Below are 288358 nucleotides of genomic sequence, written 5' to 3'. Positions count from 1 at the left end.
GGCTGTACAGCCTTGGAAATGTACTAAAGGCCCCCCGAAGGGTATGCTTGAAACTGGTTAATTTTATGCTATGTGAATTTCACCTCAATTAACCAACAATATTCCAGCCTCTTCTTGCGCCTTTCCTGCTCAGCCCTGGGAACAGTCATTTCTCCGAGAAATGACTTTGAGTCAAAAAACCGCACAAGAAAGTGAAGAGCAAAGTGTGAGGCGTGCTCATTGCTTCTGGTGTAGCTCTGTTTCAAGGGACGGAAGCAGGATGTATTTCCCTACACATATCCCATCAATACACACATAAACGTGCATCCCCATATATCTCAGAAATCAGGAGCCTCCCTCTATAGCTCCAGTCACAGAGCTTCCCTCCTGCGTCTGTCTTCGCCCTTGCTGTGTTTACAACTCTTCTCCCACAGTGAGAACCCCGGCTCCCAACACTGACGCACGCAGTTGCTCGGTGCTATAAAACATCTAAAATAATTTCGGCCTGACTTTGCCCGTTGCATTACAAGAAAAACATAGTAAAAACAGTTAGGCATTTTACTGCTCTCCCTAACCCTCATTCTACTAAAGTTGGACAGAGGGTGGTGTAATGGCTTTTCATAAATGACTTGGATTAGTTTTGTTTTGTTTTCTTTTCAGTGTCACTATTTGCTTAATCTACAGTTTGATTTAATTTTTTTTTTTTAGCTTACTTTGAATTTTACTATTTTTCTCCCTTCCCAAACTTGTTGGTTTAATTTCACTTTTTTAAAATATAGTACATTAATACACTGCCAGAAATCAAAATCCTGCAACAAAGGATGCATACCTCTCATACTTCCTACAACTTGTTCCTCACCTACCCCCTGCCGGTGACTCCTTTGTTCCTACTTCTTCATTTTCTGAATTTTTTATTCTTCCTTTATATCTTTTGAAGATACGCAGTATATATTATTTTCTCATTTTTTCCCTTCTCCACAAAAGCTAACACACTCCGTGCTTATATATGTACCTATTTGCGCTTCACTTGCTTGACTCAATATATTTTGGGAAACACTGTCATTTCATTTAGATCTGCTTTGTCCTCCCCCCCCCCCCTTACAGCTACATACTAGTCCATTTCGTGTGTCTACCACAGTTAATACAAGCAATCTCTTCTGTTGGGACATTAAGGTAGTTTCCAGTAGTTTGCAATTACAGTAAGGCTTCAGTGAGTAGACTTGTGCTTATTAATGTTGGAATTTACAGAGAGCCGAAGCTTTTACAGAGAAAGCTTTATCCAAGTTATCAAACAAGGTCTGCGGGCCAGCTGGAGATACGTACACAGGGGTGCTGTGTATAAATGGGCAGAAGCCTCTTGAGGTAGCCAGTGATGGGCACTCCCCACAGGGCTTCTGATGGGGCCTCCCCTCAGGACGGGGATGCCTTGGCATGTTGGGATCTCCCAGCTGTCCAGAGTGTAGTGCTGTCAAGAAGGACCCATTTCCTTGAGTGTGGGAGACTTTGCAGGCTTTTATGTAGCATCTCACATTCGTTCAGCAAGCATTTGTGTCTTTTCCCAGAGAGCCCACGCCGACCCCTGAGTCCTGTGTCTACAGAGAGCTCGGCTCACAGTGTAGACCCTTCTCAGGGATGCTCTACCCCCAGCCGAAGGGCAAGGCCTACAGGTTCTTAGCGTCACCTTTTTTCCTGAATCTGCATGGTATGAGCATGTAGACCCTTGTCCCCCAAGGCCTTGATGACTTTTGTAGGCCCTTACCTGTGCCCAGTACAGACAAGTTGTCTAACTTCCCTGTCGCCTGGTTCTGCCCTCTGGGACAAAAATCAATCCTCCAGGAACAAAGCTTCCTCCTCAATGTGTCACTAAGTATGTCTCCGCTCCTTCCCCTCCCTCCTCTGGTCCCTCAGGACACCTCAACTCCACCCCCCAGCCCCCCTCACTTTCTCTGAAAGGCTGGAATCATTCCCTGACAGTGGAGGCTCCCCAGGAAAGGAAAAAAGATTTTTTTTAAATGGAGTCATTCCGAAGCTCTCCTGCTCAGTTGCTTGCTGGGTAACTGTGTGCATTAAACCTCCACACACCGTTCTAGGAGGGGGTGGGGCGTGTGGCTCTGAAGCCCTTTCCTCTCCAGCGTCTGCCAGCACGCAGCCCAGCAGCTGGGGGTCAGGTCTACCAAGCACAGGTTCCAGGAGACTGGACGCCAGGACTGCAAGGTGGTGGGGTGCGCGGGACTCTGGAGGCAGTGGGATGTGACCAGCTTTGCCTTAGCAGCGCTCCCCAGGCCTCAAAGCGCCGATGACATCCAACATCTAGGCCTGTCCATTGGCGTCGGTCCTGCAGCACAGCTACCTCCAGGACCGGGGAGGGGCGCATGGTGGCCCCAAGAAGTCAGGCAGCGACAGGAAGGCAGGATGTGGAGCTCCTCATAGGGTTAACACAGCCGGGCGCACACAAAGGATGGATGCGATGGAGGCGAACCCAGAAAAGGGGTGCAAGCGTGGGGGAGGGGAAGGAACCACCTTCCACCCTTTCTTTTGGCGTCAGGGGGCACATTACATTTCTGAGTAAACCGAGCTGCAAATGAGGGTAGCTGGGTAGTCCCTCCTTAGGCAGCTGATGAAAGACCCTCCCAACGCCTTTGATGCGGGGTGCGCTTTCGAGCCCATTTTTAAACGTGCATCTGTTAGGAGTTCTGCGCGGGAACCCCAGCCGAGCCCCCCCACCCGCCCCAGCTGCGGCGGGGCGAGAGGGAAAAACGTGCCTGGAGCTCGCCGGGCCTGGAACGGAGCTGCACCAAGCAAAACCCGGAGTGGATCTCGGGAAGCGAAGCGGCAATGCTTGGGCGGGCTGCGCCCTGTCCCTTTACCCAGACTCCCGGCCCGGCCCGGCAGGCGCTCCGAGCGCACCACCCCGGGGGGCTTGCCAGTGGTGGGAACCTAGGAGGGGCCGAACACGCTGTTCGGAATAATTCAGGAGGGGGAATATTCTTCCTGCTTGGTGGTGTGAAATCACTTATTTATGGCTTCCTTTTCAGGCCCGGGTTTGCAGATAATCCCCCTTTCTAAGCAGCCGAACTCATGAATGTTGATCTTGCAAATCAAGCTGACACTAGCAGCTTTTGTCCACCGGGGCATACATCAAGGCCTGCCTTCTCCCCAGCACGTTTCCCCTCTCGTCGGAATGCGTGTCCCAGCCTCCGTGGTTCCTGAAAGGCGCGCTCCGCCCCACAGCGACCTGGGGGCTCCAGTGACAATTGAGGGGCTTGTCTGCCAAGTGCCTGCTAAGCGCACTCGGGGGCCCAACTTGGAACGTCCTGTTCAGGGACCCAAGAGACGTCCTCAAGAAAAATGGCCCCGGCAGGAGGAGGTCAAGGGATGATGGGCTCCCGGGAGCTTTCGACCCTGGGCTGGAGCTGGGGGGTGGGGTGCGGGGGTGCGTCTAGATATTTGTCCTTAAACACAAGCCAGCCTAGCCAGGACAAGCCACCCCCGCCCTCTCCCATAAAGGAAGCAATGAAACAATCACATTTATGGGACAAGAGGACTGAGGAGGCAAAGCCAGCCAGGATATACGGATCTGAAATAATGAGATCAGATGGGGGGGGGGGTGCAGATGTCAGCTACATCCACAGAAGCCATCAATAAAGGAGGCTTTGCTCAAAGCAAGGCAGATCTCCGGGCTTTAGAGTAGGAACTGCGGCGACTGTGGGACATGGTGCGACAGAATGCTCTTTTATTAATGCTAATGAACCCGCCTCTTATAAAGTACTTGAGGCTCCAGGGAGATAGGTGCTAACCGCAGACCAAATATGTATTGGAGTGTTTGATGATCGATGTGGCTGCTGAATGAACCAAGAATATAGGCACCCACACCACACCCATTCCTAAGACTGAATCCAGTCCTCATGGCTCATGAATAAAGATATTCGTGCTTAATTTAAACGTTATTATGATGCAGTTTCTAAACTGGTCTCTACAGCTGAGGCAACTCAGTCTGCTTCATAAATGCCTGGTTTCCCCGCGTTATTTCTCACCGTTGGGTGAAGAGCTTTTCAGAGTTTGGGCAGGGCTGCAGGAAGGGGGTGTTGATGGGTATGGTTTTGGGGGTTGGGTTTTTTTTCTTTTTAAATGATGTTGATTGGTTGATAGGGAATGTATAACAGAGGGGGTCTGGATTCCTGCTCGCATGGTAGTATTCCCTGCCTCCCTCCCCACCCCAGTTCCCGGAATTTGTAAATCTCCCCCCCTCAGTGAAATGAAGGCCCCATGTAGCAGTTGGGGACCTGGAGAAAAGCCCTCTGCCTTGAGGTACCAGCAAACAGGAACACTGCGTTTCTTAACCAACTTTGACCACTTTTCTGTTACTTGGACTGTCATAGAGTGTACAAGAGAGGAAACCGTCAAGGATGGTTGAAGTTGGGTTTGGTATAGAGGGAGAGGGGTGCTCACAGTGACCGTTTCTTAGAATGAGTTGGGCACTGTCAGTGGGAAGGGTCTTTCGTCTAGGCACCGTTTAGGATTTTCACATCACTTCCGCTCTCCAGTCCTTGTGTCCAGCGATTGACAGAACAAAGCAAATAAACCATTTTCCTTTTGTGGGAAGAATTCCAGGAACAATTCCGTGATCATCCAAGAAATGAATCAGTCTTGTATTTGCTTGGGGTTCTTTGCTGCGTGCTTTCTTGGATATTGGTGATGTCCAGTTCTTGGCCTTAACGGTGTCCAGCTCGTGGCGGGCATCGCTGGTTTCTGTCTGCCCTCTCTCCCTGACTCCATGTGGTTCAGGTGGAGCGGGTCACATGATCATTTGAGCCCATGGCCTGACGCGTTCTATCCTGTCTTTGGAGGACTGGGATCTCCAAGCGGAGACCCAGAGCAGAGGAAATGGAGCATGGTGTCTGATGTGTGTGCGCAATGGAAAGGGTCCCTGAGGTCCTGATCGCTGGAGCTTTTCCATGGCTGGTACCTTCCAAAGTCTATCATGGAGCCCTTCTCCATTCTGGGATTGTTCCACCTGTCCTGCAATAGAAATATATCGATATGTAAGTCATAAGGAAAACAGCGAGTTTAGAAATCAATTACTTTTTCATGAAATACACATCCAGAAAGGCACCTAAAAATGTATTAAAAAGAATTATAAAGTAAGCACCCTGTATGTGATTGCCGCCAAGGCCAAGCCACAGAATATTACTTGTATGCTTGAATTCTCACCCCTCCCACTGCCTGCCCCTCCTTATTGATGAGAACCACCCTTGCTCGTCCCTAACCACTATGCTGCCAGTCCTGATAATCATTTGTTGGTTGCATTTTATTAGTTTATTGCCTGTACGTGCACTCCTATGCATTATCGCTTAATTTGGTGTTTTTGAAATTTATGTGAAAGGAGTCATTTTTGTCTTTGCTTATCATTAGGTTGGCGAGAGTGCCCCATGTTATTATGCAGAGAAATAGTCTATCAGTTTCATTACCATTTGGTAGTACATTTGTGAACATGCCACAATTACTTATCCATTCTCTCCCTAATGAATATTTGCATTCTTTCCATGGGGGCAATTACAGACAGTGCTGCTCTGAGCATCATTGTGTCTTCCAACAACACGTGAACATACTTCTCAGGAGGAAATTTCTGGGAGTGGGATTGCTGGGTCATAGGCCGTGTGTATCTTCATCTTTACTAGGTAATGCTGTCTTGAACATAGTCACTGAACCTAGTTTTGCGTTCCCACTCTAATTAGATGAGAGACCCCATCATCCTGCATCTCTCCCAAACTTGGTATTTTCAGGTTTTTAAACGTTGTGCATCTAGTGTGGCTGTATTCTTCTTATAATTCCCTCACGGCTGATGAGGTAGGCCTCTTTTCCAATCTTCACTGGCCACTTCATTTCCAAAAGCTAATTACTATTTTACATACACATGCGGGTACACACACATATGCCATAAATGTGTATGTGAATGGTTGACATTCCTGTAAGTGATCAAAATAGTATCAAGTTTTAGGTTTCTATTCAACCATCAAATTCAAGGCAAACTGTCATTTTTCTGGCATCCAACTTTTCTTACAGAATGCATTTGTTTCTCTTTACCTCAAGAGACCTCATTTTTTTTTTTTTTTAATTGGAGGAGCTAGTCAGAAAGTCTTACTCTTAAAATTATTCCCTTCGAATTTTCATTTGAAGATCTCCCTTTACTAAAACCTGGTACTAATCCCTGCTCTTGGTAATGACTAGTAACTTGATGTCTACTAAGTGGTACCCATATTAACCACAGATGCTCGCATAAAACTGAACCACTGTAGTGTTAGCCCTTGACCTGGTGGATTTGTCCATTCACATCCAAAGGAGGCAGGTTGCCTCTGTTATTTTATAACAAAAATGGAGTATCCCTCAGCCCTTCCCAGATACAACCAAAGATACCTTCACGCAACTCTATGTAGTTGTTCCGCAGTCTGGCTTCTTTCTCTTCACCGCCACCGGTTTTGTTCTCTGCTCTCCTTCTCCTTGATGGATAAAAGTGAAAGGAGGGAATGTAGACCAAGGGGTAATAAGAACCTTCTAGGTGCTGAATTATTGGGCTGTGGTTTAGGATTCTGTCCTAGCCCCAAGGAGCCCCTAGAACAGGGATAGCAAATCGGTTCCAAGGACTCCACTAGAGGATGGAAGAAAGTCCAAGTCACACCTGGGCATGCTCTGTGGGGAAGAATGACACGAGAGTTGAGCCATCTCTGCTATAGTTTGAGGTGGAAAGAGGCAAGACTTACATCCCCCGGAGTACAGAGCAGTGGTCTCCAACCTTGGCTGCCTTTTAGACTCATTTGGGGGGCGGGGTTTACATGAACCAGCCTGGATCCCATCCAAGATCAATTACATCAGGAACTCTGAGAGTGGCCCAGGCACCGGTATCTTTAAACTCCCAGGAAGATTCCAGTGTGCAGCCAAGTTTGAGAACAGTGGATCTCAGCAGTCTATTTAACCTCTTTTTTTTTTTTTTTCCAGTCATCACCCCCAACAGAAGGTGGTGATTTCTTTTTAAGATGATTTTTTTTTTCCTAATTGCCTTCCTTCCCAGAGAACCTTCATTAGAGTGATATATGTGTTTTTGTCCTGGATGTATATCTGTGCTTTATACATAAAAAGGGTAAGATTTTGTCACCCAAGAACTGATTTTTGCCCACTTGACAGCAACTTTGGCTCTGTCGAAGACGCATGATTTTGAGAATCAGAATTTGCTTTTTGAGAATTCTTTGTAATGACCAAAACATGACTTGGTACCATTTGAGATTCGGGCATGTTCCTTTACTCTGTACCCGCAAAAATGCCCCTGGAAGCAAAGCAGCAAAGGTGCGAAATCATACATGGAGGTCACCGATCCACTTGGTTATGCCGTTAATAGTTTTCAGAAATAATTAAGCGATAATGTTAATTGAGCAGGGTGTTATCAGACGTGATGATCTCCTGCTGCTAGGTACGTACTGAGAAGTGAGAATGTTTGCTTCTCTAGCAGGAGAAACAGCTTCTAGAGTAAATAAATCCCAACAACACAGTGATCATTTCCATTTTCCATTATTACCGAAACTGATACTTCGGTTAGAGTCTTGTGCCTTCTAGAGCTGTTTGACGACTTTACTATTATTCACCCGCTTAATAAAAGTCTTAGCATAAGTTTTAACCCAGGGGTATTTATTCGTCTGTAACCTACGTTGGTCTTTATCCTTAGAGATTTGCACCTTTACAACGGAAAAAACATGTTTCTAAACACAAATTGAAAGACCCATAAGTAAGCTAAGGGAGGGCCACCTTACTCTCTTCCGTTTCCTTAAGTGCCCTCTCCCCTCCCCCACGGGGGCAGCAGACCCTGAGTCAGCTCTGGCACTGGGCCACCTCATTTAATCCCTCTGTGCCTTGGTGTCATCTCTAAAGAATTGAAAACACACACACACACACACACACACACACACACACGCTTCTGTGTGTAATGCTGCTTCATGAATCTGACCGGGGCTACCCTGCTGCAGGGAAAACATCCTCCCGTGCTCTCAGCAAATATTTCTTCGTCACCTACAGTCCCGTCCCTAACCCTAACCTCTGAGCCTGAAGTTGAGTGACACAGTGACTCCGCCTTAGCCAGCGCACACGGACAGATTTCTTGCCTTCCTGTTTTCCGGGCAGGTGGATTCTTGTTCCCCAAAAAGGGCAGGTAGGCCAGCCATCCGATGGGACGCCATCTGATGGGAAACCAGCTGACCATTCCAGCGTGCTGGGTATTGTAAGGAACAGAGATCTTTGGGGCTGGGGGAGAACTGCCCTTAGGGTTTCTGACTCACTCGCCTGCTCTCAGGGCTGCAGGCTGTGCGCAGCCTTGAGTCTTCTCATCACGGCTCAGTTGGGTCCCAGTGGGATGCACCATGTTGACCAGAGCTGGTCCCTTAAGGACAGGTGCCTGGGGGCTCCTTAGGGGTCCCCGAGTCCCTAGGTCGCTGCTCCCAGCTACCTGCTGCCATTGGAGAGAAATGCTGTGTGATGGGTATTGGACAGAGAGATGGTGAGCAGGGAGATCATCTTACCACCTTACTGCCGGTGGCATTCTTTAACAGCTGTATCGTCTTAAACCCTTGTCGAAATGACCTGTCCTCAGCGCTCCCGTGGTCTGTCTCTAGTCCATCTGGCCACAGTCCAGAAGAGCAGGGCTGGCACTTCCCTTCCTAACATCCCCGGTGTTTCTTGCTTCTCCTGCTCTCACCACTTCCTCCTTCTCTCAGAAGCCACATGCCACAGTGGCCTTGAAGACTCTGGTGTAGGGACAACTAGAGAGTAAATGTCAGGACATTAAGGCGAACATACGTCAGAACACCCCCGGGCCCGAGAGCTGCTGATGTCCCAGCTGCTGGGACAGTTACCGGCCCCTGCTGCGGAGGGGAGAGAGCCCCTCAGTCCCAGCCGGGGCTCCGCGCAGGCATCTGGGAGCCTGGGGACAGAAAGCCAGATTCAGGAAAAGGGGGGCAGCTGAGACAGTGGCTTGATAAGGAGCCACTTACATCACTGAGCCCCAGAGTAAGTGGAGTTTGCTTCTGAGGCTCCGGGGCAGGGACTTCTATGAGGCCCGCCGGCTGCCTTAAAGATGCCCTCCTTGTAATTAACAAGTGACATCCCCGTGCGGCCTGCGCCGGATGGAAGCCCCGCGTTTCCGGACGTGTCGGTGGCAGGTCTCCCCGTCCCGGGTCCATCCGTGGGAGCTCTTCAAGCCCCGTCCTCGTGCAGAGATGACATAGGCCAGCTGGCTAGAGGTGGAGCCTAGAGTCCCGGGGAGCCAGAGCCTTGCTGCTAGCAGGAAGACCAGGAAATTTAGATTTTTTTTTTTTTTTTTAAACTCCAGGCTTCAGCCCCAGCAGCCTGTTTCCTGCTCTCAAGGTCTCTTTGTAGCTCAGCTTGTCTTAACTGGGCAAGAGCGCCAATTCCTTGTGCCTTGGGACAAGAAGCTTGTGGCACGCTTGTCACGGTTGTTTCAATTTAACTTATTTTATGTTCTTGAGGGTGTTGAGCAAACCACACACGGTCCCCTGGAAAGGATGCTGACGTGGCCGCTTCAAGGGAGCTGGGAGAGTCTTCGGATGAGAGTAGCCCACGTGTCCTCTGCAAGGTTCGATTTTCAGAGCTCCCTGTGCATTAGGTCCAAGGTCTGGAAAGGGCAGTGGATTCCTTTCCTGATTTAATCATCAGTACCACATTTTTATAACTTAGATAAATCTGGCACAATCTTTACTGCACTTAATGTTGGCTATTGACCTAAACACGCTCATAAATTTTTTTAGGCAATGAAAACCTCCTGGCGATGTCACGAGTGCCTCCTAGAAATCAGGAATACAGGAGAGCTGCTGTCCCCGCCCCCACCCCTTCAGTGCATTCCCCCTTCCCCCACTTGGGACACTGCCACCCCAGTTCAGCTCTTTTGCATAATGCTCTGGCTCCCCGCTAGCCTTCCTCCAAGTCCTCAGGACTGGTCTTCTGCCTTCTCCTCCTGCTGGGGACAGGGACAGTCATACCACTTCCCCAACCCCTACCCCTTGTCTCAAAAAAAAAAAAAAAGAGGCTGTAATTTGAGCATCTGGGTTTTGAAATGTTTACATCCTGTGGTTGAAAATGATTTGCTAAGTGCTTGCCAAAAACGTGACGTCACTGCGTGCTTCTGAACGTGCTGGAATTTACGGACACTGCCCGTAGAAGGGCAGAAGACGCAGGTCTTCTCCTGACATTCCCAACGGTGGCCTGCAGTTACTGTGAGAGGAGACCTCTCTGAACATGGCTGGGGGCCAGAGCATGGAGCCTTTGGATGGAGACTTTGGCTCCAGAACGGTTTCCACCCTGCGTTTTTCCATCGGTCGGAATGTTTTAACAAATGTTAATAGGAGTTTCTCGAAACAAAGTATTCTATGATCCGATCAGTCTGGAAGCCACCAATACCAAACACCCTTCTTGGAGGTTTCTTTCCATGTCAATCATCACCGCGAAGTAAAACATCCCTTACCTAGAGTTTTTCCAAACACATTTGATCCCAGGGCGCTTTTTTTTTTTTTTTTTTAAGATTTTATTTATTTATTTGAGAGAGAGAGACAGTGAGAGAGAGCATGAGCGAGGAGAAGGTCAGAGGGAGAAGCAGACTCCCCATGGAGCTGGGAGCCCGATGTGGGACTCGATCCTGGGACTCCGGTATCACCACCTGAGCCGAAGGCAGTCGTCCAACCAACTGAGCCACCCAGGCGTCCCCCCAGGGCGCTTTTTACCTTAAGCAAGCAGCACTGCAGGGGTGGGAGGTTAGGACACTCAGACGAGGAAGATGTTAATAACTGGGGAGGAAGGGAAGTAAACCCTGTTAACTGGAGCTCCGCTCTAGAGTGGCCCAGAGTGGCCCGGACCTGCCCCTGAAGGGTGAGCGTTCGCTGGCTCGGCGGCGGGCACTGGATGAACTCCTTTCCCTGAGCAGGGGCCCGTTCATGGTCATCCTGACAACCACCACACAGGTAGGACCCGCCCACGCCCACATTTGACTAAGGAACAGAGGGATTAAGTAATCGTCTCAAGGTCACACAGCGTTTAATGAGGAGAGGAACAGATCCGCTCCTGGAGCCCAGGTCTGTCTGTCACCAAGATCTGTGTCCTTCACTTGAAAGCTCGACTCCTTCCCGGTGGCAGTTTCATGTCCTTGGACTGCCCTCAGCAGAGATTAGACTAAGGACTAGCGTGGGTCAGGAAAATAGAGCTGGTCCCCAGGATGCTTGGGATTGACTGTCTGCTGATGTGACAGATTGGACTCAGCCAGTATCTCCAAGGATGGGGGCCAGGCTGGGATTCAGGCCTGTCACCCCTGCGTTTCCATCTCAAATCGTTGCTGCTCGTCTTGCGGGTGGGGCAGAAGCAGCTTTCCCAGCTGTGAGCCTCAGAAGGAAGACTTGTGTTCCTTCGAGGTACTGTGGGCCAAGACCTGAGCTGGCCTCACAGCTCCCTGGTCCTCGTAGGTGCGGTCCCATGGTCGGCAGCCCCGGTACTTGAAAGAAAGCCAGACTCTTGGACCCTACCTCAGACGTCACCAGTCCGAACCTCTGAAGTTGTGGCCCAAGAAACTGTTTTAACAAGTCCTGCAGAGGATTCTGAAACATACACGAGTCCAAAACCCTCATCTTAGAGATGACAAAACCATGTCCTAGGGCAGAGTGTTGAAGTGCTTTACTAAGTTCCGACAAGTATTAGTCAAGTCAGTGGAGTAGATGCCCTGGTTTTACCAGCCTAACTTCCATAGTCTCTTCTTTTGCTAACAACCCCTAGATTTTCCTTGGGATGTCCTGCCTCATCCTCTTCTTATACATGTGCTTTGGATGGAGCAGACTTTATGCTCCTTGAAGCCAAGGTGAGTGCCAGACCCAATCTGGGCAGTGGTGCACATCAGCCTGGCCACTGATGCTTGCTTGGAGACGGGCATATCACTCATGCCAAGCCAATGAGACTGGCTTATGGGAATTTGATTTGGGAATCTTAGGAAAGGGAAACTTTCTTTCCACTGAGATTGCTGGTGACAAGGATGAGGTTTTCATGACCTGGGTACCAGGAAGGCCGCCCAAGTAGAAGTTTCATCAGGAAGGTGCCCTCTGGCCTCATTTGCCCTATTCTGGTCTCTGAAACCTCTATCTGGACTGTCAGCTGGATTCTAGTTAGTCCAGGCACTTGCTTACACATCTCTGAAGGCGGATCGTTCTGGAATATTTTGTGATGCCAGCCTTGCTCATAATGTGACCCCTCACCCGGCTTGAGAATTACCTGGAGTTTACTAAATGCGGCCGTCGTCACTGAGCACTAAACACCAACACGCACACTCTGATGGGAACCTTTTAATCCTTCTTCGCAAGGGAGTAGTCCTCATTCTTAACCACCGTGGCCAAAGTGACAAGTTCTGATCTGGACTCCACCCCCACCCCCCACTAAGTGGAAGTGATAGATACTGCTGTGGCATTCCCTTAAACGATCCTAGAGAAGAAGCAATAGTTCAAGGCTTTTCTGTTAATCATTCTATATTCAGTATTGTGAGAATCACAAAAGGACATCTGAATGTTAACATAGCCTCCCTTGGAAATGAGAAGCTTCTATACTATTTCATCCCCAGTGAGGACATGGTCTAGACACAAGAGATGTTCTCTCTGCCATGCTATAAAACTGTAAGAGTAACATTTATAGAGTGTGATATGCTAGGTCCTGTTGCTCAAATGTTGTTAATTATCATTTCATGAGCCTACAAGGATCTCCAGGAGATACTAGCTATGGGAGCCAGCATCTCGTGAGCACCTGCTCTGTGTCAGACACTGCTTTGTGTGGTAGACATGCCTTAGCTCTCTCCATCCTCACAGCTTCAAACCCTGACACTCTGACACAGAGAGCGATCACTACCTACGAGGTGAGGCTGTGAGACGAACGATCAACCTCCTTTTGGTTTCCCTCTCCGGGCTAGTGAACCAGGCTAGCGGTAAAATGGGGGCTAAAATCCATCATCTGCAGAGTTTCTTTTGGCTCTATGGTCAATAGATAGAATATGATTTTTTTAATGTGCTTTCTTTACTGCCTCCAAAGCAGTGGGACCCCTGGGGTTCCTCTGTAAGAGGGTTTTAAGAAGTGGCAACCTGGTTGGAAGATGAATTTGGGAAACTTGAAAGTCCAATTACATGGCTGGCAGGCTATGTTTATTTGGATCATATGCTCATTTAATGTTGATTTTAGAGGCTAGAGGTTAACAGAAATCATTTTAATGTCGTCTCCCTAAAGCTACCCCTGGGTGTCTCCAGACATGGCTGTGAGAACACCCATTGTTTTGTTCTGAGGGTGGGGGAAGGGAAGACCTTCTGCTCTTGGAAAACCTTCTTTGGATTTGGTCTGATACTGAGCGATTTTGCTCTCCTTAAATTTCGGAGGCCATCTCATTCTCCAAATAAGCCCCAAAAGATCATGCCAGCAAGTCTATCCATAACAGAGGAAGTACCTTGCTTCAGCTCTGGATCAAAATCATTTAGCTAAAGGTATTTTCTATCTGTAATAAGATTTCAGACTTTATTTTAATCAGCAGGTTTTTCCTTCAAGGGTGATCTCAGATCTTTCTCTTAAGAAGGTTGTATTGCATTTCCCCTACCAGATCTTGGGAGAGAAAATAGAATTCTCTGGGAAACACGGTCACTTTCGATAATAGTCGGTTGAGGGATGCCTGGGTGATGCAGTCAGTCAAGCTTCCCACTCTTGGTTTTAGCTCAAGTCGTAATTTCAGGGTGGAGAGGATCGAGCCCCGTGTCAGGGTCTGTGCTCAGCGCGGAGCCTACTTAAGACTTTCTCTTCCTCTCCCCCTCCCCCCATGAGCATGTGCTCGCGCTCTCTCTCTCTCTCTTTCAAATAAATACATCTTCTAAAGAAAAAGATAGCAATTAATTAACTATTGCTCCGGATTTGGTTCACTAGGCTGAGCACCTTCTATGTGAACTGTCCAGAATGGGAGGTTGTAAACCACGTGTGGTTTTTCAAATTTGGTGGTCAAAGCAAGGTAGAAGTGGTCACTATATTTTGGCCAAGTTATTTCAATACCTGCAGATACCACCATCTTCCTTATTCTCTAGTGGCTCAAAATAGCCTTCTGGTTGCAGCGTCCGTCCCTAGCAGACCTTCTGGTTCTTACTGCCACCATTTCCCCAATACCTGTGGTATTAGGGTTCTTTGGACTCATCTCTGAAACCACGTGCATTCCCGGATAAATGACAGAGAAGGGAAGAACTGGGAAGAAGAATGGCAAATATCATTGATGTCAGTAAAGTTTGGAGTTCAGTGAAGAGGACATTATTATTATTATATATTATTTTATTATTATTATATATTATTATTTATTATTATTATTATCATCACGGTGTCTTTTGCATGTAGGTAAGTCAAGTGTGTGTTTCTATAAAATCAGGGAAATCTGACCTGCCCTGCATCCTGAGGAGAGATGTTCGAATCACAGCATTTTGAGTATTCTGGGATATTGATTTTTCTTTTGGAGGCCAACAGAAAGACTAAACCTTCATCTACTTCTGTATAAGCCACTTCCTTGGGTTTGGTTTGTGGGCTCGCAAGTCACAGAGGCTCCCCAGAAGGTTCTAGTTGAAAAGGTTTTCCTATGAAAGGATTGTCCCAAAGGGGATTCGAATTTCCTTGGTAACTCATAAGAGAGACTTTTCCCATGGCCGAGTCGCCTAAAGTCATGGCCGGTGACAATCCATTCTAGATCCAAGTCTGCCAGCATGAGGGTCTCAGTGGCTGAGGGGCTTATGCACAGATCTTCACACAGTCATTCTTACATGAAGGAAACTCAGTATTGTGTCATTTTCTGCTTCCCTTACCGTGACTTCTCCATTCTTTTCCTGCTTCCATTACACTTCATCTGTCCCTGCCAGAGCTTCCACTTATTAATGGTTCTCAAAACTTCAGCTTCTTCATGATGCCCTCTCTCCCTAGTGACATTTCAGCTTCTGCTTCTGCTCTCATTGTGTTTTTTTCCATATTTTTCAATTCAAATTTGTGAATGAAAGAAAATTTATTTGGGCCATATAGTTCCTTGATGGGTAGAATTTTTTAGTCCTAGGTCATTGTCTACCTTGCATGTATCTTGATCTGGGATCAGATGCCAACTCCAACTTCAACCATGTTCATTCAGGTGGGAACGTGGGACAGGGAGAGGGCTGGCTTCATATGGAACAGAGTATGCTTTCTGGGTCTACCCTGTACCCCGGGCTTTAACCTGGCCTGACCTGGGCAATCAGAGGCATCAGGACCGAGCAGACTGCAAAGGAGGGGGCGGAGGCACCCATTTAGAGAATGTAGAAACTCTGCTCAAAGCAGGGACCCTCCATGTTGTGAAATATGTGCCAGGTGCTGGGAATAAAAGAATAAGATTTGGTCCTGCTCTAACAACATGAGTCATCCTTCCTGAGGTTCAGACCGAAGAGGAAAGAGGAGGAGTTAGAGGTGGCGACAGTCAACTACTTTTTTCCCAAAGTCTGTTGGTAAAAGATGAGCTCCACGGGATTGCAGTGTTTGCAGGAAGGATTAATTTCCAATGTGTCTGAGAACAAAGGATGCCTGGATGTGTTAGTGGATGACAGAGCCAAATTGAGAACGAGATAAAATGGATGGTGTTCCCATGAGATGTGTTCGTACATTCACACATCGATTTATTGATTAATCCCATATGCTTTACTATCTGCTAGGCTTGGTGCTAGACTCTGGAACAAAATGATGCCCAAAAAAGAAAAAAAAAATCCACCCTCCCTTCCCCCCTGAACTCCTTCCCCTTAAACCACTCGGAGGTGTGCTTCTGCCTCCTGCTCACTTTCACTCAAAGCCAAGTTTTCTAGTTCCATCACGGACTATTTTGTGGAAAGGTCAGAGGAACTGATTTTGCAAGGTTTTCTGCCTTGGGCAAAGCCCGCAAGAGCCTGGTGATTTGGCGCCCCCCAGGGGTACCCATTCAGCCCCACTCCTGCTCAGTGATGAATTCCTGCCCCTGCAGGGCAGAGCGAGGCTGGCAGTTCAACTCTCTAGCCTTCATGACAGACTTTATCACGTGCTCTGGACTTTTCTCATCCTAAGGCTGCAGGGGGAGGGGAGGCTGCAGCTCTTAGAAGCTCTCCTTGTCGTAGCCGACATTGTGAGTCGTGGAGTCCTGACAGGAGAGGAAACCTAATTCTGTGCTGCCCTAGGCCTGTGACAATGGACAAGTGACTTTATATTTCCTCATCCGTGAAATGGGGCCAGGGATGTCTGATTGAAGTGCTTCTGTTAGAATGAAATTAGGCAGCGACTTGAAGACGCATTGTCAAATGGCCCGCAGAGCTCATACAGACCCCTGGTCTCAGACCCCAAGGTCTGGAGGGTTCTTGGAGGTTCGGGGAGTGAGGAGAGTTGAGGACAAGCCACGCCCACTTGTAGGGAGCCAGTCCTCATCCTGAGAACTGAAGCAGCCCCAGGAAGACCCAAGTGACTCAGCACCAGCGGCGGGGGCTGGCGGGGAGGGGCTTCCAGGTGTCAAGCAGTTCAAGTATGAAATCTGGGGTCCCCATGGTCTGTTGATCGCCAAAGTATGCAGATGGACCTGCCAGCTCTCCAGACCGTGGGTTCGGTTCCCATGGATTTCAGCCCAGCCTGATACAATCAGATAAGGATGTCAGGCTCTTATGGTTTTGTTTTTCTCTTAGTCTTAAATCATCAAGTGGAAGTCAAGAAATCACTGCCTTGGCAAGAAAGAAACCTCTGGCTTTGTAATCAGTCCCTCCCTGAAAATCAGGTCACGGTGTTTCAAAAGACAATTTTCTCAAGAAAGAGTTTTGGTTTTTTTTTTTTTTTTTAAGAAAATGCCCGAACTTGCTGGCATTTTCACAAGGATGTTATTGATCACCCATGTCAATCCTCCTAAAGAACTGTTTGTCCTCCTTCTGCTATTGCTATTTGCAGTACGTCTTATCGAGGTGGGGGGCTGGGGTGACAGCGACCTGTGCAAGGAAGAAACCAAACAGGGCTTCAGAAGCGTTAAGCCTCCCTTGGGGGAATTAAATCATTGCTGAGCCTTAGGGCCATCTGTAGGGAGATAAGCATAGGCATAGATCTCTTAGGCATAGATAGCTTCCATCATAAAAATTACAGACTATTAGAGCTAAAAGGAACTCAAAGGGTTTTGTCCATCCAGCGCCTTTAGTCCTTTCATTTACAGACGTGGAAAATCAGTCCAGGGTCAGCCAGAAATGGAAAGGATCAGAACTTGAACCCGTGTTTTCTGACTCCCACGCATGAAGCCCTTTCCATTCCAATTGTCTTAGTCGCTAGTTTTGGGTGACATGTTGAGCTTTGTAGGATGAAAGCAGAAGGCAGATCCAGCCAGGGGCATTTACACAGAGGAGCTAGAGTTGGGGGAGGGAGGTGGCCAGTGGAGACGCCCCTTTACTGCCCAGGAAGGGTGTGTCAGTCATGGAGAAAGAGCTCTCAGGTGATGGATGTATGGGCTCAGAGAAAGCCCAGAGGGAGGGAGCGATAGCTTCAGAACGTCACTTCTTGGAGGCCCTAAGACAAAATTCTGATCAATGACACTGTGGGAATCCGAAGAGAAGAAGGACAGCGAACCTGTTTGTCTGGTTCACTCCCATGGCCCCAGCGCCTGGTACAGTCACTCATTTATTCATGACCTTTACGGGGTGTGCACAATGGGCCAGGCTTATACCGGATGAGCTAGGGAGAACACGAGGAGCAGAAGTACCATTGGCTTAGTTCTTGTGGGGGTTATAGTTGAGTGGCAGAGACAGAAAAAAAATTGTCATACAAATAAGAGTAAAATTAAATGGTGATCAAACTACATTTCTAAACATACATCATTTATATGTATATATATATATATATATATATATATATGTGTATCGAAAAAGGGATACGAGAATAGCTATTAAACTTAGAGTAGGAAGGGGTTTGCAGACTTCCTGCTTTAAGTGAATTATAGGAATTTTTATTTTTTTAAAAAAATTTTAAAAGATTTTATTTATTTGAAAGAGAGAGAGCACAAGCAGACAGCAGTAGGGGGAGCGAAAAGCAGACTCCCCACTGAGCAGGGAGTCCAATGCGGAGCTCCATCTCAGAACTTTGAGATCATAACCTGAGCCGAAGATAGATGCTAAACCAGCTGGGCCACCCAGATGTCCCAAATAACAGACATTTTTAAAAACAAAAATGTTCTCATGGCACAGAAATCAAAGTAGTGGTCATTACCCTTGGAAAGAGGTATGCTTTACTGTTTGTGTTACATTTCCATAAAAGGTTTACCGTAAGTGCATTCCTACCTTTTGATGCTAATATAAATATGTTTAGGGGCGCCTGGGTGGCTCAGTGGGTTAAAGCCTCTGCCTTCGGCTCAGGTCATGATCTCAGGGTCCTGGGATTGAGCCCTGCATCGGGCTCTCTGCTCAGCAGCGAGCCTGCTTCCTCCTCTCTCTCTCTGCCTGCCTCTCTGCCTCCTTGTGATCTCTCTCTGTCAAATAAATAAATAAATCTTAAAAAAAAAATGTTTAAATTGCCACCATGTGAAATGCTACAAATGTCCAGTACCGTGAGCACATATCATAGGCCAGCAGTGGAGCCTCACCTTGATAGGGAATCAAAGAAAGCTTCCCGAGGATGTGAATTTTGAACTGAGATCTCAAGGATGAACTGGAGGTTTTGTGTAAAGAAGAGAGGGGTAGCATTATGAACAGGAGGAGACCCATGTGCAAATGCACTGTGGCAGGAGGGAACCTGATGTAAATGAGGAAATGAATCAATGTGGGTTAGACAGAAGTGTAGAAAGTAAGAGCGAGGGCTGCCTGGGTGGCTAAGTGGGTTAAAGCCTCTGCCTTCAGCTCAGGTCATGATCTCAGGGTTCTGGGATCGAGTCCCACATCGGGCTCTCTGCTAGGCAGGGAGCTTTCTTCCTCCTCTCTCTCTCTCTCTCTCTACTTGTGATCTCTCTCTGTCAAATAAATAAAATCTTTAAAGAAAAAAAAAAAAAAAACAAAGAACGATGATCGATGAGAAGAGGCTGGAGAAATGGGTAGAACCAGATCATGCAGGGTCCTGTTCGATCTGCGTGTCATGAATTTGGATGTTGCACTTGAGTACCGTGGTCAGCCACGGAAGTGTGTTGAGTAGAAGGTGCTATAATCAGCCACGTATTTCAAAATGATCTTTCTGGCCTCTGTCAGGAGGATGAATCAGAGTGGGCAGGCGTGATGAGGGAGAGCTTCTAAGGGGCTAATGTGTAGTAGATGGAGGTGTTGGTGATGGATGAGAAGGCAAAGCAAATTCAAGTGAAGAGACCCAAGAGACATTCAGCAGTAATTTCAGTAGGACTCAGTGATGGAGCATCAAGGACGATTCCCAGTGACTCCTGAGCATGCTGGCATCGACCTGGCATGCAGTAAATGGGTACCGCGTGTTGCTGAAACTAGCAGGTGTTTGCAGTTCCAAATGATGCTATGGAGCCTGGGTAGTCCTTGAATGTATCTGTCAGCTTTCGCTTCACCCGAAAAAACTCCTTTGGGAAATCTGGCATTGCTTTCGTTCTGGAATGTTCTACCATGTAGGTTAATAGGATTTTTGTCAGAACCTAAGCCCACATTCAATGAGAATACAAAGCTGTGGAATGAAATCACACCTCTTAGTTTTATTCCTGTTCATGTTGGCGCTCTTAGCTCCCATTTGACATCAAATTAGAAGCCAAGCGGTCTGTGGCTGATGGGATTCTCAGGATGTGAAAGAGAAGCTGGGTGAGAATGTTTCCAGGAGCTCATGGAAAGCTTAGTGTTCCAGAGAGCTGGACTATGGGGAAGGAGCCAGAGTGGGGCCACAAGCCTCTAGGGGGTGTGACAGTAGTTGTGGTAAGAAGATACGGTGGCAGGGGGAGTGGTTGAAGTGAGTGGACAGGTATAAGCTAGATGTCCCCAACTTCTCTAGCTTTTGAGGTCACACTTCCTCCCTTGTAATCTCTCAGTGGCATGAATCTGATGCCTCATCTCACTTGACCTCTGAAAGTCCAATTTCAGCTCCTAAATTCCTTACTCAGAATATTCCTGGAACTCTGTGATAATGAACTCCAGTGCCACACAACTGTCCTACCTGTCTGTTGCCAAAGCCTTGGCTATTCTGGGACCTCTACTACATCTTAACATTATATAAGTGGGTGGGAACTGTACCCCCAATCTGAACTCAAGCAGTGCTCCGCTACATGGCCATGTGCAGTACCCTTTTCCCAAGCCTACCTCTTCATTCTTAACACATTCCTTCTCCAAGGCACAGAAAATAGTGGGATGTATTGTTGCAAAAGATCTAGGGAGTAAGTGGAGGTATCACATGTGGAAAGGAAATCTTTAAATGAGACATGAGACATGATAGGTCTTGGGTCTTGGCCTTTGGATGGTCAGCCAGGCCTTTCTCTCTCTGCTTAGAGCTTGGCAGGCTACCATGTTGCTGAGGTCAGTCCTTCTTCGTCTTCCTCCAGTGGGAGCTCCTTAACTGTGTCTCTCCCATCCAGAGCCCAAATCTCTGAGCTCTGGAGTTAGAGGAATGAAAATGAAGGAGACTTTTGATTTCTGGTTCAGCATGGAGCTTGGAAGTCACAACTCTATCCTAACAAGTGAAAAGCTGAAAAATCAACAACTCTACTTCTGTCTTGGAGAGAAGTGTGGTCACAGGGAAAATTGCCACCTCCAGACTGGAGAGATAGACAGGAAACACGGAGAATTACAATATAGAGATGTTGAGGCATAGGGCATTCCTGAGCTTCGGGAAACCTGGGCTGTATTTGAAAAATTGCCAGAGGCTCAGGGTAGACAAGTCTGAGAGTCAGAAACTTCTGGGGGGACCCAGTCACAGGCCAGTTCCCACACTTTTGTGAGTTTAACCTCAGGACCTTGAACAGACTCTAAAAGTGGAGATCAGAGAAAAAGTGTCTCTTGCTTCTGGCAGGGGAGGGAAAAGAAGCTGTCTTTTAAATATAGCTTAGCATTCTGTTCTTCTTAATAAGGCCGGCCCTCGGGAGAAATTAACCCGATCCTAACCTGCTAAAGTTTTTATCAAAGCCTAATTTACCGGGGGGGGTGGGTGGGTGGGAAGGAAAGACCCAACCCCACGACCCACTAGAGCCATGCTGTCCCACTCAGGAGTTGAAGGGGGTTACTGGGGTGCTGTCATGAACTTCATGGTCCAGAGGGACAGGCTCAGTAAAAGAGGATTAATCAAATGCTTTTTCTCCCTTACACCTTACCCCCCCCACATCACTAAAACTCTCTTTAGAACAGTTCCTTTTATCTCATGTATCATGTCTGGCTGTCAAGCTGCTAACAGGCAAAAACACAGTTTGAAAGAAGAGCAAGCATCAGAGACAGGCCCAGATACTGCAAGATGTTAGAATTCTCAGACTGGGAATGTAAAACAACTGTGATTACTGTACTGAGGGCTCTAATGGATCAAGTATGGACAGCATGTGTGAGCAGATGGACAGTATAGCAGAGAGATGGAAATTCTAAGAAAAAAGTGGACAAGAAGTGCTAATAATGCTAATAATAAAAAACCCTAACAGAAATGAAGAATTCCTTTGGTGGATTCAATAGTAGATTGGACATGGCCAAAAAAAAGGAGTCACTGAGTGTGAGTTTCTCAACAGAAACTTCCCAAAAGGAAGGCAAAAAAAAAAAAAAAAAAAAAAAGAAAAAAGAAAAAAAGAGCCTGAACACACACATACACACACATACACACAGAGTCCAAAATATGTAGAATAATTAAAAAGGTGTAACATGCATGTAATGGGAATACTGGAAAGGAGAAAAAGGAGAGAAGAACAGAAGAGTTTCTGAAGGAATAATAACTAAGAATTTGCCCAAGTTAATGTCAGACACCAGACCACTGATAGAGGAAACTCAGAGAACACCAAGTGGGATAAATGAAAACAATGATAAACACCTAAACATATTATAGTCATACTGTAAAAATTGAAAGGTAAAGAAACATCTTGAAAAAAGTCAGATTAGGGGCACCTGGGTGGTTCGGGGGGTTAAGCCTCTGCCTTCGGCTTGGGTCATGATCTCAGGGTCCTGAGATTGAGCCCCGCGTGGGGCTCTCTGCTCAGCGGGGAGCCTGCGTTTCTCCCTCTCTCTGCCTGCCTCTCTGCCTACTTGTGATCTCTCTGTGTGTGTCAAATAAATAAATAAAATCTTTAAAAAAAGTCAGATTAAAAAAAAAAAAAAGACCCAACAGCAAGAACCTTAACTATAGCAGAGGAAGGGTAAGAATTATATCTGAATTCTCAGAAACATGAAGACATTAAGAGGAAAAAGCCACCAACCTAGAATTCTATACCTTGTGAAATTATCCTCAAGAGTGAAGGAGAAATAAATACTTCCACAGACAGACAATAATTAAAGGAGTAAGTTGTCTTGCAATAAATGTTAGAAGAATTTCTTTACAGAAAAAGAAAATGACATATAGGTCAGAAACTTGGATCTACATAAAGGAAAAGGAGGAGCAAAAGAAGGTAAAATAAAAACTTTTATTTTTCTCAATCTTAGTTGATCGAACCAGTGACAGATTGTTCGAAATAATAACACTGTATTCAGCTGTTCATATATGCGTGTTGCAACATATGTCACTTAAATATACAAATACCTATATGCGTATATAGCGTATATGTACTTATACATATATGAAGTGAATGATAGCAATGATATGAGGGACAGGAGGTAGGAATTTTGATTATCGTATTATTATACAGTACTAACACTATCCATGAACCAGTATAGTATTATTTGAATGCGGACTTGGATTAGTAGTAAATACATATTGCAAACTCTAGGGCAATTAGTTTTAATTTTTACTTTATATATATATATAATATTTATTTATTTATTTATTTATTTATTTATTTATTTATTTATTTATTTATAAATTCAGTTAGCCAACATATAGTATGGTATTTTTTTCAGATGTAGAGTTCAGTAATTCATCAGTTGTGTATAACACCCAGTGCTCATCACATCACATGCCCTCCATAACACTCAACACCCAATTTACCCCATCCACCCAACCACCTCCCCTCCAACAACCCTCAGTTTGTCTCCTATAGTTATCAGTCTCTCATGGTTTCTCTCCCTCTCTGCTGACTACTCATTCAGTTTTCCTTCTCTTCCCCTATGATTCTCTCTGCTATTTCTTATATTCCACATATGAGTGAAGCCATAAGATAATTGTCTTTCTCTGATTGACTTATTTCACTCAGCATAATCCCCTCCAGTTCCATCCATGTCAGTGTGAATGGTAGGTATTCATCCTTTCTGGTGGCTGAGTAATATTCCATTGTATATAAACACCATATCTTTATCCATCCCTCTTCAAGGGGCATCTCAGCTCTTTCCACAGTTTGGCTCTTGTGGACATTCCTGCTATAAATATTGGTGTGTAGGGGCACCTTCAGATCAATACATTTGTATCTTTGGAATAAATACCTATTAGTGCATTTGATGGTTTGTAGGGTAGCTTTATTTTTAACTTCTTGAGGAAACTCCATACTCTTTTTCCCGGAGTGGCTGCACCAGCTTGCATTCCCACCACCAGTGTGAGAAGGTTGCCCTTCCTCCATATCCTTGCCAACACTTGTTGTTTCTTGTCTTACTGATTTTAGCCATTCTGACTGGTGTGAGGTGGTATATCATTGTGGTTTTTATTTGTGTTTCCATGATCCCCAGTGATGTTGAGCACTTCTTTTTTTTTTAAAGATTTTTATTTATTTATTGAGAGAGAGGCAGTGAGAGAGAGCATGAATGAGGAGAAGGTCAGAGGGAGAAGCAGACTCCATGGAGGTGGGAGCCTGATGCGGGACACCATCCCATGACTCCAGGATTATGACCTGAGCCGAAGGCAGTCCAACCAACTGAGCCACCCAGGCGTCCCTGTTGAGCACTTTTTAATGTGTCTGTTGGTCATTTGTATGTCTTCTTTGGAGAGGTGTCTGTTCATGCCTTTTGCCCATTTCTTGACTGGATTGTTTGTCCTTTGGGTGTTGAGTTTGATAAGATCTTTATAGATTTTGGATATTAACGCTTTATCTGATATGTCATTTGCGAATATCTTCTCCCATTCCATAGGTTGCCTTTTAGTTTTGTTGACTGTTTTCTTTGTTATAGAGAAGTTTTTTGTTTTGATGAAATCTGAATAATTCATTTTTACTTTTGCTGCTCTTGCCTTGGGAGACGTGTCTAGCAAGTGCTGTGGCTGAGGTGAAAAAAGTTGCTGCCTGTGTTCTCTTCTAGGATTATGATGGCCTCCTGTCTCACATTTAGTTCTTTCCTCCATTTTGAGTTTGTCTTTGTGTATGGTGTAAGAAAATGGTCCAGTTTCATTCTTCTGCACGGGGCTGTCTAATTTCCCCAAAAACATCTGTTGTAAAGACTGTTTATGCTATCCATAGCAGTCTACACATTCAGTGCAATCCCTACCAAAACACCATCAACATTTTTCACAGAGCTGGAACAAATAACCCTAAATTTTGTATGGAACCAGAAAAGACCCTGAATAGCCAGAGGAATGTTGAAAAAGAAAACCAAAGCTGGGGGCATCACCATGCTGGACCTCAAGCTATATTAGAAAGCTGTAATCACCAAAACAACATGGTACTGGCATAGAAACAGGCACATAGATGAGTGGAACAGAATAAAGAACCTAGAAATGAACCCTCATCTCTATGGTTAACTAATCTTCAACAAATCAGGAAAGAATATCCAATGGAAATAGGGCAACTAATTTTAAAAAGTAAATAATGATAATAAATGGCTAAGAAAGGAAAGAAAATAGAAACATTTAAAATATCAATTAAAATGCTCAATTAAAAACACAAAAGGCAGGGGTGCCTGGGCAATGAAGTCAGTTAAGGCTCTTGAATTCAGCTTAGGTCATCATTTCAGGAGCCTGAGATCCAGCCCCACTCTGGGCTCTGTGCTCAGCTGGTAGTCTGCTTTAGACTCTCTCTCTCCCTCTCCTTCTTCCCCTCTGCCCCTCATAAATAAATAAATCTTAAAAGAAAAAACCTGTAAGACAGAAACATAGAAACAAAAAACAAAGGCAACAAATAGAAAACAGTCACAAATATGGAAGATATTAACCCAACCATATCAGTAATTAATGTAAAGGTCAGTGGTCTAAATATGCCAGTTGAAACAGATTGTCAGAAAGCATCCAGACCCATCTTTCTGTTGTCTATAAGAAACCCACCTGAGATATAAAGACATGTAGAGATTAAAAGTAAATGGAGGAAGAAAGATCTATCCTGCTGATACTAACTGAATTGGGAGTAGCTATATTAATTTCAGAGTAGACTACTGAACAAGGAAATTTGTCAGGGGGAAAAAAAAGGGGGCATTATATAATGATAAAGGGGTCAGTTCTCCAAGACTGAATAATTCTATTAAGGATTATTATTATACGATTATTATATTTATTATTATATAATAAATTATATTTGTCATTGTTTTACTATTATTATTATATTGTTATTGTTATTATACTTATTAAAGCATACATTTACCAACAGAGGATTAAACTATGTGGGGAAAAAAACTGATAAAACTGTAGGGGGAAATATATGAATTCACTATTGTAGTTGAAGACATCAATACCTCTCTATCAAAAATGGGTGTAACTTGCAAGTAGCAAATCAGTAATGATGTAGTTGAACTCAATAGCACCGGCAGTGAACTGGATGTATTTGACCTTTGTCAACTGCTTCATCTAGCATCATCAGAAAACACATGCTTCTCAAGTTCATGTGGAACTTTCACTAAGACTGATCACAGTCTGGGCCATAAAATACATCTTAACAAATTGAAAAGAATAGAAATCATTCAGTGTCTCCATTAAGACCATAATAGAATTAAACTAAAAATCAACAGCACAAAGGTAGCTGGAAAATCCCCCAAATACTTGCAGATTAAACAACAAACTTCTAAATAACACATGAGACAAGGAAGAAATCTCAAGAGAAATAAAAATATTTTGAACTAAATGAAAATAAAAACACAACTTATCAAAATTTGTAGCACAAGTCAGAACAATGCCTAGAAGGAAATATATAGCATTGGATGTACATATTAGAAAAAAAAATCTAAACTCAGTAATCTAAACTTCACCTTAGGTTAAAAAAAGCAGAGCAAATTAAGTCCAAAATAAGAAGAAAAATAAAGTATAAATCAATGAAATTGAAAACAAGAAATCAGTAGAGAAAATCATTAAGGCCAAAACCTGATTCTTTGAAAAGATAAAATTGATTAGCCTCTCGCCAGACTAAGAAACAGAGAGGACACAAATTGCTAATATTAGAAATGGAAGAGGAGATATCACTATAGATCCCATGGTCATTAAAAGGATAATAAATAAATACTGTGAAAAACTGTATCCCCAAATGTGATAACCTAGATGAAATGGATCAGTCCCTTAATGGATAAAATCTGCTGAAACTCACATAAGAAGAAATAGACAACTGGACAATCAGAATGGGCCTTTATTGGTTAAGGAAATTGAATTAATAGTTAAAAACCTTCCAAACAAAACATCAGGCCCAGATGGGTTCCCCGGCGAATTCTACCGAACATTTAAGAAGTTATTATACCAATTCTCTGCAATCTTTTCAGAAGATAGAAGAAGAAAGAATGCTGGCTAATGTACTCTTTGAGGCCAACATTACCCTAACATCAAAACCAAAGACATGACAGGAAAAGTACAGATCAATAACTCTAATGAATATAAATACAGAAATTCTCTACAAAATATTAGCAGACTGAATCCAAATGGCACCACAACCAAGTGGATGGGCAAAGCTGCCTCAATATTCAAATGTTAATTAATCCATCACATCAACTGACTGATGCAGAAAAATCACATGATAATTTCGATACAGAAGAAAAGCTTTTGACAGAATGCAACACGCATTCATGATAAAATTATTCAGCAAACTGGGAATAGAGAGGAACTTCCTTGACTTGATAGTGAACATCTACACAAAAGCTACAGCTAGCATCACATTTAGTAGTGATGAACTCAAATCTTTCCCACTAAGATGAGGAATAATCCCAGAAAGTCACCTTTTACCACTCCTTTCAACATCATACTGGAAGGCCTGGCTAAACCAATTTTTAAAAAAAAAGTTGGGAAAGAAGAAATAAAACTGTATTTGTTTGCAAATGATGTGATTATCTATATAAAAAAACCGAAAGATTATCTATATTTCAAAAATGAAATTAATAAACAGATATAGCAAGGTTGTAGTATATAAAATTAATATACAAAAGTGAATCCTTTTTCTGTGCACCAGCAATAAACAAATAGAATTTTAAATTAAAAACAAAATACTGGGGCACCTGGGTGGCTCAGTGGGTTAACGCCTCTGCCTTCAGCTCAGGTCATGATCCCAGGGTCCTGGGATCAAGCTCGGCATCAGACTTTCTGCTCAGCCAGGAGTCTGCTTCCTCCTCTCTCTCTGCCTGCCTCTCTGCCTATCTGTCTGTCAAGTAAATAAATCTTAAAACAAAATAAATAAAAATAAACAATAAACAATAAAAACAAAATACCATTTACATTTAACACCCCCCAAAATGAAATACTTAGGTATAAATCTAATAAAAATGTGTATAAGAAAAGAAAAAAAAAGTGTGTAAGATATATATGGAGGAGAACTTCACAACTCTGATGAAAGGAAATGGAAGAACCAAATAAATGGAAGGACATTGCATTTTCATGGAAAGGAAGATTCAATATTATGAAGACATCAGATTTTCTTAACTTGGGTTATAGATTTATAATGCAATCCCAGTCAAAAACTAGCAAGTTATTTTGTGGATATGGACAAGGTAATTCTAAAACTTAGATTTTTACAAAAGCAAAATAACCAGAATAGCCAGCACGGTGTTGGAGGAAAGAGAAAAGTTGGTGAACTGACACTGTCTGACCTCAGGACTTATAATAAAGCTGCAGTAATCAAGACCAGCATGGTATTGGTGAAAGAATAGACAAACAGATACATTATGCGGAATAAAGAGCCCAAAAATGGATACACACAAATAAGCAACTAATCTTTAACATATGAGCAAGGCCATACAATGGAGAAAGTATGATCTTTTGAGCAAGTTATGCTGGGACAACTGGACATCCACATGCAAAAAAAAAAAAAATCTAGACACAAACCTTACACCCTTATAAATATTAATAGATCAGAAACCTAAATGTAGACTGCAAATCCATAAAACTCCTGAAAGACAACAAAGGGAGAAAATCTGGATAATCTTGGATTTGGTGAGGTCTTTTTTTTTTTTTTTTAAGATTTTATTTATTTATTTGACAGAGAGAGAGATCACAAGTAGGCAGAGAGTCAGGCAGAGAGAGAGAGAGAAGCAGGCTCCCGCTGAGCAAAGAGCCCGATGCGGGGCTTGATCCCAGGACACTGAGATCATGACCTGAGCCGAAGGCAGCGGCTTAATCCACTGAGCCACCCAGGCGCCCCTGGTGAGGTCTTTTTATAAACAAAACCAAGGACGTGATCCATGCAAGAAATAATTGAGAAGCTGGACTTCATTAAAATTAAAATTTTCTGTTCTGTGGAAGACCATGCCAAGATACAGGAAGACCATCCCAACCCACAGACTGGGAGAAAATATTTACAAAAGACACTTCCAATAAAGGGCCTATAATACGTGAAGAACTCTTAAATCTCAGTAATTGGAAAGCAACCGGATTAAAAATAGAAGACCTTAACAGACACCGCACAAAAGGAGATAAACAGAAAATAAGCATATGAAAAGATGTTTCATATCATATGTTCTTAGGGAAATGCAACATAAAACAACAATGAGATACTCTTCCACAACGATTATAATGGCCAAAATCCAGAACATTGCCAACATCAAATGCCGACAAGAATACGGAACAATGGGAATTCTCATTCATGGCTGATGGGAATGCAAAATGGTACGACCACTTTGGAAGACAGCTTCACATTTTCTTTGGAAACTAACCATGTGATCCAGCAACTGGGTTCCTGGGTATTTTCCTAAAGGAGTTGAAAACTTATGTCCACACAGATGTTAAGAGCTACGTCTTTCATAGTTGCCAAAACTTGGAAGCAACTTAAATGTTCTTTAGTAGGTGAATGGATAAGTAACTGGTGGCACATCCAGCACTTTACTCAGTGCTAAAGAAGAAATGAGCTGTCCAGCTCAGACAGGGATGAAACGTAAAGGCATATTACTAAGTGAAAGTAGCCAATCCGAAACGGTTCCCTACTGTGTGATTCCAACTCTCTGCCTATGTGTTTCCCTGGAAAAAGTAAAACTCTGGAGGGAGTAAAATAATCAACGGTTGCCAAGAAGGAAGGAGGGCAGAATAGAAAGCCGGGAGGATTTCGAGGACAGTGAAACTATTCTGTATGATGCTATAATGGTGGATACCCGCCATTATACGTGTGTCAAAACCCATAGGATGTCCAACACAAATGTAGACTCTCGACTTTGGGTGGTGATATTGTACCAATGTAGGTTCATCATTTAGAGCAAATACGGTACTCAGGTCGCAGATGGGGATAATGAGGCAGGCTGTGTGGAGGTGGGGGAGAGTAAATGGGAAATCTCTGGATCCCCTGCTCAATTTTGCTATGAACCCAAAATGGCTCTAAAAAACCATCTATCTTTTGTAAAGGAAAGGAAGCGTATTTCATAGCCGAGTTCTGCCCCTTAGACCGCGGACAGTGACCTCCAGGCTCAAACTGTATCATCACAATGATTTTAGTTTTACAAGACTGTAAGGCTCAAAATGTGATCTTCCCCAGCCTTTCCATTCCCTGCAGGGGAATGTTTGTCCTCAGAGCTCCCACCCCCAAGATGAATTCAAAACTGGCTTCTAGAAAAAGAAAGAACCTGCTTAAAGTTGGAAAATAGTGGTCTCTCACTCACCTCTGGTTATCAGGCTACTGAAAAATGACTGGTGTGCTGACTTAGCTAGAGCTTCCCATTTCCCAGTGTGGGGCAGTAGCTGGAAGCCTGGAGGTGACTAGAGGAAGTGAGACCTAACCCACTAGAGCCCCTCCCTCCAAGAGTCCTCATTGCAGAAAGACAGAACCATCTAGATGACTCTTCTGTCTCCTTTGGCCTTGGGGCCTCAGTACGGGTCACTGCCTATCACAGACAAATCAAGAAACAGAGGCTGTCTCCTTCCCCTCCATAGCCGAGTAGTCCGTGCTAACCTTTTGCGTGCTAGGGCCATCTTCTCCCTCAATCACCACTGTAAGACATGATGCCTGACTCTTGCTACCTTGAACTCAAATGTGACATGTTGAATTGATGACACACAAGATAGGAAAGAGCAGTAGAGTTCATTTAGTACAAGAGAGAGAGGAAGCGACACACTGAAGATTACCCATATGATTAGAGACTGTTTATTCTAGCCCCTGAATATCTTTTTTTTTTTTTTTAATTTTATATATTTATTTGACAGAGATGGAGATCACAAGTAGGCAGAGAGGCAGAGAGAGAAGGGGGGAAGCAGCCTCCCCGCTGAGCAGAGAGCCCAATGCGGGGCTCCATCCCAGGACCCTGCAATCATGACCTGAGCTGAAGGCAGAGGCTTAACCCGCTGAGCCACCCAGGTGCCCCTCCAGCCCCTGAATTTCTATATAGCACTGTACTCACTGCGTTCCCACTGTATTCCGAGGTCCTTTTCCAATCCTCGGATTCTCGAGTATTCTAGATGAAATCGTGCTAAGCACAACTGGTTTCTGAAAGATGTTCTAGAGGTGTCAGTTTCTTAGCATTGTTTATCTTTGCTACAACTGGAATTTCCTGAAGCTGGACGGCTAGCATGTGTTATTCATTTGTTCGGAGAGCAAACACATCGGGCCTCGGTTCCAAACACTGGGCCACACCCTTGTAATTCCGAGCTCTCCTCCTGCATGGTCTTGAATCATGCTGTTGTAACTCATAAAGTCTACTCTTCGATACACTAGGTTCTTTAATAATCACTAGCATTGGGAAGGAGGACTCCTGCGGAAGCGGGACTATGAATGATCACATTTGGGTCCAGGCCTTCGGAGTCCGTTCCATTTTTCCACAGAGGAAAACCTTTCCCTCATTGACCTTGATCCCTCTTGCTATTTTTTACAGTAAACATGGAGAGACTTTGCAAATCACGCGTCTCGTCCTCCCTGTCTGGTCTCGTGTGGTCATTAATTCCTAGGATGGGGGATGGGTGGCCTGTGCAGCTCTCCTAATTCAGGACACGGGACTGCCACCAGACTGGAAATAATTAATGAAAGGAGACTTTGCTAGTGAAGGAAACTGTCAGGCCCATTGGATTTAAGTCCAATTTCAGTTCCCTTCCTGTTAGCTTTTCTTGAAGTTTTTACAATATAGAATCAATTTTTAATAATGCAATAAAATGACACTAATTCAATCAACTGGGGTGGGGTGGGCTGTAGGAACGGAGTCCAGTTAGAATTAATGAAAGATATGAGGGGTTTTTTTTTGAATTATGGATTTATTATATGTTTTTCAAGAAACACCATGAATTAAGGTTAGCTACCAGAGGTTTTTCTGGTGCAATTGTTCTTGAAAGAGCTTGGTGGCAAAGAAGAGGAACTCCCTTGAGCTAAAGTAGAGAGACATGAGGGAGTACAGCAAGGGCTCTTGGGCCCCCCACCCCCATTCCCCAGCACTCACTGATCCTTCCCTCCTGATGGAATCTTACAGCTAGTCCACCGGAGGGTGACCTCTGGCTGCGGGAGCATGCGAGGTCCAGGCCGGACATGCTGGAGAGTTGACCATCCTTACAGAGGAGCCTCGAACAGTGGCCAGCAGGAGTTGGATAGTAAATATTTTAGCTTCTCACTGTTGCGATAGGACAGCTCTGTGGCACATTCTACATAGCCTCTTAGAGGTCCCCAGTGGGATTGTCCCCACAGCAGTAACCTCATTAGCAAACACTGCCTTGGCTCTCTTCTCCTTATTTTCATTCCCCACACCCCTGCCTGTGCTGCCTGGGATCACCTTCCAAACCACTTGCACTCAGATCTTTGTCTTGGGTCTGCTGGTGGAAGAACCCGAGGTGGCAGTGAAGGTGATAAAGGGACGAGAGACTACAAGAGATGATTTTAATGCACATACAAGGAGTAGTCACCACGGACAGCCACATAGATAAAGAAATCAGCCCATCCATAGTAAGTCTGCACCCCGTGTCAGTAGAGCAGGAAACTAAAATTCTCAGTGCAGTGTAGATCTAGAATAGTTTAATGGCAAACATTGCAATCTTTTCTTCTAAAGAGTTCCTTAAAAATGGGCTGCCGGGGGCGCCTGGGTGGCTCAGTGGGTTGGGGCCTCTGCCTTCGGCTTGGGTCATGATCCCGGGGTCCTGCGATCGAGCCCCACATCGGGCTCTCTGCTCGGCGGGGAGCCTGCTTCCTCTTCTCTCTGTCTGCCTCTCTGCCTCCTTGTGATTTCTGTCTGTCAAATGAATAAATAAATCTTTAATAAAAAAAATTAAAAAAAAAAATGGGCTGCCGTATGAGCTCAAGGCCTGCCTCATCTCCCCCTCCTGGCAGAGTCATGGGAGCTCTCTCCTCTACCCGAGCATCTGGGGGGCCTTTGTCCCTGCTGATCTGAGAACAGCTCCTCGCTTTCCTTGGACGATGCAATTCATGTGATTCACCAAGTGTTATTTTCCAAGTTATGAGTCTGGATTCTTTGTCTCCTCCAGTGGGTCACCTATGAAATCTGGAACTCTTGGGTCTCTCCAGAGTCTGTCTAATTGCTTAGCCCTGAACCTCTGTGGGTGTCTGTTCCTTTGTTCTGCTTTAGATTCTGTGTTGGCTCAGTTTTTTGGTTCTGTCTTTGGCACGACTCCAGCAACACCGAATTGTGGTCTCTGTGTCTTCACTTAAATTCCCAAGAGAAAAAATGTATTTAGTCATAGTGCACCTATGCGTTCATCCAAATGACTGTAGCCACAGGGACAGCTTCCAGCGCTCACCCCTTCACCCTAGGGGTAAGGCAGGGGAGGTTGGGGAAAGGGGAGGTTCTAAAGAAAGAGAGATGGGCGCCTTAGAGGCACCCCAAGCTACGGCAACTACAGTATCAATATTACATATCTGTTAATAACCAGAATATCTACTGTTATAATTAAAAAGGGTTTTGTCTTTTTAAAATATTTTATTTATTTATTTGACAGGGAGAGAGAGATCACAAGTAGGCAGAGAAGCAGGCAGAGAGAGAAGGGGAAGCAGGCTCCCTGCTGAGCAGAGAACCCCATGTGGGGCTCGATCCAGGACCCTGAGATCATGACCCAAGCCGAGGGCAGAAGCTAAACCCACTGAGCCACCCAGGAGCCCCTAAAGAGGGTTTCTAAAGTGCTTGAGGCTGCTTGAAGGTTGTTGTCTCATAAAGAATAACCTTTTCCTTCAATTTCTTCATTGGCTAATGTTTGCTGTGCTGAACCGAACCAAAAATAATAGTGGGTTAATGATATTTAATTTTAGTTCATTTATCATGTTGGCTGCAATAACTTTCCGAGGTTGCTCAGTATTTGGGGCAAAGTCCTGTTTCCTGTGTTTTGATGCCCTACCTGGGTTAGCATGCTTTAGATAATCTGTTCATTCACTTGTGGTGAATGAATGGTAAGTACATAGACTCACATGTGATTCACTGAATTGTATCTTCTTCTGAGATTCAGTTGTGGAAACACAAGCTTCTGGGGAAGGGGTGAGGCGGGACACACCGATTCACTTACTGTATTGCTGAGGATTTGTAATCAGTCTGACGTAGTCTTTCCCCAGGACAAATTTTAATTTGTCTCTGAAGTTGATGATAAGTGAGCTCAGATGTTTTTGTGTTTCCGTCGATCCCAGCCCGATTAATAATACCTTAGATCCACATGCTATGCACTTAACGAAGAAGAGCCTGAGCAGGTTGGTCGGCAGCCTTGCCGAGGGATTAAGAACAGGGCAGGGCTGTGGCACCACACTGTCTGCCCGGCTCCTGGCTCTGCCAGGGACTGCGTGACCTTGGACAAGCTGTGGAACGCTCCATGCCCGCTGTCCTCACGGGTGAAATAGGAATACTATACTCTCTACCTTGCAGACTCATTTTGAGAATTATTTCTAAAATAGCATTTGGACCCATCCTTAATACCTACTAAGCCGCCATAAAGCTATCCAGTGTTACCATTTAGTAAAAGGCTGGGTAAAAAGCTTGAAAGCCAACACATCACGGTTAAGCAAACGTAGACGGTCTTTTCCATGGGTTTGCGTACGGTCCAGGAAGATGATTCTCGAACCTTGTCGTGCAAATGGAGAACCGTTCTGCGTGGCGTTTGTCGTCAGGTACGGGGGTGCGGGGGTGATGACAGAGAAGACAGTGGACACTCATTGGGTGTCAATTATGTGTCAGGCATTGGATGAGTATCGCCTCATTTTCTCACACGGTTCATTGGGATTCTGTCCCCGCGTGTGGCTCCAGATCTCGCCGTGCTACTCTCCCTTCCAAGTAAAACAAAAGCCCTGCCCGTCTTTATCCAGTGAACTAAGAAGGCAAGACTGTGGGGTTTAATTCACCTTCGGTCCCTCACTAGTTCCGACCTTGGGTGACCTCTCTGATGCTCTCTGTCCTTTCTACCTCAGCTTTCTGGACATGCTTTTTGGCCCAGCTCCCCTAAGGTCAGCTCTCCACGACCCAAACCCTTTTGCGTCCTGGTCCTGTTCCTCCAGATCCCTAGATCACATTTGCTGCTAGGACTTGACCTTCTTGTTCATGGCTGCTTCGACTTCCAGACCCGCCGGGAGGCAGCCAGACCAACGCCTGAGCTTGGAAGAACGAGGAGCCAAACCCCTGGGTGTTCCCCTGAGCTGTACAGTTCCTCTTGCTTTTGACTTGTTTTCATTCCGTGGGTCAGAAGACGGTATTTTTATTGTCGCTCCAAAGGAAAGACACTGAAATACCCATGCTGCTTTAAGCAGCCCACTCTTTGGGAACAGTTGCTGCATTCTCAAATTTCAGCAAGGCACCTTACTTTTAAAAACAGCAGGTCAGTTTGAAGTTTCCTGTGTCCCCAAGCTTGCTTTTAGGAGAGTCGTTTTGGTAGGTCTGGGAGTAACTCCATCTTCGTCTGTAAAGTGTCACCAAATAATGTGTATTTCTTAATTGCAAACACTGTGTGGTTTAGAGCCAGGTTAAGTGAAATATCACTGGTATTGATGTCCCATGGAAGTTTTCCAAAGGACTTTCCATCTGTCTGCTCCTGGGTTCTTCAATTTCACTTGAGCATGGCTTCAAAACACATATCCCTAACAGGGACACAGGTATTAAATAAACAAGGAAGGATGCAAATTCTGGCCAGGCAAAGGTTTTCCTTAAAATAGATTGAATGTTCTTTCTAAGATTTAATCAGTTGGACAAAATCTATCAGCATGATCTTCCTTCCTCTTCTCCCTTTACCTGGTCAGGACTAATGAAATATCATTTATTTAATGATATGCCTTGCTTGTTTGTGTTTGAGACCCTAGTCATGCACTTTTTCTTCTTTAATTATCTGACTCGAAAGAACATTTCAATAGTCTTTTCAAGACCTTCTTGAGTTATTATTCCACTGTTGAATGTAAGAGTTACTCTTCCCCTCCAGACACATAATCTCTAATCATTTTCCTCATATAAAGTTGACAATTCATTTGTCTCCTAAGCAATAAGACATGACTGCCTCTGTGCATAATGAAGAATTGCAAAGTCTGAATTTATTGTGAAGCACATAGCAAAACTAATTGCATTTAACCACAAAAGCCTAATCAACATAAAAAATTAGAATATAGACAGTCAGTGAATGTGAGTGCCAGAAAGGACTTGAGAGATCATTTATTATCTGTGCAGCTTACAGCTGAGAAAATGCTGTCCAGAGAGATCAAGAAACTTCTTGAAGGTCACAGACTAGCTCCTGGCAGAGCTGGGGCTAAAATCCTTGTTTCCAGAGTTGTCAAGCATTTTTCTCTTAAACTAACCAACTTCCTCATATGTTTTGAATTTTGAAAGAGAGATTGCCGTGTATTCCTCAATGTGCTTGAGAAGAAATGGAATTTGCCAAAGGACATAGACCTTCTCAATCTCAGTACGAGATCAGGTCACGTGCTACCTATACCGTGTAAGATTTGCAGATCTCAGCCCAAGCGGGGAGAACTTCTTACTGTCTGAGTTCTCATGTGACATTCTTCACTTGTTGCTGGACATTTGCCTCTTCCTATCTTATGTTACATTTCTCTGTGTCCTATGATTGATCTCCTGTACTAGGTGATGAACTGCTTAAGAGTAGAATTTCTACCTTTACATTTTTGTGATTTCCAAAGTACCCAATACACTGGCTGGTGTAGATAGCGGGTATCAGTCTGTCTTCTCTCTCATCTCCCTCCTGCAAACTCACAGGGCCATATTCTAAGACTCTGTGAAATAATGTTGACTCTTTTAATTTGAGGAAAGATTTTTTTGTTTTGTTTTGTTTTTAAGATTTTATTTATTTATTTGACAGAGAGAGATCACAAGCAAGCAGAGAGGCAGGCAGAGAGAGGAGGGAGGAAGCAGGCTCCTGGCTGAGCAGAGAGCCCGATGCGGGGCTCGATCCCAGGACCCTGGGATCATGACCTGAGCCGAAGGCAGAGGCTTAACCCATTGAGCCACCCAGGCGCCCCTTTTGTTGGTTTTAAACCAACAAAATGATGGTACAGTGTAGATGACATGCAGAATATGCAGTAAATTGAGCAGAAGTCTATAACTTGACAATACAGTGGTATTGTACTTAATTTCATTCCTGTGGGCTTTCAGTAATTCGAGCAGGGTGAAGTTAAGCTCAAGCTGGTGGAACATTTTAAATAAGCTTGAATTTATTTATTTTTGCATCATAGTTTCAAGAGAAATTACAATTTACAGTTTTCTTTTTGGTTGTCCTCTCTAAAATTGGGAATAAAGCTAAGATTTCACTGTAGCCACTTACAGGAAAGTCAAAAATTGGGCGATATTATTTTAAAGACCTGTTCTAGCTTTTTTTATGTCTTTCTATCCATGTAGTCAATAAATAGTTATTAAATACCAGCTGTGTGCCATTCTGAGGGTGGACCAGGCACTGTGGATAGAGTGGTGAATAGGAAAGAAGCAATTCCTGGGTGCCCGGGTGGCTCAGACGGTTAAGCATCTGCCTTCGGCTCAGGTCATGATCCCAGGGTCCTGGAATCAAGTCCCGCATCGGGTTCCCTGCTCTGTGAAGAGTCTGCTTCTCCCTCTGCCTCTCTCTGTCTCTCATGAAAAAATAAAATCTTAAAAAAAAAAAAAAAAAGAAAGAAGCGATTCCCTTCCCTCAGGAACCTCATACAATGATGAGCAAGACAAATAAGCTAGTGGGAAGGTAGAGTTCTGTGTGAGAGCTCTGAAAGGACAAGCGTACAGAAGAAGCCCAGATAGAAGAGCAGGTCAGACTTTCTGGAGAAAATGACATCTCAGCTGGGCCTTGAACGGCGAGTGGGAGTTGGCCAGGTTGACGTGGTGGTATTGGAAAGAATGTTCCAGACAGAGAGAACCAGATGGAGGAAGTCACAGAGATAAAAGAGATCTCGGTGTATTTAGGTACTGGGAGAAGTCCAGAAGGTCTAGGTTTGGGGATGACAACTCAGTCACAGTGGGGACCTCCATATTGTAAAAGAATGCAATGGGCTTTCATGACCGTTCAGGACAAGTTGCTTGAGATTTGCCTCCTGGTGCTTACTGCCAGGCAGAAATACAACCCTGTAAAGTTAGATTTATAAATTTTCAACAGAAGCTTGGGGTCTAGACTTTTATGAGAAATCTGGCTATTTTAAAATGTTGGTAATTACTCCAACAAAGTTTTAAAACACTTTGTGGTCTGAATAAATTGGCCTGCTTGCCGGATCCATCCTGAGGGCATCAGTTTATAATCTCTGATCTAGAACAATGGTTCAGAAAGTATGGTACAGAGATCGCCATCAGCACCACCTGTGAACTTGTCAAAAATGCAAATTCTCAGGCCTGCCTTCACTTAATGAACCAAATACCCTAGGGATAAAGCCAGCAATCTGGTATTCAACAAGCCCTCCAGGTGATTTTGATGCAGCTCAAGTTTGAGCTTGAGCACCAGGGCTTTGGTGTCCAGCCCTGCTGGCAAATATGACGGCCACATGTGGTTAATAGGTAAGCAAACCTTGTAGGGTTTTGTGAGCTGTGCTGAAGACCTATACTTTGCTCCTAGGAAACCTCGCAGTGATCAGAGCCGATGGGAAGTATGACCAGTCTGGTATTTTAGACAAACACTGGCTGGAGGGTGGCTCATGCAGTGGAGAGGAGCCAGACTATCCACACAGGGACCACGGGGAGTAATCCAGAGTGGGAGTGCTGGCTGGCATTGACATTGGGATGATCAGTGTAATACAGTTTTGGGTGCCTGTTACTCAGGTGGGTGGAGGAGAAGGACTCACCCACAGGTTACATTGAATCTGTGCCCTCTACGGAGCATATGGTCCAGTAGAGAAAAGAGACACCGGGAGGCAGGCTGCCGTTCTGGTTGGAGTCCTAGTTCAGAGAAAGGACCTGGAGCTGGTCTGCTTGAAGACTGGATCCCAGCTCTACTACTTAGCAGGTGGGTGACCCTGGGCAGGCCACCTCTCCAAAACAGGACCAGTAGTGTCTACCTGGAAGATGTTGCAAAGATTTTAAGTGAATCTGTATCTTTAACCTTTTATCTGTCTGTCTGTCTGTCTCTCTAAAAGCTTATAGCAGTACACAGGGTAAGCAATATTGCAATTATTCTCACAACTCAAGGGGGACTACAGAGGAGAAGGAGATGCATTAAGGAATTAGCCTCCACTCTGAACTGAAATGCTAGTGTAAAATCCTGTTTAAAATTCCTGGTAGTCCCAAGACCAAATACAGGAAAAGAGATTGGATGGTTTCTGAAGCTTAGGACCATCTTGACTTCACTTTCTTCATTTTGTTAGTTCCTGCTACCCTGGTCTATCTCTTTAACATTCATGCCTTCCCTTCTCTCCAGGAACCTACTGCAAATTTCTCAGTCTTACCTAAATCATTATCCTCAAATAGTTAAAGGCCCTCAGTACCTCCTCTTATATATCTATTCCCATGTGCCATATGTCAGCCTGAAGAAGGGAGTGCTGTTGACCCTTGAACAATGTGGGGGGTTAGGGCCACCAACCCACTGCATAGGACAAAATCCATGTACAACTATGGATTCCCCCCAAACTTAACTACTTATAGCCTCCTCTTGACCAGAAGCCTTCTTGATAACATCAGGTCAGCAACACATATTTTATATGTTATATGTATTATTCACTGTATTCTAATAGTAAGGTAAACTAGAGAAAAGAAAACATTAAGAAGATACACAAGGCAGAGAAAATACATTTACCCTGACTGTGTTAATTGCAAAAAAAAAAAAAAAAATCCATGTATAAGTGGATCAAGGCAGTTCAAGCCCATGTTGTTCAAGGGTCAACTCTAATGACTATTTCCAAGACCCTTTCAGGACACTGAGGTGGATGTTAATCTTCCAGGATAACCAAGGGAAGGGGGTTGGGCCAGTAAAAAAAGAAGCTTAATGGCAGGCACTCTTGGGAAGTATTTGAAATCTGCACATTCTAAGCACACCGTACCAGTCCAAGATGGCGGGTGGCTTGCCCATGGCCTACTGAGATTCAAATTCCAAGAGCAGTTTGACTTGTCTCGTCTCTCTCTCTCTCGGGTCTCACACCAAATTTCATATCCTCCACAAAACTTTCAGGTTCCCTCCATAGCATCTGGCTCCCACCCTTCTCACAGCATTTATCACTTTTGGCAACAATAAATAAACACAGACTAGAAACAGCCAGAAGTTCCCATCAATATGGAACTGTTTAGGCAAGTTATAATAACAACTTAATGGGATATGCATGCATTGGTTAGAAAGAATGAGGCAATTCCTTAGGCACTGATATGAAGGTTCTCCAAAATAAATTAAGTGAGAAAATGAAGAAGAACGTGCATTACTTTGCTACATATGATGTGTGTGAAGGAAAGGAAAAAATGCAGAATATTTTATTGATGCTCAGGCATCAGTTGTAGATGCATTATGATTTTCTCTCTAAAAAGGGAAAATTGCTGCCAAACAAGATTACAGCACCAAAGATTAAAGAACATTAATGTGTCTTTTACAGATGTGAAAACATAGGAGTTTTAGCATTGACGAAACAGAACGGTATTTGCTTGTTAAGCACACGGGACAGCTCTAGTTAGTGTCAAATTCTCTAGGATGGGTGGGGACTGGAGCTGCTCTCTTCGGGGGGTTTGTCACTCTGCATTGGCAGCAATGACCACAGAACTTTGGATACACCTCTGTGGGTCACTGAAGGGGGCCAAAGAGGGGTGTGTTCGCATGTTGGTGTCTTTATCTGGTGCACATCGTGCCCTGTTTGCTTGCTGATTTGGGAACAAACAGTTAAATAACTTAGAACCAGGTCCAAGTTGTGACTCCTATCCATCCTTCAACAGAAGAGATGCTGTGGTTGACTCTGGCTCAGCCAGAGTTTGGTGCTCAGTAGGTGATGAGGTCATGCCCATGATCCTTGGTCACGGAGGACAGATTGAAGATAGCAGAGTGGCCGGGGAGGGGTCCTGTTTGTAGGGGAGATGCAATCAGTAGTAGTGTTCACACTTACTGATCTTTCCCCAGCCCTGAGCATAGGACGTGGTGTGGGACACCCTCGGTGTGTTTTATCATCAAAGCAAACTCATAGGCTGAAAATTGGGAATACACTTTGAAAGCAGTGGAAACCATATTCAACTTTAGGGAAACTTTTCCTATTTAGGCTGTTTTTTGAGGATTCAGACTCTCAAAAATATTCCCAGTGAGTTCGTCGAAATTCTACAAGGTCATAAGGGCTGATTCATACTGAAGGGAAGCGTGCTCAGAATTAAGCACCTCAAGTACATCATGTCCTACAAATATGGTGTGATTCCTTAGCACTGCTGTAAGACAAAGAAATCTTGTGGGGTGACTTTTGACACGGTTACGGTGGCCCTTTTCTCGAACTAGTATTTCTATATAGGGCCCATGCTTGAGTCAGTGTAATAGGGAAAGCTCTTATAAAATTTATTTTCACCGAAGTACAGTTGACACACGTTACATCAGTTTCAGCTGTACGACATAGTGAGATGACAAGTCTATACATTATGCTGAGCTCACGCGAGTGGAGCTGCCATCTGTCTCCATACAACATTATCACAGTACCGCTGACTAGTCCCTACGCTGTCCCTTGTGTTCCCGTGATTTAACTTACTCCATAACTGGAAGCCAGCACCTGCCATGGCCCTTCACCCATTTTGCCCATCTTCCTACCCGCCTCCCATCCAGCTACATTCATTCAGTGTCTTTATGGGTCTGTTTCTGCTTTTGTTTGTTTGTTTGTTCATTTGTTTTATCTTTTAGATTCCACATATAAGTGAAATCATATGGTATTTGTCTTTCTGACTTACTTTGCATAATATTCTCTAGGTCTATCTGTATTGTCACAGATGGCCAGCTCTCATTCTTTTTATGGCTATATATATATATTTATCTCCTATTGATGGACACTTGGGCTGCTTCCATTATCTCGACTATTGGAAATAATGTTGCAATAAACATAGGTGCATATATCTTTTTGAATTAGTATATTTGAATTCCTTGGATAAATACGCAGTAGTGGAATTGCTGGATTGATGAGACTTGTTTTTAACTTTCTGAGGAACCTCCATACTGTCTTCCACAGAGGCTGCACCAGCTTGCATTCCCACCAACCGGGCACAAGTGTTCCTTTTTCTCTGAATCCTCATCAACACTTATTATTTCTTGTCTTTTTGATTCTAGCTACTCTGATAGGTTTGAGGTGATGGTGTCTCATTGTGGTTTTGATCTGCATTTCCCTGATACCGAGTGATGCTGAGGTCTCTTCCTATGTCTGTTGGCCATCTGAATATCTTCTTTGGAGAAATGTCTGTTCATGTCTTCTTTCTGTTTTTAAAATATGACTTTTTTGGTAGTGAGCTGTGTAAGTTCTTTATATATGTTGGATATTAACCCTTATCGTGTAAGTGCTTAGCAAATATCCTCTCATTCAGTAGGTTGCCTTTTTATTTTGTTGATGGTTTCCTTCTCTGTGCAAATATTTTTATTTTGGTGTAGTCCTAATAATTTATGTTTGCTTTTGCTTCCCTTGCGTAAGGAGACATATCTAGAAAAATGTTGCTAAGTCCAATGTCAAAGAGATTACTGCCCATGTTTTCTTCTAGGAGTTTTATGGTTTCAGGTCTCATATTTAGGTCCTCAACCTGTTTTGAGTTTATTTCTCTATCATTATATTCAAGAAGGCTCGGTTGGTGACTCCTTTAACATGTAAGTATTTCTCTTCACTCTCTTGCACCGGTTTTAAGGGAATTCCAATGTAATACCAATTCTTGATCCTATATAGGCAAGTGATTTCCTTCTACCCACATACATGCTGACTTTTTCAGATTTTTTTTTTTTTTGCCTTAATTTTCTTCAGTGTGACTATGATATGCCTAAGTGTAGATTTTTTATTTGTATTTTTGTATCTAACCTGCTTGGTTTTCTTTTATTTTTTTAAATTTTAATTTAAATTCAATTCAGTTAACATATCATGTATTATTAGTTTCAGGGGTAGAATTTAGTGATTCATCAATTGCATGTAACACCCAGGGCTCATTATATCAATGTCCATCAGCCAGTTACCCCGTCCCCGAACCCACCTCCCCTCCAGCAACCCTCATTTTGTTTCTTATAGTTAAAAGTCCCTTATGGTTTACCTCCCTGTTTTCATCTTATTTTTCCTTCCCTTCTCCTACATTCATCTGTTTCTTAAATTCCACATAGGTGTTAAATCATATGGTATTTGTCTTTCTCTGACTTAGTTCACTTAGCATAGTGCTATTTCCATACATGTCATTGCAAATGGCAAGACTTCATTCTTTTTGATGGCTGAGTAATAGTCTATTGTATGTATTTACCACATCCTCTTCATCCATTCATGTGTTGAGGGACATCTGGGCTCTTTCCCTAGTTCGGCTATTGTGCACATTGCTGCTATAATCATTGGGGTGCACGTGCCCCTTTGGATCACTACATTTGTATCCTTTGGATGAATACCCAGTAGTGTGATTACTGGATCATAGGATAATTATATTTTTAACTTTTTGAGGAACCTCCATGCTGTTTTCCAGAGTGGCTGCACCAGCTTGCATTCCCACCATTTTCTTTAAGTTTCCTGGATCCGTCACTTGGTGTCCATCATGTTTTGGGAACGTCTCAGTCATTATTGCTTCAAACATTTCTTTTTTGCATTTTTCTCTTTTCCTTCTGGTATTCCATTACGCATATGTTACATCTTTTGTAATTGTCTCACGTTCTTGGATGCTGTTTTATTTTTATTTATTTTTCCTCTTTGGATTTCAGTTGTGGAAGTTCCTATTGATGCTTGTTCAAGCTCAGTGATTCCTGCCTTGCCTGTGACCACTCTACGAAGGAGCCTATGGAAGGCATTCTTCACATCTGGTAGTGTTTTGTTTTGTCTGGTTTTGTTGCTAGTGTTTCCTTTTGATTCTTTGAATTTCCATCTCCCTGTTTACCCACATTCTTTCATGTTTTCCACTTTTTCCAAAAGTGCCCTTAGCATATTAATTAGTTGGTTTAAATTTCCTGTCTGATAATTCCAACATCTTTGCCATATCTAATCTCCTTCTGATGTTGTCTTTTCAAAATGTGGTTTGGGTTTTGTTTTTGTTTTTGTTTTTGTTTTGTTTTGTTTTGTTTGGTCTTTTACTGTGCTGTGTGGTTGTCGTGAATGGGATATGATGTACTAGGTGAAAAAAATAAGAATGTACTAGGTAAATAGACCTCTGTGTGAGATTTTAAATATTCATAAACCAGGTATATCAGCCTTAATGTGATGTTTAAGGTTTATCTGGCCAGGGGTTAGGCTGTGTTCACTGTTTGCTGTAGCTGTTGGTCTGTCAGGGGCTAACCTTCCCTCTGGTGCCTGTGGGGTGGGTTTGGTTTGTTTTTTGTTTGTTTGTTTTGGTCTCCTTTGTTATCTTTGGGTTTCCCTAGAGGCCTTAATTAAAAGCACCACCTGTGATGCATAGTGTTTGCAACTGCACTGCTGTCACTCTACAGCAGCCCTAAGGGTGTGGTGAGGTGTTGGGGGAGCCCTGTTGTCCAGTCCCCACCCCATCAGGTCCCAGTTTTTTAGAGCCCCTGTGTCCCTGGGGCTGTGACCGTCACAGGGGCTTCTCAGATTGTTTTCCCCCCTTTCCGAGAGATGCCAAGGCTAGAGGATACCAGAGCTGGGTATTTCCCTTCTTCTGCATTGGTTAGACTCTGATAAAATAGCTCTGGTGAAGACAGACCTTGTTAAAACATTCTGGATATATTTAAAAACAGCTACTTTCCCTCTCTTTCTGCTCCCAGATTGAGGGGATTTTTCTCCTATCTTCACTGTGAAAACAGGATAGGCTCCTGGTGGAAAAAGTCAGGCAGGTGTGGGGCCCCTCTTGACACAGGATCCCCGGGTGTTTTGAATTCTCCAACTTGTCCACACCGAGCCTCCAGGAGTTCGTTAGTTACAGATTAGGTTTTCCTAGGCAGCGTTTGGCCCCCTGCTCCAGAGAACCCAGTGGGGACTCTGTGTCTGCCTGTGTCCTCACTTTCGGAGGCACTGGTTTGCCCTGTGACTTCAGTTCTCTGGTGCATCTAAGAAGGGTGGTTGATTTTCCACGTGTTCGGCTTCTTTCTTGTTGTGTGAATGGGAGAGAGCACGTCCCAGCTCCTGAAATGGCAGCCAAGGAACACGGAAGCTCAAGTGCTTCTGTCTGGTGGATGGGCTCTCCGTGATTTCTTCCTTCCCACGTCCCTTACTTTCCACATTTTCTACAGCGTGCACATATTCCTCTTAAAAATGAACAGGAAAACGTGCTCTTTTCATATGGAAAAAAATTAAAAATGAGTTTCATCTCTGTTGACTTCGAGAAAACAAGGCACGGTGCAGAGAGCAGCACGGTACTTAAAAAAAAATAGGAATAAAAACAGGAACGTTTACCCCTCCCCTACGGCTTACCATCTACATTAAAATTACCTTAAAATTCCGCTGTGTCATCAGGACAGTTGTAGTATTCAGGGAGACTCTTGCCCAAGCAAATTACTATTGTTCATCACAGGAGCTTCCTGAAAGACACATGAACTCTTCCATAAAGCACCGAAATGGACAGTTGAGTCCCTAGGACCGTTGGACTCTCCACCCAAAATCCGTGTTTTCCTACTTCCCCCCAACCCCCAGTTATATTCTATCATGATCTTTACTTAGTTGTAAACAAATCCCCACATTGAAAGACATATCTTCAATCAAATTTCAGTTAAGTCCAACCTTGACCTTGTCCCGCAAGCTACCAAAGCTCCATCGAGTAGCACTCTCCCTCCCCGCGGCAAGCAATACGGTGGCTCGTCCTGTCAGTGGGTGATGCTGGTGACAGCTGGGGACCCGGCCTTTGACGACACATAGGATTCTACGTATTTATGTGAACAGGAAGAAAGGGACAGAAGTAAGCACATCAGGCTCTTGGAGCTAGCTGCCTGGTGGGGGTAAATTAAAAAAAAAAAATGGGGGGGTATTATTTCACTAGGTATGGTGCACCCATGTCCGTTTTATAATGGACATTAATTAAAGTTTTTGCAAGAGAATTTAGAAAATACATATATTTGCTGGAGGGACTATACATCCGTTCTCTCTGAAGGTTAGAATCCCACGGTGAGCCTTGCTTCGTAACAGTACTTGGGTTCACAAAGGCCTCTTTCTTGTACACGATCCACCCCCGTGTTTATAAACAGGAAACTGGTTTCCCCGTACTCTTGACTTTGTTGTTTTGTCTTACGCAATTTAGTAAATCCCTTTGGAAAATCCTGACTGAAAGTGATGCCGAATATGGACGCCCTCTTACCGAAAGGGCTCAGTCATTCGGAACATGTCCCTTCCACTTTCCATTATGTTCGCCATCCCAGACCACACGGGTGATGGATGGCACGCACCTGAACATCCCTCACGCAATTCCACACCCATCCATCATCGCCTCTCACGCTGTGCTCCCCTCGTCTTTGATCATCCCTCCCCTAAGCACAGCAGAGAGTGAAACCCTGTGACTCCTACGCTGTGACAGTCTGAGGAAGGACAGCGATTGTGTTTTATCTGGCTTGACGTAGCTCTTACTTAGTAAATTTTAGGGAGAGGGGTAGAATTGGCTCTTCTTCCAGAATATCTGTAGAGTGAGATCGACTGTTCATATAAAAATCTCATGGGGACTGCCTTTATTCATAAGTGGAGACTATGTCTCTGTCCTTTGGTGAGGTGGACCGAAAAATTTTCTGCTCGTATTACACCTTTTTGGTCTGAATGAGGTTCAAGGCAAGCACAAAGGAAGGTTGCTTCCTGGGAATGCCGATGACCAGAAAGCTCTGTCCCGGAGTGGGCCGGGGGAGGCGGGGGACCTTCATCCTTTTCATGTTTCCCCGTTGAGGTCGATTCGACCATAGTGACAGTTGCGGGATGGAGGTGTCCACCTGTACCAATGACAGAAATCAAGACCACGTTCCATGTGGCCTCTGGTAGCTCCCCAGGGGTGACGTAGTAGAGATGAACAATACGGCAGAGCCCGTGGTGCTTTTCCAACTGGGGCACGCCTCAGCGTCACCCGGAGCGCAGTTGCGCTGTCCACACCGACTGGGTCTCCCACAGCAGCTGGGGTCTAAGGGACAAGGTTCTGGTCCTTGGAGTGGCTTGTCATTGAGCAGGAAGAGCCAGGGTAGCGGAGGAGCCCGGCTGGGGAACTTGGCTTGGGTGTCGGAGTACAGTCCTGAGCCCGGACTGATTTGTCAGTGTGGTGGCATCTGCCCTGCCCTTGCGGGTTTATCAATGAGGCGGGAGCCACGCCTCCCCTCGGCACCGCTCGTGGGCCCAGGAGCCGAGACCCTCACTCCCGGATTCTGCTCTGGTGCACTGGCCACAGCTCTGGGGTCTCTTGTTTGCACAACTCCTACTTGCAAAAAAGGAAACAAGAACTGTGCCTTCTTTACAGGGATCCTGTCATTAAATAAACCCATTAAGGGATCCAGTCGATTGGCCTGTACTCTTATCTGAGTATAGTTCTTTCTTGGAAAGAGCTAGGCCTACCTGGTGGGTTGGGCTCCGGCTGAACAAAACGGCTTTCCCGAGCAGGAGGCAAACGGGCAACACCCCAGTGCAGGCAGGATGGCCGGCCTCTGGCTCATGCGCTCCCTCTCCCTGCCTCCCCGCCACCCCGCTGGTCTGTGGGAGCCGGGGAAACTGAGTCAGAGAACAGTCTAAGGCAGTCACGATCCTGAACCACGAAGGCAGTGGTTTGGATGGCTTTAGAGCACCAGAGCCTCCGAGGCTGCGAAGAGTCGGATTTGTACACGAAGTAGAGGAAATGGAGGCTTGCGGTGAGATAGGGCTCTTCTCCTGGAACTGAAAACAAACCCTTCAATAACAGACTCTCACCCTGTGCCCTTTTATAGGGGAAGCGCCAAGCCCATTGTGGCTGGTAAACTCTACAAAGGGTAGGAGGAAACAGCCCAGTCTGTGATGCTCAGACTAAGTGGAAACGCAGACAGGAGAGCGCCCACTTACAGGGACCAGGGAGTGTGTCCGGAGGATGCACGTCGTGTGGGTCTGATTTCCTGCAGGATTCAAAGGAGGAGGACTTGGTCCTACTTGGCATTAGGAAAGCCAGAATTGTGGCATTCTCCCTGGGCGATTCTAGGGAAGGTTTTTATCACTCGATTAGAGAAGAGAGAAAACTTTTCCATTTTGGTCCCTGGAGTCATGGGTTCCATAAGGAAGAAGGTGTTAACCTTCTTTGAAAACTTTTCAAAACAAATAAATGCAAGACAGTTTTGTGACAATCGGGGAAACAGGACTATGATAACATTAGGAGATATTAGGAAACTGTTGTTCACCCCCCCCTTTCTTCCCTCTTTTTTTAGAGCGAGAGAGAGAGCATGCACACAGGCAGGCAGAGAGGGGGGAAGCAGGCCCCCCGCTGAGCAGAGAGCCCGACGCGGGACTCGATCCCAGGACCCTGAGATCACGACCCGAGCTGAAGGCAGTCGCTTAACCAACTCAGCTACCCAGGTACCCTGTTAATTCCCTCTGGTATGAAAGTAGGATTGCGGAAACCAGAGGGATGGATTAAGTGGTACGGAGGTTTGTGCCGAAGTATTTAGGGGTGAAGTGCTACGATGGCCGGGACTTAATTTCAAAATGGTCCCATGAAAAGGGGAGCAGGACAAAGTAGTAACCATGGTTCTGTCTTGGTGGAGAGCACGGGCGTGCATGGAACTCGTCTTTCCCTTGAGAGCTCGTGAAATCTTTCAAAATCAAAAGCTATTACTATAGATGTGTTCCATACCATATTATAGTACAGGATAAATCTATATTCCCATACAGATGGGCGGGCTAGAAACAGACTTTAAAGCCCTAATTACAGTTGAGCTGGGTTTAGCATGGCTTGGTCCCTGGCCACCTGTCTCCTAGTGGGATGATGGACGCTTCTCCTTTGCAACAAGCCTAGTTCTTTCCAGGAGAGGAGCTCTCTCCCTCTTGCTTTCTCCCCACCCCTGACCAAGCAGTCCACGGCCACAGCCTCCCTAGCCCTCCGCAGGAGACCTTCACTCAGGCAAGGGTTTCAACCCCCTAGAACTCAAAAAACAGGAGGCAGTTTGTTGAGCTAAATTCTTTATTAGGAAAGCACCAACACCACATTCTTGGAAATTACTGGAATTTTATTTGCCTCAGGCTTATGACTTGCAACCAAAGACATTGTGCAAAGAAAGCAAAGATTAAGTACACTTTAGGGAGAAGGAGACGATACACATCGGTAACGCAGGAGATCCGGTGGACAAAAGAAGCCATCCAATACACTAGAGAGATTGCAATATTCAATAGCGTTTTCAACAAAACTTTTTTTTTTTTTTAATCAAGAGCAAAGAAAAAATTAAGCAATGTTTACAGTAGACATAAATCTTAAACAGTTCAAAAAGCATTTTTTCAGATCGTAGAGCATAAAATGGAAAAAATGTCTATGCAGGTGAAGTCTAACTACTGTACATTTATCACCTAGTAAACTTGCTTATATGTACCACAGTGTAAAAAAAAAAAAATACCGAACAAATTAAAACCTTGAAAATTGCCTGATGAAAAATAAAATAACCAGTGGCTTTTAATGGCTTCTCCTGGTTATCAGTTCTACAAAATAACAACAACAACAACAAAAAAAAACCCCAAAAGTAAAAAAAAAAAAAAAAAAAAAAAAAAAAAAAAACCTTTTCATCTGAACAGGTGGTAAAACCAGGCACAGTCAAACCGTTACCAAATTAGACCCACCCATAGAAATATACTATCCACCCACATATTTTCCATCAAAAGCTTTGTCTGTTTTAATCTTTGAATCTTTGAGGCCCATTTGGTCACAATATGTTACAAATAGTTGTGTGTGTGTGTGTGTCTATGTGCGTGTGTGTGCGTGTTGTGTTTTTACACCATGATATCATATGTTTGTCGGGCACGATCCTAAAGCTAGTTGATAGACGGGGATGACACAGAAACAACCCAGTGCCCGTAGGACAGATGCACTCACTGGGTAGAAATGAGGGAGGGAGGAAGGAGTTCAGGTCTACCGAGGTGGGGGGTGGCGGGGGAAGGTCCACACCGATCACTCATCGTCCGTCCCGCTTGCTTCTGACTGTTCCTAAAAATTAAAATAGGGTAAAAATGCATGAAATCACACGTAAGAGAAAGGTGTAATAGACCCTCCAGAGGCAAACTCGAACGGAAATGGCATTTTGGAAAGGGTTAACTCCCGTCTCCACACTCTGGGGCAAGGTGGCAGGACCCCTGAGAGAAATCCAAGGTCCAAAGGGGAGCTTCTGCTGCGAATCCCAAAGCACCCCCACCCCCCATCTGCACTGCTGTTTCGTTTTCTTCTGCCTTGGCATGAGAAGGTCAAGGCTATTAACTGTTATTTTTAGCACACCGGGTTTAGAAAATTCACCAGCGGTCAAAAGGACCATGCATTTGATGCCAACGCCCAGGTAAGGCTTTGAAAGAAAACACAGCATTGTAAATGCATCTGATAAAGTCTGGGCCCAGGGTGAAGGCTGGGTGGGGGGTGAGCATGAAGGGTTCGCAGAGGTTTTTCATCAGACCCAGATGGCAGCGTGCTGCAGTTGGGGGGGGGGGTGTTGAGGAGGAACCTGAGGTCTCGGGAAAGGGAATACAATGGAGGCCTCTGGCACGTGTCCCCCACATCCGGGACGGTGCCCCTGACCCGCCGGTCACACTGTTTGGGTCTGAATCCAGCCTCTGCTGTTCGCAGAGAGCCAAACACACCGAACCGGGGCCCGGGCTTCCGTGACCCGTTGCAGGTAACAGCGCTCCTTGGGGGCCCCACGAGTGTTAAAGATGACATCACAAGGGAAGGCAAGTGTCTCAGGGCCTGTTCCATCCCTGCTCCTGAATTTTTCCAAGATTAAAAATACGCAGCCTTCGAGAAAACTGTATTTGTAAGCAGTGGGAAGGTAAGAAAGGAGAGGAAACTCGACTGAGTAGTTTTTCATTTTTGGAGACAGTTAAAAAGGCACTAACCAAAAGCTTGAAATTCTCTGTCCTAGATCATGCCGCTTGGCTCCCAGCCCTCGGGAATGGAATCTCCCCCGAGTCTCCCCCTTTCCCTTTCTGGATAAAAGAGCGGTCAGACAGGACGGACGGAGGGAGAGGGCTTCGGGGCTTCAGCCAAAGCCGGCTGCACTTACATTTTCGTCCTGCTCCTCGTCACTGTCGAAATCACTCACGACAGGCTTGGCTTTTCCCCGGTTTGGCCTCTTCTTGCCTTTGCCTTTGTCCCGGGCTTTCTCGTCTTTCTTATTGAGCTTGATTTTCACCTTAACAGATTTGGCTACGACAGAACACGGAAGAGCAGTGAGGAACCGCAGGCAAGTCCTTCCGCAGGCCGTGAAAAGACCGTCAGGCTGCAGAGCACAAAGCCAAGGCCCCCCGAGCGCCTGGAACGCTCGACTGATGCCTGTCCGCCGTCACCCTGCTGGCACCCGCTCTGCTCACACACGCTTGGTCAGGAGGACACAGCGCGCTGTTCGCCAGAACACGCTCCAGGAGCGAAGGCAGCGGCGTGGGGTCCTTTTTGCGGTCGCTTAAGGGTTGGACAGGGGCTTCCTAAGCAGGGGAGGCAGAGCTGCCTTTCTTGCTGGTGGAGGGTTGGGGGTGTTTATTCAGTAGAATTTTGTTGGGACAAAGTACGCGTAAGTATAAAGCCTTTTCTTCCTTTAAAGGCCAATGTTACTGTGTAGACAACTCCAGCGAACTTGAAAATTCAGAGCTGAATAATATTAACACAGAGAGCTACGAAACGGCAAGTTAAGTGATTGTGAGCACTTTCCTTCCCCCACCTCTAGTACCTCCTGATTGCTCTTCCTGGGGATGATTTCCAGAAACAAACAATTTACAGTTTATAATTACATAATTGGGGAACATAAAGAATTCCAGGGCAGCGCACAGTCATTCACTTGCTTGATGCACGCCCCGATTACCCATCCTTACCATCATTCTCACCCGTGGCAGGGGGCACTTCTATCCGTTAATATCTATTTGCCCAATTCTTTCCAAGGCTTGGAAATAGTCTACCTCCAAGGGTCTACTATGAATGATTTAACCAGTCATCTAGAGATGGCTGCTCAAGTTCCCAGCTTTTTTTTTTTTTTTTTTTTTTTTTGCCAATATAATAAGCAAAGCTGCTGTAAACCTCTTTGTTGACAGATCTGGCAGAATTTGGGGGGAGGTATGGTGAGTAGAACCATATGGTCAACTTCTAAGCGTTCTGTTTCATCAGCCTTCAGCAAGACAGCAGCCCTATCCACCTTCACGGGGCTATTCTGAGGAATACAGACACGGGGGAGAGATCATCGTGCAAGGCCATGGAGGGAGGCGTGGAAACCCAGGGACAAGGAAAATCTGTTCCGCCGCATTGTTCTGCAACAGGTGACCACCGCATGCCATTTTTAGGACTTCATGAGGAAGTCCCGGGGCATAGGGGGCTCTCTTTCCAACCAGTCATGCTGGAATTTCATGTCTGTTGGGTCTCAAGGCACCTAGAAATAGACCCTGCCCTGAAGGGAGTCATAGCTCCAGAAGGAAACTTAGGAGAGGTTCTTGGACTTCTCTGGTAAATATGGTGGTGGGTTCCCCCACTTCACAAAAGTGAAATCTTCTGTGGAGACAGAGGCTGACAACACAGTTGAGATCAGAGCTGCTCTGAACCGTAGTGCCAGCCTATGCCCTCTGTCCTCGCCAAACGTGACAGAGACCATCAAATGCGAGTACGCAAAGCAGTACTCCTTGTCGGGCTTTGGTCCCTTGTCCCCTGGTGTCTGCTGCAGAGTGACTTACAAGACAGGGGCCTGCCATTTGGGTGGAGTAATGGGGGGAAAAGAAGAAAAGACGGGGTATGAGAAGGTCGACCTATTCCTAGAAATGCATCAAGCTGTAGAGGCCTCTTTAAAAAATCTTGATGAATAGAAAAAAATGCAGCATCTACCTACAGGAGGAGCACTTCCTGCTATTTGGAGAACAGAAAAATCCATGCAAGGTGGAAAAGGGCAGAAGACTGGCAGAAAAGGTAGGAAAGTATCTCCCCAAGTAGATCGTTTATAATTACACCTTGGAGTGTGGGATGCTGTTCAACTACCAGGCTGAGTCCGTGGACACGGACTTCCAAAAAAACCACCCGCCAGGCTGCCCGGCTCCAGCAGGTGAGAGACTGGACCAGCAGAGGGACACTGTACACCCCGTCCCGAGGCGTTACGATCCCACCCTGACGGATCCATGAAAAGGGCTCATTACCAAGGCTGGCAGGCAGAAAAACGGCCCTTTGGAGATGTCCCCCGCTCCAAATGTGACAGGACGCGGCGGAAGGGGGAGGCTGCTGATTAGCTGACCTTGAGAAGGGGAGTTAATCCCAGACAGACCACATGAACCCCGAGTTGTAAGAAAGGAAGCAGCAGAGGTCCTGGTTCAAGATGGGAGCAAAGGAACATTCGGACCTCACCTCCCAAGGACACGCCCAATCCCCAGCCACATGTAGAACAATTTCCCCGGGTGAAAAAACCCAGACACGACCTGAGTGACTGCCATTGGGCAGGTAAGTAAGGAAAACCCACCCAACCGGTAGGAGAGGCTGAGACACTCACTGTAAACCCCACCGCTGGGTCGGTGATCCAAGACCAGGAGGGAACTCAAAACCTGGAGACTCTCCCCAAGAAGTGAAGGGTTTGACCCCCATACTGTGCACCCCAAATTTTAAGACTGGCACCTGAGACAGGAGTCTCTGGAACATCTAGCTTGGACCACCCATGGGTTGGCCTGTGTAAGGACCCCACAAAGCTTCAGGGAGCTGAGAAAGGGGTGTCTTGCCCCAGGACTCAGGACAGAGGCAATGACTGAGCAGCACCCAGACTTCTGGGTGCTTCTTTGTTACGCAACACCCCGAAGGTGGACCCACATTTGAAGGCCCGCTGGGGTGCTCTCTAGGGATGAAGGGATCTTTGAACTTTCCCCCTACCTCACACCAGTTTACGCCATACCTGTTTACCTCCTGGCAAGAAGCTTGTACACTCCTCTGGTACCCCAATTTTAGCAGCCACCACCCCCTCAGGGCACAAGAAAGCCGGGAATCCAAGAATGCCGGTCTTTCGGTGACAGAGACCTCTCAGCTTACCTTCACAGGGACGGTCTGAGGGACAAGCTTCTAATGAAACACACACATCCATCTAAGTAAGGACAGATAGTAACCCTTTCCTGTGACCTTACGGGGGGAGGGGTTTAACTTTGAGCTCTTAATCTGCCGCACATGAGAACATGTCTCTCAAAGGGCAGTTTTCAGACCCTTCTAGCACCCTGGGTTTCCATGACTGCCAACCAGGGGCCGTCTCGAGGTCACCCGGCTCTGGGGGCCAGCAGGCTTTGGCGTGTGACCCAGAAGCATACTGTAGGGTTACCTTCCTGACAGGTCGCTACCTGAGGGTCTGGCATTTAAGCGCCTGAACCATTATGCTCACGGAGATCCTCCCCTTTGAGACTGGTCCTTGGCACAATCTTAACAACAGGGAACCCCTAAAAATGGGTGCCTGGACCATCACGAAGGTGAGCGAGCCAGCCAGGAGGCTGGGGTGAAGAAGTTTCATATCCACTGAGAGGCTACTCCATCAAGAGTCAGAGAAATGATGATGTCATACATCAAAACCAGCGCCGAGTCAAAGAAAACAGAATCAGGACTGGGTTCCCGAGGAACGAGGAAGGTGAGACCTCAGTCAGGGATACCCTTCACTGCCACGTTCTGGAGGACTTTGTCAGAAGAGGAACTGAAAATAAATAATGACCATAAAAGTGCTTACTGATGTTGGATGATGGATGAACACGGTGAGAACTTGCACAAAGAGGCGGAGAATACCCACCAGCCGCCAATAAAGGTCAGGGACGGAGCTCCAGCATGTAGTGCCGGAAGTGGAAGCTCTATGAGGGGAGTTCCACAGAAGACAGAGTGAAACCCAAGGGGGGGGGGCATGAAAAATACAATGGAAACCCCCTCAGAGTGGCAGCAAAGTTTTCAGCAGACTTTCTACCACAGAAGGGAGTGGCAGATACATGCAAAGGGCTCAAAGGGGAGAAAAGAAAAAAAAGGGCCAACCAGGAACACTGAGCCTGGCGAGTTTATTATTGAGAACTGGAGAGAGAAAACTGTTTTCCAGACAAGCACCAAGTAAAGCTCATTGACACCAAACAGGCCTTCTTAAGAAGTGTTACAGGGACTTTTTGGGCTATGAAAACAGAAGGTGCAAATAATAAATCTCACTGGTAAATATACAGTAAATGTAGTAAACTGATCACTTGTAAGTTAAGTTAGTATGAAGGTTAAAAGTTAAAAATGATACAAGTAACTATAACTACAGTAATTAGTTGAGATACACAAGTATATACCTAAGATAAAGGGATTTAAATGTGACGCTGAAAATATAAAATGTGGAGAGGTGCCTGGGTGGCTCAGTCAGTTAAGCATCTGCCTTCGACTCAGGTCATGATCCCATAGTCCTGGGATTGAGTCCCACATCAGGCGCCCTGCTCAGTGGGGAGTCTGCTTCTCCCTCTGCCCCTCTCCCCACTTGTGTTCTCGCTCTGTCTCTCAAATAAATAAAACCTTTTTAAAAAAATCCTAAGTGGTGCAGAGGGGAGATTAATAATGTAGAACTTTATAATAGCTTAAGTTTTAACATATTCTAAATTTAAAGTAGACTGTATTATACAAGTCTCCTAGCCACACAAAGTGAAAGCCTACAGTCAATACACAGAAGATCAAGAGAACTACGGAGACCACTAAACAGAGTCAAGAAACCACAGATGAAGGGATGTAAGAGAAGAAAGGTGCAGAGAGGAACCACAAAAACTCTAGAAAGCACAGAGCTGTCAAGAGTTCTTAGGCTGCAGGTTGGTTCAGCACCTGCAAATCAATCAGTGGGCTGCAGTACATTGATAAAAGAGAACAAGAACCATAGAACACTCTCAATAGATGCTGAAAAAGCATCTGATGAAGTACAGCATCCTTTCTCGATCAAAACTCTTCACAGTGTAGGGATAGAGGGCACACACCTCAGTATCCTCAAAGCCATCTATGAAAAACCCACAGTGAATATCATTCTTAATGGAGAAAAACTGAGAGCTTTTCCACTAAGGTCAGGAACACGGCAGGGATGTCCGTTATCACCACTGCTATTCAACATAGTCCTAGAAGTCCTAACCTTGGCAATCAGACAACAAAAAGAAATAAAAAGAATCAGCAAAGCAGCAGCCAAACTCTCACTCTTTGCAGAAGATATGATACTTCAGGTGGAAAACCCAAAGACTCCACTCCAAATCTGCTAGAACTTATACAGGAATTCAGTAAAGTGTACAGGATATAACATCAATGCACAGAAATCAGTTGCATTCTATACTCCAACAGCAAGACAGAAGAAAGAGAAATTAAGGAGTTAATCCCATTCACAACTGCACCCCAAACCATAAGATACCTAGGAATAAATCTAACCAAAGAGGTAAAGAATCTGTACTCAGAAAACTATAAAGTACTCATGGAAGAAACTGAGGAAGACACAAAGAAATGGAAAAACATTCCATGTTCATGGATTGGAAGAACAACTATTGTGAAAATGTCTATGCTACCTAAAGCAATCTACACATTTAATGCAATCCCTATCAAAATACCATCAACTTTTCTCAAAGAAATGAAAGACGTAATCCTAAAATTTATATGGAACCAGAAAAGACCCTGAATAGCCAGAGGAAGGTTGAAAAAACCAAAGTTGAACCAGGATCTCTGCTGCTTCCTTTCTGGACTCCAAATTCCAGACTTCAGGCTCATTACAGAGCTGTCATAATCAAGACAGTATGGTACTGGCACAAAAACAGATACATAGATCAATGGAACAGAATAGAGAGCCCAGAAATAGACCCTCAACTCTATGGTCAACTAACGTCCAGTGGAAAAAAGACAGTCTCTTCAACAAATGGTGTTGGGAAAATTGGACAGCCACAAGCAGAAGAATGAAACTGGACCATTTCCTTACACCACACAAAAACAGACTCAAAATGGAGGAAAGATCTCAATGTGAGGCAGGAATCCATCAAAATCCCTGAGGAGAACACAGGCAGCAACCTCTTCAACCTCAGCCGCAGCAACTTCTTCTTAGAAACATCACCAAAGACAAGGGAAGCAAGGGCAAAAATGAACTACTGGGACTTCATCAAGAGCAAAAGCTTTTTCACAGTAAAGGAAACAGTCAACAAAATCAAAAGACAACTGACAGAATGGGAGAAGATATTTGCAAATGACGTATCAGGTAAAGGGTTAGTATCCAAAATCTAGAAAGAACTTATCAAACTCAACACTCAAAGAACAAATAATCCAATCAAGAAATGGGCAGAGGACATGAACAGACATTTCTGCAAAGAAGACATCCAGATGGCCAACAGACACATGAAAAAGTGCTCCACATCACTCGGCATCAGGAAAATACAAATCAAAGCCACAGTGAGATACCACCTCACACCAGTCAGAATGGCTACAATTAACAAGTCAGGAAATGACAGATGTTGGTGAGGATGCGGAGAAAGGGGAACCCTCCTACACTGTTGGTGGGAATGCAAGCTGGTGCAGCCACTCTAGAAAACCGTATGGAGGCTCCTCAAAAAGTTGAAAATATAACTACCCTACAACCCAGGAATCGCACTACTGGGTATTTACCCCAAAGATATAAACATAGTGATCTGAAGGGGCACGTGCACTCAAATATGTATAGCAGCAATGTCCACAATAGCCAAACTATGGAAAGAACCTAGATGCCCATCAACAGATGAATGGATAAAGAAGATGGGGGATATGTATAAATGGAATACCATGCAGCCATCAAAAGGAATGAAAGCTTACCATTGGAATGACATGGATGGAACTAGAGGGTATTATGCAAGGTGAAATAAGTCAATCAAAGAAAGACAATTATCATATGATCTCCCTGATATGAGGAATTTGAGAGGCAAGGCGGGGGTTCGTAGGGGTAAGGGAGGGAAAAATGAAATAAGATGGGACTGGGGAGGGAGAAAAACCTTAAGAGACTCTTAATCTCAGGAAACAACCAGGGTTGCTAGAGTGGAAGGGAATGGGAGGTATGGGGTGCCGGGGTGATGGATATTGGGGAGGTATGTGCTATGGTGAGTGCTGTGAATTGTATAAGACTGATGATTCACAAACCTGTATCCCTGAAACAAATAATACATTGTATGTTAATAAAAAATTAATTTTAAAAATTAATTTAAACATACATGGGCTAAAGGGGGCAATCAAAAGATGTGTTGACTGACTGGATCAACAGAAGCAAGAGCCAACTCTCCGCTGCCTACCAGAGACTTTCCCCAGCTCGACAGCCACCCAGGCTGAGAGGGAAGGGATGGAAAACAAAATACTCCAAGGAAGTCAAAACTGTGGGCAGCAACAGCTAGATCAGACCAAACAGGCTTCAACGGAGACTACACCAAGGGGGGAAAGAAAGGCACTACATGACGATAAAAAGGTCAATCCAGGAGACAGAACACTCATCAATATTCATGCACCCAATATAAGAACACCTAAATACACGAAGCAAACATGAAAGGATATAAAGGAAGAAAAGGACAGGACCACAAGGGAAGTAGGGGACCTCATAATCTCGTTTACATCAGTTAATGGCCTTACCTGAAACACGAGGTCACAAAGTTAACGCATGTTTAGAGAACATTCCATCCAAAAATGGGAGAAGGTACGTTCTTCTCAAGAGCACATGCAACATGATAACATGGGCCACAGAACATTTCTCAAAACATCTAAGAAGAATGGAATCACGGAAAGCACCTTTTATTTTTAACTACAAATGTATGAAACTAGAAATCACAAGAAGGAAACGGAAAAAAACACAAAGATGTGGATTCTAATCATTCTGAGAAACCTGTGAGTCAACAAGGAAATCAAAAAGGAAATAAAATCTCTTGCACAAAGGAAAATCGGAAATGCAAGGTTTCAGAATCTGTGTACACAACATACGCAGTTCTAAGATGGAAGTTCATAGCAACACAAGCCTACCACAAGAAACAAGAAGAATCCCAAATAAATAAGCAACTAGAAAAATATAGTCCAAGGTTAGTGGAAGAAAGGAAAGAAGTCAGGAAATTAGTGAAATTGTGGCTTAAAAAAAAATAGAATGCATCAATGTAACTACAAGTTCATTTTTTGAAATGATAAACAAAATGGATAAACCTCCGGCAGATTCATCAAAAGAGGGCTTAAATAGGGGCACCTGGGTGGCTCAGTGGGTTAAGCCGCTGCCTTCGGCTCAGGTCATGATCTCAGGGTCCTGGGATCAAGTCCCGCATCGGGCACTCTGCTCAGCAGAGAGCCTGCTTCCCCCTCTCTCTCTGCCTGCCTCTCTGCCTACCTGTGATTTCTCACTGTCAAATAAATAAATAAAATCTTTAAAAAAAAAAAAAAAAAAGAGGGCTTAAATAAAATCAGAAATGCAAAGGAGCATAAGCAACTACTGTAAACAACTATATGCCAACAAACTGGAAAACAGAAAAAAGGGATCAATTCCTAGAAACTATCTTCTAAGGCTTCATCATGAAGAAGTAGAAAATCTGAATAGAGCAAGTCCAAGTAATAGAATTGAATCAGTAATTAAAACCCCCACAAAGTCCAGGACCAGGAAGTTCCACAGGTGAATTCTACCAACCACTTAAAGAACAGTTATAACACATCCTTCTCAATTTATTCCAAAAATTAAAGAAGGAATGTTTTCAAATTCATTTAACAAGGGCAGCAGTACCTTGGTACCACACAGACACAGCACAAGAAAAGAAAATACAGGCCCCTATATGTGAAAGAAACAGATGCAAAAGTTCTGAAGAAAATGTTAGCAAATTGAATTCAACAATGCATGAAAAAGTCACAAGCCACAGTCAAGTGGGATTTATTTTAAGGAGGCAGGATGGTTCAAATCCACAAAACAATGTGCTATATACCACATTAGCATAATGAAGGATGAACGTATCTCCGTAGATGCTGAAAACACATCTAATAAAATTCAACAGCCATTTATGATAAAGATTCTTAAAGGAACTATAGAGGAAACATAGCTCAACATAATGAAGACCATATACAAAAAACCCACAGGTAACAACATACTCAAATATTGAAAAACTGAGAGCTCTTCCCCTGAGATCAGCAACAAGCCAAGGATGCCTACTTTTGCCACTTTTATTCAACATAGTATTGGAAGTCCTAACCAGAGCAGTTATTGAAGAATAATAAATAAAACTGTCACTATTGATAGAGGGCATGATGCTATATATAGCAAAACCTAAACACTCCACCAAAACACTATTAGAACGAACAAATGAATTTGGCCAAGTAGCAGGTTACAAAATTAACACAGAAATCTTTTATTTCCTTATAGGACTAATGAGCTCAGAGAAATCTAGAAAACAGTCCTACTTGCAACTGCACCAAAGATATTAGAATACCTAGGGATGCATTTAACCATAGATGGAAGACTGGTACTCTGAAAACTCTAAGACATTGATGGGAGAAACCGAAGATGACACAAATAATGGAAAGATATACCATGCTCACGGATTAGAAAGCTTAGTATTATTAAAATGTCCATACTGTCCACAGCAATCTAAAGATTCAATGCCATCCCCATAAGAACATGAATGGCATCTTCCCAGAAAACTAGAACAAAAAAGTCCTAAAATTTGTATGGACTTCAAAGGACATCAAGTAGCCAAAGCAATCTTGAGAAAGAACAAAGCCAGAGGGAGCAAGCTCCCTGATTTCAAACTACACTACAAGTCTACAGTAATCAAAACGGTATGGTACTGGCACAAAAACGGACACATAGATCAATGGAACAGGATGAGAACTTAGAAATAAACCTACGCTTATATGGTCAATAGAAGCAAGACTATAATGGGGAAAAGACAGTCTCTTCAATAAATGGTGCTGGGTAGACTGGACAGCCACATGCAAAAAAGTGAAACTGGACCACTGTCTTATACCAAATACAAAATAAATTCAAAGGACAATAACAAGGTTAAATGTGAGACCTGAAACCATAAAAGTCCTCTAAGAAAACACACAGTAAGTTCATTGATGTCAGTTTCAGTATTTTTTGGTACTAGTTTCTTCAGGCAAGGGCAACAAAAGCTCAACTAAAGGGACTAGGTCAAACTAAAAAACTTTTGTACACTGCAACCATCAACAAAATGAAAAGAACCTACTGAATGTTTTTTTTTTTTTTTTAAGATTTTATTTGTTTATTTGACAGGCAGAGATCACAAGCAGACAGAGAGGCAGGCAGAGGGCGGGGGGAAGCAGGCTCCCCGAAAGTGGGGCTCGATCCCAGGATCCTGAGATGTGGGGCTCGATCCCAGGATGTGGGGCTCGATCCCAGGATCCTGAGATCATGACCGGAGCTGAAGGCAGAGGCTTTAACCCACTGAGTCACCCAGGTGCCCCTAGAACCTACTGAATGTTAATGATATTTGCAAATTATACATCCAGTGAGGGGTTAATATCCAAAATATGTAAAGAACTCACAAAATTTAATATCAGACAGAACCCAATGAAAAAATGGGAAGAAGACTTGAATAGACATTTCCCAATGATTCCAGCCAACAGCAACATGAAAAGAGGCTCAACATCACTCACCAAGAGGGAAATATAAACCAAAACCACAATAAGAAAGCACCTCACACCCATCAGACTGGCAATTAAAAAGAGAAGTAACTACTGGTGAGGATGTGAAAGAAAAAAGAACACTCATGCCCTGTTGGTGGGTATGTATATTTGTGCAGACACTAGCAAAAACAGAATGAAGATTCTTGAAAAAATTAAAAATAGTACTACCACATGATGCAGCAGTGCCACTTCTGGGTATTTATCTGAAAAAGGAAAACATGAATTCAAAGAGATAGATGTACCCTTCTGTTCATTTCTGCATTCTCTACAACAGCCAAGATATGGAATTGACCCAAGATCTACCGATAGAGGAATGGATAAAGATGTGATCTATATACACAATGAAATAGTACTCAGCCACAAAAAAGAATGAAATCTTGCCATTTGCTACTACATGGATAGATCGAGAGGATATTACGCTAAGTGCAATAACTCAGGCAGAGAAAGGCAAATACCATGTAATTTCACTTAAGTATGAAATCTAGAAAAGAAAACAAACAAATGGACAAAATAGATGATAGATACAAGAGACGAATGATTGATTACCAGAGAGGGGAGGTGTTGTGAAAGGGACTTTACAAACCTTGATTTATAAGATAAAGTCTTGGACATATAATGGACAGCATAGGGAAAACAGCCAAAAATACTGTAATAACTTTTTATGGATTCAGATAGTAACTAGATCAGTTTGTAATACTTGAAAATATCAAATCACTATGATGTACACCTGAAACTAAGAGGATGTAGTATGTCAATGATACTTCAATAAAAAGATCCATCTATATGCTCCCTACAAAAGAATTCAGATCTAAAGAAACACAGACTAAGAGTGATGAGATGGAGAAAGTCCATACAAATCAAAACCCAAACAAAGCTGGGGTAGCTATAGTTCTATCAGGGAAAATAAACTTTTAAAGAAGACTGGAATAAGAACATGAACATTACATATTGATGCGGGGGTCCATCCACCAAGAGGATATAATTGTGAATATTACTGAACCCATCATAGGCACACCTACCTACATCAAGCAAATATTAATGGACCTAAAGAAAGAAAGAGCAATTTTAAAGCACAGGACTTTACTACATCCAATGGCATCAATGGAGATATCAATCAGACAGAAAAGCAATATGGAAACATAGGTCTTAAGTGACATGTTGGATCAGAGGGCCTTAACAGATACATACAGACCATTTCATCCAAAAGCAACAGAATACACATTTTTCTTAAGTGCCCATGGAACAATCTCCAGGATAAGTCATACATGAGACCATAAAGCTAATCTGAATAAACTTAAGAAGACTGAAATAGAAAGCATCTTTTCTGACCACAATTTATGAAAACAGGAAATAATTTTAAGAAGAAAACTGACACATTAAAATGTGGAGATTAAACAATGTTACTGAACAACCAACCTATGGGTCAACAACAAAAGAAAATCAAAGGAGAAATAAAAAAATACACTGATGAAATGAAAATGAAAACACAGCATACCAAAACTTAGACTGCACAAACGCTTCTAAGAGGCTACACTGAGAAAGAAGAAAAATCTCAACATATTTTTACACCTCCAGGGACTAGAAGGACAAACCAAGTCCAAAGTTAGTAAAAAGAATAAGATAATAAAGATCAGAGCAGAAATAAATGAACAAGAGTGTAAAAAGACAAAGATCAGTGAAACTAAAAGCTGTTTCTTTGAAAACCAACAAAACTGACCAACCTTTGGTTACACTCACCAAGAAGAAAAGGCCGCACAATCAGAAATGAAAGAGAAGTTACAACTGATAACACTGAAACACAAAGGAGCTTATGAGACTGCTATGAACAATTAATATGGCAACAAATTGGACAACTTAGAAGAAATAAATTCCTAGGAATATACAACCTACCAAGACTGAATCATAAAAAGAGAGAAAATATGAACAGATCAATTATTGTATAAAAACATCAAATCAGTCATCATTCCAGGGTGCCTGGCTGGCTCAGTCAGTAGAGCATATGACTCTTGATCTCAGGATTGTAAGTGTGAGCCCCATGTTGGATATAAAGATTACTTAAAAATAAATAAAATCTTAAGGAAAAATCTTAAGGAAAAAGGGAGGGATTTATTCCAGGCATGCAAGGATGGTTTAAATTGTACGTCAACCAACATGATACAACACATTAACTGAACAAAGGATAAAAATCATGATCATCTCAATAGATGTAGAAAAATCGTGACAGGGCGCCTGGGTGGCTCAGTGGGTTAAGCCGCTGCCTTCGGCTCAGGTCATGATCCCAGGGTCCTGGGATCGAGCCCCGCATCGGGCTCTCTGCTCAGCGGGGAGCCTGCTTCCTCCTCTCTCTCTCTGCCTGCCTCTCTGCCTACTTGTGATCTCTCTCTGTCAAATAAATAAATAAAATCTTAAAAAAAAAAAAAAAAGAAAAATCATGTGACAAAATTCAACATCCATTTATGACAGAAACTCTCAACAAAGTACATATAGAGGGACACTACCTCAACATACTAAAGGCTGTATGTGACAAGCCCACAGCTGATACTACATTTGGTGGAGAAAATCTGAAAGCCTTTCCTCTAAGATCGGGATCAAAAATAAGGATGACCACCCTTGCCACTTTCATCCAACACAGTATTGGAAGTCCTACCCTGAGAAGTTAGGCAAGAAAAAGAAAAGGCACCCGTGCTGGAAAGGATGAAGAAAAATTGCCACTATTTGTAGATCTTACTAGATACAGAAAACCTTAATGACTTCAAAATACGTTAGAGCTAATCAAAGAATTCAGTGGAAGGATACAAAATCAGTGTACCACAATCTTTCTGTATGCTAGTAACAAGCTACGAGAAAAATTAAGAAAACGTTCCACTTACAGTTGCTTCCCAAAGAATAAAATACCTAGGAATAAATTTAAGCACACAGGTGAAAGACCTGTACACCAAAAACTATCAGGTATTAAATGAAACAAAGTGAAGCATACACAGAGAAATGGAAAAAATAATAGTGCTATCAACTGGAAGATACAGTATTGTTAATATGTCCGTACTACCCAGAGTAATCTGTAGGTTCAATGCAATCCGTCAAAATTCCAATGGGATTTTTCACAGAAATCAAAAATAACAATCCCCTAAAATCTGTGTGAAACCACAAAAGATCCAGAGTAGCCAAAGCAATTTTGAGACAGAACAAAGCTGGTGGAACCACATTCACTGATTTCAAACTATATTACAAACTTACAGCAATCAAACAGTATGGTACTGCCATTAAAAATACACATATAGATCAATGAAACAGAATAGAGAGCCTAGAAGTAAAGCACACACACGATCAATTTACAACAGAGCCATGAACATACCACGGTGAAGGGACAGTTTCTTCAGTAAGTGGTGCTGGGAAAACAGGACAGCCATATGCAAAAAAATGAAACTGACTTACACATAACAAGAATTATTTTAACACGGACTAAAGACTTGGGCATATGATCTGAAACCATAAAATTCCTAGAAGAAAACAGGCAGTGAGATCCTTGACATTGGTCTTGACTTAGGCGTCTGCTCTGAAAAATTATTGCTAGCAAAAGCAAAAATAAACAAGTGTGACTATATGATATGAAAAAGGTTCTACACAACAATGGAAAACCATCCACAAAATGAAAAAGCAACTACATAATGGGAGGAAAAGAAAACAAAACCTGCAAATCATCTCTGTTAAGAAGTTAATACTCACAATCTATAAAGGTCTCCTACACTCAACAGCAAAACAATCCAATTAAAAAAAGGGGCCAAGGCTGGGGGTGCCTGGGTGGCTCAGTGGGTTAAAGCCTCTGTCTTTAGCTCAGGTCACGATCTCAGTGTCCTGGGATTGAGTCCCACGTCGGCCCTGCTTCTCTTCCTCTCTGCCTGCCTCTCTGCCTACTTGTGATCTCTGTCAAATAAATAAATAAAAATCTTTTTAAAAAGGGGCGGGGCCCAAGAATTTAGACAGACACTTTCCCAAAGACATATATAGATGGCCAATAAGTACAGAAAAAGGTGCTCAACATCTCTCATCATCAGGGAAATGGGAGATCAAATCCACAATGAGGCCTCACCTCGCACCTGTGAAAATGGCTGGAGTCGAGAAGACCAGAAGCGAGAGTGCTGGTGAGGATGTGGAGAAGAGGGGGCCCTTCAACAATGCTGGTGGGGATGTAAATTTGTGCAGCCACCATGGAAAACAGTGTAGAGGGTCTTCAAAAATAAAAAAAAAAAAAAAGGTATATTACCCATCAATTCCAAGTATAGGTGTGTCCATGAAGAAAATAATGCTAAATTAAAAAGATGTGTGAACCCCCGTGTTCACTGCAGCATTACTTAGAGCCCGGATTTGAAAACAGCCAAGTGCTCACTGTGAATAAGAAAATGGCGGCAGGGGTTGGGGTGTCTGGGTGAGCGGTGGAATAGAATTCAGCCATAAAAATAATGAAATTGCCATTTGTGGCAACATGGATGGACCCAGAGGACATTATAGTAAGTGAAATGAGCAAGATAATTACCTGTATGATCTTACTTAAATGTGGATTCTTACAAATAAAACAAACAAAAAACCCCCCAAGAACCCAAACCCTGAAGCTGGTTGCCAGAGGTGGGGTTGGAGGGTGAGTGAAGGGGGTCAAAAGGTACTTCTAGGTAGAAAATCAGTAAGTCTGGTGGATTATGGTAGCATGTGGTAACTACAGTTAGTTAACACGGTGATAGTTGGTAAGAGAGATCTAGGATCCCGGCAAAAGAAAACACGTGTAACTGTTTGTGGTGATGCCTCTCCATCAGATTTACTGTGATCATTTCACAATAAATACAACGACCAGTATGTTGTACACCTGAAACTAACATGTCACTTATACCCTCAGTTTTAACAAGAAAAAGTGGAAGGAGAGGCAGAAAATAGGGTCAGAGAGAGGCAGCGGGAGTACAGTGTTCTCGCCTTCAGCCTCCAGATGCACCCACAGCACCCAGGGACCTACAGATTTGTGAGGTAGTAAATTTGGGTTGTTTAATCCACTACATTTGTGCTGGTTTGTAAACGGTGGCCCCAGAAAGCTCACACACCGCGTCTCAGGAGAGCGCAGAGAAACTAAACCGTGAGGTTGGAGAGGGCAGCTCTGTGAAAGCGGATTAGCGATGTGGCTGTAAAGGAAGGATCTCACTGACGTCCCTTAGGTAGAGTTAAGGCATCAAATGCTGGGTTATCAGAACTGGGGAATAACCGTGTGGAATTAGAGAAGGTAAAATTAATAAAAGGCAGACTCACTGAAAAGACTGACACGGAGAACAGATGTGGGTGTGGCGACACAGACACCCATCAGACTGCTGACAGATCAAAACTCCAGGCTGGGGGCAGGACTCCTGTGTCTGATGTTTGAAAAACGTCTGCAGTGAATCAGGGGTAGACATGTTCAGGGGAAGTATTTGGAGTAAGACTGATCGGTTTCTTGGACTCAATATGAATGGTAACACATACTGCTGTCCGAAGGCACTCCCTGCTATGGGAAAATGTTCATAAAATAGAAAAATTAGGCTACGAAACAGTGTGCTGTGCTCTTACAAAGAAAATAGGTAGAGAAAAAACTGGAAGGCAAATTCTCAAAATGCTAAATGTATACTGGGCGATGGAATTACAAATGGTCCTTTCTTAAGAAAAAATATTTTCCAAGTTGTCTGTATTAAATATGTAATTAGGAACAAACCTAATAAAAAAAAAGTTTGAAGTGTATCTGTACTGTTTCACACAGCAGACCGTAAACCACTGGGATTAATTACCTGGACAGGAAGTATGGGGTGAGGATGTAACTAGGTAGGAAAGTTTGAGTTGTGAAGGTGGCCTTAACCTTGTATAAATATAAGAATGATCAACCAGAGCTGGAATGAAGCTAAGACAGAAGAGGTCTAGGGTGCAAAATTTTTGAATGGATAAAGAAGATGTGATACACACACACACACACACACACACAGTAATATTACGCAGCCATAAAAAGAGCGAAGCCATTTGCAGCAACACGGATGGAGCTAGAATATCACACGACATGAAAGAAGTCAGCGAGATGGTGGAGTAGGAAACTGAATATCATCGGGTACCAGGAGTTCAGCTCGATAGTTATCAAACCATTCTCGACACCTACAAACTCAATAGGAGAGAGAAGAGCAGAGCACCAATTCTAGGAACAGAACATTGGCCACTCTCAGGAAGGTAGGATGTGCAGAGAAGTGAATCCGAAACAAGGGGGAAGATAAACCACAGCGGGAGGGGCCAGCTCCCGGGAAGCAGTGGAGCAGCAGAGCACAAAATCAGAACTTTTAGGAGTCTTCTCCACTGAGGGACGTCACTACAGAGGCTAAGTAGGGATAGAGCCCTCCCGGGGACAGTGTGGTCTCAGGACCCACAGGGTCACAGAGAGACCAGGGGTGTCTGAGTGTGGCAGAGCCCCCAGGTATCAGAGCAGGGTAGCTCACTGTGGAGAAGGAGCTGAGGAGTGGGCTCTCAGCTTGGGGTTACCTTAAACTGTGATCTGCGGCACAGTCGGGCCATGGCTCTTCAAGCAGGGACACCACAGACACCCCGCAGATCCGGGGAGTCTCCTTCCTTCCTCCTCTGGGAGGAGCAGCACAGGAGTGCGCTGCAGAAATCTGCTGCGTTTGGAGACTCCAAATGGGGCCGAGCGCCAGAGACAGAAATGCTCAGTCACAGGCCAGGTGAGCTCAGAGCGTGGCCGGAGACCAGGGAGATGGAAGGGATTGATTGCCTTTCTCTGAGGGTGCACTGAGGAGCAGGGTCCCAGCTCTTGGCTCCTCTGGGTGGAAACAGGGAGGCCGCCATTTTCATTCCCGTCTTCCAAGGCTCTACGGAAAGCATTCAGGGGAACACAAGCTCCCAAGAGCTAACCTGAGCTAACCGATGACTTAGCCCAGCCCCTGGCAAGGGCGGTGCAATTCTGCCTCGGGCAAAGGCATTTGAGAATCACTGCAACAGGCCCCTCCCCAGAAGATCAGCAAGAACATCCAGCCAAGACCAAGTTTGCTGATCAATCAGAACTGCAGAACTACAGAGCTCAGGGAGAGCAACACACAATTCATGGCTTTCCCCCCTTGATTCTTTACTCTTTCAAAGTTAAATTATTTTTATTTTTTTCTTCTATTTTTTTCATTTTTCATGTGCCTATTTTAACATTTTTAAACTATCCTATCAATACCTTTTTAAAAATCTTTTTTCATTTTCACAGCTACAGTCATATTCTATCACTTCATTGTATTTGACCTTGTTTTTGGTATACATATAGGTTTTTTTTTTCTTTACAATTTTGGGATACAGTTTCTTCTAACAGATCAAAATACACCCTAAAGCCAGCACATGCCTTTGTTCTTGTCTCCAGCCTGATCACATTCTTTTTTTCTTTTTTCAACCCACTTATCAGTTCCTTTTTTAGAATGTTCTTAATTTTCATCCTTACAATCCTATTCCATCCCTTCACCATGTTTACCCTTATTTGTGTCTATATATAATTTTTTTATTTTTTTAAAAATTTTGGGAGGTAGTTTCTTCTAACAGATCAAAATACAGCCAAAATCAAATGTGTGGCTCTGTTCTGTTCACCAGTCTAATATACATATATATATTTTTTCTTTTTTTTCCTCCTTTCTTCTCCCCCCAGTTTAGGGTCTTCTCTGATTTGGTTACTGTATATTTTTCTGGGGTCGTTGCTGCCCTTTTAGTATTTTGTTCTCTCATTCATCTATTCTTATCTGGATAAAATGACAAGGTGGAAAAACTCACCTCAAAAAGAGAATAAGAGGCAGTACCGAAGGTTAGGGACCTAATCAATATGGACATTAGTAATATGTCAAAATTAGAGTTCAGAATGACAATTACCAAGGTGCTAGCTGGGCTTGAAAAAAACATGGAAGATACTAGAGAATCCTTTCCCAGAGAAATAAAAGAACTAAAATCTAACCAAGCTAAAATCAAAAAAGCTATTGATGAGATGCAATAAAAAATGGAGGCGCATACTGCTAGGATAAATAAGGCAGAAGAGAATTAGTGATTTAGAAGATCAAATGATGGAGAATAAAGAAGCTGAGAAAAGAAACAACTACTGGGCCACAAGGGGAGAATTCAAGAGATAAGTGATACCATAAGATGAAACAATGTAAGAATAATTGGGATCCCAGAAGAAGACAAAGAGAGAGGGAGGGGCAAAAGGTATATTGGAGCAAATTATAGCAGAGAATTTCCCTACTTTGGCAAAGGGAACAAGCAACAAAGTCCAGGAAGCACAAAGAACCCCCCTAAAAATCAATAAAAATAGGTCCACACCCCATCATCTAATAGTAAAACTTACAAGTCTCACTGATAAGGAGAAAATCCTAAAAGAAGCTTGGGACAAGAGGTCTGTAACATAAAATGGTAGAGATACTAGACTGGCAGAAGATCTATCCACCGAGACCTGGCAGGCCAGAAAGAACTGGCATGATACACTCAGAGCAGTAAATGAGAAAAATACACAGCCAGCCGAGTACTATATCCAGCTAGGCGGTCATTGAAAATAGGATAGATATAAAGCTTCCAGGACAAACAAAAACTAAAAGAATTTTCAAACACCAAACCAGCTCTACAGGAAATATTGAAAGGGCTCCTCCAAGCAAAGAGAGAGCCTAAAAGAAAGGAACAGAGACAATATACAGTAACAGTCACCTTACAGGCAATATGACGCACGAAACTCCCTATCTTTCAGTAGTTACCCTGAATTTAAATGGGCTAAATGCCCCAATAAAAAGACACAGGGTATCAGAATGGATTAAAAAAAAAAACAACAAAACCCATCAATATGCTGTCACCAAGAAACCCATTTTAGACCCAAAGACACCACTAGATTTAAAGCGAGGGGGTGGAAAACAATTTACCATGCTAATGGACATCTAAAGAAAGCTGGAGTGGCAATTCTTATATCAGATCAATTAGACTTCGAGCCAAAAACCATAATAAGAGATAAGGAAGGACAATATATCATACTCAAAGGGTCTGTCAAACAAGAAGATCTAACAATTTTAAATATCTATGCCCCGAACATGGGAGCAGCCAACTATATAAACCAATTAATAACAAAATCAAAGAAACATATCAACAATAATACAGTAGTAGTAGGGGGCTTTAACACCCCCCTCACTGAAATGGACAGATCCTCCAAGCAAAAGATCAACAAGGAAATAAAGGTTTTAAATGACACACTGCACCAGATGGACATCACAAGATATATTTAGAACATTCCATCCCAAAGCAGCAGAATACACATTCTTCTCTAGTGCACATGGAACATTCTCCAGAACAGATCACATCCTGGGTCACAAATCAGGTCTCAACCAGAACCAAAATATTGGATCATCCTCTGCATATTTTCAGACACAATGCTTTGAAAGTAGAACTCAAGCAGAAGAGGAAAGTTGGAAAGAACTCAAATACATGGAGGCTAAAGAGTATCCTACTAAGGAATGAATGGGTCAACCAGGAAATTAAAGAAGAATCTTTAAAAAATTCATGGAAACAAATGAAAATGAAAACACAACTGTTCAAAATCTTTGGGACACAGTGAAGGCAGTCCTGAGAGGAAGTATACAGCAATACAGGCCTTTATCAAGAAACAAGAAAGGTCTCAAGTATACAAACTAACCCTACACCTAAAGGAGCTGGAGAAAAAACAGCAAAGAAAACCTAAACCCATCAGGAGACAAGAAATAATAAAGATCAGTGCAGAAATCAATGAAATAGAAACCAAAAGAACAGTAGAACAAATCAACTAGGAGCTGGTTCTCTGAAAGAATTAGTAAGACTGATAAACCCCTGAAAACTATTCCCCTAAGGTCAGGAACACAGCAGGGATGTCCATTATCACCACTGCTACTCAACATAGTACTAGAAGTCCTAGCCTCAGCAATCAGACAATGAAAATAAAAAGCATCCGAATTGGCAAAGAAGAAGTCAAATTCTCATTCTTTGCAGATCATATGATTCTTTATGTGGAAAACCCAAAAGACTCCACTCCAAAATTGCTAGAACTCATACAGGAATTCAGTAAAGTAAAGGATATAAAAAGGATATAAAATCAATGCACAGAAATCAGTTGCATCTCTATACTCCAAGAGCAAGACAGAAGAGAGAGAGATTAAGGAGTCGATCCCATTCACAATTGCACCCAAAACCATGAGATACCTAGGAATAAACCTAACCAAAGAGGCAAAGAGTCTGTACTCAGAAAACTAAAAAGTACTCATGAAAGAAACTGAGGAAGACACAAAGAAATGGAAAAACGTTCTGTGCTCATGGACTGGAAGAACAACTGTGGTGAAAATGTCTACGCTATCTAAGCAATCTACACATTTAATGCAATCCCTATCAAAATACCACCAACTTTTTTCAAAGAAATGGAAGAAATAGTCCTAAAATTTATATGGAACCAAAAAAGACCCTGAATAACCAGAGGAATGTTGAAAAAGAAAACCAAAGTAGGCGGCATCACAATTCCAGACTTCAAGCTCTATTACAATGCTGTCATCATCAAGACAGTATGGTACTGGCACAAAAACAGACACATTGATCAATGGAACAGAATAGAGAGCCCAGACATGGACCCTCAACTCTACAGTCAACTAATCTTGGACAAAGCAGGAAAGAACGTCCAGTGGAAAAAAGGCAGCCCCTTCAACAAATGGTGTCAGAAAATTGGACAGCCACATGCAGAAGAATGAAACTGGACCATTTCCTTACACCACACACAAAAACAGACTCCAAATGGATGAAAGACCTCAATGTGAGACAGAAATCCATCAAAATCTTTGAGGGAAACAGAAGCAGCAACCTCTTCGACCTCAGCCACAGCAACTTCTTCCTAGAAATATCACCAAAAGCAAGGGAAGCAAGGGCAAAAATGAACTACTGGGACTTCATCAGGATAAAAAGCTTTTGCACAGCAAAGGAAACAGTTAACAAAACCAAAAGACAACTGACAGAATGGGAGAGGATACTCACAAATGACATATCAAGTAAAGGGCTAGTATCCAAAATCTAGAAAGAACTTATCAAACTCAACACTCAAACAGACACATGAAAAAGTGCTCCACATCACTCAGCATCAGGAAAATACAAATCAAAACCACAGTGAGATACCACCTCACACCAGTCAGAATGGCTACAATTAACAAGTCAGGAAATGACAGATGCTGGCGAGGATGCGGAGAAAGGGGAACCCTCCTGCACTGTTGGTGGGAATGCAAGCTGGTGCAACCACTCTGGAAAACAGCATGGAGGTTCCTCAAAAAGTTGAAAATAGAGCTACCCTATGACCCAGCAATCGCACTACTGGGTATTTACCAGATACAAACGTAGTGATCTGAAGGGGCATGTGCACCTGAATGTTTATAGTAGCAATGTCCACAAACCACAATAGCCAAACTATGGAAGGAACCTAGATGTCCATCAACAGATGAATGGGTAAAGAGGATGTGGTGTGTGTGTGTGTACAATATGTGTGTGTGTGTACACACACACACACAGTACACATACACAATGGAATACTATGCAGCCATGGGGGAAAAAAAAAAACCCAAATCCTGTCATTTGCAACAACCTGGTTGACTAGGGGGTATTAAGCTGAGCGAAATAAGTCAATCAGAGGAAGGCAATTATCACATGATCTCTCTGATATGAGGAATTTGAGAGGCAGGGCGGGGCGGCTGTCAGGGGTTAGGGAGGGAAAAAATTTAACAAGATGGGATTGGGAGGGAGACAAACCATTAAACACTCTTAATTTCAGAAAACAAAGTGAATGTTGATGGGGGTTGGGTTGGGGAAGGGAGGGAGGGTTAGGAGGCCCCCGGCTGACGGACACTGGGGAGGGCATGTGCTATGGGGAGTGCTGTGAAGTGTGGTAGACTGATGTGCCCCTGCGGCTAATAATACATTATATGTTAATAAAATAAAAATAAGTCAGAGAAAGTCAGAGAAAGATAAATACCATATGATCCCACTCACAGGTAGATTTTAAGGCACCAAAAAAACGAGCTAAGGAAAAAGAAACAAAGCAAGAAACAGACCCTTAACTAGAGAGAACCACCTGAGGGTGACCAGAGCTGGGGAGGGAGGGAGGGGGGAAGTAGGTGATGCGGACCAAGGACGGGGCCCATCGGAAAAGCACTGAGAAATGTGCAGAATTATTGAATGACTCTGTTGTCCACCTGAAACTGACGTAACACTGCATGGTAACTATTCTGCCGTTAAAATAAAAAGCTTAAGAAAACTTCTGAACACACCAAAATTCAGCAATCTCGGTAAATAAATATCCTAATGCAGTATTTGAAAAACTCAAAGTTTATCCCCCCAAAAAATCCACGATGAACAAAATACCAAAATGTAAATAAAGACAGGATCCACATTTGATCCGCGACGGGTAAGAAGGACTACGTTTCCGACCCATTTTGACAGTTATTTGCTGAGACACAGATTCTCCCAGTGGGCTTGGTCCTAGGCCCAGCAGCCTCAGGGAGCGGGTCAGAAATGCTCACAAGCCCCAACACAGGTTACAAAATCAGAAACTCTGGGGATGGCACCCACGGATCAACACTCCATCCGTCCCTCCAGGGGAGAAGATCACCACGGTACACAACAGATAGGCAAGAACAGCAGCGTGCGTAGAAAACGGATCTCACGCTGACTTCTCAAAGACAACCTCATGGAGTCTTCCTAGGACGCTGGCCCAATGCTAAGTTCCTTGCGCGCCTGGGGGGTTTTAATACCCAGCTTTTATAGAGAAGGAAAGTAACCTTGAGCAGGGTTACCTACCTGGCCCGAGGTGGCCCAGCAAGGACACAGGAGACCAAGGAATGGAATCCAGATCTGCGGGGCTGGAAAATCTGTTTTGTTAGCCGCTAGGGAACTGGCAACGTAGGTGGCAAAGGGCAGAGAAGCAGAGGAAGCAAAGGCCTGGGCTTACCCTCGGACTCGGACTCCTCCTCTTCCTCCTCCTCCTCCTCCTCGTTGCTGTCGTCCTCACTCTCTTCCTCTTTGGCGATTTTCTGCCGAGCACTCTTAAACACGGACTGTAAGACGATCGAGTCTTCGTAGATCTGGAGGGTCATAGTGGTACCGGTTACAAACCACAAGCTGAGGACCCGAGATCCTCCTGACTGCTCTGTGATGGGTGAGTCTGTTAGAAACAGTGGGAGTTTTCATGCCTGCGGGAGCCCAACAGGAGAATGCTGAACTCAAACACTGACACATGGATTCTTCTGGGAAAAGCCCATTTGTGGTTGAAATAATGTGTGTGTGTGTGTGTGTGTGTGTGTGTGTGTGTGTGTCTGTGTGTACCCACCTGCATGGGTATAAATACTTAGGGAAGGCTGGGCTTCTGTAACATAGCCTCTCATTTTTTGATAACAAAAAGAGTGTTTTAAAAACTGCATTTCTGGGGCGCCTGGGTGGCTCAGTGGGTTAAAGCCTCAGCCTTCGGCTTGGGTCGTGATCCTGGGGTCCTGGGATCAAACCCCGAGTTGGGCTCTCTGCTCGTCGGGGAGCCTGCATCCCCCTCTCTCTCTGCCTGCCTCTCTGCCTGCTTGTGATCTCTGTCAAGTAAATGAATAAAATCTTAAAAAAAAAAAAAAAACAAAAAACCTGCATTTCTTATTTGAGTTGTTCTATCCAAAGCTGTGGTAAACTGACCTGCTTAAATACCCAAAAGCCCTAACAAAATGGAGGCTCGTCTTCAGCATCCGTTTATCAGCACGGGCTGTTACTACTCCAGTCAGTACTTCCCTTTTACTGTCTGCTCACACCTGAGCACATCCCTGCAGAGTTGCCAAGATCTGAAGCTCCAAAATGGTCCCTTCTCTCAAAAAATTAAAAACAGAAGTGCCACGTGATCCCGCAATCCCGCCTCTGGGTATACACCCAAAAGAGCGAGTGCAAGGTTTTGAAGGGAGATTTGCACACCTGTGTCTCTGAAGGGCCAAGAGTGCAAGCAAACCCAGGGTCCGCTAGATGCAGGAACAAAATGCAGTATATACGGAAAATGAATTCTTTAGCCTTAGAAAAGGAGAAATCCTTCCACCTGATACCACAAGGTTGAACCTTGAGGACAGGATGCTGAGTAACAAAAGCCAGTCACACGACGACAAATACAGTCTTCGCTTCTGTGAGGTATCCGAGCTAGTCAAATTCACAGGTTCCCTGGGACCAGAGCAGGGTGGGGGTGGGGGTGGGGCAATGGGGAGGTGTTTCACGGGTAGAGAGTTTCAGCTGTATCAGACGAAAGCATTCTGGAAATCTGTTGGATGATAAAGAGAACATAATACTGAACTGTACCCTCCAAAAGGGTGAAGAGGATACAATTTAGGAGTTTCAACAAATAAAAAACCATGGACAACAACGGTCCTGGCTGTAAAACAGAGTCCTTATTGGAAAGAGGAGCCACAAGCTCCCGAAGGTGACGGGACACCCTGGAGTGAGCACCGCAGGACAGCGTGCGAAGGGGGCAGAGGGTCGGGAGGGGCCCTGGGATGGGGCCGTGGGGGCAGAATCTGCCGGAAATGAGCATTCAGCCGGACAGGAGCAGGTGAGGAGGGTTCCGTCAGGGCTGAGAAAGGAGGGGGCTTTCTAGGGAGGGAGACCACGTGTGTGCATCTGGCATTGTGCCAGGTCAGTTTCTGGCCGGGACCGTGGACTGTGTTGGGCAAGATGCTGCTGTCCGGTGGCCACATAAGAAGTACGCGGGCTCGCTCTGTCCTCCTGCTGGCGCCAGCACGCACGCCCAGGGACGCAAGTGGTCACGGGCCCGGTGTGATTAGACCACGAACTGTTCAGGGGGAGGAGCAGCAGGAAAAGGTGGCTACGGCACGAGAGTAGGCTTGGACTTTGGAAAGCAGCCTAGGGAGACGAAATTCATTCTGGACCCCGATCGCACACGGTGGGTAGGAGACGGGAGGGCAACGAGGGCCGTGAGAGGGAGAGAGAGAGAGCGAGCGACGAGTCCCCAGGATGGAGAAGGAAGCCAGTCAAGAAGCCACTTGTGACTCCACTTCATGTGTGAGACGGGGTGCAGGCAGACACGGAGGCTGTGGCAGGGGGTGGGGCCTGGAGGCCCAGCCGCATGCCGCCACGGGAGGGTGGAGGACACCACCGTGAACCTGGAAATGTACCGTCTTTTCAGAAAAGGTCCATGCAAGGATTCTCATGTTCTCCAGTTTCACGACTGGAATGGCCATGAGGGCGGAAAAAGCAAGAGCGGGAGAGAAACCCAAGGAACTTATTGCTGGCTTGACACAGACACCGGGCAGCAGACACACAGACCACTCCTTCCTTCCCCGTGATACAAGAGCATCGGGCTGGAAATACAGACAGGAGAGAAGGGGCACCTGCACAAGGGAAGCGGAACTGAGGTGCCATTAAAGCGAGAGGCTCCTCCCCTAGTTATTCTTGTCAGCTGAGGGTCACTTGCTCATACACAGTAGACCCGGGGAGTTCTTGATGCAGTCGGCTTGATAAGCATTTTCTGTAAGCCATTAGAGACAGTGGTTCTTTTTTCTCTAGGTTCCCCCCCCCCTTACAACATAGTAGTTTCACTTCTATTTTCCTCTTAAATCACAGTAGTTTCACTCCCTGATGCAAGGGTGCGGTCAGCAACATGAAGGTGAATATAATCAAATACACAGTCTTGACAAAAGCAGAAACTGTACCTCTAGCCTTTAAGCATTGCACTAAGTGATTTCCTGGAATTCCTCCTCTAATTAGAAGCCAAGCCTTGAAGGGAAGCACAAGTAGGAACTAGCACATCTGCGGTACAAAGAGGCTGGCCTTCATCTCAAAGCGCCAAAGCCTCAATTTACTTGCATACTAGCTTAGGATGTACGTTTTTACTTCTCATTTTTGATTCCACCCGGGGGGAGCCGCAATCATTCAAACAGCAGAAAAGTGAAATCTATCACTTAAAAGCGCAGCAGCACAGGGAAGGTTCCACCTTTTTCTGAAAACTGAAGACGTACCTGGGATCCCTCCAAGTTGAAGGTCTGAGCGTTGTGGCAGAGAAGCATGACGTCTTTCTCCAGGTCACCCAGGCTCCGGTACTTGTGATTACGAATTCTTTCCTAAAGCAAATTTCGGATAAAAGAGAGGAAAGAAGAGGAAGAAGGAAGGAAGGGGGAACAAACAAACAAACAATCATTACTTGGTCAAAAAAAAAAAAAAAAAAAAAAAGTTTGATTTGATTTTCCCTTTGTCTTCAGAGCAGACAGCCCTGCTGGGGATGCGGGAGTGAACAACTCCAGGGGGCGCCAGTCAGAGAGACCACCCTCCCACGGGGGTCCCTTCTTGTTAGGGGGAAGGAGCAGCACAGGATCGGATGCAAAAGCAGCAAAAGGGTTGGGGGAGGAGTCTGAAACGTCTTAAATAAAATGCAACATAATACAGCAGGAGCTCTCCATGCAGTTCAACAAAATCCACGGAAAGGCCCAAGGATCTCTCCGCCATTTTGGGGACAAGCCCTAGACTGGGGAGGGGTGGGGTAATGGGGGGGCTTTCCATGGTGCTCAGATAAGGATGCCGCTGCCCAGTTCTCACAGTCGGCATTTCAAGGGCTTCCCCTTTCTTTTTTATGAAGTGCGAAAACAAAGTATCTACCTTTATTTTTTTGAAATCCACCGGCTTCCTAATTAATTCATAATATTCTGGCAATTCTTTCCTTGAAGGTAACTGAATGAAGACTTCACTGAGCTGCCGCCCTGAACTGTAGGGTAGGAGAGACAAACAGACACAGATCCGATCATACGCGACGGAGGAAAGGGTTTGATTTCAGAAAATGCCCAAAAAGCAAAGAGCACCCGATGCCTGTGGACGTGGGGGCCCTTTAAGTCAAGAAAAATCCCACATCCGTACTGGAGATGCGTGTTCCTTGAGCTCACTCCAGAATCACATTAAAATGCCATTAGATCCCCACTTCTGTCACACACAGGACATGGCAGGTCCACTGTGAGTTTCTCCTTCAGAGTGAACACGGCTCTGCTTTTTGACAGAAATCTTCACAATGTCGTATTCAACCAACAATTCCATTTTTAAATGAATAGAATTGAATTGGTTAAAAAAAAAAAAAAGTACACAATGGCTTTATTTCCATACTCCTTTGTCTCAAACTCCCTGTCTACTTAGAGCATAGTATGTTAGAATATACTCCGGAAACTCAGATGAAAAGCCTTTGTGTGTCTTTCTTTTCTGTCTTATTCCTTTCAGAGTATTTTACACATGGTGAACCATGCATACCTTTATGAGTATTTGCCGGAGGAACCCCTTCTGATCGCCTAACCGCACTCGTGTGCGCACGGAGCCCCTTGGGCAGGAAAGACCTGACCTCTGTAGCAAGCGTGGATGCCTCGCATGTCTGGGACGCGTGTGATACCCTCCCTCAAATCCATGGTCGCTTTATTTGAAAGCAAATTTAATAGCAACAAATGCTTCACAATTTAGAACTTTGAAAACCGGTCTCTAATGCATTGTGAGCTTTTAACATCACTTATAGCACTGGAAGCAGGCACGGTTACAGGAACAAAGATACTCATAATTTCGGTTCAAGAGTCTAACGTCTGACTCGGCCTCTCCAGATCAATGGGGCAGCTTGTAGGCAGGCTGGAGTCATTTTTCACAAAAATCTCGCTTCCCTTACAAGGCAGTCTCTACTTCCTTTGTGAAGGCAGACCCACCAAATAAATAAACATACATCACTGGTGTGTGAATTCCAGAAGGTTGAGTCCAGGAGTGTGCAAGCACACTAGAAGCCGTGGCGAAGAATGAGGGACAATATGCTCTTTTAATCCATGGTCCCAGTTGTATAATTAAAAAATATTCATAATGACAGTTATCATAAAAAAGGCATGCGCAGTAACTCAAGCGGTTGCTTAGCAACCAGTGGGGGAAATGCTGAAGAGCATAGGGGCCTGCATAAATTAACTGAAAATCCTCTGTCAAAGGAATGGGCGAGATTTTCTGTTATGCTGGGTCTCGGCTTTATTTTATTTTTTTAAGACATATAGGAGCCTCATGAATATGAAAATCGGGGGCACACACGAGGGGCTGAAAAGCACTGCTGTTTACGAGGGAATTGGGATTTTCAGGTTATTGTGGGAAGAACCAAGGAGGGCCTCCCCACCTACAGCCACCCCTACCCCCGTTCTCCAGGCTGACACACGCGTTTGTACCTCCATCCATTATACCAGAGACTATGTGACAACAGCTGGTTTATTTACTGTCACCTTTACTATAGGCCCACAATTTCTGGTTGGTCTCTTTCCTTCCCATTCTGAGATTTAGATACACAAACGTTTTACCTGTTTGAAAAGGAGTCTCTGAAAGGCAATTTATAGGGATCAGTTTTTCTACTGCTATCCGTGTCCTCTCCACCGTCAGGAAGTCAGACCCCTTTGTAATCTTGGACTGAACACCTGACCCTCAGTGACATCTTTACGCTGTCATTTTGTACATTGCCAACAGATGGTGTCATTTTTCTATTGACGGATTACAAGGACATCTGTGCTCTGTACACCTGTGATGGACAGACTCTCGGTTTCAACTGTACTACTGCTGACGTGAGAAATAAGCCCTTTGCACCAAGAATGGTGATAAAGCACTTTCGAAGTGGAGGGGTGGGGGGGGGTGGGGGACAGCATGGCCAAAACATTCTTGGTCTGATGTCCCTGCCCTTAGTCGGGTTGTGGGAATTCTAGACCCTGTGACAAAACAGGTCGACAATGATCTGTGCTCATAAAGGAGAGAGCTGAACGTTCTGGGACCCAGAAAATAAGACAAAATTTTGATACTGTTTAAAAAGTTACGGTTCACTTGACTCCATATTCCTGTCTTACTTCTCATCTCCCGTCTCACTGAGGACAGAGTTACGGGGCAAACACAAGACCTGGAAGCTACTGGAAAAAGACCTCTTGTGGTTTGTTGGTGTGGTCATCACACAGTCACCTCAGTCTGGCTTTCAAGGCTCTCTTCTGCTCATTCCCTGCAAACCCAGGCTGTACTGAGGACCTGACTCTTCTCACCAGGACAGCCTCTTTCTCCCGTGCCCGGGAAGACCGTGGTCAACCTCCACTTGGTTACTCATCCCCAGTCTCTATGCCTCCCACCATACTTCAAGAAGCCATTCTCCATGAAAATGGGAAGGAATTCTTACTATCAAACTAACCCTCGGCACCTCCCCCCTGCCCACAACTTAATTCTTCTATGTACATGCTTTTTTTCTGTTTTCTTCTGCTCTTTTCCAAAGAGGGTGGGGACATCTTATATATGGACAAAAGCTGGAGTGGTGGTTCTGATGACCAGCTTGGGCAGGAATGTCAGGAGGACAACCAGCTTTCTGTGACCTATGGAAAGCCACAAGGTAGGGGAGGCTCAGTTGGTTAAGCGTCTGCCTTCCGCTCATGTCATGACCTCAGGGTCCTGGGATCGAGCCCCAGGTCGGGCTCCTGTTCAGCGGGGAGTCTGCTTCTCCCCCTCTCCACCTCCTGCCCCAACTTGTGCACATTCTTTCCCTCAAAGCAAGCGAGCAAGCATCAAGTTAGGAAAACAACTTGCTGACAGATCACTACAGTAACTTTTTTTTTTCTACATTAAAGGTTAAAAAAAAAAAAATTAAAAAGGAAGTGAAATAGCCTGAAAGAGTTTTGAATTTTTGGCATTTTTTAAACTTTCGCTGAGTAAATTTTTTTTCAGTATACCTTTTCAATGCCTTTTTTTTTTTTTTTTTTGGAGTGCTGGAAAGTTTTTTTTTTTTTTTTTTTTTTTTAAAGTCCAGAACAATAGACTAATTGTACGATGGTTTGCAGAAGGTGTTCTGTTTCTGTTGAAATGCTTACCCCTGCCCCCAACTCCAGGTATTTTTCCATTATGTCATTTTGTACAACTTAAGGCCTAGAAGTAGAAACTGTTCACTGGAAGAGTGCACTTCCCCTGACAGAAAGGATACCCGCTCCCCTCCACGGGAGCAAGGATCCCACTGACGGTCCGTGACTTCAGATCTATCTCGTACAGTGATCGATTGCCGAAGAGGAAACGTGGGCCTGATGGGAACAGCCTGGGAGGAGGGGAAGAGTGTAACCTAAAATCTAAAATAACACCGTGCACCTTCCGAGAGTTTCCAGGTGCTGGCGGGCCAGCAGCCCAGGGGTCCCCCCCTACAGAGGTGAATGGACACAGGGACACATGGCCCCCGGTGTCAGGGTGTATGAGACAGAAGGGCTCCCATGCTACTGTGGGCATGTGGTTTGGAGTACGCACTGCGGACCGCACGGATGGTGGCGCGTACACATGGGTATGCACACACACGTGGGTACACACGCACACTCACGAGGTTTCCTCTGCTCGGCTTCACTTGGGAACCCACTTCTCTCCCTTACTTCCGCAAACCAAAGGATGCAACTTTCATGTCTGTACTCCTGGAATTCTAAAATGATGATGACTGCGTACACAATGAATGTGACATAAACATCAGTTTCCCCTCTAATTACATTTTAGGCATGGCAGAAGACGGGAAATGCTCGCTAAGAGACCTACTCCTTTAAAATGCTGGCTATTCTGCCTTCCCTATAAACCGAAATCAAGAAGATAAGGTATTAGGTGAGAAGTTTCTTGGGTTTTGTTTCTGGGCTTTTTTTTTTTTTTTTTCCCCCTGTCTTATGGTTTTCTTTTTACCTACCCAGACTGATCTGTTGACGAGCATGGATAATGGAGACTCCTGAAAAAAGAGAATTTAGCTAGCACTGAAATTGCCACACGTTTACACTTGTTAACTAAACAAAAACTATCTTGCCACCATATAAAAAGAAAAACAATGTCACGATTTAGAATACCCACTTGGAAGGATTTCACCAAAAAACAAAAAAGTTACTACCATCCTAAAGAAGTCAAACACAGGAAAATCCTTCTGGATGAAAACTTTAAAAAATTGGGCCCACACTGGAGGGCAGCAGGTGGAAGTAAGCCGTTGCTTTTCAGGGTCAGATTCCCGTGCACCTGAAACGCACCGCAAACACAGCGGTGCCCCACTTGCCTGAGAGCCCCCCGAGACGCGAGCCAGGCCGGCAACAGGTGTGAGGAACACCTGCCCTCCCTGTTCACGACCGAGATCGCTCATGTGGGTCTTCCTGAGTGCGGACCGGTAATTCCTAACAAGCTTGGAGATCTGAAGAATGCGGGAGGTTATGGCAGCACAGAACACAGTGGGGGCAGACCAGCTTTTGGCCGTTAGAAGTGGGTAAAAAATCACCCCGGGGGGCACACGTCAGGACTGCAGATACAGGATGCGCCCGAGGCAGCAACAAAAATCAGGTCTCATCAGGTTAAGGCAAGGTAAGCGCCCTGGCGTCAGCAGTTCATAGAAGGCTCCCTCGGCTCAGTGAGAAAAGCAGCAAGGCTTTACGGAGAGTCTTAGATACAGGGATGCCCGGCTGCGTGCCTCTGTGTTTGGTGATCTTCTCTAGGCTGATAATACACGTCTGTGACATAAGCATGTCCATACAACAGACACAGACGTACATACCTGGCGTCCGTCCCAGCAGAATGTAGAATAGCTAATGCAAACCGGCCAGGGCGTCTGCTGCCCAAAGGACAACAGCGCGCTAGAGGGTCTGTAACGAGGCATCTGAAGGGGACGCCTTGAGGGAGGGAGGAAGCCTTGTTGCGGCCTTCGGTAAAAATAAATAAATATAAGAGCACAGGGTGTCCGACTGTAAATGTAGTCCAACTGCAACTAGGTCTTTTAAAGGTCACCAACTAAGGACCACAAGGAGATACGCCAGAGCATACATAAACATTCCCAACAACGTGCTCGGATTCAACAGAATGAGGATGTACACGCTAGTGTAATGTGGAACCTTATCATTATCCATAACTAAAGTCGGTCTCACATACTTCTCCTGGGTTGCCTTCTTTGACAACATGCTGTAAGTCAAAAACCTCATCTAATTTTTTTCTGGGGAAATGCTATCTCAGGGGTATATGACCACCTTTTATTTATATCACCATAAATAGCACATTTCACCAACTGGTATCTTTTAATTCTACTATAATAAAGCCAAATAAATAGAATAGTAGAAGAGAATAATCGCATACGATTTATCATGTATCACAACCCTCGGAATCTACTATACTGTTAAGTTCCCATTTATTTCTTCAGGTTTCTGTCCCTGAACTTTCTACTACAAATCAAAGGTGCTCGGTAGGACGTAGGATTCCGAGAATACGATTTCTTTGCTTAGACAAGCATTTTGAGGCAGCTTGGAGATGTAGTACCTATCACTTGACTCAGAAATACCGACCCGGGATGTCTGGTTGCTTCCTCTCTTTTTCTCACTTGACATTTCCTAAGAGCACCTGTCCAGTGACCTTGGACAGCCTCTTCACCTGCTGATGTCACGTCCTCTGAAAGAGTGGGACAGGGCCCAAAGAATGTCTTCCTTTCAAAAGGCAAGGACCCACCTTCCCCTGAGTATTTTATCCTTGGATCTGACCCTGTGTGTCTCTGCTTTGCAGTAGTAAAAAAACTCTTCAAAGCCTTTGGCCCAACTCAAAAGCACAAAACTCTCGCAGGCAAGCAAAATCAACTGCTCCCCACTTGAGCCCCCAGTCCCACACATCACTTTGTCAGATGGGTGGGCTACCGCCGGGGGCACCGGAGGGCTCCTCTAAGTGGCTGTTCTAGCAAATTCCTAAGGAAGGTGTAGGATTCTATGCGAGGAAGCAGATTCCCACCCGTGAATATGCAAGAACATACATGCCCAGTAACTGCTGTCTTTCAGAGCAATCCGTTTTTTTATTACAATGCTCGTAGAATGGCTTTAAAGACAGTTTTATCGGCCCGTAAGAAACTCTGCCTTGTTACTCCCACTGGGGCTCCTCATCCTCCTCCCTCAGAGAGAGTTCACGGACTCTGGTACTGGCCTGCAGCTCGGAGAGGCAGACACCCTGCCCTTCTGGGCCAGACGGACCCTAGAAGCCTCCGGAGGCCTTCCCCGCCTTGCAAGGCAGACAGGCTAGGTTTATCTGTGGCCTGCCCACCTGCTTTGTGTGGGGATAACCGGCCGAGCCTCGTAAACTGAGTGCCAAGTGGCCAGGAGTCCGAGCCGCCTCTTTGACTAAACATGCAAGAAGTACCAGTATTTGTCAGGAAGGAAAAACAAAGTTCTGAAAATCCACATTTCTCCGAGCAAATTCTCCCTGGACAAAAAGCAGTTCCTGCGCTCCAGTTTGGCCTTTCCCAAAGTGTGCTCCAAGGAACACAAGCTTAATCGATTTTCAATGGGTTTCCCTGGGAAAGGGGGTTTTGTTGGTCGAAGGCATTTTGGATACACCAGGTGGAAAGAAGCCCAAAAGGCGACTTCCGGTCAGACTTCGCGGAGCCTCTCACTGCACCAGGGGGTCTCCAAGAAGAGACGGGACAGGGGTTTGAGGACCCTAGTCCAGGGATTACCATTTCAGACAATGCACGAGGCTACAACCTCACCAGGCTACAGCTACGTAAGAGGAGGCTGAGCCCCAAGTATCCAAGGCGGGAAGCAAGGCTCTTCACCTCCAAGTGTGTCCGAGTTCACGACGTCTCTCGCATCGAATTAGAGCTACCATATGCCAAAGGGCTTGGGCCCTCGATCCACAGTCCTAGCCTCCCTCCCTCCCCTATTTAAAGAGAGAACTAGGTCTGGTGCCAACATTGCTAAAAATAAATTTCATCTAAAAGAGCTGCTTGGCTAGTCCTGAAGGGCTAGTCAATACTAGCAACATAATCACAACATCAAGGGCCGTTTATAGCCACGAGAGGAATCGGATTTTCTGGGAGGGAGGATGCCGGGCAGGGGAGCTGTGCACGCACACTCTCCACATGTGGGACCCACACACGCCACCCGTCCCTCCCCCCGCATTCCTGTGGGCGGCACAATATCCACCTACCAGAGACCCCAGGGCGATCTGTAGGTTCCCTCTCACACCCAGTCTGCTCTGCGTCTTGTCAGTCACATGTCTGAGAAGTCACCCCTGTCCCCACACCCACCGCCTTGTCCCACGCTTTGGCCCCTTCTCTGACCCTGCAGGATCCAATCCTATTGGGAATCCAGATGGTCTCTAGAGGGTTCCTGCTTTTCCCTATCACCATGGTGGCCCATGCACAGGGGACCGAGGGCCTCTGCCTTGTCCCCCACCCCTGCGGTCTACTTGGGGATCCCCACTCTGTGCACGAGCAGACCCGATGACCCAATACCTTCACAGATCCTATGCTGGCCCTCCCCGCCCTCCTGTCCACACCACATTCATACTGGGTGCGTGTTCTTCCTTCCTCGCCCTTCCAGCTCTGTTTTAAGGCTTTCCCTTGGATTCATTTCTACCCCGTTCTCAGTACTTGCACAGAGACTGGCACACAGAGTGCTCGGTGCTTCTGAACACATGAGAAGAACTTTCAATTCTGTTTACCCTAATACAAGCTCTGACCAACACACATCATAAACGTGGGCGTATGGAGAAGAGAAGCACACGGGACAGTAAGGGACGAGAAAGAGTCCAGAGCCCAGAGGAAATGCCAAGGCCTGAAACTGCTAAAAATCAGTCTAAATGCGTCTTCTGTAAAAATGTATTTACCTAGGTCCCGGCTACCTACAGCCCTATCGCCTCCACGGAAAGCCCAGGCAGGACACGGGAGGGCCTTTAGAGTTGGGATTAATCCACTTTTCATGGTCACATGACCATTCTGACGGACAAGGGGGAAAAGGAGCTTATGTCTGCCCTGTTTACTGGGCTGGGTGCTTAGCTGCATCACGCCATTTAGACCATTAAAGCGTCCTTTCCATGTTTGGGGGAGGCAGTGGAGGGGGCAGGGGGAGTGTTTAACCAAGCTGCTTCCTTATTTAAAGCGGCCAAACTAATAAAGTCCGAGTTCTATGTTGTTTCAATCCCCAAATGCAAATCCAGACGGAGTTCTGTCTCCCGGTGGCAGAAACGGAACCCGATTCTTGACGTCCGGCACACACACCAGAGTTAGAGGGTCTGGCTTCCAGGGCTCAGTGCTGTTTCCTCAACACCCCCAGGAATTACCAACAAATCGACCGTCTTGCACACGGGTCCTATCCCTACACAGGCATGGGAGGCACCAGTCACTCCCCCGTCGCATCGCCTTACATGCACCACCGGGGAGGGGTGTTCGTTCTGGAATGCACCAGAGAAGCAGCTTCGATGCCTCTTCCTCCTGGCCCTAGACTGGATCCTACCACGAGTGAGGAAGAGGCCGTGAAGGAGGTCACTGGGTCAACCAACAGAAATGGACTATGGACCGTCAAGCGTCGTCGCAACGAGAGACCTAGTTTTTAAGTTCATGCTGACTGAAAGGAAAAAAAACCTTCAGCGCAGGACTAGAAGCTCCACCCTGGGAAGATCCTGCCCATCGCCCTCTCCCACTCCACCAACAGCACCTCCTTCTCCCAAAATCTCGAGGAGAAAAGCATTTCCACTTACAGCCACAGAAGCAAAAAGCACACAAAGGTCAAAGAGACTGGCTCGGGACACTGAGGACCAGCGGCAGGGGTGCCCAGAAGCCCCCCAGGCGCCTCCAGAAACGCGGCACAGGGCGTGCGCCCCTTCCCCGCGCCCCCGAGGACAGCCCCGCACCAGGCACCACGCGCCGCAGACGCTGTTCCCGAAACCCGGACGCCAAGGCGGCCCCGAGTGAGGGGGCCCGCGGGTGGGAGGCAGACGCTGCGCCCTCCGGGAGCGGGGGAGCCCCAGCAGCCCACGGGGAGGAAGAGGGGCTCTGCCGGTGCGGACACACCGCATGGAGGCGCGCAGAGACACCTGGAAAGCCCCCCGGGGCCGGCCGGTGTTTTAGGGGATCCGGGCTCCTCCACGCCCCCTCCACCCCATTGGGGGCGGTCGGGGGGTGCAGGGCCCGCGGTGAAATGTGCTTCCGGCTCCTTTGGAGTCGGACTGTGGATGGGCCAAGGGATACCTGTGTTCAGAGACAAGAGCATACGAGACAGATCCTGACCTGTTTCCTTCTATTTCCAACTGAGAATTACCGGGCACCTTCTCCACGTTACACCTGCGGTAGAGTAGAAAGAACACCGGCGTCAGAAGACCTGGGTGCCAGTCCCAGCCCAGCTCTTCCTCCTCCGTTGGGTGACCTTGGGGGAAGGCGGTTCGCTTGTCCAAGCCTCGGCCCGCTCACCCCCTGCCTCACCTCCTCCGGGGGTCTGAGGAAGACCACAGGAGGTTATGCCTGGAACCACACTCGGAGGAAATGCACAGTTCTCCGGAAATTGGTGGGAGGCAAACAATGATTTCCTCCCTTCTCTGAGGCTTGTCCTGCTTCTCTAAGACACGCGAAAGCCTGTTACTCCGGTTCCCTTTCCCCCTGCACATGTTTGGGGGAGCATTAGGGTACGGGTTCCCTCCACGGCTCCCAGAGCAGTGCAAGGCAGGCAGCATCGGATGGGGAGGGGCCCAAGGGGGCTGTGACCTCCGGGAAGCCGCTGCAGCCTGTCCCTGTCCGAGCCCGGCTCCTACTACTTACCTCAGAGAGCTGGAACGCGCGGTTTGACAGCAGCCAGCCTGGGGACACCCCCTGGGGTGGCTGGCTCTGCCTCCCAGACCTCTAGTCTTTGCAAGTAAGTCCCTTCCACTGCAGAGGACCAGGAAACACCACCTGAGGTCTCTGGCCCTTCCATGGCCTCCAAGGAAGCCATCCTGAGCCATCCTGGGCCTGTTACAAGGGTGTCCCCTTTGTGCGGCGGCCGACCAAGCAGCTGCCAGGCACGAGACATCACAGCAGAAACCGCCCTCCCGTCCAGACCTTCCTCCAGGTGAGGACAGCTCCCTCTGGCATACGCCGCCTACGTGGGGCCGCCTAGAAAAATCCCTTCTCGGAGCCACTGCCGGCTCGAGGGCTCGCGGCACGACATGGGTGGGAAAGTAGAGACCAGGGAGAGCAGAGAGGTGGGAAAAGAGAGAAAGAGCTGGGCCGTCCGAAAGCAGAGGGAGAACGGGAAGGGACGTGATGGAGAATGATGGTGGGAAGGCCATCGAGGTGGGCCGTGGACCACCACCGCTCTGGGGCTGAGAAACTAGATCATCCTTACCTGGTAGGCAAAGGGAAGGTGTGCAGTGTTACCTGGGAGACAGGCTCAGATCCACAGCCCAGAAAGGCAGGATGGGGAGCGGATGGGAGACAAGGGACACGGGCAGCAGGCCGGGCCGGCCACGGGACGGCCCCCGGAAGAAGCGTGGCCTGGACAGATGCCGGCCTGCGTGTGGTGAGGGCACTGGGCATGCGTGCGTTAGCAGGAATCAGGCATGGGGCTGGGAACGCTTTTTCTGCTGTGCCTCTGGGACGCTGGGTGAGTGATTAGGTTAACCATGGGGTCACAGGACCTGTAGTAGCAGAGGAAGAGCAACGTGGCCACCAGAAATACTAGCCTAGTTTGCAGCGCAGGATGGAAATAATTTGAACAATGGGCAAGGTTCTGGGAGCCGAAGCTAATGAGGCCTGGAGATCGCAAAGGATGCAAGGCTTGGAACAAGAGCGATCCCGGCAGAGGCATTTTGAGGGATTTGGGTAAGGAGTGCACGGGGACAGAGCTACCCAGGTCAGCGATCTGATCACCTTAGGTGGGGGAAGGAAAAAAAGGTACAAAATGCCAGTGACGACAACAACAACAACAAAAGAGTTCAAGCAAGAATAGAGGAATGTGGATTTGGCTTTAAACATCTCTGTTGCCAGAAATCTACCTTGGAGGGCCAGGAGGAACAGTGTCTGAGCAGTGCACACTGGGTGGAAGCCTCTGACGATGCTCCGAGCGGGGGAGCCCCATGGTAAGTGATACACGAGAGGTCAAGCACCCGAGAGGAAACCTCGGAAGAAGGGGACATTTTAACAGGAGCCCACCCCTTCTGGAGAATGGACCGATGGGATGTGGACCTTCAAAGCCAGCCGCTCGGCCTTCCTCAAATAGGGGGAAAATGCTACAAGGGACTTCGGGACATGCAGGACGTGAGCAAGGATAATTCGTCCTAAGGTTGGAGGTCTACAGAGTCCTTCCGTGGGAAGGTGCTAAAATGGAATGGAATGGAATGAAATGAAATGTTGGCTCTCCATTCCCGGGGTCAACGTCTTTATGATGATAGTATTTTCTTTCCCCCGTAAAAGTGACCCTAAACACAAGAGAATGTCACTGTGTCCTCTTATAATGAGCTCATGTGACCCCCTCCGTCCCTGAATTCCCCTGGCCAGCCACCTACTGGAAGGAAGACCGCGTGGCAGGAAGACTATGTCCTCCAGTGCACGAATGGCGAGCAAGTGGGTAAGTACTTTGAGGTTTTTTTGTTTGTTTATTTTTACCTTCTGGCCCTATTCTGTAGGACAGGGCTGGAAACCAGGAAGGAATGCCATAAATGTTTCCAGCATGAAGGAATGATTTTCTATAGGTGAGGACAACTAAAATTCGGAACAAGCCAAGGCTTTCCACCATTCTCGGACAGGTCACCAAGGCTTCTTAAAATTCAGGGCAAGAAGAGGACAGTCCCTGTTCTGGGAGGACAGCAGAGCCTCAAGAGTGTCAGAGAGGAAGGAGCCCAGCGGCCACCGGCCTTGCCCCCACCCCCACCGTAGGCCAGGGTTTCATCCACCGATCAGACCGGCCAGACAGGTATCTCCTGCCTCCTGCACTGCTTCCCTGTGTCTGTCCTTAATGCTGGACCTGAAGTCCCAACTGTTGGCAGACAGCAGGGCTTGTCCTCCTGCAATGCTCCTGCCACGGTCCAACAACAACGGCCAGGGAGCCAGGCCATGATACGACCTCATCTTCTGTGTTCAGATTCTTCAGGGATGAGAACAGTGCTCAGATTTGAAAAGCAAGGCACAATAAACGTTGAACAAAAGCTACCGGCAGAGCACAGGAAGGCTCTTCATGTGGGCACAAGTTCCGGTTGCAAACGAATTACATCCTGAAGGAGTGTGGACGGCTTCTCACCATGTTTGAGAAATCACAAAGAGCAGAAGTGGAGTCAGAACACGAGAAGAGTGCCCGTGTCCCCATGTCCAAACGGAAAAGGAAACTTGAGGCTGCTATGCTTGATGTTGGACCCTCGGTAAAAAAATTGAGAAGAAATTATTCAGATGCCACGGGGCTCTTTAGGGAAGATAAATAACATCATTTGAGTACCAGCAGGGGGTCTCCTAGAAAAAGCCATGGCGGGCCAACCTCATTTCATTCTTTCGGCGGGGTTTCTGGGTGGAGAGACTGGAGAGGCCACGAACGTGGCTGCCTCTTGGTTTCAGCCTTTCTTGATAGCCTTGACCAAGGACAGATGAATGTGCATGACATGATGGCATGGTCATGTGAGTTTGCACATGGCTAATCGACTTTAGGGATTACTGGCTACCACATTCCTGTGACCCTGAAGTGATTTTCAGGGGGCACAGGCTAGAGACCTGTCCTTTGCCCTTCAGAGGTTTCTCAGCAACAGCTTGTAACAAATCTTCCGATGCCCAAAAGAAAAACAAACAAACAAAGAACTGAGAGAAGGAAATCTTCTTTTAAAAGGCCTAAAAACTAAGTTATAACAGTAGACTGGAAAGATGGGAGTGAGTCAGTGAAATGGAACTGACAGGGGAAGGAATGAAGTCAGTCGGTACAGGTTCCAAAAAAAAAAAAAAAATCAAATGCTTAGTCGAAGGCTAACCTTGGCAGCATCAAGTGACAAAAGAGCTTTCTGTATGTTTGGGGGAATGGCAGCTTTTCAACAAGCCCGTGTTCCATAAAGGTTAAGTCTGTGTCAGAGTTGCTGGAAAACTTTAATGCACTCTTGAGTCACGGTAACAGAACACTGGTATCCAGCCCAAGGAAAATGACCACCCCGCCTGCGGCATGAGGACACAGGCGGAATTCTGGGTGCTCTATGTTAAATGGGACACTAAGAAAGCAGGAGGTGCCCACGGAAGGGGACTGAAAGACGCACGTCTAGATATCACTCAGAGCGCAAAGGGTGGGGGTTTTCAACCACGAGGAGAATGTGGGGAGGTGGGTACATTGTCCACAAAGGACATTTCTTGAAATGAGGAACGGGTTTACTCTCTGAAGGTCCAAAGAGAACAAACAGACGACAGCAGGCTGAATCGGTTTTAATATGGGAAATGACTTTTATGTTTAGAGGTTTCCTTCTGTGCCGTGAACTGCCCCCTAACCCCGTAACTTAACCCTTGGGGGTACGCACACAGAGGCTGGACGGCGGTCTGTCCGACGGGGTGGTGTGGGGGACACACCTGGGTTGTGGGAAGACCAACCAGGGAGAGCTAAAACATGCAATCCCTCCAGAATCTTTCCCTCATCCAGGCAAGTCTAAGCCCCACCTCCAGACTTGGGACAGCTCTCTCTCCGAGACCCTACCCCTCCGCACCTCGCTCTAGAGCTCATCCCCGGGGCCATTTTAAAGGTTTACAAATGCACATCGGGATGAATCCCTTTTTGAAAGAAATTAAGTCTGAGGTTAAATAGCACCTAATTTTACAACAGGATTTTTTTAAAAACTTCTACAGAAACAGAAAACAATGCATAATATAAGAAGTCAAAACAAAGCCTTCTCACACTACTTGATTTGGGGAAAGAAAACGGTGGGAACGAGTCGTAGCTGACCAGAATTACCTTTAGAGATTTAGAGAGCCGTTACTGCCGAAGGAGTTTACATTTGTGAATCACACAAAATGACTGGCTCTTTGGGGTCCCATTTTAAAAAGTATCCTCCTTGGAAAAACACAATAAAAACAAAACAACAGGCCTGGCACTGAAAACAAAGGGCATAAATAGACTCTTGTTAAATTATCCTAGCTCTTTATAAAAAAGAAAGATACATCTGTCCCAGAATCATGCAAGAACTTTGAAAAAAACTGCCTCATGAGAGCTAATTAATTCTTATGTATCAGTTAAATATAGATGGCAGTTCTTATTTAATACATCGCTAATCTGTACGACTGTCAGAACCCTAACATTCGGCTGAGGTGCTAGGAGGGAAGTGCGTATGGCTGGTATTTCTTGCACAGGTAGGTTGAGTTGCTATATTAGTAGCTGACTTTAATGGCAGAGAACTCTCAACACATGGAGGGGTAGGTACATTTCCCAGCAGTATTTTCTAAAACCAACAAAAATATAACAATGTATCCAATTAAGGCCCTCCTAATTTGAGAGCCTCCTACTTGAGAACCAAGTTTGGTAAGAGAAATAAAACACAGAAATATTCAGAATCAGTGCTTTTTCTAGATTACTAACACGAACAGGCCATGAAACACGCGGCAGCTACTGGGAACGTGCCCCCTGGAACGGACCCGAATGGGGAAGCCGACAGGATGGGCCTTGGGAGAGGACGTTTGGAGGAAGGGTTAAAGAAGTCATTGAAACCAGAGAAAGGGGAGGGGAAGAATTAAAAAATAAATAAATAAATAAAGGACTTAATGTCTGCATGCTAAAATATTTAAATATTCGTTCCCTGACAATACAAGCAGAGACAGGCTCAATCATCAGTCCCAGTGAAACTGTGTTTTCTGGTTTTTTGGGGGGGGGGGCACGGGAATCCGATCAGCAAGGACACTTCCCTTCAAGCACCCGGGCGCTCCATTTACCCACCCAAGGGGCTCAAAGTAGTCTGAGAGGCTGGCGATCAGGAAGGAGACGACTCCACCAGCCCATATTCAGTCCTCAAGCTCACGGAGGGCCTCTCGAGGCAGCTACAGTCCGCCCTCCATTTTGTGCATGAGGCACACGGGCTCAGGGGGGTTGAGGCAGCTGCCCCACTGCCCCGCAGGTAGTGAAGGCGGGAGTGCAGACTCCAACATGGGGAGCTGAACCCAGAGACGAGGGCTTGTGCCATCAGCTCCTGGGCTGGGCTGAGCTGAGGGTCAGGGATGGATAGTGACCAGCGCCCAGCTATGGGTTTCCAAAAGGCATAAACCCCAAAGGCTAAGGAGCCAGCAGGTGATCTAATCTAAGGAGTCGAGTGGGCCAGGTGGGAAAGGCCTGACGGCAAATGGCCGCCAGCCCTCCGTGCGGGACGGGGACAGCAGGTGATGGGGGACAGCAGGTGACGGGGACAGCAGGTGATGGGGAGGGGGCGTGCCCCAGAGCAGGAGAGCCCGTGGGGCGGGGGCGGCCACGTCTTCACTCCCACCAGCTATGACCTTAGGGAAACTTGGGTAGGATGCAGCATGATCTTTAGGGGTTTTTTTTTTTTGCAAAGAATGGAAAACACCTGAAATCCTAAGAACTCTCGCCAGTTTTAAGGTGTTTTTCTCGTTGTCCTCCCTGCCCCCACCCCAACAACGTGAACCATGAAATAAATCGATTCGTTGGCGAACGTGGTCCCCCAGCTGCTGACCTCTTTTACACCAGGCACGGAGGAGCGAGCCATCACCTGGAGGAAAAGGCCCCGCTTCTAACCCGCTTGTTGGCCCTCGACTCAGCCAGCAGGTTACAAACTGAGGCACACCTGGGCAAAGTGACCGATGTTGCACTCTCTAAGACAGCGACAAAAGAGTTGGTGGCATCTGCAGGAGGGATCCTACTTATTTTTCCTTGCAACAGGGGCTGTTCAAATAAGGCATTGTTGTCCAAGCTGGTTTCCTGGAAACTGTTCCTGCCTATCGTACGTCTGCCGGTAGGGCTGGGGACGGAGAGAAACGTGACAGAGTTACAGACTCTTGGTTACAGGGAGGTCTGCACGTTTGCTCTGGTCAAAGAAACGGGCTTATGGCCCAATGTTTCCTCCGTGGACGGCTGTCATTCCCCTGTCAACGAACAGGCTCATCGAAACCCAATATAATGGGGCCGCTCTCTGTTGCCACCTCAGAAATACAGAAGGGGATGCACTTGGAAAACAACAACAAAAACAAGAGAAGAAGAAGAAGAAGGAGAAGAGGAGGAGGAAGAAAGGGTAAAAAGAGTGAGCAGAGAACCTAAAAAATCTGGGACACAAATCGGGGCATGACATTCTGACTTCTTCACACATACTTCCTGCTGCCACTTTGTACCACTTCTGGAAACTCCTTACATATAATATAAGAAAGACTTAACAATAACATCTCTGGGGCGCCTGGGTGGCTCAGTGGGTTAAGCCTCTGCCTTCAGCTCAGGTCATGATCCCAGGGTCCTGGGATCGAGCCCCGCATCGGGCTCTCTGGTCAGCGGGGAGCCTGCTTCTCCCTCTCTCTCTCTGCCTGCCTCTCTGCCTACTTGTGATCTCTTTGTCTGTCAAATAAATAAATAACATTTTAAAAAACAAAACAAAACACCACTTCTGCGTAGAAAGTGTCTTCCTTTTTGTACTATTTCACCTTTATAATGAGGTTTTCTTCCTGGTATAAAACATACACCAAAGTCACAATGAAAAACTAAAATCCCAACTTAGTTATTCATGTTATACACTCCCAGGTGTAGAGAGCAACACTAATGAATGTAAAAACAACAACAACGACAACAAACAAAACTGGTAACCGAAAACTGATCAACGCCGCTATGCCATTGAGAGAAATACAGTGTTTAATTCTTCTGTTTCCTATCGATTCTTCAGACGGAATGAGATGTGATCTTCCCATGAAAACTGCATCACATGATTATCAAACAGAAACCAAAAACATCTACCAGAAAGGTCGCCCAACTAGTTTATCTACCGTATTGGGCTGACAGACACTGGTCTGGGGGAACAGGGTCGAGCACAGATTTCTCAACGTTACGCTGAAAAGTTCCACAAACACGAGTTACGTCTGCTGACAGACCACACTAAGGAGAATCATGACGAAGAAGGAGATGGTCGAAACAAGCGCTCAGACATTCAAGTGTGTTGGAAGGAAAGAAGGAACGGCATTTTTGATGAAGCCTCTGTTCCGTTTTCAACAGAATCTTGACATGAAATATTTACCTTAAGTATGCTTGGGTTCTTCTCTCCCTAACAACTCAGCCCCAAAGTAGAATTTCATACAACCACTCCCAAATACTTCCCCGTAAAGGATGCTACTTCTGAGATCCTTTAAGAATCATCCTCCAGGGACGCCTGGGTGGCTCAGTTGGTTGGACGACTGCCTTCGGCTCAGGTCATGATCCCGGAGTCCCGGGATCGAGTCCCGCATCAGGCTCCCAGCTCCATGGGAAGTCTGCTTCGCTCTCTGACCTTCTCCTAGCTCATGCTCTCTCTCACTGTTTCTCTCTCAAATAAATAAATAAAATCTTTAAAAAAAAAAAAAAAAAAAAAGAATCATCCTCCAGCTCAGACCTTAATCTTGTAATCTTAACTCCTATTTCCAAGTATCTCCAACAGCAGCTGATCAAAGAGCATCCAGAACAGCAATGGCAGCCGTGGTGAATAAGGTCCCTGGTTCCTTTGGGGCAAAAGCCATGAAACATCAATGAGAAAGAACCTGAACGCTCCAGCACATGCCCCCCTAAATCCTGCTCTGCGGTGAGTATCGAACCTGCTCCTGGTGAAGATGATCACAGGGTAGGAGTGAAACACTCACCTGTCCTTGTAGTTTATCACAGTATCGATGATGGCGTTCATCTGCTTCGTCAGTTTGGGGGGATTTGGGGACAGTTTCTCAGCCGGAGGGCGGCCTCTTCTCTTCTTGGCCTTCTCCACGTCTTCCTTTGCAGGATCTTTATCCACATTTCTTCGTCTTTTCCGCTTCTTGAGCCGTACTTCCTCTTCCATTTCTTCCAAATTGCCGTCTTCAATGGCCTGGCGTGGCAGGGAACGAAGGAGGAAAATTCAAGACAGGAGAATCACCAAGACAATTTTAAAAAGGCAACCTGAGTAATAAGAATAAAATGAAACAGAAATAAAATCATCAAAAAAAAAAAAAAAAAAAAAAGAAGAAGTTAACAGTAACCAGTCAAGTGAGAAGAGCGAAGGCCGCCATATTGAATCAACGCGTCTTTAAACCACGTCTAATCCATGAACAAAGTAGGTTGAAAGCCGGAAACACTAACCGTGAGAAGAAATGACGAGTACAAAAAGAGCTATACATTTAAGTGTCTGAAAGATAACTGAATCCAAATGAAATTTTAGCTCCATGTAAGAAAAAGACCTTAATTGTCTCATTACTGTAAGGGGGGGCGGGGGCGGGGAGAATGGTGAAGCAAAACAAACAAGGGGTGGGTGAAGGAAAAAAAAAAAAAAAATCCCTCTAAAAATACATCCTTACAATCACATAAGCTCTGACCCTTCTTGGAGGTTTTACATCAATTTACTCATGATTCACAACATAAATCAGAATTCCATCCAGATTTTGTTCTAATGTAGCAATTAGTAAACAAGGAAACAGGATGTACAAAAGCCACATTCCTTGGTAAACGTACTTAAATCGTCTGATAAGGAACACACACACTCACAAACAACAAACACTTTTTTTTTTTTTTCCAATTACCTGCAAACGCTTGCTTTAAACCACAGCCAGCAGCACTAATGCAGAGAGATAATAAAATAGCTATAAAAACAACCAGGTATAAAAGAAACCTGTTCGTAAATGGCTAAAAGATCCATGTGACAGACCCAGAAGTTTAAACTTTCTTTTCCCGCACCCCCCCCAACCTGGTAAACCTCAGAACTTAAAAATAAAATTGCAATGAGGAGAAAAAAAGCAAAACGTAGATAAAAGGAAATTTGACCATGAAAAATTAAAAACACAAAACAAAACAAAGCAAGACCTTTACATTACATTTCAAGATTTTTTTCTCACACAAAATAACTGATGTTATTTGTTCCTCCTGCCTCTCAATATTGCTTCCAGTATGCAAATGTTAATCAATCCTTTCTCGTAGCTGAAAGAGCCCTAATCATAAAGCAATTACCTTCATTTCTCCACAGCACCAAACATGGCTAATATTTATGATCATGTGAGTATAACAATCAATATAAAGAGTGATTACAGCTCAGACATAATTTCTTTCACTTGTGTACAATGCCTCCTGAAAAAGAAAGGTTTTATGAAGAAAACCTGGTACAGAACACAAAACAACCTGGCATGGGGAAAATGCTGGTGGGATTAAAAGAATGTTTTCTATGCATCTTTCCAAGGTGCAAACCCATCAGAAGCAACATACACACAGACAAGAATCCTAAGGGACAGTCTGAGGCCAGGCCTTAATAATCAAAAGACAATTTCCATCACGATCCTACAGTGTTCAGATAACCACTATGAAGGAGGCGAGATCTGATGAGTTATGAGGAAAAAGAAGAAGAGGAGAAAAAAAAAAAAGAAAGAAAAAAGAAAAAAAAAAAGCTCCACATTATTTCATTAATATTCATTTGCCTAAAAGCAGGACACCCACTATACAGCTAAACACACTGCAGCTAAGCAAAGATGAAGAGAAGGAAATTGTCCCGCAAATCTTGGAGACGGAACATACTAATAATGAATTCAGCATGCAAGGCTGTCAACAGTTAATGGTACTGCTCTCCTCAGGCACCCAGTTGCACACAGAAATACGGAGAACACCGGCTTTTGATGTGTTACACACCTACACATGCCTGGGATGTAGTTCTACTGAATCTTCAAGACGGCAACGAAAAAGGATATTTACCTTACGACTATCAGCAGGCCGGCTATCGGAAATCACAGTTAGTGGGGATAAAATTAACAAGCCAGCAAAGCAGCGAGCTGCTAGTCTCTTCATCAGCTGATCAGGAAAAAAAAGAGAGCTGGGGAAAGGCTATGTTTTCATATACAAGTAATTTTATTTTACTGAAAATTTAATACTGAAAGGATTGTGGATACTCAAATCTGCTGTTTCATTCTACCTACTACAAGGCCTGAAGCCTTCCTCCTTCAGCCTGTTTTAATATTGACAACTACTTATCATATTTTTCCCCCTTATTATTCCAGGCAGCAGAATTAGAGATTTTTTAGCTCAGATGGTTTCTGCTTCTTGCTCTCATTTTCACAATTAAGCCAATAAGAAAACAAATTAATATTCAAATTTATCTTACAAAATTAAAAACAATTTATGCTTTCTTTTTTTTTTTTTTTGCATTTTAAACCTCATTTTAGTGCTTTTAAGAAAAGACAGGCTGCATATGTTTTTGGAGTAATCTAAGATGATTTTTTTTTTTTTTTTGGTATAAAAGAATTTTTTTCATTAAATCCATGTCAGTAAAAGCAATGTGCATGTTCTCAAGTTCAAACATTTTAATACAATGTCCTCTTTCTCCTTAAAGAAAATCCCAAATAACTATGACACTTCCCTTTCAGTTTCCTGCTGTAAAATTTCTCATTGTTTTTCTTTTCAGTGGGGTACATGAAGAGGGGGAAGTTGTGAAAAGGATAGGTCTATGCTCACCCCCTCCCCTTAATTTTTAAAAAACAAAAACAAAAACCCAAAACAAAACAAAAAAACGGAACAAAGCATAAGCTCGTGATATTTAGACTTATCAGTCTTTAAATCTGGGGGTGGCTAAGAAGCGAAAAGAAATTAAATTGCAAAAAGAACTAGTGGAGACAATGTTTATGACAATTGCTAATACGTGCAGATCCCTACTAAATTTAGGTTTTGGAATCACAAGGAAACACACAAAGTACTGACCATTATTCCCTTTAAATTAAGGTTTTATGCAGGAATGCCGTCAGCTACAAAACATCTTCCCTCCTCCCCAAAGACCCCAAACACATCCATATGTAGTACTTTATGTTCAGGGGTTTCTAAGGGTCTTTTTCTAATGGAAATCAATTCGCTAAATATTTCCCAGTGCTTTTCGCACTTAAAGAAGTAGAGTAAGATTACTCCTGCCTGGAAGTAAAAATTATTCATGGAAATTTAAAACTGTTCTTTTATTTTATTATTTTTTTAAATTATTTAGTAAACTGGCTGAACGGACTCAACTCCGTGCTAGGTTGGGGGGAGGCACAAAAAAGAAAAAAAACAAAACAAAACCAAAAACCAAAACCAAAAAAAAAAAAAAAAACTTGCTACACAATGCTAAAGTACTACCCCGAAAAGAATGCCCTTCCAAACCTTTTACCAGCACAATAATGAAATAAATCACAGAAGCAAACCCCCAGTTTCCGACTGGTGACGTGTTGCGCAAGAGTGCGAGCCCTAATTCAACATACAGACGGCTCCCATGCTGAACTGCCTCTAGATTTAATGAAGTGAATAGGAAGGAAGTCGGGGGAAAAAAAGTGTACAAATAAGAAATTAACACTTTCCTTCCCTATCGGAACGGTGAGCTACAACTATGGGGAAGTTTGGTGAGGCACTTCTTTCCTTAAAGGCACACTGCACCCATTTGGCTCCGGATGTCACTGAAAAAACCCTTCTGGTGATAAAAATCCCCGGCCAAGTTAAAATAGTTAAGCATATTCCAGCCTGCGTTTTTCCTGAATGAAGCTGGGAATTACTCCTTCCTCCACTGGATGGCAATCTTTTCTTCCCCCCACCCCCTTCTTTTTGCTTTCTTTCTTTTCGTTTCTTTCTCTCTCTCTCGCTCTCGCTGTCTCCCCTTTTTTAAGAATACATCTTCACGACACAGGATGTGCAGGGACGAGATACAGACGGGCTCCTTCTTCAATTAGCTCTTAAGAAAGCAGCGCGCAGGTTCTGATAAGAGAATGCAGGAGACCGTTGTGCAGGGTGAGCCGTTGGAGAGCAAACACTTTTGCAGCTTGCAAAAAAAGCACATGGCAGACCCGACCGGGAAATCGCCCACACGTGGGTCTGGTCCGTGCCCCTCTCTGTCACCCTGACACAAGCTAGGTCTTTCAGGGAAAGACGGACAGTGCAGAAAGTGGGCATTATCCTTGTTCCCATCACCCTTTCTGTAACGGGGCGTTATTAAACCCGGCGTCCCAGTAGGACGCAGGAGAAAGGATCCATGGCTGTGACTAGGTAAACAGGGACAAGCAAACAAAGCCACAGGCAACTCTGGGGCATTGTTTCGCTGCGGTTGCCTTTTCCACTCGGATCTCCAAGCCCACCACGCAGAGTGCCACAGCCCCCCCAACGGCGGAACGGACCATCTTAAGAAAAATAAAAAGGAGCAATTCTAAAGACATGTAGACAATGCCTGGGAAATGTCTCGGATAGGAAATGGGAGAGTCCATATTCTAATACCTAACTCTGACGTTTAAACATCACAGCTCTGCCCATGGCCAAGGTCTCTTGCTCTCTGTGGGGGTGTGCGTGGGGGGGGGGGGTTGAGGTGATGGGGGAGGGGTCTCTCTTCCTTAGGAACTTGCATTAGATTCCAGAAGAGGATCCTAAATACTGCTGGGGTAGGGGAGGGCTACAGATGGAGGGCTAAGCATTAAAGCATGTGGGTTAAGACCATTACAGCTCAATTGTACACTGCTTCCTGAAGACCACTCACACTTGGCTAAACTTGATTCTAATATTAGGGGAGGCTAACCCTCTCTTCAGCCCTGCCGAGACCCTAGAAGCCAGTAAGAAGGGCAGGGATTCTCCAAGACAACCAGACTACCAGCAGTAGCAGTGGCCAAAAAAAAGTGGATTTTAAAAGAAACTTTAAGGTTTCACATACGGGAAATTTTCTTACCACGGGGATTTTTCTTTTCTTTTTTTTTTAATGATAGCAACAAATTGAACATGGAGCTCTTACCCAAAATGCCACCTCATTTTAGTCACTTGGTTGAATAAAGACCCTAGCACTTCTGGATACAGAATTTAAGACTTGGGGCTTGCGACAAATTTTAGGTTCTTGATCATTACATCCCTGAAAGCAACTGTTTGATAAATCTCGGCATAAAATCAAACTCCCAAGGTAGAACAAGCCAGACAGCGAAGGGACACACACTGCAGGATTCCACTTACATGAGAAAGAAGAACAGAGGTTGCCAGGCCTGGAGTGGAGGGGGAGTGGGGAGTGAGTGTTCAAGGACTGCGGACTTTCGGGCTGGGATAGTTCTGCAGTACACAGGAGTGACGGTTGCAGAGCCATCTGCTAAAATGTACACTCGGAATGGTGAAGGGAGTCAATTTTGCACGATGTGCTTCTTCCCACAACTGAAACAAGAAAAGTCACGGGGTTGGGGTGGGGGTGGGGGAACCCAGCTCTGTAAATATTTAAGAAACAAACAAACCCATCGACAGGTTCCTACGTGTTCCTACCACCTCAACACACCGGTGCACAAGACCGGGGGACATCTTGCTAGCTTTCCTTCCAGCTTCAAACCTTCCAGCATTTTCAACAGCTAGCACGTTCCGTCTTGCCCTCGTCAGGGACCAGGAGCCCTTTCCAAAAATCCTTATCCATTCAAAGGTTATTAAGGTAATACCCAGGATGCATGAAAATACCTGCATAGAGGGCCCTATCGATTCATAGACTTTAGAGTTTTGTTAATAAATGCCTCAGATAGTGAAAGAAAGAGCAGAGAGGTAGTGGGATTGATACCCACATCCTCCACCAAAAAAAAGAGAGAGAGAGAGAGAGGAGTTGATCTAAAAGGTTTGTTTTATTTTGTTTTTAAAGCATAGGGTTCCCCCCCCCCCACTGTGGTGCAATCAACTGATAACCTATTAATTGGGGGACCCTTATTTCTTAACTTTCCTCGTGCCAGGCACCTGGGAGTTGGCCACTGAAGCGGACAGCACTGGCCGTGAAGGGCAAGCGCCTGGAGCCCCCATAAACCACAGTACAATGAGCTTTTCTGTCTCTTCCTCGACGACTTCAGATCACTTTTGCAAAAACAAACCGAGGTGCTCTCTTGCCCCTCATGGCTACCCAAGGAAGCTCTGGAAGAAGGGAAAGGGGTGAGCTTATACAACTGAGACAAGGCAGATTAGAACCGTAGTTCAGGTAAAGAGCAATTCTGGGGGGGGGGGGGGGGGGAAGGGGGGGAAAAAATAAAAACAGAAGTAGAAAACTTATTCCAGCCACAGGATCAACCAAGAGCCCACAGGGTACGTTTTGGGGAGTACTGAGCCCGGGACTCTGTTCAGAGCATGAGTTTCAGATTTTGTAGAGGGCAGCCCCAGAAACGTCCAGCCCCCTAGACCCTGCCACGTTACAAACGCGAGGCATGGACACCTCTGTTCTCACCAATTAGGCACCTGCGACGCTCCAGCTCCCTTGGGTGGAATAAAGAACCGGAGAGAATTTGTGAACCAGCAAGAGACTTGGACAAGCGATGGAGAATGAGAAGAAACGCAGTTCCGCTTTCTTATCCCGAGACAAGGCATCAGTGACTGTCACTCCCAACCCACTCATCCCCCAAATGGGGCTTCTCAGGGAGGCCTGGGTCACCTTGTACTTCAGGGTTCTCAGTATATTAAAATATAAAAAGAAAAGGAAATGCCAAAAGAAGGTAACAGATTGCAGCGTAATTTCAATGCTTACAAAGACGAACTTGATGTTTTTGAGATAGACAGGTGATGGACAATGATGGAGTACCACCTCCTCTGGAGGCCCTCAAGCCAAGGAAATGGTCCTCTTCGGGGCTTGCTTGGGACGTGGGGACCCTTGAGGGCTTCTACACAAGACACATTCTCAGAGCTCTGACCCCCCCCCCACCCCATAGGTGAAAAGCATCAAATCCCAAATAAGAGGGAGGCTTGTTCTGCTTGTTCTGCTTGAGGTAGAGGCAAAGACCAGTAACTGACAAATTACGGGAGGAGAAGAGTAAATAGCACGAAGCAAGGAATTAAGCACCGCAGCCCGAGGCCATCCCATAGAAGAAAGGGTCTCGGTTTCAGTCCATCTGCAGATAGCTGGCAAGGGGAATGTTTCCGCTGTCCCTACGACCAATCATCATCACCAGCAGCATCCCCTACCCACGCATTTCCACAGTCGCCAGGCACTCCGAGCTACACACACATTTGCTCAGTTAACCTTGCACCAACACCAGGAGGCAGGTACTGTTACTCTTGTCGGGTTACAGGGGAGGAGGCGGAGGCTCCCAGATCAGGCCCAGGTGAGCATCTAAGCCGGGATTTCAGCTCTGGAAGTTTGCTGCTTAAGTTGCATACCCTTAGCCATGGTATTTGCTACTTTATAGCACGAATGAAGACCAGACCGGGAACCATCAGGTAAAGTCTAATTATGCTGGCTAGGCTTAGATGAATAATCCGTCTGAAGACACAACAGGTTACATCTTAATAAGATGGCACATGCGCACACACACGCACACACGTGCAGTTCTTGCTTTGCATGGCAGTGTGGGACCACAAAGATGACCGTGCAAGGTGAAACCGCAAAAAGCCAACCTGACAATCAGGAAACGATGATTATCCCCTGCCCCTTGCAAATGCCCGTTGAAAAATTTAGAACTCTCATTATGCAGAAGAAAATGTAAAACACAGTAGCATGAATACCTATTTAGCACATGGACTTAAAACATTTAGAAAAGACCAGTAAGAGGTTTTTTGGTTTTGTTTCTGGGGTACAGAAAACAAAAAAACAAAAAAAACCCACCTTATCAGTTTTGGACTCCATCTGCCCTCTTCCACTCATTAAATAATCTAGGATACAGAAGAAGCCTCATTCCTGGGCCTTGGCCAATTGCCAAGGATCAGCTCCCAACATTTTACCCTCTGCCCTTCCGATGTCCCGCAGTATCTCAGATGAGCCCCTTGATGGGGAGGGGTTGGCTGATCTCTGCATGCCTTTCTTTAAGTGCTTTTCCTCATTCACCTCGCTAAACTCGTCTTCAATAGAAGTTCCTCCCGCTGAGAATCCAGATCCTTCCACACGGCTCTCTACGACCCCACAGTTTCCTTCGGTTCTCCACAGAAGGGACTTCCAGGAAAAACCCGTCTCCCCAGCTGTCAATACTGGAACGATCAGGGGAACCTGCTGCCCGAAGTCATCCCTGGAACCTGAGGACACACTTCACAGCACTGCCCTCGTCTGCCCGGGAAGGCACCACTGGCCCACGTAGGTCACACGGATTTCAGCTCCTGAAACCAGCCCTTTCCGGCAGAAGAGGTTCTTCTCCTCTGTCCTTGTCATCACCATTCTCTTTCAACGCACACATTCGCTGCAACAGTCTGGCCTGAACACCAGCCAAGGGGACTGGGATTTACACACACACACACACACACACACACACACACACACACACACAGTGTTCAACTCAAACTAAATGCTCCAGTTCAGTTTCAACTAAAATACACGGAGAGGACTTGAGCTTGGTTTTTGTTTTGTTTTTTTAATGGTCATCAACTTTTGCCAATGGTTTTTTAAGAGAGCATGAGCAGTGGGTGGGGTCAAGGAAGAGGGAGAGAGAGAGAATCTCCCGCAGGCTCTACAGACCAGAGCCGAGCCCGACGCTGGGCTTGAACTCACAACCCCAAGATCATGACCTGAGCCAAAACCAAGACTTGGACGCTTAACCAGCTGAGCCACCCAGGCGCCCCTTCCGATATGGTCTACGGCAGAATTTCCTGCAGGACTCCTGGCTTCACATCTGGTGCCACATTTCCAAACCCTCCAGCCACCTCGAGTTTCACTTTCTGTCCTGTTTTCCTTTTTCCGCCTCACTTTCACCTTTGGGGGCCAATTACCGCTCCTGATCATCGACTCAGTGGGAAGGTCGTGTGGGTCTGTCACCGGGCGTCAAGGAGGCACCACAACCCCACGCTTCATGGACGGTTCTTGGACTGAGCCACAGCTACTCCGTGACCGGTCACCAACACACTCTCCAAGAAGGGATGGGAACTGTCTTGGATCATGACACGCACCTGTTCTCAGACACAGCACAGGCTAAACGGCCAGCAGCAAAGTCTGTACTTGATACGGTGACACGGTATCATGCTGTTCCGTGTCCCCTCCCGAACTCATACAGGCGGTCCTAACCCTGGGTGTGCCTCGGAATGGGACTGTGTCTGGAGATAGGGCTCTTTGGGAGGTAGAAAGAGGTCATTCAGGTGAGCCCTCCTCTTACCAGGAGGAGACTGGAACACACAGGGAAGGCCACGGGAAGACACGGGAGAAGCGGGTGGCAGCTGTACGCGGAGGAAGGCTACAGCAGACACCAGCCCTGTGGACACCTTCTTGAACTCCAGCCTCCAGATCCACGAGGAAGTCCGTCTCTGTTCTGTAAGCCACCCCGTTTGTGGTATTTTGTTCCTGCAGCCTTTGCAGACCGATTTATATCGTCACTGAAATTTCTGATTGGGGACTGAGGTTTTTTAAGCCCGTCATGGTCTCTATCATGGAAACGGGTGTGTTCGGCAAGGACGCTGCCTGAGGACTGCCTCCAAGAAACTGAACATCCGTGTGAGTACGGGACAGCAACTGCTGTGTCTCACGCAGTCCTAGAAGCTAAGGGAAACTGTCCTGCCCGGACCCGGGCTGCCGAGCTCGGAGTCGGGCGGCCTCTCCCACGCCTGGTCTCGCCCGGTGGAAGTGGGACCTGCGCCCTGTGTTCAGGGTGTCCTGTCTCCAGGCTCGTGCGGGTCCTGGCAAGAGGATCTCGGCGTTAGCAGACAAGCCCGCAAATTAGTTCACTTCTTTTAGGAACTTGGACTGCAAGCATGGAAGAGGGAGTCCCACGGGTGTGGGAGCGGAAACTGAATGAAAGGAACAAAGAAAGTCGCTGGTTCCAGCCAGGGAGGCTGGAAGCCCGTGTGCACAGACACGGACCTGTGACGGACTAGACCCATGCGGGTACACGCCTGCATCCACATGTAAGCGTGCACACGCGCACACGCGCACATGCAAAGAGACCACTAGAGCATCAGCAGAGGAGCGCCCAGGCCAAGTTCAACTTGAGAATCAACTGGGGCCCATGCAGTCCTAATTTCAGATTTAGACCTGCTCAAGGTACGTCTACGCAGCACTCCTAAATACACGTAAAGCTGTTTGTCGGGGGGGGACTCTCCTCCTCTGCTTCACACCAGGCCAGTAAGGCTAAAAATTCTAAAATGAATTTTGAGCCCTGAGGAGCTACAAGCTCTAGGTGTTCTAACACAATCTGTCATGCAATAAACCTTGCAACAAGTCTGTAATTTTAAAGCACAAAGAAACGAGAACAGAGGTTAAGACAGACCAGGTTTTACTAACAAACATGCTTAGCACTCTTCTGGCTTTGCACGGCTCCCAGGGCCTCCTGGGGTGCAAGCCAGGGTTTTTCTGGGAAGTGACGGCTGGTGTAGGTGTATGGGCTGTGCTGGGGAGCAGAAGAGGCAACATCAGGAGACTGGGTCACCTGAAACGTGGCCAGCGACGTGCCCAGTGTGGATGCACACAGGGCCTGGCTCTACCTAGCAGGGACATTTACTGCAGAAAATCTCTCCTCATTGCATTCTAAGAACAGAGCACAGAGAAAGGGAATTTAAGGGGATGCACAGCTCTCAGTCATTAGATCTGAAGGAAGGAAAAAGCCTCCTTCAATCCGCCTCCACGTAAGGCCCTGCCCACCGAGAGGACCCCCTGCTCGCTCCACCTGCGGTGTAGGCCAAGAATCAGTTGTGTTCCCAAAGACGGAGATGACAGTTACGCTGGTATCGGAACTACGTAACGCAACTGGAGATTACGTAAAATGAAGCGCGACTGTGGAAAGACACGGGATTTCAAAGAACAGGGAAGACGGTGAAGACTCCGTAAGAGGCGAGTGGCTCACGACACAGATGGAAGCGCTGCTGACTCTCTTCACGTGGGGGACAGTCTGCCCTCGGCGAGCCTGGAAGGACCGAGAGGAGGGTCTCACGCAGGTGACGGCGGTGATCATGAGCTAGGCTGGGGAGTGCTTTCCGAATGCGTGCTGGAGACGACTCCTAACCTCGTTACTCATACCTCAGTAAAGCTAACTTACAAAAAATAAAATAAAATAAAGATTCTAAGAAGGCCAAAACTGGAAATCCTAAGTGAAACATAATAGGGCTACTTATGCAAAGAAGACAAGTCGGCGGACTCCAAGAGTCAACTTTAGCCTTAAGTAAAAATGTGGCAAATAACACATTATGTTTTCTATTAAAGGTTCTGTCTACTTTAGGCGGCATTTTCTCAGCTTAATATTTTCAGTGACGGACCTGCTGTGGATTATGATTATTCCAGTTAAGAAGGCTTCTTTTCAGAGTGGGAGTCAAAAGGAAAGTCACACTACCTTGTTCTTTCTTGTCATTCAGCCTTTTCTCCCCGGCAGGAAGATCTCAACAGGTGGATTCTGATTTTTCCCTAAGCAGTTGTGGGCTACGTCTCATTGGCCAGATCTTCAATCTCTCTTTCATCGGGTTACTGCCCGACTCAAGTTGCAGGCGATCCTCAGGCTGCCAACTCCGAGTCTCCCCAGTCTGATCTTACCCAACCCGGCTGGCCATTACCTCCTGGCCTGTGAACACCCCACACGGAACAGGAGCAGAAAGCCAGGACCCGACCCTACTGCGCCATATTTATCCTCCCCCTTCAAGATTCCTCTCATACTTCTCACCTGGAGCACCTTTCCCAATCCCTTGTACCTGTGCACCTTGTGCCAAGCATCAATCATCAGCTTGTTTCCTGCTCAGGGTCTTGCCCAGCCGTAACCTATCACTCTGATCGTGTCCTTACCAAGGCCATGCCTGATTTCTCTCCGTTCCCCTGTGCAGCTAGCGCAGATCTTAGGGAAGAAAAGCTAGGTAGTACAAATACCGTCGAATACAAACTGAACTTTTGGACAGGGTGCCCTGGGAAGACTGCTCGTGGCTCTATACCTGGTTACTGAACACCAGCTGTGAATTCAAGCATCTCTGTTCTAGATCTTTCTGTGTTCATCTTCAAGAACAAAATCATAAACTCTAGCATTGAACTTGCTGTGTCTTCCCTCTGCCTTCTCGTTGCTCACTTGCCAACCTCTGGAGTCGCCTGAACGAACAACTCTACTTCCTGAGCACAGGGGAAAACCCATCAGCACCCAGGACGGGACACGGAGATTTTCCAGAAGTTGCACAAAGCTTCCAAATCCCCCTGTTAGTCTGGTCTTTATTTCCTTCTCCGCTGCTCCTTATTTAAAAATCTCTCCCTATAATGCTACAGTCTTGGGTTTCCCCAGCTTTTCTCACTACCTTTTTCTCTCCTTAAACGCAGATTCCCCAGGTTTTATTTTTGGCCTTCGTCTTCTTTTCTCCTGCTTGATATAGTCAACATGTGGTGAAATGTGGCCAGCTGTCCCAGGCCCGCAGTGGACATCACTGACACACCTGGTGCCTAGAACGGCAGGTGCTGAGATGTCTCTTAATAGCCCTTGGAGGACTGGCTGCTGGAGAACTTCAAAACCTCTCTCTGGGGGGGGTGTGTGTGTGGGAGATATGACATTATTTTGGGAAGGCTTTGGCCTCCCCACTTCTACGGCGGGGTCCCTGGCAGAATTCCTTCTGCTGAGCAACCTGGACACAGACCCCTCGACCCGCAGGGTGGTGGGTGCTTTCTGAACCGACCCTTGCCACTGGTGACAGAGTCCTTACAAGAAGTAGGGTCCCCTGGAGATCCAGATTTCCCCTGTCCTCGCTGTGACTTCAATGCACATGGCTTCAAACCTTCTCTCTGCAGCCTGGACTGGCTTTGGAGTTACTAGTTGTGATTTCCAATATCCCCTCAAATGGCCCAGCTCAAAGTCATCGCTTTTCTCCCAGAAGAGCAAATATTTCTCCTTGGATCTCTCTGTCTCATCAAAGGGCAGCATCATTTCCCCCCAGTTATCCAAACTTTAAAAAAAAAAAAAAAAAAAAAAAAAAAAAGACCTTTAAATCATGACTTTCCCTCCTTACAGGCAGGCAGGCCTGCCCGTCACTGCGGGCTTTACCTCTGAAATAGTTCATTCCCTTCTGTTCATTCTCCTCTCGCACAGGCAGGGTCAGCTATAATGGCCTCCCTATGGGTTTTTCTTGCCCTCTCTCCTGGGCCCTAATTCATCCTTTACAAAGCCAGCGGTTATCTTCTTTCTGCTTAGAAGGAGGAACGCACATTTGTTCTTACACTTCCGACCCTATGGTCTTTCTACGGAACAAAGTAAAGCCTAGAGTACAGCCTCCAGGGAGGGCCCTACCTTAATCTTTCTCCTCTACTCCTATCCCTATAAAAACCCCTATAAAAACACTGTGCTTCTAACACACAAGGTCGCAGAGGGAGGAGCCACACATTTCCACGCCTCAGTGTGGCGCAGAGCCTGGAATTCTCGTTCTGAGCCCCCGTCCTCCACACATCAGGCTCCTTGCTCAAAGAAACAGCTAAAACGTCCCTTCCTTCATAAAATCCTACAGGACTTCCCACTTCCCTTGTACTTCTTACAACATATCACACGTACTTTTGTTCACTGTTGATTTAATTTTGCTTTGTATGACTTTTGTTCTTCTCTCAAAATATACCCGAATCTCCTATCACTCTGACATCTTTTTGGGAATTTAAAAAAAAAAAAAAAAGTCCCCTTAATCAAAATGTAAAGGCATTTAGATTGATGCCTTACTCACCAGCAGGGCCCAAAAATCTTGTTGCAAGAAAATTAAATCTTTGCTCTTTTTTCTTCCGCTTTCTCAAAGTAGCAGGCCTTATCAAGGAAGCACATTGTAAAGCTATTAATATGGTGAACTAAAAGAAGCCAGACAAATGGGGCAGAATAAGTACTTTTGGCTTCTATTCACCCTGTTCCAAACTCCCTCTATAAACCGCCACTATCTTATTTTTAAATTTTATGTACTTATTTTAAGTAATCTCTGAACCCGAAGTGGGGCTCGAACTCACGACTCTGAGATCGAGAGTCACACGCTCTTCAGACTGGGCTCAGCCAGGGGTCCCTAAGCCGCCTTTATTTTAATTGGTTATTATACCACCCTGTGTCTTGCTCCGGCTCTGGGAGTAAAGGGGCCGAAATAAGATACTCCGCCTCGCCGGCAAAAAGAACGCCCTAACCTGGAGGAACACCCAATACCAGCCCCTCCCTTGGTGAAAAGGCAGAGGCACGTGTGCAAGCCCAGCGGAGCCTGCGAGGAGGGGGAGGGGCTCGGACCTCCCTGGGAACGGAGAACAAGGCAAACAAGACGGGATAGAGAGTCCCACCGCTGGGAAGATGCAGGCCGCAAGGAGCGCCCTCTTGAGGACTGGCGGGGCGAGTCACCTTTGCGAAGCGCGTGTTAACACTCATTCCACCTGAAGGGCTGTCTTCAGTTTCTCTAGATGTAAGTGCGCCCAGGGTCATCAAGAGACTCACCTGTCGCCCATCTGTCCTGAGCTCCTGCACCTTGTCAAGAAGCAGCTGGAATTCACACGCCAGGAAGGGGTCAGCTAGTGGGCAAAGGGGCTGCCAATCCGGACAGGATTTGTCTTTTGCCAAAACCCCACAGTCCCGCAGACCTGCCCTGATAGGCATTTTCAAAATCTACAGGGCGATAAAGTAACTGAAGGTTCAGCATTCATCCAACAAATCTACCTGCTGTGTAGTAAGACCAGCTCCTTGCCTGTGAGGCTTAGTTCCTCGTCTGTAAAATGGGCAAGATAATAGCTATTCTGAATACGTAAGGGGATGAAATCGAGACAGAGATTGAGAGGTCCCAGGCTGGCACTGTCTGGAACAGAGAGGGAGAGGACGGTGGAGGAACCGAAAGTCCCGAAAATTCCAGCGGAAGGCATTTGGGTGAAGAATTCAGACCTGGCAACTAAAAAGGAGACAGTATTTTTACGTCAATTATATCCCAGAGACAGTCAAGCAGAGAGAGTCAATTATCATATGGTTTCACTTATTTGTGGAGCATAACAAATAGCATGGAGGACATGGGGAGTTAGAGAAGAGAAGGGAGTTGGGGGAAATTGGAAGGGGAGGTGAACCATGAGAGATTATGGACTCTGAAAAACAATCTGAGGGTTTTGAAGGGTGGGGTGGGAGGTTGGGGTACCAGGTGGTGGGTATTATAGAGGGCACGGATTGCACGGAGCACTGGGTGTGGTGCAAAAATCATGAATACTGTTATGCTGAAAATAAATAAATTAATTAAAAAAAATTATACCCCAGAGAAAAGAAAATACATCGGTCTTGGAAAGGGGAGTTATGGGAGCCCGTTTTGTAGGTTAAAAAAAAAAAAAGCACCAGCTATATGACACGGAGAGGTAAAAGCAAGAGGAGGGAACAGCCTGTGAAATTTGAAGTAGAGACTTGAATACTCTGTTTATGGAGCAGCAAAAATCGCTATCCCAGTGTGGGATGGCATGCCCCCACATATCCCTTCATGGCTTTCCAAAAAAAAAAAAAAAAAGTCAGTTGTTTGGCACAGGGCACCCTGTAAAATAGGCTGTTTTTAAACCAAATGGAAGGACATGCAAATATTACTAACGGCAGGCTGGGGCTTGATGGATATCTCCGGCTGGGATTTATTGAAATGGCTACAAAAGAGCTCAGCCTCGTAACAGGTTAAAAATAATTCTGGACGTAATGGCACCGAAATAACCCCTGGACATGTTTGCCTTGGCTACTTTTCCAACCCGGGGACGTGAAGGTCAGGGAGATCACAGGTGATTCCGTGTTCTTTCCCTCGCTCTTCTGTACTTCTTGTTACGCTGTTACAATGAGGAAAGATGCCTCCCAAAAAGCTATTTTCAACTTTGCATTAAAGAAAAAAAAAAAAAAAAAAAGCAAAGCTCCAAGGGTTTTTGGGTGCGGGTTATAAAAAATGCAGAAAGATAACAACTAAGAAAACAATCATCAGATTCGCGTAACAAGATAAAATGGCGAGTGAAACCCTAAACTGCGTTTATTAATTCTCTTGCAGAATCTGTATTGATGACAGGGAACCCCCTGAGGGGCTGACACTGAGGTCTGCTGGACTCCAAGTACCTTCCTCTGCCTTCCAGGAGTATCCCCTGACACTGGTGTACTGATTTTTTAAAAAAATTAATATGAACGCAAATGGATTCGGTCTTGATAATTTGGGCGGGAGGGAGGACTTGTTATGTGTCCACGGACAAAATGGGTCCCTTTGGCACCTGTTAGGCATGCTGTTTGGTAGTTGCAGGGACTCAAAAAAAAAAAAAAAAATGAAGGGGTTGGGTCGTTTCTTCTTGTCGTCAAAGTGCTAGAAGATTCTTGGTCTCATTCTGCATAGAATGGCAGAAGTCCCCAGCTACCTGTGTGGGGAAGGGAACTCCATATGACAGGCAGGTGTGTCCGTCGTGGCCACCACCACACTGGTTTCCCATCCATCATGTCCCATCAGCACATGGACGCGGTTCAACTCTCTGAACGCGGCCAACAAGCAGATCGTCCCAAATGCTGGACCGTGTCCTGAGGCCACCAACACGCTACAGGACCCTGTGTCAAACCCTCATTTTCAAAACAAAGCCTTCCCGAGGACAAGGAATAAGTCTCTCACCTATGCGCCTCCAAGTTTTAGGGCCAAGTGTCAGAGCTGGAACCAGACCAGGGTAAATCCAGAGTTCTCTCCAGGGTCACCAAAGGCAAAGTCAAAGACGGGCAGGGCAGGAAAGACGGGACCATGTACTCTTCCTCACCCTCATCCCTCTCAGGGAGGTGAAATGACCTATCCAAGATGTCACGTAGCAAAATGACGACAGATCTGGAAACAGACCTCCGAGATCCTGGTGCCTGAGCCCGCCTTCCTCCCACTAAGTCATCAAAGGCAACATGGAAGAGAGGAATAGATCCACTGACAACCTCGATAAAGTTCTGAAGATATCCTTTTAAATAATCTGTAGGACATCTTTAGAAAATACTCTACACAAGGTCCAAGGGAAGGCAATTTTAGAAAACGGCATCCTGCATTAGGAATATGCTTTCTACGAAGGACGCTGAGCACCACGATCTTAAATATTGTATGTCAGGAGGAGTGGCAGAAAAAGCTTTGCCTATAGCAGAGTTTCATGGTCCCATCTACAATTTTTTTTTTTCATGAATTCTGACAATCCAACATTCTCTAATAAAAAATAAGAAAGAAACCCTAAGAAAATATAAAAGTCGAATGCCTTCTGCTTAAAAAAACATGCTCTCTTGGGTACGTTCTTGTCTGAAACTAAACATGAAACCCCAGTTATTGTAGCGCTTTCTTTTTGTCTTTTAATTTGGAGTTAGACTGGGTGTATTACTCTGGGTTTTGCCAAGAAAGAAAGAAAGAAAAGGTTGGAACTGGTGGGCAGTTGTGAAATCTACGGCTGTTTGCAAGGCAGAGCAAGGCTGCCCCAGGAAAGTGGCGATTGAACTTTTGGGTGCAAATTTAAGTGATCTTCATCACCGGGCTCTGAAATGAGAACAGCGCCTGCAAATTCTTGAGAAGCTCACGAGCCCTTCTGTCAGAACCGCATGCCTTTTGAATTCTTTTAAGGAAGCACTCTTTCTGAGAAGACGCAGATCACTGGCATCGAAAGGGAAGAATGCCAACAATGTCTACCTTGACCCTCATGAGTCAAAAAGCACAGGATTCACTCACTCTGCCTAAAGGACACAGACTGCAGCCACATCTCCTGCAAGCCTGCATTTCCGGCGGGTATGCTCGCTTAGTCATGGTATTCATAGGGTGCCTACTGTGTGCGGGGCGTTCTCATGAAGGCCTGTGCTAGTGCACCAGGCAGGCGAGGGCGCTGGCTTTCTTGGAGCCTCATACTCAGGAAGGAGACAAGGAGCTCGCCTTTGCACAATGGCAGGGCTTAAACTTAAACTGGCTTAAGTCACGTGACAGACACTGGCCGGGCCTGGCGATTTCAGCTGCTGTGGTCAGGAGGGATCTCTCCGGAAAAGAGACCACTAGGACAAGGAGACAGCAGATGCTTAACCGAGCCCCCCGGGCGCCCTAAAGTGTTTGGGCTTAACTGCACTTGCAATAGGAGGCCGTGGTGAGGGGGGGATATGGAGGGGTAGGGGGCGTGGATGGGGGCATGGCTGGGAAGAGGAGGGGGCGTAGTGGGTAGGGCGTGACAGGGAGCTGGTGTCTGCTTTGGTAGGTAGACCCTCTGACCTCTCAGGGTAGCCACGGAATGGCCGTGAACTAAGAGGAAAAGCCATCCTGCAAAGCCAGGAATCAACACATTCCACAGACCTCAGCACCTAACAACCTGCATCGCCTTTTCTTTACTCAAAGGTACGGGACGTGCTGTAGTTCTCCTCCAGTGGGGGCCAGGGGCACAGGGGCGGCCATCAGAGGCTTGGATCTCCCAAGCAGGTGAACTTGCCTTCCTCTTATGGAGGGCATGGGGGGAGCTACCCCTCCCTCCTGTGGCGGAGGGAAAGATCCTAAGCAGGGTCCCCAGAAGCAGGACACTAACCCTAACAAAGTAGGATCTACATTGCTTAAACTCTGCTCGTGTCTTGAACAGTTCAAGCTGTACAAGTCAGAGCATCTCACAATCTATTTTAATCTCTATTAATTCCCATCTGTGTACACTTGGAGACCGGCTCTCGACAAGCTCTTTAAGGTGGCTAAGTGTGCACTATTATCTCTAATAGCGTCTCTCCAATCTGGCTCTTAATTGCACTAATAAGGCGGGCACCGCTCTGCCGGTAAGGAACGGAGACTTGACAATTAACACCTTATTTCCTGGTCTGGGCATGGACTGGAGGCTCAGCCTCCTCCATGTTGGAGAAATGGGTGTCACGTTGAATCTGCTTTTAAGCAGCCTCTGTGCAGGGCCCTGCCAGTAGGAAAGCAGAGGGGGGTCATTTTTTTAAAAATTATTTTTGTTAACATATGTATTATTAGCCCCAGGGGTACAGGTCTGTGGATCATCAGGCTTACACACTTCACAGCACTCACCATAGCGCATACTATCACCAATGTCCATCACCCAACCAGAGGGTGATCATTCCTAAAACCAGAGCACAAAGTGAAAGTCCAAGCAGCTTCACATGGTTTTAGAGGTTGTGGAAGGGACCCTGCGAGTCCAAGGTAATACAGCTCACTCAACCCAGGAGGCCCAGGGTCCCATCCTCAGCAGGTGGCAGGGCCAGGACCCACGGCCCCGTTCCCGACAGATGGCCCCCATGCTCTTCTGCAGACATGGAGGGTTAAGTAGAAAACCCCGCAGGACAGAGAGCTCACAGCTGAGTGTGCAGAGCTTGCGGGGGCTTGAGGAGAAGAGGCCCACCCGCCACCTATTCAGGAAGCTCACATCTCCTCCTCTTTAAGTCCATTAATGAGCGGGGAGAGGAACCTCTTTAACTTCCCCTTTCCCTTTCCCCAGTCGCCCCAAACCCTATATTCAAGACATATGGACAAGACAATGGAAATGGTTTGGGTTTTTTTTTTTTTCCTCTTTTACTATTACTTATCAGGTTTATTCTGACATAACTTAATACTTTTTTTGTGATAGGCAATTTGTTTTTGGAACCCTTCTTATGTGAGCCAGGTTAAGCGTTAAGACATTTAAATCTCAGAAAACTCTACCAAGTACATGCTATTGTCCCCCGCCTCCCCCATTTTATGGCAAAAGCTACAAGTTATACTTAGCACCCAGACTCACAGGCTAATTATAATTAGACAGAGCTGGGATGTGAACCCTGGGTCATCAGATTCCAAGACTTCCGTTTTGGACCATGATCCTAAGCTATCCAGGTACACGATCACCAAAGTCCCAGATGTGGACACAGGGGTGGTAAAATCATCCTGCCTTGCCTCTAACTTCCCGACCAGCACCTTTCCCCACCTCCACCATGAACGACCTCATTGCAGAATGTGTACCTGTATCACAACGTCACATCATATGCCGTAAGTATATATACTTTTTTTATCTGCTAAGGATAAACAAAGAAGGTTTTCTTCCTGCAGCCTTACTGATTAAAGAAAACAAAAGTAAAAAAAAAAAAAAAAAAAAAAATACGGGACAGGAACTAAATCTTGATTTCAAAAAAAGCAGACATATTTCTGAAACCATCAATTTCTCCGCAGGAGTTGGCTCCACATAAAGATAAGGTGAACTTACTCGGGCTTGTAAATATCTGTAAGCCCGATCCAATTTCCCATGGTTCCTTTCCATGACTGAGTTACGTTTCTGAGCTGAATCCCTATTTCAAAGGATAGAACTTGAAACCAGAAATTCCAAGCATCACAGTTTCAAAAACTGAGCAAAACAAGTCTCTCCTGCTTCTCAACCTTTAGTATTTAGTTTAGTTGGCCCTCGGAGGACTATCTCTTCTACCGAACTTACCCTACTGAATTCTGACAAAAGGGAGCACATTAAGGTCCAAGGGCTGTGAAAACAATCTAGCCGGGATTTGGATTTGAGCATAAAATAAAAACTGTAGAAAAACTGTAGAAAAGTTACCAAAATTCGTTTATTAGTGTCAAGCATTTACCCACGCAACTCAAACGCTTGCCACTAGTCATTTCAGTACTTCCTTCCTAAAGTACAAAGAACAGGAATTTGGCAAAATCCAAATCTATTTTCTAGGTCCTTAGCTCTCCCTTGTGTATAAAAACGGAAATGCAGCTTGCTAGAAATTTTGCCCCGGTATATCAGATGACCCAATTTTAAAAGCTGGAAAATGCCATTTGATTAAAAAACAAACAAAACAACAAAAAAATAAAAACAAAAAAACCCGTGTTTATGTCTTACAGGAAAAGCAAAGAAAGATTATTTAAAGCGACAAAACAAAAGCAACAAAATGTTAAAAGCATTCTGCACATTATACTTTTGATAAAGAATCCCAAAAAAACAAAAACAAACACACATAAAGTCTTGTCAGCCTAAGATATTTTAGGAGAAAAGGGACATTTCACAGAATCACAGGTGCTCTCAACTGGGATTACAGTGAGGAGTTTCCAGCCCCCGTCTCTGATTTCAGGTTGGATTGTACTGAATCCAGACCAAACACAGGAGACACTATACAGTTTCAGAGATTTCTAGAAATTTCTCTCGAGAGGAAAAATCCTCTTCCGATGGGTGGCAAGACAGTTCGCTCTTTCTCCTTGTGTATGTCAACAGAATTTCAAATACTGTGTTTGAAATTCCAACTTCTTTAAACTTTCTTGGTACTTTTTCCAGTTTTTGGATTTCTCTGCCTCTCCCCGATAGTTTTTGACACGGGCCGCTGGTGATGGAAAGCCAGCCAGGGGATCTTACCCTGTTTTCGGCACCCTGGTGTTAGGTAGCTTTTTAAGACACCTCCCAGGTAAATTTCCTTGAGAAGTGTTGCATTTTACTCACTGATTACCCCCACTACTGTATGGTTTAAGACTCTCTTACTGTTTCCCCCACTTCAAGCTGTGGGAAGGAGAATCCCCCCAAATCCTCTGAGTGGTCAGAAGACAGGACCAGGAGAGGTCCCTACTCGGGCACAGAAATCATGGGGCGCTTGGGCTATGACTTGGCTGGACAAAGAGGGCATTCTCTGGGCTGCCCTTCCTCTCTGGGCTGCCCTTCCTCGCTGGGCTGCCATCTCGAAATCCCAAATCGTCGCAAACCAGCTGCATCTATCCCTAGATTGGAATATGGGAGGAAGCGAGTCTTATCCCACTCTTGCTTGTAACTTGGGTTGGGGCCCAACTGCAACAACAGGGCACTGCAGACACAGAGATAACTTCCTTCAACACTGGGAGCTTCTACAGGATACCTAAAAAAGCATCCTCCTCCTCATCCAGGAGGACCACACAGAGAGGCACCAGCGAGTAAGAAGGACCTGCCAAATTACTGTTTCGAGACGTGCACATCCATTGCGATACAAAAGCGTACTCTTCAAAGTTCGTTCCTTCTGTCCGGCTGGTAATTAAATATTACACAGAGCACATAATTTGGTTTGCATTCCAATTATCTTCCAGTGCTGTAGGGTACAAATCACTCACTTGGCAATTAAAAACATTCTGGGGTGTCACTAAATGTTTTAAGGGAGGGAAGGATTCTCAAGTCGGCAAAGGACCAAAGGAACGGGAAGAAGAGAAAAAGCAAAGACTCCAGGATGCACCCTCGGCTCAGATTTTAGCTTTGTAATCCACGTCCCCCCGCCGATTTTATGGAGCCCCTGCCCCCCAATAATGACGACAATACTGGAGACATCACAGACAGCGCGCATGGCTGGAGCTAAACCGAAAAACCTGTCCCCCTGGGCTCATCAGACGTCTGCCAATTCAGGCTGATGGCACGCCTGCTCTCACACGGAGACACAGAGATATTTTTCCAAGAAATTATCAACATGAGCCAACTATTGTGTATGCGCACGCCAGCACACACACACACACACAGCCCGTGGTGCAGCCCGGTAATCGCCTTGGGTCCACCATGGGAAAAGCTCTGAAATGCTGATGGAGACTCTATTTTTAAAACTGCGTTCATATTCTCTTTTACGCTTTCTAAAGGCGCCATCCTCCGTTCAGGGGAGCCACCCACTGCCTTCAGAAGGATTAGGATAAAGTTGGTATGCAAGAGGAAAAAAAAAAAAAGAAAAAAACGAATGATACCAGCACCTTCCAAAAACGGATTTGTGAGCAGCCCACCATCAGACAGCAGGCTAAATCAGGATTTGTGGAGGGAGAGGCGTCTCCTCAGTTGCAAAGCCTCTTTGGGATCGACAGCGGTGCCTGGGGGACAGGGATCCTGAGAACCCCTGGAAGCCACTGGGTTGGCCCCTCTGGCTGGGCCAGGTTGTGTAGGGGAAGTTGCTCAGCATATGTCACAGGAAGGCAGGGCAGGGGGCCTTCTGTGTTGGGAGTGAGGAGGGAGGGAGGTAAGAGGTCAGGCTCCAGGGTATTGCCACCTGTTGTATCATCAAGAATTTGTCCTTTGTCCTGGGGTGCTGGCATGGAGCTCCTAAAGCCCTTGGAATTTCCGGAGTGGTGGTGGTGTCTCTGTTATGCTAATGAGGTGACCAGAGAGGGCCCCCCAGAGGGCTTCAGGATGGGGGCTGTCACCAAGAGGACCAACTGCTTGATGACATGGTTGGGCTGTGGAGCCAGGCGGACCTGGGATGGCGGGGGTGGGGGGGGGCGTCTAATTACCCAGCTGATGATTTTATTTTATTTCATTTTATTTTATTTATCTTTCCCCAGCAAATGATTTTCATCATTTGTGCCTACATAGGAAGAGCCCTGGCTAAAAACCCTGGCCACTGAAGGTCAGTGGAGCTTCCTGCTCGGGGAGACTCACTGATGTGCCAGGAGGGGATCTTTGTCTGCTTCTGATACCTCACCCTACCTATGCCTGTCTTCACTGGCTGGTGCGGACTTGGGTCTGTCAGAAAACTGTGGCCACAAGTAGTGCTTTTCTGAGTTCCATTCATCATCACAGCAAATTACTGAACCTGAAGGGCTCCTGAGAACCCCTGCACTTAACAGCCAGTCAGTCGGGTAGTGGAGGTAGCCTGGGGGGTCCCCAGAGTGCAGCGGGTGGGGGGAATAAGCATGGCCTTGTTGGGGCCCGAGCCCGTTAACTTGTGGCGTCTGTGCCAACTCTGGGTAGTGAGCCAGGTTGGGTTGAAATGGAAGCCTTGCCCGTGAGGGTCCAAAAGTGGTGTGTTTAAAGAGCTGGGTGCAGGGAGCAAAAGGAATGAGACCCTAAAGGTACCCAGAGATAGGTATCCTGTGAAGCTAATAACATGCAAACCTCAGGACTCTTACCTCACATGCTCCTTCTAAGGCTCTGGGATGGTCCCTTACGCTATGTTCATATGGGCAGATACAATGTGCAAAAGCTAAACATTTTCATCTTGCTTGTGTTCAAAAGCTTTCTCACTGGGGCGCCTGGGTGGCTCAGTGGGTTAAGCGTCTGCCTTTGGCTCAGATCATGATCCTGGAGTCCTGGGATCGAGTCCCATGAGGCCTGCATCGGGCTCCCAGCTCAATGAGGAGTTTCCCTCTCCTTCTGCCCCACCCCTCCCCATGTTCTCTCTCTCTCTTTAATAAATATATATATATAATCTTAAAAAAAAAAAAAAAAAAACCAAAACAACAACAACAAACCTTCCTCACCCACCCAGCCATCAGATCCTAGAAACTTCAGTCTTGACAACCCTCTGGTGGTGACTGCCCTCGCTGAGAAACAGGGCTGGACTCTCTTGCACGGTCTAGCGTGGTGTGCAGAAAGCAGCCAAGACTTTGCGGAGTCTCAAGCAGGGCACAAAAGAGCTGGGAGCACGAAGACAGCACCAGGGGTTTGGGGGTCTTCATGAGACTTCCAACGGCCAGAAAGCTGCCAACCGGAGATGGAGCCCAGCCCCCAGACCTGAAGAGCTCAAATCATGGACATCTCCCAGGGAACGAACGAGATGGGACCAGACGCCCGTCGAGACCTCCAGGGATGGGACAGACGGGTAGGCCTGTGCGGAGCCCAGCAGAGACCCACAGGACAGCGGGAGAACCAGGGCTCCCGGTCCCCCAGGCCACCAGGAAACACCAGCTTCCACCGTTATCCAGATGCCACCTGGGAAGGAAGCCGGGACAGTGGCCCCCAGGAGAGGAGGGAAAGAGCCCCTGGGACTCATGAACGTTGACCTGATTCCCCCCAAAAGATTACCCAATTAACTTGAAATTGGCTAAGTTTCCCTCCACAGAAAACAGGGATTTCAGAATAACTTTAAAAAAACCTTTTTTTTTTTTTTTTTAAATTGAGCTGTTTGAAATTGTGATCCTTCTCATTTAAAACAACATTACGAATACAGAAAAATTTCAAAGTCTTCCAACTAAACAGATTGTCTAAAGGTCACTGTGGGAATTTTTAGCATAATAGGATTATAAAATAAAACCTGTTTGTGATAAAACCATAATACAATATTCAAAGAAAGTGGCCACATCACTTAAATTTAACCTAAGCGTTCATGAGGCAGAGACGGGCAGCTAGTCACCAGAGTCGTCTTCTCCTGGGCTGGCGGCCAGACCCCACTTCCCGGTCTCCTTTATGGCTGGTGTGGGGCCTCATGGCCGAGCCACAGCCCGTGGAACATGAGCGGAGGGGGTACGGAGCCGTGGCAGGCCCGGCCCATCCGAGCCCCACGCCCGCCACTCTGTGCTGTCCTCCCCACTTCCCGCTTGCTGGGGTGCAGACGAAGAAGCCCGCGGAAGCTCCCTCAGCCCGGGCTCTTGAATGGCCGCATGGAGAGCCCCGGCCACCACCAACCAGAAACACCCACCTTGGGCTTTGATGTGAGGAAGAAATTTCTACTGGTTTTTTTTCCGATAGGCCCATGAGTAGGACACGTGTAGGTCCGGCCGTTGCCACCGTGAGCGTTAGTCTAGGCCGCACTCTTCCACCTCAATCTGCTGCTAATTCAATGTGGCAATCAGTGGGCGCATACTTTTTGCACACAAAATTCCTAAGTTCCAACCAGATCCACCTCGCCCACTACGAGGAGAGCGGGCGTGGGGGCAACTACCAAGAACGCCAGGAAGCTGGGCTGTGGTTGTGAGCTGGGCCCCAAGAACGAGCACGGACACGTGAGGGCTCAGAGAATGTCCCAGGACGGTTTGTGAGGGCGCCACCGGTGAGGTGGAGGTGGAGCTGGGCCTTGAAGGATGAGAAAGGCTCAGCAGAAGGAAAAGGGTGGGGAAGGGCCTCCCACACCGAACGTGGGCAAAAAGGCAGAGCGTTTCCTTGAGGGACGGCCCGTCTCCTGGCACCGGGGCTGCGGAGACCGTGGTGTGAGCCCGGGGCGGGGAGCTGCTCCGTTCGGCTGCCATCCAGCTCTGCGAGTCCCCGCATCTCCGAGGCCTCTGCCAAGCAGGCTTTGTACAACATTGCCAGGAGAAAGAAGAATTATTTTAGCCCCGTCTCAGCATTTCTTCCACAACAGTCTCTACCATATTCCCTTTCAAGGCTGGGTCGGCCGGGTCCATTCAGCGCGCTCAGTCATCCGCCAGGAGAGAACATCTCTTCGCGTCTGGGCTTGTGAAAACCCCTTGAATATAATGTTATTATAAAAAAAAGCTTGCTAGGCTGATATCGAACGGGACTGCAGCTGGTGAATGAGAAAACAAATGACAGTAAAGCATCTATTTTGAATGCTCAGGCCATGGGCCGAGCTTCCTGGACTGTGGGTCGCAGCTGACAGCGAGTTACCGGTTCCTTCCAAATACTGACAGACGGTTTGCAAAAGAACAGATCACAAAAAAGATGGATTACAACAGAGCTGTGCTGAGCACACTTCTGTCTTTCCTGGGTGACTTCGTATCTCACAAGACAGCTCAGCATGAGTATGACATAATATAATATAATATATAAAATATAACTTATATGAATTATAATGTATATTATATATTATACCATATTATAAACATGAATTTCACGGTGTCATTTTGAAAAACAAACCAGTTTTCTGTTTTTAGATGTGTATGTTAGAAGTCAAAGAAGGTCTACCGGACCACCAGAAAAGGGAAATGCTATCCTAACATTATGGTAAACGAGTCAATGTCCACTTTCCTCTTAAAAGTTACAATTTCATTTTGCCAACATTCCTTGGGTCCCTACCATGTGCCGGGCACTGTGCTGTTCACGAGTCATAGACACGGAAGAAAAAAGAGAGCGAACGAGGCATTCTACACTTGAAAACTTTCTAAGATCCACGTTATTTTTCTTTTTTCTTTTTCTTTTCTTTTTTTTTTTTTTAAGATTTTATTTATTTATTTGACAGACAGAGACACCGTAAGAGAGGGGGAACACAAGCGTCGGGCATGAAGGAGGGAGAAACAGGATTCCTGCTAAGCAGGGAGCCTGATGCAGGGCTTGATCCCAGGACCCTGGGATCATGACCTGAGCCGAAGGCAGACGCTTCACCGACTGACCCACCCAGGCAGCCCTAATCCATGTTCTATTCCTTAAGAGTGTTGCCCAAAGAGTATTTTTAAATGGGTGAGTTCAGGTACATTCTTGCCTAAAAGATAAGGTAATGTTGTTTGTAACATCTGTAGATTCTGTGTGTAAAGACCGACTTTCCGTGTTGGCCTGGAGGGCTGCCTCGTCTGTCATAATGGGACTCCAGGTACTCAGTTTATCGCTTGAATAAAAGAGAAAGGAGGAGAATTTTCCTGAGCTCGGAAATGATTATTAAACAAACACCAAACTCTTCCCATTACAGAACGAATCTTAACGATACCGCGACAACCTCACAATAGGGAAACAAAAGGATCCCACAAAACACATTCTGGGGCCACGGGGATGTGTGGACAGGACAGTCAGACAGTCACACGTAGGAAGCCGCATTTCGCATGCCATTGTTCAGCCGTAAATATGAGCGATGCTTTCTTCGTCTCTTTCTTTTTTTCAGGCTTTTCAAAATTCAGGTCACGTCTCTCTCATCATTCAGCAAGCGCAGTACATCACATCTCAAGTGGTGCCCAGACCCGTCGGCCTTGGATAACCAATCTCGAAACACATCCCCTGCCTTTCTACCCGCCTACCTACCTGTGTCCTGGGTCCTAAAGCCACGTGTCGCAAAGCTCAGAACGGCATTCCCCTTCCATAAAATGAACTCCTCACAACAGCTTCTGTTTTGTTTGGTTTTCAACCCGATGGAGCTATCTCCAGGGCGCCTTTACCGGTCCTGCCTGGGACGAGGGTCCCAGACTGCTGTCAACACAGGTCCTAAGTCTGCTCCCAGCGAGGAAAAGTGGGGCAAAACCTTCAAATGCGAGAGTCCCACCGGCCACGGCATGCACACACGTCACTCCTAGGGCCACCGAGAGATGCCTCCGCTCCCCAGGCCACACTCTGAGATTTCATTCCCCCAGTCAAAATGAGAACTCAACATTTTCCAAAGGGGGGGTGTACCCCCAAACTGCAGAATAACATTCCCAAACTTCAGTGACTCCCGTCTGTGCTTGCCACGGGCCGACCGGATGAGCCAAAACTGAGCACGCGAATGCGTCAGCGCTCGCAAATTCTTGTTCCTAGCCAGCTGTGCGTCCCCATGTCGTCACTGAACCTCTCTGGGCCATAACTGCTTTGTCCCTAAAACCAAGACCCTACAAAGACCCCTTCCAGCTCTAATTTCTTGGGTCAAGGAAGGAACCACGCAGCTAGAAACCACACTGTCTCCAAACTCTCTCCGCAGGCCTTGGAAAAGTAAAACTCCGAGTCAAGACCAGGAAATTGAGGGGGAGCAATTAAAAAGGTCTCTCGGAGCCCCTTCCGCGTTCTGATCCTAAATCCGACCCTGAGGCCTGACCAGGCGAGGGGTCATGAAGCGTGAGCGGGCCTCACTGTGGCCAGTGGCCAGTTCTGCTCTCGCGCGACATTCCTCATTATTCGCCAAGGCCCTGCCTTGAAACGCAACGAGGCCACCGCCACCGTCAAACGACCTTCCCCGTGTTCAAGAGCCGCTTCTGCTTTCCCTGGACACGCGTCCCCGGGCTCCCGACGGCTCGAGCCCCCAGGAGCGCCCGCCCGGCCCGGCCCGGCCCGGCCCGGCCCGGCCCGCGAAAAGCAGCCACACCTACCCTCAGCCACTGCTTCTCGGTGAGGGCGTCGCTGTAGTCCACGTCCCGGCGCTGGCGAGACCCCCTCCCGAAAATCTTCTCCTCCTCCTCCTCACACGTGAGCCGCTCGACTTCCGCGTCGTCCTTGATAATCCAGCAGGGCAGCTCGTCCTCCTCCATGAGGCGCGGCTTCCGCTTCGGGTTCCGAGCGTCCTCCCTCCGCCGGTCCATGTCCATACGCTGGAGGCAGGAACGACAGCGTCACCGGCGGGAACGGGGACTCGGCCCACGGCCGACCTCACGGCACACGAAACGTCCCCGGGCTCCCCTCCTGTGCTTTCGGGGTCCCTTCTCTGCTTTTCCCATAAAGTCTCTAGATCCTGGCCGACATGTTCTAGCTCATTCCTCGAGCGCCCTGGCCCCACGGAGATTCTGCAAGGTAACAATCTCCCTCCCTCTGGACCCCATCTTCGAAGTTCATGCCTCTAGAAGACACTCTTTAAAAATTTCTCTACTACGTCTGCGTGTGCACAAAGCTCCCGCTTTAAGGCATAGGGAGGAAAGTCCGGCCGGGGATGTATTTGAAATAACTCACTGCTACCCTGGCATCCAAGTGCTCTGAAAGCCCAGGAAAGAAAAACTCCAGGAAGAAAACTCCCCTCTTCTCAACAGGGCTCATGCTTTTAAACAACTGAGGGGCGACCCTTGGCCTGGGACATGATAAAGGCTGGATTAGTCATTCAGCCACGAAGGTATTGAATTTTTGGTGCACTGTGGGCTCCGCGAGAGGGATGTCCTTCAGCCCGAGCTTTTAAAAAGTTGAGCTCTTACGAAAAGACCACAGCACCAGAGAAGAAGGTCGAGCTCATCTCAGCTGCTCAGGTCATCAGGGAAGTGTCTCTCTTTCGTATAGTTTCCTAGGCTCCCAAATGCCTGTGTCCCCACCTCTTGCTTGCTTTTAAAAAATCCAGTGCACTTGTAAGAGAGTTAAGTGCCACATACTTGGCTTTAACCTATAATTAAACAATCTGCTAGCTTCAAAAAGCAAATAAAACCTCCACTGGACGGCTGCATACGTTAGTTATATAAGTATATAGATAGCTAGATAGTTAGATAGATAGAGAGGCTGCTAGCTAGATGTACTATTGCTACAATCGAATAGACCATTAACCGTTAAATGATTTACCTTTCCCCTTTCCTCCTTCGGTTCTACCGTATTGAAACAGGGATTCAACATAACTTTTTCGTAAGAGTTAAAACCGGCAACCGAAGGTCAATGACATTTCTATTCAAATCCAAACTTGACCTCTAGGATCCACATAAAAAATGCAAGTTCAAAGTCCCTTAAACGGCGCTTCGACTATTTTTTTTGGAAATCATTATATTCCCAAGATGGGGCCGGCCTGCAGCATGGGGGAGCCCCATTGGTTGATAAATGTGGCTGTCCCGTTCTGTCATGTGCTATAGTTAGCTGGACAGGCTGTTCTTAATCCTGACTCCTAATGCTCCGGTATCAGATATGGGATCCACCAAACTTGCACTGGTAGCACAGCGCACGCCTTACTGGCGACGCAGCCTGGAGAGGGACCTCTCCACATGCCCTCCTGACGCTACTTTAGACTGCTAATAAGAAAAAAAAAACCAAAACACACATTTTTTGGTTAAATGCATTCTACTGAGATGACGCTTTGGTTTTTGGTTTGACCACCACCATTACCTAAACCAAGAGCTGTTAAAAATGACTTACACCATGCCTTTGTCCACAATTGGGAACATAATCTTTTCTGACATAGAAATAAAAACAAATTGGTATAAAAAATAAAAAGTGAATTGATATATAAAATTGGATATAAAAAGTAAATTGCACTTCCTTTTTTTTTTTTTTTTCCTTTTAGAAAGGGCTTGATGCACTATTTTTCAATAAGCTTCAAGTTCTGATGGCTGCATCTCTCCCCAGGGATTTCTACTTGCAGAAGACCAGAACGAGATCTGAAGGTGACATGCACGGATGTCTAATTTACGACTCAGGTACGACATGAATATATTTGTCTTAAGACCTGATTAAATAAATGTTGTGTTAACAAGTACAGTTATTTTTAAAAAGTACTTCTTGCCTTTGTAGGGAACATAACAGTTTATAAAGTTTCATGTTTGTATGTTACCAAAATGTCTCCTATTTGTACCTTGGTGTGTCAAAGATCTTTTCAGGTAAAATTCATAGGGAACCGGCATGAAAGATCTCTGTTTCTGAAGTCCCATTTTTAGAAGGAAATGAGAAAACTATTCAAAAGAAAGGTTTTATTTTAAAGAGACTGTCTGCTTGATGAGTGTTATTTAACTACCAAGTCTATGATAAACCAAATCATAAGCTTATATTAAATTTTACAGAGATCTTTTTTTTTTAATAATAAGGGATAAAAAGGTTAAATATATGAAATCCGAATCTAGCTCACATTCCATTCTTGTCTCACTGAACTTCATCAGAGCAGCTGGCAAGGATTCAGATTTGATTTCCTGCCCCCTGGTGGAGGTGCTAATGCACAGGAAACCGGTCCAAGGCGGCCACTGCTTAGACTAAAAGAAAACACACCACCAAACCCAACCCCAAATTTGTATAATCCAAAAATGAAAAGTCAACCATTGAGAAAAAGCAGAACATGCCCCCAAACTGAAATGCCGACCAAAAAGTGCTCCCTCGCCAGGTTCATTGTTCTAAGCCTGTTCTTTGCATGATAAAATACTCCCAAATTAAAAGACGGCTGGGCCTTGGCCAGACATTCAATTTCTTCCCCCCCCACTCCACCCCGAGGCTTTTGATTTCTGCAAATACCCAGCCCAAAAGTCAGAGAAGAGAAGTCCTCTCTTCCCCTCACTCTGGGGCTACTGATGGAAATCTCCATCTCTGGGCCTGCTCTGATTTGTGTAATGACACACAATGAGGCCCGTTCCTGGACCTTAAGAGTATCCGAGGCTGTGGGCCGTGCTGAATTATTGCCAGTCAGTGACTAGCCAGGGAAGCTAAGGGCCTCTTGCCCCTGTGTTCCCCAGGAATTCACGTTTTAATAAGTTCCTCAAGGATAGAAAAAAATGTTTGCTTCCTCTGTGGATCGCTAACGTCCCTCAGTAGAGAACAGGCTATAAAGGGAGGGACCAACAGTTTAAGTTAATAAATTTCATTTTTATGGGTGCCTGGGTGGCTCAGTGGGTTAAGCCTTTGCTTTTGGCTCAGGTCATGATCTCAGGGTCCTGGGATCGAGTCCCGCATCAGGCTCTCTGCTCAGCGGGGAGCCTGCTTCCCTTCCTCTCTCTCTCTGCCTGCCTCTCTGCCTACTTGTGATCTCTGTCTGTCAAATAAATAAATAAAATCTCAAAAAAAAAAAAAAAAGAAATTTTGGTTTTAGGAACACCCTACATGGACCCTGCTGTTATATGATCCTGTTGCATCATTTTGATATAAAATGGCCCAACCCGGGGAGGGCGGTGCATGAGGGTAGGGGGAAGAACACATTCCAGGGTGGGAATCAGTCCCAGGGCGACCTAAAACTCCCCTCAGAGAGAATTAAGTGTCTTTTTATCTTGAATCGTTATGTGTGGACACAATGACTGTTCCCTAGACAAAAATTACAAAATCCCCCCCCCAAAAAGAAAAAAAAGTAAGCCTCCACACAGCTAGAACTCCCTTCTCGGACTGTCTGCACAAGAAAACAGAGAACGCAAATCCTGTGGGTCATATCTGGCCCAGGGTCCCGTTTTGTTTGGCACGCAGCATTAGATCATAATAAAAAACTGAATTTAGCCGCAAACATTTTGAAATCCAGCAATCACACAAAAAACCTAGATTTCCAGCTTCTCTTGGCAATCTGGAGTTCCCGGCTCCGTGGGGCTTGGGGCCCTGTCCCCCTCAGACAGAGCAGCTCCAGGTTACCACCGCCACCCCCTCCCCTACCCCTCCACTCGCCTCACTCCTGCAAACTGCGTGTCTGACACCTGAGGGCACTCAGACTGGGGGCCGGGGGGCTCCACGTTACAGCTCACATTCATCCTCTCATTCGGCCATCAAACTAAATGTCAGGAAGAGCCGCATGATTGACGGTAGTGGAGGGGCCTGGCACCTTGTCTATGTCCTAATCCACACGGACATCGTCTCAAGGCCCTACATTTTGCAAAGGCCGCCATTCATTCAGTCGGTATTTGTTAAGCAAGTGCTACGTGCCGCGAGCTGTTCTGAGCGCCGGGGAAGCAGAGATAGTTACCCACGTGCCCTGAGAATGGAATAAAACAGCCCTCCTCAGGCCTCCTTCGCTTGCCAAAGGGACTTGCTTCCGCACGTCCTGACCTTGCGGCAGGCCATGCACACAAATCGAATGCAGATTTCCGCAAATTACCCATGACTACCTACGCAGCGTGGACCATCGAGGTTGAAACTGTGGATGTTAAACCCTCAAATGTCAAGGTTCTAGTCTACCTGTCCGGACCAGTGAAATCCAACTGACTCTTTCACTGAAAGGTGACACATCAAAGCTGCACCTTGAGATGCTTCTGGAAGGTTCCGGTTCCCTTCAGCAGGCTCCCGTCACTGTTAAGAAGAGGCATGACCCTGTTGTTGGGTCGCCGTGGGGCATGTTTGTTGTGACCCAGTGGGGAGACAGCAAGGGAATGGCTACAGACCACCTACAGAAGCCGGGCAGGTTTCCCGGAAGACGCTGGCTTGGAATTAGAAATGAGCCAGGAAGGGGGCAAGCAGGTGAGCGGCGCGGGTGGGAATCTGTGGCAAAGCTGTGGACCACATGGCCTGTCCAGAGGGCACAGCTGCTACTAAGCCCTGGCCAACTGCTTCCACACAGAGACGTGGGCCTGGTATTGCCTATTCTCCTTTTTCAAGAGAAGCCAGAAATCAGGATTCTTTTTATGTTGGCAACAAATTGGAAATTTAAAAAAAAAAACCCTGCGTGGGCCAAACAAAATATGTCTGCAGGCTAAACCCAGCCAGTTTGCAGCCTCTGAACTGAAGGGAAGTCACAGGCTTCACAAATGAAATGCCGCTGGGGCCCGTGGGCTCCGGACACCTCGGGTCAACAGAGAAAGGGGCATGAGTTCCTATGACATTACCATAAAGAGATCAAATTCTTCTTCTCGTCGAGCAATCATTTGGTTCAGGGTCTCATCGTCGGGCACTTCATCTTCTTCCTGGGGTCAAGAACACAAGGACTTAGCAGGCTTTAAGGAAGAGCTTGGACAAGTGGGGCAAGGGACCAAGGAGTCACGTGGGTCTGTCCTGCAGACCACAGCCAGAAAGCAAAGACAGTGTCACTGGGTGTGTTCTTTGCCATCATTATTTCACAAGGCATTCAAACCATCTTCCCTGAGAAAAATCGGTTTGTAAAGAAAACATGGGAAATGACGAAAAACCCGGGGCTTGGGGGGCATGGATCTTGATTCCGTTACTTTTAAAACAAAGATACTTAACGTCTCCCCACCTCAATGACCTCATCTGTAAAATGGGTATGGCATTTACTCTGAAGATAAGTTGCAACATTTAAGTACGGAAACGCACAGGGGAAAGCGCCTAACATAAATTCTTTTACTTCTATTAATCTCAATCTTCATGTAAGTGCTGATTTTCGAAGCCTTACAAAACCCACAAATAGCTGATAGTTTGTGACTAGGCACAGAGCAAGACCTTAAAATTACACAGGTCAAATGCAGAGCCTTTGAGATACGTATCATCAGTGTCTTTCAGTGGGAATTCTTATGCTAATGGTTAAAGCTGCGGATGGGACAATTCAGAATGTAGCTATCACAACCCCCCACAAACTATCTTTAATTAAAAAAAATTAAATTAAGCAGAGAAAGCAGGTACACAAGGGCTAACATTTCCTTTTTATATTGTGTTAGACCAAGGCACATGCTCTCTCTGCAAATTCCTCAGAAACCCAGTTCTCCAGCTTCCTAGAAATGTGATGACTTCCATACTTGAAGAAAAACACGATTTTAAAAGTTGGGCAGAAGCTGCAGAACTTACCTTCCAAAATTATTTTTATCATATGCTGGCTAAGCGTGTTAAAAATTGAACGGAGAATTTCAGTGTATTAGCAGGGCGAGGAAGGAGGAAAACCCAGAACTTCAAACATCCAATTTCCCAAATTATACATTCACAACGAGGGACCTTGTTCTAGAAACAGTGTGAGTGTACGAGTGGCTTAAATGAGATAACTCGGGCGCTTCCCAAGATAATGTCTGATGTGCTGTGTTAGAAATGAATGCATTTCCATAACGCAAAACTCTAATGATTCAAGCTAATAATTACTTCTAAAAAGCTTTCTATGCTAGTTCATCTCTAGACTGATTAAAGTCAATTTGTCTCAATATTCTATTTCATCTGACAAAGACTAGCTGGCAGGGGGCTGATACTTCACCATACAAAGAATCTGGTTAACGGATCCTTTGGTGAAAATGTGCTCTGCTTTGCCCACTCTATACCCAGAATCGCATACTGTCCACTTATTGTCTACACAATAGAGGACTCTGACTTCCCTGTGATTAGGATGAAAAGATTCTCTTACGGGGCGCCTGCCTTCAGTTCAGGTCATGGTCTCAGGGTCCTGGGATCGAGCCCCGCATCAGGCTCTCTGCTCAGTGGGGAGCCTGCTTCCCTTCCTCTCTCTCTGCCTGCCTCTCTGTTTACTTGTGATCTCTGTCTGTCAAATAAATAAATATAATCTTAAAAAAAGGAAAAAAAAAAAGATTCTCTCGTAAACTGGCAAGAAGACTTCTTAAAGTGGCCTGATCTTCCTAGAGACTGGAATGCCTCAGAGGCGGGTGAAATCCTTTCCTGGACTCTTTGTACCTTAGTCCTTCCTGGCCTGTCAACCAGGCAGATAGTGGCCTTAATATCTGGTACCAGAGGCCTTGACTGTGGTCTGTCAGTGTCCCCCAACATCTTCACATCCCGAAGTCCACCCAGAAAATGGTACCATGTCTGACACACTCACAGCCTGGAAGGAGCTTGGAGCCCCAGCAAGACTGCTCGTAAAGATCCCACTCCAGCTCCCCACCCCAACGGCCCCCAGGGCTGGGAGATACTGACATGTCCCCGCAGCCTAGGAGGGAGAGAAAGTTCCAGGCTACCTTGCGCCCCATCTAACCCAGGCCAGCTTCTGTTTTCCCAAGGCCTCCACAAAACAAATGAAGCAAAAGCACAGTGGAGGCCTTGGGCTGAGTGTCAGCTCTGCCCACACCTGCTTTGGGAATGCATGTATCACAGGTCCCTCTTTCTTTTACATTCCCAGGTGTGTAAACCATAACAACAACAACACAATCACCCAAAAACCTGATTCTAAATTAGTACCAAATACTTAATTCCAAGAAGTCGAAACTGTATCACATATTCAGTTTCAAGAATCAGAGTGGTAAACTATTTGAGATCAAAACTTTAAAAATGTGTGTCAAGGTAGGAATGCAGGTGCACACCTACTGTTCATTATTTTAATGGAATCACATACATAGCTCATCCAATACAGAAGACAAGTCAGGAAGAAGCACCCTAGAAAAATGCTCTTCAGTGTGTGGAAAACTTTATTTCAGGATTCATTTAAATATCAAAATCTACTTCGTATTTAAGACTCTGTTTCAGGAAAAAAAAAAGTACGGGAGGCTTTTAAAAGAATTTGCCTTATAATTTATAGGAGATTTCAAAAACCTATATCCTACAGAAGGCAAAGTCAAGCTGCATCTAATATATGCAATGAGAAGAGTTCTCCGCTGGTCGCTGTAAGGTCAACCCGCTCTTCAGTTTACAAATATGGGGACATCAAACCAAACGTGTCCTTCCCAAGACAACCCTGTGATAAGGATGGGTGCTGGAACTTTTGCGCAGTTTTCTAGACTACCTTGGAACTATGTCTTTCAATCTCTTTCAAATCCATTTGGGTTGAAAATTTAGTACGGAATTAATAAAACTGGCGGGGCGCCTGGGTGGCTCAGTCAGTGAAGCATCTGCTTTCGGCTCAGGTCATGATCCCAGGGTCCTGGGATCGAGCCCCAACTCAGCTCCTGGCTCAGCGAGGTCTCGGCTTCTCCCTCTTCCTCTGCCCTTCCTCCTGCTATGCTCTCTCTCTCTCTCTAATAAATAAATAAAATCTAAAAAAAAAAAAATTGCCCAAACTGGCAATCTAAAAAAACAAACAACAAACAAAAAACAAGTGATGACCTGAAGACTCCCCCCTTAGAGAAACATAAGTAATGTGTTCTTTGAACAACTTTGCCAAGGAAAAAAAAAAAGAGGTTCTTTACTTTTCTTTTTCTTTCTTTCTTTCTTTCTTTTTTTTTTTTTAAACTGGTCATTTTCTCAGCCATTCATCGGCTTTTACAGAAAAATCCCAATTGGAGGTCAATGTCATGCTTTTCAAATAGGAGTAAACAGGTTAAGGTGGTTGTGAGGGCTCGTCCTACAAGCATACCGAGGTGGGTAATTGAAAGGCAAAAGGCAACAGAGGGCCCCGGGGGATGGCAGAGAGAAAGGGCTAGGAGGGGCCCTTCCTCCCCAGGGGTCTTGTCTCAAAGGCTGGTTTTGTCCCCACCAGCCTCCTGCCCTAGGGGCCGGCCTGTAGTTCTGCGTGCGCCCTACAGAGGGCAGTATTTATAACACGATCCAGCCCCACGCCTGGGTTGCATCTCTGGGGAGAAACCTGGGAAGAAGGCTGTCCTGGCTGAGCCTCATGGTCCCTCTAGCAGATGCTTCCCAAGGCCCTGGCTTGGATAACTTTCAGAGGCTTTCTGGGCTTGGGATGGAAGATAGCAGCTAATTTATTCATTTTAATTAACGCCAGCCCAGGAAATTCTTTAAAGAACAGAGGTCATTCTTAATCCTCCGGAGACAGAAGGTCACCGTCGGATCTCATGCACTCGGCTTTCTGTAATACCTCATTTTCCTCCTCGTGCTCCAGGATGGCCTGCAGGAATGCCCTCCGCTCGTGGCTCGAGGACTTCTGATCGAACATGCCTGCCTGGATCACTTTCTGATCCACGTTCAGCTTGTACTTGGCGGCGGCGAGAATCTTTTCCTCCACGCTGTTCACGGTGCACAGCCTCAGCACCCGGACCTCATTCTGCTGACCGATGCGGTGAGCTCGGTCCTGCGCTTGCAGATCCTGTGCGGGACAAGGACAGGCCGTGAGTGGCACCCGTGCCCGTGAGCAGAGCCTGCCCCAGACGGGAGGGAGGGCTATTTCACCACCCGCAGGCATCGAAGATTCTGCTTTCATTGCTCGTTCCTGCCTAACGGAGGGAAGCTGGGCTCCGCAGAGCTCCGTTCACCATCAGGCCTAGTCCCCAGCTAAACAACAAAACAAACAAAACTCAATACATTTGATATCAGAATTAGGACTCTGATATTACCTACAAGTGACCTTAAATTGCAAGAAATCATGGACACTGATATCAAGTGTTCAAGAAGATTTTTAAAAACAGTCATGAATTACACACACACACACACGTGCGTGTGCGCGCACCGCACATACAGGGGTTGCTCAGGGGACAGATCTCCTGGCATCTAAACCCACCTGAGACGCAATCTTCAGTTTGGGGAATGAAAAGGATTGCCAGTATAATACTAAATGGATCACATTTTGGGGGGCAGAAATCTGGCAGTGTGTATCAAAGGTGTGAAAACTGGGGATGATCCTTGACTCCTGAAATTGTACTTCCAGCAACTTTTCCTATGGGAATAATCATGGATATGTACCAAGATTTACAAGGGTATGCGTCTCGCTGTTAAGTATTATTTACAATTTTTAAAAAGCAGAATAAAAAACCAACAATAACAGATTGGTTAAAATAATTCGTCTTTGTAATGTTAAGTACCATATACTATATACTGTATAGTACCATACAAAATCAACTAGAAATTTAGTGACACAGAGCTATAAGTAAAAACTACAAGTTACATATGAGTAGGTACATGAGGACCCAGATCAGGAAAAGGCAGGCGGGGACATGCCATTGATACTGACATTCCCAAGTAATGAGAGAACAGTTACTATTACATTCTCCTCCTTTTATGTTCAAATGGTTTAACTTTTTTTTTTTCTGCTTTAAACATATATTATTCTTAGAAGAAGAAAAAGGTTTTAATGAAATCTTTCAATAAAAACCTTCCCTAAACCTGAGGCCAAGTTACCTGATTTTAATGCTGCACAATAAAACCTTCTCAGTCTGTCACTGTCACTCCTTCTGGCCCAGGCGACAGTCTCTGCGCCCATGCTAAGGAGTGATTTCCACGTGTCCCCCCATTAGACCTGTTTACATTTTTAGGCCAAAAGACTGTCCCTTGTATCCCGCATCCCGATTTTACACAGAGCTGATACTCCACAGCTCTAAGCTCATCCCCTGGACCGTGTGAGTTTCCTGGTCGTGCATGTGGCATAGGTGACAACGGGTCAAAGTCCACCCAGGAGATACCCCATCTTTGCTGCAGGGACCTCTATGATTAAAAGACTAATGAGGCAGGGCACCTGGGTGGCTCTGTGGTTTAAGCGTCTACCTTCGGCTCAGGTCATGATCTCAGGGTCCTGGGATCGAGTCCCGCATCGGGCTCTCTGCTCAGCAGGGAGCCTGCTTCCCCCCCTCTCTCTCTGCCTGCCTCTCTGCCTACTTGTGGTCTCTGTCAAATACATAAATAAAATCTTAAAAAAAAAAGACTAATGAGGCAAAAATTGTTCCTCAGAAGATGTCTGAATAATGTCAAATATCAGACGACTGACCCCTGAACACAGCCAGCACGCATCCAGATCAGATGTTTTTCCAAAGAGGAGAAAGTGAGGGAGGTAAGTAAAATCCAAAGTTGGGGTGGGGGGAGGAGGCAGAGCCCTACACATCATTTATAAGACCTTGGTTCAATCATCTCTCTCAACGCACGCTCACCAGCACGGGGAGGCAGTGACCAAGATGGCGAATTGTGTGCTGTCAACTCTGGGTTATCTTCTAGAACAGGGGTCAGGGAACTGTTTCTGTAACGGGCCCAAGAGTTAAGTTTCTATGAATAATAAATATTCTAGGTTGTCTGGGCCCAGAGCAAACACTCAGCACCTGTTCTCACCAAAAAGCTCATCATCATCTTCTTTTTCCCCCATTTTACATTTTTCTACTTAAAAACGGGGGAAAACCATTCTGAGCTCACTGGTCTTACGAAAGCCCCCCGGTCTGAGTTTGCTGACTTCTACCATAGAAGATGCTGATAAATCACAAAAATATTGAGATCCAGGTGACAGAAGACTATGACAGGCAAGGAAGCAGAGGGCCTGGGGCATCTACACAGTGGGGGGTCTTAAGTTCGTGAGTCCCTGCCAGCTGGCTGCAATGAGGGGTTTTGTTTTGTGGGGCTGGCAGTGGTGTGTTGTGTCTCTAAAGCCATTTATCTATTTGGAAAGCAGCAAAAATTAGTGTTTCTAGGCTGAAGCAGTTTACGGAATGTAAGCCTCTGAGTCTCTAAGTCAAAATGGGGAGGGGTTGTATGTGGTGCCGTTACTGGATGGATTCTTCAATACTTTTGAGGTCTTAGGGATCAGACGCTTCATCACGCTCAGCAGGTGTGACTGTACCTGAAGACAAGGACGTAGTCTGGGAAGAGGGCCTCCCTGGTAACAGTCTGAACAACTCAACCCCAATAGTAAGGGCACTAACCCACGGTTCCAATCCACAGTTTGGAAAATGAGAGCCTCGGTAATCCCGCAGGATTTTACTGCTAATGCCACATGTGTATGTTCAAACTTTCCTTCTAACAAGAGCCCCCAGCCAGCGACTTGTATGCCTCTCTCATCTTCAGTCTGTCAACTTCTGTCGAACAGAACCACTATTTGGTCAATATGCCTTAATTTTGATTCAACGTGACAAAGAATTACTACAAATGCCTTCGCCCCCCAATGCAAGTTGAAACCAACATGGTAAAAAGAGCTCCATGACTTTCACCTTGGGGACCATGCAACCTTCATGCAAGGGTATAGGGTAGAAAGAGCCCAAGATTCACACCCAGACAGACACGGACAAGTTGCTACTGACTGGTTTCCTTACGTGGAAGGTACTTCGAGAACTAGGTACGAAATTTGCAAACTGCCTTGTAGCATCTAGTGGAGTTTGCTGCTTAATCAAAGTTAGTTCCTTACCTTGTATATGGAAAATCAATACCACTCAAAGATCAATGACTTCTGAAAATGAAAAAAAAAAAAAAAAAAAAAGTTCTGCCCAAACTTATGGCCACATTTAAGTGAAGACATGAAAGATATGTTCAGCCCAGTTCCCCAAATCAGGTGCCAGTGAAATCTACCTATGGCAGATAAAAGCATTTGGAGAAATATATGGTCCATGGGCCGGGAACCGGTAGTGAATTAGACCAGGGGAAGTCTGAGGTCCTGTGTGTTTTGTTTGCCTAAGTTTTAGTTCAAATACAAAGAAAGGTGAATGAATTGTTCTGGAGTTCCCCCCTGTAGTTAAGGGTTATAAGCTGGTGTGTGTGTGTGTGTGTGAGAGAGAGAGAGATAGAGAGAGAGAGATGGGGGAGAAAGGCAGGGGGAGTCAAAGAGACAGAGACGGAAGGAGAAACAGAAGGGGAAGAGGAAAGACAGAGGAAGAGACAAAGGGAGAGACAGAGAGACAGGCACGGACGGCCCAGCATCCTTTCCCTGGTAGATCAGCATGTCTAGAGGCAGTGAATGCCCCGGCACTTGGAATCCACTCTGCCAACGCAGGTGGTCAGCCGAGAAGCCACAGATGTATTTACCTCCAAAGACAAAATCCAGCGAACCCTCCAATCACCTAGAGACAAGCTAGAATTTTTTTTTTCCCGTTCAGGAAAGATTTAGGCAACAGATGTAGGGGGATATAAACCACCCTGAACTCCCCGGGGAGGAGAAGAATCACATACTCCTCCCCTAGATGCCCAGCCGAGCCTCAGCGCCCGTGGGTCTGCAGCCACTCTTGAAATGCGGGACGGACGCTGAGTTCCCAACAGTGAACAAGAAAACTGCAGGTCTGCCACAGGAATAAGAATTGCACCTGTGCCCGGGGAATGCGATGTGGGCTATGGCAATATATAAAAAATATAAAAATATTTCCCAAAGACTTGGAACTAATATACTCTGCGCTGGTGGCTCCCGAACCCTTTCCAAGGTCCGGACGTTTGCAGAGAAATGTTCTTTACTGCGTTCACGGAGAACGGCTGGGGGCCACTGCAGGGGTTCAGTGGCCGTGGCCTCCCTGAGGCTCAGAATCATGGCTCTGAAATCAGTGGCCCTCAGCTAGGGCAGAAATGACGTAGAATCTCTGGGGAGCTTTTTGAATGTCTCCACAAGTCTGGGAAGTGCGTGCAAAATGGGGCATGGGGTGGCAGGGAATGGGAAGCAGGCGTGCATGCATTTTTAAAAAGCTCTCTCATCGTTCTGTGCATCCCACGACCGTTCCCTGCTCCAAATGATCCCGTAAGCCTTTTCGTCCCAGTCTGCATCGTGACCCGGTGAGACAACTGCTTGGCGTGTTTGCAGTGGGGGAAACTGAGGCTCAGGCCGCAGCCCAGGTGAAACTGATGTACGCCACCTCCCATTCCTACAGGAGAGCTGCGGTTTTCCCGTCGACTGTTTTGAATTCGCATGTGCTACAAAATGAATCAAACCCCGACGAACATCGTTCTACCTGGTTCCGCATGAGCAGGTGCCCTACCTCCGCAGGCCACGGAGGCAACCCCAGGAGAGCCACAAGAGACCCATTCTCTGGGGCATTTTGAACCATCAAAGCAGCCTCTAAAAAGGAGTACATTGATGCGTATATTGACCTGGCTCAAAGAACTCGGTAGTAGATGCTCCGTGGGACAGTCTTTGATGGCGATTTTAAACAAAACACACAGACTAAAAGAAAAACTACTAATTGTATACAAATATACTAATTGTTTGACCCTCAGCAACTTACGGCTTCTGGAAACTCCTTTTCTTGCCGGGAAAGGTGCATTTAGTGACATCAACAACCTTACAGGATTGGGAAAACGGAATGAACCAATGCCCATGAAGAGGCCGGCACAGAGTTGGGTGTAATAAATGTGAGTTGTTGCTGCTCTTGCTTCAGAGCCTTTGTGATTTATCCTGTAACCAAACATCCATCCCAGGAGATGGGCTGAAAATGGAGCAGAAACGGAATTTCTGGACCCCACACTGGAGCTTTTCAAAGGCACATCGAAGGCATGTGGACGACGTCTCACTACCTAGCCCCCGAGGGAGGCAAGCCAACAGCCGTCCTGAAGTGCACGGCCGTCTCCCCTCTGGGGCGACGGCTCCTTTAGAAATTGTTCTTGACACTGCTAGTCTTTCGGCCCCTGTAGCTCCAGAGGGGACACGGGGGCACCCGCCTCAGAGACAGACAGACCTGGTGAGGATTCCAGTCGCTGTCAAAGATGACCACGGTATCCGCTGCCTGCAGGTTCAAGCCCAGGCCGCCCGCTCGGGTGCTCAGCAGGAAGATGAAATACTGGGACCCGGGCTCGTTGAATTTCTTCAGCAACGCAGCGCGGTCCTCAGACTTGGTGGTGCCTGGGGGGAGAAGAAAAGTAAATTCGCCAGTGAACTCCCTCCCGAAAATGGCACCGAGCTAGAGAGATCGGCCGGCCTCCTGGAGAAACAGATGCCTGCTAGCATTAGTGAGGTAATCCCCTGAGGTTTCGGTTTTTTTTTTTTTTTTTTTTTTTTTACTTTTTGAAAGGAACTTCAGACATTTTGCAATTAAGAGAGGGGAGAGAGAGAGAGAGAGAGACTTTTCTTAAATCAAGAAGGAACACTGTCTACTACCCATTGTTTCAAAATGCTGGGTTTAAATACTCAGGACTGGGTATCTTTGTAACTCCACAAATTCCAGAACATTCTCACATTTAACCTAAAACTTAACGAAACATTTTCTAGATTTCTGTGCTTTAAAACACCAAATAATTTTTAAAAGCCCATCTACCAACACACACACACACACGCGCGCACACGTGCCTATCAACGAATACACACACACACACACACACCCCTACGAACATTATTGTACTGGTTTAAGGCAATTCGACCAACAGGCATTTAGAGGGAGAACTTGTTGATGCCAAGAGAGTGGGAAAAAAGGGAAACCGGTTTCTGCTGCATTTTACCGTTTGGATTGCTCCTGAGCGTGATCTGGCTGGGAAAAAACACAAAACCTGAAAGGAATATTTTTATCCCGATTAGCAAGACCTGAAGCCACAATAACCCCATGCATACCAGTACACACACATGGAAGCTCTTCAGGCTGCTTTGCACTGGCACATTCTGCTCTGCCGAGTTCCTAGGGTGCAGACCTGCGACCCAGCCCAGTGGTGGCATATAACCCAGGGGGCCTGAAGGGGCTCCACAATGGCTGGCGGGGGGGAGGGGTAAGTGGAGAGCATCAGACCCCCCGAGCAGGGCGAGCAGGTGCGGGGCCTGATATCCCCATACCCACCTCCCAAATTAGCCACTCAGCCACCGGTGTTGTAATGTCTTCTGGGGTGGCGGGGTTGGGGGGGAAGCACTGCTGCAGAGTTTTGAGAAAAGCTTGAGGCTGCTGGGAAGCAGATATGCAAGTCTCAGGATAGTTCCCAAACATCTGCTATACAAATATTATTTCCACTGGTGTTCTTGTTTTAAAGATAAAAACACACGAGCAACTTATTTCAGAGGATTAAAACATTTAGGTGAGGACAGTTTAGGAAATCATGTTACCCTGAGGGTCAAATACCCAAACACGGGTCCAGGGGGAGGGGGAGGGAGAGCCCTTCTTCCTGTGAATAAAAATGGTAAGTTCCCTCCTGAGGAGGAGGGGAAATTAAAAAAAAACAAGCCCAATTCCCCATATAGAGCAAATGGGGATTAGGACCAAGGGGCTTTGGGGGTTCTCCTCATTAAACAAAGCAGCCGTTCTGGAGAGCTCGTTTTGCTTTCTAAATGAGATTTCCAGTTGACCCACCTGGTCAAATCCTGCAGGGAGAACGGGCCAAGAGTTTAGGCTATTTTGGCGGCAGGGGGGTAGGGGGGAGAGCACCAAATGTGCTGAGTGAGGTCTCCACGCTGTGGGGCTCTTTTTTTTTTTTTTTTTTTTTTTTCTCTTTTCCTTTCAGAGTTGGCTTGCTGAGACCACAGTGACGGGTGTGTTCGCGATCTAACGGGGGACGGGCTCTGCGGCGTCGTGAGGCCGGCTCGCTGCTGTCGTCTTTCCAGGTGCCGTCATTAAAACAAAATGACTCAGGCGCAGCCACCGCTCACATGATTCGCCTCCGCCTTCAGCCAGAGGGAACGTCACAGAAACGACGGCAAAGGCACAAACGTTTCCAAAGTGAAGGCAAGGAGTTTCCAGAGACAAGGACGTCCGTTTCCGGACAGCAGGGCACAGTGAGGTTACAGGTTTGGTTTTTTTTTTTTTTAAGTATTTTTTTTTAAGGCTTTATTTATTTATTTGACAGAGAGAAATCAGAAGTAGGCAGAGAGCCAGGCGGAGAGAAAGGGGGAAGCAGGCTTCCATTGAGCGGAGAGCCCAATGTGGGGCTCGATCCCAAGACCCTGAGATCATGACCTGAGCCGAAGACAGAGGCTTAAACCACTGGGCCACCCAGGCGCCCCACAAGTTTGGTTTTAAATACACTGAAAACCAATTGGCTACTGGCCACATGGATTAAGCTATAAACTAAAGGGGCTCGGGGATATGCCTCCTGGGGATGAAAATAACCCTAAAGGCAAAATAAAGCACTGGAAAGCAAAAGAAACACCAAAAGGACTTGGTCAAAGGAGTTTTGGGGTCCTCCTCCGCCCCATAACTCAAGCAGAGACCAACCGTGTGTCTGGTACGAATTCATGCTAAGTAGCTGGGAATGTGATGAAAAAATCTATGATTAAATTACTTTTCATGCAAAAAACGAAGACCCTTCTAACGACGAGGTTCACAGTTTGCTGGGTTACCAATCCCATCAGTCACAGGTTCCCCAAGTCAGGATCTTTGCTCATCGTCAGCAATCTTGGGGAGAGCGCCTCAGGGCGACTCAAAGCGCTGTCGGTTTACCCCCAGAGCAAATAAATGCTCCTGGTACGCGGCACTTGACCTCGCACGCTCAGTAGGAGCGTCAGTTCCACGCTCCGTTAGACTTCTGAGGTAGAACGTAACCAAGAACACAACTAATAGCAAGTGCGATTGTGCTGAAAGTTGCAGAATGTGCCAGAAGGAACATGCTGCCAGGCTTTCATGATTACTAATTTTAACTTAGTTTCAGCTGCTTTGGGAAATTTTGTCTTCTGGGATGTAGCTGCACCACTTGGTCTCCCTCAAAAATCTTTTCCAGGGAAAACAAAGACTATAACGGGACGGTGCGGCCAAATCTGTTCACACAACCATCATCTTTGCAGGGGGGGAAGAATCCGTTTAGCTGTCATTGAGTGATTTTTTTTCCCCCACCATGAGGTCAAAAATCTGAGACGTCAAATTCAGCCACGGAAATCTGAAGTCATTTTAGCAAACGGGGGAAGAGGCAGGTGGTTGGAGGCTGGGGCACGTGTGTGAGCGTGGAGACCGAGGGGTTGCCCGGCGGTTCTCTCAGGCGCCTCCACAAAGGGCTGCTGTTTCTTGTGGGCAGAGCCTGTACTGTGTTCCCCACCGGTAACATTTTGTTACGAAGCTCGTCTACCTGTTGTCTCCTCCCGCCTAACAGTGAGGGCCCTGATGACAGGGACACAGCGGTTCCAGTCAGCTTGTACCTCGTTTCAATTCATCAATTTTAAAAATGCTGAGTAAGCTCGAAATCATTCTTGAAATGCTGCCACCAGGACAGCAGCCTGCATGGCCGGAGAGGGGACGTAGCTCCCTGCTCTGCTGAAACTCAGTCTGAACTACGCTGGCATCCGAGAGATCGAGGTTAGAACCTGGCTTCGCCGCTTGCGTCATGCGTAAGTTTGCGCGTGTCTCTAACTTACGCGTGTCTCTAAGCCTTTGTTTTCCCATCTCTGAAATGGGGAATCCTATTCATACCTTGGTAAAAGGGGCAGACGCAGCTTGTTTGCTGAGAACATTAGATCAGTAACGCACATGAAGCGCCCTGCTCGGTAGCCCACATGCAGCAGGCATCCCACCAACGTTACCTTTTATGACAATTATTATGAGTGAATAATGGAGACAGTCCGCCAGCAACGGCGACCTGTGAAGGACACTCTCTCAAGCTGGCAGGAGAACAAGAGATTTGTTTCAAGGAAAGCACTTCCTGCCAGCTTCCCAGACTCGAATACTCCAAGGCTGCAATCCTCCAAGAGCGGAGAGGCTACATTTGAAAAGCCACACAGTGAAACAGCAGCTAAGCGGGGCGCCAGGATGCCCCTCCCCTGGGCAGCTGGGAAGGCGGGCTTGCCCTCCGGAGGGGTGCTGACCTTGCCCCTCCTGGAGAAGGGATGGGAGAATCAGGTCGAAGGACAAAGGACGAGACGCAGTGCGGGAGATTGGCCAAAAGAGACAGACTGCGGACGGCAGAACTGTGTCACGATATCAAGAAGGAGCATTGACTCGGCCGTGAGTCTGTCTGCAGTGACTTCGGAGGGGAGAGGTAAAAAGCTTTTTCAAAATCAAGTCCATCTGAGGCATAATTAGTTCAAAAATTAGTAATACCCTAGGAGGTAGCCATACCCCCATGCCATAAAGAGAATTCATTTAAAAGATAAAATATAAAAAAATAAAAATATAAAAAATACATAAATATAAATACATATAAATATATATAATTAAGTAATATATTTATATATTACATAATATATCTACAAATTAAATAATATTAAATATATAGTTAAATATATAAAAATATATATAAATATAAATATTAAAAATAAAAATAAAAGAGACAGGAGGGCAAGTCTGAGGTTGGTGTGTGTCCAGTTCTATCTAATTCATGGCAACCAGCGGGACAGAATGTTGGACTGAACATAAAACAAAACCTTTTATTTATTTATTTTTGGTTTTGTTTTTAGTTTTCATTTTTTTTTTTTTTTTTAAAGGAGGGTCCATGCCCAGTGCAAAGCCAAACAAGGGGCTCAAACTCATGGCCCTGAGATCAAGACCCGAGCTTAGATCAGGAGTCAGAGGCTTCACCGACTGAGCCACTCGGGCTCCTAAAACAAAACCTTTTAAAGGAACATAAACTTTTAAATTTCCCACATAGCCATAACTTGAAGACTGCATCAGACAAAACCAGACAGTAGTAACACCATTACTGTTCTGTGTGCAAGGGACTCCATAGGGTCCTGGCTGTAAACCTGCTCTTATTCCCATGCACTGCTCTTTGAAAGTATTATCCCCTTGCCACAACATGGGGAATTTGGTATCTTTCAGCCTCAAAAATATTAGGGTTGGTATCAAAATCATATAGTACTTTTGGAAATAAATATCTCTAAATACATGTTTCCTTCCACTCTTTTTTTTTTTTTTTTTTTTTTATATAATCTTATTCACTTGAGAGAGAGAGGGAGAGCAGAGGAGCAGCAGAGGGAGAGGGAGAAGCCGGCTCCCCGCTGAGCAGGGAGCCCGATGTGGGGCTCGATCCTGGAACTTCGTGATCATGACCTGAGCCAAAGGCAGAGGCTGAACCAACGGAGCGCCCCCCCCCATTCATATTTTCTTACTGATTTTCCAAAAAGTGAAATACCAGGCAAATCAAGCAACTACTTCACATAGTTGTATAAAATCCAGGACACAATGGGGCCCTATCTCTTAATGCAGCATGGAGATATGTTCTACTTAGGAGAAGAAAGAAGCTTTAGCTATAATTCAGTATCATCCTAAATGAATGATTACAGTGTTACCAAAGAGAGGAGACACAGCCTTCATCCCTTTAAAATAAGCCTCAACAGAAAAAGCTCAGGGCTCATCAGAACATTCGGGAGGGCGCGTAGCTAACCCACCATCCCAAGAGCAGAGAGGGCTTTTAAATTTTAACTTAGTTTCTTTGAGTTTAATCGTGGCACTTATCAGTGCCTCTGAGTCCACTTGTGCTGGCTTGTCGGGGTTGGGGGGAGGGGGAGGCAAACAGCTGTGCCAGTGATGTCGGCTTATTTTAAGCTGGAGGATATAAAAAACGCTATCTGGCAAAGCTGCCCCTCACCCTGCTAGTTAACTCTCCAACAACTGGACCTAAGGGCCCCCTCACACACACACCCCCTCCCCCTGCACGCCCCATGGCCTGCCTTCCCAGCCTGATCCCTTTGGGACTCACCATCAAGGCGAAGGTACAGGAAGTTCCGAAAAGCAAAGTAATCCTCCATGATGGTCATGAGGGACGTCATCTGGCAGAAAAGCAGCACGCGGTGATTAGTTGCTCTCAGTTTTGGCAGAATACGATCAAGCAGCTCAAACTTTCCTGAGGCCCGATACAGCTCGGCCCTGAACCCAAAAAGGCAAAACCAGAAGACGGTGTTACTGCTGTCTTCTCCAAGGATCCAGGAGAGCCTGAATGAATGTGTGGATATCCACCCCAGAGCGATGGGGACAGGGCATGGAAGGAAACACTTCTCTACAAAACCCACAAAGAGTACGTTCCAGATGCTACGTATGGGGACTGATTCTGCAAAGAGAAGGAAATCCTTTCATGTTCCTAATACTTTCACTCTCTGTCTCTCTCTTTCTCTCTTATGCACACACATAGTCGCGAATCTGTTATATTTCCTTAAATTGCTACTTGGTAAGCCCGTAAAGTTACTAATTTAGGGCACTTAAGATGTGTCCAAATATTTCTTGAGCATCTACTACAACCTGCTGGGCACAATTCCAGGCACGTGTATAGGGATGGGAAAACAGAACCCCTGCCTTCCAAACGGCTAATTGCAAATTGTGATGAGCACTAAAGAGAAAAATAACAAGTTGCCATGAGACGACTCATAGCAACACAGGACATCTTTAAATCAGAGCAGGGTTTGGCAAATTTAGGGCCTGGCCCGCTGCCTGTTTTCGTAAATAGAGTTTGACTGGCGCGTAGCCAGGCTCACTCATTTCTGTTTTGTCTACGTGGTGGCTTTCATGCCACGCAATGGCAAAGCTGGGCCACAGACCTTTTGACCCACAAAGGCAAAAATATTTGAGATCTGGCCCTTTAGGGAAAAAAATTTCCCAGCCCTTGATGCAGGTGACCTTGATGAAGAGAGAACAATTGAGCAAAAACCTCAAACAATGAACAAGACAGCTGGCTAAAGCATGCGGGCTTGGAAGAGGAGGAGATTCCAGGAAGTGGGGAGAGTATGTGCAAAGGCCCCGTCGCATAAAAGAGGCTGGGGAGTCGGAGGAACTGAACATAAGCAACAGGGGAATTCTGGAGATGGGCCAGAGGGCCAGTGGGTGTGCGGGCTGGGGGGAGACAGAAGCCAGGCAACTCTTTAAGCCACACTGAGTGTGTTAGCTTTAAGTGCAACAGAAAGCCCCTGAAGGGTCTGAAACAGGGCAGTGGTGAGATCTGCCACCTCTATATGTCACCATGTACACTGTACAAATGGACTGGGGAGGGGACATGAGGTCTGGGTTATGCAGAAATTCAGATCACAAAGGGGATGGTGGGGGTGGTACCTGCTCTCAGAGTGTCAAGGAGCTAAAGCAGGGCCTTTGCTCCTTCATAATAAACTCCTCTCTTTTGTCAACAGGGATGTGATAAATTATTAAAACTTAATTGTCGGGTGGCTATGGCTGGCAGAACTCATCAGCGCACTCACTCGACACCACCACAACGGCTCATCAGCAACTGCTGGTAGCGTGCGCCGTCTCTAACGGACACATTCTCACGTGCATCTTCCCCACCTCTGTCCCCTGCTCCGGGGCTGTAGTGCTACTCTGCAACCCTGGCCCATCTCACAGCACCAGGCGTGGCCACGGGACCCGGAAGAGAGGGAAGTGAGCAGGAGCAGGACAGCCTCATGGCTCTGGTTCTAGGTGGGTCCCAGTCCTAGTTCTTAGCCCAGTGACACTGTCTGCCCTTGGGATCCAAGTGTGGCCCCCACATCCTAATAATCAATGTCCCGGGTACAAAACAGAGACTTTCTGTGAATACAAGCATCTTTTCCGTTGTTGTTGTAAGGATGGCCACTGCTCACAAAAAAACCCACTTCCTGTACGGACCATACTTTGATGAACGTAAAGTCACACATCTGAAGGGTGGATAAGACCTTTCCTCCCAACCGCGCACCTGTTAAGTATCGACTTGAAATTCAGTACGATCCATGGACTTTTGGCCCAAGCTACACTACTGGTTGTGAGTACAACTCTTCCAAGTTTCCAGCGCGTTTTTAGGACACGAGGTTACTATTAATTCTATTAAATGAGATCCATGTTCTTTGAATAGTGACTTGATCAAAGCATGCAGAAGTTAATGCCAGAGAGGGCTAATACCACTTCGGTTAGCAGCTCTGATGCTGAGGTGAGCGGTGGGCGCAGAAGGCTGGCAGTGTGTGATAGGAAACACTGGGGTGTGAAAAGTTTCGGGATGACCTACAAACCGTTTTTTGGAAGAAAGATAAATTTTAACATTTACCCATTGATGACCCCATTGGAATAGCCCAGGTGTTCAGCAAAGGATTCCTTTAAAAGAGAGAGGAGAAAAAAAATGATTAAAAAAAAACCCCACCCAGATATGTAAAATTATTAATTTAATAATTATTCTTTTGGTGAGGTCATCCCATTTATTTCTAGAGAATAGTTAAATAAAATAATCAGTAAGTATGAAAATACTCCTTAGATGATGAACCAGAAACTCAAGGTCTTTGAAGGCAGACTTTGAATGCAGACATAAACATGTCCTGGAGGTCCCATAAGTCTCCAGAATCTCATAGAGACGTCACGGTCAGTTCACACATCAGACAGTGATTAAGAATCTACTGACCCAGGGCTGAGCCAGGCAGGTGGGGGGGGGGGATCCAGAAAGAACTGAACTATCTGTCCCCTAGGAGTTTAGAGTCTAGACTAGAGAGAGGGCCTAACAGAAGCAAATGAGGATTCAGACGGACACGGAAATACACTGCAAAAATATTTAACAGGACAAGTCACGGTGACTGTATACTATATTCTAACTCTGAATTTCGAGAAATCCCGACAACCCTCCACACTATGCTTTTCTCTGTTACACATACGGCCCTCAGTGGACACACCGGCCGCTCCCTCAGGTGGCCGGGCCCCCGTCTTCAAAACACAGAACTTGAAATTTAAAATGAGAATTTTAGAATTTCCAATTGAATTTAAACTCCTGAATCATGTAATTCCTTCCTCACTGATCCTGTAGAAGAAATAAAGAACTGAAAATCCAGGCTGACTGGAGGGAACAGGCGACCATCTGTGGGGAAGGGAAGCATGTCACGCCTTCACACTGGCCGCCTGCTGTCTCCCTCCTCTGCTTCCTCTCCTTCCCTCAGCAGCAAAGCTTCTCCTCCCAGGGGACCAGCTCTCTTCCCCTTTGAGCTTTCCTCTCACGTCTGCTTACTGCCCATCGTTTACGGTGGGCTCTGAAAGTCACCACCGACGGACAACGGCCAGAAACCCCACTCTGACTCCAAGAGCCATGCCCTCCCTCTTCACCTGTAGCCACACCTTGCTACATTTTTGGGATCCATCCTTACCGCCTAAGCAGGACTATAAAAACCCGAGAGTGGTACATGTCTGTGCACGGTGATAAGTTTAGGGATTAGCATCATTTTTGTTGTTGTTGTTGTTTGTTTTTTTAAAGATTTTACTTATTTATTTGAGAAAGAGAGGGAAAGAGAGCACAAGCAGGGGGGGCCACAGGCAGGGATGAGAGAGAAGCAGGCTCCCCACCGAGCAGGGAGCCAGATGTGGGGCTCTATCCCAGGACCCCGAGATCAGCACTTGGGTCGAAGGCAGACGATTAACTGACTGAGCCCCCCAGGCGTCCCAGGGATCGGCACCCTTTTATAAAAAAATGTCTTCATTTTCTGGTTTGAAGGTCCCCAGGGGAACAGTGAGCCCAGCAGGGAAAGGGGGCTTCTGGGCCGATTTCCTGTGAACAGAGGTGACGTGCAAAGCATACAAAGACAGAGGCAAAATGCACACACCAGCCCTGAGCCAGAGCTGGGCCACGTGTGCCAAAGACTCTGGGTCTCATGGCTAGGAATATGCTTCCGAAAGTTTTTATGTTCAAAACAAGTTGCAAATCAGTCCGTCTCTCTACTGATGGCTATTTAGAATGGAAATATGCAAGGAATGGAGGGCAGGTTACTTAGGCTCAGCTCCCCGGCTCCCCGGGTTCTCCAGACAGAAGCCTGAGGACGGAAGGCTTCATCCCCCTTCTGACACGGTCTAGCACGTTTCAAAGGCTAATTCTTTGCATGACAACCAAAATGAAGTAAGACTGACACTTAATTTTCCTAACTTTAAAGTCCTCAAACCCTTCTATGAATCAGAATAAGTATCTCAAAATTGTTTTCGGGGAAGAAGGGGATGGGACGGGTTCACCTGCCCTGACGCTGGTCACTTTCATCATTTGACTTTTTTTTTTTTTTTTGGCTCCCATGAGCCACAGACCAATACAGAGCTGCTACTAATTCATCGATACCTTCTATCGTCTGAATCCTCATTTGCTTCTGTTAGGCCCTCTCTCTAGTCTAGATTCTAAACTCCTAGGGGACAGATAGTTCAGTTCTTTCTGGATCCCCACCCCCCCGCCACCTGCCTGGCTCAGCCCTGGGTCAGTAGATGCTTAATCACTGTCTGATGTGTGAACTGACCGTGACGTCTCTATGAGATTCTGGTATCGATACCTACTAATTCTCGATACCTTTGATATAGGTTATCAATTTTTAAGATGCTTCCTCTGTAATTTATATATTTTTGTTAAAGTTCTGCCTCTGCCAGTCCCATAGGCTATCAGCACGTGATGACGGGACAAGTGCACGGAAGTTTGGAGATGCGAAGAGATTTTCACCAGGTCATGGTTACAAAGTGGCCCAGGGACACAGCCTCCTTGTTGTACGTGGGATTCTCTTCACCCGAGTGTTTCAACAGCCGTGACTTTCCGTGGGATTTTATTTTCGTCGCTGGTCCTGCTGCTGTTGTCCACGGACTTGGGTGTAGAGCTTGCCCGCCTATAGACACCCTGCCCTCTGGATGTGGCGGCAACAGCCAGCTCAGGCTGGGACGGGTCCCCAGAGCAGGCATGCCGTGAAATACTCATCTGACAAGCGTGATGGCCCAAAATAAGGGAGGGGAAAAAAAACTGTCGAAGTCAAGACTATTTCAAAGGCAGGTGTGTTTCAACTTGATTTTTATACTGTAATTATTACAATTCTGAGTTCCCGGAACTTTCTTTTATGTCCCTTGTATTGAACCAGGGCAGGCGCCGGAGGGCTCGCTTGCACGCCGTGGCCAGGAGGCCCCACCACGACCCCATGTCTCGGCCGCTACACGCAACAGTGGGGCCTCTGGTGTGGCTCCTCTTCCCTCCTGCTCGGGTCAACGGCTCCCATGGGGCTGAAGTCCTGTCCATTTCGGAAAGTTATTTACATGCCGTGAACAGGCCAGAAAATGTGCTTGCCCCTAAAAATAGCTTTGTGAGGACCCGAGTGTCAGGATAAAAGCCGTTATGTCGGGATGGAAGCCAGAAAGGAGAAAGGCCGATCTACGGAGCCGAACCACAGGCAGCGTCTGTTACAAAGAAAATACTTCGAGGGCATCTTCCTCTCCAGTGGGTACAAACATGTCACCTCAGTATTTTTCATAGCCTCCTTCCTCCCGTTTCACAGCTCCTACCGTAACGAGGCCATTCACATCCTGTCCCCAGCCCACGGGACGAGCCCGAGCTTGCAGTGTCTTCTCGATGCTTCGAACTGTTGGTTCTAAAATTCCAGACGCTTCAGCGCTCGGTGCCAGGGAGGACGGGGAACCGGAACGTTCACGTGGGTCGATTCTCCTTGTCGAGCTTCAGAACACATCCTTCCAGCGTCCACAGCCAACTCGACCCTCTTTCTTTTCTCCTTTTTAAAAAAGTGGCGTGACTAGGAACAGGGCAGCTGGGATCAGGAGCGCAGTGGAGAACGTGGACTTACCTCGATGTGCTGGAACATATAGGGGTGATTGCAGATTTTTCTCAACTGCATGATGGTGTTCATGAGGGTCTTGGCACCTCCCTTCCCCTGAGGACAAGCGGGGAGAGCAAACACAGAACAAATCGTTAATTGACCGGATACCCCCCATTTCTTAAACAGGAGGCGTTTACGAAAGGGCCAGAGGTCTTCTCAGTAACCTACGCCTGTGGGGATCTGGAGGTCCTGTGCTATAAAAGTTTCTCAGTGACAGATACAACATCTTTCTCGTGACTAACTTGTGCTACAGGAGGGAGCCACACTGAGTTGATGGCTTGGTGACATGATCGACTGTTCCCCAGGATTCTGGGAAGACAGAAGCCTGGAACAGATAGATGCCCAGGGAGGGACACGGGATTTTAACACCTTCTAAGGTGCCCCCTGCCGACATTTAAGGGGAATATATTCCCTGTAGAATTGACATGAGCAGAGATAAAAGCTATTTTGGTGATATGGATGTACTCCACTACTCCTGCCCCGATGCAGTTAGCGATGAGGAGGTTATGAGGTTTCCTTTGGCAGCTACAGCAGCTACGGAAAAGGCCCAGAAATACGGTTGAGTAGATCAGCAGGAGCAGGGACACTTCCTGGGAGGATCCGACGTCACGGCCCAGGGCCCAGGGAAGACAGACACACCCCACGCTGCCTTGCATCATCTTCCGAAACGTACCTTCTTATCTTTCTCCGAACCATCCGTGAGGAGGATCCCTTTGGCTTGCATGTGGCGATAGAGAATTTTCTGCAGCGCGGACATGTCACACTTGATCACGTATTCCACCTGGGGGAGAGAAAACAGCGGGTGTGTTGGAGCGGGAGAGAGGAAGGGGCCTGTTCGGAGAAGACCACGGGGACGTGGCAGTGGGCGGCAGTCCTGGAACTCTGTGGTCCCTCCGTTTCCCCTCCCTGGATTCACGGAGTGCGGGTGGGCTGGGGGTGGCGGTGGAGACCATGGTCATCACTGCTAAAGGGACCATAACGATGGGGGGACCTGAAAAAGGATGTATGTGATCGAGGGTCACGTCTTCTGAAATTTCTTGACTTGCTCCATATTTGAGAGAGAGAGAGAGAGAGAGAGAGAGAGAGAGAAGCTTACAAACTTCAAATTCAAAGGTGCTCAATATAATTTCCTCCTAGTATTTCTTCCACTGCCCAGTATACCCCCTTTGATATAAGAGAAAAACACTGACTGTCTGATATCCCAAGACTTACTGTGTAAGACAATTTTTTTAAAAGATTTTATTTATTTATTTGACAGAGAGAGATCACAAGTGGACAGAGAGGCAGGCAGAGAGAGAAAGAGAGGGAAGCAGGCTCCCTGCTGAGCAGAGAGCCCAATGTGGGACTCGATCCCAGGACCCTGATATCATGACCTGAGCCGAAGGCGGCAGCTTAACCCACTGAGCCACTCAGGAGCCCCTGTAAGATGCTGTTGATAATTTATTTATTTGACAGAGAGAGAAAGAGAGAAAGAGAACAAGTAGACAGAGTGGCAGGCAGAGGGAGAGGGAGAAGCAGGCTCCCCGATAAGCTAGGAGCCCGATGCGGTCCTCGATCCCATGACCCCAGGATTATAAACCTGAGCTGAAGGCAGACGGCTAACCGACTGAGTCACCCAGCAACCCCTGTAAGATAATTTTTTCAATGGTCACAGGCAGCAACCCCCAGTATTATTCCACAAGTGAGAGCTGTAACAGCCCTAGGTTGGCTGCCACTGACCTCTGCTTTTCAGAGACAAGAGACTACTTCCTGTGCGGATGGCAGGTGGGAATTGGATGCAACTTTATGACCACCTCAAGAAGGCAAAGAAAGCCTCATGGGCTTCCAGTTGGACTATCAAAAAAAAAAAAAAAAAAGGGAGAAAAAAGTCCGATTTAAAACAGTTAAAGGGAATTCACGTGCCCTTGGCTTAGCACACACCTGCAATACTTCTAGAAGGTTCTTAATGCATAAATCTGCCTTGATTATTTCCCGGTATTATTTTCTTTATTAAAAAAATCCCTAGAATACAAATGTGCAATTTTCATAATAAACATCAGATAAATGCCTAGAAATCTGCAGAATGTGATTAAAAGTAAATCAGCAAGCTGCCTAATGTTTAATAAACTGATTAAAAATGATCAGGTTATTTTCAGCTCCGAGGGCCAGGGCGAGTAGGTCACAGATGAAGAGAAGTTGAATATTCATTCAATTGTGGCTTCAGAAGGAACCTGTCGGGCCAGATGGAACTTGTTTTAATGCACTAAAGACTGGAGAAAGGGTCCTTTGCAGAAAAGTTAAGGGAAGCAGGTGACCTTTTATACACTTGTTTTTGTTTCTAATGACCTTGGCCAGAGGGGGAAAAACAGAAATCTCCAAGTTTAATAAATAAGAACACACTTGCTCCAGGCTTTCTGTTCCAGATGCCTGATCATGTCCTATTTTTAAAGTACTGCGACTTTTTCGAGAGCTGTTCACTCTCAAAATGAAATCTGATCACGGTGAAGAAGAGCGTTGGACAACTTCAGACGCAACCAGTAGGAGCATAAAAATGGCACCAAGGCCGGCGCCTGGATGGCTCAGTCAGTTGAGCGTCTGACTCTTGATTTCGGCCCAGGTCATGATCTTGGGGTCGTGGGATCAAGCCCCACATCGGGTTCTGTGCTCAGTATGGAGTCTGCAGGACTCTTTCCCTCTGCCCCTCCCGCTCTCTAAAATAAGTAAATAAATCTTAAAAAAAAAAAAAATGGCCCCAAGGGTTAATATCACTGAGCTCCTTCTGTTGACCAGGACCTACACGGAGTGCTTTATGTCACAAGACAATGTCATGTCTGTATTTTATACAGACCCTGAGCCTCTGGAATTTAAAAGACCGGCTCAAAGTGATGGGGGTATTTAATGGTGCGGTTAGAACTGGAAATCGAGTCGCCGAGTCCACTCTCCTAAGCTCTGTGCTGAGGATGACTTAGGAGACATTCAGGCTTTGCCACGCTCACCGCCATCGGGGGGACTCTGCAGGAAGGGATGGCCCCACTGCTGGCTCTTAAGTGCGCTGGGGCCCAGCAGATACAGAATTAGGGACGGCACCCTCAACCCCCTTCCCATCAGTCAGTCAGTGCTAAGTGCTGGAGGGGAGGGAGTATGGGAAGTAGGAGGCACGGATGATGATGCCACGTAGATAGGGATGCCAAACCACACCGCCCACGGCACACTGGTCAACAGAGAGGCGAGCCCACCCCGAGGACCTGACAGCAGCTCAAGACTATGGCGTGTAGTATATTACCACTTTCGGAATAGTAAGATTACATATCTCAAAGGCGGAATAGAGTAATGTTTAATTACATCAAGCATTCCAAATGTCTGCATCATGAATGTACAAGTTGCCCATCTTGGTGAAGCTGATTTGTTGTTTCTTGCAGGTCAAATCAAAATTAGGACCGATTTTAGGTAGGTCAGCCTCTAGTGAGCTTCTGACACTGTACACCTATCTTAGCATATTCAGGCATCTCTCTCTCCCCCCCTCTCTCTATATATACACACACACACACACACATACAGCCATCTGCAAGTCTAGTTGGTTCTTGATTATCTATGAATTAACAAAGTGGACAGTCAGCATAGACAACCCTAAATGGGAGCTAAATCACAAGATCAATTTTTATTTAGTTTACGTTAAGTTTTACATCCGTCCTTTCGTTCGAGCTGCCAATCTTTCCTGAGTTCAAGGAATGGATTTAATGCTACAGCCTGGTGGTGGTGTTGGGGTACTGGGGGGATGGTACCTTCCCTTGCCCATTAGGAGTGTCATCGGACTCATGACATTATTAAATCCTCATCGATAAAAGCTTGTTTTTATTAAATACTCATCCATGAACACTGCTTTTGCTACAGAGCAGAGCTGCACTCACCCAACTTTTGACCCTCCTATGGCTGCTTTAGTTCCACCTGAGCACAGTCCAGCCACAAGACAGAATGACCGTGTAGGACACAGAAAATATATTTTGTATTTTTACAAGTTTTCCTAGCGTAAGACTCAATAATAAGAAAAGAAATGACCTAATTAAAAAACAAACAGATAGGCAAAAGACTTGAGCACCATTTCATCAAGGAAGACATATGGGTGTCAGACAGGCAAGGAAAAGATGCCCAACACCAGTGGATGTTAGAAAAATGCAAATTTATCCCAGGATGCCAGTGCACACCTGCTGACATGGCTAAAAAGGTCAAGAAACTGATGGCAGCCGATGAGGACTGATGAGAACGAGGAGGAAAGGCAAGGCTCAGACATTGTTGGTGCAACCACACGATGGTTCCAGAAGTTTCCTACAAGGCTACGCGTGCATTTCCGATAGGATCCGGCAATCCTGTCACTGGGTCTTCACACCAGTGAAATGAAAACCTATGCACCATGGGTACAGCACATGCATGCATAATTGTCAAAAACCAGAGGAAATCCAACTGTTCCCTCCGTGGAACGGACGGACCTACTATGCTGCGTCCATAGACAAGAATGCTAACTCAACAATAAAAAGGAGACAACCGTGGCTATGGGCAACAACTTGAACGGAGCTCCAACACAGTACACTGAGAGGAAAAAACCCAGAAGCAAAAGGTCTGATGACAAGATCTGATGTGTGACTCCATCCCTGTGACATTCTGGAAAAGGCAGAGCTACAGGGATGGAGAACAGATCAGCGGTCAGACCAGGGCAAGGGTTCCAGAAAGGATGTGACTAAGAACAAATAGCACCAGGAACTCTGTGGAGGGGTCCTTGGAGGGAGAACTGTTCTGTATTTTGACTGTGGGTGTGGTTCACACAATTCTGCATTTGTCAAAGCCTACAGAACTATAGACCCCAAAGAGTGGATTTTATATGTAAATTTAGAAATAAAGTTAAAAACAAACAAACAAACAAAAAACCCAAAAAACCCCCACATCCTTAATGGGTGGCTTTTCATGAGAGCATTTCAGAATGACTGCTCTGCAACAGTTGGCCTTCTTCCTGCCATCAGCCAGAATTCCTGCCCAGGCTCTTAGCGAGGCTGAGAAAGACACACGCGTTGTTTGTGGCCGTAAGCAGATGGTGGCAGAGGAAGCTCCTTAACCCCCAAGGATGATACTTCAGTGGCCAATGTCTCTCAGGTAAAAAAAATCCTAACAAGACAGAAAAAGTAGAGAGAATGCCGGCCAAACCACACCAACAGCTACTTACGTGGGCAAAGTGGTGAGTTCCCCGACTGCCCTGGAAAGGCTGGTGAGCACACAGGTGGGGGAGGGGCCACCGAAAGCGCGAGGAGGAGCAGAGCATGAAAGAGAACTTGAGAGGAAAGGAAAGGGGAACTAGAAGTCGGGGCAGCGGGAGCTGACGCCGAGGAGGAAGGCAGCAGTGGCTGTCGGCGTTGAGAGCTGACACACACCAAGCTTTGACTCAGGGGTCCTGCATCCACTTAGTCCTCTCAATGATTCCATGAGGCGGGTGGTATTTCTCTGCCAGTTCACCGGGAAACACGGAGCCCCACTGCATTCACTGATCGATGCCAAATGGTTAGTAAGACACAGGGACGGTGACAGGGCATGTGCACTCTGACAGGAGGCCCATGATTTCCACTCCACCGAGCTCCCTCCATGAAAGGGAGCTTATCCGTAGATAATGTATCACATACGGGGCTAGATTAACTCAAATACTCAAATACTCAAATACTACCCTGGGTATTAAAGAGGGTAAGTATACTTTACGCAGAAGATACTGCGCTATAATCTAACCCTGATTTTTTTTTTTAAGTGTACCAATACTCAGGGGGCTCTTTTGTGAATGGAACAGTGGAATAAATATTTTAGTAAAGCAGAGAATTCCTTTGTGATACAACTCATCACCCCATGGTCCTTAGGCTGGGCAAGTCTGGATTTTTATAGAGTGGATTTTCTTCAAACTGGGCATATTTCCAACTTGTGATGAGCTTTCAAAAATCTATCTCTATTAGCCAGTCCTGGAAATTAAGTAACTAAGATGAAGACGTTCTAAAGAATGAATAAATGAAGGACTTTAGTTAATTACCCTTGATTTTTATACCTCTGCTAAAGAAACAAAGGAGCCCAGGACACATTAAACCGTTAACATCTGTCTCTATACCTTGCAGGATCTCTTGCTGGGAAGTAGTTCAAGGTGGCCACAGGACCACTGGACCATTCCCCAGTTTATTCAGTAACTAAGGTCCTCCCTGAACAGTGAGAGGGTCACCCAAAGACACCGAGACCATGGGAAGTCAAAAACAGTATCAAGACCACTCAACCCAAGATGCATTCACTAGAAAAATAAAATACTTAAATACTTAAATATTTAGGCTTCTGCTGGGATAAGCATGATGTAAGAACAGTACTTAAGTTTAATTTTTTTCCCCTGACTGTTAATGAACAGGGTAATCTGGAACCAAATCCTCTCTTGATAAGGTGATCAACTTTGTATGCTCTCTTGTCAACTGCTACTTAAGAAATGAATAGGATGAACCAACCTGTACAAAAACCAGAGTAATGGCACAGAAAAAACACAGTGACGTGAAATACACATTTCAGAACTGGCTCATGTACAGAGAAAACTCAAATCCACATCTCTCTCCTGCCACAAGTAGTACACAATGCCCAACAACCTATCTTGAAGAGAATAAAATTTAGGGGTGCCTGGGTGGCTCAGTGGGTTAAGCCTCTGCCTTCGACTCAGGCCATGATCTCAGGGTCCTGGGATCGAGGCCTGCTTCGGGCTCTCTGCTCAGCAAGGAGCCTGTTTCCTTGCCCCCCTCTCTGCCTGCCTCTCTATTTGTGCTCTCTGACTCTTAAATAAATAAAAATAAAATATTTTGAAAAAGAGAGAATAAAATTTAGAACTCAGAAGGGTGTGGTTCCAAAATATGATCGGGAACATACTAAACTAATACCCGGACCAAACCAGAAAATGTGGAGCAAAGGGCTCAAAAGTCATTCTATAGCTCCGAGAAGTCAGGGTGCTACACACCATGTGAAAATTACCTGCCTCAAGTATTCATGGGGACTTAGCTTTTATGGTACAGATCAAAAACCACATCCGAGAATAATTGGATCATGTGTCTGTAATTTGAAGGAACTCTGTTTTTCACTTATTATCCAAAGAGTGACGTCATAAGCATTAAATACACTTCTAGGAAACCTGGTAAATGTTTACGAGGACTTCTGGTGATGATGTAAGACCCAAACTCATATCCTCATTGGACTCACTGGCAGATCAATTCCGTGGTGCCCGCAAGAGTGAACTTCACGAGGTTAATAACTTAAAAAAAAAAAATCCAAACTTAAAATATAGTGTTAAACTAATACAACTGAGTTAATGTAAGTGTGAGCGAAAATGTCAGGAGACTCGATGAATTTACTAACTTCATAAAAGCCCGCGCCAGAGCTTTAGGGAAACCAGGCCGAAAATGTTGAAATTTCCCTTCTCTCTCTCTCTGCATTCAAACCTCTAGCTTCTCTCTAACAAAAATGTCCTATACGGCATTTCCAAGATCCCTGGGACTAAAACACGAGCTGGTTGTTTTTTGCTTCTGCCTTCGGCTCAGGTCATGATCTCAGGGTCCTGGGATCGAGCCCCCATATGGGGCTCCCTGCTCAGGGGGAAGCCTGCATTCCCTCCCACTCCCCTTGCTTATGCTCTTGCTCTCGCTGTTTCTCTCTCTGTCAAATAAATGAACAAAATCTTAAAAAAAAAAAAAAAAGGAAAGAAAAGAAAGTTTCAGATGCAGGTACTTGGGAGATCAGCAGGGAAAGGAACCATAGCTTTGGAATTTGCAACATACTTTCTCGGGCAGCTGGGACTCAACTTCCTTCTTCAGCCTCCTCAGTAAAAATGGTCTTAACACCTTATGTAGACGCCTGATGATCAATATAGTTTCCTCTTCATTTAAGTCCACCTACGAGAGAACCTCAGATGAGTCGGACATTTTTTTTAATGATATTTCACAAAATAATGCTGTAGGGTTACATTTATTAATTTGCCGTGATATGTGATTGAAATTTTTATGTCCATTAAGGCTAGGTCTTTACCTGTTTTGCATGCCTCAGAATCCTCTTCCTACGTGCCAAGTGGTAATAAAATGGCGTCTAAATGGGCGTCTTTGTCTTAATGTGGAGTTCCATGGAAAAGGGGCCAGAGCAACCAGTCTCCCAGCTCAGACATTTTTTGGATAGGACTGCAACAAAGCCTTACTGAAGACTGAGACAGAACCCAAGGAGAGGGGCAAGAGTTCATGTGTGCTTCCTCAAAGTCAAAGCCTTAAGTTAGGCTCTTAACTTGGATTGTCTCAGAAGCAGAAACACCCCAAGGTGACAAGGCCTGAACAGGAAAAGAAGAGAGTGGGCCCAGTGGATGGTGGTGGGTTTCCAAGCCCCTGTACCTCACTCTTCCTTCCCTCTCCCCTTATCTTGGTCAGCCCTCTTTTATCTGGAACCTTCTCTAGAACCTCTGGTCACCTTCCTCTATGAACCTCTAGGGGGCAGACTTGATTGACATTACTTTCTACAAATGGGCAAGCCAATGAATTACTGACAAAAGGCAAAAGTCCCTATGATGTACTTCAAAATTAAAGTGCTGAATAGTTTCAACATAAATGTCCTGAAAGCCTTTTAAGTGACTTTTCATTCCCACAGTTAAGAAACCACTAATCAAAAGGACAGGAACCCATTCCTTTTCTTGCAATGGCCCGTGTCTTCCTTCCATAAATGAGCTCCAAGAGAAGACAGATGGTGGACAGAATAATAAGGAACTTGAAAATGGCTACTCCGGATTTGAGGAGTATTAATGTAGACATAAAACAGGCTCACACTAAAATTGGGGGAAAAGTATGTACAGAAAATCAGCATGAGCTAATTCAGTTTCACATACAAACTCTTCATAGGGAAACAGCTTAAGGAGAAGCCCAAGTTTTACAAGGAAATATGTATGTGCTTTAAGGTTTGTGTTCAGTTGGGTCGGTTGATCTGGTTAAATTGATTCAACAAATCTCTCTCCATTCGTCCTCCCTGTAGCCCGTACAAATAAGGATTCCATCAGTCAGGATCATTCTCTAGTGGCCTGATTAACATGTCGGGAAAAGGCCAAAGATCCTAGATCCTAGGACCCTAGACCCATCACTAGATCCATTTTCTCAGGGCAGGAAACACCCCTGGAAAGAGAACACACGGACCCACTGATGAGTTTTGTAAAGTGAGCGACATTGCCAACCACCCTACAGGTTTTCTGGGGCTCTAACACTCCCAGCTTCTGGATCTTTACGTTCATTTCATTGCCATAGAGTGGAAGATACAAAAGGTAGACCAGTACCCTTTCTCCAGTCATGGCAAATGGGGCGTTAAACCACTGTTCAAAGGTGCTGCAGCTCTTGAAAATGGTGGGGAGGAGGAAGTTAAGGAGGGCCCAGAGTTCCGGGAGCTTATTCTGCAGTGGGGTCCCAGTCAAGAGGATCCTCCTGGGGGCCACATAGTGAGTGTTCAAGACCTGAGTCAGCTTGCAGTGGTGATTCTTCATCCGGTGGCCTTCATCCACAATCATGTATTTCCACCGAATCTGTAACCCAAGAGGAAGGACCAACATGAGATGAGCAAGAGGAAATACAACCACCTCCAATAGGCAAACCGTGGTGTGGAAAACCAAGGAATTCAGACTTTGTGCGTAATAACGGTGTGACTCTCCTTCGTGATAATGGGATGTCAGTGCCAATGCTGCTTAGGGGTCATGTGATTCCAAACTGCTCTTGCCAAAGAGGGGAACGTGGGCCCAAGATGAAATGGTTGGGCCGGGACTGGCTCCTGTGTCTCCTGAACCAACACTCCCTCTGTTAATGCTAGACCATGACGGCTCTCCCTGATTCAGTGCTCATGCTGCCTCGGCTCATAGCAAGAAGAGAGGAGAGCTCCCCACTTGAAGCAGAAATTAGTGACCGATTTTCCAAGATGGCGTCAGTAGGTACGTACAGCTGAGATGCTCTGGCTTCCTGCCTTTGCTTCTATTGTTATATTGTTAGGGCCTGGCTCAGCTCAGTGTTCTTTTTCTCTTCTTAATTCGAATGAGTTGCTAACATTTAAAAGTTGGAATATTTCACACAAAAATGTGAATATCCAGCTTCTCTTAAAAAAGTAAGATCTGGCAACCTGGAGTCTCTGGGTTCTGACCAAGGTCCTCGCTGGCCAGGTCTCAGATCACTGTTTTCAGAGAGCTAAAGTGAAAGGATATACTCACTGACAGTGAAGACAATGCTAAAATATCATTCCTCTGATTCTGCCAGAACTTTGGAATTAAACACAATCTCCTTTCCCATCATGAGTGCTGCGTGAAAAATAAAGAAAGGCCACATAACACAATCTTCCTCCCTAATCTGCACACGGGCCTCTTCCTCTCTCACAACTTACCCTTCAGCCCTCTTCAAGGTCACTGGTCTCAGTTTCTTTAAGTGAGAACAATGTGGAATGTCCCACTAAGCCTATTCATTCCCTACAAAACAGTGGCAATGGCCAAGAAAAGCATCTGGTGTTCAGATGTCCCTGGATCCTGCTCCAAAGCTCCCAGACAGGGAGGAGGGAGGTGAGCGCGGGATTCTAGAGGGTTCTGCCTTCCTCATTAGAAGTGACCGTAAAGTCGGGGGAGAAGAAGTATACCATCAGTCAGGCTGGGATGTTTGGGTAAAAGAAACTACCAGAGCTTTTCTTATTTTAATTCTTCCTCCACTGCTTCCAAGGAAAGTGTCCATGAGAATGAAATTATATGGCCAACTACCCCCCAAGCTTACCCACGGCATGAAACGAGGCCACCAGATACAAACGTATTTAAGTCAGCAGTCAAAATCCACTTTCCTGATTTAGCTTAGGACCTAATAAACAAGGAAATCAGAGAGGACTTCGATTGTGCTAATCTGCTCATTTACCAATTAGGTCTTCCACTTGAACACAATTCCACTACCCTTTTCCATAGCTTCATTCCTCCAGCAACAAATAAAAGCAATTCATCTCATTACCAGGCATCTCTGATGAATGCGGAAATACAAATGCAGAAGATGGGATAGGATTTTTTTTTTTTTTAAGGCTCTCTGATGGACAAACCCACATTCCCAGAGTTCTACCAAAAACATGTAATTTCTGACACTGCCAAGTTCCTCTCTGGGAACGAGGAGCAGGAACACGGCACTGTCGCCAGTGCCATCTCAATTATTAAACCTCCCCTGGGAGCATACTTCCTGCAAGGGAGCACCCGTGAGGCCAGGAAGGGAACTCAACAGTTCCCAGAGCAGAGGTTTAGTGGGGAGAGAGAACAGACCCCAGAAACAGGAATTCTGTTCTCTTCTGGCCACCGCTTAGTTTCCGATTATAGCCAATTCCAAAACACCACAGGGTAGGAGAAATCACCAGAGGAAGAAAACTGAAGTTTCTGTGTTTGGTCCCACGAAAGAAGGTATTCTGAATGAATGCATTAGGAGGCCAGGCAATAGAAATCAAAGAACAACTTTCTATTTTTTAGCTGAAGGACAACTTGGGACGTACAAATTAGGAGACAAGCGTGTCGCAGGTAGAAAACAGCTCTTTCTCGGCTTCGAGTGAATAAGCACAGAAACAGCCCGGAGCCATCCGTACAGTGGCCCATTATTTCACCAGAGGAAAAAAACCCAACACAGGAAGAGCAAAGCCGCAGCGTGGACAACTGTTCACACGGAGAAACCATATGGAAGGGTGCCTACTCATCTTTGGAGAGACAAAGGCACAAGAGGAATGAAGTCATGCTGCTGACAATAACCCAGGGCAACAAAAACAATTATTTCTTCCACAAGCACGTTCAGGGCTGCTGGAGAGAGAAGGAGCTGCGCAAGGAGCGCAGGTGAATTTTTTTAAGAGATGTAAACTCATAAACTAGGAGAGGCTCCATCACAGAACCAGGATTGACGACGTAGGCCAACAAAAGAAACAAAACAAAATGAAACAAACAAAAAGCATGCCTAAAATTAAAACCCATTCCCAAAATATAGCTGACTCTGAAAGAGAAAGAGAGAGAGAGAGAGAGAGAGAGAGAGAGAGGGAAAAGCCTCTAATGATCAAATTACCCCAGTGGGCATGACCTGGGAAATCCTTTACACTCCAGCGCGATGGTCCATCATGAGAGGTAAAGGAACTTTTTTTTTTTTTTTTTTTTAAAGACATACCTTTGCAAGAATGTGCTTGTCTTTGATAATGTACTCGTAAGTAGTCAGGAGGACATTGAATTTGCCACTCCGCAGCTGGGGGACGAGGGAGCGACGCATGGCGGGGGTGCCCTGAATGGAAAGAAACACACACATACATATATGACCCAATGCGAGTAATGTGTGCATTCTGCCTCACTGTTCACAGCTTAATGGAGCCCAGACCCGTGAGCGCGGGCTGCGTCTCTATGCATTACCGTATACGGACCCATTATCCACAAAGAAAGTGCCTGGCAAAATCGCGCACATCTGGACACTTTCCAGACCCTTCTAGGCAGGCTTTCCCCCTGGAAACTGAGGGAGGGGGAAGACGGAGAGGGAAATTACAGCAACCCCGAGGTGGCGGGGAACCCGCTGCTCGGCTGAAAGGCTCCATTTCCGTGGGAGCAGGCGGCCCAGGCGCCCCGGTAATTGGCGAACTTCGCAGGAACAGCGGGCGCGGTGGCGGCGGCCCGCGGAATGTGCGGTATTTGTCATTTGTATTACTCTCATCAGAAACCGCGCAATATGATAATTAACAATTTTCTTCTGCATTTCACTATCTGAAAGTAATTATGGTTTATTACAGTAATCTTCTTGGGATGATTAACTCACACTGTTTGGTACATGATGTACATGACAAAACTTTACAACCAAATACAGTTCACAGATGTGCATATGGAATGAAGAAAAAAAAAAAAAAGAGGAGGGTCTATTTTTTGCTTTTCCACATTTATATATAAACACAGCGTTCCAAACCTTGTAAGAAATTTTCACCACAGAAGGAGCCCATTTGTCAAATTCATATGTCCAGTTAGACAGAGTCCTGTAGAACAAAGAAGAAAACAGAGAAAACGACATTGCTGTTGCGATCGGCGGTTAAAAAGATGTCCTTATTCATGCTCAGGCCTCACCTTGAAAGGGGAGAGAGAATAGAAAATATCTCAACTACAGGATTCTTGGAAAGGCGTGGAAATAAGAGATAAGTGGGAAAGAAGCTGGGCCCAAAGCATGACAAGTGTGTTTGTCAGTTTCTAAGAAATCTCATAAGAAAAAAGAAATAAATAAAATTTTAAAAATGCATAAACATAGAGAAGGGAAAATTAAAAAAAAAAAAAAAACAACAACAACCCTTAATTGCAATATTGAAAACAGCAACTGCCAGAGTGATTTGGGGACTCTTGAAAAACAGCCATGTAAGTTCACAGAAAAGTTGAGTCAGGAAAAAAAATAAATGACAAAAGCACATGAAAATATTAAATAAATCTGTCAAGAGGGAACGGGGGAGAAATAGGGAATGCCTTTTTTGTTTTTTTTTTAAATCCCTGAAAGCATCACCATAATACGGGAATCAGAACATGCAAAATATATATAAAGAACTGAATATATACTTGAAATGTAGATACAATACCCAGGACGTCTAAATACTACAGATTTGGCTAATACAGATTCCGAAGGTCTGCGAACAGTTCTCCTTTAGACAAAATTTGCAAATGCGAAACCAGAATCCCTCTGCTCGTCCGTCTGTTTTGCAAGGTCCAAGTCTATCTTAGCACCGAGATCGACAAAGATCTCAGCGACTGGAACTACGACCTAACACCAGCTGCCAGAGCCCTCCCGGGAGGGCCGCGTTGAGCAGGTCTTCCTTCTCTCAGGCCCAGAAAAGACCTAGGAGGAACCGCGCAGGCTCTGGGCACTGAGTGGAGGACAGGAGGACCCGCGCTTGCAGAGCAGCGGGATCACGGACGTCAGACTGTCCGTTCTGAAAACGGTTTAAGGTCAAATTCACAGGTACGATTGTGACCCAGATTCTGCTCTAAGAGATACAGTCGAGGCAGATTGAAGAAGTCATACTTTTTTGAATATATGTAAGCTTTTGGAAATGGGACAAGGGGAAAAAAAAAATCCAAGAAATCTTTAAAAAATAGGAATCAAAAGCTTTCTGCCCCGTGAGCCACTTAAGGTGTGATGCGGGCTGTGAACTGCGGCCTGATTATCAGGGCTGATGAAATCACTTTGTCCTGTGGTTAAATAGCCATTCAAAGAGGCCGGGGGTGGGAAGCGGAAACCTGAGTTCAGAGCAGCAGCTTCTGGTGATCCCGCTATAGGTTACAATTCTGCCTTAAATGGAAAACAAGGACAAGCTCCTAATAGGACAATCTATAACCTACGGAGAGATAAGTAAGGAATAAATGACTTTACTTACGAAAGGGGAACAATGATGAGATAGGGGCCATTGAGTCTTTTGTGCTCCATCAGGTAAGTGATGAGTGCAATGGTCTGTATGGTCTTCCCTAGCCCCATTTCGTCAGCTAAGATCCCGTTCAAATTGTTATTATACAGGGAAACCATCCATTCCAGGCCCTGGAGCTGAAATGAAGAGTAATTGCTTCAATTATCCAAGATCTGCACAGGTAATTAATACTAATACAACTCAAGTGAGGCTGCGACTTCTTAACTCCTCGGTGCTATATGTTGGATTTCCCACAGTAGGAAAGTGGGGGGAAGCACCAACACAAAAAGAATTTAAAATATGAGCCTGTAATCATCCCTGCTGCTTGGCAGGTGCTAAGTGTTAATCAGATTTAGAAATGACGGGCTGTAGCATACTGGTGGGATTTTAAGCAGCTTTGCTGCTCATCCCTACTTAGCATTTCACAGTATATGACATTCCAGAGTTATTATAAATGAAGAAAACCCAAACGAAAATCCATTCCAACCACTCCAAGAACAAAAAGCCAATGTGAGGATTAGAGACAAACAAACCAGAAGGCAGGTTTGGCACACAGATCAGAGATCATTAGACACAGCCTTCTTGGCCATGAAGAGCCTTCCCAGGCCGGGATCCCCTCTGCCAGCAAGCGGGCTGACCAGGGAGCCGGGCCGCTGCGGGGCCCACAGGACGGGCCTCACGTGGGAGCGGCCATGGGGGCACTCCCCCGGGGCACCGCAACGGAAGCTGATGGCTGGAAACATGGATGACATATTTTTAAAGGACGAAAGGCCTGCACCAGAGACAGAGCTTTGTAGAGTTCCTGTGTTAAGTACAAGAAAGGCTGGGGTGAAAATACAAAATTGTTCCCCTTCCTTCTCCTCCAACCGCCAATACCAATACCACCACCATCACACAGATGTTGAGCTCAAATGGCAGGAGCAATTCAATATACTTCTGTATATATGTGTGTGTGTGTGTGTGTGTGTGTGTGTGTGTACATATTATAAAATACATATAGCTATCTGTGCATATTATATATTATGTATTACATGTAAGTGAATATGCATAAATACACAAATATATAAATATGCATGTCTGCTGAAGTTAATTTAGCTTGCTAATTAAGTTATGCTCAGGGAAATGTTAATTTTAATTTGTTTTATGTAAGAACCAAGTGAGTAATTCAATTATTTTCAATATTTATTAAATGACTGCTCTGCGCGAAGAACCATGCAAGGGGGTATAGCAGATGGACGCCTGCCCATTGCGCAGGAGGCAGCCTCCCTGCAGAAGCTTGCAGGCCAAGAGGAAACAAAGGCAATCGCATATCCACAGGCACCGAGAAGGGGTTCAAAGTACGTGGCACACATATGAATACGTATCATCTTATTTAAAATTGTTCTGGCACGCACGTTGAGTTGCAGCGAGCAGAGATTTTCTTGGGGAGAGCCCTGCGACGGTCTGCAGAAATACTTCCACAGGCCACTTAGGGTACCTTGTACCGCGCAAGACTCCGAATCATCCTAAAGGATTCTGCAGGAGGACAGCAACGCCAAGCGACGGGAGAAGCAGGAAGAGCTCCGAGGGAAGGGGCCGCCGGAAGCGACTGCAGACTGGAAGGGCGGCGGGCCTGCCCCAGGATCCCAGACCACCAGACCTTTAGGAAAGTCAACTAAATGCCAGAAACATCTGGATAGTCGTGATGGTGTTTTGTTTTGTTGGTTTTAGATTTTATTTATTTCAGAGAGAGGGAGAAGATGAGAGACAGAGGGCATGAGAGGGAGGGAGGCTCAGAGGGAGAAGCAGACTCTCTGCAGAGCAGGAAGCCAATGTGGGACTCGATGCCGGGACTCCAGGATCATGACTTGAGCTGAAGGCAGTGGCTTAACCATCTGAGCAACCCAGGTGCCCTGATTTTTTTTTTTTTTTAATGAAAACTGGCCAAGGGGCTGAATTTTGCATTTGTGTTAAACCCAGATAAAACAGAAGCATAACCTGGCAGCAGAGGAGACCAGAAATTCATGAAAACAGTGGGAGGTGATACGGGTTTCCCCAGACCGTGAAGGGGTGGGTCTGGGGAGCGAACCAGACATGTGTGGCTTTCCCAGGAAGCCGTGGGGAGACCCCCCACTGGGTCAGGGTTACGTAATTATTAAAGATACGCGAACCATCAAGGAGCGAGGTGGCAGAAAGCTTACTCGTGGACAGGGTGATCCAGGCAGGCCCCGAGCCACAGCTGGAATCAGTTTGTGAGAAATGGAAAGGATCTCATGGGTCTGATGCGGGTGGTCAGAGGCTGGGAAGGAGGAAGTCAGTGGAGCAAAAGCCCAGAAGGGGACTGACGTGGACGCATGCTCAGGAAGTCTACAGGCAGCCCAGAAGAGGAAGCTCCCAGATGGCAATGGGGGACACAGGGGTTTGGAAAGGCAGTGAGGACAAGTGATGAGAAAGGCTTTAATTGCAGGAGGAAATCAACATGGTATTAAGCGTGATTTAGGTCCACAGGCCTGGACCCTTCACCCCCACGCCATGGCAGCCAGCCCAGTGCTGGCAGTGAGGGGTTTAGGGGAGCCAACCCATAAACTCAGAGAACTTTGCATATACTTCCTAAATTACAGGACGTTAATAGGGGATCTATGGACATAAAGCTGGGTGGTCCAAGAAATTTGGGAAATAGGAAGTCAAAGTGATCTCACTGCAGGACGCTGACACACGGTCGTCCATTACAAGAGTCGTGAATGTGCTCATGAACACCAGGGATTACCAGGAGGGGTCACTGCCACGGTGCCCTTCTGTCTGGTTAGCTCAGGATTGTCCTGGGTTATGCTTGGTACGAATAAGAAGGGCCCTTATTCACTCTTGTAAGCATCCAAATCCGGAGTAGTAAATTACATGACAGTCCTACCTCTGGATGATAGTATTTCCTCGTATTCATTTGACCATGACCCCATTTTCCTTTTTATAAGGGACAGCTCATGAACCAAGTGTTCCAAGGAACACACTTTGGGAAACGCCAGAGTGGTAGGCAGTAGACAATAGGAGCTGCCCTTACTCCAACAGGTCAAATGAAACGTCTGTTCTGTTTACAGTGGGCGTCTCATCAAAGCTCACCACTTTACTGTGTCTTAAAAAAGGCCATACATGTAGTGGACAGCGGCTCCTAGAAGCTGAATCCATGGCATTAAACTAGACCCACCACCGAAGTTCTGGAAGAAATGCTTCATGGACTATAAGACGAGGCACCTACGTTCCCTATACTGGGTTTTCCGCTGTGAAGAGATCCACAACATCAAACCGTTCTAACTGCTAAGCCTGTATTTCTTAGAACACGAGCCATCCTAAATTCACGGAAGGGAACTTTCTAGGGGATGCCCTCATATGATGGAAGTGTCTCTAAAGCAAGAATTACAGGCGCCACAGAGAATCATTATATCTTAAGCAACATGACCCCAGAGGCCTCTCCACCATCAGACACCTTACGCAAGCCACGTACGCATGTGTAAGACACACACGGCCCAATGTGAGGTGAGGGCCATGGCTGCCCCAGAGGGCCCGACCCCCACCAGTTACCTGATAATGCTTCAGGGTCCCATTAATGAGGAGGGCGGACTGCTTCTCCACGCGCTCGGAGATGGCATGGGCCACTGTGTAGTAGGACTGGGAGCCCCTGGCGCTATACTGCATGCTGTACTCGTCGTCCACGTCCTGCTTGGCCGTCCTGAGACACAGAGAGCCGAGAATCATCCACAGATCTCTGGGCGCACGGATGGAGAGCCAAGCCCCGCTGTGCGAAGTATAGTTTACTGATCATCTCCAGTATGTCTTCTGGTTAAAAGACAGGACTGGGAACCCTCACAGAAAGTGAGCAAGCTGGAGGTTAATTCGTGTGCCTGGGCCCTGGGAAAGGTCACAGAGTCAGGACCGGCAGGCAGGCCCACCTGACCTCCAATGACTGATCGGAGCAGGAACTGCATCCCTGCAGATGACCTAGTGGCCAGGGAGGCCATCCTAGGCTCTCCAGATGCAAAGATAAACCCTATCCACAGCATGGTGTCTAGAGCTTGCTGGGCACGAGAGGGAGGGAGCAACGTGACCACAGAGATGGGAGAGGCACCAGCCGGCCTCCACTTCCTCCGCATTGCTCACGGGCTGGTGTTCAACTCCACGGGCAGTGAGGAGCCACTGGGCAGTTCTAAACCTTCAGCGGACCCAGAAAACAAAGTCTCCTAGTGTGGGGCCCACAGACCTCGAATCAAAGGAGAAAACATAGGTGTCTGGGTGGCTCAGTCAGTTAAACGGTTAAGTGTCTGCCGTCAGCTCAGGTCATGGTCCCGGGGCCTGGGATCGAGCCCTGTGTCAGGCTCCCTGCTCAGCAGGGAGTCTCCTTCTCACCCTGCCAGCTCTGACTGTGACTCCCCCTGCTTGTGCTCTCTCTCAAATAAATAAAACCTTTAAAAAAAAAAAAAAAGGAGACAATATCATAATGCCTATTTTTGCTTTTTTTTTTTAATCTCATTACTTTAAAATTTTCTATTTTACATATCATTTCCCCCAAATATCAACCTTAGAGCCACACAAGCAAAGAGCTGACATGGAGAACGGCCCTAGTGAAGACTAGATCCGGCACTCGGACTCGGGGAGGAGGACGAGGTGCTGAGAGGTCCTGGGGTGCTGCGGACAATATGTGGGAGCGGGGGGCTGGCTGGCAGCGGGGACCTGGGTGGATCGGCATCTCTCACGGGCACTCCTGGGTAAGTGCTGATGCCACTGAGGAAGGTGGGAAAGCCGAGCTCCAGAGGCAGGGGGTGACCTCTGATGGCAGCGTTTCAAGGGGAACGTGGCCATGAACTTGGTCGCCTTCCTTCCTCAGACAAAGTTCTCTGAAAGAAAATCCATACAGCACAATTCTGGGGACACGCATTTTCACAAGGGAGAAAACTGAGTGATACGCACTCAATGATCTGCTTGGCATCCTTCTCGGAAACCTCTTCACTGTTGGGATCCAGAAGTATTTTCTCTTCCGTGTCCTGCCGACTGGACTCTTCTTCCTCATCCTGGGGGAAGGAACAAAGACACAGGAAGGATTCCATTTTAGGGACAAAATCTCTAGGATTGGCCTTTTCTGAAGGGAGACTGAACGGTGTTCAGCTTCGCAGAGTAAATACGACGTAGGGAAAAAGTAAATTTAACACCTCCCTAAACCAGGCAATACACTGTTCCATTTCTGTTTAAATCATGGAGAAGAGAACAGAAGAAACCCTTCGAGGATCTGTTAGAACCCTTGCTCCCAATATAACTGGCAGATGGGTATTTATCATTGGTTATCAAAGACTCTGACAGACCACACCTGCTCACTCTTAGAAAAATTCTACAGCCTAAGCCAGACTTAGAGGCTTACTACTGCCCTTCTCATAAAAATGCCCCCCAATAATTTAGCCAAGGGGACTTGGATGACCCCCATGCATTCCAGGTAGTGGGGCTGGAACTTGAAACCCGCTGCTTTGGGACTACTTCACAGCATAGATCTCCGAGTATTTAGATGAAAGCTGTCAGTAACTTGGCAAAGGATTCATTACAGGCTCCTCTCAGCCACATACTACGTTCTGCTGATCTGTTGGAAAGCTTTGCTACACAGTCATTATGCCCACGGCCAACCAATGCTGTTGGGAGCTAAACCCTCCAGACTCACCGGTGGAATTTCTTTAAAAGCAGGTTTTAAGAGATCAATGCTTTCCCATCACTCTTGGATGAAGAAATGGGAGTGGACATAATATTCCTGCTAACAACCAAACCTCAGGGAACGGACCACTGAGATGCTGGGAGGTGAGGTGAGGAATCAGTTTGGCTCCTTTGTCTTCCAGGAAAGGAGTGAGGCTCTGAGTAGAGACGTGGCTGTACATGAGTGACAGACCCGAGATGAGGACTCGGGTTCAAATTCATTCTAGTCCCAGCTGCCCGGAGCTGTGTGCGGATGTCTGTCCTGGGCTGACACCTGCGGGTTCAGCAACCCCTGTCCCTCCCTGGCTCTCTGACCCAATGACTTCCAGGGGATCTTTTGGTTTCTTCCAATGGATCATTTATGGACCCATTCATCCAAGAAACATTTTAAAAATTAATTCTGGAAGCTTCAAAGACCTCAGAGCCAAAGCGGCCTGTAAAAAATAAATAATACGCAACCCAAAGCAGCTGTTTTTGCTGGAGCCTTTTTCTTAAAACGTAACTTTTTAATTTCTCCTCTTTGTAAAAGTTACCAAGTGTTCACAGTAGATTAATTTAAGGGAAAAAAGGGAAGGTTCTGCAAAATAGAAGAAAATCACAATTGTCTTAGAATTCTGGTGAGTGACCTGACTGGTAGGGCGGCTTCGCCTTCTCTGTGGCCACGGTGCTCTTTGAACCAAGATTCCTCGAGGCTGGTAAACAGAATTAATGGCTACCCACAAACAATGCTCTCAGCAAGGAGATAAAAATCTTCTTTTAATCCTTCTATTTATAATTATAACACATTTCGGAGTTGATCTAAAGAAAACCCTTTATTACTCTTTCTTAAGTTCTGTTAAAAGTATCCAAGGATTCCATTTTAGGTTCTAGGTAAACTTACTGCCCATTCGTTCCTCCCAAGAGACTGAGAAATGTGCTTCTCTTGGGGTAACGGGAATATCCAAGGAATTTAAACAAGAATCACGTTTAAAGAGAAACCGAGAGGATCAATAACTTCATCAAACCAAGTCTGCGTTGCCCTTTCATCTACCCTTCCAGACTTACAATTTTGAGTAGATTCTGAGACCTGAAGGACCCCGGAAACTTCTGGGTGGCTCAGCCTCAGCGTGGGCCAGGGAAAGCAGGGCACCGCCTTCCCAAAATAACCCATCTCCAGTTCTCCCCACAAGACCTTTCCACCACCTCCCCTTTCATGGCAGCCTCTCTTTTCTTGGTTTCATATAAATTCAGAATTCTCCGAGTCCCGCCACTGGCCAAGAGCCCCGGCGAGGTCACTAGACTGCTGGGCACCATCGCCATAGCTCTGGGGCATCCTCAGCTCCAGACGTCACGCCAAGGTTAGCACTGGAGGACGCAGTGATAGACAGGGGCTCTTCCCACATACACCCCAAAGACTGAGATACCCACGTACCTCCTCCTCGTAATCAGAATCGCTCTCTTCACTGTCGGATCGCGGGGCAACTTCGTAACTGCAGGAAAAGGAGTGGGAAGGAGAGGGGGCTTACTTTTCTAAAATTAGAAGACACCACACACGCACATGACCTACGTAGCATGTTCTGTGTACAAATGACAAATGTGGGGAATCACTTGAACTGTTTCAGCGAAGGTCATGGTGCTGGTGCTCTGAGATTTTATGGGGACCACAGACATCTAAGAAGCCACTGGACCCCAGAATTTCTGCTTTAATGCCGTACCCGGGATTCATTTCCAACCAGGCGTCCAGCTGACTTGCTTTGGGTGCTTCTGGTCCAAAGAGGACCTTGCCCGTTTCCGTGTGAGTCACTTTGACGGGCAAGTCACTCATCTGACTGCTTTCGTCTATAGGCTAGAAAGGAGAAACAGAGACACGTCACCGCTGGGTGTTAGGGCCGCCTCCCAGCTCTGTGCTGGACGCTGCCCAGCATCTGAAACGTTTTCCTGTGACTGGAAAGTTCCCCACCCATGAGTCCTGGCGGGAGGTGGGAGGTCACCTCCTACTAAAGACGCTGAAAGCACCAACCTCCCTTGCAGCAAGGAGCTCAGTGCCGACCTCAGCTCCATCAACTGGACGCACTCACCAAGGCTTGGAATTAGGAGCCCGAGGCTTGGGGAAGCCGGGAGCAACAGGCATGCTGGAGGGAAGGCAGAGCACAGGGCCGGGCCGGGCCGAGCCCCTGCCGGTGCACCGCGTCAGCCACCCGCCACGGCCTCACTGACTGGCTAGACGGTAGAACACGGCCTACTGTAGCTTCAAGGCAGGCTCTCCAGGTTTCCTGGAGGTCTGATGAATTACCCAATATCTTATGAACATACTCCCTTCTTACTTAAATCTGGCAGAGTTGTCATTTGTCATTTGCAAATAAGAACCCCCACATAATACCCCTTCCCCATAACAACTACTGCTAAGTCGTGGTTTCTGAGAGAATGGGAAAAGAAAGAGGTATTGTCATCTGTGTCCCCTCTCGAGGGGCCCGTCTGAGTTTCTGCAGAACCCAGTGTCCTGTTCTCTAGCTTGGCCACAGGCACCTGACAGCGAGACAGAGCCAGAAGCTGGATCCTCTGAAACCGGGCGCATGGACCAAGCCGGAGCTGAAGTTCATTATTAGAGTCTTCATGAAGAATGGCTTGCTCAGAAAATTAAGAGGATAAATGAAATCACAGAGGCCTTGTCTAACCTACTTCAAAGAACAAATTGTTTTATGGGACGCCTGGGTGGCTCAGTTGGTTAAGCAGCTGCCTTCAGCTCAGGTCATGATCCCAGCGTCCTGGGATCGAGTCCCACATCGGGCTCCTTGCTCCGCAGGGAGCCTGCTTCTTCCTCTGACTCTGCCTGCCACTCTGTCTGCCTGTGCTCGCTCTTGCTCTCTCTCTCTCTGACAAATAAATAAATAAAATCTTTAAAAAAAAAAAAAAAGAACAAATTGTTTTAAAAGGCCTAAAAAAAAAAAAAATGGAGTAATCAATCCTATGCAAATGAATGCTACTGATGACCCAGGGACCACACCTGTAGGACAGATCCCCCAGGCCAGACGCTGGCCTGGAAATGCTGGATTTGTGAGCAGTCCAAGTTATCCATCTCCTTAGAAGTAATAAAATTCCATGTTTACACAATTCATTAATTCTGAAGAATTTTTTTCTCAATTGTTCTTAATTGGAGTTAAATAAAAATGACAGGAAACACAGGATACCACAGTGTATCTTCCATATCTCAGAGGAAATGACAAAAAAAAAAAGTTCATTCTCCCTTCTCCTTCAACAAAACAGAATAAAAAACAAACAAAAAAACCCCAAAAAACAATATATTAGTGAGTATCTACCAAAAAAAAAAAAAAGCTTTTAAAAAAGAAAAGGCCAACTCCAAGCCGTCTCTTCTTTTTTCTTTGATGTGGGCTAAAGCAACAGATTGGGACACTACTGCTCTGCACGCGTGACCTTTCTTCCTCACTGGGGACAAGGTCAACCACATGCCCACGCGGTAAAGCAAGGAATCTACCAGTCGTTATCGCCTCCCTCGGAGAAACTGTATTCCATTACTGCGGACTCTGAGAACACAGCCTGTTTTCTTGCTTATGTCGTGCCGCAGAGAAAATCGGGAGTTGCCGTGGCTGGAATTAGGGCTTTGGCAAGGGCCCTGAAGGAGCCCGGCAGAGGGTAAGAACATGATTTCAAAACAAACTGAGCAAGATGCCCACTCTGCCAACTTCAGCAAGCAGAATGCACATGGGTTAAGATTTAAAAAACAAACAAACAAAAAAGGTGTACATCGCAAGCCCAAGATCAGCAGGGGATCTTCCCAACCGACGGTAAGAGGTAGGAGCACGGTCCCACCAACCCACTCGCTCTCCCCCTGCGTGCTTGTTAATTACAGACCCATGTGAGCCGCGCGTAGGTAAGGCTGGGGGCTTGCACAGACCAGCGTTGTTTCGCAGCGTCCAATAAATAGTGTTCTTCCCCCAGAGTGGCCCACTGAGGGTGGCTGAACCATGAGACAACTCATCCCGATCCTTTCTTTCCTTGTGACGAATTACAGTGCTCAAGCGACACTTATTGTTCAAGGAGTTTCTGCAGGGAGTAGTGGTTTCAACCTTTCAGCTCCGGATCCAGGCTGCTCACACGTGCGGTACGCCTCGTGTGCACAGATTCTAGAAGGGTCCGCCCAGCAGGTTTATCAGAATCTGAGAGAGGAGAAGGCCGTTGGAAACAAACTCCTTCCCATTCTGCTCTGGGGCCGCACCTCCTCGTGTGAATCCCTGGCAGAGAACTTTTTTGAGTTTTTGGAGGAGAAACTAAATCCAATAAGTAAGTAACTGTGTTCTCATGATTCCGGGGAACTTTCAAAATCCTGAGAAATCACATTAGGCATGTGGTGGTGAATCTATACAGAAAAGCACTCTTGTGAGCCTACACAAAAATGTCAAAAAAAGAAGCTCACTAAATATGTAAATTGTTTGTGTTTATGAAGTTTTATAATTTCAAATTAGTAATACACTGAGGAAACTGGGTCATATCTTTATGCTTCTGTATCACTTACGGGGAAAATGCAATTATAGAATCACTTGAGATTTTTACACGTTCTATAGAGTCATAAACATATATGCACACAGAAGATTCCAGAACAGTACACAAACTTAATATCAGTTGATTGGCAGTCTGAGACGGAAGGAGATTATGTTCCAGTATATCCCTTTTCTACTTGCCTAATTTTCTACTATGCTAATGTACTACTATTTTTACTTAGAAATGAAAAGCTGAGTAAAAATAAAGTTGGTGTTCACAGAAAATGGTGCTGGAGGGCATGGCAGGGACTCATTGAGCAGAACACAGGCAGGAATGGGCACAAAACTCCTCACCTCTCCGTCTGGTCCCAGGGCAGACTCTCCTCCCTCAGCAATCTCTTCAGCCTTCTGCAAAGCAAGGTCAGATGTTACACATCAATCAAGAAGATGGCTATCAGAAAGATTTCATGGCAACTCAGTGGCCCCAAAGAGCACTTCCTTGCTACTCACCACCGTCCTCTAATAGAGCTTAAGTACTGACGTCTTTTATTTCCATTTCTCTTCACTGTTTGATACAGAGTGTGTGGGATTTTTCTTTCTTTTCTTTCTTTCTTTCTTTTTTTTTTTTCTGGCAACTTGGAGAGAGTTACTGAATGTCAGGTGTGATACAAGTCTGGCCCACGCCAAAGATTCGTGGATGACATTTTCTAGAACCCAAAGAGCTGAAGACACGGGAGCAGCAGGGCTGAGGTCAGCGCGTGTGAGATGTCCCTCTCGTGTCTGGCAAACCCTGACATAACCAGCCCAACTTTTTCATTCCCCTTAGCAAGTTTTCTAAAAATGTTGACCACCGGTAAACTTGGAACTGCTTCCTGGGTCATAAAAATACAGAATCATACAACTCTCTGTGAACTCTCTGGATGTTTTCCATTCTACCTAATTGGCTTTTCATAGTATATAGTATTTCCATGGTTGGCAATATGAGGAAGTTGGACGCAGATACTGTGATCTCAAAAAATTCTGTCATCGACCATTTCTTAAATATTTCAGTATCTTAGTCCATTAACTTCTATGTGCCTCAAAGACAGCCTAAATGAAAAGCTAAGATTATGTCACATTTTGTACATACCTGAGAGGGTCTCATCTGCAATAAACACGAAAAAGTCTGAAATTTCTTACATTTATAACAACCTTTCTGACAAGTGAAATCTTTACCATCACCTTTACAGAATCCTTATTTTTATTGCTGGAAAGCTACACTACTTCTGCGTGAAGAAAAAAAAAACCAAACACAACTTTAGTCATTTCCTTTATCAAGACATTTAAGAAAATGAGCTTTCTTCCCCTGGGCTCTTTAGTTAATTAAAAATATATATAATGATACAGAATCAATATTAACTCTACTTTGTTTACTTAAGGCATTGATTATAGAATACATTTTTGCTTTCCATGAAAAATAACTCCATTGTCTCTTGACAAAAACAGCTTTTATAGAAAATGTTCCAAATCCAACCTTTTGTCTACACTGAAGAAAAGCAGTTCCCATAGATGTTTGAAATTTTTGAAGTTTTTTCAAAATTTTCTTACAAGAAATACATGTAAGTATGTAAGCCAAAGCACAAGGCAAGAAAAAGTGCAGCATTTCTACCACAGAGTTGGAAATAAAACACTCCCTTTGGCTATGACTTCCCCAGAATTTAATTATCTATGTCACCCCAAAGTGAAACATTCCCAGGCTCGAAAGGAAGGGTCAGCTTTGAAAAGCGCCAGGCCCTGTGTCTTGGCTACGGACACAGAGAACAATGGCAGAAAGGCTCAGAAAGGAAACCACCCTTCAACCAGCCCCTCACAGTTCCATTTTTTTGGAATTCTCAGGCACTATACTCAGGCGGCTGTTTTAATTAATGGGAAGAAGTCAATTAATCCTACCATTCTTTCCATACAAATCGGAAATAAGCTACAAATTTGGCCAACAAAGAAAATCAAATGAGACAATGGATAAGCCAATTTCCAGTATCTCGCTAGTGGAACTGCATCACCATCTCAATGAATAGTACATTAAAAAGCTTGGAGGACCATAAATAATAGATTCAGAACCATTCTCAAGGATGGTCTTCTATGAATATGCTACTGACTCGCTAGAGTGTTATCTAAAAACCACCCCACCACCAGGCCCTTCCTTTACTGAAAATCCTCTAAACTCATTTAAAAAATTCTATATGGTATCAAATTCAAGAGGCAATGTAATATGAGATTTAAGAAACCTGGTTCTGGGACTAGACCACTGGTGTTTGAATCCCAGCTCTGCCGCTCCATAGGACAGACGTGAGCTGTGTGATCTTGAGCAAATCTCTGAGTCTTGGTTCCCTCTTCCGTCAGAAAGGGACAGTACCAGTCCCTCCCTCGTCGGGTGGAGGCAGGACTAGGTCATAATTTTAGGATGCACGATCCAAGGCTCCATGAAATATATACAGCCAGCGTCCATCTCCACAATGTAAAAGATTTGATGCTAGTCCAAGGACCGCTCCTTTAAGTTCGGAGAACTGGCTATAGCACTGCCTGAAGTCAGGGATTTCTGTCTGTTTTTGTCATTCGTGTTTCTAGACACCTACAGAGTCTAGGTACTAGGTAAATGCTTGGTGACTGAAGGAAGGGAAGCATCTGGAACAATGCTTTCCACTTAGCACACACTCAGTGGACTCAGTGGGTCACCATTATTGGAATTAAATGCTGGTCTATTTGCAAGCCATAAAACAGTTAAGAATGAACAAACACACACACACACACACACACACACACAACGAACACACACACACACACACACACTCCTCACCCAACACACACACACACACACACACACTCCTCACACTCCTCACCCAACACACACACACTCCTCACCCAACTGTCCCTAGGTGAGAGGTCTGAACTTACACCCAGTCTAGCTGTTATTACAGGCAGTGGAAGCCAGGTGGCAGTCTTCTCTATGACAAGAGAGACCACGTTCTCCCATCATGCCTTGGATTCTTTCAGCTGGTGACAATCTCCGGTTCTCACATCACAGGGGTGGCTTTATCCTCGCTGCCCAATCCTCTCCCCACAAAACAAAACGAAACGAAACGAAACGAAACGAAACAAAACAAAACACTTCCCTTTTCTTGGTTCAAGATTAACCCCAAACAAACTGCGACGGGGGCTACCATGTCTCCCCCCACCTGGGGAATGTCACACAGTTATCTCCATCCTGCGATCAGACACGTCCTACACGACCAGCAGAAGCCTGAGCTGGGTTTTTTCCAAGGATCAAAACCAAAACAAAACAATCTGCAGCCCTTCACCCATGAATCAAGAAGTTGGGAACTAATTATGCGGCTGGAGGAAGGGGAAGGCCATTGTCGTGGTGATGGGAAGGGATGTGGGACACACCCGTCAAAACGGAAAACAAGGTGGCTCCCCAATTTCCGAGGTCAAAGCCAATTTAGAAATCCCACTTGGGTGGCCTCACCAAGCTGTGTCTCACCAGCCTCACCGCTACCTGTCTTCCGGCAGAAGCTATAGAACATAATCGGCAACGGGGCTGAGGAGGCAAAGGAATCCCGAGACGGGAAAATCCCAGGTAAGCCGAACCCAGGAAAATGAACCCCAGAGGGCCGCTTCACTCCCATGACCGTAACACGGGCCACAGCCTCAATCCATGTGGAAAACAGTTTTGTACCAATATTTTACAATTTTATAATTTATATTATAAGGTGAGTGCATCTGACCTCCCAGCAGGGTTCTTCGCCACTAAAACAACATTCGAAAGTGCGGGCAACTTCCTGGCTCATTCTGGCTCAGGGGAAACCTAAGCACCCAGAAACCACCTGGGTTACTTACACTGTCATTTAAGTGGATCTCTGAGCATGAAGACAGGTGATCAGGCAATAAAAAAGATCCAAGAATATCACATTAACAGGCAACTGCACATTACTTTGGTTGCACCCTGCAATGAAAGCCAATTCCAACATTTTTGACTCAAGTAACTGGTCAATCCAGTTAAGCAGGAATTTGATCCAAACTTCTGCTTTCACCCATTTTGATACTGGACTAATCAAATGACTGATCACGGTGGCACCACAATCACCTGCCGTTCCTGGTTGTCCCTACACTCAACATGCCCAGCATTACCTTAGAGCCTTTCAGGGGTGCCTGGGTAGTTCAGTCAGTTAAGCATCTGACTCTTGGTTTTGGCTCAGGTCATGATCTCAGGGTTGTGAGATCGAGCCCCACGCCAGGCTCTGCACTCAGAGCGGAGTTGGCTTGGAATTCTCTCCCGCACCCTCTCTCCCTCTCCTTGCTCGTGCTCTCTGTCTCTCAAAGAAATCTTTGAGGAAAAATAAAAGAGAAAAGAAAAAGAAACTTCTCCTTTCACCTGTGATATTCTCCTTGCAAGGGAAAATCTTCATCTTGGGGGCAAACGGGAGAGAGAAAAGAATTGAGAAGAACAGGAGGGTGACTTGAATTGACAAGGAATGTCTCAATGACGTCACTCCTGTGCCTCTCATGCTCTTGTCATCAAAAATTATGCTGAGAGGTTTTTCTGATTTGCTGCTCTCTAAAAAGGGTAAAAACACACTTCCCATTGCTCTACTGACCCGTGTAGAATTCTGTGCCAGAAAGAGCCCCCCTCCAAAATGTCACAGTCCTGAGATGTGCTTTATAACAGTATTTGCTGAGAAAGAGAATAAAAGAACTTTCAGACGGAAGAGCAAACACCACGATGAAAAAAATACTTGGCACAGCGGTCCCCACGGATTCTCTGCTGGTTCCTGTTAGTGTCCTGCATTTCCAAGAAATGTCACACATTCACAACAAGGGTGTAGTTCTGTTGGTATATGCTGCATTGGAAGATCTGGAAGAGGGAATTAAATATTTATTTCCGGCCTGAAGTCAACCGCTCAGGAGGCAGAACCCGTGAAGGGACTAGACTTCTCAGTAGGCTGGGCGTGGGAGGTGTTGTAGGGGGCGGTGAGCCTGGGCTCCTAACCAGAGCTTAAGGAAAAACACCCTAGAGTTGCACAGGGACCACCTGATTACCACCAGAAACCACTGCAAATGAGGGGCCCCACAATTAGAAAATTCTCTGTGTCAGAGCTAGCGAGGGAGGGGTAAGCAGAGTCCACCAAAAAGGGTAAATCCTCATTTCCAACTGCATGCCTCAATGGTCAAAGAATCTGTCAATGTCCAAAAAGACATCCTACCCTACGCCTAACTGATCCTAAACTGGGGGGGGGGTGGGGTGGTAGCCAAACATTTATTCTCTTGACATCATTGCAAACATATAACATGGGAAAAGAGAAGATTTTATTAAAAAAAGAAAAAAAGCCCTTAAAACCATGTTTCAACAATTGCTAGCCTATGTTTATACCACAGAATTGTTTGGTACAATAATTACTATTTATTGAGCATTTACTATGTGCCCAGGTACCTTCTAAATGCTCTAGTTACATTTGGCCATGTAATCCCATCACCTCCTCACAGATCAGGAGACTGAAGCACCAGGCAACCAATCCTTTAAGGAAATATTCTATAAGGGAATAAAAACAAATCAGTAGAGTATGTTTTCTGATGCAGTGAGGAACTTAGAAGTTTGCAGTCAGATATGCGTTCTTGGGCGGTGGCCCAATTTTCTACATCAGCACACTCAAGCCTATCTGTACACACTCTGGTGGCTTTATTAGCCCCATGCCCTTTTTCATCCTATAGTTCAGCCTGCAGATGTTACAGAACAATCAAGAGAAGAGGACAGAGACCTCAAGGTCATGCTGAGGGCACGTCAGAGTCCATTAATCCTGTTGCCCAGCAAAAGCTGGTTTCACATAATGGATATTTCACTACTTTGCAAATTACTCCTCCTCGAACACCTAGGTAGATACACATAGTTCGCTTCCTTTTCCTCCACTTCAAGGGCATTAATGGAAGACCAGGCTGAGAGCAGTAAGTTCCAGAATGACTTATAAACGTATACTTCGCAGCAGCGGCTCTCATGGCGAGAACAGAGGTGCAAACACGCTCATGGCAGGTTCAAGGAAACCCATCTCCTCATCAGAAACAACAAGGAAACGCAATACACTTCCCCAGAAAGAGAGACACCTTCTTGGTTACACTGGGGCAATATTAAAAAAAAAAAAAAATTAATCCTTTTCCAGTGAAATCCCATGTTCAACCAATAACATGTTGGACAGAGGTACCTGCGGCCCAGCTCCCCTACACCTGTTGCTGAAGCACAGCGCCGTCGGTCCAGTGGGTCACAAGAAAAAAAGGCTTACTGAGGCCTTACTTAATCGCAAAAAACACACTCTAGATAGGTACAGCATCATATTTGGTTCTGTGGGAAAAGCTGAAAGGGTCAGTGATGACTATTTAAGCTTCTGAACACGGCCGTCCTCCCCAGCAGAGAAGCTGGAACGAGCCACCCTCAATCATTCACTCTAACGGAGGGAAGAATGACGGATAATCCAGACTGTCCAATAATCGGCTTTTGAAAGCAAAACCATTTTCTTTGCACTTGAATAAAGGTGGATCTGGAATTAGGTAACTCGCTTTGAACCAAATCTCAAAGCCCCAGGAAAGAGATGGTTCTCAGAAAGGACTGGAGGTGGTCGGGGGCGGGAAGGGCCAGGTCTCTTCGGTTTCCTTCCTCGTCCTATCCGTCCCAGCAAGAAGGCTCTAGAAGGAAATCCTGCCTGTGCTCCTAGGTCCTGTTGAGGGCAGGGCGAGCACAAATGCCAGGGAAAAGCACACCAGGGAAGAGGCAGAGCTGAGGACAAAGTCACGATTCTGCACATTCAGTCACGTGAGGTAACCAGCGGGAGCCCCCTGGAGCGTCCTGTCCAGCAGAGGGGAGCGGGACTGGCTTTGGTATGGATCATTCATTTGCCAGGAAATCAGGCGCCCTCCCCCCAAGTTTGGCTCCCAGTCTTCCTTCACAGCGTTCATCACGGTTTACGGTCATCTCTTTGGGTGTGTGTTTGATCAGTGTCTGTCTGTCTCCCCCTCTCCGGTGGAACTGAGAGAGAGGACAAGTGTACTCTTCCTCCACATCTCTCTCCTCCTCGCCAGCGCTGAGCCCTCTGCCTGGCTCATGGTACGCGTCCAGGTAATACGCACCAGACAAACGGATAAAGAGAAAGAGTATCTACCATCGGCAAACCCAAAGGCAGGGGTTGGCAAGTAGAGTCTAGAGATCACGTGGGGTTGGCAGCACCAGGAAAAATGTTGTGACAGGTTCCTGCCTTGTACAGATTAACTGAAAATACAGGTACAATCACTATCACTCAGTGATATATCCTTCTTTGCCGACAATGATATAACCATATAATATCATGACAGGAATCTAGTAATTATAAGCCAGAAGCACACATCTGGGCCATTAGCTTTTAATCACACACAAAAAGTGGAATCTGAACTTCAGTACCGAAAACACCAACGGTGACCTTTTGTGGTAACCTGTGCAAAAGACATCTCCGCATTAGGAAAAACGAAAACCATCACTTCACGGGGTCCCCTCGTGGGATGTCACAGAATCCCATCTGTTGGACCATGTGCTCTCTCCTGACTCTGAACACGTCCTTTTAAGTCAGAAATTGGGAGCTGGAATCCTGCAAAGTCTGTAATGCTACCTTGACAAGAAAATGAGGTATTTCTCACCGACAAAATTGTCTAAATCCGAGCCCTGAGTCATCCCTTGTTCATCTGCACAATGCAGGCAGCGATCTTACACCGAAGGAGTCAGGGGCAGGAGGCGCCTTCTCCATCATTCATCCCCCCCCCCCTTAATTACGAAGCAGGTATGAGAATTCAGGAGCAATGAAATTAATTATTTTTTTTTGAAAAACGTTTTGTTCAGTGATTCAGTGCAGAGAATACATGATGAACGCCGCCCAGCCGGGCTCCTCACGACCCGATGAAGCCTTCCTGGTTCTTGTGGACATTGAGCATCCAGGCCACTCAGGATCCCCCATGAAAACCAAATACGAACCAAGAACCAAACCACCAGACCACTCAAGCTTCCAAGAGGACCTACATTCACAGGTCGACCCGGGCCATTTACACCTGCATCGAGATCACAACAGCTGCAGAGCTCAGAGTCTAAATCTCATCCTTCCCTTTCCATGCTGATTAGGTTCTATTTTATACAAAACCATTTACTGTCCTCTGTCAGGACCGAAAACCCTGGTCTGCCCACTCACCTTAGCGCCACAAAAGGGCAGCTGAACTGAATACACCATTTGGGCATTGCCGTCCATCCGAACAAACAGGCTCAAACAGGCTCTGACAGTACCCCGGAGCCATCCCTCACCCCTTCCTCGGGCTCTTTCCAACAGCACTTTGCCTTTTCCGCTCTAGTCCCATGGCCCTGCCACACCGGTGTTAACCTCAAGCAAACACACGTGTGCCCATGTTTTTCCTTTTTCAATTGACCATGTATGCTTCATTTTGAAACATGCTATGGAACAAGGAAACACGGACTACAGTGTTTCAGTTCACTTCCCACCCCTTACACTCTTATATGACTTCAACATCCTCTCTGGGGTGCCTGGTTCCCTCCCTCACACCGCTGTGCCTGATTCCCTCCCTCACACCATTGTGCCTGGCTCCCTCCCTCACACCGTGCCGCCCACTTGCGTAAGCATCTTCTGCAACTCCTTCACCTGAATCTTCCACCAGGTCAGGAAGGAGTGCGGATGAAAGAGTCTTCGAGTGGCCCCTGACCATACGCACACCCCCAACCACCTCGGCCGCCGCCATCAGGGCTCTCACCTTCTTCCTCCTCCTCCTCTTCTTCTTCTCTTTCGCTGCTTGGGCTTGCTTGTGCTCCCAGACCAGGTTGGTCAGGTTGGCCACATACTCATCGGTCTGCTGCAGAAGGTAAGCTAAACGCCGGTCTTTCTTTTGATCGATCAGTTTTCTGTAGCCCTCTTCATCTTCAGCCTATTAAGGAAAGAAGGACATGATGAGAGCACAGCAAAGACGTACACAGTTCCACTCTCCACTCAGCGCTCCCCATCACCGTCCGAACTGACGGCTGGTAGGCGCTGCGCACTGAATGACCCAGGCTGCGGGAGTGACTGTGCGCAGTCCAGGATGGTCAGGGTTGGGGGGGGCATGCCTGGGAGTGCATTGCCCACCCGAGTCCCAGGACATGGGCTCTGCAGCAAAGTCAGGACCCAAAACAACACTATTTACCAGTGCGGGCAAGGACTTTGACTCAGCTCTGTGTTTTTCTAGGTTTCTTTGTTCAAAACAAAAAGAGAGAGAAAGATGCTAAAATTTGCTAATTCATCATCCAAAGTGTATCCTTCACTTGGAAGCATGGAAATTCTCAAGAATAACCCAAAGTGGAGAGAGGAGTGTAGTCTGTCAGGTAACCAACACCAAGCAACCCAAATGAACTCGTGATGACTCCCGTCTCACCGCTACCCTTCCTGCAACTCCTCTCCCTGGTCCCAAACGGGGCTATCCTGCAGCCAAGTCCAGACATATCATTGTTTCATTTGGAAACATTTCAGTAGGAAACATTTCATCAAGCACTTCTAAGGGCAAAGACCCAAATGGACTTTGACAAGTGTAACTTCTTGTATGTAAAAGCATGACAAACTGGGTGGTTGACAGGAAATGTCAGATCTGGGGGGATTTTTGTCACAGGCTGGCAGGGCAGGCCTAAGTGACCACAGGCAAGGCGTTTAGCACCCAGAGTCTGATACTGCTGAGTGATAAAACAGATTCAGTCATTTCTACCTCTACCTCCCATTAAGCAACATCATGAGGTTAAATGCCATAAAAACTGATGTCCTTGGAGCCATTGCAGGAGAAATCTTTTTAATACGTCCCAATAGAAGGACATCCCAAAATATTTTCCTCGTGTGACTCAGGATAAAAGGAACATGTCACAAAATCCTCCAGAGGCCAGGACACCGCAGCGCAGCCGAGGATCTTCCGTCCAGGGGCGTCACTTCAGTGTCTCCCCGAGTGACAGGCGTTTTATCACTCGGTCTAGCTGCTGTTTGCCCCGTGGATGAGCAGGAACCCCAAATGCTATTATAACTCTAATTGCTTTTGGTTATGGTTGATCTCACTTGAAGAAAGAGTGATAAAAAACTTCAGTTTCTCTGTTATCTCTATATTCCATCATTTAATTGCAAAAATTAATGATTTGCAAATGCCTAATCATTAGTGTCAAGCCAGTCTGTTACTGAGGTTCTAATATAGTTTCACTCCAGCTGAATCAGACAAATCTGCTTCGTACTCAGATCCCACAACTAGAAAAGGGCCTCCCTGGCTGGGTAGAAATCTCGTGGACAGTCTTCTCCTTCCCAGGGGGAAAAAAAGGGGGAGGGGAAAGGGAGGTAGGAGAAGATGACAAGATTCAGTGTACCTGCATGCAGAGCCTTTAGAAATGTGCTTACTCTCGGAATCCAAAAAAAGATAATGAAAACAAAATGCAAACCACCGGACCACCAAAGAAGACAGTGTTACTTGGAATTTTCCAGGGACGTAATTATGGGTCAAGGCTAACGATTTCATCTCCATCCCACAGTCTGGCATTATGTCCCAGATAGACAGGTCTCCTATCATTATAGATCACACAGACTTTTCTGAAATCCACAGTGTGCTCTGAGGTCCAATTCCAAAAACGAATGGTCAATAAAACCAGACACCCGGGCCAGCAATGTGAACCGTCCCTTCTGGATTTATCTCCCGATTAAAAAAACAACAGCACAATGGTAACGATCCATGAAGAGCATCTGACAATAACAGCCATAACCAAAAAAGTGACATTTCAAAATTAACTTAAAAATCACTTTTTACACTAGAAGAGAGAAATTTCTACCATTAAAAAAAAGGGAGGTTAAGCACTAGGGGCTTCAAGAAACGGGCCTTCTTCGAGTCCAGACACAAGTTAATGACACATTTGCTCAAAACAACTTGTGTCCTTAGTCTCAAAGAGGCACTATTTTAATAAGAACAATCATAACAGTCCTTCCAGGTCTAGTTGTTAAATGCCCTGCAAACTGCCTGCCCTTGATGGGAGATGCTATATTCTGCACAGCAAGGCCACCCCAGGACACGGAAATATTACATAGTCGTCAGCTGTGGCCCTAGGTTTGCGGCAGGCATTGTCCAGGAAGGAAATGTTTTTACTCTGTCCGTAGGAAGTTCAAAGGGACGTGTTCATATATTTGACAAGCTGCTTTTACCCACTCTTGAGATGGTGTATTTAACATTCTCAATACAGGTGCACACGGGAACCCCACCGCCCGTGGTCCCCACAGGTGAGCCCCTTACCATCAGTCTCCGCATTCTCTCCTTTTCGATACGTTCCGTCTCTTTCTTCTGCTCTCTTTCCGTGTTGGCGTGCCAAGTTGCCACTGCTTTGGACAGCTTCTGGATCTTCCCGGCCACAGACCGATGGTACTCCTTAAAATCTTTTGCATGCTGCAGAATGCTGTTGAGGTATTCCTATAGGACCCGAACGGAAGAGGGAAAACAATCCTTAAAGCCTACTTCCCAATGTCATCGGAGGTTTCCGTGGAGCCCAAGAAAACACTCAGGGTGTCTTTCACAGCAGCAGAAGACTAGAATTTTCCATGGGGCAGGTGCCCTGGGATGTCTCTTAATAGCTGAGCTGCACAATTTGGGGCTAGTGGGAAAAGCAGCCTCTGGGAGGAGGCGCCAGCTTGTAAGGGAAGCCTCTAGGACCTCGAGGATAGGGCCTCGTGAAAACTGCAGATCAGGGACTGACAGAAGCCGCAAAATGGGTGAGGGTAAGACTGAAAGCAAACCACCCTCCCATCAACCTGAGGGAGGCAGCCATTTCCAGGGAGAGCAGGTCATAAAAGTGATGCCTCCTTCTGCTCTAACTCAGATGTCTTAGGACCGCGACTTGAAATACCATGGAGGGGCAGCTGAACTCGCCGCAGAGGGTTTAGAGCAGTCTTTTAAAGACAGGAGAGGAAACGTGTACCCATAAACATCTAACATTTTTCAAAATGAAACGAAGCCGGGCACTAAATGAAGCCCAGGAAAACAAGCACAATGTATGGGATTGCATCGCAAAATCAGATCCGCCATCAAATGACTTCCAAACGCCTAGAAAAGGGATGTTTTTTAAAAGATCCGCCCCTAGGAGACCTCCAGCTGGGCCCTGCAAAAGCCCAGGAGACGGTATTCATATTTGCTATAAAAATAACCAATTGCTCTCTTCTTTCCTCTTCCAAGTTCCCACTCCGGGGGCCTCTGCCCTCCGGCCACCCGCCCGTGCCCCTCCAGCAGGCAGCTGCAGGCGGGACGGTGAGGAGCACGCCTGCCTGGTATCCAGAAGGCAGGGCCCTCCACCTCACCCCAGCCACAGGAGGCCGTGGACAGGCCACCCACGTCCCCAGCGTGGCCTGGTCTCCCCTCCTGTTCCTTGGGGTGGTCGGCCTACTGCAGCTCCAGGGAACCCTTCTGCTCTGCCATGTTCCCACGGCCCAGCCCCGTGGTCTGTTCTGCAGTCCTCCTGCCTCCGCCGGAGGGCTTGGTCGGGGCATCTCTGCCACTGTGGGGGTGCAGGGTCCAGCCCCCCAGTACCTGGTGCTTCTGCCGGCGCTTCCGCTCCTGCTCGATCTTCTGTTGCTTCTCCAGTTTCTCGGTCATGCGGGCCTCCCGAAGGGTCTGGCGCTTGCTCCGCTTGTAGGCTTTGGAGTTGAGGGCTGTCTCCAGGGTGGTATCCCGTCGCATGCAGGCCACCACCTCCTGTCTCAGCTGTCAAGGGGCAGGGGGGGAAGAGTGGTTGGAGAGCCTGTCCCCAGAGGCAAGGCCTAGCTCCCGGGCCCTGCCCTGCTCCAGCTCCTGGTTAGTGGAGGCACACGGCAGACTCTAGAAGGTTCGGCATCACAGGTGGCCTTTTTTGTAAGTGAAGGGACTACACCATGCAAAATCTATGGTGTATTTTCAAAGATGGCATAAGTTTTCTTTCCAAGACATTCAGATCAGGGGAAACACACACACACACACACACACACTCACAGCACTGTTATCACTAAAAAAAACCAGACGCTGACTTGGGTTTTAAATAAATTCATTCATTCTGCTTAATTATTCTAATGGTATTAATTAGCTAATGATCTTCTGAAATATTTGACTTCATTTTAAGTGCCACAGTAACATTCTCTTTGTGTCTAAAGATTAGCTTGAATGCTGCTCTGTTAAAAAAAAGAGTGGAGAAATGACTTCCTGTTCGCATACAGGAGCTGCAGGCACTCACATTGAACATCAGTTCAACGTTCATGCTCACACAGACGACGGGAAGCACTGGCGCTGGCTTCCCCCACTCCCAATAATGATATTCTTGGAGATATTTACATTTCACACTATATCATGGAGTTCCTTTAGATTATCATTAATATGATGTCTTTTTTTTTTTTTTTTTTTAGATTTTATTTATTTACTTGACGGAGAGAGACACAGCAAGAGAGGGAACACAAGCAGGGGGAGTGGGAGAGGGAGAAGCAGAGAGCCCGATGCAAGGCTCGATCCCAGGGCCCTGGGATCATGACAGGAGCCGAAGCCAGACAGACGCTTAATGACTGAGCCACCCAGGCGCCCCTAGATGATCATCAATATGATGTCCTATCCACGTTGTATGTTATGTGGTGGCAGCCAGGGATGGGGTTAGGAATATACATTAAAATAATAATTCAATTGAAACTCAACTCAGCATCAATTACAGTTAGTTCACTGGGAAGCTTCATAAATCGTGGATTTTTCTATAATATCAAGCAAAAAATCAGAGACCAGTAAGAGTCTGGCATAGTGAAGCGAATCGGACTATAATCTCACTTGTGAAAATATGCTTGGTTATTAATCATTTAACAGTACTGGATCAAGCCTTTTATTTTCTTTCTTTTCGACTTCCAGCTGAAATCTGCTCCCATGGAACTATGGCCAACTAGCACCCCACCACCACGGACATTATAACCAAGAGGGCAAATGCACTCCCAGGTTCATGGGACAGTAGCAAGTGGGGTAGCTTTGCGATTTCAGTCACTTCCTGCAACAGACCGAGTCATGCAATTCAATACTTCCAAACTACTTTCATCCATTAATAATTCATTTTGCACACCCCGAGACTTTCACCAAGTCAACCCACCCTCCTGAGAAGCACACGCCCCTCTTCCCCTTTGGCTTAAATGAGGCAGTGCGCGGATTGGGCGACCTGCACCTGTTGGCTTCACAAAGCAAAACTCATCGACGTAACAATTCGTTCTCCTTCATTTCTCTAGTATCTGAGATGATAAAACAGCTCATGGCACTAGCTCTGATTCACCAGCGGCCACTAAGAACCACAGGAAGAAAAGAGATGATCATTCACAATTAGTCACCACGTGGGGTGACTGATGGGGTCAAACGGTTTGACATGTTTCTGTAAATGATGAGTTATTCATTTCACAGAGCTGCTATGATATTTGTTAAAATTATTTTCGTCATCACGGCTCAGATTTTACATTCGTGTTTACAAAAGAGGCTCTGGTCTCTCTCTCTCTCTAGATATATCTATATATATATATAGAGAGAGATATATATCTCTCTCTCTATATATATATCCCATTCATTCTCGAGGTTTCATCCACGGTAACAAAATGCCATTACTCTGACTTTGGAAACCATAATATGGGGCGGGGGGTTGTCTCTGATATACAGAAGCAAAAAAAAAAAAAAAGAAAGAAAGAAAGAAAGAACGAACAATAAACAATTCAGTCTTCATTATTTTGAGCTCTATGCAGGCGGTCTAAAAGATATACTGTTTTACTCAGTTTCTATCTTTATAACAGCATTGAACAGACGTACATCTATGTCCTATATCTCAGATTCACTGGGGAAAAGGCATTACCTGACGCTGAAAATTGAGTAACCGAAGTGCTTTCAGTTCCACCGTTGCTTTGGTTCGTAAATCTGGTGGCAAAGAGCCAGGCAGATTTTCCAGTTCTTGTATCCTATGTGCTATGCGAGCCTGGAGCCTAGAGGAAACAATGACATGAGGGAAGGGGAGGTGGAAATACACATTATGATTTAGCCTTAATGATAAATGAGAACCCTTAGTGGGTCTAAGTTCCCGGCCAGACACATTCCAGACGTTACCGGCCGGCTGACTTCTGACACCCAACTAGAGCTTCTGATGTCCAACAGAGAAAAGCTACCTTCGCGTGAATGCAGACAGGTGCTACGTGTTACGGGACACTCTGACCTTCTTCCCTGACCTCTCTCTAACACCCACAAGAAGGGCTGGTGATACACCGAGGAGGGAAGTCAAGTGTCACAGCTCGCCTTGAACAGACAGAAAACGAGAAACAGGATGGCGGGTTTGGCTCCCAAATGCCCCGCTGGTCAGAGTGCAGAACTTGACATCTCTTCCTAATTTCTAGGCCTGCCCCAGGCAACCGGGCCATTTGCTCTCCTTGCCAAGACGCTGATGACAACAGCCGTTAAAGCTGAGTGAACAAGGGCCCTTTTAGGTGCTGCTGAGGCCACAGAAATCAGCCAACCCAAAACGGTCAGAGAGAGCCCTGCCAACCACAACCACTTCCTCTGTGAGCTGGGCTTGTCTGAAAAAGAAGAGGCAAATTAGGCATTTTTAAAAATCAGGGTTGGGGCAGCACAGGATGGTAAAGTAACAGTGTTTAAAAACTGCGAGTTTCTGGGGCACCTGGGTGGCTCAGTCGGTTAAGCATCTGCATTGGGCTCACGTTATGATCCCAGGGTCCTGGGATCGAGCCCCGCATCAGGCTCCCTGCTCAGCGGGGAGCCTGCTTCCCCCTCTCCTGCTCCCCGTTTGTGCTCTCTCTCGCTCGCTCTCTCTGCCAAATAAAGAAATAAATAAAACTTTTAAAAAAATAAAAAATAAAAACTATGAACTTCTAGAGAAGGATTGCTGTGGAGTCTCATCTCAGACATCCTCAAAAATATGACTACAGGCCCTTCTTCATAATAAAAGCAGAACAGAAGAGAAAAGACATCCCACTTTCTTCACTCAGTTGGGATACTTTTACCGTCACCCATATACACTGGCTTCAGGTTCGCCTGGATCCTGTCCTTACAAATAATTACATGCCGTTTAAATCTATTTTTAGAACTACCTCCCTCCAAACTTGGGGCAGGAGCGTCTTGGAATAGATTTCATGGAGAACAGTAAAAGGCAGTAAGTTAAACTAAGTTAACACTCACTACACTAAGGTGTAGCTAATGCACAAAGTTTAATTCTTCCTCCCTCCCTCTCTCCTTCTGTCTCGGTCACACGCACGCACACATGCACGCACACTCGCACCCCCTACAAGGTCAATGTTATAATGGTCCCATCTTCCCGATGAAAAAATTCAGGTTTGGAGATAGCAAGCAACAGGCAGACTTCACAGAGCAAGTGCAGAAGGGGCCCAGACAGAAGTCCTCATTTGCCTGACTCCCCACAGTGACACCCTAGATAACGAATATCCACTTCCTAACTGCAGCGCTGGGACCTTCAAGTATAAAAGCTGATAATTAAAGATTTTTGTAAAAATTCATATTATGTGGGGCGCCTGGCTGGCTCAGTTGGTGGAGGCTGCGATGCTTGGTCTCACGGTTGTAAGTTCAAGCCCCATGTTGGGTGTAGAGATTACTTAAAAAATAAAACCTTAAAAAAAAGTAAAAAAACTAAACATAAATCTGTATCATGGTTTTGTCAGCTTTTAAGATACTGTGTGTTAACATGGAAAAGTAAAATCTTATCTGACCTAGATGTCACAAAATATCCTAATACTTCAATTAGCTCAAACATCAAAATGAGTAATTTAAAAAAACAAAAACAAAAACTAAAAACTAATAGCTGTTTGCTCTGGTAGAAAAGGAAGTGGGATTTTTTCAAAACTTCAAAAATGATAGTAAGAGAAACACATCATTTTTTTCACTGACTTCACTGCAAACAATATTATGACAGATTCCTATCTTATTTGGTACACACACATTATTAATTCTGATTTCCTGACTGATTCATCGTCGGAATGTGCTATTAGTAGTACTGTCTTTGTTATCCTGCTGTTGTTCCAACTGGATGTGCCAACACAAGTGATCACACCTTTAAGTGGCGCTTTCTCTCCTCTTTGCAACAGACTAAACATCTGCGAGTGCAAACAAGTAAACTTCCATCAGTTTTGAAATAAATAAAAATAAATAAATAAAATAAAAAATAATAAACTTCCACCATTTTCTTCTTTTCATCAAATTATTCAGACTTACCCAACATTCTTTCACATTCCTATTGATACTCATGGGATCATTTTCATTTTTTTTAAAGATTTTATTTATTCATTTGACAGACAGAGATCACAAGTAGGCAGAGAGAGGCAGGCAGAGAGAGGGGGTAGAAGCAGGTTCCCTGCTGAGCAGAGAGCATGTTGCGGGGCTCGATCCCAGGACCCTGGGATCATGACCAAAGCCAAAGGCTTAACCCACTGAGCCACCCATGTGCCTCTAGCATGTTTCTTTTTTTTTTTTTTAATTTTTATTTTATTTTTCACTGTAGGAACGAAGGTCCATTTCATTTGTCCAATTCAATTTTTTAAATAGTGACATAGCCCCAAATCTCCAATTATAGCCAAAGATGATGCATCTTAACTACAAGTTTGATAGAAAAACCTACTACTTTTTAAAAAAATATGTAATTTTTTTAAAAAGATTTTATTTATTTATTTATTTGACAGACAGAGATCACAAGTAGGCAGAGAGGCAGGCAGAGAGAGAGGAGGAAGCAGGCTCCCCGCTGAGCAGAGAGCCCAATGTGGGACTCGATCCCAGGACCCTGGGATCATGACCTGAGCCGAAGGCAGAGGCTTTAACCAACAGAATATGGCAGAAACGAAGACCATATTATAGGAAAATTAGTGATGAGAGCCAGTGATTTCATTAGGCTACTTCCCTGGTTCTAGATTGACTGTAGACCTTTTTCATCTGAATATCCCAGAACTCCAACCATCCTTGGTGTTCTGGTTTCCTCTCTTTGACAAAGTGGGTCAGGTGTGAAATTAGAGGCATATCTGCTTTTCCTTAATCTTCCAAAGGTCTGTGGAAATAAGACTAAACAAATAATCTTAGGACAACAGGGCTGAGAGCACCGAGATGAAGTCACAGGGAGCAGGAGAGACGGAGGACGGTGGGGAGTCGGAGAAGGTGGGAGCTGGTATGGGGGCGGGGGTCTTCTTCCTGAAACGTCTGCTTCTCCAAAGGGCCTAGTGATTGGTCAGTGAATCTCAGCTTCCCCAGCACAAAAGAATCTTTCTTTTACGAAAGGGAGGCAAGAAGTGCCAAGTGTGAACATTTAAACTGCAGAATAGGGAAGGGAGATTCCAGAGTAAAATTACATGCATTTGGTTCAGCGCAGGGTGGGTGGGGAGCGAGGGTCCAGGAGGGGCTCCTTTAATGTAGGAAATTTTCTCTCCTTGCGGTGGTTGTTGTCATTGTTAATAGAAATCTTCATTTTAAATAACGCTCCTCTCCAGACAATTTCGTCTCCCCATCAATAGGATCCAGCAGGTAGTCCGATAAAGAGATTTGAGATTCTAAACTTCCAGAAACAACAACACAAGCAATACTGCTAACTGCAGGAGACTCATTTAGTGTCCTCACGAGCACAGAAAATTGAAGCAGAATTAGGTCACTCAGGTTTTTCATACAGATTGAACAGTAAATCAAGAGGGGTTACTGTTCCGGCAAGAAAAAGAGTTCCATTAGAGGTAACAGAATATTTGCTCAGGTCCGGAGGAGAAGTTTATGATTCCTGTAGGAGAGTTATTTGAACAGAAAATGACACTGGTACATTTTGTTCCTTCAAGAAGCTGAGTGACACTTAAAAAAAAAAAAAATAAGAGAGAGGGAGAGGGAGTCTGACTTTTTGTAACTCTGCTGATAAAACGGCCCTTGGTAATTTTCAGAAGGAATTTCAGGGCTTCACTGGGGGAGCTGGGGAAGGACAGAAGGCAGGCTAAGCAGACGGGGCTTGCTTCCTGAAGCAAGGTGCGCCACTGTGTCCACACTAAATCCAGAGGTGATCCCGGAGAGGCCTGGCCTGATGTGACCGGGCTCTTCTCGGAGAACTCTTTGGAATGACAAGTGCACCTTCCATGCAAACATCTGTAGAATTCGTCTGCCTCCTACTGTGACAACTCCGAGCCCTTTTGCCCAAATGTGTACCTTGGAGTGGAAGAACAGAAGTCAGATATACTGACAGGGCAAGGAAAGTGTGCCACAAAGGCCGGGGTGGGGGCGAGAAGCACTGGAAATATCTCTCCAACACTTACTACAGGAAAAGGCAGTCCGTTCCATCATTAAGAGAAAGATGGTCAAGAAGAAAAGGATCCAATTTAAATGAGAACAAAATGTTTTAATGGTAGAGCTTGTACGGATCTGAGGCAAAGTGTGCACAGGCAGAAACTTATTTATGCTCTTGCCGCGTGAAGAAGGTCAATTTGTCAAGATTCTGATTTTATGATGAACAAGAGAAACAGCCAAATGACTTAAAAGTTAGAAAGAAAGCTGAGATTCTGACAAGTTCCCTTCAATTTTCGCAGATGAGGTAAGTGATATTACAATGGTCAAAGACATGAACATCTGTTAGAGTTTCTGACAGATGATTTTTGCTCCAACCAAGTTCATAAAATTATGGAAGAGGGCTTTTTTTCCCCCTTAGACCTTGCTCAAATTACTCAATCAGAAGACAAAAAAAATTGGACCCCCCCCCCCCCCCCAGTTACTGGTGCTAAAGATGAGTGAGCCGCTCTCTCATCAAGGGGCAAGGGTTCCTCTGCTGTCTCTCACAAGAGCCCACAGCACTTGATCAAACCCTTTCTAAAGGAAAAATGTAATTAATTTCTGCTGCTGAACAATTCATCTCCATACAGAGAAGTCAGCTCTCGCCCCTCTGACCAAGGAAGATAAAAGATACACTGCAAGGCTGCCCATGGAAACCTATACCTCTTCTCAAGATGGCCGCAGGAAAGTTCAAGTCCAAAGACCCCACCAGGTTTGCGGACCCAGGGTTGCCAGAGCGATGGTTTCAGAAGCCACGTGGCTTTACAGAAGAGGAGATGTTTATCAAGCAATGATAATAATATGACAATAGTCATTACCCCATATCGTGCAGGGCTTATCATTTAAAAGATACTGACACCTGTATTTTTTTTTTTCTTATTGGCATGGGACCAGAGGACCAAAACATTTCCACCCTGGAACAGGCTATACCGTACCACTCAGTCCTGTATACTCTGGGATGTCTTCTGTTAAGATCACTTCTAAAAAAGGGGCTAAAATGGGCTCATGACTAGAAAGGCCTGCAAATTAAAGTTCTGGTAAAAACGATAAAGAAAATTTAGGACTCAGTAAAACACATACACACCCATGACACAGGCTGCGTAAGGAAAAAAAAAGTCCAGATGTGTTTCTAGGTATAGAGAGTGTCTGTTCTGAATGTCGTTCGCATGACAGACAACAGTCCTGGTAGCTTCGCACATTCAAGAAAGGGAACAAAAATGCTAGCTCTTAGGAAGTCAGGATTTTAGAGTAACTAAACAATACCTCCTTGATTCCATTTACTGTCTTTTTAAAAAATACCTATGGGGCTCCATGGGAGGCTCAGTCGGTTAGGCAGCCTCAAGTACCGCATCCCACGGGGCTCTGCTTCCCCCTCGCTCAATCTCTTCCCCGCTTGCCAATATATGCGCTGTCTTAAATAAATAAATCTTGTAAAATAAATGCTTTTGACTTTTTTTTTTTAACTTGATAACAGCATACAGCACCATGTATAAAAAAGTTCTCCGACCCCAAATAAGAATATAGGGCTAACATTTGACTTCGTACCACACAGTGATCGGCATAGCAACATTGCAATCCCAACGGACTGATGGGTATCTAACTCTCTAGGGGTACCTAAAACTCGGGAAACGGCAATATGAAAGCTCTTCACTGAGGATTAGTACTAGGAATGAGAGCAGAGCTCTACTCTTCATCCAAAAAGCTAAGCACATTTAATGGCAAGTACTGTGATTTCTTCCTCAGAGTCACACTCAAAGCTGGCAAGTTAGTATTTTAATCTAATAACAAGTCATGCGTTTTTCAATAAAGACCCAGATAATGTCTTTCAAGGGAGCCTGGATGTTATTTACTAACATTCCCTAGGACTTCTAAACTTCAGTTTTCTTTTGACTGAAATAATAATCAGGAAAAGGTAATGGCTGATATGTACTCAAAATCTTCGTATTGTTTAGTCTCCCCCACTACAAGAGGTACTGCAACACTCTCTTTTAACACCGAAGGAAACTGAGTCACAGAGAAGAGATGTCACTTGGGATGCCCGGGTGGCTCAGCTGGTTAAGGGTCTGACTCTTGATTTCAGCTCAGGTTATGATCTCAGGGTGATGGGACTGAGCTCCATGTCAGGCTCCACACTCAGTGGGGAGTCTGCTTGGGATTCTCTCTCCCTCTCCCTCTCCACCCCACTCACATATGCTCTCTCTCTCCCTCTCTCTCTCTCTCAAGTAAATAAATAAAATCTTAAAAAGAAAAAAAAAGGAGAGAGAGAGAGATGTAACTTGACCAAGGTAACACTGCTGGTAAGTGACAGAGGCCGCATGACTGGCCAACTCCAGAGACCATGATCTTAGCCTTGTTTTATCTTGAATCCTTACTCATGGACTCTCTTTTTGGTTAACATTAACCATTTATTTATATGAAGGGCCTGCTAGCTCCAGCTTGTCCACAGTCTGTTTTTATAAATAAAGTTTTATTGGAACACGGCCAGTACATCATTGTCTGTGGACGCTCTCACGATAAGGGCAGAGCTGAGGGACCTTCGCTATGGGCCTGCAAAGGGTAAAATGTTTACCATGAGGCCTTTTACAGAAAAAGTTTGCCAACCACGGATGAGGACAAATGTGCCAAGTCAGGTGAGAATCAAGTTTCTGGAATAAGAGTTTAAATAAGGCAGCTTACTCCTAAGGCCGAAGCAAGCAGGAGAGCCACAAATGCACACATTACAATGAAGAACCCACTCAGTAGCTCTAGTAGCATGCGACGGGTCATGACCCTGAAGGTCCGGCTGGCATGGCGCACGCAAGGCGCAGCCAGCTCAGAGTCATTTGCAGGATGAAATGACAAGCCACAACAAGGCCCCGCTTGGGCTACAAGTGAGAAGACGCCCTTCTTGGATCTACAAGCTCTCGGGGCTGGGCTCCTGTCTTCACCTCACTGGCGCCCAGCACGGTGCCTGGCATGTCACAGGGGGTGATGACCATTTTCTAACTCCGTGGCGGAAAATCACAGTCCTGTCCACTCCCATCACCCCAGTGGCACACAAACTTGGGGTCCCGCCTGGGGCCTCGTCCCACAGGGCAGGGCGACCCCCCACCTCCCCCGGGCTCCATGGTGCTCAGGAGGACACTGTGGCCAGCCCCCACCCGGGGATGGGTGCGGGTACCTGTACTCGCGCTCCTGCAGGATCTCCACCGGGTCCAGGCCTTGCGGTTTCTGGATGGGGCTGATGCGGCTCTGCTTCTGCTGCAGCTGCAGGACGGGCGAGGGCTGCCCCGGGGCCGGCTGCGGCACGGAGGGCCCGGGCACGGCGGCCGCGGGCGTCTGCGCGGCGGCGGGGGGCGCGGGCGAGGGCCGGCCGCTGGGCGCGGGCACCGGCAGCTTCTGCGGGGTGCTCGGGCCGCTCAGCTCCGGCCCCGGGCCTGCGGGACAAGAGCGACATGGGCAGCTTGGGCGGGCCGGCGCCCTGCGGCCACCCCCGGCCAGCAGCCGGCCACCCCCCGCCTCGGGGGACAACGGAACATCTCCGGACAAGGGAGGAGGAGGGGAGGAAAGGAGATGGGGAAGGGGGGAGGTGGGGGGGTTGTCAGTGAGAAGAGCCTGGCATCTGTTCTCAGAGCGCGGGGCCTTCACTGATGAACACCGGTGACATGGCCCAAAGACGATGCAATTCGTACATACATTCAAGAAACGGATGGTCAGCGCTTAATGGAGCTCTAGAGTAGGCTGTTGGGGTTTTTTGGTTTTGTTTTTGTCTTTTTAAGGATTGCAGGTGCATTCAAGAGCTCAGGAAAGTTAGGGAGTCCTGCAGCCAGATGCAATCTGAGTGCGGTCCTAACATCCCATTCTGCAGGCTGCACCTTGTGGGGCTTGAGACAGACCCTTCGCCTAAGCTGGGGTTTCCAAACACAGCCGGCAGCCCGGCCAGCCCTCCCTGCGAACCAAAAGGCGCACATGTTTTCCCTTAATGACCTAAAAGGCACATTTCAGGCTTCATCAGTGCATCTCAGGAATTGAAGGTTCGTTTGTGTGTGTGTGTGTGTGTTTTAACCACATATAAGAAAGTGTTTCTGAAAACATTCAGTGTGTGTGTGGGGGGGGAGCAAATCCACTCATTCCACCCATAAAAACTAGCAAATATTAAGATTCAGGAGAGCATTTTTTTTCTCATGCTAACAGAATAAAGGGATACGCAATCATCAAGCTTATCAAAATGCACTTAATAAGTTAATTTAATGCAATTTTCCACATTAAACTTCAGGAGTTCAAATTGATTGCTAGGTATGGACCGAAAATAAGAAGTGTTCTCTCTCTCTTTATAGTTAAAATTTTACTTACTTCAAAATTATAAATAAGATTAGTGATGCTACCAGATGAATTAGGAAATGAAAAAAAAATCTAAGTTGTTAAAACCTCTGAGAGGCATTCTCCCAAGCATTTTCTATATCTTCTCTAAGAAAAGTTAAAACTATTATACGGTAATAAAATAATAGTCTGTATACTTCAGAGCGCCTTAATAATTAACCATACAAAGACATACATTATGAAAAATTAGACACATTTATTCAATTTCCAGCCAACACCACTCAGAAATGGGCTTAAATGACAATGCAAGGAGAGTATAAGCAAACATTTTGACAGGAAGAATGTGAGGAATTAGAACAAACTGCTTAGGAAACTGTACACGTGTGTGTGTGCGGGGGAGGGACTAATGTGCTTTTTTTCACCTTCCTTGTGAAATTAGGTAAACTTTCCAAAACACGTGCAGCTACATAGTCCTGAGGTAGCCCTAGGTCCAGTGAGGAATGAAAAACTCTTCAGGGAAAAAAAAAAAATACATTTAAAAAAATTTTCTATTTTAAGCATCGTAGATGTACTGTCGTAATAAAGAGATTCTTTTCAGCTAAATACTTTCTTGATTTTTTTTTTCTGAATGGGAAGTCTTTTACATAATGCATCGCGTTTCATAATATTTTATATTTAGAAGTTTCCTTCATCCGTATATAAGAAACCGATTTCTACACATTAAATCTCAGGGTTGTTAAGCATTGGAATGAGTTATGGAGGGATGTTTTAGAATATGTTTTCTCTAGAGGTCTTTAAAACAGGGTAGATTTTTCATCTAGTTTACTTTAGGTGTGATCCAGCCAAAAAGAGGAGAGAGACAGAGATTTCTAACAGGTTGATTCTCTGTGATTCTATAAATCTCCTTAATAAACTTAAGAAACTGATAGAATTAAATATATTTCAAAACTTGGTATAAGCATACTAAAACCCACTCATTGCGCCCCCTAAAAACACCACCATCTTTAATAAAGAAAATGCGGGTCTTGCTGATACGATATCACAATAATTACTGGGTGTTCAGTTCTACGAGTATTTTCCTTCTTTCAAAGTTTAAATAATTCATCAACAAAAGCCAGAACAGGGCACTAGTGTTACACATTCCACCTGGTTCCAGAACTTTCTTCGTTAGCTTTCTTGCCTGTAATTACCTACGCAGAAGCCTCTGATGACTCCTTGAGGTATATTCAAGTCTATATTTTTAAAGCCACATTTCATCAAAGGATGGTATCCAAACCATGTCTGATACTCCTAGTTCCAGTCCTAATCATTTTTAGCCTATGACTCAAGACAAGATCTAATACACCCAATAATTTGACTTTCTGAATTCATTAAAGACAAAGACATTCTTAGCCAGCTGACCGACCCTTAAAATGGAGAAGCAGAGAGACAGAGACCCAAACATGAACTTCCATATTCAAGTCTCCCAATTCAAAAAGTCCCACAACTTGCTGTCAACGAGCCTGAGCTAGTCCCTTAACCCCGTGAGGCTCAGTCTCCCCATCCGTAGAATGGGGTCGTAACCTCACCCCCTAGGATGGGAGCGAGGACTCAGTGAGACCGGGTAGCCACACGCTCCAAGCCTCCACTCTGGTCATTTTTAATACTAGCAAGGCCAAGAAGATTAAGTCTCATTCAGTTACTTAGCTTTATAGAGAAACCTCATGGCGAAGGCAAGGCTTTTAGGGAAGCTTGGTACTGTGCTGGCTGGCAGTGTTGAGAGTACACTCTCCTACAGCAAACTTCAGGATGTTTCTGTGGCTCAAGACGACTTGGCACAAACACTCAGATAAGTCGGCTTGCCACCTGCTTCCTGCCGAGCTCCTATCAAGAGCCACTTACAAGCAAATTCCTTTCCCGACTAAACACCGCGAGTTCATTTACTGCGTGGGGCTATTTTTTCCTCCCTCCCAACAGATTACATAAAAACTCCTACTTACAGAGCCCAGGGAAGCGAGGGCAGCTTGCCGCAGACGGACATGCCCAGAATGTAACTGCCGGTTTTTTTGCATTTCTTGCTTGTCCCTCAGGCCGCGCAGAGCTGAGGTACCTGGCGAGGTCGGCTCTCTATCAACAGAAGCCATCGCTGCTACCGACACCCGCGGTCTGCTAAATGATCAGACCGCTTCCCGGGATCTTCACACGTAAGACAAATTACATTCCTTAGCTTATCTCCTATCCACCCCACTCCCAACATAAACAATTCAGGCTCAATTGTCAGAGCTTCCAAATGTGGCTGTTTCCCCCTCAGTCCTCACCTCGGAAATCAAGGCAGAGGTATGTCCAGACACCCCTGAGAGTGACCCCGTGCAGCTGAGGTGGGCAGGGGGCATCTTTCTCGGATGCATCCCTCTGCCTGATTTTAGGAAACAGGAAAACGAACTTATTAAAACACCGGAGTCTCAACATGTACAGAATTTCTGTGCGTTCAGGGCTCACACTGTCTTCCTAGCACACTAGGATCCTCATTCAATATTCTGTGCCTTAAATAAGGATTTAAGTGGTTTCCATGGGTTGAAAAAAATAAATGTAATGAAGTGTATTTAAATTGAACGTACCTAGATATTTTAGGTACCCAAAAAGAGTGGGGGTGGGAGGGGCAGGGAGCAGGAGAGGCAAGTGCTGAGAAAAATTAGCAACGAAACGTTTACTTTCTACCATAAGATCTTCCCCACCCCACACCAACCCCCCCCAAGAAACAAACAACAAAAAAACCAAAAACCCCTGAAACACCCAAAGTTATACAGTTCTTATTTTTAATTTTGCTTTAGTCTCCATAGAAGAAATAAATGAATCAAAGTGGAAAAAAAAAAAAAAAGATGATGGCTTAGATGTGCACAGAGCCCACAGCAGGTAAGGATTTAGAATTGTTTAAATTTAAGAAGAATTATTTGTTCAGTGTGCAACTCCTGCAGTCAACCCATATTTCTCCAGTCGTGGCCTCTGAGGATGTGGGTCACTTAGGGTGAGCAGGTTTGACGCAGACCACCCCAGCCAAAGAGATTCTCCCAAACATGAGTAACACTACAAAGCCGGACAAAAGAAACATGGAATATACTGCCAGATAAATGGACATCCTTAAACTTATTTTTTTCTCTGATATATTAGTAGAGGTATTTATAAACACAAATACTTTTTTTTTTAAATTAAGGAGGGATGAAGGTAAGTAATAACAAATTTAAAAAATATTAACTCTAAAAATAAAATATGCTTTGCCTTATTTTGACTTGCCCTAAGTGCCAACCCCCCCCAAAAAAGTCTGTCAAGTAATGACGTCATCCGACTCTGAAAGCTGAGATTTGGGGACAAGGTGTAGCTGCCTTCCCAGTGGCAGGAATGGGTCTGCTCTGTTGGCGGGACGGAGCTCCTTCCAGCTTTGTCCACAGCCTCCTTGCCTACTCTGGCATCAAACACGATCTGCCCAAATACCTTCCTTTCTAATGAAGCCTGACCGCCGGAAATACAAGAGACAGAGCACTGAGTAACACAACGGCTTCCTCCTGACCCTGGTGAGCAAAGACGAAGCATCAGAGATGGGTAACGCCTGGTCCAGAAAACACACTCAGGATTGTGCTCACTGGGATGTGAAGTGGCCGTTCGGTACAGCGTCCAGACAACAAAACCTTGATCACCTAAGTTTTACTACTTTAATCGGTCTCCTTCTTCGAACTTTGGGTGAAAAGGTTTCTGAAATGAATCCTCCAGCTTCCTGCCTTCTTAAAGGGTACTTGGGCCTCTTTTCCTGCTATGCACGGGTTATTTGAAAAAGCACTCATGTCTGGGGCGCCTGAGTGGCTCAGTCGGTTAAGCATCTGCCTTGGGCTCAGGTGATGATCTCAGGGTCGCGGGATTGAGTCTCCTATCGGGCTCCCTGCTCAGCGGGGGGTCTGTTTCTCCCTCTGCTCTTCACCCTGCTTGCACACTCTCTCTCTCTCTCGAATAAAATCTTAAAAAAATAAAAAAAAAATAAAAAAGTAGTGATGCTCGTGGAGGTCTGTGATGACAGCCCAGGCCATGCTTCGATGCGCCATGACGGACGCCTATAGGACACGGTCCCACACCACTAGCGCCTGCGAGGTACTGGCTTTGCTTCTCCCTCCTCCAACTACCAACTCACTGGTGGTTCTAGAGGAAACTACTGCAATGTGGCATGTCAAGAGTCCTAAATTCACTGCCCTTGTCTGGAGAACCAGTAGACAGCCTCTAGGTAAGGAGCGGAGATCCTTTTTCTTTTGGGACACCCATGAAGAAAACGGCTGCTGCCTTTGGCTCCTGGTTTAAGACACATTCTTTCTGGGCCATGCATGAGCACCTCTGTGATGAAGAAGTCAGGGCAGGGGTAAGGACACAGGCTCTGGGGCAGACCTCTAACATGGGCATCCCGACTCTCCATGTTCTAGGCGGGTGCCATGCGCAGAACATTCGAGCTGCGCACAACACACAAGGCAGTCCCATGGGTGCTTAGGAAGCACAGGCTACACACCCAGAGACATGCGTGTACTTTTTCCTTCCCTCTGGCTGCCTTCCCAAGAGCTGGAGTTAGGCTGTTCTGAACCCTCTAAACACAACAGGTGTCCGCAGTCCCATTTTCGGCCTGGCTTTCCTCAGTCCCACAGGGTCCTCCACCTGCCAGAGCACCACGGTCCCTACACAGAGGTCTGGAGCGGACGCGATCCTTTCCTGCTCCTTAAAACTCCTTAAAACCCATTCCTAAGGCTACATCCACAATTAACAAGGTGAGTTAATCCTTCCAGTAGGCCAACTCTTGGAGCCTCCCCCACCAGAAAAGAAACATTTGCAAACCCAGAAGGCAGACGATAACTGAAAGATAATACTACTACTAATCTGAACTTCTCTCCACTGCCTAAGTCCTCAAGCTTAGACAAAGTACCAATGTCCCAAATGAATCGTTGGCAGTGATCCGCACGTCCCGGCTTGCCCCAGGGAGAGGGAAGCAGTCACAGGACAGGGTGTCAACGTTGAGGAAGACCCTGGGATTCCAAACTCTACTTAGGACAGAACCATCAACTCTTCGTTTATCTGGTGGTTAACAGAAACCTTGCTAGAGAAAACAACGTTCACAGAAGCTCATCACACAGCTCCCCGCACCTCTGAGTTCTAGTGGCGGGGTCCAGCCAGACCATCAGAAGGCCATGCACAGGACCGGCTCATCTCCACCTCTAACGTCCTATCACAGCCTGGGGTCTGATGCCAGGGTCTATAGAAGAAAGAGGCCGCATGGATTCTGTTACTCTGTTTATTAGGAACAAATCTTATTGATGCCTCTATGATGCAGTGTCTCTTACAACAATAATAACAACACCAATAATTTAAAAAAGAAAAATCCCACCTGGAAAATCTACCTTATAGTCTCAGGCTAGAAAAGGCTCTGCATTCCTCTGAGCAATGGGTAAGCCGCCTGTTCCCGCATGGTGAGGCTTTGGTAGCAGACCCCGGGTCTCCTCTCCTGGCTGCCAGGAAGCCGCAGTCCTCTCTCGAGCTCCGGGGCAGCAACCGTGAGCTCTGGGGGGCCCTCCATGCCCCTGACCTCCCTGACCCCGACTGCTATTTCCCTCTGTTTCTGATTTCCTACTTGATAATGACTTTACCGCAGGTTTGCTCTGCGGAGGTCTCCCTAAATGCTCTTCTCCACGCCAAGGGGCAGAGAGGAATAAATCAACACCCACAGCATGGCTCGAGGAGAGCTGAGTCTAGGGGCGCCTTCTGGCCACGGGAACGCTCTAGGGGCCTGGTTCTTAACCTGGGCCGGGTGGCCGAGCTCCCGACCGGACCAACCTTGAGCCTCTTGAAAGAGAATGCAGAATCACCGGGGGACACGGCTTCCTTCCCGGGAGCCCTGCAGGGCAGGAGCCCAGGGATCCAGCTACGGAAGCCACACAAGGGTACAACAAAAGGCTAGGCCAGAACAGGGCTGAGAGCAGCCCAGCGCCTCTGCGAGCTGGACCTTAGCAGTCCTCCTTAGCCGAGCTGGACCGTCGCGTTACTCGTGTGGTTGCACATTAACCTACCAGATGGTCTGCTGTAGTTAACAAGGGCCTGCTGCTGCGGCTGCTGCGCCTGCGGCTGGGGCTGCGGGGGCTGCTGCTGCTGCATGCCGGGCAACGTCCTCTTCCCCTGGACTGCAAGCTGCAGTGTTTCGGGGAGGGGCTGGCCCCGGGCCAGCATTTTGTAAGCTAAAATCTGCGCTCGCAGCTGATGCAGCTGGACGGGGCTGAAAGGCGAGGGACCTCTGTTGGGCTGGCTCATCGCCTGCGGATCGCCCGAGATGAGGGGCCCGGGCTGGCTCGGCGGCATCTGGGGAGGGGTCGGGCCGCCTCCCGACATCGGGCTGGAGACGTGCTCTGGGGCTCCCAGTGGAGACGGGTGTGGCGACATGTAACCTAGAATAAAACAAGAAAGGAGATCACATGCTGCCCCCAGTGACCCTGGAAGCCCGGCATTCGTGGTCATTTGGATGGTTTTCTGCAATGGCACCGCCTGCTAGAAATTTAAATATGCATCACTTAATAATTACAGAACTACGGGTGATTATCAAATTGCTCTGTACCAAATACATGCGGTGAAGATTTTCCAGTCATCACATTAAAAAGTGAAAGACACAGAGCCAAGTTTGGTAATAATGCTTTGCTGAAATCAACATACCCCAAATATCATCATTTCAAAATAAAAAATGATCAAAGACGTAGTTTACATTCTTTTCTTTTTTTTTTTTTTTCACGCTAAGTGACAGCACATCTCAATTAGGACAAGCCACATTTTAAGCAAAATGATCAATAGCCACATGTGTCCTAGAAGGGACGCTGCTAGTGGCTGTTGCACACATAAAGCCAAGACAGCAGGGGACAGTGTTATACGTTAAAAGTAGTTCCAACCTCCAGAACAGAACCTGGTGAGTGTGTACTATCTCGCAACAGGGAATGAAGAGTCTCTTATGGGACAGCAAATTATTACTTGGTTTATCATCGTGCACAATTATTGAGGGCCTCCACTGCCACAGAGACTACACAAGGCACTTAGTTTTCTCCCTTGAAACAGAGCCTGATGGAAGGATTGAGTGCAGGGGATTTACCTGGAAGGTGCAAGCACACTGACTTGGGGGTGGGTGGGTAGAGATAGGTGAAGTAAGTAGGAGACAGCAGCTGCTCTGGTGGGTGCTAATTTTAGGCACAACCTCTAGGGTATGAGGTCAATGACTCACCTCTAAATTATCCTAGGGAAGAAGTTGGGGTATTTATACTCTCAGGATCATCAATCACTGCTTAGGTCACTGGTTTTACTCTGGGGATTATTAGTCCCCAGGGACTTTTCCAGGTGTGGGTAAGAGGGGCTGAAGTCCATTGGAGGCTCCACTGGAGGCAAGATGGCAGGCTGGCCAGTGGATTTCAGATGGGTGGGAGCACGGACAGGGAGGGTAAGGACAATTAAAGGGATATGAGCGGCGTACACATTATTTCTTTAATCCTCACAACAGCCCCCAAAGCTAAGTGTTGTCACCTCCATTTTTTTTTTTTTTTTTAATAAGGAAACTGAGACTTAGAGTGTCACATAATTAGGTCTTGGCAGCTTTAAGATACAAACCGAAGTGTGTCTGATTCCAATGTGTATATATTCTTTCCAGGCTCTAATATTAATTTGGTTTTATACAAGCAAGTTAGAGACTTGAACGTCTCAGAAATCTTCTAGGAACCATTTACAATATCACATAAACACGAGAGTAATCTGTTTGGGCTTTAAGAGATCTATGTGGGAAATTTAAGAGTGCATTTCTCGGAGAAGAAAAGTTAAAAAAAAAAAGCCTGAAGTATTTCAAGGAACTTATTTCAGAAGATGAACTATAGATCCTGGCCAACGAATTCCTAGAAAAACCTATGACTGAGCATTGCTGGCACAAGAGCCAAGGTGAGGAGGGAACGAAGTAGCCTCCTGCAATCCTAAAGGTTGCCGTGAATTCAAACTGAGTGCTAATTAATCAAATCACTGGTGTCCTAAGACACAATATAAAATATCAGATTCAAGGTCTTTGCCCTTTAATAAATGTACTCGAAGTCACAATTATCATAAAGGTCATCACACAGGTGTTTATTAGACATCTGCTGTGTGTTGGAACCTATGTCGGGCTTGAACAGAAAGCTCTGGGCATCCACATGAGATCACGGAGGCCCAAGAACATCAGACCGACGCTAAGTGGGGACTCAGCATCACCACTGGAAAGACTAGAGAAGAGAAAGGCCATAATTTTATCTCGAATCCCAGTTTGGAAAGGGAAACAAATGTATTCAGATGCTCTAAGATGAGGGTAGGCTCTGTCCGACAAGCTGGTGAGCTGAGGAGATCCATTCAAAGCGACGCCGCCCTGAGGAGAACTACAAGTTCTACTAAGTCTCATTCCCCAAATCCCTACCTCATAATGGAGTGCAAAACCACTCAGCCACTAGGGTTCTAGTCGCCATCTGAGGCAGCCAAGAAAATGCCCCAGAGCAGCCTGCATGACCAGCAGAAATTTAAAGCCCGGTACGTTGTCACTTATGACAGAAAACATTTGAGTGGATCCCCAACACGCACAGAACTTTGTCATTAACATTCTTCCTCCTCCATGAGGCTTACGTTCGCCCCTTAATTATAATGCTGGTGCCTGCTGGCATATAGTTTGTTCATTGTTGAAAGCACCTTCCTGACACCTTTTTGACCAACTCTCTGTCTACCACAGGGGGAGAAACCTGTTACCAAAAATCTTCCTACTGGGATTTGCATAGTTGAATGGATACCATCAGGCATTAAAATGGGTCCTATGTCTCCTGCCTTCCAGTCTCTCCTATTTCCAATTAGGGTCATCATCTGTGGCTTCCCCAAGATGCGTCACAGGATGGCCAAAACAATGGACCAAAACATCAGACAATGCAGTCAAAACTCAACTGTTGACTAATCTGCTCTGTCAAACTATGAAGTATGGGAAAATGAGTCTAGAAAAGTGACACGGTTGTATCCGGCACAACGATTAGGTTTACCTCACATTCACTAAGAAAAACGCTGAGAGTGGAATAAAAATCATTTTCTGGAATTAATCCATGCAACAAAATTTTACCTCAAATGTGACAAGAAACTGGGGATGGGAAAAAATTTTTTTTTCCTAAGAAATACAGGGGATGTTAACAGAATCCTTCTATCTCAGTATGACATTAAAAATGTGACAGTGTTTAAGCTGAAGAGATTTTTTTCCCCCCCCTACATGACTAGCATTCCATAAAACTTCAGGAAAAACCAGAATCTAAATGATGAAACAACATAATGTATCTTAGTAATTATCTTTAGTTAAGGAAACGGGGCAAAGCAATTGCCTGAGAGAGAATAGACATTTGTCTGTGGGATGCCAGTGTCGATACTGAATCTGCTCTTTTTGAACTCTGGTTTGATTTGCTCATTCAAAAGTGGTCCCAAAAAATGTGGCTGTTTTCCATTCTAAGTCTGTGAGGGCCATTATCTCCCTGGTTTCACCTTGCCTCAAGAGAAGCGGTCATGTCTTTCCTTTTAATAATCTTGAACTTATAAGTGCCAATTTTATATGAATTTTCTCTTCTCACACACACACACACACACACACCGGCACACACGCATTGAATATTATATACTTGCCTTTGGAGGCTTTTCCTGTCCAATGGACTAAAAATAAACAATGTTATCACTGGGACCATAAGGTACACGATTCAGTATTTATTGAAGGAAATGGTTTTGTTTCTCAACCAATACCGCAAAATAACCTAATACGTTGCTAGGTAGTTAAAGCTAGCAGCTTTCCGATCAATACCACACCTCTCCATACGTGTGTTTATAAAGGGTTTTGTGTGTGTGTGTGTGTGTGTGTTTACAATGAGGTCTTTAAAGATACGTGCTATTACAGGGTCTATTTTCTTTTTAGATCATTACATAGAATAAGACTCTATTATACCAATACTACTTTATGCAAAAATATGCTTTTAAATAACTCATTCCCCAGCCTACAATGCACTTTACTGGTTGGCAGAAATATATTACATGCTAATTCGGATTCCATTTAGCGCAGACCCCTACATTTCCAGGTAATTACGACTTGCCGAAATTATATAAAAATTAGTATCTATTTAAAATGGTTGGCTGGTGAATGCATCAGCTCACTTCTCTACCTAACTGAGAAAAATGAACAAGGTATCTATCCAGTGAAGTGCCAGATGATGCACCAAGTGTTGGAGATCCCAAGAAGAATAAAAGGAACCAAGCAGTGAGAGAAATTTTAAGATACATGAAAGTGCTCACTGAAAATTCGTGCATTTAAAGTGTTTTGTGTTGGAGGTTTCCCTCAGGCCCTACTCCTAGAGGCACCACAAAGCCAGGAGCAGACAGAGGAGGCAGTTGGCTTTGACAGCCGTGGAACGTCATTCATCTACACCTCTCCAGGAGTACAAAACAGATCTTCATTAGCTCTGGGAACACAACTGGCTCCTTAGAATTTAATTGCTAATCCTGCGAGTGTTGTCTAAACCCATTCTTAGCCCTGAACGGGTCAAGTATTTTCTTCCTATACTACAAAAAATCCAAAGGAATCAGGCTGGCTGGCGGCCATGATCAAAATTTGAGGCATCATCTGCGATACTCATAGCTGTGGCCATCAAAATTTCAGTCAGAGGCTGGGATAGCCAAAGCCTGCTTGACTCTGAATGAAGACACACTCCTATGCCTCCATGATTTGCGCGTGCATGTGCACGTGCACACATACACGCACGCGCGCACGTATTTAATTCTGAATACCTTTCTCAAAATCCTCAGTCAAAAAAATCTCCCCTCGGGTGGAGGGATGGTCAATCATGAACAGAGAAAAAACCCACATACATTGAACGACAAAGGACTACCTATGACAACACATAAACCACAAACTTTGAACGTGAAGATCAACATGCTAGGGTTAACTTGTCCTTGGTTAAGGCATGCCCTTGCGTGCTGAAATGACCGTCCAGTGATTCCGCAAACAGGTCACACTGTACTCAAAGTCACTGTACCTTCAACAGTGAGGAAGGAGGGCGCTGAGGAGAAGAGAAATATGTCATATACAGATTGGCTGTTACTGTGGGTTGAATTATGTCCTCTACAGGGATAGGCCAAGGCCCTAACCTCTAGGACCTGTGCAGGTGGCCTGATTTGGATACAGGATCCTTACAGATGTCATCAAGTTAAGATGAGACCATACTGGATTGGGGGGGACCCTAAACCGATGACTGGTGTCCTTAGGAGAAGAGGGGAATCTGGCCGCGGGCACAGACACTCCAAAGGTCACATGGAGACCAAGACGGATTGGAATGAGAGATCTACAAGCCAAGGGCCGCCAAGGGTTGCTCTCAACCACCAGAAGCTAGGAAGAGGCAAAACCAAAGGTTTTTCCTGAAAGCCTTCAGAGAGAGCAGGGTCCGTGGATACCTTGATTTCAGGCTTCCAGCCTCCAGAAGTGGGAAAGAATCAATTTCTGTTGTTTCATTGCCCCCCGCCCCCCGTTTGTGGGAATCAGTTACAGCGGTCCTAGGAGACAAACACAGCCACCCACCAGCAATGACAGGTAATTCCACAGCCAGAAAAAGCCACCTGACAATGTCTGAGCGTGCAATTCAAGGGACACAGGTGGCTCGTCTTACCTTCACATCTCTGCTATCATCTAGAGGCAGACCTGGTTTCTCCTTCTGGTGCTGTCGCTTACTCACTTAAGAAAACACAGCAAATTCTCGGAGATTCATCTTTCCCATCTAGAAAACGGGGCTGACCCCATGTACCTTCAAAGATCATAATAAAGAATCCACATCGGGTGCACAAAGCCACTCTGCAGATTGCTTGGACACAGTGGGGGCCAGTAGAATTTACAAGGATCTTGGAAATAACACTGCCCATACGAAAATCATAGTCGTGTTGGCATGGCTGAGGGGAGAAGCGGCCTGCAGGGTTCAGCCTTCCTTAGACACATTCTTTGGAAGTCACAAGTAAAGTAACCGGTAAGACAGAAGACAGACAGGGTGGAGCCAACAGCAGGTGTGCAGCGGACACAAACCTTGGCTGTGTTGATCCATCGGACTCTGGGGAGGACCCATTCCCGGGTGAGGCGGCCGCATACCGGAACCCTTCAGGGAGCTACAGTGGATATCTTCTACAATCCCCTTGTCGTGCGGACCATCGATGGGCTGGAACATTGAAAGGACATTGGTTAGATGCCTCCGGAAGGTACAAGATTTCCGTCTGGGCCTAAGATCCCTCACTTTTAAAGTCTTCAAGGGACGCCTGGGTGGCTCAGTGGGTTAAGCCACCCAGGGGCGAGGCGGGGTGCTGCCGGAGGAGGAAGGTATGACGGACGAACCGGCACCACAGACAGAAGACGACTTGCAAACGTTTTAAAGGCAGAGTTTGGGAAGAAAAAAGAAAAAGTCAAGATCACGGGGACTCCAACCAGGACGTGAGGCCTTGTGCCTAACAGGCACACGATAAAGAGCCATCGAGCTGACATTAATCCAATCCAGAATTGGGCAACGGAGCATGTGTGTAGGGGGTGGGGAGAGGAAAAGTCTATTCCTCCCCAAACTGGAAGAGCAATTTTCAGAACCGCCTGAAAGAAATACTTCCAGGAGTTTATAGAAACCAAATGACTTCAAGCAAGAAAGTATGAGTGTTTGCAGTTTTACAGAAAGGAAAGTTAATTTCTGCAGAGTCAAAAGCATGCACTTGAAAAGAGGAGAAATTTACCATAAAGAGGATGTTCGGAAGAAAAATGGGAAGAATTTGGTATAAAGAGTGTCTCTGAGTCGGTTAAATAGTAATAATAGGGAGGAAATCAAAGCAACACAAGCAGATGTATTTAGGCCACTTGTTTATTTCCAGCAATGTTGAAAAGCGAAAAGCTGCATCTCAGAGGGAGAAGGAGGAGGAAGACAAGGCACAGAGCTGCCCTGGAAAAGGACTCGAGAAAGGGGAGGCATCTGGTCAGCAGGTGTGAACTCGAGGCTCTTAACCGCGTCCCCACGCAGGGAAGCATCTGGGGGGTTGGTAGGAAGGAACAGGAGGGGAAAAATGCAAACTCCGTACAACGAGAGAAAAGTGAAACCAAAAAAGAGTATCGTGGGGGATAAGGAGAAGATACGAGAAAGGCACTAGGTCACAAAATAGAAGAGATCAGAAGAGATAATCACCCAGAGAAACGACCCAGTGCAAAAATCCATCCGGGACCCAACACTCAGTCATACCTTTTCACCTTCCAAATGCCTAAATGATACTAAAGGTCAGCTAAATCTTTCCTCCAGATTTTATCTTTCATTTGGGAGGTGAGACAGCCTCGAACCGCCCTGAAATTATTCAAACCGCTTGGACTAAGGCCCACGAGTGACAGATCAGGCCTATAATAGCTCCCAAATTAATTTAATAGGAATGCAAGACAATGTAATGACTTCAGTATGTCAAGATGTTCAATACGTCCCCTCAAGAATACGATTTGGAAAAGAAGCAGTTTTATTTCTTTACATACTGGACAAGCTAAAAATATGTTAAAGAAAACAAAACAAAACAAACTTGAAAGCAGAGCAAGAACGTGGGGCTACCATGCAGGGTATCCAGTGTATGTTGTCAAAGGAGAAGAGGAGGTTCCAGAGTCATTAACAGTGATGACGTGGTGGCATTATGGCGAAAGGGAAACAAAACCCAAAAGTCAGACCTGTGTGGTGCGGACACCTGGATTTACCCAGGACCTTTCACTGAGCAGGGAGGAACGTGAGGCATAAAAACCAAGAACAAAACTGTTACCTGGGTGAGGCCAGGATAAACCGTTTCTTTATCTCAGTATGGTTTTACTTTTCAAAGCAAGTATATATTACTTTCCTGATTTGAAAATCATCGAATAACCAGATTTGTTCAAAAAAAAAAAAAATGGAAGAAGAGCAAAGGAAAGAAAAGGAAAAGACAAGACAAGACGAGGGTAAGAAAAAGGGTCTTCCCTTCTGGGCTCTGATGCCCTACTTTAAAACTGACCTCCAGTCCTACACGACTAGAGGAAAGACTTGCTCTTTTTTGATGTAATCCTTCTGTTTTAAACCAGGATCTTCCGTGGTCTGTGTACTTAATACCAAGAGGCAGCCTGACCGCCCCATGTATCTGCGCCGTCATCCGAAAGGGATGGAAAACCTCTACTTGTCTCATCACACACGCCCCTCGGGTCACTGCAGTGTGGCCTCACTGAGTTTCACTGGCCACTTACTCACTTGCAGAGCCAACGGTCACAGGATCTGGCTGGCTTTCTCAAGAGGCAGCTCTCGCTTCTCCGCATCTCCTGGGAAAGGCCTAACACCTAGTTATACTGAAGGGATCCCTCCTATAGCCACAATCCAAGCCTCATAAATAGGAGAGTATTATAACCTCAGTCCAGAAACAGACAAATGGACCTGCGCTCTGCAGAATCCCAGCCCTCTTCCAAAATCAGAATAACGCCACTTGACGGAGGAGACAGCAAAGTGCATTTTAGGGAGTCCCTGGAAACTACTTTATTTCGATAAAGACTTAACAAAAAAAAAAAGAAGCCTTAGAAAATGACTCGTTTACTTTCCACTCTGTGAGATCTATTTTTTTAAGTAAGTATCAACATTCTTAAAGAAGAATAAATTTCAATACATCCATTCGTGGATGATATGTGATTTTACATATATGGCTGGAGAAAAATCAAGATTTATGCGCGAATATACTTACTCACCAGGCCCACAGCCCACAACCCACAAATCACAGAACCTAATTGTCAGAACTACAAATACTATCTAGCATTGTTCAAAAAGCCAAGATTTGATCTTCTTTTACAACATCTGTAACAATAACAGAGCCTCAGAACGTATGTTTTGAATAATATACAAGATAAGACAAAGACCTTGCTTGATTCTCTTATTAATAAGAGTAGGGGGAAAAAAAAGAGGGGGTGTTATTAGGGATATTAGCCATCCATGACTCAGAAGACAGAGTGAACAAGAAAAGAAACTCTTGGGGTGCCTGGGTGGCTCAGTGGGTTGAGCCTCTGCCTTTGGCTTGGGTCGTGATCCCAGGGTCCTGGGATCGAGCCCCACGTTGGGCTCTCTGCTCAGTGGGGAGCCTGCTTCCCTTCCTCTCTCTCTCTGCCTGCCTCTCTGCCTGCTTGTGATCTCTGTCTGTCAAAAAATAAATAAATATCTTAAAAAAAAAGAAAAAAAGAAGAAAAGAAACTCTTACCTTATGCATCTGGTGCATGCCTTCCTGCGGGAAGTCGGCGGAACCCATGGTCGGCATAGGGTGTGATGTGACACTGGGAGGTCCAGGGCTCGGCCCCATCATACTGTGCACAGAACCCGGGGACGGTCCGGGTCCTGGACTGGGTCCAAGAATGGGTCCAGGTGAGGGTCCGGGCCCTGGCGAAGGCCCTGGGTGGGGCATCGCGCCAGGGTCTGTGGGCGTGGACATCTACCTCTCCGGTCTTGACCAGTCAGTAGAGGGATCCTGAGTGCGAAGGAAGAAAAGAGAAAGGAATGTTTTCAACATGATGTTAAGATCAGAATGAAACAGTGTTAGTCTTTCATGGTGCCATTTCTGTAACAAACATCAAACAGGACTGCCCTGTCGCGTCCAGATGTTTGAGGGAGTGTGATAGAGATCCATCTGCCCTAGTCTTTATGAAGACCACTTGTTTAAAAGGGAAAAAAAAAACCCACTCTAAATGATTCCCCAGAAAGATATAAATCATCCAAGATACAAAAAAAGACCCACTGGAGAAACTCAAATTTAACACATAAGCAGAATTCTAAACAAGTTGGAAATTTATTACCGGAGTCAACAGATGCTCTCCATTACTTACTGGCTTGGGCACCTTACAAGTCATTAACCCCCCAAAGCCATTAAAACATAAAACCCCTGAAAAAGTATCCAACCAAGACACATTTTCCTAAGCGAATGAGCGCCGGAAACTTCACAGAGAATTCTAGACAGTTAAATGGGGGGAAAGAAGTACAATTTCAGAAACAGAGAAGGAAAGAGAATTAGCCGTTGTGGGAAAAGCAGAGGCTGTGGGACAGGGGTTCAAATGCCGACAAAGAACAGCGACTGGCTGAGACCGAAACGCAGTGTAAGTGCTGTGTCACCGCCGGGCCTCCCCTGCCCCCCACGCATCATTACTGTCCCCACCGCCTCTGCTGTACCACAAGTGATCAGAAGAAACAGTTCACTGATTTCTTTTTTTTAAAGATTTATTTATTTGACCGAGAGACGGGGAGCACAAGGAGGGGGAGCAGCAGAGGGAGAAGCAGGGATGCCCGAGAGGGAGGCTTGATGACCCCAGGCCCCCGAGATGATGACCTGGACTGAAGGCAGACGCTAGCCGGGCACCCCAGAAGGAGCGGTTTCAATGTGGTCCTCCTGCCGGCTCATGAATCGAAGACCACTTGGAGAACTGAGACCGGGGATTCAACCTTGGCTTCTCTGTGGCCCAAGATCTCCAAGAGAAGTCATCTGTGACTACCAGATCGCACCCAGCACGGACGGGGTGAGAAAATCCCAGTTCTCCGACTTTGGGAAAGCCAGATTCCGTCACCCACACTCCAAGACTTCTTGGCATCCCCTTGTCGTGGGGAACTGCCTCATGGTGGGCATGCCTGCCTCTTGGACGGGACCCAAAACAAGCAAAGATGCTGTTTCCCAGAGGCCGCATCGGTGGTAACTGAAGAGCGTCAGTGTTCAGTGCGACACAGGACCTTATACTACCTGGGGCCACGCACACTGTCCACACAAAAACTTTTCTGCTGTCAACCTCAAAAAACACAGAATGAGACCCTGTCGGTGATTTGCTCACCCACTACTTAGTGGTAGGGCTGGGAATGGACCACAGGGGCCCGGCCGCTCACGGCCGGGGATACGCAAAAAACCCACATTAGTTCCATTCGTCGCCTCCGGCTCTCCCCTCCTGCTGAGTCTCTGGAAAGTGAGGGCCTTGAGGGCACGGGTCCTGCTCCCCTTCACTCCTATGTGTCCCCGGTTCCTCCAGCCTGCCTGTCGTGTGGGAAGGGCTCAAAAAGGAGCTGAATGCAGGCCCACGGATTCCAAGGGCAAACTATGAATAGCACCCGTTATTTGATAAATAAAAAATTAGAGAGTAATCCATGCCTGAGCTACGTTCACATAAAGAAATCTAGGAAGGGGAGGCAAGAATTTAGGCCATTCTGATGAATGAATTCGAGCTAAAACGGGAAGCAATGAAAGGCTACGTTGGAGGGATTATAACACAGTGTTTTGCTGATACAAGATGGGACTCAGAACCCAGCTGAAGTGGTTTCTAAAACAACAGGGAAGCTTCAAGCGTGAATTATAGCCTTGAATTCACTAGAGAGCCAAATGTTATTATTTATTCTTTGTGATTAACAAAGCGGGCAGAAGTAACTTTTTTTTTTACCTTTTTTTTTTTTTTTTTTTGCATGCCACCCCCTCATACACAGGCTCGTTCAGTCAGTGTCCTAAATTTAGGGAGCTGACGTCAACTCGGAGGTACTACAAGTTATAATGTTCTTTCATGTATATCAGCAAACTAATACACCCCTTTATTTTTCAGTGAATAAAAGGAAATTGCTTACTTCCTGTTATGGTTTACCTTGACATGGGCTTCAATAGCTATTCCGGTAACCCATCAGCGGTCTGAACAATGAAGATATGAATGCTGAGCCTGGCGGTCCCCACTGGCCACATTTTCTGTTTTAACGTATATTGACCCTTAATCCTGCCTCGTGCCCAGGTATGGAATCGCTGCCGTGGGGGAATCTGGCTGGATGCTGGGATTACTTGTATACTGTCCCATACAAATGCTCCTCGTTTTTATGTTAAAGGCAACTCCTAAAAAGGTTCTTTAAGGGGAAAAGAGACGAGAGGGGGGGGGATGGAAAAGTACTGGATACCTCCAGGGACTGTGGACACAGCAACATGTTGTGGAGGAAACTCCTTACGAAGAAGAGAAGCGTCTGGCGCCTGGGCCAACCGCGCGTCGCAAAGAAAGGCGCTCAGAGAGGCCGAGAAGTGTAACTAAGGAGGAGCCTTGCCCCGGCTCATGCACGCAGGAATCTGGAGGATCATCCAAACCGGGAACGGGACACTCAGGCTGCTCTGATCGCGTCCAGAGATGCAGGTTCTGTCTGGTCTTCCCATCCCGAGACCACCACCAACCCTGGGATCCGGGGCACCAGTGCTTTTCCTCTATAGAGTCTTTTTGGTTCTTCTGGGCTTGAGCATCTCAAGGCTTCCCCCACCTGGGCACCCAGGACTCCAAGCATCTCGAGGACGGGCCCCAGTCCTGTGTGCAGTGGCCTTTGTGGGGCAGAATCTGGCCTGTCCCGGGATTCACGCCTCGCCACCCGCACCCCGGTAGACTGATGAGGGGTGACTCTCAAGGAGGAGGTCACAGCCCTGGCCTCTTGGCCCTCCCTCTGTATTTCTGCTGGGAGCTTCTTCGCGGTTGTGAGGACACAACCAGCCTTTCCCACTGCGGAAAGCAACTCGGCTGCTGTGAATTACAGAGCGGCTGAGCTTTCGAGCAGGGGCGCGGGGCACTACTAAGTTACTGTGGTTCGGGTGTCAAGTCCAGTGTTGGCCAACTCAGCTTCTCCTTCACCAGCCACCCGGGGGTCCCTAGGAATCAAACCCTCTTCTTCCTCCTGCAAAGCACGGATGACAGCATGCAGACAGGCAGTGACAGGCGTGGACGCAGTAGGGACCTGGGACAAGCTCAGATCACCAGGACAGGGGAGGAGCCCATGTCTCTGCACAAGGTAACACTCAAAATCTGAGTTTCCTTTGGGCTGGGAGGTAGGGTGGCGAGAGCTACGCACCGTCACAGAGGAGCACAGCCTGTCCCACAGTTATGTGGCTGACAGAAGGAAGGCGACGCGTCTGGGGTGGGGGGACAAAGCGTAAAGCACAGCGACACCCCCCCCACGCATGGCAGGGCGAGTCTCCGCCCTCCCGTAATGCGCTCCCTGAGGGCTGGCCGCCCTGTTCTTGGCCAAGACATTTTCAGCAGTACACCCTGTCTTTTTCTGCATCTGGATCCTGCCTTTACAACTGGGGAGTGTGTGTTTTTAAAAATAAAAGTCGTTGGAGCTTCCCACAGCGGCAACCACCCCAGATGCCTTCCCTCCTTCCTTCTCTCCTGAGCTGAGCAAGCCCCAGCGGTGGCACCCATCATGATGCATATTAAATAGGAGTTCAACTTCCTGGAACGTGGAGGGTCGCCAGCCTGACCATGACGACAGCGACCAAACCTACACCTTTTCCTGTCCTACTGTGATCAGCCGAAACACTACTGCCCCCCCCCCTTGCCGTCATATTTAAACATGCCCCCGGGGGCGTCAGAGTCACAGGAGCAACCTGAGTTGAGGACACCTGCTGTCACATCCCCCTGTAAAAGGTGAGGGCAGGAAGTGAGAAAGGGACCACGAAGCTGGCTCAGAGTCACATCTGTCGACAGAACTCTGCATCTCCTGCCGCAGCCCAGTGCTGAGCCACTGCACCCCTGGGGCAGGCGGGAGCCCCATACGTGCAGGAACCCGGAACGCAAAGAGAAGGGCAGAGAAGTCTCCAGGTGGCAATAATGGGAGGGAGATCCTGCCAGGCTGAAGATCCAGCTGTGATACTAGATCAACCCATGAAGGGACAGAGAAGTGACCAAAAGCCCGGGAGAGCATAGGAGGTGGACATGAGGTCATGCATGAAGGTCGCTGAAGTCTAATCAGACGTCCAGAGGGCCCATTTTGCTTGTCCATTCCCAGCTGTCCTGAATCTCCACTGCCCACAAGGCAGGTAGGAGGCACAGAAAGGCCCCGAGGGCTTACCCCGAGGCTCCGCCAGTCTGATAGGGAAAGAGACTTTTCCATAAAGAGCAGTGGGGGCCCAGATGGAAGCTCCTGCAAGACAAGAAGGCAAACAGCTAAGGACGGACAGGAGAGACTGCCTGCGCTCTGCAGGGTGGAAGGAGGCAGAGGGAATACCGGTGGGCTTCCTGGAGAAGGTGACCTTTCAGCTAGGCCTCCAAGGAAAAAAACATAAAACCAACCAACCAAACAACCAACCAAACAAATAAATAGATGTATGTCTCCCAGACACTTTCGTTTTCTAAGCACAGAAAGGGTTTGCGGGGGGGAGACAGGACATCCCGACTCGACAGCGACTCTTCAGTAACTCAGGCGAGGAAGCATGGGCACATCCCGGCTTCCCCGCACATCTTCATCGCTGCCGGACTTACACAAAGACTGGGGTCCGGGTCAAAGGTGGCACATTCGCAATAAAAACTAGGCCCCCCTCGCATCCCGGGGAATAGCTCCGTCCTTTTAAAGTTCTCTGGCTGTTGCGGGAGAACTGCAGGGCTCAGGAGATAGTTAAGATAAGGGTTCTTTTTATGTCTGTTTGCTGATTCAGAACATCTCCTGACCTGAAGCGCTTCTCGCTTTCTGTGCAGCTCTGTATAAAGGAATTGATAATTCTCCTACAAGAAGTAGCAACATCTCTCCAACGGGAACAGAAGCGCTGCTGTGCTTAATGGGGGAGTGGGGCGTGGGCTAGAACAGCAGTGAAGATAAAGGAAATAAATCCACCAGAAGTTTCTTTTTCAGAGACCAAGGTTGCCTGGATAGACAGAGAAACATTACCAAAAGGCCTCCCACTCCTCGGTCTGGGACGTGCAGCTTGAAACAGAACACGCCACGGGGAAAAACCACGCCGGGCCTGAAGTTCAACGGGACATGTCACTGGACCCCAAATTCTAGAAAAGCCTAGAAAACATTTTCCTCCTAGTGCTTTCTGTCAGTTTCCCATTCAAAGTCAAGTAGGTTTTAAAAAGGGGTTGGATTTGCGGCGCCTGGGTGGCTCAGTCAGTTAAGCATCTGCCTTGGGCTCAGGTCAGCATCCCACCTGGGATCGAGTCCCACATCAGGCTTCCTGCTCACTGGGGAGCCTGTTTCTCCTTCTCCGTCTGCAACTCCCCCCTGCCCCCGCCCACTGCCTTGTGCCCTTTTCTGTCTCAAATAAATAAATAAAATCTTTTAAAAATAAAACAATAAAAATAAAAAGGGGTGGGAATAAAAACACGGTACTCGGTCCGGCTTTTGTGACCTTTTCTGTCAAACGGCGAAGGAAACAAACGAGGTTAGCTGCTGCCTTCCCTTTAAATAACCTGGCCTGGGACTGTCCTTGCCCAGAATCAGACCTGGCCAAGGCTCAGGGGAAGCTCTGTGTGGGACAAAAGAGAACACAAACATTGCAACAGCTAATTCCTGCCCTGCCCTTCCCTGGGGATACTCAGGAACCTGGCACTTAACACCATCACCCTTCAAGATGGTGGCCTACCTATGTCACAATCCCAGGACCTCCTCCACGAGGAGAGCCAACCTTTCCGCCGAGGAAAAAGGCTTCAGAGGAGGGTGTCTATGAGCAAACCCAAAGTACCAGAAAAAAGTCCCTCAGCAAAACAACACTAGGGCAGAGCATCCTTTTAACGCAGGACTCATGACCTTTGGTAGTTATAAAGGTTATCACCGATGGCCATCACTTCCAACATTTAGTTGAACCCAAACTGCTAGGCAACTGGCCAAAACCACACCACGCCAACCAAACTGACAAAAGCTCGCTTCAGAGGACGCCACCCTGACAGGTACCGTCCTGTGTCCATTCACATGTACAACCCTCCTTCCTCGGTTCTGTGAGCTCCCCGTGCAAGCAGCCTCATTTGGGATGCTGGTAAGAAATGGTGGTAGCCACCTCCTTCTCTGTCCGCTAAGATAACTGCATTTACACATTAAACCTAAACATATGAGTCTGAAATACCTATTTTAAAAACTCTTCTGGCTGAGAAGGTGCGCTATGACTTTGCAGTAAAGCTCGACCCTTCTTTGCTGAATGAACCTCAGGGTTTTGATATGCCCCACTTGCTGGGGCTTTCACAGTAGCTACAAAAGTTCAAGTAGGAACCCTTCAAGTTCACTGCAATTAAAATGGATAATGGCCATTTACTGCTAACATGCCCTTTAAAAGAAATCACCACCATAGCTCATTGGAGCTCAAGTTTCGAGTTCTTCATCTACAAACTAGGCAAAACAGTCGTCGGCTACAACCACGATTCTGATATGAATCAAGTAAAATACCAAATTTGAAGACACCTTATGAGCTCTGCTGTAAAAATGTATATTACCGGGACACCCTTCCAATGGTTTCGACACCCACCCCAGCCTCGAATCCACAGGGCGATGTAAACTATTTTTGCTCATGAATTCCCTCGTTCAAAACTTCTGAGACAAGCCTCCAGTAAGCACTGGATAAAACATTCCTGCAATAGTCCGGATGTCAAGTCTTTCTACCACGTCCAACGTTGTCTTCCACAAATTCTCCCCAACACGAACCTCCTCCCTGAGCCATCAGGTCAAACGTCTTCTCATGGATTCTTCACACCAGCCCCTGTAGTCTCTGGATTTTTCTTCTGATGCTCAGTACCCCCATGTGCCCCACCCCTCCCCACAAGGCTACCCCATGGACCTGCGACAACTCCCCCGACCTCTCCCTGCATCACGAGGCCTGCGCGGTTTACCATATTCTCAGATCTATTCTTGAAAACACAACTGCAGATTTAATTGTAGATTTAATCTCAGTTGTAGATTGTGTACTTTTCACGGAGTTATGGGCTTGGCTTAATAGCATTTTAGCACATGTATGAGTACGGCACAGCGGCAACAGCCCAGGTCGCTGCAGATGCTACAAAGGGCAGCATGTGCCTACTTCAAAAGCAGTGCGGGGAAAAGGGGAGAGGGCTTCCCTCCTGTCCATTCCACTTGCAAGTTCAGTGACATATCTTCCAGTGGGACGAGAACAATTGGGATATGCAACATCAAGTGGGTGAAGAAATACATAATCATCCTCAAGAAGAAAACACAAAGACAAACCAACAGACAATTTCCCTGGGGTTACTATTAACCGACCAAACAATACATCCCGATATTTTTTGCTCGGATATGAGTTTTCTATTTTTAAGTAATTTAAATTTCCAAATCCTGAATTCAGCTTTTAAGAAGGGGGGGAGGTGGGGGGGGATTAGAATTATATTTAATGGTTTTTAAACTTCAAACTCATTTCAACTCCTACGGGTTCCACTGGACAATTCATGAAAGGGTCAGCCCATATCTGGAGGAGATCAGCTCCTAAAAAGTTCCTAAAACATCAGTGCTTGCATCACTGTAGATAATGGTGTCGATAATGGTCTTGGTGTAAAACCAATGCTTGGGTTGATACTTATGCCCCTGAAAATACTAGAGAAAGCTGTGATTTTTAAAGCTTTTACATGATACAGGCCTATAGCCTGATTATAACTGTGTGAATGTTCTGAAAGTCTTACATAACGAAGAAAGCATCACAATTCACAGCTTCAATTACATAATAATGTGTTATAAATCCAGACGCCCAGAAGGGCACCACTTACGTCAATATTTCAGCCAAAATCCTGTATTCTGTATCTAAACCATCATTCCAAATGAGTGAATTAGTAAGTTATTCACCCATAATTAAAATCAAAAGATTCCTCTATCCAACATCGTAAAGACCCAGCGAGGTGGTTTCTGAATGTCATCAGCTCTACGATATATTTTTGCTGAGGTATAATTATTCAAGCATCTTTGACTGTATCTTTAAAACCTGTAATACTGACAGTCTAATGTATCCTGAATACTTCCAGGGAAAAGTACTACATTCACATGAGAGAAAAAAAAAAAAAAAAAAACCAAAGTCATAATAAATAGCAATGAGGTGTAAAGTTTTGCAAACCCACATTGCAAGACCCCATTTAACTTGCTGATAAATAACCTCAAAGTACATATGCTATTTTTCATAATGATTGCGGCAGCCCTGAGTTTTAGACTTCTGTATTCTCTGGTAAATATAATCATGACTTCCTATGCAGAAAAAATAAACATCTCAGGCCTTCCTAAGTACTCTACCAAACAGCTTTACCGCCATTCCTATTTTCTGCTCGCAACTACTTACAGAATGACCCGAGACTTTTTCAAATGGCTAGAGATTAGAGTTCCATCATGCAAACTCTTCCCAAGACGACAGAGAAGTCAGCATCCTCTGTAGGTCTGAAACGATCTACAGAACACATTTAAGGACAAGGAGTGATTCAGAAGACCACTCTTTCACACAAGAAAGTGACAAGAGAAAAATCAGAAGCAGCTCCCCAAATATGGCTTTCCCATTAGGGAAATTTTCTCATCTGTTCACCAGAAACACTGCAGAAGAGAAAAGTGACTCATTTATAGGGAGTTCTCCCAGTCCACTCATGTTAAGCAACAAACTGTCCGTGGCTCCCCTGAAAACCAACTTGACCCCAAACAGTGGGAATCAAAACTTGGGCTGGTTGAAATCAGGTCCTATCAACACTCCCTCACAAGGCCAGCGCTGGCAAACCCTGCCCAGCATTATATTTGTGATAATTCAGTTCTCGTGGCAGCATGTCAAGATGTCACCAATCATGATTTATTATTTCTCTGGAGTATCAGAAAGCTGCTGACCTAGGGCAGTTTGACAAAGACCTTGTTTACAAAGGAAGACTTCTAAAGGAAAAAAAAAAAAAAAAGAAAGAAAGAAAGAAAAAGAAAAAAAAGCCAGGAAAACACTGGAGGACACCACCTCTTTTATAGCTTATGAAAAAGTTTTCACTTTTCTGATCTTGCTCTAATAAAATAAAAGCCTTTAAAATGAGATGTCAAAATATTATAGTAAAGTGAGGGGCATCCAAATGGTCTCCTAGAGAGAATGGGATACGCTTTTACACTGCCCTGTAAATGTCTGATCTTAATCAAAGACAGAAAGTTTTGAATAATTATTTGCCAAAGTGTTACTTTCCAGTTACACTGTCAGAAATAATTCCAGGATTAGCAATAAAATACAAGCAGAAGCACTTTTTTGGTCAATTCCAAGCCTCAGGTATTGGTCAAAGCACCTTTCAAGAAACTTGACAAGAAATGCTCAAAAACCACTTTAAAACCGAACAAAAGAAAAGATCTAAAGCTCCTTTGAACACACTCTTGCGGTGAATATTTTCTTAAGACGCCACAGTGCAGCTAGTCCCAGAGCTGGGATGTCACTGCTGTCACTCAGAAGAGAAAGGCTGCATTGAAGGAGACACTCCCTCCCCTCTGACCATTCTTCAAGGGTTCTGATACCCCAAACTCCTAATTTATTTTCACAATCTTATTTACCCACAAGGCACCACCTCTGCTTAATGCCTCCAATCAGGTAAATGGATCCCAGTCCCCAGGTTTGGATTTTTTCCTTAGTCCACTGCCATAAATATCTTTGGTACCTAACAGGTATCTCCAAATCCCTTCTTCCTAGTGCAAACACTGGAGTCAGGGAACTTAAAAGAAAAAAAAAAAAAAAAAAAAAAAGTCCAGGAGAATAAAAGCGCAATTAGATCCCTAAAAGAGGGAGTGTGTCTGGATTTGCATAACAATACACCAACTTGGATAAAGACCTGCCACACCTCTTAACACTTCACCAGCGTGCTCAAAGTAGGCTGGTCGCCTACCAGGTCTTGTGTGAGCAAACAAGCCTGGGGCAGTGGCCCTGCCCCCCCCCCCCCCCCCCCCCCCCCGCCAAACATGACCGAAATATCTGAACGTGCACATCGAAGTGTCTCTACACACATATGCTGGTGGGTATGGCTTTTATTTTAGTCAAGCTCTCGGGGCCTTCTGCGTCTTCGCTTGGTGCGGCAGAAATTCTCTGCTACTCCACACGCCAGCAACAAGCTTTCTGTTCCTACAAGCGTTCTGCTCCTGGGAGCACGGCACGACCGGGTGTAAATAAAAAAGTCCTTTGCAATGGGAGTTTAAAATTTAACTCTGCTCTTCATGACGCACAGATGTTAAAAATAACCGCCCCGTGCAGGAGATGAACGTGTGTATCGTTAGCGCTTCCCCCGGGCTCTAACATTTCAGGTACTTAGGAATGGAGTCTATCTGGTGACCAGGAGACAATGATGACAGCTCTGCATCAAATATCAACCCCCGTCGCTTTGTGGTTTCGAAAGCACCAACGTCCACCAGATTGGGGAGGAAGGAAAAAAGGCGAAACCTTGCAAAACTCTCCCCAAAGTTATATAAACAAAGGAGGGGAGAAGCCCAGTGTGGGCTTTGCACCCATGTGCTATTAAAATTACATAACACCCGGCGCAGACATGAGAGAAGGAATGGATTCTGCACGACAGCCCCCTCCACTTCCCCCGACTCCCCAAGCCCGTCTCCTGCTCTTCAAAAATCCAAACGCCTGGCAAGAGCAAAGGGACGACTCGGCCTATTTATTTGAGTGCCGGAGTAAATCCTGCGAGAGTTGCAGGCACGTTTAGGCCCAAAGTTTGCATGTGCAACAGCGGCGACTCCACTCTCCGGACCCGGAGGAGAAGGCGCTGACCAGCGACAGCCGCCGGCGAGGCCTTCTCCGTGGCCCCCTCGCGGGGCTTCCCGCTGGAAAGTTTTCCACGCGACCGAGCGGAGGGCGAGGAGCCCGCCTGCCCCGCCTGCCTGACTTTGCAGGAAAGGCGAGCCGGGAGCCCGGAGGGGGCCGGCAGGGAAAGCGCTGGAACAAGCTCCGCACCCGGCGGGCGGCGCCGGCGCAGGCTCCTTACCTGGGGGACGCGGAACAAAAAGAGGCGCGGGGCTCGGCGAGCCTGCGGCGGCGGCGCCACCGGCGGTCGGAGCGGGGCTCCCCAGCCGAGCCCTAGGCCCGCGCCCGAGCCCGCGGCCCGGCCCCCGCCGCCGCCGCCGCCGCCGCCGCCGCCGCCGCTTCCTCCCTCGCGCGCGTCATGTCACGGCGATCAAACATGTCTGTGTGCGCTTCGCTGCTGTGACTTCCTGATTCCCCGCCGCTCGCGCGCGCACACGCACACTCACTGCCACACGCACACGCCACCCCCCGCCCCCGGCCCCCGCCACCAAACCTCGCCTGGTCCTCCCGGGGCTCCCGGCGGCCGCCGGCGCCTCTGCTCGCGACGCACGGGCCCCGGCGCGCACAACACACACTCACACTCACGCGCAGACACGCTCGCGCCGGCCCCGAGGGCGCGGAGACGCGAGCGGCGGGAGCTCGCCGCCCCCTCCCGCCCCCCTCCCTACTTAGCCGCCCTGCCAAACTTTTTTTTTTTTTTTTCTTTTTTCCTGCCTGATCCGTGTCCAACTTCCCTCCGCCCCCACCCCCCACCCCCGGCAGTCCGGCCTGCCCCGCGCTCACCAGGATCCGCCGCAAGCTGCAACCCGGATAAAAATAATAATGCAATCCAGGCGGCGGAGGCAGGGGCGAGCGCGAAGACGCTGGCAGGCGGCGATCTCCCCGCGTGTACCGGAAACCCGCCGAGTGCCGGGACCAGGGCACGGGGGTCCCCCGGAGCCCGCACTGCTGCGCCCCGCCCCGCGCGGTGCAACTGCGCCCAGGCTGCGAGGCCTGGTGCGGGGCACCCGGAGCACCGGGCTCGGCGTGCGCCCGCAGCCGGAGGGCGCCTAGGGACTGGCACGCCGGACCGGTTATTTGGGGAAGTGCATCGCGACACCTTTGCAGATGGCATGGCCCTGTTTTGCAACGCAAACGGGAGGAGGGAAGACGGCCGGATGGAGGGGGAGAGCAGAGGAAGGGGTAAATCAGGTTGGGATGGGAATAAAGCAAACTCGAAAGCAGGGAGCGAGAAGGAAGGGGTGCGTGTCATCGTTGGGAGGAGGCTCCCACCCGGTCTCCCCGCCTCCCGCCCTCGCCACCCCCTCCCTCCTTCCCCCGCCCCCCCGCAGCCCTTCCCCTTCTCCGGCGAACGCCACCACTGCTGCCCGGGTGCGCGCGGGTCCTGTTTGTGACAGTCAGGCAGAGAAGATTATCCAGATCATGGCCTCCCGGCCCGCAGCCGCGGCGGCTCTCCCGGGCCCCAGCGAGCCCCTAGCACCCGGACGATCGCGGGCGACCGACGCCCGAGGTTCCCGCGGCTCAAGCTGGGGGACGACGCCAAGCAAAAGAAAACAAACCCCGGGAGGGGGAGGGCAGGGTAACTGAGCCCGGCGGGCACCTCCGACCTCCTTCTCTGGGGCCTCCTCCCGCCCTCCCGGCGGTGCGGCCCGGGGCCGGACACCCCGAACTTCAACACCCGAGCCCGCGCGGCCGCCAGGTACCCGAGGCAGGGACGTCCGCAGAGCCCCGGGCGCAGCGCCCCGGTAACCCCTTTGCCTAAAGGCCTGCGTACCGGTCAGCGTCCCCATCCCCGCCCGAGAGAACCCGCCAAGTGGAGGTGACACCTCCGATCCGGCACGCACCGGCCCCGCGGCGGTGGCGGCCGCCTCTACGGCGCGCCGGCTCCGGCTTCGCCCGCCGCGATCCGCTGGCGTCTCGGCCACGGGAGCCCTTTAAACAAGTCCCCGGGCGGCGGGCGGCAGCCGCGCTCGTTGGCGCCCCGCCGCCAGCCCGGGCTCCTCGCCCTCCTCTCCCGCTCCCCTTCCAACTCTTCCGGGGAGGACTGCTGGGGTGAACTGTCGCCTGTCCATCCTCCTCCCGGGCCCTCCAGCCTGCCCCCCTCCACCGTCCCCCTCCCCCAGCTTTAAGGGGATGGTGGGGTGGCGTGGGGGGGGGGGGGTGCAACCTGGCCGAGTGTGTGTGTGAGTGTGTGTGTGTGTTGCAACCTTGAGTTGGCAGCGCACCGCTGACTGCCTACCTAGGGTCAAGGCTGGGGTTCGTGGGGATTCCCCCCGCCCCTCGCCTCCCCGAAGTAGTCATCATTACTGTTATTATTAGAACAGCGAGGTTCGGTTGAAACTTTCCCGTTTCTTCCGCGGCCGCCCGGGAGCTGTCGTTAGAGCATTCCACCTGAGGCCCGCGGGGAGGAGGCGGGCTTTTTTTTTGTTGTGGTGGTGGCGGCGGTTGGCCCGCCTGTTTGTTTTGGTCTCCGTGCATGCACAATAAATAATAATTAGGATGATAATGAATGATCCCCGGCGAAGGCGGCGCGGAGCCGGAGGGGTGTTGGTGCGGCGGCGGCAGCCCCGAGGCCGGAGGGAGGGGAGAGAGGAGAAAGGAGTTGTAAGTTATATTTACCTTGCTCGCGAGCAGTGTGCTGGCTGAATCTCTTCCCTCTCTGAGTCACCCAGAGTACAGAAACAGAGGGAGAGAGGACTAGATTATGAATATGACTTCATTGATGACAGCCATCCCCTCCTCTTCCTAAACTCGGGCTCCGCCCCGCGTCCCGCCCTCGCCGCCTCCGCGGGCGCCGGAAGACGCGCCGCAGTTGGCCCCGCGCGCCGCTCCTCCCTGCCCGGCCGGGCGCGGGTTGGCGGGACGCGCCTGTCACTCGGCCCGCGCAGCGACTCCGGGAGCTCGGGGTGGGGGGGGGGGGGGGGGGGAGGAGGGGGCGGTGTGCCAGAATGTGGATCGAGACAGCTCTACTGTATGCGTGGATCCGTGTGTGTCTGCGAGGCGCCGGCTCTCGGGCCGTGCTCGTGCCTGGAGCGGGGACACTGCGCAGGACGCCGAGCGTCCCCCGAGCCCCGGCGCGGTCGGGCGCCCGTTGTCGCTGTCCCCGCCGTGCTCCGGGCTCCCCCAGCCCGCACCGGGGAGGCTGGGGAAGCGGAGGCGGCCCCGGGAGAGCCAGGGCGGCCGTAGTAATCGCGCGTAGTAGTTTGGGGGTATGTGGAGAAGGTGCTGGAATGTAACCGTGCCTCCGCCTGCCGGAGCCAGCCTGCAGAGGGAAAGGGAGGGGACAGGCGGAGGGCTCCCGGGGGGGCACCAGAGCGGCTGGCGGCACGGTCTTGACCGTGAAAGAAGAAACAGGCATCGTCGTGCCGGCTGAAACTTTTTCTCCCCAACCCCCACTCAAGGTTGTAATTATAAATCTGTCCCCTTCCTCCCCGGTAAAAAGGGAGGCGGGCACAAAGAACATTCCTGCCAAATCTGTCTCATTTCTGGAGGACGGCAAGCTTCCAAATGCCAGTGAGGGGAAAAAAAAAAAAAAAAAAAAAAAAACAGCTGAGAGGCTGAACGCCTTGTAAATAAATAAGCCCATCCTCACCCCTCTGTTTACTTCGTGGACCAGATAGGGCACTGGAAGCTTCCCTCACCTGTCATCTGCGAAGGGAATATATACAAAATTACGGAAAAACAACCCCGTGGGGGCGGGGCGAGCGGCTTAGGGGACAGCTGAAGCATGGAATCTGCTTTTGATTTAGGAAGGGGAATAAATCTCTTATCCTGTACAGTCCACAGGCTGGCTCTTCTCTCCCACCTCGCATTTAAGAGCGATTAAGGCTCCGCACAGTGGATTGCCGGCACTTGGCAGTTGGGCGACCTCTTGTTCTAATTCTCCTTGAAATACAGTTCTTTGGCTGGCGGAATAGGTCAGTGTTTGCTGAGACAATTTTATTTTTAGTTTTATGAAGTGTGAAAGAATGTTAGGAGATTTTAAATCAGGGGCCTATTATTTCAGACTCAGATTAATGTAAGTGCTTGACTCTTAAAATTAAAACTGTTCCTATATGGTAGTGTTATGAAAAGAATGATGTATCCCTTATTTTGTAATGTAATGGCTTCAATTAGTCATTCAAAGCGCACTGTGGCTATTTGGTTGAGGATTTTCCCCCTAGAGTAAAATCCTATTTTAAGACCATTTTGCAGTTGCAGAATTGACTCTTGGAGCAGGCCGGTCTGAAACGCAGTTCTAGGATGCTGGGAACTGGGCACTGGAGAAGTTGAAGACAAGAAACAAGGCTGCATCGGCTCATGAAATGGCAAAATCTGTTTACGTGGCTGGCCCATTGCGAGGGGAAGCAGAAGTCTGCAAGGCCACCAAGTTCAGGAGCCAAGGAGTGTCCATGTCAGCATCCCGTAGTTTCTGAGGCTTTGTGACCTGCTTGATAACTTCAGCGTTATACTTTCCCATCTATCCCAAAGTGAACCTCGGGATAACAAAAGAGAACGCATCTAAGAGAAATAGGATAGAGTATGCCCTAAAGGACTGACTGTTAGAACTTGTTTTTCTGCCTGAGGATATGCCAGGATAACTTTTCCCCAGGAAACAGACATCGAGAAACCTTGAAATTAGCAATGTAGTAAAAGTATAACTTCTAACTGCCTCATAAACCGCAACTAATAATATAGCCAGATAATCTAGTTGTCAGTAAGAGGGCCCTCACCTAATGGCAATGCTTATTATATTAGCTAATAATAGGTTCTAATTTTTTTTTCAGGCCCAATTTGTTTCTCTGGCACACCAACCTCACACTTATCCTTCCTTGTGCGTAAGTACCTTTGATCCCTTTAGGATTCCATCTTCACCGGCCATGCCACATTTCAAAGAGAGAACAATCATCTTAGTAAGACACTGGAGGAAGAGACTGGCCATTCCTCCTGGCGTTTTGTCAGAGGGAGAGTGGAGAAGAAAATGCTTGCTTTGCTACCCGTGTATATTCCTCAGCTCATATAACATTTTGATGCAGCGCTTGGAAGGACTGGTATCAATGAATTCTATACTCAACTATGGGAACTGAAAAATAAAATCTGTCTCTGGGAGCAGAGCTTAAATACAGATACTGCATCTCCTTTTCCCTTCGTATTGGTCTAAGAAAGCACCACCGTCTCCCTTTTGGTCTTCCCTCGGGAAGAATCGTCTTGTTGGTGGCAGGCGCTGCAGAAAGTGGAAATGTTAGAAAGTAAGGCCTACACTCAGGAGAAATGAAAAGGCATTCACTCGGGCGCCTGGGTGGCTCAGTGGGTTGAGCCGCTGCCTTCGGCTCAGGTCATGATCTCGGGGTCCTGGGATCGAGGCCCGCATCGGGCTCTCTGCTCAGCGGAGAGCCTGCTTCCTCCTCTCTCTCTGCCTGCCTCTCTGCCTGCTTGTGATCTCTCTCTGTCGAGTAAATAAATAAAATCTTTAAAAAAAAAAAAAAAAAAAAAGAAAAGGCATTCACTCAGTACGGGTGCGGGGGAAGCCTGTAGAACATGGAGCAGAAGCTTCATCTCTTAGGTAAAGTAACATGTAACGACTGATGTTAAGGAGGAAAATGATGGGGTTCTTTTGTCTCGCAGAAGATCCACACAAAAGCCAATATGGTTGCAGGCTAAAAGGACCCCAAGAGGTTGCGCGGGTGGCTGTGTGTGAGTGAAGCTTTTCCTTTTGGACTTTGATGAGTCATGATGTGTTCTCTGAACTTGCTTTTCTCTTTCTAGTTTGGCATCAAGAGATGGAAGTCGCTCTTTCATGTCTGTATGGCCACCTTCACTTGTTATGTAAGTCGGCTGCGGTTGATGTTCTGTTTAGAGTGGATGTTGGGTTTGAAAATTGGTATCTGGCTATAACATCCTCATAGGGAACAATTCCTCATGCAACATTTGGAAGCTTGTAATCCCACCAGGCAAACTGGTAATGGCCGGCTGAAGTGTTGCCAGGCTTCCGACAGGAACAAGTCAGACACTTAGGAAATGAATACTTCTTCTGCAGTCATGGAGCCTAAACTTGTTTAGGCTCTTGGACAAAAGTGAATTAGCCGACATTTACTTTAGTGACGAGTTTAGAATTAGCAAGTAAATTGACTACAGAGGTAAAAGCTCTTCTTTCTCCTTTTTCCCAACCAACTGTCTCAAGAGATTTTGTTTCGTCAGTCGTTCCTCCAAAATATCCGCCCTGTTCTCTGTGATGGCATCTCCCTCTCACTTAAGAGCCTTTGTCTATTTCCAATACATTCCGTGATAAATTTCGGTCATAGCATGTCATCCAAGGCTGAGCACCGTACGGACGGATTTCTGCCAGTCTCGTTGACTTCCTCAAACCCCTCAAACCCCGGCGCCAGAAACCTGGACTACCCGCAGGTTCCTAAGGGGCCATACTGGATATACCTCCGTCCGACCAAAATGCAGATTCCCAGGCCTATCCTCCAAGACTCAGCTATGGCCCAGCCTCCTTCCGGTGGCCCTCCTTGCCCTCCCCAGGCAAAAGAAGCTGCTTAGCCGACTCTGCTCCCATAGCAACCAGTGTGTACCTCCATTATAGCTCTTACCACTTTGATGCGATTATTTGGTTGGTATCCTCCACTAGATGGTTAGTGCCTGGAGGGCCTAGAGCAAGTTCAATTCATCTTTGAAACCTCAGCCCTTAGCCAGGCGTCTAGTACATTGTATGTTGTTTAAAAACAAAGCAAAAACACCAAAAAGCAAACAACCCTCTCCCATATTAAAATTATCTGATAGGATCTAAGGGGTCTTCCCAATTAGTAATTCTCAAGCTAATGAACAGGATTACTAAGTGTTCAGAATCCGCTGTTTTTCAAGCTGAAAAGGCTAATATGCTTTTGTTTGGTTTGTTCTGTTTCGGGGGGTGAGGTCGGAGGTGAGAAACTACAGCTCTCGAAGTCATATAGAGAGCACTGAGAGGAGGTTTTGTGTGGTTTTTAAATTAGGCTAGGAGCAACACGAGTTCACTTAACAGCCGTGTGATAGAGGAGTAATCAGGATAATAGTATCTCCTTTTATTTCTCCTTTAAATCACAGGCCAGGGTTTGTGCACAGGCCTTGACCCATGCCCTTGGTCCACTTGATCCGACTGAGTTACGTGACATTATCCCCACTTTACAGATGAAGAAACTGAGAGGCATTAAATAATTTGCCTCAGGTGGGGTCTCCATAGTGGAGTGAGCAAGGCAGTTCACTGTGATTTTGGAAGAACATTAGAAATTCTATTTCTTGGGGGTGCCTGGGTGGCTCAGTGAGTTAAGCCTCTGCCTTCGGCTCAGGTCATGATCTCAGGGTCCTGGGATCGAGCCCCGCATCGGGGTCTCTGCTCAGCGGAGAGCCTGCTTCCCCCTCTCTCTCTGCCTGTCTCTCCGCCTACTTGCAATCTCTGTCAAATAAATAAATAAAATCTTAAAAAAAAAAAAAAAAAGAAATTCTATTTCTTGGGCACGTGGGTGGCTCAGTTGGTTAAGCAACTGCCTTCGGCTCAAGTCATGATCCCGGGGTCCTGGGATCGACTCCCACATCGGCTCTCTGCTTGGCAGGGAGCCTGCTTCCCCCTCTACCTCTGCCCATGTCTCTACCTGCTTGTGATGTCTGCCGTCAAATAAATAAATAAAATCTTTAAAAAAATATATACAATGATCAAAAAGAGAAAAGCTTTCCAAACGTTCATTATATTTATTCAAGTAGCACCTTTACGAGGTGCCCAGGAAAGTGGTCACGTGCCCAGTGCTGTACCTGAGGAGTACTCACTGAAGAGCCCCGGGGAGGGGTGACAGTGCCCCCACCTCATTCTTTCACTGACTTTAGGGTGTTGACACTGCCTAAAGTTCACACCTTCCGCAAAGTGTCTTGTCTGGTTTTAACCAATTAACTCTCTTATTTGGAAAACAAGTGGCTTCAAAGATTCCTTCAAAGAAATCGAAGATTGAGATAAATCCAATAATGCACTCACAGGTGAAAATCAAGATCAAATCTGCCACTTTCAGTTCTAAGAGTTTTTCGCCAGTGAAAACAATGACAGTCTAATTGGATCTGACAAGAAATAGGTCAAAAACATTCACAAATTTGCGAGACTACTTGCAATTTGGATTTCTATGAACTGTCATTAATGATGAATTCTGATCTGAGCATCTATTTTTCCGTGAGATATTAACTATTGATAGAGGATGATATCATCGTGATTAGCGGGGTATTTTATTTTCTCATCTTCATCTCGGTCTTCTATAACTTCTATTTTGTGTATGTTTTATGATACACTTGATATAGTAATACTGAATACATGCATTACGAATTAATAGACATAAGTCATGGTCTATCCTTACTTCATTCTTTTCCTTTTTAACTGCAAGCGGAATGTGATCAAACGACTTGGAGAGAACTAAGCGATGAAGTCAGAATTTTTAACCCAGCTTGGTAAAGCTCCAGACTCGGCGTGATCTGTGCTGCTCATGTAAAAACTTGTTCCATCATTTATCATCAATACAGGGTTCTTAACCCATTAGGGAATGGGGGGGCAGTGGAATATAAATGATCTTTGGCGAATTCAACCATCCCTCGACACCGTGTTTGAAATTCCATGATCATGTTGAGATGTGCTTTTCTGCAAAGGCAGTCCATACCTTCAGTCAGATCCTCCAGGAGATCTTCAGCACAGGGGGTAAGAAGCACTGCTATCGAGCTATCACCAGCATTAATGATCTAGGGGACTTTTCTGATAAGAAATTAACCTTTCCCTTAACTTTCACAAAATAAAGCGGGCACACTTTCTACGTCCAATCATGTCTATCCTTAGAAAAACCATTTAGAATTCAGTATTTCTCTAGATAATTCAAATGCTTCCTAACTGCCCAAAGGAGGGCTTCATTTGTCTCTGGAGATGCGCTTTCTGAGGATAATTTCACTCTGAAGCATTTTTTCAATAATACTCCATTATACATTGTTGACCAGACAAGAAGGGGTTTTACAAATGTTGTCGTGAACTTATCTCTGAGGCTTCGACGCCTCTTTGGGCAGGTGCATTTTGGGGATCAGAACAAGAATCCAGAGCCTGAAAATTTTTTATTGTTATCAATTGTTCAAATATTTTAACTTCTCCTTGGCAGGCCACTGTCCCCACTGCCCTCTGTTTCCCTGAATGATGATATGCTTCTTACCAGTGTGACGCTTAGGTCATCTCCAAGCCCCTCAACCACACGCTGCGGGGGCAGAACATGCCGTGGGTCCCCTTCCCACGCTGCTGTAGGAGATTTTACGGCAGCATTTTACTTTCAGACCACCTTCGGCTGTTACCGGACTTCTCTTTTCAGCTGCCATCCATTGCACCTTATGTGTGTGCGACCCTCTTCCAGCTTGCCTTCCAACACATCACCCACCAGATTCTTGCTTCAGGTTCAACACGCAAAAGCGCAATCTGCTGTTGTTTTAATCCCGGCCATTTTTTCCTGTGCCTGAAGTCGTTCTATGTAAATTGAAGGGAAGAGTAGAAAATAAACCAGGAACATATAAAAACAGAAATAACCATGAAAACTACCTTAGATGACTCTTTAAAGAAATTGAGATAAATAATCTGCTTTGGAGGGGGAAAAAAAAAATCAGTCTCCGCGGACCAAAAAAATTTGTCCCTGCAGGTGGGGACAAAGCACATTCCACAACAATATGGTTTATTGTAGTCTTCAATGGTGTCACCAGTCAGAAAGTGATGAATATTAAAAACAAGACAAAACAAACAAACAAAAAACAACGACAAATACACAAAGTTTGAAAAAAGGGTTGCGAGCATCTGGATTCTGCATGGGGCAAGGTTTAATGCCAGGCAGGAAGATTCTATCTTTTATCTCCCCTTCAGATAAACTCAGCTGAGCAGTTCCTGACTTCACTGAATGCTGGGCATAGAGGAAAAGCTCACATCTGGTCTGGAATTGTGAATATGCAATTGCTTATCTCACCAGAGACATTGTGGTATCTGTTGGCATTTTACTATTTTGAAGACTGGGGACTTTTGGTCATAGACTTTTCTTAAATAAGGAGGAAAGCAAGGGAATGGCTGATAAGGTCAAAGAACATCAAAACATGCAACATTTTTTGTTTGTTCAATAGGACTTAGGGCATGGGGGGGTATGTGTGCATCTTAAAGAGATCGGCACCTCACACGTTACCTATATCTTACTCAGCTACTTAAAAAATACATCTTCCCATGGGGGCATTTGTCTTACAGAGTGATTTATTTACCGACATTAATGACCGTGACCACTGTTACCTGATATTCTGCAAGTCCCACAGCCCATATCAATGTTTATTCCCTAAGAACTTTATGACCCGAATGCTGAGCTATTATTTCTAGTGCTAGCATAATAAAGAAATATTTATCAATTGAGGAAAATAATTAAATAATGCAAGTGTAATGGAATGATCTAGGTAAGTGACTATTCTTTTAAACAGCCTACAGGTGCTAGTCTCACTGGTCTTTGAGCTGTCACAGGCTGTGTATCAACGTCTTCTTTCAAATGGTAACACTACAGCTTCTTATAGGAATCCCTTTTAAAAAGACATGCCAGGGGCACGTGGGTGGCTCAGTCAGTTAAGCATCTGCCTTCAATTCAGGTCATGATCCCGGGTCTGGGGATCGAGTCCCGCATCGGGCTTCCTGCTCATCAGGGAGGCTCATCTGCTTCTCCCTCTTCCTCTGCCTCTACCCGCTGGTCATGCGCTGCTCTCTGTCTCTCTCTGCAGAAAAATAAGTAAGAAATCTTTAAAGAAAAAAAGACATACCAATCTCAGAGCCCCTGGTTCCGTGCACAAAGGAAGCATCATGGACTAGAACACATGATTACATGGATTGCCCATGGTCACCCATCAAGATTAGAATCTTGGTCTCCTCATCCCCCCCGTCGGTACTCCTTCTTCTGTACCACAAAGTTTCTCCTTTTTAAGAGAGAGAAAAAAAGGGGCGCCTGGGTGGCTCAGTGGGTTAAGCCGCTGCCTTCGGCTCAGGTCATGATCTCAGGGTCCTGGGATCGAGTCCCACATTGGGCTCTCTGCTCAGCAGGGGGCCTGCTTCCCTTCCTCTCTCTCTGTGATCTCTTCCCTTCCTCTCTCCTACTGTGATCTCTCTGTCAAATAAATAAATAAAATCTTAAAAAAAAAAAAAAAAAGAGAGAAAAAGAATCTCCAAGTTCACGGTCTTCAGCTCAGTACCAGCCATCAACGCCCAAGTGAAGAATCGGGCCCACCGCTGTCCGCCCTTTGCTGTCAGATTCATTTTCATAGACAGTGGCTTTCAAATTGCTCTAACAACTCCTCTCCGCACAGAATGTATTCTCCATCATGACCCGATACACAAATACTTAGGTATATAGTGAATTGTGCCAGTCAGGGTCCAGCTAGGGAAATGGAGGAATTTAATTCAGGAAATTGATTACACAGGCGAGGGAAGAGCTGAGAAGTCAGATATGGAACTGAGAGTACCAAGAGTAAGAAGTCACACTCACCTCGAAGCTGAGGGAGCTAAAGGACAAGGCAGAACTCAGAACCCAGAGACCACGGTCTCCTAGAGCGAGGGGAACCCATGACGGTTCTCAAAACCACTGCGGGGGTACAGCTGTTGCTGGAGAAGCAACCAGAGGCAGAAAGAGAAGAGACCCTGTCTTGCCCTTCCTTCCAGTCCTCCAGCTGTCCTGTCTCCTGCTGGTGCCTCCCAGGGGCTGACTGCAGCAGATCCAGGCGCCCGGGAAATGCAGCCCCACAGAGTCAGTCCCACTGGCCCCAGAGAGTCCAGCAGAAGAGTGAAGAAGGGATCTAGGGCCAGCAGACCCAGTCAGGGCAACAAAGTCTCCAAGGGCACTCACCCTGCTAATGGCAACGCTCTCTGAAGTGAACGGTTCCTATTCTCTTTCTTTTTGTCACTGTGGCACACCCCCCACTATGACTCAGAATGCACAGTGAGGTGAAAAACACCCCTTGGACCCGTAAGGTGATACACATTTCAGGAACCTCTTGCCCTCACCTAAATATTCTTTCAGGTCAGGTTATTAAAACATGGGTCTCGTGATCAAGACTACGGATTATATCATCTGAAATGTAGTCAAATAAAAATTTCCACCAGGCTCCTATACTTGGACCATCTTTCTTTCTTTCTTTCTTTTTTTAAGGTGTCTAGATACCAAGTAAATAATGATGGATGACAATGAGACAAGTCAGTTCTAGGCTTAATCAGCAAATAGCCAGCGATAATAAAGCTTTATCAAGTACCTTTATTTTCATTTTCTGTAGAGACTTCGGAGTATAGCAATAATAGCTATATTTTTATAATAGAATCATTCTTTGTAAGTCATTTTTACAAAGATACTCGTAGTACCACAAACCAGGCTTAGTATGCATGAACAGCCCCCTACAGCTGTAGTAAGACATTAACTATAAAATTTAACTAGTGTTTAAGGCCAACTATAACATACAAATATATCTAAAACTACAGATGCAACAGTTTTAGATTTTTTGAAATCTAGTAAAATAGATACAATATCCTAATTTGAGTTAATAACAAGAAAACTATAGCTCGTGATTACATTTTCACGTGACTATCAGGTTGCATATTATGTTAACAGCGAAATCCATAAAATTTCCCACCTTGGTAAGAATTCAGACTGTGAAATTTGCTAGTAATGCTCCCAGGGCATACGGTTTTAATAGATTCATGATGGATTTGTTGGTCGCTAGTCATTATGAAGGGCATAGGATCTGGCCTCTGCTGATTTGTGTATTCACGGTCTTTTCTGAAAACTGAGCAAAACTATCTAATAACACTCTGCGTCAGAGACACTATCTATTAACATAAACAGGGAAAGAGAAGGTCACTTAGGCATCTAATAACCTAAACACCTTGTTTTGTAGGACTGAATCACCAATGCATGTAACTTGAATTAAACTTGTAATCAACATTCTGCTGAATGGTCACAATTCCTTCTCTCTTCTGAATAACACCCCCCTCCCCCGCTCCAGGTTCTCGATTTACGGATGGATCCGTTACCAGGCTTCAGAAGCTTCGTGGTGTATGACATCAGATACACTGCTGATAATGAACTAGGAAAGCTGCTTGGAGCAACTAGATAACACCGACTGACAGAAGCATCAGCACTTGTACGTTTAGACAATCTACGTATTGAGAAAATGTGGAAAGTGAGGAAATACCACTAAAGTCCTTTCAGTATCAATTGTGAAAACCCGTAACAAATTGTGGCAAGGCTCAGCGACACTAGCGGTGGGCTGGCCACCCTCCAGGGGGATTTTGCGTGCATAACCTCCCTCCCATGAAAGCTTCCCTGTTCCATGAGCTTCGGGTCTGGAGAAGTCACGTGACCCTGACCTGGGAGCCCTTTTACCTTCACTTACAGACTGGAAAGATTTGTGCCATCTTGTGTTTCCGGTCTGGGTTTTCCATCTGTAGAGTGGGGAGAAGGTAACACAGAGCACCGTTAGGAGAATCGTAGAAGACAGTAGAGATAATGTACATATCATGCGTCACCACAGAGGAAAACACTCAGTAAATGAAATAATTCTTTAAACTAACTTCTGTTAGTCTCTGTGTCCTAACAGGTCTTAACACTCCTCCTCCTCCTTGGATTAATTACGTTCGGCTCTGTCTAAGGATTTCCCTTCTTCCTCCTCTTCTGCACCTTCATGGGCCAAGTCCAAGTTTCAGGTCTCACTGGGAGTTTCCTGCTGTGAGCTCCCTTGAACTCGTCAGCTCCTCTCTGGCTCACGAAACTCTTGGTGTCAAGGGTCGATCACTCTCCAAACTTTCAGCCCCTTATCTCCAGCTGCCCCAGAGGCATCGCGTCTGGACAGTTCTCCTTCATCTTGTTCTGCCTACAGCATAATTTATCATTTTACCTAAAATTTGTGTCCCCTTCGAGCACCTCTTCTTATGTCCATTTTTTAATTATCTCCATGCATTTTCACGATGATAAACTATGACCCCATAACCAAAAATCTTGATTGAAGAAAAAAACACAATTCCCCATAATTCTTCAGCCCAGTCCAATCACTGTGATAATTCAGTTGTGGTTCTTTCCAGTGTTTCCCATCACGTAGGTGTTTGTACTGTTGTAACCACAGTCTGCCCTTCTAACTGTATCTTGCTTACAATTCTAATGATTCCATGAGGATTTTCCATGTTGGAGAAGCTTTCATAACAGATTATTGTTTTACTGTTATCTCCATTTCCAGCAACTCTCTCCTTCAGTTCATTCTACACACCTGGCTAAATTTCATCTTATTCATAGCACGGCTTTGCTCATCTTTGGTGCGCTCGGAACCACAGGTGATTCCTTACTGTTCAAAATAGGAAGCCCAGGCTGGTGAGTCAAGCTCAAAGGTCCTCTTCAGACAGCAGTCCATCCTTTCCGGGCTCGTCTCCTGTTACAGAACATCTCTTAGGCCAAATCGCATCACTTATTCCAAACACAGAAACGATCACTGTCCTGGTGCCTTCCTTCAAACCCTTCTGCCCACCTATGATGCCCACTTGAGCTCAGGCACTACTCCCTCTCCCAGAAAGGCTTCCCCACATACTGGGGTTCCTCTCCTCTCTCTCTGGGCCACTTGTTGGGCAAGCTTCTAGGACCCTATGTTCTACCTCTCTGTGTCCTCAGAGCTCAGCACAAAGGACATGCTCAATAAATATTTATTAACGATGATGATGATACCCACTGTCAGCACAGCTGTTCTGCTTTCTACGATAATGAGGCAAGCAGTATGGGAGCATGAGGAAGAAAATTCACCATAGCCCTCCTGAAAGGCTGCCGAAGTCCGAAGAGATATACACGGATCCTACTTTCATAGCGAAGACACAATCAAAATTAGGAAGGAAGGTTTGGGGGCGGGGGAGGAATCACATTTTCACTGTGATCATCGATTTCATTAGTGATAGGGCAAAGATCAACGTGAAGCATTCTGAAGATGGTCACATCTCTATTATAAAATGTCTGGAGACCTGGAAAGCTTAAACAGCGGATAGTAGAAGAGTCCAAATTAGAGCCCTAGGCCTTCCAAATGTGGTCAGCGCAAGTCAGACACATCAGAAGCAGGACGGTATGATGGCAAAAAGCTTGGGCTCTTGAGTCCTGCTGCCTCGCAGACCGTTTTAACGCTACCAATTTTAACTACGAATTGAATGATCGTGGAGACTCCACCTAACTGCTCTGTGTCCCAGTTTCCCCATCTGTGGAAGAAGGACAACAGCAGTGGTATTCTAGAAAACGCTTGACAAATGGCTCTCCCCCCAAAAGCCCCGATTTGTAACATATGTCGATTTCCATGGTATAAATAAATACTCCCACAATGACTGATTTCAAGCTCCCGGCAGGCTCACAAAATTCCTGAAAATTTAGCAATGGACACTTTCCACGGCCCCATCCTTACGGAGCTGATGTGAAGATTAAGTGAGTTAATACGTGTGAAGCTTTTAGAACGGGCCCTCGCACATCATATGTTTCGTTGGATAAATATTAGCTGTTTCTATTATACCATTTTAGTTTCCCTCCCTCTATGGAAATGGAAGATAGAAATAGCAAGTCCTATTGAAAAAACGCAGTTGCCTTGATTTTAGTTCATTTCAACCTCTTCCTAACCACATGTTTTATGTTCACTATTGCCAAGCAGCCTCCGTTGACTTATTTGAATTTCCTCTCCTTTTTCCTTAATTCATCTTTTTCGGAAGCATTCTAAGAATCAGAGGACTGGCTAAAAGCCACATACCAGGAAAGAAAAAGGGGTTATAAAAAGTAAGGATAATCCCAACTGAAATTTTTTTTCCTGAATAATCATTTTAAGAAAAGCCTAAGGACTCCCTCAAACGGCTAGACATGAGAGTTCATTTGGATACAATTACTTACTGCGCATCCTGGGGGGGGGGGGGCGCGGCGGATATGAGATGTACTTCATCTAGCCTCTTTTCAAAATAACTTTATTCCCTGGTGTTCTTCCAGACACAAATAAATAGGAATTGTTATTAAAAGGAATCACCAAATATAAGAACTCCAAACAGGACTTTCTGCTTTTTGGTTTCAATGGGTACTTCCGTGACTTCTGCTTATAAAAAACCTGCGGACAAATATTCCGCTGTGCCAGCTCGTTCATTAGAACTAATGCTCAGGCAATAATATCTGCTACCTACAGAAAACAAAATGCTTTTCTATCTTGAAGCCAGAGGTTGACCAGCCAACAATTCTGCTCATCAGCTGGAGCCCTGGGCCTTGGCATTTTTCTCTAGAATGTCTTCCTCTTTTTTGATCAGCTGTCTTGACACAAATTCTGAATTCTTCTTTTGCTTCTCCCATTTGCAAAATGGTTTCGAATGGTACTTTTGTGAAATGTAGTTCCTTCTCGATTCTTTTCTCCAGGGTTCCTTTCCTCCTGTTGCTCTCAATTTGGGACTTCTTTTCTACATGCCATGCCTAATGTCATCGCCAACTGTTAGGGAGTCTTTATATTAGGAAGAGCCTCCTTTTGCTGTTGGAGGAACACAGGAGAGAGTGAAACATCCAGGCTACAATCCCATGTGAGAGTCTGCTTGCATTCTGCCTCTTTGGAAAAAAAAAATGGGAGCCTTTCTCAACCTTTAGCCTACCGTTTCTAACCCCTTCTCCTCAGGTCCTGGCCACCAGCCTTCTACTATCTGTTTCCAGGAAAGCGACTACTCACATCAGTGGAATCAGACAATATTTGTCTTTTTGCAAATGGCTTATTTCCCTTAGCATAATGTCTTCAAGCTTCATCCATGTTGTAGCATTTAACAGGATTTCCTTCCTTTTCAAAGCTGAGCAATATGCCGTGATACACACCTACAACGTTTTGTCTATCTGTTCTTCCGCCGAAGGGCATTTGGGTTCCTTCCACTTTTTGGTTATTGCAAGTAATTCTGCCATGAACAGCGATGTGCGATCTGTTCCAGTCCTTGCTTTCAATTCTTTGGGGTATATACTCAAAAGTGGAATTACTTGGGTCATATAGAAATTCTATTTTTAATTTTTTGAGGAGCCACCATACTATCTTCCCTAACAGAAGGTTTTCCTTTGTGCACCAGTTTACACTCCCACCAACCGTGCACAAGGATTCCAGTTTCTCCACATCCTCACCAGCACTTGTTCTTTTCTGATTTTTCTGTTTTTAATTTTTTAAACAGTAGTCATCCTGATGGATAGGGATGACTGCTACAATGAGATACCACTTCAAACTGACTAGGACGGCTGTAATACTGATTGCTTCAACAAATGACCACTGCAGGGGGGCCTGGGTGGCTTGTCTGCCTTCAGCTTGGGTCATGATCCCAGGGTCCTGGGATCGAGCCCTGCTTTGGGTTCCTTGCTCAGCGGGGAGTCTGCTTGTCTCTCTGCCTCTGACTCTCACCCCTGACCTGTGCTCCCTCTCTCACTCTGCTCCTGTTTATAAATAAATAAGATCTTAAAAAAAAATGGCAGCTACAGAAAATAACACATATTAGTGAAGATGTTGAGAAATGATTAGAGCCTTCATACACGGCTCGTGAGAATGTGAAAATGGGATGGCTTCTGTGGAAAACATCTCGGTGGTTGCTCAGTCAGCTGACCGTAGTTATGTGACACAACTCCATTCTCAGGAAGGGAGTGGAAGGACTGAAAACAGGTGTGCAAACAAAAGTGTGTGTGGGAGCTCACGGCACTACTTACAATAGCCAAAAGGTGAAAGCGACCCAAATGTGTGTCAGGTGAATGAATATGCAAAATGGGATGTCCCTACATGATAGAATATTATTCAGCCATGAGAATGAAGGGCTGATACATATTATCACACGGAGAAACCTTGAGAATGTTATGCTAAGTGAAGGAAGCCAAACACATTCTCTTGGTACAACATGTCCCAGCATGGAAAAGTCTAAAGAGGTAGAGAGCAGATTAATGGTTGCCAGAAGCTGGATGGGGAGAAGGCAACTCAACAGGTAAGGGGCTCCCTTTTGGGGTGACAAAAATGTTCTGAAACCAGAACATTTGATGATTGTACAACATTGTGAATGTGAGAAATGCCACTGAGTTAGACACTTGAAAATGGTTACAGTTTTATGTTATGTAAATTTCACCTCAATTTAAAAAAAAACTTACTGATGAATGTATCGTTCACCATCTACGTGTCAGGCATAGTGGATGTAGAGTTGATTACGATAGCGCTTCTCTCTCTGGACTCTGAGATCCTTAAGGACTGGCAAGTAAAATGATAGAGAATAAAGGTCTGTGCGAAAACACATTCCTAGGCTGCTGGAGGCCAGTCCCACCTGGGGTGCTAGCGGTAATGACAGTAGGGCTTTCCAAATGAAGTAAGAGTCTTAGAGGGTTGCTTGGTTGATGGATTAGAATGCTTTTGAGCATCCCCTTTGTGCCTGATATTGTGCCTGGCTAGGGATGTAATGACGAACAAAATCCGATGTCATCCCTACGTCATGAAGCTTGCTTTGGGGGCAAGTCAGACATTGATTACAACCACCTGAAGACTGAGGTAGGCACCATGAAGAAAAGGAATAGTCTTCCACGAGAGTGCAGAATAAAGAAAGAGCCTAGACTAGCGAGCGATCGGGGAAGGTTGTAGTCACCGCATAAGGAGCATGAGGCCAGATACACAAGCAGGGCCTGAAAGGGCCTTTCTGATTGGCCATAGGAAAGATGCTCTTTTTTTATCTCCAACATGATAGGATAAGGGTAAAGAGGGCTTGTGTGATGGTTACCACCATCCTGGCACTCGAGAATGGACGGGAAGGGGGCACGAGTAGATGCAGAGGGGAGACCCATGAGGAAGCAGATGTAGTTGTTCAGGGAATAGGTGATGGTGTTTGCAAGGTGGAAGGGGAGACAGACAGACATGGACCTGGACCAATAAAGCAGAGGCAGAACTAGGAAGGGAAGGGGAAGACTGGCCCAGGTAGACTGATGGCCAGCACAAAGGCAGGAGGCGTTAAAGCCTGAAATGGAAGCCGGGAGAGGCTTACCAATGTAAGCCTCACGATAGCAGCATCCATGGAAAGGTGTAGCTGCAGGAGCCATGAAAGGTGTTGGGAAATTCTGCAGGGATCAGGTCCCAGTGGCGCTCACTGGTGAGTCTGGATCTTGCCTTGGTGGCATAGGAAACTGTGAAGCATTATAGGAGGGAAATGGGACTACAAGATATCTGTTTTAGTATGATCCTTACAAGGGTGCTAGAGAACGGATCTTGGGAGAATAAAGTGACAATACTCAAGTATCAGAAAAAGGAAACCGATCAGGGGGTTGTTGCAACTGCTGAACACAAGAACGAATGTGTGTCTGGACGACACAGTGTCATGAAGCTGGGGGACGGGGTGGCGCTAAGAATCAGTTGATGACCACAGCAGTCATGGTTCGTTGAACCCATGGCACATACACAACGACAACAACGTCACTCAGATGGCCTCGTCAGTCCTTGTCTGCTTAAGGGCTGTAGATGAAACAGATGAAAAGGTCCCCCTGGAACAGAGTCTCTGACGATATTTTGCTTTCAGAATTTGCCCGCATTCTGATGTGATTCGGTCACTCAGCTGAACTACAAGCTCTTTAAGGGGAGGGACCACGTCTTACTTGTCATATCATGTCCCACCCCTACGGCCATACTTGCCTTGAAGAAGGGGCTTAATCAATACTTGAATGAGTATGTAAATTTAAAAGGCTTATTTCTCAGTGTTCCTGCCCTATTACTAACATCAAGGGGAAAAACACACAGAGCTTGAAGGATTCCAGAACTGAAGCCCCCACCAGTGAGCTTACCAGTGTATTAGCTACCTTTTATGACAAAACGTTGCTCTTATTCTGCTCGCGCAGCATGAGAATCTGTCCTCTTTATGAACGATGTGTGTTGCTGTTGACTGGTGTTCCGCAGTGTGGTGGAGTAGACTAGCACGTGTTTTATTGGGGTCTGGAAAAAATTTTCTCGGGCTCAAAACACATATGAACAGACCATCACACCAGGATCCAAGTAATATGGATGCAGAAATTTCCTTGAACTTGTTCAAACTGTGTCAACTCCATCTCAGGGGTTTTGTAACAAATGGTCCTCCCAATGGACCTGGCTTGACAGGCATGAACGCTATTTGTCTGCTCTAAGCACGTGAGCAGATCCCATTGGAAAATCTGGTTCTGAGACCCCTCATTCAGAAAACTTTAATCTCAGAAATCTGTAGTTAAGACATAATTCCCAAAAGGCAAGGCTTTGAACATATTGGGGATGGGGAGGAAGCAATTAGACTAGTAATTCAGAGCTTAGAACTTCCATTGGCAGTATTTAAAGCTTAAAAAAAAGGCTTTAATGATGAACAATTAGACAAAGTTTCAGAAAGAAATCAGAGAAAAACAGAAAAAGTTATTTGAAGTGGGAACACTAAATGGCCTCTAGATGCGTGTGTGTGTATGTGTATGTGTGTGCACATGTGTGTATATTTCTATATATTTCTTAGCAGGTTTGGTCTTCTTATTATGACACAAAACTATGGAAGCAGGGTCACACAATTTCTTTTAGAATGAATTTGTGTAACTTAAGAGACAAATGCTAACCTCTTTGAATGGCAAAATCTAGTAGAGCTCTAGGATTATCATTTCTATCCATCATGACCCAAGGCTAATTTCTTTCTCTCTCTCTTTCTTTCTTTCTTTTTTAAGATTTTTTAAATTTGAGACGGAGAGAGAGCAGGAAGATGAGCAGAGGGAGAAGGAGAGGGAGACCCTCAAGCCGATTCCCCACTGAGCGTGGAGCCTGATACTGGGCTGGATCTCAGTTCCCTGAGATCAGGACCTGAGCAGAAATCAAGAGTCGGATGCTTACCCAACTGAGCCACCCAGGTGCCCCAACCCAAGGCTGTTTTCAAACTAGCTGCCCTTCCTGTTACTGATTTAGTAACTGGAGATGGGGGAAAAGGTGTAGGTAAATGGCAAGAGAGGAGTAAGAAGGAAAAACAAGGCCTGAGAAATATTTGGGGTTGCACTGTGGAGCTGTAATTCTCTGCTCTTCTGAGTCTTGCTCTGTGTCCTGAAGGCCGGGGAGTTCCTGAACTGGATTAGTAAACTCCCTTGTCTTCTGTCTTCCAGCTGGTACCAGCCGAAACTCGGAGCCATGGGCAAGAACTCTAGGGTGGGGGATAGTGAGATCAGCATGCCTACTTCTCTGCTGAAGGGCAAACCACCACCTCAGGCCCCATTTATTCTAGGTGGTGGGGGAGGGGAGGGTCTTCCACCAGGACTTTCTTGGGTGCTGAGATTTGCTCCTTCCCCTCACCCTCTCAGGTATTAAATTCTCCACTCTACCATACTCTGTTGATTTCCCTGAGCGCTGCCCATACATTTGTAAATATCCCTTCATTAACCTGCCTGGAGTTCCATTTGAATGCACCATCAGCTTCTTGCTGGGAACCCTGATGGATACAATTGTCTTGTAAGGCAAACAGAGGCTGAAGCTCTGACCAGAGGATCTTGGAAAATCCCAAGGAGATAGGGTAACAATTTTTACTGACTTTGGCCTCCGTAATGAAAAAGTGAACGGGTTGTTTAGAATGTAATCTGTGGTTAATTATTGATGGGATAGTGTTCCCTTCTGTAGCATTCACTCTCCTCTGGTGAGCCCAACTCCCCCATTAACTCTAAACAAAATTAGGAAACTACTTTATGAACTAAGTTTTAAGCATCTTAAGTTTGAAATGCCTGAGGGAGAGCCAAGTGGTAATGTTCTCTAAGTGTTCAAAGATGAAACTGTTGGCCACTGGAGACAGGGCCGTCCACACATCCGGAGGTGTTCCAGGAGAAGCTGGAAAAGTCATGGACTAGTTCTTGAACTTGCTGATTTCAAGGTCATTTTCCATGTATACCTTTAGGATTCTTCGGTTTTTGCTTTAACGGTTGATCATCGTAGTTACTAAGAAAATGTTGACGACTGAGTTGGACATTTTGATATAATGATATGTGAAAAATATGTACATTTTTAGGCTCAAAAATCTTTTTTTTTAAATTAATTTATTTATTTATTTGACAGAGAGAAATTACAAGTACACTGAGAGGCAGGCAGAGAGAGAGAGAGAGAAGGAAGCAGGCTCCCTGCTGAGCAGAGAGCCCGATGCTGGACTCGATCCCAGGACCCTGAGATCATGACCTGAGCCGAAGGCAGCGGCTTAACCCACTGAGCCACCCAGGCGCCCTTAGGCTCAAAAATCTTAAAGTGAATTCATCTTCAGTATGGCGCGGCAAAACCCTGGTCGCTGTTTGAATCCTAACTCTTAGCGAAAAGCTGTGTGTTCTGTGGAAGCTGCCTAACATCTCTGTACTTGGTTTTCGCTTAACTTTCTCAACGACAGATGGTGGGAATTCAGTGAAGTAACGCCTGGGACAAATTTAGGTCCTCAGCCAATGTTAGTTCTCTTCTTCTGCTTCAGCATCTCCATTACACTGTTCCTCCTGCTACATCAATTTATGGTGCGAAGGTAAATAAGAATGCATTTAAGAATTCTTCTCTGTAATTGAAGACCACAGTCAAAGTAATGATCACCACAACCACCTCAAGGTCTCACAGCTTGGAGGGCACCGCGTTCCATGCCATGGAGAATACAGTGTGTAAGAAAGTCTTCCCTGAAAGGGCGGATATTTTAAAACACTAGTAACACATTCTATCCGTACAGTGCTTTTCACCTTATAGCCATTTTGCTTGGAGCCTGAAAATAATCCTTAAGCCAGGCACGATTATTTCCATTTATAAAGGGAGGAATCTGAAAAGGGCAGAAAATCTCACTCGTCGTCCTCAAGGAAGTGGTCTTCCCGCAGGCTCATTCAGACATTTGACTCAGTTGAGGAAACAAGTTTTTAAAAACCAAAATAATTTTTAAAACTTAATAAAGGAAACACACAGCGGCCGAGATGAGCCACGTGAGTTAACACTATCAATCATCTCTAAGTATAAGGAAGGATTCGAGAGCGAGAACACCTCCTTGGGCTGGGCGGCTGAGGGTATCAGAGAAACACGCAGCCCAGGGATCTAGAGCCTGGGCGAAGGAAACTTTCCCCCCACCTATGGTTTTATTTGAAAATGTTGACAGTGAGAGACGGAATACAAGCAAGGGGAGTGGGAGAAGGAAAAGCAGGCTTCCTGCTGAGTAGGGAGCCTAACTTAATCCTAGGACTCTGGGATGATGACCTAAGCCAAAGGCAGAGGCTTAAAGACTGAGCCACCCAGGCGCCCCCAGTCTAGGGAAATTTGATGAATTCCTGGCTCTTTGACAGGCAAAGCAGGTCTATGCCCATTCTATGCCTCAGCTTCCCCATCTGCAGAATGGAGGTAATAAAAGAATTTACGTACGGCGGGTCTGTGAAGTTTAAATGAGATAATCTAGTTGAAGTGCTTGGCAGAATCCTGAGTTTGGGGACAGTGTTTAATAAATAGAGCTGTTAGGATTATAAAACAGAGCAACAGAGTCCCAGTGGAGAGCTAATTTGCCTAGAGCCACAGAGCTGGTTAGTGACAAAGCAGAGATCGGAGCCTGGACCATCCTGTCCCGTGTCCTTTTGTTATAAATGGACCATAGCTTAATTAGGTTTTAAAACATGGGTGATAAGCACGTCAGCTCAAAGAGAGACTAAGAGCTAGCTATTCTGCTATCCACAATCTATCAATGTAGCTTTTCCAGGAAGCAGACACATCACAAGTATCTATGCAGAAAACATAAATAAATCAAATTCCTTCAGAATGTTCTGGTCTTCCTCCTACGTGTGGGACTGCCTTACAGTGGAACCCCTTCTAACATGGCTCATTTGTGATTTGAGTGACCAAATCCCCTTAGACAGGTATAAGAAGGCACTGGCTTACAAAACGCTTGGTTCTTACTGTGGCTAAGGCCGTAGGGAGGCCCCTGTGTAGACAGTTCTGGCAGGACAGAAAAGGATGTGGAGATTAAAGAACTAAAGTAAAGCCTGCAATTATCTTTGAGACTAGCTTGTGCCTGGTTTTATATACACTCTTTAGCTATTTTGAGTCACTCGGGACTTATCACTCCGGGCTTAATTCAGAAAGCATTCTTCTGGTCACGTGTTGTTGCCATGGGACCAGAAGACCTACAACCAGTCACCGTAATGTACTTGGTTAATAAGAGCAGGACCTATCGCAACGCATTAAAACAGAATGAACTTGGCCAATCAAGACTTAAATAACAACGCAACTTGGAGCAAGATTAGCTTACTTAACACGACTCGCCAGCCTTTTCTCTGCTCGGATCACCTCTGCGAGATTGCTGGCTGTTCTCCGCCTTTTAAAGGCATTTTACATCAACCCCAGTCAATTCCAGCGAGGACAATTTGACCCAAAATCTTTACTGGGTTCTGGAGGCACCATTTTCTTGACTTTTCCTGGAATAAAAGTAGAGCCTCCCTGGGTTTAGAAAGTGCTTTTCTGGTTAATGAGGACTGCACAGCTTTATTCCTAATTACGGTAGTCCCTTTTATGGTGTCATGCTTCTAGAAGAGATTGGAAAGTTTGCATCCTTAAATGCCAAGCCAGCAAAACAGTTGTAGCATATATTAAAATCTGAGTAGCTATAACTCTATTTAAATCCTTAAGACTAGTGGAGCGACTGCCACACAAACTATCTACAGACTCCTCGAGTCACACGGGAGGACATTTCAGTCCAGGGTCTCGGCTGAGACTGAGCTGACAGAGCCGGGGTTGAGAACATGGATATGAGAGATTCTGGGAGCCGCCTGCCTTTCTCAGTGCGAAATCTACTTGTCCTTTTCCTTTTTTAAAGAGTAAGGTGACATTTCTCTGCCTCTCTGTTGAGCATGAAGAGTTTAAAGCTGACCCGTTTAGAGGGCCTGGCTTCGTCTGTCTGGGTTTTAGCTGAGGTGTATGGTGTAGAAATGGGTGTTCCCAGCAACAGACACTGTGCTGATTTTTTGGTCCCTTTCGGGGAGGTTCTGCACTCGTGGCTTCTAGTTGGTTCCTCTTTGTTTTGATTTTGTCTGTGACTTCACCCTTAAAACCAGAGGGAGTTTGGTAGTCGCTTTTCTCTTTTAGAAAAGACGGTGGGTCTAACGTGTCCCATCATCAATGATGACAAAAGACAGAAGGTCATGATAATCCCCTCTCCTGACTTGGGTCAACTTCCCTGAGGATTCAGTTGAGACTTTCTTTTAGGAAGAGGCCAGCATGGTAGGACAGTCAGTTCCCAGCACTGCCAGGCATGTTTCTTTTGCCTGTCAGCTTCCACAACAGGTCTCTCTGGGAACCATGACAGACAGACCAAGCCCAGAGCATGGGGTGCAAGGCAGGGCTTGCTATGTGTTACTTGCTGTTCCCTTTTCCTCCAAGATGACCAGATGAAACACTTAAGAACCCACTTCAGGAAAACAAAATTGCAATAGAAACTTCAAGAATTAAGGTAACCAGAGAGCATGATCTTCTGTGGTAAGGAACTGGGAGAAAATTGGAGAAATTTCTAAATCTGACATTTCTTTCCTGTCATTAACCTTAGACCTTTTAGACAAGAGGCAGCAAGACCAGCCTACATAAGGAATATATAATCAAGTACAAGATTAACATCTGCCGACTTACCACCAGGGGACAATATCAGGCTATAATTACTGTTCAGATGCTCCTTATAAAATACTGGGCTAGGCGATACCAGATCCAAAAAGGGGTATGCGACAGTTTCTTCCAAGAGCATCCAAAGAAGGGACATAGTTGTGGGGAAAGAATATTGGTCTTTGACTCCAAGTCTTATCTTGTTACCTATGAGCCGAAGGAATATCTTTGAACCCGGGTTTTGTTTACTTCTTAACCGTCAGTGAGGCAAGAGAAATTCTGACTACTCTCAGGACTACCAAGAGGAGTGCTCCTCAAATGACCAAGCACCCGAGGATCTCGTTAAATTGTAGTCTGGTTCAGTAGGTTTGGGGTGGAGCCTGGGATTCTGCATTTCTAGCAACTTCCAGGAGACGTTGACGCTGCTGGTCATGGGCCACACTTTGAGAAGCCAAAATTTAGAGGACTAGAGGAGATACACAAGTCAGAGGATTCATAAACTGCTAGGTACAAGTGAGTAACACGAAACAGCAGCAGTAGACACATACTCCACTGGGAAATGCTCTCCAGTGAAAAATATTACTGACCCTCATGCCTTTCCATTCTGTACTGTTCTTTTCAGTGCTTCTAACAACACCTATATGAAGAATTAACTTTTCTAGTGTGGTTAGGATGGAGCCTGAGGGAGTTCAACATGCTTGGCACAACACAAATGCTGAGGAAAGAAAAGGCGAGCTCAAAGGAAGGAGGAAGGAAGGGAGAAACTAGAGAAATATGTTGTGTTTATGGGGGCTTAAGTGGGTAGGAGAAGAATCAATGAAACAAGATGGGATTGGGAGGGAGACAAACCATAAGTGACTCTTAATCTCACAAAACAAATTGAGGGTTGCTGGGGGGAGGGGGGTTGGGAGAAGGGGGTGGGGTTATGGACATTGGGGAGGGTATGTGCTTTGGTGAGTGCTGTGAAGTGTGTAAACCTGGCGATTCACAGACCTGTACCCCTGGGGATAAAAATACATGTTTATAAAAAAATTAAAAATTAAAAAAAAAAAAGAAATATGTTGTGTTTGAGGGATGGGGTGGTTGTCTAATCTTGGAGATAAGGAGGCGTCCCAGAAAGAAGGGAGGCAGACCGTTGGCGTTTTGCTTCCAAATTTAATGATGGCAGTGAGTGACGACAGATTAGTCAAAGGTCCTTTATTGACGATGGGGAAATTTAGGGAGGCTACTGTGAATAAACACAACTTGATTAATTTCCAGAAATTACTTGTGATGTCTCATCTGTCCCTATGACTATTGTCTAAGCAATATAATCATAGGCCCCTGACAGAGAGAGGAAAATATGGAGACATTCTTTTTGTCAAAACAACAACAACAACAACAACAACAAAAACCCCAAAAAACATTACTTTTAGAGCGGAGCCCAGACCATGGAACAGCATTTACTGAGCACTTGCTGTATGCAGAACAGGATTCCAGGCAGTAGGCCTGTTTCCATGGAAGGTGCTCCAAATCACAGCTCAGGCCAACGGGGGCAGCTAAGAGCAGAGCGGCTTTGCCTTCTCTTCATTTTGGGCAAGATGCCTTTACTTCTTAAGTTTTAAAAAGACGTCACAGGTAATTCAGAGTTCCTTTCTACTAATATTCGAACTAACGGGAAAAAAAGGCGAGCATTTAGAAGTAAGGCTCCCTAAAAACTCTTACTTGAAGGACACCTCCCAAGGCCACCCCACCTCAGATTGCACCCCTGTCCTACCCTGCTGGACTCCTGCTCTCTCCTGCTGTGTTTCCCCCCGGCACTTAACACATCTCAGATACCTGAGTGATTTCGGTCTTATTTTGTTACCATGTGTTATCATGTGTCTTCGCCACTAAGACACAATCTCACTGAGGGCAGGGACTTTTGTCTGCTTTGTCCGCTACTGAATCCCAGCAAGTTCAATGACTTCGGAACATAGCACGTGCTCAGCAAGCATTGGTTAAGGGAATAAAGAAATTGTGAGGATTTGTTGTAGATAAATGCTTAGCAGTGTTCTCCGAAAGAACTTGAGAGATGAGGCTGTATGCTTTCAAACTTGTGGAAGGCACTTCTGGATTTCTGAAAACCACACCTAACACCTCCTTATTTCATTCTTTTTTTTCTTTTTTTCCCTTTCTGCTTCCAGCTAAAGATGCTACCCACTATAACACATTGCCCAAGATTTAGTGAATGTTTATGGAACAGTGAATATGGAGAGGGCACCACTTTCTCCTGCATCCTTCTAAAAGAAAGGCACTCATAAAGCCTTCCGAAGGGCTCTGGAATTAGCTGCCCAAACGCTCCCTAGAATACAGAAATCACTTCTGAGTCCCCAAGGAAATTCTTTCTCCTTGTGTTGTTGGCTGGAGAGCCCCGGAAACAGAACTAGGGAAGATGTCTGATCTTTTTGGAGGTGCTCAATAAGAAAGCCTTGGATGGATTTCAGTCGGACTCCCACAAGCTTCCTGGATCAAGCAGGGACCCACAGCATCTCTTGAGACAGGAGGGTGGTAGGAAATGCCAGTCCCTAACTTGAGGTCCCCTAGGGCTTTGGCAGTTTGAATGCCCATCAAACCCCAGCTGAAACAGTGTTTCCTTCCTTTAGAGCCCTTATCTGGGGATGCCTTGGAGCTGGGGACCTTCAGTCTGGAAGCTACTAAGGCGACTGCATTTACTGTCTTAACCCTTTCAAGGAAGCACTGACGGTATCTAGCAGAGCAGGGGGTTGCGGTGACCTGACTTTAGAAGGGATTTAGTGAGCACTGAGCCCCAGCCTGTGAATCCTATTTTCAGTCTTCATGCAGTTTTAAGATTTAGCCCAATTTCCAGACCATCCCCTACCCAGGCTTGAAAATGGCTTTATTTCACACTTTGCGGCAGGAGGTAAGTGGGTTTCTATGTGAAAGTGATGGTGCCAAAGACATTTACGAACATTAAAAAATGTCTGAACATGGCTTCAAGCCACTCAGCCTATTTCTCATCCTGCGCCGTGCCTTGTGAAGCGTATGCAAGTTCAGAGCTCTCTTTGAAATCAGTGGCAGTTATGAGCTTGGAGCAACTCTGTGGGGCACTGAGCAATATAATAAATGAGCCCCTTTGAAGACCGACCATTGTAGTTGGGCTCTTTTTGTGCTATCCTACACTGATTTCTCGGCGATGTTCTGCGGTGGTGGGAGTGGCCCGCCAGCACACGCCCTTTGGTTCCCCACCTCGGGCCTGAATGGGGGAGGGAGGCCAGAGAAGTCAGTCCTCTGATTTCCTTAAAGAAATGACCCTGATCTTTTGCTACCCTTTGATAGCAACAGGTGGGATAAACCATCCCACACCCACATCCCTTGATTTGAAACAAACCCCAAAACAGCTGCCTTTTATCTGCATGTGCTTTACTGGTCTATACAGCAAAAAACCAGCAGCAGCAACGGTAAGAGAAACAAAACACAAACAGAAAGCTATTACCTGCCAGGAGGTAACGCAGATGTATTTGTGTATCTGGGGGTCTACAGATCATTCATTTAGTTGAAAGCAAAGAACACAATCTGGGATATTTTTCATGTTTCTCTGATGACATTACAGGCCAAGTTGATATTCGAATACTGAGATGATGTTTCTTGAATATTCTTAAAAGGAAACGAGAGCTTTTTTGTTTTGACTTTTGACTAAATACTCTTCAATGACTGGTATGTATATTTCGAGTCATGAAGCTGGGTAACACACCTGTGTTCAGGGCGCTTTAAATGTGTTTGAGAGAAGCCTCGATTGTTTGGTCCAATTTTTCAAGTGCAAGTTTGAATGGCAACTTGAAAGCCACCTCTCCGCACTAGAGGCGGATTAGCTAATTTCTGCAGAGCATCATCTTCATTCCGCGCAACCACATTGAGATCACTCATGTTAACCCTACTCGGCCCACAGAAGAACCGAAGCCAGGGGGCTTCGGTGACAAAGAGTTCCTAGTGACAGAGCCTGCAGCCAAAGCCAGGCCCTCTGATGGCCAGATCCAGCCCTCATGCCACCATGACCCTGTAGCTGCTTCTCCAATGACAACAACCCATCCGTCTCTGCCATAAAATTAGCGCGTGGTTCATTCACCACGAGAAGCTTGTGAGCGCTTGAGTTAGGATTAAGTCCCTGTAGGAGCCAGTCGAGAATGATGGTAAGAAAAGTACGTATCAGAAATAGGAAAGATCAGAAACAGACTTCAAGGAAACTTGCATTTCTAGATACAAGTGTGGGCTAAGAAAGTTCCAGGTCCTTTTGACCATCTTTGAAACTCTTCCCAAAGCAAGAACAAAGATAGGCAGATGCGTCTTTGTCGCTGTTGATTGGTATAAGGCCTTTTTTAGTTTACTTTTTTAAAAATTCTGCCTCATTCTAGAACGACGCTAGGTGCACAGCAGATAACAACTAAGCGAGGCACAGGAAAAGAACAAAAGGACACAGAGGACAAGGGGAGATGGAGAAGAGAAGGGAGTTGAGGGAAATTGGAGGGGGAGATGAACCATGGGAGACTGTGGACTCTGAAAAGCAACCTGAGGGTTTTGAACGGGTAGGGGGGTGGGAGGTTGGGGGAGCCTGGTGGTGGGTATTAGGGAGGGCACGTGTTGCATGGAGCACTGGGTGTGGTGCATAAACAATGAATTCTGTTACATTGAAAAGAAATAAATTTAAAAAAAAAAGAACAAAAGGAAAACAACAGTATTAATTGGTGACCAGAAATGACTTAAAACATGCTCCCTACCGCATGCCACAATGAGGATGAAGGCAAGAGAATAAACACAAGACCCACAAGGGGCACTGGTGAGATCATATTTGTCACAAGAACAGTAACAGCAAATGCGTACAGTGGACTTACAATTTGCCAGATGACAGGACCAAGCACTTGGACATTGACCGTGCCATTTAATTCTTACTTCAGCCTTCCGAAGTAGGCAGGATGACTTTGGTTATTTTGCAGATGAGAAAACTGAGTCCCAGAGAAGTTAAGAGCCTCCAGGTCAGCCAGCTATGAGGTGCCAGATGCTGGATTGGAACCCAAGCATTGTGGTTTCAAGACCATGCACCCTACACCCGACGAACACACTGGGGTTGCTACTGAAAAACCAAAGGAACGCCTATTTCTAAGGGAAAGGGCTCTTTGTGCCCTCACGAGTGGAACATGCGTGGTTCAGAGGTGAGTGGCTTCCTCTACATCCTCCATGATGCTAACAATGCCAACAGGCCAATGGGTGTTTCCTGCGGGGTCCCCTCGACGCAGGCCGAGGCTCCATGCCGAAACGTAAGTCACTGAAAGTGAGTAGAAGTACAAGAAGCCAAAATGATATGGTTCAAGTATTTGGTTTGGAAGGTTTACCTTGATCTTGAGATATAATCTAAAGTACCTGGAGAGATGGATGGACTTCATGTCCTTCAAGCAGTGCCCCGCGGAGCCCCCTTAGCCGTAAACATCCCTCGAGCACGGCTCTGCCAGAGGAAACAGAAACATCACGGCCACAGAGAATGGAGACCATAAATCTGGAGGGAAACTAATCTCAGTTGAGCCTTCACTGCTACTCCACAGTCGTATTACCCGGGCTTCTCCGGGTTCCCTCAGCTGCTGTTCCGAAACCTTCCTCACTCTTCACAGCTTTCAGTCTTTTCTCTCAGGATGACCTCATTTCTAAGTTCGGGACCCGCAGCCATCAAAATGGCTCCTTTTATTTTCCCACCCATTTACCCACGGGCCCATCCGCATCAGTACCCGTTCTTTCCCCGTCCTCACCTCTAGCAACAGATGCTTTTCCCATCAGAGGGCACGGCATCTGCCCACTGGACAATGGACATCAGTCCAGCTTGCCTCCTTTGAAAATGTGCTTTATCAATAACATCCTTTTCTTACCTTTGATGTTCTGTTGGCTGTTCCGCTCAGCAGACCAATAGGCTCATCCCTCACCTTAAAAAAAAAAAAAAAAAAACAATTTAAATAACCAATTTTTTTTTTTAGCACCTTCATGTCTTTTTCTTTGATAGCTATTCCTTTGCAAAAGGCAAGTGAGATTTACTCACTCTCACTCCACGTCACTCATGGGCGCTTTGATCCTTTCCAACCCGGCTCTAGGCCTGTGGCTGCCCTGAGACAGCCCAGCTTCACTTCCTCACCCAATGGAAGAAGATTTTTTTTTTTTAAAGATTTTATTTATTTATTTGACAGAGAGAGAAATCACTAGTAGGCAGAGAGGCAGGCAGAGAGAAGAGGAGCAGGCTCCCCGCTGAGCAGAGAGCCCGATGCGGGGCTCGATCCCAGGACCCTGGGACCATGACCTGAGCGGAAGGCAGAGGCTCAACCCACTGAGCCACCCAGGCGCCCCAGAAGAAGCATTTTTCATTCTCATCTCATGCGACTTGTCCTGCTGACTCTTCTCTCATCTTGCAGTTCTGGCTTTGCCTTTCACGACATTTCCCTCTCTCTTCTGGTTGACGTCTGCACTGGTCACTCCTTGTCTGTGCCTGGACTGGGTTCTATTTCTCTCCCCTTTCCTTAGATGTCAGTGTTTTCTCTCCCATTTTGTTCACCTTTGGGGGATCTTGTTTCCAGTGAGGTTTAACATCTGAATCTCTATCCGGAGCCCCTGTGTCCCACTGTTTTCTAAATCGATCCACCTGGGTATCCCACAGGCACTACAAACTCAGTATGTCCAGAATCGAGCGTGCTCATCTCTGCCTCTTTACTACGCAAAACTGGCTCTCCCTCCTATACTCTTTGTATTAGTGAACGTTAGACCCTTGGCCCAGTTTCCCAAGCCAACGTTCTTGGAGCCTTGGACCGCATTTTCACGTTCCAAGCAACAAACCCTATTTATTCTCTCATTCACCTCTCACGTCTAAGGGGGCCACCTTTCGACTTGATTTAGGTCCACTAACTCCCTCAAGTACTGCCATATAATCCCTGACATTTCTCGCCAGGAATTTTCATTTCCACCCCTCATCCCCTTCACTGGAGGCCTAGAGTTCAAATACAAACATGTGATTCCGTTACGGCCTTGCTTAAAATTGATCGTTAGCATCTCAGGACTCCTAGTGCACGATTTGATATCTTTTGTCTGCCTGGAAACACCTATTCATATTTTTCCTTCCTCTGGGACGTTTTCCAGAACAGACTGCAATGTGTTCTCCTAACGTGTCAGTCAACTTTGTGGATCAACCAATTTTGTAAATCTCATTGTATTTACTTGTTGGCAAGTCTGCGTCTCCACTTGCCTAAACACCCTGAGAGTAGGACCTTGCTTTCTCCACTTTGTATCCGCAGCACGTGGCCTACTGGTAGGCACTCAGTAAACATTAAGACAATGGAGGATATGCAGACATTTCCAGAAAGTGTATAATTGCAATGAGTGAAAAAATTTTGCCTGGGGAATCTCTTACCCTAACAAGAGACCAATATTCAATTACTTCTTTATAATAACTCACTCTCCCTCTTATGGGGAATATACATCCAGAAAATATTGTATATTGAGTAATCCAAAACCATTAAGGTTAACCAGCAAAGCAGAACTAAGGGATGCGTTGTAGCTCCTAGTTGTTTTGAACAAGCATGTTGGAGGCAAATGGACATTGGTACCCATTTATCCAACCTGGGTAACCTGGGGTGAATTTCCTACCCTTCTTCTCTCATCCTCTGTGTCCTGTTTGACCCTGAGATTGGAATTCCAGGGAAAACCAACCCCTACACTAATCTGGCACTTTAGGGTCATGTCAGCCGTACCCCAATGGAGACACAGCTCTCCTGGCATTCGGCACTTCTGGAAATGCACAATTAACACACACAGAGATTTATTGGCTGATATCTTCATCTTTGTCCCATTTCCTTTACATTGATTTAGTGGTGGGTAAAGCTAGGCCAAGAGCATGATTTATCCGCCTGACCTTCAGCCTGGCCTGGAGCCTCATTACAATCCGTATTTTCGTGGTAGGCCTATATTTTGATCATTAAGTTAATTTCCTTGTTGTTCTTTCTTTCCCTGAGCCCCCGAACGAAAAGTCAAATTATGCCTCTTGGGTCAAAAGAGAATCGAGAGACAGAGAGAGGGGGGTATAAGTCAGTCACGGGACTAAAAGATGCAAGTTCACGAGCAAGGGAAATGCAGATGTTCAATGACTCCATGTGAGAACTCCTTGTGGCAACCGGTGCTTATGGGTCAAGACTAAAAAACTCTTTTACATCTAAAAAAGAGGCTCACATTTCTGGCTAGTTAGGGTTGTGAAATATCAGCACAACTGGGAAGGTTAAACAAGGTGTGCCTTTTTTGTCTGCTGTGCAAGGTAGTTATGAGAATTAAATGTGGTTAGCAATTTGCCAACTGTAAAGTTCTCCACTCCTGTGTAGAGTTACCAGAGCGGCCACTTCCTAGCTCCTCTGGATTTTGGGGTCACTCATCTCCGCATCGCTATGGGGGAACTTTCATCTGTTGAGTTCCAGGGAGCACTGGCCTTGATCAGTAGCCCAGCTTTTGCCCCCCTCAGTGAGAATACCAACTACACCACCTGCAGAGTACGTTATTTGCTTTAAAGGCCACAGATCTTTTTCTTATTTTAAAAAATGCAAAAGACTTTCTGTTTTTGAAACAATAAGTGGCACTGACATCTCTCAAGATTGAAAGCACTATTGTCTCATTGTAAGCACCCCCTTATTATGAGGCGAGGATGTTGTTGGCAGGAATGAATAATTAGGTAACTCTTCTCGGGCACATTTTCTTCGGGTCCCAAGAGGAGCGGTACAATTGTAACATCTCCTTGGATTATTTCACAAACATATGGCAAACGAAGCACCTGAGCCAGATGTACAAGCATATTATACTAGGTCTGTTTTAACTTAAAACTGTGAAATACATCAGATGGTGGAGTTATTTTCGTCATGAACATCCATCATGGAAATAGTATAGAAGTATCTTTTCTTTATTGTCCATTTCACTTGGGCTGGAAATAATCAAGAGCAGAATAGCTTGGAACTCATCACCTGTAGTAGAAGATTCCAGATAAAGTTCAGGACCTAATGAAGTACCTGGTCTGGATTTCCATGGGTCCCAGATGCCTCCACATAGTTTATTAATGCCTAGTTCCAATATTCACCGCCGGCAGGTCTGGAATCTCAACGAAACAATGATTATTTTCAATTCTCTTTCCCTCATCTTGTGTTCTCACTCCTCTGGAGATGCATATAGGTAACTTAATACAGAATTTTTTTAATAATGAGGATGTAGTCTCTACTGATTCAGTAGGGAGTTCCTGGGGTATTTTTTTTTTTAGCCTATTTTGTTATTATGACATTGGTTGTTTATTTTACTAAAGACTTATCATCTGGTACTGGCTTTTTGGAATCACAGTCATCTAAGCAGAAACGTCCATCCCATTTGCTGGTGGGAACACCCCATTTCAGAATGACTGGGATAATTTTTAATCTGAGTTACTTAAATTTCAGAATTAGAAGGTGTCGATGCCACTGAACTCCCAAGTGTACCATGTTGTGTGTGTTCCGTCTGATAAGAAAATAAAGAACACACAGGTGTGGGCAACTGTATTTCCCCTTAGATACATACATGCAAATTCCATTCACATTAATGAGTGCCTCTGCATGTGTACTGAAAAGGATGTGGACCTAAAGTTAGGATGGAATCTATTACCTTCTCCAGTTTAAAAAAAAGAAAGAAAGAAAGAAAGAAAGAGAGAGAGAAAGAAAGAAAGAAAGAAAGCAAGAAAAGACTTTCATCACACTCGGGAGCTTTTTCTGATAAAGAGAAACACACAGTGTTGAGCGTCTGTAAACAATATGGCGGCTCTGGCACCAGGGAAAAGGTACTTACTTTTTATAGCTACTGTGGCATAGAGCTGAGATCTTGGAGTTGAATGACTATGGCTGGCAAATGTTGAAGCTGACAAGAGAGGTCCACTGAGTCTAGGCTATTCTGCCTTTGTGCTGCATCAAAATAAGGAAGCGAAGTATTTATGAACTTAATTCTGATTTTCAATTTTTCCCCCCATTGAAATGGCAATTCTCTGCACGAGAGGATGTATAGATGTGCAGCTCGGATGTGTTCCTAGCCAACGTGATATTCCATAAATGTGGTGCACCTGTGTTTTCTTGGTCACCCTGCTGTCACCGGGGTGCCTTAAAGCGCTCTCTGCAAAATAACTGAGTACTGGAAGGGGGAAGGGCTGGAGTGTGAGGGAAGCGGGAGGATCACCTTTTTAAAAACATTTCTTCTCAGGGCGCCTGGGTGACTCAGTGGGCTGGGCCTCTGCGTTCGGCTCAGGTCATGCTCTCGGGGTCCTGGGATCCAGCCCTGTGTCCAGCTCTCTGCTCCGCGGGGAGCCTGCTTCCCCCTCTCTCTCTGTTTGTCTCTCTGCCTGCTTGTGATCTCTCTCTCTGTGTCAAATAAATAAATAAAATCTTAAAAAAAAAAATTCTTCTCATTTGGAAAGCCCTGGAATGTAGATTTAAATTCAGGTTAAGGTATAAGGTGTATCCCAGAGATGTTGACAAATCCCCATGTGGGACTATAGGAGCCCACGATGCTCTCGTAACGTACCGACCTACCAGGGATGTCACTGTGTTTAGGATACGCACTTCTAATACTGCAGACCTGCTAAGGTCAGGGCATTCGGGGCCTGTGGTCTCGGGCAGACAACCACCCCCAACTGTACATCACACAGGGGAACCCTCTGTAAAGCTGCTAAGCCAGCATCTCCTGGTGACCAATGGGGACACAAGCATAGGAATGACCTCCACCCAGCAAGCCCAGCCCTCCCCCATGAGGCTGAGAAATGGACTTTGAGGAGCAGGGCGAAACCACAACAAGCGGGACAAAATGGCCGCCAATGAAGGCAGACACCCAAACAGAAACAGCAATTCTGGGCACCCACCCTGAAGATTTAAACTTCGGACAGTCAAAGCAATCATGTTCTGACCTTAAATGGCCGAGGCCGGGTGGCCACTGGTTGTTCAAAGACTCAGTTCCTCGGCCCTGGTGGTGGCGGCCACGGCAGCAGCCGCAGAAAGTGGAGTTCAGTCCTCTTGGCATCAGATTCTAGAAAGGGGAGGGCCGGGAGGGAGGGAGTCTATTGGCCTAAAAGCTGAAACATCTGCTGGGGTTATTAACAGCTTTTTGGCTGAGTTCAGCAGCGGGGCACCTTGTGGTGGATAGATCCTTCTCTCAGCAATTCAAAACAATGCAGTTAAAGCAAATTTCTCATTTTCAGAGCACAGCTTAATGAGGCATACAGTATTTTAAAAATAGTCACACTTAAAACGGTCACTAGCAGTCACTGCAATCAGTGGTTACCTTCGCCGCTCCATCGAGCTGTTCACTTGGTCGGGATGATTGCATAACACGGATTTTTCCAAAGACCGCTGTAGCTCACGGTTAACTCGCTTTGGAGGAATTTTACATTATTTATGAGGTTTATGCAGATTACCCTACGATGTAAATATTGGCAAACTTGATCAAAACCACTTAGAGATTCTGTGGCTCTCTCCTTTCCCAAAAGTGTGCATTAAACCATTTCGGGCCCAGAGGTCCAGTTCCAGGAAAGGTTCTAGGGGCTGGATTTAGAAGATGAAGCAACAACTGATTCAACTGGCCGTGGGATGACGGCCTGGGCTGGGAAGAACATTGGTTGGAAGTCAGGGGCCGAGCGTTCTAGTCCTTGGACTAACTGGCCGGGTGAGACCTTGTGTGTGTTTGTGTGTGTGTGTGTGTGGGGGGGTCACTCAATCTTTCTGCCTCAACTTCTTCGAGGAACATGAGCAGGCCTTGTGAGGGATACGCCCTCTCGTGTTTCTATCCAGCTCTGTCATCCTGGGAACTGTGGAGCTCAAATGCAGTGTTAAAGAGCTCTTCTCGTGAGATCCATGCCTGTGACCAAGCTGAGTCTGGTTTGCATCAACCCATGACAGTCTGCGTATATCTGGGTGCGGGCATCAGACGAACAGTAAAATCAAAGAGCTGTGCCAGCCACTTCAAGAGAGTGTACCATATGCTGTAGCAGACGTGGGCAAAGTACAACCAGCCCAGCTGGATTTCCTAGCCGGTTAGTTTATCTGGCCAGACAACAGCATCCAGCTCAAGAAAGGGTCACACGTCGCTTTGTATCCTACTGATCCGGCAGGCTAACTCTGGCAGCAGGAAGGCGGTGACGAGGGAGAGAAAAGGCTGACCCGGGATGGGCCAACATCTATGACGGGGCTGAGTCACCCCCAGTTCCCACCCTTGCTTCTCTCATCACCAGCCCCCATGCCCAGGGCCTGGTACGGAAGGAGAGAGCAGATGGCCAGGTCGCTGTTTCCCCAGGTAAAATCGTAACCTGACCACAAATTGCAGGGGGAAATCATGGGAGGCTGGCTCCCCTGCTTCCTGCATTCTGATCCAGGATCCTCTAGGCACAAAGTGCTTATGTCTATTCAGAAATGATGCTGGTTGGTTCTAAGATACACACTGGTAGGCAAGGGTCTCATGAATGTGGGGGCACTTCTAGCCTGTATAAGCAACAAGTTTCTATCATGAGGCTTAGGGTACAGGGTCTAAGTCACCTTGATTTGGCTTGTCCCTTACCTCAGTCAGTGCTCAAGTCTCACGCATACCTGCTGGGAGCGGCACACAAGTCAAGTTAGTAAGAATAAAACTGAAGCCTTTCCACGCTGCCCAGAAGGGTTCATATGGTGTGGTCCTTTATTCCCGAAGGAACTTAAAGGAAAACCTTCAGAAGGCTCAGGATATCTGAGTCCTACAGCTCAAGGACAGGCATATCCTCACGTTCCTTGATACAGAACCCATTTCGGTGGTCTCAGGCTTGACTCTCACATGGGACAGTGCACCCATCAAAGGCAAACTCCTACCTCTGCAAAGATGCAGGATATTTGGGAGATGCTTCTGACGGCAGTTCGGCGCCCTTGCTACCACTGAAAATCTAGCTGATGTCGCAACCTTGTTCCCCAGAAACACCAGCCAGCCTGCTGCTCTGAGGTTTCCTTGTTGTCCCAGGAGGCTGGCCACTGTTGAATGACCAACATGCTGAGCCCCGTTTACCCAGTTCAAAGCAGTGGGCTGAAAGCCTCAATCTTGGGAGAGGGCAATCTCAGGTCAGGCCACCAGCCCCTCCCTTGGCTTTGTGGCACAGGTTCCCACTGTGTTTCCATGTTATATGGACACTGTCACCTTGTGCAACAATGAGGGAGCCACCAGAGGGTCTGATGGGAGGGAATGCCAGCTCAGGAAGTCTTCTGTAAGTACAGCATATCCCTCATGAGCTTCCATGGAAAGTCGTACCTGAACTTTTCTTCTATGGAGAGACAGACGAGATGGGGAAGGAAGATCCGGCCTTTGTTGCAAAGATAGTGACCAAGGTTCCTGCATAAATGGGATGTCCAGTTCCTAAGTCCAGTGCGACTGAACTCAGGGCTGTAGACTCACAGAAGGCCCACCTAACACATGCTACCCATTCAACACTTCCTTACTGAAGCCTGGGGACTCAAGCTGGAGACTGTCTGTGGTTCTGCTCCCATGGGCCACTGAAAGGGTAGCCACAGAAAGCAACAGTATGGCCTGAAGCTGGCCTTCCACAGACTCATAAAGAGAACCCTAAAATAAGGCTGATGGGAAATAAATATCAATGTGTCACTCTGCTCCCCAACATATCAACAAATCTATGTCAGAAGCAAGAACAGACATGCCCTCCCATCCCATGTCACCCAGAGCATGGATGCTGATTTGCTGGAAATATGCATGTGTGAGTTTTAAACACAACATCACCTATCAAGTCAGGGCATGCATGAGACCCAATAGCAAATATTTTTTGTATTACTGAATAAAAAGTGATAGCATCCTACTTAAACTCTGCCATACTTACACATAATTCTAATTCAGACTCAAAGGGCATGTGTAGTATTTAGTACAATCACGCAGAAAACAGAAAACCTACGGGCCATCTTTACTTTGGCCAATAAGCTATTAGTTAATTTTGAAGAAGTCCAACAGGTATATAATAATCTTTTTTCCAAAGTAGAGTAAGATGAAGCATTGTTACCATTTACTGTTAAATAATGTAAGGCCATCATACTTTTTCAGAGTGAGTATGAAGATCTGAGGGACAACCTAATACCTTAACAATTGCTAGAATTTTTCTTCTATAATCTGAAATCAATCAATCAATCATTCAACAGCTATTTCTTAAGGCTGACACATAGATGAAAGATGGAGGAGATAATGCAATCTCGATATTCCACAGCAAAGTAACCATACTCTCAGAGCAATCCAAGGGACGGTAGGGGTCATCGCTCTAATCTGACTGTTAAGTGGGGAGACAGGCTTACAGAGGTTTAGCCCTTGTCCAAGGCTCCAACAGTGAAGTTTCTTTACAACATATTCTGTTACTCATCATAGTTTTAATGAGAAAACCAGACTCCCTTACAAGATATGTTATCAAAGATAGAGTAAATACTCTAAGATAGGACTCTAATCACATTATCTCTTTCATATCCTCCCCCAAATACCCTTCTTTTAGAGAGGAATGCCTACTCTTTGATCCAAAAGGAATAGGACATTTTTTTCTTTAAAACTTTCAGTGGAAAGTCACTGTTGATAGTCAACACTAATCTTTATCAATTCACCAATGGATAAATAAATATTTTGCTGTACTGAAATACATAAGGATATAAAGTAGCACCAACTGTAAGTATTCTGGGGATGGAATACCAATACTGTTGAGTACTCTTTATGTTCCAGATACCTGCTAAGAGCTTTGAAAAGTATGTGATTTATCTTAATTACAATAATCTTGTAATTAGGTACTTTTTTTTTTAATAGATGAAGACACTGGGATCCAAAGAGGGGAAGAAAGCTGCCTAATGTTACATCATTACTATGTGGTAGAGAGATGCTTTAATATTAGGCTACCCTGTCTTGACCTCTTTGTTGACCTGTATGTAAAACACATATGCCGAAGGATATATGTTCAAGAGATCATACATAGTAAGTGATGGGCCCTAGACATAATAAGTGACAGGAGAATTCAGAGAAGAAATCACTGCAAATATTCCTTGAGTGAATCAGTGATGAATCCTGCCAGGTTAGAGTGCTTGGCTACCATGTTCCATTGAGAAAGTAGAGGAACCAAGTCTTAAGGAATGGGTAGGTTTCGATCAGCAAACATGGCAGGGAAAAACACTTCTACTTTGGGGACATGGATCCTAGCAGAGAAAGCATAGTAAAGAATCATGTGTAGATTGTCTTGGCTAGAAAGGAAGGTCGCCTTTGGGAAGTCATGAAATGAAGCTAGAAAGGAAGCCAAGGTTCGGACTCTAAAATAAATTCAGTGTCGAGGTAAAGGGTTTGGGTGTGATGCTTTGGATAAGAGCAGACTGTAAAAAGTTCCTTGAAGCTAGATTAGGGAACCAGAGAAAGGAGAGTATTTCAGATTTTCCTATGACAGTCCAGCCATGAGGTAGCAATGGTAGTGATACAATGAAAACAGACTTAAAAGGAATTTATGGGGTAAAATAAGCACTGTTCTAAGGGGATAAGGGATTGATTGCAAACCCATGTAGATATCATTCCCTTTAGGGACCTGCTATAATAAAGAAGATTCATCTGTTGACTACTCAGTTATTGAATGCCTACTAGGTTGAATGTCTACTACTTGATGCTACAGCCCTACTCTGTGCTGCTAAGGGATTTACATTCTAATGGATGCTCTGGGGACTGTGGCTTAGGCTGATAGGAAAGGGCAGACTCATGATGGGGATTGCTTTCGTTAGAAGACAGTGAGTGGGAGGGGAGATTAAGGCAACCCAATGTAGAACAACAGTAAAGACTAATGTCTTAGTGGGGAGACCAGCGTTAGAAGGAGAAATTAGCAAGCCCTACAGAAGTAACCAGGTATCAGATCATTTCCAAATTATAAACTACTGCCTTTGCATTCCCCATGAACACACCCCTTCAGCCTTTTTATCCTTCAACCTATACCATGCCCTGAATCCACGGTTCTTTAGTGCTCTTTTGGTGTCACTAAAATTTTGCCTATCAAGGAAACAAGATTTGAATAATTTTATTCGTTTGCAACACAGGAAGATATCTGACTATGTCTGATTGCTTTGGGAGTGCTATGAAATATTTTTATTCCATGAAATTCTTTAGGGCAGTGCTTCTCACAACTTAATGTGCACACAAATCACCTGAGAATCATGTGAAAATGCAGCTTCTGATTCTGTATATCTGGGATGAAGCCAGAAATGCTGCGTTTCTAAGCTCCCAGGTACTACTGCTCCCGGTGGTCCTCAGAGTTAACTCTGAAGCCTTGGTATCATGATGTTATTATATCTCACACTGCCCTCTGTCAATGAGGATACTGAAAACAACTGTTTGTATCCTGGAGGTGTGAAACTATTAAGACAAAGACAATAAAAAGAGGAAATTAAACTATGAGAAAAAAAAGGCATGTACAAATTTTGTTATGTAGACAAGAGTATGGATCAATGACCAAAGAGAAGGGCATTATTATGGGGAAAGACCTCCAGACTGGGTGGTCCAAGGAAATTTCACAGAAAGGGCTGCTTTTGAATGGGTCAGGATTATAGTAGGCAAAGAAAGAGAGAAAAAGAATTGGGGTCATAAAATAACATCAGTGGAATATTATTTTGATTATTGTAGATTTGTAACACATTTTGACATGGATGGGTCCTCTCATTTACCTCTCAATTTTTTTGTTTGTTGTTTTGTTTTGATTTTATGGAACGATAGATCGTCATTAAGTTTCAAGAAAAATATACTGATACTGTTTTGGATTTCATCAAGTTTAAGGACTATTTGATAAGGCATTGACATTTCTTTAATATTGTCTTCCTGTTGCTATGTTTCTCCATTTATTACAGTCTTTATGCTCCTCAATAAATTTTCCAGTTTTCTGGGAACAGTATCTATTTTTAAGGTAGATTTTTTTTCTTAGGTATTATATGTATGTTTTAGTTACTCTTATTAATGATTTGGTAACTTTTACTTTGGAAACATTCTCTTTAGTTAAGAACTATCTTTTCTTTTCTAATAAAATTATAGTTTATTTCCTTATTAAATTTCTAATCAGTTATTGCAGATACATAGGAAAAACTTCTGAATTTGTATACATAATAGGCATGTTCTTTTCACATATAAGTTTATTAACTTTATTCTTTTCAAATGAGTCTTCTGAGTTTTTCACATAAATAATAACATCTCAAAATCACGATAATAATGTTATCATTTGTACTCCATTTATCTTTTGTACCTTATTGCATAAGCCAGGACTTCAAAAATGTTTAATTAGAATGTCTAATTATGTGAATACCTTTGTTTTCTATTTTGTGTTGTCTTTTGTGATTTTTATATCCAGATCAATATTACTGAGTCATTCTTATTTATCTTCTTTATCAAAACAAATTTAATATTTGTGTTTAATTTTAATTAACAATAATAATCCCAGATTACCATTAGTCCTTAAGGACTCAGCCTTTCAAGTCTTGAGTTCTAGTTTTGCTTCCTTTCTTGAATTTTTCAAAACAAACACCTGAGTGGCATTTTAATTTTAGTCTTCAGATTGCTGAGATTTTTACACACATAGAAAAAATGGTTTAGGTTCAAACTATTGGGTTACAATTTCTTCTTATAAAAAATATCTTTAAACAGTCGCTCTTTACATAGTTTTAGGTTAAGCCTGAGTTTGTTTTGTGTGAGATAATAATTTTCTCCCCAGACTGAATGTCAGAGAAATTCGTTGCCAGTTCTCTCTGGTCTCAAACCAAAAGATGTCCAGAAAGGGACACATTAGCTCAGCTGTGGTTAGAACCTCAGGCCTTGGGCACTTCTACGAAGCTGGGGGTGGTGACACATTGCATTATCCAGGCAGCTCCTGCTTTTCCAATGCATGTTTGAATGGAGGCACGTTTCTAGAAACAGATGGGGAGTTGAAAGTCTGCCTGGTGGTGGGCAAGATAAACAGAAAAGACACAATCGGAGCTGTGCCTTGAGATGTGATGAGTTTGCCAGGCCATGCAATGGTAGATGGGAACAATTCAATCAAAGAACCAGCATGCAGCCAAAGCACAGAGGTGGAAGAGTGGGCAATTTCACAAAGGAAAACCACGGGGTGCGTGAAGGGGATAGCCGGAGCCGGCAGGTAAGATGGGGCCAGTTGGAGCAACACCCAAAGAAAAATGGGTGCTATTCTGAAGGTAATTGCCATTCAAACCAATGAGGGGTCATCAAAGTAAGAAAGCTCGGACTTCCTATGCTGACTCCTGTTCAGACTTACTCTTCTGGTGGTCAGCATGGGATCTGAGGGTGGGCCACTTGGGAGCCTAGGGAGGCCTAGAGGAAGATCTGCAATTGGAAATGCAAACAGATCGGGGACAAATGAAACACATGTTTGGGGGTTTGAACAGACAAGCATGTAAGGGAAGGAGAGGCAGAGAGAGAGATGGAGGAGCCAGGAGGACTGTTGTTTTTTTTTTTTTTTCCAGAGTGTACAGAAGCCATTCTGGAAAGAGCTATAAACAGGGGTCTGGAGGTTGGGAGAATGTTCTGAGATGGTGAAATAGAACTGGGCATGTGTAAGTGGGAGGCAGTGCAGTTACTCAGAGAGAGATGACGAAATGTAGAGCAAGAGCTAAAAGTTGAGGCCAAACACCATGAAGAGACTGGATGGGTCAAGGACTGAAATACGCTCTCGGATTTGCAAATGCAGAAGTGAGTCGCCTCAGCTTGAGGAGTTCCCATTCAGTTGTGGAATAGAAACGAAGTAAATAGAAACAGTGGTTACGAGAGAAATTAGGAAGGAGCCTGTGTGATCTTCTAGAAGCTGGAGGTAAAGGGAAAAGAGAAGTATGAGGTAGTTGAGGTAGAGGCTAAGAATTTTTGTTTAATTGATGTTTAAGGTTGAAACTGAGGAAGCAAGTCCCCAAATTAAGTTTGGTTTATCCTAGATCTTCAAGTTATTTCTGGTTTCAGTTCCTTGACTGAGCCACAGGATCTGCCTACCTTTTTGCTAATTTATCGTTTCTTCCATTATCTTCCAAATATTATTTTTTTCTCCAGAAGACTGTTCAATTGTATTTTATTACCTTCCATCTTAATGATCTTACTTGATAGAGAAAACCATAATTTCGCTGAAATCAGCAATCTAGAAGTAGAAGGCATCTTGGATCATTTTCTCTAAACTACTCTGCCCAACTGTAATCCCCTTTTAGCATCCTTGACATATATCTAGTGAAAATAAATTGCTACTTCAGAAGGAAGCCAATCAGTTAGGTTAGACATACCATACTTAACAGCATGTCCGTGTTAGCTCAGCTGGGATGTATTTAGCGTAATATTAGATGACTCCAATTCAAAATTGTTTACACAAAGATGAAAACAGAGTATTGCATCTAGTAAGTGTTGCAGTAGGCAAGTTTCACAGTTTGCAAAGTCAGTGTTTCAACATAATGTCAAAGACTCAGGATTTTTCTTTCTTTTCACTGGACTATATTCAGTGTATTGGCTTAGTGCTCCTCATTGTCACAAGATGGCTGCCATTCTCCCGAGCATCACATGCAATCACCAGACATCTGGCAGAAGGAACAGGGCATATCCTGCTTGACTGTTTTTTATTAGTGAGGGGACCCTTTCCAAAAGCCTTCAGAAGATTTCCACCTTAGTGTTGCACACTGACAATGAGTGTGGGCAACAAGATACACCACCTGGGGTAGTATTCTAGTTCTACTTACACACTTCCTTGAACAAGTAGTTTTTGTCTTTCTAGCTCTGAATTTCATCAGCAGCAAAACTTAGAGAGTCCTACAACCTACCTCATAGGGTTGGTGTAAGGATTAGCATCAATATATATGTAAAGAATTGGGAAAAGTGTCTGGCATAGAGTGAGTGCTCCGTAAGTGTCCATTATCATGCATTCAACAAACCTAACTGAGCATTGGGTCCAGTTCTTAATCAGCCACTGACAAAGGGAAGAGGGTTACTGTAAGTGGCTTTGAAAACTCAATATTTGTCCTTGAAATGGGGGCTAAAATGGGGATTTGTATACGGATTATGACTAAAAATCTGGACTCCGTTAACAGGAAAGGGAGAAGGGATAGACGGCTCTTGGGGAGGCAACCAGCAGCACTGACCACACAATGCACAACCTGCCCATTACTATCATTCCATTCATTATCAGTTCGCCGACAGTGGGGATATTGGGAGAAGAAGCTGGAGGCAAAGACCATATTATTCTTCACATACAGCCGACACAAACACGGTGGAGGTCAGAGGCACTGACACCCGCCCCTTACCCCCAGCCAAAAGTCCACGTGTAAATTCTGACTCCCCCCAAAATGACTAATAGCCTGTTATTGTCCAGAATTCCTAACGATAACATAAACAGTGGATGGACATGCATTTTGGGTGTTATATGTATTGTATACTGAATTCTAGCAATAAAGTAAGCTAGAGAAAATAAAATGTTACTAATAAAATTGTAAGGAAGAGAAAATCCACGAATAGTAGGGCATTTAGATATGAAACAAATCTGTGCATCGGTGGATCCCAGCGTACAAACCCAAGTTGTTCAAGAGTCAACTGCCCCGGCAATAAGTCGCTAAGACTCATATTCTAAGTATATGCATGCTTGAATCCTACTACTAAGAGAAACCTGAAACTATAGTAAAAATACTGAACAATTAGTTACAATATCATCTCAAACATCAGTTTAGAAAAACTTCTATGTCTACGTCAATTTGCAAACATCTTTCCGCCGACTTTTCTCCCTTAATGCTCACAACCACCAGGTGATAGACGAAGGGTGGGCTCTCTTACCCTTCACAGATGATACCGATGCTCTTGGAGCTCCAGTAGAAACTTGGATACAGAGTTAAGGAGTAGCAGATTTTCAACTCAAATTCAGATCACCCATTTCTGAGTAAGAAGTTTTTCTTCTCAATCGCAGTGGTTTTCCTGTAAAATAAAGACATTCTGAAATGTTTTCTTCGGCCGTCATTAGCAGGGGCTCGCTGCAATCTTATGGCCAAGAATCAAATACAATGTGCCAAGTATATGCCAGACGATGTAAGCACATGGCCAACTGTGCCATTCATTCCCAGAGAAGCAAACACACACGTTTACATGTCACTACTCTATGGAAGGGTTATCTGGAGTCTTTTGTTATTATGAACATTCTTTCTTCAAGGGCCCAGTGCTAATTGCTGACTCCTATTTTTTTTTTTTTTTTCTAAACCAAAACTGGCAATGGGCTATTTGGAAATGTGATTGCAGAGGATATAATTTATGAGAAACCTCTTCACAAAAAGAGCTGTTCATTAAAAAAAAAAAAAGTTTCATCCCAGGGAGGCAAAATTTGGATAAATCTCCATTAAAAAGCATGTGAGATGGCCAGTTATGTATATTTCTTCTTTTTCAAGGAAATCGTCATATTTGATAGAATGGGATAGTTAGTGACCTTTAAAAAACTTTAATTACCCTTTTAATAGAAAACATTTGACATGTTTTCTAAGAGTGCCATAATCATTGTTATCATGTTATCATGATATGCCCAAAGTTTCTGTCAAAGACTCCAGCTGGGACCCCTGCCCTCTGGACATCTGGTTACTCCCTCTGCACCCTATTTCTATGGCTCGTGAGGGTATACAGGCCTCCCTGTGATTTCTAGGTGTTTCTAGGACTTACTCTTTTATGTTTTTCTTTGCATCTGTACTCCAACATCCTAGTAGGAGATTGAGGATCTGTTCTAAATGAAAGAGGTATGCAGCCACAATCTCTTCACTGTTTTATTATTTTTTTATTTTTATTTTTAAAGATTTTATTTATTTATATGACAGACAGAGCACAAATAGACAGAGGCAGGCAGAGAGAAGGGTAAGCAGGCTCCCTGAGAAGCAGAGAGCCTGATGCGGGCCTCCATCCCAGGGCCCTGGGATCATGACCTGAGCTGAAGGCAGAGGCTTAACCCACTAAGCCACCCAGGCACCCCTCTTCACTGGTTTTAAAAAGAGACAAGCCACTCACTCAAATCATTTCATGAATTAAATAGCCTTGGTAGGGAAATGGAGGTTCGGGGGGTAGGGTTATACTGAGAATCATTTAGACTCTCCCTGCCATTTTAATTCCTATCTGGGAATAAATGGAATATTACTCTCCCTCCCTCCACTACACCAGCCATCCTCTCCCCAAGGTCTTATGATCTCCATGGTCAGGGTATTTTCTCTTACCGTTCCCCTTCTAGGAGGAAATCCAGTGTGAAATCGTAGTGTCAAACAGTATTTTCCCATTTCTTTGTATTTTTAGTTCACCTGTCCAGTGTCTGCGCCACAGTAAGTTTAAATAAAAGACATTAATCCAAATTTACTTGTCCAGACTTTTCGCTCTGTTCTTTTCGCAGGTGAGATCATAAATTGGACCAGAGGTTGGCAACTGAAGCATGATGGCCAAATCTGGCCAGACTTTTTTTTTTTTAAGATTTTATTTATTTATTTGACAGAGATCACAAGTAGGCAGAGGCAGGCAGAGAGAGAGAGAGAGAGAGAGAGGAGGAAGCAGGCTCCCTGCTGAGCAGAGAGCCCGATGCGGGACTCGATCCCAAGACCCTGGAATCATGACCTGAGCCGAAGGCAGAGGCTTTAACCCACTGAGCCATCCAGGCCCCCCAGGCCACACCTGTTGTTACCATTTTTTGTCTAAGGTTGGTTTCACACTCATGCTCCAAGACAGTGGAGCTGAATGGTTGTGACAGAGACCATGTGGTCCCTTAAGCTGAAAAGATTAATAAACTGGCCCTTTGGAGAGAAACTTTGCCCTGATTTAGGCAATATTCTTGAAAATACTTTACTTGTCCCTAGAGCTCTACTGTTGACAACATTTTTATTTATCTTATTTATCTTGCTCCTCTAGCACCTCTGAAATGCCTGTTCTCTCCATTGTACAGAAGGAAATTAGAGAAAGACAAAGACCATATGATTTCACTAATATGTAGAAACTAAGAATCAAAACGAATGGATGGACAAACAAACTAAAATGGAACCAGACTCATACATACAGGAACAAACTGGTGGGTTCCAGAAGGGAGGGGGCTGGGGGAGGCACGGGGAAGGGGATTAAGAGGTACAAACTTGCAGTTATAAAATAAGTAAGTCATGGGCATGAAAAGTAGAGCATAGAGAATATACTCAATAATATTGTAATAACATATGGTGACAACACATTGTGGTGAACATAATTTAATGTATAAAATGATCAGGTCACAAGGCTGTACACCTGAATCTAACATAAAATCGAATGTCAATGATACACCAATTAAAAAGTAAAATAAAATAAAATAAAATATCCAAAGTGTACAGGGACAGGGTTAAGCATAGGATGGAGTAAAGATGGAAAAAAGGGAAATAGATATGTAGTTTCTCCTCTAATCTCTTAATTCAGACAATTAAAGCCCCATAGGAATTTCCTATTCAAAAAAGGAAAATTAGAAGTGACTAACCCAAGATCACAGAGGGGGTACCTGACAGCTTTGCGATTGATTAATACAAACTGACGTGTTGGCACACTCCGGATGATGCCCTACTCCGTTTATTCTGAATTCTTGAGGTAATTCTGCCTGTTCAGTTCCCCTCCCTGAAAACGTCAGGAGGTAAGAGACATTTGAATGAAGAAGAAACAACCATGGCTGAGTTCTTCTGAATTCTGCACTCCCTGGAATGGATTAGAAGGCATGGAAATGCCCCAGAGCCCAAGAGCTACCATGGATGCACGGGTACCTCAGAGCCCAGCTGCTGCTTTGGCTACACTTTGCCCCTGGTGGGACTGTTGGCTTGGCCTCCTCACTCTGAATTCAGTGGTCTTTCCACTATATTAAGCACACTGTTGAATAATGATAGTACAAATGAATGATCATGATTTCATTAGGAAAACACAAAAGAAGAGATGAAACTTTGTGTTGGAGTCCAAATGTGGCCATCACCAATTCCATACCGCTTTGTAGGTACATATTTCTCCTCAGCACCAGTGGGTGGTAGAGTCTAATTCCTTTCCCCCTTGAATCTGGGTGCTCTTAAGGGAAGGTCTGAGGTGAGACTTTTGACATTAAGTTATAAGAACTTGGCAACCTCCATTTGGCTTTCTTGGAAGGCTCTCGCTGAGAAGTTGCCTCTCAGAACCTCACTGCCATGCTGTGAGAAATGAAATCCACATAGAGAGGTCAAACAAGTGGTCTAGTCAAAGACTCCAGCTCATCTCAACCAACAGCTATGTGAGAGTGTCATCTTGGACGGACAGTCCAATGGAGCATTCAAGATGACTGCATGAGAAATCCTAAGCAAGAAGCAAGCATCCTGACAACCCATAAGTCTGTGAAAGTTAATACACTATTGCTTTGAGCCACCACATTTTAGCACAGTGTTATGTAGCTACAGATAACCAAAGAAAAGTTTTGGAATGAAAAGGTAATTTAAGTACATACAAGATGAACATATTTTGTGAAACTGGTCAAATTAAAAAGAAGCCTATGACCCAATTATAACCAGAGAAAGTACTTCCCTGAAGTTAGTGTGACAAAACAAAGTTTCAGATTTCTTTGGACACTTACTCTGAAAGGGGGTGGGTGAGATGTGTGCAGGTGAGAAGATGTTTCTCCAGCATAATCATGCCTCAAAGGTGTTCGCTGTTAGCAAGAGAGAGTTTCCCTTGTAGATGCTTCAGGCACAAGAATCTTGCTCCTGGTGAAAATTAAAGAGGTACAGAATAGAAATTCCTCAGTACCTTCCAGGATTAATCCAGGAATGAAGATTTCCAAACTTTGACCTAGAGAAGGGGGGCCATGGTTGGAGGAAGGACAAAGGAATAGAAGAGAGAAGAGGAAAGTTGTAGGCACTCCAAGAACACCTGGGTTTCCACCTGAGGCTGACTTTGTATCCCTGGAAGGTAATCCTATGGGAAAAGAGAAGACATGGTTTGCTCTACCTGCAGTTCCTCAAGATACTCTCAGCTGACTAGTCAAATGGTCTATGCACCTCAAAGTGAATTCTTTTCATGGTTTAAGATCTCATTAGTGTCTGGATTTCAGTGAGCTTATTCTCCTCACAGAGAGAAGGGTGATCATCTTATGGAGTAAGGGGTTGTCTGAAAATGTCTCTCTTCAGCTTTAGGACAAGGAGGTCCCAATATTGTGTTTCTTTAGTTTTGGAAGGGGTGTGTGTGTGTGTGTGTGTGTGTTCAACAAGGTCAACGCTCTGAACAGTAAGTTTTAGCCCTTCCTTCTCCAACATACCGCACCTGCTGTCCCAAGCTCGTTGCTTCTACTTTCTCTTTCTCCCTCCCTCTAGTGCTGGGTATGTTACTCACGCCTCCAGATCTGCTCTGCACTCATTTCTTCCTGGCTCTGCACAGGAAAGCTGACTTACAACAACTTCATCAAGGGACCCCACCACCACCTTGCTCTCCAGTTCTGGTTGAGTCCAACCAATGGAGAACCTCAGAGAAAAGAGTGAAGAGAGAGATCACAGGGAGATCACCATCTTTATTTTTCTGGCTTCGTCTCCATCACCCTGGACCAGGGGTGTCCCTTGTTTGAAGGTATGAGCTCCTCTCATGATGCCCCTCTCTGCAGGGTACGCTGTTGAATAATGATAGCACGAGTGCTCCCTCCCCTCCTCTCTTGGGCCTAGAAATGGTACCAGCTTTGCTTTTACTAGCTCAGTGTGCTGCAGGAACCCTCATGGTTTCCCTAAAACTCTGTAAATAGTCTTTTTATTCAATTTATTAAATTCACATGGAATGATTCTAATTTGGGCATACCATCTCTTTCCTGCTAGAACCTGATGGATACACTACTCTACACTATTTGGTCATTTCATATTAATATTAATTTGGTTCAAGTTTTTTTTTTTTTTCCATTCCTTGGCTACTTGTTATTTTAAGTCCAACTGCACTAAAAGATTTCTGGTTGCCAGAAACCAGAAACAAGAAACAAGCAAGTGGAATTTGCATTGGTGGGGGAGGAAAGGGCAGGAAGATTAAAATCTGTCACTCATGAATCACACCTAAAGGAGTCATTCATTTATTCTGACATTAATTTTATATCATATCCTGCCCTTCACCTCCATGAAAGCATTAGTCAGGTCGACTAATGGCTAGGTGAGGGTGGAGAGCTAGTTTTCTTCTTCCTGGTGGGGCTGGGATGAAAGATACTACGTGGGGATGCAGCGGTGAGGCGGGCTGGTGGTACAGTGGGTTGGGGGGACGCACCAAGACGAAGCTCTTCTGCACTGTGATTGTGCTAAGAAGGATCATAACTAAGCACATGGCTTCTTGAAGAGGAACAGACAGTTTTTCAATGTCATTCCCATCTTTTCTGTTGTGATTTTGATAGTTTCAAAACCACCCCGTTCTCTCAAAATGTAGGTGATACTGAGGATGTTGTTAAAGGTCTCCTGAATAATCTCTGGGCTTCTAAACTGAAGACCTTCTCAGCAGTGGATATGAAAGAGAGATACTTGATCACAAGGTCATTGTCCCTGCGAAGCCCCCAGTGGTTCTCCATTGCTGAGGACGCAACACTCAAACCTTAAGCCTGATGTTCCAAGTCCTATAATCTGGATTAAGGCTTTCTTCTTAGCTTCATTCCAATTCCTATCTCCTCTCCTACTTCTCCTCTCTTATCTCTCCATGCAGAGTAATCTTCAGCCAAATGAAATTCTTCATTTCGAAGCATGCTATACAAGTGCCTCCCTTTAGTAGCCACCCTCAGGGCCTTTGCTCTGCTTCTCCGCAGCTGGAAGCCCTTCCTTGAAATACCCAGCCTCCCACCGGGCAGGGAGCTATGGGAGGAAAGGGTGCTTGATTTCACATTTTGTGCATCTCTCCTGCATAGCACAGTACCTTGCACATTCTAAGTATCATCAAAAGAATTTGTGGAATAAATTAAAGTAGCTGATCCAAATGGCAGTTTTTCAGTAACTGTTTCTAATTTTCTTTGCTTGAGGAAAAACAGGCAAGGTTGAGGTTCAGCAATGAGAGAGGTAGACAGCGAGAGTTCTGTATTACAGGGTAATCCTTAACTCTTCCTTTTCAAGCAACATCTATTTGTCTATCTATCAATAGATCTATGTTGATCTACTAGACCATGTTCATGCACAACTATAAGGACAGGGATGAAAAACAAATTAAAAAGAAATCTTCAGTATCACCATTTGCTAGTAGTAAGTTCTCCGTAAATACAAACTCCACTGAGGATTGATACTGTGTAAGTTCTTCAAGGTGCTGTGGGGGAGGGGACAATTTCTTTCATGGTTCCTCTATATCTATCTGGATAAAGAAGACAGACCATGGAATCGAGAAGAAAGCCAGGAATTGAAAAGACAGAGTTGAACGTCTTAACAATTTTTCTTTCTCATTGGGAAAATGTCCTATTCTGGTGTTTAATGTTGCAAAAAGTTTCCTTCAGTAAGGATCAGTAGGAGTTAAGGTTAGATGTGGCCCAGTGCCTAGGGAAGTCCTGTGGGCAGGCCAAAGGAAAGCAATGGACAAAGCAGGGCGGAAAATGTTACTTCCAAATCGTTTTATTCCCAGAAGGGGGGCTCCAGCTCCAACATTTACCCTGTACCTTATAATAGCACTTGGGGAACCATTAAAAGCGTTTGGTGTCACTATTTTAATTAAGAGTGAAAGTTCTACAAGGGCCAGACACGCCGAGGCTCTGTCAGTAGTGGCCATAGGGGAGAAGTGGAATGTCAAATAAACGCGGGCTCTTGGCTTCTAGCACAGTCCTAGAACCCCTGATTTGAAGCACATTTGGAAAGCGTACTTCCTCTAGCAAGGAAAGTGGAGTTGGTACAGTAAAGTGTGATGCTAGGTGTTCTCTGTATATCTATCCAGATCTATACCTGTAACATGTATGTCCACTAAAATACAGAATCCAGAGTCAGCTAATGAGAGTTCACATTTTTTGCTAAGGATCGCAAAAGTGTTGTAAAATTGGATATGTGGAAAGCTCAACTTAAATCTTGAAATATGACTTCTGACAGCATCTGCCACATGTGGAGCCTTCTTTTTTAAGCTTCATCCTTGGATACCTAGCTTGCATGACATATGTGACTTGACAATCAGTGAGGAACTACAATGGGCATATCTTTATACCTCCTTTCGAGATTGCACAACACGTCATTTTATTGACCAACAGTTCCCTGAAAGTGTACTTATTTCAGGTTACTCCACCTCTCTGCACCTTTTATGATAAACAAAGAACCCTCTTTTCAAATTCCTAATTTATCATGACACAATTGCTGAATGAGCAGATTCTGTAACCTAACTACACTCGTTTGGCTTTGGAGGGGATCCAGGGATATTTACTTTAAGTGGAGTGCAACCTTACTATAATAAAATACTGTTTGTGAAACATTTCCCAATAACCGCTTACATTAGAATGTTATGCCGTTAGCGATTACTACTCTACCCAGGGTACACTATATCAGAGAAAACACTAAACTTTAACTATTTCCTCCTTTGGGAATCTGAGAGATCACTTTGTGCAGATTAATGTATTATGTATTCTACGCTCTGTAAAAATGGCCCTTGACTGCAGATTTGAGTATGCTCGCCCTTTGTAGAGAGCTGTGTCCATGAAGACAGGGATCCACAAACATGTGATGCTTCTACATATATTTAGAGGAAACTTCAGCATGTGGAAAAAAAAAAAAAAAGTAATTTACGTACAACTTTGCTTGGCCCAGCAGTACCCAGTTCAGGAAATACCTCCAGAGCTGCAGACACTAGTGTGTTAATGTCTTTGATTACTTTCATATGGTACACTTGGAATTGTTAAAACACAGCTGCCACACATCAGAAGGTACTAGAAACAATCTGTTGGACAATACAGCAAAATGGCAGTAAATGAATTTCAGAAATACCCCATGCTAGTTACTAGAGGATGATTTACATGAAAAAAAGAAAAACAACAAAAATTTTAAAAGTGCCAAACACATCAGGAAATATCCCCCTAAGTCACTGGTCTTTTTTGGTCTCAAACATCCCTTCAATATTTTGCTGTATACCAAACTGGGGTTGGAGGGGGGAAGGAATATACATATAAATATAAAAAATATATAAAGGTAAGATATAAATATATATATATTACATAAATAAAAAATATATAATATATAAATATTTTAAAAATATGAAATATATATACTTTCCCCAATATTGGTTAATGAAGTTTTTTTCCTTCCAAGATAATTTTGTTTGTTAAAAGTAAAGCTTGCCAGTTTTAGAGGACTAGTTATTATCCAGAGGTAGAATAACCACCTTGCTAGAGCAAATTTTAAGGGGTGAATTTGTTTCTAACCCTAGCTTCAAAGTGCTATGACATCTCATCTAGCTTAAGCAGTTACCTATTCTATTCTTAAAACTTTCCAATGAAGATGATTCAGCAATGTGTCTTAGAAGCTCGTTTGGTGTCAAACCAGTCACCTAAAAGGACTTGGAAAACGTCAGACATAATCCCAGTGGGTATGCAAAGTTACTAAAACACAAGGGAGGGACCTGAATTCTGTTTCTACCAATATTTTTAAAGCAGGCTCAGTTTTGAGGATGGGAAGTGACACAAAGTATGCAGGTGGTCTGATTGTTGCTAATGGAGTAAAACGCTGTTCCCTACATTGCTGATAGATCACAAGTTCTCATTAGCAATGTGTTGTTTCAACAGCACTGCGTTAGAAGAGGCACAGTCTGAACAGTAGAGACAACTGATGTTCCAGCAAAATGAATGTAAAGTATTGATACATGCAAAGGGCAAGTGTACAAAGATGTCAAAGGCATGAACTTGAAAGTGATCTGTCAGCACATACGAACAAATCACGATTCTAAGTTTGAGGCAGGAGTCCTCAATCTCATTTACCTGGAAAATGAATAAGACAAGGGTTTAGAGACACCCTTTTTTTTGTTGTTGTTGACCTAGGGTGAGTGTTTCCCCCAACTGCAGAGAAACTGAAAATGAATGTTTAAAATTAATACAACTAATTCTTTTTTAAAAAAGATTTTATTTATTTATTTGATTTGAGAGAGAGAAAGAGGGAGAGCATGAGATTGGGGAGGGTCAGAGGGAGAAGCTGACTACCTGCTGAGCAGAGAGCCCAATATAGGACTCAATCATGGGACTCCAAGATCATGACTGGAGCTGAAGGCAGTTGCCCAACCAACTGAGCCACCCAGGTGCCCCTCAACTAATTGTTAAAGAGCATTTACTATGTGCCAGGCAGTCATATGCTTGGGGATACAGATGGGAATAAGACAAATGCCTGGCTTTTTTAGTACTTATATTTTGTTGGAGATAGACAGGCAATAGATAAGTAACCAAAAAAAAAAAAAAAAAATCAAACAAGATAATTTCAGCTAATGATAAGTGTCATTAAAACCGTAAAACTACATAATGTGCGGGAGGGACTGTGGGTGGAAAATGGGCTAAAAAATTGTATAGTCAGAGAAAGCCTCTCTGCGGAAATGGCATTTAGGCTGAGATCTGAATGACAAGAAGGAGCCCACTTTGCAAAGCTTGGAGGGAGAATATTCCAGAGAGAGGGAACAGTAAAGGCAGAGACCCTCGGGTGAGAGTGAGCTCTGCGAGTTCCAGGGACAGATGAGGCCGTTGAGGAGTGAGGCCTGAGCCTAACAGGCAAGGAGAAAGGCACTTCTGTGTCAGAAGCCTGAATATTTTCACAGTTTATAGCTGAGTTCAGAAAGGTAAGAAGCTCTTTTAGGGTACTGAGAATCAGTTTTGATTACGGGTATCATCTTAGTTTTTACCTGTGTTCCCCGTTGTCAGAACACCTGTGTGCCTACAGAAGGGAGACTCCGTGAGCACTTGGATTTTGCTGCCTCTTGCCGTGTTTGTGCATGTTGCACCCCAGGCCTCTACAAAGTCCCCACATTTCCCTCGGGTCGTCTTTAGGTCCCATGGGGGCAGGGGCAGGCTGTATATGCTCGTGCATAGATCCGTGCCTTACCATGTGACTCTGGGACCGTTCTTCTTCAGTTGTGCTGTTTGTCTGGGTACCTCCCATCTGCTGGTCCTCCTGGGCCCCTGGGCTTGGGGTCACCTCGGCTGGGTATGGCTTCTTTCCCTGCCTGGGGACAGCACCAGCACCTTCAGAAGGCACCGAAGTCCTGCCTCTCTACTGCCTCTCACATCGCCGGGGATTCTACAAAGTCAGGGAGAATGCTCTCTTTTGTGACACCGCCCTCTACACTGGAGCTTTAAACTGTGGCTACTTGTGACCACAGGCTCACAGTTTGGGGACAGTCCTTGCAGCTTCCATTGACAGGGCCACAAACTTGCCTTCTCCCATCTCCCTGCCCTGGATGCACACCCAAGTGCCCTGGGTTCTAACCAGGAGACAAAACGCAAGGGGAAGCTCTAGTTCCTTCTCAGCAGTGCTCCTCTCCTCTAACAAGCGGCTGGCTTGGTGTCCAGCTAGCTCTCTGTCCCCCTAAATATATCTTGGTCTTCGGAGTCACACGAACAGAAGTCTCATAAGCTCTTTCTTTCTCATTTCCCCATCTGCCCAGCCACGGCTGAGCTCCAGCTAGTGGACGTAATTTTCTCTCCATCGGCTACCCCCCTGCGTGTCTGTGTCCTCTCTGTTGGCGTCCGTCTCCCTGGGGATGCACCTGCCAGGGGCACCACTGCAGGAGGGCCCAGCCATGCACGAGGCTGTCCTCACTGAGGCGCCCGGAGCCCTTCCGGCAGCCAGGACACCGGTGGATTTCTTAGCCTCTCCTGTGAGAAGATGACCTCCATCAGATCCAGGATCTGTTCCAGGCCTGCAATGATTTTTTTTTTTTTTTTTTCAGGTGTGGATCGGGCACTTTCTGGTTTTTAAAATGTGATTTTCCAGGCCTTTTGTATCCTTCCCGACAGGAAGCTGCTTGGGGCTGCAAAGCAGCATCCCGCATATACTGTCTGGCCAGATGGAAATGCTAATTCCCCAGGCAACGGCTCCAGCCACACTCCTTCCTGTTTCAGGTCAAGCAAAGCCTCTGGCTCCTATCTCCGAGAGCACAGCCTTCCACGTTTACTCCTGCTTCTTGACGTGGGATGCCTCCAGCAGACTCACCCTCTCGTAGCCCGTTAGGCTGGGTGGGCTGCCATGCACATATGCACTGAGATCTGGGGGGCCGGTCCCTGTTTGCCAAGCTGTGTCCCCATGAGTGGTTGCCAGCCTGAAAAAGGTGCATCTCCTTGCAACTTGGCCACCCAGAGAGGCTGCTTTTTTGTGATTTGCACAAAGACGCTGTTTGTGCTGTCCTGACAGGTGTTGGTAGGAGTGGTTCATTTCTCCATCCTAATGACGTCCTCTGGGAGCCAGCCTGGATTTTTCATTGTCTCTGCCCTTCCAACAGTTTTTCCACTTCACGGAGAGAACACAGACCGCCCTGTGTCTCTTCATGGAGCTTCTCAGGCAAGGACCGCAGGTGTCTCCTGCTTCAAGGACTCAGAGTGCTGTCCAAATGCCCCAATGAAAGGAACCTCGGGCAGGGACATCGGTGTAGGAAGTGGGCATTCCTACGGCGAGTAGCACGGTGAGTATTTTCATGTGCTTCCAGAAAGCCCCCTGAAGTTTTAGCCAAAGAGCTTTCCTCTCATTTGGGGAAGCCCCCCAGTGACCAGCACAAACTCCGACCGCTTGGATGCACCTCCAAGATGTGAGCGGACCAGTGTTGGCGCTCGGGGTGAGAGTGTGCTCTTGGTTCTCTGTGAGTCAGATCTGTACCGGGAATCTTCCAACAGGAAAAGAGGCAACACTTTTTTAAAAGTTCTTGTCACCGCCCACTAATGCAGAACTGTGGGTCTCTGCAAGTTCTTCCCCTCCCCCCAGATTTCTCAGAAATTCTTGGGTAGTGTATCCAGTGAACCCAAAGGAAAAGTCACGTTAGTTAGCACACATCCTCTTTGTTTTTGGTCTTCTGATATCACCCCGCGTGTCCTGTGCTCAGTGTGGGAACTGTGTCTGATGTCTCCCTCTCCCTCCTCCACTAGATTTGGAGGCCTCTGCCCATCCTGATGGCCTTACCAGGGGGACTGTGGCCTCCGAGGAGCCCAGATGCTGCTTTACAGGCCACGGCCCCCACGGCTTCTCCGCCACCGATGGCCAAGTACCCATGAGATACCACAGCTGTTCAATCCTGTTGCGGAACGGGGGACACGCTCTCCTCTTCGGCCTTCTGTTAACCGTAGAGGGTTCCCAAAGCAATAATGTCTGTGGTCTAGAATCTCCGAATGAGCCTCCTGAGCAGCTCTATCCTTTTTACTTCTTGCCTCAGGGTGCAGACACAGGGTGGGGGACGAGGCCAGGAGCTCATCCAAGCGACAGATGCTCTGATGTATTCATAATCACCTCTCCCTGGCTCTGTTCCCGAACGAGCCTGTGCCTGGTTCTCTTTTCCATTCTGATGAGACTTGCCTGGGAAGCTCCTTAGCTCATCATACAAATCGACTTAGGGCAGGCCCACCTTGCCTCTTCGCCAGGCTCGCAAGGCTTCTTAGTCCCTCACCCCTCCATAGATGTTTCCAAGTACAACGAGGTTATATATTTTTCTATTTGCTGTCACTCTGTCCATGTGCTTTATAAGGACGTGGGAAACACTCAACCACTCTGACAATCTCTTAAGTGACAAAACACATTAACCAGAGACTCAATCAGTCATCCTCTCGCACATTCTATTAATGGAGTAATGTTTCAAAAGGTTATAATTAGGATGAATTTGTTTGGCAGCTAGTGAGGTCATCATGAATCAAAAATGGGGAGTAAAAAGCTAGGATACTTTTTCATTGGTATTCAAGAATATGTGTAGCGGTGAAGAGAGAAAAACACCTGAATTTAAATGTAAGTCGTAATTGTTTCAAGCAGCTTAGATCCCATCATTAGGTAAAAAAAGAAAAAAAATCCATCATTAGGTGAACGTTCTATTCTCGGTTGGGCACTGTGTACAGGTGCATGTGTATGGGTTTCTGTGTATGAGCTTCAGAGACCCTTAACCACCTTCTCCTCCCCAAAATAACGCATTCTGAGATTATTATTATTAGCATTATTTTTATGGGTAGGACTTCCCAGGGCAGGAAGCAATGTATAAAGATGTGGGCATTGCTGGTGGATACGTTTCATGGATAGGTAACTCAGAGTTACAGCCATGGTTCCCTTTTAAAAGTACTTTTCAGCCAAGCCCCCAAGCTGTTGCGAATTTGCAAGTTTTACTTTCGGTTAGTGAAACAGATGCCCAGTGGGATGCTGATCAATGTTTAACAACTGGGTCTCAGGGGAAGGGGGCATCAGCGGAGAAAGGCTGATTTGGAGTGCGGGCCTCTCCCTCCATGATGTAAATCCTTCCATCATCTGGGATTTCAAGATGTCAGTGTGACGTCACCAAGCATGAGCTTGGGAGGAGAAGTGCAGGAGCACACGGTTCCAGAGTGTTTCAACCATGTAGACACAGTGCATGTCGGCAAGCTCGGAAGCAGAGATAAGTAGAATGGCATAAACTAAAAAGAAAGTGAATATTCATTACCTTTGTTTTTAACGTAAGTTATTTAGTTATGAGTTGACTTATCTTAATTTTAATAGTGGCTTTGTTTAACAAGCCACAATAACAAAATATGTGAAAGTTTAATAATCAATCATTGAAAACCCAAAGGAGCTGACCCCAGGGCCTTAGCACATATACCTTGTTACTCAGGACTTGTAAGATCTTGCTTTGGAAACTGGACATGAATGCTCTGTACCATGAACACTGACAAAGACAGCTTCTCCGTCATTCGTGGATGATATTGCAATGGACTTTTGTCAGAATAAAACCTTAATGCTCTATGAAACCTCAATATTCTAATGAACACTGAAGAAAACCTCTCAGTTGTCTAGACTTTAATTTTAAATTTCTTCTTCTTAATTTTTTGATATAGTGTTGGCTCAAAAAGCTTTCTAAGTCAGTATATTATTCACTTCTTCTAAAAAAAATATTCTGACAAAGGCTTACAGGTTGATATCATGAACTTCCTACGTATCATAAAAAGACAAACAAACAACCAAACAAACAAAAATACAAGGAAAGGTAAAAGAGCGCACCTCGGAAGCTAAGTCGCCGGAACGGCATGTTCTGCATCGGTAGCTCCACCCCAGCCTGGCCTGGCTGGCCGCGGTCCCCTGCTCCAGGTGGTCCGTCTCCAGTCTGCCTTCCGCTAGGACGGGCCTGGCAGGACGGGCTCTGCCCAAACAGATGTGCAAGTGGTTGGCAAGGCAATCACATCCCTTCCCTCTGGAGTCGGGACTGCAGGACAAGAAAGAATTGGTCCAGTCAGTGCTTGGAGTTGAAGCTGAAATAAGGTCATGGGGCAGCACCTGGGCCAGGGAGTGAGTTATAAGGAGAAATTATGAGCCAGCAGAGGGGCGAGGTGCCAAGGGAAGAAGGAGGCATTCTACAAAAGGAAAAAATGAGGAGCTCATCTCCAGCCGATTTAAATCCCTGTCAGCTGGCCCATTCTGGACCGCGTGTCATTTTTTTAATAAACCAAGGGGAAAAGAAAGCGGGCAAGGAGAGAATATGGGGTACGGCACTCATCGCTTCCTGGGTAGAATCGTAACTGTACAGAAAGAGGAACTGAATTTAGTCCCAGGGCTGGTTTTGTTTTTATTTTGCCAGTATTTGCTGTGTGGCTCCTTAAAAGGCTGAACAGAAGAACGGACAGATGTTTTCCGTGGGAAGTTTATAAATGACAACGAACATGCTTCCCTTGGTCATTTCTTAGATTCGTCCTTAACTGCAAAAGCCTCGAATTATTAAATAATTCAGAGAAGACATTTTACCGGCAGCCAAGTAGTCATGGTTCAACTATGTAGCGTTTCGAGAACTTAACCTGAAATAAAAGTCAGATAATCTTTCAGCGTCCTTCAAATATCAGGTATCAAAGGCAGCCATGGGACAAAGCCAAAGTCAAGCTTCCCATTTGTCACCTCTCCCCCAGGCCCAGCCAGCATCCCGTGCAAGGACTGTCGGTTTTCTGGTGATATTACTTATGCAAGGCACTATCTTCAAACAAAACTTCGAGGAAGTAACATTGCCATGAATTTCTGTAATACGCAAGGGTCTTTGTTTAGGATCTCCCACTGAAACCTCTTCGTGTTAGGAGATGGGTGGGCAATAGGGAACACTGAGGCTCAGAGAGTCCGTGCCCTACCTGGCGTTGCACAGCTCCAGAATATGGGAGCTGGGACTTCAACTCCAGTAGCGATCACGGCAACAGCTGAGATTTACTGAGCTGTAGCCCCGTGACAGGTATACACACAGGCATGCTTATCCCCACTGGATGGATGAGAAAACCGAGAACTCTCCCCACCCAAGTCACTATGGGTAACAAGAGGTAAGGGTTTAAAATGCCGATTTTTAAGTTTAGTGGCTTTCTTTGGAGCTGTGAGCCCCTTAGCAGCTGACAGCAGGGGGAGGTTTGGAGAGCACAGGAAGCTCGCCGCAGGGAGCCTGTGGGCAGAAGACCAAAGGAAGTTGGCTGAAGCAGGGATGGGAGGTTCTAGAGATACATCAGTGACTGGAGGCAGGCCAGTTGGGACTGGAGACTGGGAAAATAATTGAGAAAAGGCATCTTGGCTAAAGAGAAAAAGGTGAGCACCATGGAGGACAGAGATTCAGTAAGCTCGATGCTAGGTGCCTTTCCTCAACAATGGAGAGTCTGTCTTGGTTTTCCAGAATGCAGAAGCTCTCTCGGAGGGCCTCTGAGAGATGGAGAAAACCAGGCTTTTGGCCAAATAGAGCCC

At 45.9% G+C, this 288358-nt stretch overlaps 1 protein-coding gene and 2 long non-coding RNA genes across 13 annotated transcripts; 1 reads left to right on the top strand and 2 right to left on the bottom strand.

Moving 5' to 3' along the window:
• Positions 1 to 49049: 49049 nt before the first annotated feature.
• SMARCA2 (SWI/SNF related, matrix associated, actin dependent regulator of chromatin, subfamily a, member 2) lies at positions 49050 to 228644 on the bottom strand. 8 transcript variants are annotated; one of them, XM_059411931.1, is made up of 34 exons: positions 228510 to 228644; positions 214608 to 214871; positions 211429 to 211558; positions 205376 to 205747; positions 198169 to 198424; positions 190564 to 190690; positions 188262 to 188435; positions 186978 to 187151; positions 184452 to 184622; positions 176007 to 176060; positions 172872 to 173002; positions 172589 to 172646; positions 170413 to 170513; positions 169030 to 169177; positions 165451 to 165614; positions 164004 to 164070; positions 163227 to 163337; positions 160364 to 160606; positions 158841 to 158954; positions 151715 to 151822; positions 151009 to 151095; positions 147489 to 147535; positions 145191 to 145357; positions 139331 to 139494; positions 133849 to 134076; positions 130037 to 130114; positions 124949 to 125167; positions 96193 to 96410; positions 87685 to 87738; positions 78291 to 78396; positions 77657 to 77758; positions 74614 to 74746; positions 51031 to 51173; positions 49050 to 49967 (listed from the first exon to the last, which is right to left on the bottom strand). In XM_059411931.1, the coding sequence occupies exons 2-34, from the start codon at positions 214833 to 214835 to the stop codon at positions 49932 to 49934; spliced, it is 4713 nt and encodes a 1570-aa protein (XP_059267914.1). In that variant the 5' UTR covers positions 214836 to 214871; positions 228510 to 228644; the 3' UTR covers positions 49050 to 49931. The 8 variants fall into 8 exon arrangements, with proteins under 8 accessions (XP_059267914.1, XP_059267917.1, XP_059267915.1 ...); XM_059411934.1 differs by lacking the exon at positions 228510 to 228644 and adding an exon at positions 227735 to 227901; XM_059411932.1 differs by lacking the exon at positions 228510 to 228644 and adding an exon at positions 226674 to 226835.
• On the top strand, positions 227141 to 234468 carry LOC132024848 (uncharacterized). 2 transcript variants are annotated; one of them, XR_009406331.1, is made up of 5 exons: positions 227141 to 227589; positions 229670 to 229807; positions 230657 to 230707; positions 231636 to 231695; positions 234269 to 234468. It is a non-coding gene; the product is annotated as an uncharacterized LOC132024848 (long non-coding RNA). The 2 variants fall into 2 exon arrangements; XR_009406330.1 differs by lacking the exon at positions 234269 to 234468 and adding an exon at positions 232953 to 233281.
• Positions 234469 to 238046: 3578 nt separating this feature from the next.
• LOC132025191 (uncharacterized) lies at positions 238047 to 262555 on the bottom strand. Of its 3 annotated transcripts, none has more exons than XR_009406458.1 (7): positions 262453 to 262555; positions 261729 to 261910; positions 261348 to 261460; positions 260549 to 260634; positions 257390 to 257443; positions 256893 to 256974; positions 238047 to 239352 (listed from the first exon to the last, which is right to left on the bottom strand). It is a non-coding gene; the product is annotated as an uncharacterized LOC132025191 (long non-coding RNA). The 3 variants fall into 3 exon arrangements; XR_009406457.1 differs by lacking the exon at positions 238047 to 239352 and adding an exon at positions 256135 to 256797; XR_009406459.1 differs by lacking the exons at positions 238047 to 239352; positions 260549 to 260634 and adding an exon at positions 256135 to 256797.
• Between the last annotated feature and the right edge of the window lie 25803 nt (positions 262556 to 288358).

The sequence above is a fragment of the Mustela nigripes genome, chromosome 9 (assembly GCF_022355385.1).
Source record: "Mustela nigripes isolate SB6536 chromosome 9, MUSNIG.SB6536, whole genome shotgun sequence".
Taxonomy (NCBI): Eukaryota; Metazoa; Chordata; class Mammalia; order Carnivora; family Mustelidae; genus Mustela; species Mustela nigripes.
Note: the sequence above shows the minus strand (reverse complement) of the source record. Positions and strands in the feature narration are given on the sequence as shown.

Excerpts from the sequence above, each read along its gene's own strand:
- SMARCA2 (XM_059411931.1), bottom strand. The coding sequence starts at position 214,835 with ATGTCCACGCCCACAGACCCTGGCGCGATGCCCCACCCAGGGCCTTCG. Across the intron at positions 147,536-151,008 it reads ATATGTTCCAGCACATCGAG|GAATCCTTTGCTGAACACCT; the intron begins GTAAGTCCACGT and ends TCTCTTTTAAAG. Across the intron at positions 87,739-96,192 it reads GTGATAAACTACAAGGACAG|GTGTAACGTGGAGAAGGTGC; the intron begins GTGAGTGTTTCA and ends ACTCTACCGCAG.